General features: G+C 42.2%; 1 protein-coding gene and 3 long non-coding RNA genes across 7 annotated transcripts; all 4 read left to right on the top strand.

The window, feature by feature from the left end:
• The first annotated feature begins 97,547 nt into the window (after nucleotides 1-97,547).
• MCTP2 (multiple C2 and transmembrane domain containing 2) lies at nucleotides 97,548-222,919 on the top strand. 4 transcript variants are annotated; one of them, XM_071441274.1, is made up of 27 exons: nucleotides 97,548-97,767; nucleotides 98,810-98,864; nucleotides 101,624-101,702; nucleotides 103,327-103,525; nucleotides 119,177-119,274; nucleotides 120,048-120,638; nucleotides 125,822-125,884; nucleotides 127,010-127,118; nucleotides 138,323-138,465; nucleotides 139,281-139,357; nucleotides 140,477-140,588; nucleotides 142,505-142,540; nucleotides 151,005-151,169; nucleotides 152,514-152,644; nucleotides 159,098-159,284; nucleotides 160,057-160,150; nucleotides 163,865-163,967; nucleotides 165,650-165,752; nucleotides 174,767-174,868; nucleotides 175,787-175,861; nucleotides 176,632-176,751; nucleotides 199,955-200,077; nucleotides 202,899-202,940; nucleotides 212,931-213,040; nucleotides 215,406-215,515; nucleotides 217,867-217,964; nucleotides 220,174-222,919. In XM_071441274.1, the coding sequence occupies exons 6-27, from the start codon at nucleotides 120,111-120,113 to the stop codon at nucleotides 220,240-220,242; spliced, it is 2,700 nt and encodes an 899-aa protein (XP_071297375.1). In that variant the 5' UTR covers nucleotides 97,548-97,767; nucleotides 98,810-98,864; nucleotides 101,624-101,702; nucleotides 103,327-103,525; nucleotides 119,177-119,274; nucleotides 120,048-120,110; the 3' UTR covers nucleotides 220,243-222,919. The 4 variants fall into 4 exon arrangements, with proteins under 4 accessions (XP_071297375.1, XP_071297372.1, XP_071297376.1 ...); XM_071441271.1 differs by lacking the exons at nucleotides 97,548-97,767; nucleotides 98,810-98,864; nucleotides 101,624-101,702; nucleotides 103,327-103,525 and adding an exon at nucleotides 104,657-104,779; XM_071441275.1 differs by lacking the exons at nucleotides 97,548-97,767; nucleotides 98,810-98,864; nucleotides 101,624-101,702; ... (3 more) ...; nucleotides 125,822-125,884; nucleotides 127,010-127,118 and adding an exon at nucleotides 138,012-138,193.
• A 13,933-nt stretch (nucleotides 222,920-236,852) lies between these two features.
• Nucleotides 236,853-241,235, top strand: LOC139596608 (uncharacterized). Its single transcript, XR_011681370.1, has 3 exons — nucleotides 236,853-236,952; nucleotides 237,204-237,275; nucleotides 238,363-241,235. It is a non-coding gene; the product is annotated as an uncharacterized lncRNA (long non-coding RNA).
• Nucleotides 241,236-269,674: 28,439 nt separating this feature from the next.
• Nucleotides 269,675-271,014, top strand: LOC139596607 (uncharacterized). Its single transcript, XR_011681369.1, has 2 exons — nucleotides 269,675-269,758; nucleotides 270,629-271,014. It is a non-coding gene; the product is annotated as an uncharacterized lncRNA (long non-coding RNA).
• A 6,582-nt stretch (nucleotides 271,015-277,596) lies between these two features.
• Nucleotides 277,597-279,022, top strand: LOC139596621 (uncharacterized). The gene is made up of 2 exons (XR_011681375.1): nucleotides 277,597-277,756; nucleotides 278,971-279,022. It is a non-coding gene; the product is annotated as an uncharacterized lncRNA (long non-coding RNA).
• The last annotated feature ends 9,336 nt before the right edge of the window (nucleotides 279,023-288,358 follow it).

Here is a 288,358-nt window from a genome sequence, read left to right as displayed (position 1 = left end):
GTGCTATTTGTGCTTCTAGGGCTTTTGAAAAGCCAGGAGGTAATTTTGCCTTCTGCTGAAGGCTGGTCAAGCCCCAGGTGAGCTGGTGGTGGGCTGACAGTGCTGTTTTGAATCTGGTACTGCCCAATAACGCCTTGAGTTATCAGAGCGTTATCTGCACTGTTGGTGACCTCTCAGGCCACTTGGGATCCCCCAGTTCCAAAATGCAGCAGAAAAATTCTTATCTAGAAGTTGAAGGGATTAAAAGTGCTGCTACAGGAGCAATTAGTACTACCTTGTGTCTTTTTATCAACTGTGTCAGATGTGTCCTACCTTTGCTCTGGAAATGAAGGCCACCTGGGAATCCTTATGCAAAATGACATTGCCAGTTTCTGACCTTCCAGCCCTGAACTTGTGTGCATTCTCACCAGGCTCTCAGCACGTTGGACTCCTATCAGTATCCTGGGATGTGTTTTAAATTAGTGCCTGAGGGGGGAATGGGATTGAGTCGTGCACCACATGCCCAACTCGGCTGAACTTTCTTTTTATGCTTTTTATTAAAGTTGTATATCATCAGGAGAGTGTGAAAGTCACATTTAGAGAAGGGAAATCATCTCCCCAGCACCCTGGCTTGTCGGGCTATTTTGCATAATAACTTACGGAAATGAACTGGCCACTTCTGATGCTTGAGGACAGGCTGGGAGAGCAGGAGCCTTCTGAGGGTTTTATCACAAAAGAGCCTTATGTGGCACATCTGGTTTGTTTTAAGCATCTCTGTGTATTGGGAAGAGAGCAGCAGGGGATGGGGCGGGATTGCTTTATTTGAAATCTTTTGAGTCAACTGTTTATGATGAGAACAATGGTCTTGGGAAAACTGCAACCAGGAGACAGAGCAGCTGAGCACTTGAGCCACTAATGTGGAAAATTCTGTTGGGTTTCCTCACCTGCTTGACTTCCCTGCTGTCTCCAAAGAGCAAGTCCATGTGAATTTACCTTGTGGAATAGCCTGAAGAAGGCTGACATTCAAATCAGCCCCCTTTGCTGCAGCACAGTCTCATTAAACATCCCTCTATGTGCAAAATCCAGCTGTCTAAATCACAGCTAATTATACAATTATTCAGCTATTGCCAGTGCTTGCTTGGTAATTTGGTGTAGTTGTGGTGAGCAGAAAATGGATGCAGGATGCTTCAATGGGGCAGGAGTCAGAGAAGTTCTGGGGATTTACTGCACCTGTGGCTTGGCCCAAGACTTCTCAAATTGCAATGCACAAGGTTCCCATTTGTAGCTTGAATTGCACACCTGCCCTGGCACACGTTCAGGAAAAGACATTACTTTAGTCACCACCCATGTGTTTCTTGGCCTTAAATTGAAGAACAAAGCAGTGAAGGAGAGTAAAGCAATAAATGACTCTGGATAGCAAAGTGCTCCTTGGTCCTCAGTCCTGGAGCAACACCCCAAACACTGGGCAAACCTTCTGGGTGTGCAATTATAAAAATACAGTTTTAGTCTCTGTGTTAATAGGCTCATCAGAAATCCTTTAGGATTGTTTGGCTCTTCCCTGAGAGCACAGATTTATTACTGCCAAAAATCAAGTACAATGTAAATTTATTTTGCACATAATTAAATAACAAGCAGGGACAATTTCCCAACCAGACTAAATGCATTGAATTCTCCTTTAGTCTCCAAAGTCTCCCTGCTCTTACCAGCCATTGTGTTTTTTCCATGACACAGCCTTACAAACTGCTATTTTACATTGGAGATCTTAAGGAAAGAAAACAATTAATTACACCTCAGAGCTAATTGGAATCAATACTTAATGTTTTTAGCTCTCAGTAATTGCCAAATGATGTATCACTAGTTTGATGATGAAAAATAGATGGGTATCTCAGGTTCTTCCTCTAGGGTGTCATTCTGTTGGTGTAGTAGCTGGCTCCAATGTTTTCCTTTCCTCCTGCCTGCCCCTCTGTGTTCCAATTCTCTTGCTTTAAGTACCATGTCAAAGGTTTGATAATTTGATTATCAAAATATAGTGGTAAGTTAGAAAATCTGCAAGGCAGAAGATGGTGTTTATTTATTGGAAGACATAAGGAGTTTTAAATTGGAAAATGTTTCATGGTATTGTTCTCTTCTGATTCAGCTGATGAAGCATTTGTTTCGTTTGTGGTCCGTGGAGGAAAGGGAAATACATCTTTACTTGGTTCTCACAGAATCATCCACGAGTGTCTGCAGTAATTGAGTGCCTTAAGTTGCAGCTGGGGGCTCTCCTGGGGTTCCAGGGGTGCACAGGGAGGTCAGACCCTGAGTACTTGTTGATGTCCTGCTGATTTCCTCAAAAACCAATTCTCCCCCAGCCCTCTAATACTCCTAATTTGCTAAATGAGTGATGTGAGCGCCTCCAGCTCTTGTTCCTGAGGGTCACCCCCACACAACCACTGTGCCAAGCCCCAAACTCTCCAGCTCCATGAGCAGCAATTCAGTCTTTATACAGCCAGGGGTGTAATACACCTAAATATTGCCATGCTCTCAGCAGGGCTGACTCACACTGCACAAACTACTTCCACCTATAAACTGTAATAACCTGCTGCCAAGTGTTAACTGCTGCCTCTGCTCGTGGCAACGTGGACAGCCAGGCTGAGGAGCAAGTGTGCCTCTGGTCAGTGGAGGTGCCCAGCAGGCCTGACTCAAGTCTGACTAAAGGAAATCTGTTGGTGTTAATGTTATATAGAAATTAACACTTAGACACATTCTGGTGGTACATGGAGACCCACAACTTTCATTTGTGGTATCCAGCATTATTTCACAGTTGGAATAGTCATTTTATAAGCAGGGTAGGGACTCTAGAAAATGTTTTGTCATTTCCTTTCCACTCAACTTCTTCCCAGAGAAACAGGCATGGACAGAGCCCTGTTTATGATACTCACATTAATAATCAAATGTGTGTGTGTAGGTGTGAGGATTGCAAATAAACACATCTTAAAACAAGATCTATCTCCCTTCCCTGAACTGGCCTGCTCCCAAATGAACTCAATTGTAAAACTCCCTCATGCTGAATTTGGATTTTTTTCATGTATGAAACTGATGACTTCACAAGCCTTCCACGTGGAGTTAGTGGAATACTAAAACCCTCCAAATATTTGGTGGTGTGAGCACTCAGCAAGACCCAATCCATGGGAAAGGCAGGCATGGGAAGGACCCTTTGCCTGTGTGCTGGCTTTCCTTGTACTGTCTAAAGATGGCTATAAATGAGTATGAAGAGCAATGTTTTTCTGTATCTGTTCTCAATTTTTCTTTCTGCAGCTGACAGCCCTTGCGCATGGCCAGTTGTTCTGTTTTCTGTCTCTACAGTCCTGCTGTTTCTCTTAGATGGCTGTGAGGGTGTTTTTAGACAAATCCTTGGGAAACAAGGGTGAGACTTAAGGAAGAGCAAGCAGTGAGGTGCTCCCTCTAGTTAACCTGTTTTCATGATGCTGTGACCCAGGGCAACATCCCCTTTTCAGTCCAAAAGCTGGAAGCAAATGTCATCAGTGCTGGTTGGGGATTGACTTTAGGGTTTTAGGGTACACTTTGGAGAAGGATTACTTAAGAACTCTGCATTGTGTTGTATTTTTCTCCTTCTAGTGGAGCTCTCATCTCTGTTGTGAAACTTTCTTGGTTGTGTGACCCCTGTGGCAAAGGGACATCTTTGGGTGCCCCCTTGTCAGTGCTGGCAATGAGCAGTGGCTGGGTCTAATATTCAGTTTTTCAGTAAATGTTTTCTTCCTTGAGCTGATTGAAACACTTTTTTTAATAGAAAAAATGGAATTTCTCATTGAAAAAAGCACACCTCTAGAATATCCAGTTCTACGGACTGTGAAAAAGGACTCAAATCTAAATACTGTTGGATAAAAACAAAATCAAGACAAAAAACAAAGCTCTTCATCCCTTTCTTTTCTCTAGCATTATTAAAAAGAGATTTAAAAAAAACAACATTGAGATAAATTTAAAATAATGTGTTTTCTATGGAGAAAATAGAATAGATGGATGACTTTCAGCCTAATTCAGTAACTGCCACTCAAGATACAACTTGGAAAGAACTTTCTAAAGCTGGAAAGTTATTCTAATGACATTTGTGGCTGGGGAAGCATATGATTTTCTTTTGTGCTTTTATTAATATTCTCTATTACATGAGGCAGCTTAAAAACTGAAAGAATAAATACTTTATCAGCATTGTTCTGCCATTCCTTTCATGCAAACCAAGCTCTTTTTGTAAAATGAAAAAGCAAATTGGCCGGTGAAGGACTCTGGGGTTTTCTGACCTGTCTGATGCAAAGCTGAATGTGGTAACTCTCTGTGCATTCAGATGTGCATGCACACGGTTAAACCCGAGGCAAGACACATGTGGTGGAAGGGAGATGTGTTTCTGGGGGTGAATGTAAAACATTTCTCCATGTTTTATTCCTTTTCGCAGGAGTGGTGAAGCAGGGTGTGATTGTGTGTAAGCAAGCGGGACAAAGCAAATGAAAGGAAGAGCAAACAAAGAGGAGGAGGTGAGGGGATTCATCAGGGAGTTTGCTTGCAGCCTGAGAGAGCTGCTAGCACAGGTCTGAGAGATGAAATAAGATTTAGCATAAGAGAAACCTGTCTCTCAATTGTATCCAAGCCCCCCAGGAGACTCAAAGGCACAGGAATCTGCACATGGGTCTCTACATCTGGAAAAGAACACAGGGTGATGAATTATTCATGGATTATCTACTTGTGCTCAGGAATTTTCTCTTTATTCATAGTTCAGGAGCAGCAAAAGAAAAAAAAAAATGGGATAAAAAGTTGTATCACACCTGCCTTTTAATTTAGGAAGGTGTTACTTGTACGGCTGTGGGCAAAGTCATCTGGACACAATAGCACAGTTTGCAGGATGAGGTCTTGAATCATAGTAGGCTTTTATTCCATTTCTTGGGCAATCTGAAATAGGGCAGAGGAAATCTCTGGGAAAAAGACAAATGTCTGGTAATTGAAAAATAGCCCCTCAATTTTCCAAACATTTTTAAATAATGTGCAGTTTCATCAAGTCCATATAGAGCTGAAAAAGGGTTCTGAAAGATGCATTTGTAGGGCTCTCCAGGCATTGCCAGTGCCTTTGCTTTAATTTGGAGTTGAATTAATCTTAGTCTTCCAGGCTGATAAATATAAAAAGGCCTCTGAGAAATCAATTGATTGTTTAGTATCTTTGCAACATCTTAATGTAGATAAGAGGGGAAGATTTGTGCTGACCAAAACAGAGTTGGCTGTAAGGGAAGAGGGCAACGAATTCTTTTCCATCTTCTTGCTAAAATAATCCCCAGTGCAAAGGACTTTTTGCAAAAACTCTCTCCGTCCTTCCCAGCTGATTGGTATGCCCATGGAGCCAAACCCATCCAAATTTAATCCTCTGAAAATAATGTTTTAAAGTATTACTTGGGAATTGAGGACCCAGAGGTCCTGTGTGGCCTGAGGAAATGGCCCTTCCAGGACCATGTGTTTCAAGAATGAGGAATTTTGGAGACTAATGTCCCCTGTCCAGTTTGTGGCCAGTTGTCTCCTGTGCTGTAGCACAGATTTGTCTGTTGGCTCAAGAGCCCTTTTCCTTTGCCAGTGCTTCTTCCCTCCTGCCCTCTCTCCTACACTGCATTAATAGAAAGCAGCCTCGTTACTCAATCTACTTGGGGACAAAGCTCTTCACTTTTCTATTTCTTCATTGACAGAAGGAATTGTGCTTTAACTTCAAAAGGTATGGAACTGCTGTTCAGCCTAGAAGAGCTTTTCCAAATGAGCAAAGACCCCTATAAAGTCAGGCTGCAGATATGCTCATTGTGGGTTTTTTGAGGCCTATTGATTGTTGGCATGGCTAGAAATGCCAGATTTTGTTTTATTTTAACAATTTCTGGGCTCAGTTTATGTATGAACAAGGGAGTATCACAAACTGTTCTCAGCTGAAGCCAGACACACTGGGTTAGAATAAACCAATAGTTTAAATGTTCACTAACCAGAGTCCCATCTTTGGTTAGCAGCTGGGAAAAGGTGTAGGAGTAAATGAGCTTTTGGGCCTGAATTTGTACCTTGTGAATGTGCTTCCCTTGGATTGCCTGCTCACTTCCCAAATCCTTGTAAAACCTAATGCAGGAAAGGTTTTGCTTTTTAGCAGGACAGGTATGACACAGGTTCCTTAAAGAGTCTGTGGCTCATGCTACCTCCCCCTAAAACTTCTGGCACGCATCTGTATTCATATTTTCATCCCTGATAGTACTGCCTCCATCTCCATGTGAAAGCAGAGCTGTGAGAGGCTGATTTCCCATTGTGGATGTAACATAACTGTACAAGTTCAGGCTTGGGCAGGAATATACACCCATGTTTATTCAAACCCTGCCTGTCTTGGAGGATGGTGTCTTTGGAGGGAAGTGATCTCATCTCAGACTTTAGGCAGCACAAAACCTTTTCCAAACAGCACAAATGACCTGCAGTGTCCAGCAGAGGGAAGATTGGTTGGACATCACCTGGCCTGGTGGCTCTCCTTGTTTTAGGGTGGTCAGGTGGGTGATGCTAAGGGAAACCTGATGGAGAGGCTGCCAAGCTGACAGATATTTCTGGGAGCACTTTGACAGAATGCAGTAGTGCTGGCAATGACCTCCCCATTCTGCCCCTACACACTTCCCCAACTGGGGAAATCAGCTTTAGGCTGGGGAGTGGTTGGGAAAGTCAAAGCCATGTTATATAGCCCCTAAAGAGACCTTATGGATTCAGTGGGCAGCCAAGGGGAAGGGAGGCAGATGTTCAGCCTTACCTTGCAGCACAAACCATCCTGGGCTTTTCTAAATTAACTGGCAAAGGCTGATCTGCCTCAGCCAATGTCAAAGTGCAGATTGGATTTTCTGAATGTTTCTGCTCTCAGCACAAATCAAAAGCGCCGTTCCATGCCAATGCTCTCAGTAAAAGTGACACTTTAAAAGGTCATGGCTGTGGAGTTTGTGTTCGTTTCAATTTATCAGTCTTGTAAAATTGTTGCATTCTTCCCTTCTCCCTCCTAGGCAGGCTATGGATTTGTTATTCCTTTAATTCCTTTTCTTTTTTTGTCAATCAACTCCTAATAAGGCATTGAAAAAATCCAAAGCAGATGACAGAGCAACAGCCATTCTTGGTTCTGTTTGAACTCCTGTTTTCCATCTTTACTTATACCCTGGTTAAGAAGAAAATCCTTGAGCTGTGCATTGGGAACTGGATTTTCTAGTGCTCATAACAGCACTACTTTTTCTGGTAGATATTAGAGATCCATACTAGAAGTAAAAGTAGAGATTTCAGGATCAGGACTGGGGCTTAGTTTTTACTTATTCTCATATGTTGAAATGTGCAAGAAAAATGCCTTGGTTCCTCCTTGTTGGCACTTGCTTTTCAAGGGAAGTTTGTTCCTGCAGGAATCCTCCCCTGGATGAAAAACCAGGTACTGCTGGAAAAGCAGGACATTTGGGTTCAGGAGGGGCATCATTAATGCACACAAGTTGTTTTGCTCTTGGGAAGGTCAAGGAAAGACAGGACTTAAGGAAAGGTTGGTTTATTCTCAGCTTTGGAATTGTTGGTCTCTCCTGAGTGAGAGTTTTCTGCTTCACTGTGGCTTTTCCTGGCAGGGGAGTCGATGATGAACTAAAACACATCTTCCCTGTTATTTTTTAATAGTAAACTAAAGAAAGCATAAAGATAAAATATTACTGAATCCTTGCAGCAAGCCACGTAGAAAGTGTCAAACACTGGAGCATTTGAAAAGGTAAAGCAAGTTAACAGATGCTTTTATGCACATGCTTGATTGTTCTTGAGCAATACCGGGGATATGTACTGTTGTGTTACTTACCTTTTTACCCTTAACCTGAAAAAAGTACAGGTTTGGATATGTGCTTCACCTGTTTACAGAGCACTAATTCAACCCTCCTTACTCTACCCTGGGGGAACATCCATTGGTTGAGTGCTGAAAGAGGTGAAAAGAAAGCTATGTTTAGTGTTTTGCCAGGATTTTTTCCCCCCTCCATCCCTTCTCCAGCTGATTTGTTTGTGCAGGCCTTGGCTGGTGTTTGTGTAGAGGTGGGAGGTGAATCCTGCAGTCCATGGCTGGGTCTTAAGGCCTGAAGTGACTCCTGTGCTGGGATGTTTTGTGGTTTGCTGCTCTGAGGGGATAAAGCACACGTCAGGGATAGGGAAAATCTGAGGGAAATCTGCAGCAAAGGTTTGGCTCTCAACAGTGTCAAGCTGAGCTGAGCGTGAGAGGCTTTTGTCTCCTAATGCAGAGACCTCAAAAAACCTCCCTGGGTTTGTTTTGGTTTCTTTTTTCCCCCTTTTTTTAAATCCTTTTTGTTTTTCCCCTGCCAGATTTCATTAGTTGTGGAGAAATCACTGAGGCTTGGTTGCTTGGGCTGCTCTGAGCCCCTTCCTGAGACATCAGTGGGAGCTTTCACAAGCTATTCCCAGGGTAATATTTTGGGTGCTACACTGTGATTTGCCTCAATGGTCCAAATTGTGCAGCTTTTAATTAATGAGAAGACTGTGAGAGGAAGGCTGGCTGATAGAAAGATTGCTGGTGAGCAGTGATCTCACAGAAGAATTTATTTATTTATATTGCTGGAGTGATGCAATTCTTAACAGCAAGGCCTAGATTACCCATTTTAGGTGGGGAAGAAAGCTGAGTTTGGATTGAAAATTCCCTGATGGAGCTGAAGTGGGGGAGACAATTGCTCTGATCCCAGGTTCTCTCTACCCCAGAGGCAGCCTCTGCTTATGCAGCCTCTCTGCATTAACTTTGAGCAGGCAGAGCAGGGACTTAAAACTGCAGGAACCTGAAATAATGAAGGGGTATTATTAATTTGGCCAAGTGCTTGAGAATGTAGCACTGATCACAGATGAAAGGGAAAAAAATGGAAAGGAAAGGAAAAGAAAAAGGAAAAGCATGTTAACACATTGGCAAGGGGAAAATCGATCTGCAGAGTGGATATATTTAGCTCGTATTCTCTACATTAGGCCCTTCTCAGATTTTGAATCTTAATGTCTGCTTTACCAAAGAGAACAGCATCCTGCAAAGCTGGATGGCAGGAAAGCAATGCTTCTCCTCACTGCCAGACAATTATCACAGATGATGTTAAAAAAGAAACCACTGATTCATCTGCAGTGCCTGCCAGGAACTCATGCAGGCCCCACAAATCACTCTGCTGGGCAGGCTGCACTTCCAAAAGCAGCTATTAGAAGTGGCTGGTTTCTTGCTCTCTGAGTTAAGAATCGATTGGGAAATGGCAAAGAATATTCAATGCTTTCAGAAGTTGCTTTCTGATTAATTTCTCTCTGAGTCCAGCTGTCTCCCTGGAGTCTTGATTTTAAACTTGCAATGTATATTTATTTTTATAATCTGCTTTTCACCTGAAAAGAATAATAATCCTCATTTATTTTAAGCTTGGCTGAACATGCAGTGGATTCAGAAATTAATTTCTCCCTGCTCTTAGCAGTTAAGCTTTGAAGGATAGATCCTCAGCTGCTATAAATTGTTTAGCTCCACTGAAGGGTATTGCCTGGTGTCTTTAACCTCTGGAAGCAACTCTCAGCTTAGAAACCATATGAAAATTGATTTTACTTGTCATGTCATTATCTTCATTTGGGTAACTGGTGTAACTGATGAACTTTCAGCTCAATCCTGTGAGGCTCTGAGTGCACCCAGGGACAGGGTGAGCCAGTGAAGTGTTTCAGAGCCAAGGTGAGGCTGCTCAGCATCCTCCAGGGAAATAATTTATACCTCACCTTTTGGGCTCTGCTCTGGCACTGTCTCAATTCTGCCAGACTCAGACCTTCAAATCTCAGACATTCACCCTGCAAAACTCAGGTGCTGAACTTTAAAGTTCTGAGATGATGAGAAGATTGGCTTGCATCTCACCTTCTGGCTCTGAAGCCTGGAGGGATGTTCTGATAGCAATTAAAACTATTTTTAATTTATCCATTCAGGCTGTTACTTAAGTTCTCAACCCCACCAGTCTTTGTGTGAAGCAGCAAGGGCCCTTTTCAGGATTTAGCTCTGAATCTGGTGGATTGAAAGAGGACAGTCCTCAGGCAGCAGTTTGGGACTGAGCTCCTTGTGCAGGTCTATGGAGCAGAGGGTGCACTGAGACCTTTGCCAGGCAGCAATCTGTGGGGCTGATAGAACCTTTGCAATGGGCAACATCTCTCTTGATAAAGGAAGAACCTCCAAAATTGGATTTGAAGGCCATTTAATAAACCAAGACTAAGAAAAAATAAGTCCAGCAGATTTTGTAATATTTAAGGGTTTTTTCCTGGTCAGGAAGAAGCAAATGTGGAGTAAGACTCAGAACTCTCAAAGCTGCTTCTGTAACCTGTGAAATCATAAAAACCACATTGGAAAGGGCTTTGCTAGGGTTTTTTGCTCCATCCCTCTGGCTGCAGGCAGGATGTCAAACCTGCTGTTAGAAATTGCTGCTGCTGCTGGTTCCATACCCTCCTCTGGCAATTTATTTTAGTGCTTTAACTGGCCCTGCAGGTCACACACTCACCCCAGTCTTAAATTGCAGTGCTGCTGGCGATGGGCCCTGAGGTGGCATTTGGTGCAGGAGGGGAAAGCATCAAACAGTCTGGCACATTATTGCAGAGGACTGCAGACATGCATCAATTGGCATCTCTGCCTAGCTCTGCCAGCTCTGGAGTTGAGGAGCTGGCCTTGCCTGCCCAGCATATTGCAGGATAATTTATTAACATCTAATGGACTCTCTCATTTCTTTCTCTCTCCTTGTGAAAAGCAAAGGGGATTTCTTTCCCTTCCCCTCCCTCCACCTATTCTCTGAAATGCTGAAGCATCTGGCTGCCTCCAAGCAAGGACAAACTACAAACACCTGGGTGTTGGGGTTTTGTTTTCCTCCTCCCCTCTCCTCCCTGAGCTCTGCAGCTGCAGGACAGAGCATTCTGAGGCTGTGAATGGCACCTTCTCCCCGTGGCTGCCCTTGGATCAGAAACAGCCTCTGGCTCTCGTGCCTTGATTTAGAGGGTCCCTACTCTGGTGCTGACCTGATTACCTCATGATGAAATGATGTGGGGCCATGACACTGAGGCATGATGTCATGGGCTTTGACGTGTCACCAGAAGAAATACAAGCTTCCTGCTGCTGGGACTGCATTACAAGGTGATTTTTGTTCCCTGCACGCTGATTTCAGGGTAGGTGGGGCACTTATGCCATTCATTCCTCCCCACTGAGACCACCAGGCCCACTGATCTGGATGCAATGTGGGTGTTGGCAGCTCCACAGCCATGTGGGGTGGGTGGGAGGTCTGGATGTGCCCTAAAGGGAGGTGCTGTGGGTCTGTGCACAAAGCCCTGCTCAGCCAGCAGCTCTGTGCTGCTCCCAGCCTCCTAATTAGATTGAAGCCTGAAGTCTCTGGATATCATCCCATACCTTTATTTGGAATGATTTATCATGCCATCTAAATCAATCCCTGCAGAGAGATGTTGGGAGGTTTTGTTCAAAATGCTGTACACACCCTGCTGTCCAGTGCAGTAAATGTCCTTGGCTACATGAAAACCAAAGCCTTGCAAACCAACCTGCCTTTTCCTGTGTTTTCAGTGGAGAGCAGGCTGACAGGGCTTTGTGTCCTCATCATGGACACATCTGGGCATGGTGATTTTACCTCTCTTACCCCCACCCCTGATGAAATGCTTGCTGTGCTCCCTCCTGCTCAGAACCCGAATCTGGCTCCATTAGGGATCACACCAAAATCCTCAGCAGTTCAGAATTCTGGTTTCAAGGCAAGGGGAGTGCAATTGCCACAAAATCACTGACACAAAAACCACCCTGCTATATTGTGTGTCTTGTGTGCTTCCCTAGTGAGCAGAGCAGGATTTTTGCTCCTGATTTCACTGGAAAAATTGGGATCTGAAATGAAAGGTGACACAATGTGCTGCCCAGGTCTATTACTGTCAGTTGTCTTGAGCTGGTAGATAATTCATGGCAAGTAATTTATATAGCACTTTTACTTATCCTGCCCTTTATCTCATCTGTGGTCAATTTGTTGGAAGTCCTTCTAATTAGAGTTGTCTTTGCCAATCACATGGTTTATTTGTATTAGCTCATTGGCTAAATGTAGCTCTTACAAGGCATTAATGATATATAACTGTTATGAGAATAGGAAGAACTCCTTTCAACTGGAAATAATTTTTGCATTATTTAAGAAAAATGGAAGTCAGATGAAAAAAGAGATTTCTTTTTTAAACCAAAATTGATTTCTTTTCTAATTTCAGAGGCTTTAAAAGATCTGCTATATAAAACTGAAGAAAAAAACCCCTAAGTGCAGCTGAAAGCCAGTGTTTTATCCTCTAAATACTAAAACCAAACATTTTTATTCGCCACCACTACTCCCCATTTTTCTGACAAAGTAATTGCACGTTAATCAGCCCAAATTTGTGAAATGTTTTGGATGGAAAAAAAAAAGAAAAATAAGTCAAGTCTGTAAAATACTTCCTAGCTCTATTTATGAAGATAAATTTGAAAGCCATTTTCCTGCAGGATAGCAACATTATCCTTAAACGCCTTTGTTCCTTCCAGGGACCTCATTTGCTGGAGTATTTGCAGAAAAGGAAACACAAAAGAGAGGTGAACAAAGGGGAAGTGGTTGAAAGATTGGAGTGAATTGGAATATTTCAGACAGCAAATGAAGGGCAAGAGGGAAAACACAGATAACAGTGCCACCAAGCTTATGAGTGGATGTGTTCAGCACTTGCTGGGCTGGGCAAGGAGCTGCTTTGATGTTTCCTTTCCCTGGTAAAATCAGCTGATGAATTGTGGGTGGGTAAATGAGAAATACATCAGTATTTCCCTGTTCTGCTGGATATCTTGGTGAATACTGGCTCAGAGCCACAACCTTAGAGAAAATCCTGCAAAGATTTAGTTTGTGTCTGTTTTGTGAGCAGTAGGTTTGGTTTCTGGGTGCTAACACAGGTCTTTGCCCACCAGCTCTGGGTTCGGTGCAGATTCCAGCCCTTGGGAATCCATGTGCAGGGCTGAGCTTCAAAGTCCCTGTGGAGAGCAGCCTTGTTACACTCAGTTGGGGATCTGCCTGCTCAGATTATCCATGTAATCCATGCAATGTGAGATTAGCATCCAGACCCTGAGAAAAACATTTGGGCACGTGATTTATTTATACTTATTTCCCCACTGCTCAACTCCTCTGTACCAAAATCCCCTTCAGCAGGTAACTTTGAACCTGATTTTCTCCCCTTCATTTCTGCCACACTAAATAATTTAACCTCTGAGCGAATTTTGCCTCAGAAAAGCATGCAGGGCACCAACACTGCCCTCCCAAATTGCAATTATGCAGATCTGCCTGCTAGGGAGGAAAGCTGAGTGTTTTCCCCACTGCAGCATCCTCCTGCCGCTCGGTCCCGCTGCTCCAGACAAAATCATTTGACGCACGTGCCTCGTGCTCCTCATTCTGGGAACTGGCTGCTTCCCCTTCTCCTCCCCGCTCCCCACCTCGCCTGCATTTCTCTTTCTGCTGAATGTCAGGGCATATTGAAGAAGCAGCATTTAATTATTTATTTTGGATGCTCTTTGGCATAAATATTCTGAGGGGCACAGACAGCGCCGGATCGATCCCGGAGCCGCTGGGCGGCGCGGCCGTTCGCGTCCTGAATTTAATTTGCCAAATTGATCTATGGGAGATGAAGACAGGTTGCAAAAGACAAGCAACCCTCTGTGCTCTGCTCTGCCATTCCTTGGCCCTCAGAGCAAGAAGGAAACCAAACTTGCTGTGAAGATGTTGACTATTTCAGGCTTTGCATTAGGAAAAACTAGATGTGAAATTCAGACTTGCTTGGGTGGAAACCAGGTCTGGGTTTGGGTTTGGGTTCTGGCTAGCCACAAATCTCAGCCCTAGATTCAAGCCTCTGGTAGTTTTGGCAGTGTTTTGTATTGTTTGTTTAATAGGACACAAGGAGTCACATTCATCCATGATGGTTTTTATTTAAATTGGTTGAGAACTCCAGGGGCTCTCTTCACTTTCCTTTCTCTGACTGTGGGGCAAACCAGTGCAGTAACAATCATCCATGTCAGCAGAGACTGCAACCCTAGAGCTGGAACTGCTTCTTAGTCATGGAAAAGAGAGGGGAGAAATTTCATGTGCAAAGCCTAATCCAGTTCCTATCTGTGACAGGGGGAATCCTCAGCCTTGGTCTGTAAAACAGGCTCTGGCTGCAAGTACCCAGCCCAAGGGACAGATGCATTTGGAGCCTTATCTAAATTCTTCAGTCACATTGTGCCTTCAAAAAGGGGTGGAAAAATCTTTGCTGTGCAGGCTTCCTACTGAGATTTCCCCCAAGCCTTCCCCCAGAGCTGCTGAGGCAGGGGGATGCTCCCTGGGACCTGCTGTGGCCACTGCTGGTGCCAGCTGGAGCTCAAGGACAGCAGAGCATGAAAAGGAGTAAATGGGATTTGGGGGTAGCATGGCTGGTGGGTTTTGTTTTACATGTGTGCATGCTGGGAATGTCTGAATCATTCAAGCAAGGCTAACAAACTTTACTTGGAAAATCTGAGATGGTGCTTTCTGCTAAACACAGCCCAGAATCAAATATGACAAGATCATCCCAAAAGAAAAGAGATACTTGGAGCTTAGTTTAAACTTCACCTGCTTTTCTCATAAAGTGCTGTTGGATTTATTTCTTTAGGCCCAGGCAGGACCACTGTGAGCTCTTCTACTTTTTCCTTTGTGCCAGCTTTTATTCTTCTCCTATGGAACAAATAACCTTATAAATGCCCTTTTAGCCATGGGTTAAACACTGCAAAGAAGACTGAAAATTCCTGTGCCTGACTTTGTTCTTCTAAATGGGACAAGGATGTGGAATAGTCTAATTTTCCTTGTCTTTCAGTATTCAGTGCTACTTTCTAGTTTTTCCTTTGAGTGATGCTCCCCAGTAATCATGGCATGAACACCTGGCAGTTAGCAGTCTGCAGCCAGAGCAGTAGTTTCACCCTCCCTGTGTCACCTCTAAATATTCTCTTCCTTCCCTTATGGCTGGCACTTTCCATTAGGTGACAGGTGCTGATTTTATTTTTCTGCTTGGCTGTTGCTGTCATGCTCTTGTTCCCAGCTTTTCCAGTAATTTCCTCACGTTTTTTGTCCTTGGCTAGCATCAAACAGGAGAATACTGAGTATTTTGGGTTTTGCCTGTTGCCTCTCCAGGGCAGCTTATGCTGTGAGCAATTTATGCACACGATTTGGAGGGAAACAAAATAGGAATAGGAAATATTTTTTTCCTGTCTGCAGTGAGAAGTGTTGATAGAGCTGCATGTAGAGAGAACTTTGCTATTTCTTGAGCTGGACTTAAGCACAGCCTGCTTCCTTACACTCTCCTTTTGGGACTTTATCTTCACTGCCTCCAAGGAATCGTCCTAGTAGAAAAGTTTCAGCATTTTAGAAAAAAATCACATCCCAGAAATATTCTTCTCACACATTTTTACGTGTATCAGTATCAAATCTGTTGTGTCAGCACACAGTTTTTTTGCAGGAATGTTTGCCACTCTAAAAAAATCTGCCCAGTGCACAGCTCTTGGTCTGAAAGAGGGGAAATAAAAGCAACTTGCATGTCTCACTCACCACCAAATTTTGTTTGAAAGTGCCTAATACAGAGCTTTCCTGTCACAGCACTAAGAAAACAGTAGGGAAAACTGTAAAATGGAGTAAATGTAGTAGGAAAATGGAGTTAGAAGCCCCCTTTTGCTGGGCAAGTCCTGCGCCAGCAGCTCTGGGGCTCTGCTCCCAGGGCTCTCTTTTCAAAACACAGACACGGGGACCTGCACAAAATCTCTCCTCAGTCCTGCTCCGGTGAAATGCTCGTCCCAGTGGCCAGAAACAGCTTTGTAGCAGTTGCACCAACCCAAATGAGTCACAAGCTGTAAAAACAGCATCGCAGTGGAGGTGAACTTGACACACATGGCAGCCTCTCCAGTGCCAATCAGATAGGTTTCACACCTCCTGGATCCTCGGCCTTTATCGCTCCTGCCATCGTTTCAGCTACACTGAAAGGGCAGAAAAGCATGAACAAACTGTTACACTTGGCCTGACAGACATCTCTACTTTCAATTACTCCTCTGTAAACAGATTGAAGATAACAAGTGCAGCCATCTCCGATGGCTCTGGTTGCTGCTCAGGAGCTGCTTGCACCTGCCTGCTCATCCTCCCTGCAGAACATAATTGCATTTCACCCTCACCTCTTTTGTTTCCACCCTCCCTTCTGTTAGGGGTGAGATTAGAATTATTTACACTCCAGTTTAATGTCAGCAAAAACCTTCAAGGAAAAATGTGACACGCAGTGACAGGTGCCAGTCACTATTTTTCAATAATACATTCTTTCTTTCCAACGTCTTTATTTCAGAATTTTCCATTCAGCTCAGGTAGGACTGTGAGGATTGCATTTGATGCTTTCATTATCTGCTCCATCCTTTTTCGAGTAACAGAGCCCACTGTGGCCATGGCCTGCCCATGGGTGTCAGTGGCCCATGAAGCAATGGCTATTTGTCCTTCAGCAGCACCTCTGAGCCATCTCCTGCTGTGATTTACAATGAACTCCTGTTCCTACTGTGGCAACTGGACGTGTGGCAGCTTGTGAGCCTTGCTGCCCACCACCTTATTACTCTTCTGAATTTTGCAAGCAGCAGGTCTGTGATGAAGTGCCCTCATCTGTTGTTACATCATCTTTCATTTCTGTGGCCCGTGCTGTCTGACACAGGGATGCCTTTTTTTAATGTGTCTACACACTGTCTCCAGATATGTTATCCAAATGCCTCGATAAATAGGGCATAAAGAACATCATCTTTTAGCAGCCATGCCAGGAGCTGATATTGTCTGAGGTTATAACTGTTTTTTGTGCCTAACTTAGAACAGGTTTTACTTGGGTGGCTCAGAAGGGAGGTGTATGTTCTGCCTGAAGGCTGCCTTGGGAGAAGGCGGCATTTTCTGAAGCACGTTTCTCTCTGCCTCATCTCTGTCCCCCTGAACTCTGGGACAACATTCCTGTAGCTTTCCACGGAGCTGAATCAAGCCCTTATCACACAGCACTTGCTCATCCTCCTCCAACACCAGAACCTTTATTTGTGCATTCAGACATGATAAAGATTTTGATTTATTCATCAAAATTTTTCCATCAGCCGAATGGAAGTGCATCCCCATTTCACACTAATATGCCTGTACAATCACCCCTGCTGCTTAGATGAGGGGCTGATTTCCATGCCAGGAATCCTGCTTTGTGCCAGATTCCTTTATTCTTCTTGGAACTTTGAAGATACATTATGATGCTAATTAATTCCTTTCTCAAGAAGAGAATAATTGCAAGTATTGGAAGCAACTTCATCAATGTGGCAAATGAAGGCAAATAGATGCTCTTTTTATTTTTTCTTTCTTTCTTTCTTTCTTTCTTTTTTTTTTAATTTCCTTTTTGATGGCAAAACCCACAGATTGATCTGACTCGTGGGTTCTGTCATTAACCCACTGGGAACTGGAACTGGCTGCCACTGGTGCCACTCACTGGGATTTTCCTACTGAGACAGAAGCAAATGTTCATTAGTGGAAGACATTAATTCATTTTTGCTCAACAGGAGCTTCTTGGCCACGTGAGGGGTAGAGATGGAGCCCTGAGAATCTTAGGGGGGAGGCAGTAGGATGGCTGCAACACAAACTTTCTGTTCTTTGTGGATCCTCCCATGGGAATCCCCTGACCTTTTATATGCCTGATTTATATAATCCTCTCAGAGGACAGGCTAAAGGGGGGACATTATCAGCCAATTAAAAGATTCCCTCCTGAGGAGGATGGAAAATAGCAGGCAGATGATCTATTTTTTATACAACATCAATTACCATTCTGCTGCTGGATGTTGCACTGAGGAAGATCTGTGCCATCACCTCCCCCCATTTGAAACTCTGGGAAGAGAAACCCTGTGGTGGATTCCTAAAGCTGTGTGGGTAATTAAATACTTGATGGGTGTGAAATGGACCTTTATGACAAATCGACCATCAAAACTGCATTGGTTACATCCTTATTTGCCCCTGGCTATTCCCTACCAATTGAAATCTTTGTCTAGATGAAAAAGTAAGTAATGTTTAAAGGCAAGGGCTGTTATTTTATTGCTCCTTTCTAGGAATCTCCCAGCTCACACCCACACTACACAATCTCTGTGGTATTTACTCACAGCTTCATCTGATCTGCCTCTTGCTTCCCTACTTCCAGCTGCTCTTTGCATCCAGTAAAGCTGCCAGTTATCTTCAAAAGGAAATGTGTCAGTGTGTACTCATGAAGATATGCAGCACCACAGTATTTACATCAGGGTTTTGGTCACACGTGTCATGTGGGAAATAAAAGATGCTCCAAATGGGAAACAGTTGCTGCAGGCTCCAGGGTGTTAAGGAAAATACTCTGTAAAGCATCTTGTGGAGAGGGAAAATGTTGCCTTTCACAGATAGAACTGGGTGTTTCTGAGATTTCTGGGTAATTCTAGTTCAGGGAAATTTCTGAAAAGGGAGATTATTGCTGTAGCATGTGGAGATTGTCGATCTGTGACTGTAGACCTTGAAGGGAGGACAGCAGGGCAGTTCAGAGAAGGAATGAGCAGGGCTGGAGCAGATCTGAGCATGGTAACTGGGATCTTGGTCCCAGAGCACAGCTTCAGGGCACAGCTGCCTTAGGCTGTCCTTCCAGACAGACACCAGCACATTAGAGGTGCTCTGCTCTTAGGCTTGAGATGCTCTTGGGCATCTTTTGAGCCTCATTTTCCCCTGTGGTCCTGGGAACTGTCTCTGATACCTGCTTGTCACTTAAACTGTTTTTCAGAACAGGATTCAGCTATCACAGCTTCCACCCAACCTGGTCCTGGTGTCAACATCAGAGATATTTTACTATTTACTTATTGATATTTTACTATTTCATGGCATGCCCTTATCCTACCCCGAGGAGTTTGGGTGGGTTTGGACACCTCCACAGAGGCTGATATGTTAATTTAACTCCACATGGGGCAAGGACACTGCCTACACCTGCTGTCAGAAGCTGTGCAAGGTTCTGCATCCCAAACAGACCAGAGGCTGCAGGGTTTGCAAGGCTGGACAAGGGCTGCAGTGCAGATGCATCCTGTGGAATGAAAGCTCCCATTATGCTGCCCTTTTAGCACGTGTCTGCCTCACCCCAGTGCTGCTCATTAGTTCATGTCCAGTCAGTCCTTGGCCAATCCATCAATGCCAATCGTGATGGATGTGATTGTGAGGAAGGGCATTGGTGCCTGGGATCTGCTGAGTGCTCAAAATCCAGGTGGGACAAAAATTCAACCCATCATTCACTGGCCTCAGTGGTGCCAATTCAGCAGCAATGGTGTCAGATAGCTGTGGCAAGCAGCAAAACCTCAGTCCTGAGTTTATTTCCTGATTCCAGTGTGGTCCAGTCCACATCAATCAGGTCAGTTGATGCTTCTCAAGGCTGTGCTCCTCGCTGGATATTTCATTTCAGCTGCTGCTGGTGACCCTGGGTCCAAGGCCATCCTCTGAGGGCTGGCCCAGGGCAGTCCCACTAAGGGCTGTCTGCAATGATGGCATTGTAGATGTAGATCCCATTAAGGGCTGTCTGCAGTGATGTGCTACAGGTGCTAAACCTCATTTGAAGGAAGCCAGCCCACCTGCCACACAGAGATCCCACCTTAGACCCTGAAAGATGTGTGGATGTTTGGTGCAGCTTTTGGCCCAGGTCATCTGCCACTGATGGGCCACAGTGTGCTGAGGGTGTGGTGTCCAAACCTCAAACCCTGTGCTCACTTTTGGGTGCCTCACTACAGGAAGGTCATTGGAGTGTCCAGAGAGGGACAGTGGGGCTGGGGAAGGGTCTGCAGCACAGGTGTGAGAAGGAGGAGCTGGGGAGGCTCAGAATGGAGAAAAGGAGGCTCAGGGGAGACCTTCTCACTCTCTCTGATAACCTGACAGGAGGTAGCCAGGTGGGGATCACTCTTCTCCCAGATAACAAGCGACAGGACAAGAGGATTTTGTCTCAAGTTCTGCCAGTGGAGGTTTCTGATGGATGTTAGGAAATATTTTTTCACTGAAAGAGTGGTAAACCATTGGAACAGTTGTTCAGTCATTGCTCACCATCCCTGGAAGCATTTAAAAACGTGCAGATGTGGTATTTAGGGCCGTGTTTTAGTGGTGGACATGGCAGTGCTGGCCATCCCTGATCTTACAGGTCTTTCCCAGCTCTAATGATTCTGATTCTAGCGAAGACACTGTGAGCACGAGTGAGAAGAGCAGCACTGCCAGACCCTGCTCATCACCCCTGCCTTCTCTCTGCTCTCAGCCAGGCACATTCAGAGCTGTGCAGTGGCACCCAGCACTGGGGCTGTGGTGTGGGGGACCCCAGACCCAGGCCACAAACCCCACCCTGTTTGCTCACTGATAAAATTCTGCTAAGCCTTGGTGATGTGGTGTCACTGTAGGACATGAAACAACACGATGTGGACTCGCTGCTCTTTCCAAGGTAAAAAATGGAGTTTTTGTTTTCTGACTCCAAAATTTTCTGACTTTTTATTTTCTGACATTTATATATTTCCAAAAGTGACAGTGGATTGGAGGGTGAAAGTGTCACCTCTCCAATGACACTGGACAAACCAACAGTCCATCAAATTTCTCTTCCTCCATAAAAGAATGCAAAACAATAATTTATTTACATAAAGTGTGTGAGAAAGTTCGTTACAAGAATGTAAACATCAGAAGGCTTAGAAAATCTAAAAAAATCAGGGTGACAATGTGATGGGGGTGGGATGTGAGAGCTGCAGGCACTGCAAATATCTCAGTGTGCTGCTCTGGGTGCCAGTGCTGACAGCTGGAACCTCTGCAGAGACCAAGCAATCACCACAAATGACCTGAAGGCAGACAAATAAAAGTCATTTTGAGTCCCTGGTATATTCCATCAAGGAATCTTTATTGGAAAACCGAATGGGAAATCCCAAGTCCTTTTTTATCACTGTGCTGCAGAGGAGAATGTGGTAAACTAATGAGTCAGTTTAGCTGGGGGAACAGAAGCGTTTGGTGATTTGGGGAGAGAGGAAATGTGCAGCTACAGTGAGGGATTCCTGATTTAGGATGCACATGGAGTAACATGGGCAGCAGGTGGCAAACTGAAGATGCAATATCTTGTTACAAAACGAGCAAAATATATTTGCTGCAATTAAAGTCTCAAGATGCCATGTTGTTACAGACCTGGAAAGGGCATCAGGCTGTGAACTGGGAGATGATGTTTCATTTCTTTAATGTGTACAATCATTTATGCCTTTACAGCTTTGCTGATGCTGCCCGCCCTGTTGTTTGATGTTATATTTCAGGTCACACACTTGCAGGTGAATGTTCCAGCACTGAGCTCTTCAGGCCTGTGCTCTGCATCCTAGACAGCAACTCACCTTTGGAATATGCCTCAGGTTTGTTAGAAAAGTCATGGATTTGGCCATTAGGACAGAGATCCAGCAGATGGGAGGGGAAGGAGAGAAATTTCCTCATTTCAGCACAGGCCTGAGCACTGGTTTCATAGTTTATGTTCCTTAAAGACTTTGGAGGAATGATAGCACAACAACAGAAATTTTACAATTGACTCAGCTAGTCCTTTCCCTTGGAACTATAACTAGAAGGACAAGATTTTGAAATAGTCAGTATTCATGATGATTAATTAACACCCTTTCCTCTATGTGTGTGCCCCAACTCTTGGAACTGAGATCCTGCCAGATCTCTGAGTTCAAGAATATCAGCATGTTAGGGGAAAAATTAATTTTGAGACCAAAGAGAGGAAGACAGGATGTAAAGGAGGTGGAAGGGAAACCTGAAGTGATGGGAATTTTCAAGAAATCCAGATGCTCTTGAGCTGAAATCATAAGAAATAATCACCTAATATCTGCGTAATTTGAAAAATAGATGACAAGGATGGTAGAAAACAGCTGTTCCAAGGAGTCTAACCAGGTTATTTCTCAGAGAGAAGAAAATGTCCTGTCAACTGAATGGAAGATTTAACTCCTCATGTTCTTGTGAGCCCCTGTTGCACTGTAATGACACTTGCAGATTCTAAGGCTATTTTCTTGTTCCTTGGGACAACATGGATCCTGCTTGTTTCCATTCATGTCCCACCACAGCCAGCCCCCATTCCCTTTATTAATTACCACTGGAGCTCAGCACAAGTGCAGCTTTCACACCAACAGCCCCATCTATCCTCCATTTCCTTCATTTCCCTTTACTGTGCCAGTTCAGTTTACTGTGTTTGGCTTCTCTTGACATGAGATTTTCAACTTGCTCCATACAGTTTACTCATCAGCTCTCACCCTATAAAATTTCCAGGAGCAGGAGAAATTTGGAGGGTGCTGGGGCATCCTTTTACAGCAGAACATTCCCTGCTGAACTTGAACATCCTTACTCCCCAGATCCAGAGTTTTATTTCTCTTTTGCTTTGTTTGCATTACTCTAAATCGTGATGAGTCCCAATAAATTCATTGTGAATGGTGAGTGAAGATTTGGTATGGGAGAAAACAGCCTCGTGTCCTTTTATTGTTTAAAGTGGAGCATTCCCAGTGGGTAAATATCCTCTAGCACCACTGTGGAAGAGCAAATATATGAAAAACCACTTAGTACCACTAAGGATACTAATGCAGTTAGAACATTCATCTTTCTGCAGCTGTTGTCACAACTGTCACAGGGCTTAAGGTGGTTCCCTGGAGCTCCTGAGGAGAGAACAGCACCAGAGTCTGGTACGGTCTTAACGGGGGGAAACTGGATCCGGGGCATTTTTCATTTAGATGTACAGACAGACATGTGCTTCCTCCCCAGGATTCCTGCAGCCTGTTCTCATCTGCACAGGATCTGTGAGAGCCTGGACAAGCCCAGGGCTGGAGGCTGGAGAGAGCAGGTGGTGGGAGCTGCTGGGGACGCTAAGCTGTAGGATTTTGTCAGGATGTTTGCAGAAAATGGGAAAAAAAATCCCATGAGAAGGGACCACAAATTTCTTACAGGATGCTTGAATGTTGCTGGGAGCAGCAGCAGATGTGTCCTGTTGAGCTGCTACCTTCAGTCCTTTGTGTTGGTTTTTCCTTTTTTTCCCCTCCAGGATCCTTCTTTTGGGCTGATCCACAGCAATCAACACCTTCCCCACATTTACCTTTTGCAGCCCTCTCTGCCTGGTGTTTTAGCATCAGTCTAACTTCCATTTCAGTTCCAATTAATAACAATTTAGAGGGAGGAAAGGGCAATTTCTTAATTGCATTGTTTCCAGAAAACATTAAAAAGTCCTACATTAAGTGATGCCAGTATTGAAAGCTCTCAGGATTTTTAGGAAAATTTCAAAAGTTTGGGCCTGGCACTAGGGACAGGGCAACCCAGCTGGGTGTGGGACTGAGTTATAACATTAAGTTCTTTGTCTGCTGCCTGGGATGTGAGCTGGTGGCATCGTCCCATTGTCATAACCATGTAATGAGACCGATGCTGGAAAATAAAGCAGCTCCAGGCACGTTCCAGAGCAGCCCCATCCCGTTTGTGATTTGTAAATAGCCCCCAGCCAGCGATATCCATTGATTTCTCCTCTTTCTGCTGGTGAAAGGATGCTCTGAGCAGCAGCAGCAGCCTGGTGTCGCTGGGAGGGGTTTCTGCCTTGCATTTAAAACCCTCAGTGTGAACCAGCACAAGGTGAATTTCTGTGTTTCAGGGCTTGCTTTTCCCTGCCACTTAGTGGCTTTAAATGGCAAAATATTTTTGCAAAGACAAATTGCTCTGCAGGTAGCGCGCTGAGCTGCTGGAAAGGCTCCAGATGCCCAGAGGGATGGGAATGACTCCCTGCATCCCCTCAACGAGGCAGGGTGGCTCTGAGCGCTCATTCTCCACAAATGAAAATTAGAGGAGTGTGAAATGCTGACAATAAATTGCTGCTTCAAATGCAAGGCAGTCGTGCTGCTGAAAGGCTCAGAGGTCCACAGCACCTCAGCTCATACTCAAACTCTGAATATTTTTTTGGAGCAGCAGAATTAAGACCATTTTCAATATGTACAGGCTGTCTCTGAGTAAGGAACAGCTAAAGCAGGACCATTCCCCAGCAAATATCCTCTGTGCCAATCTGATGAAATTTGAATGAACCTGAGACTCTGCCTCAGGACAAGGCATTAGATTATCAAATTGAAGAAGAACTTTATGTTATAGGTTGCTTGGAAACAGGGATAAAAAGCTGTCCCTGGCCTCTGTTGCCCAGTTGCAATTCCCAGTGCTCCCAGTTTGTGAAAACACAGGGGGTGTCTGCAGCACCACAAACCTGGCACTAGAAAACCTGTGTTTATTCCACAATTTCTCACACGGAGACCATGTGGTGACCCTCTGGATCCTGGAATAGCAAAAATCCCAGCTTCTTTCTGCAGCACTTGCTTCCTTCCCCTCCTCTTTCCACCAGGTACCCTAAAGCAGAGGGGCATCTTCTGCCTCAGGTTTTTAACCCTTTTCTCCCCAGAAGAGCCGGGGAATCTGATTCACTACATGTGGGTTCAACATGCATGTTATTTATTAGGATCAGCAGCTCTGTAAAGTTAGGCAAGAAGTTGCTTTTCAAGGCCCTGGGTGGCTCTAAACATTATTAAACATGGTCATTAGAACATGCTTTTCCAACCATTGAACGGCTGTGAACATTAAATATTTTGGTTTAATAAGTGCTTGCTTTTTCAGCTGCTGAGTGGCCTTAATCTTTTTTTTTCCCCTCATTAAAAAATGTTGTTTTTCCAGCTCATGAGCCACTGAAAATACTGTTCTGTTTTTTTCTTCTCTTCCTTTTTATTTCTTTTTTTTCCCTCTCTCTTTTTTTTTTTAATTCACTGATCAGTTTATTTTTATTTTTTAAAAAAAGGATGAGAATTTTTGGAGCCTTTGGCTAAAAGAACTTGTTTTCAGCTACTAGGACAAGTATAGGGCAAGGCTTAAGATAACATAATAATCAAACCTTGCTTGTGTGAACAAGTTCCACTGAGATAAGAACATGCAAACTGTCCAAACATCAGCAGATTGTCTTCTGTGTGTGCTCTGAAAGGATGGATGACTCACACTGCTGCATGCCAGCTTCCCCACCTGCCAGTCAAGCATGTCCTATTGTGTCATCCCTACAGATCCAGGGGGCAAGGCATGAAGCAATGCTGGGGTCAGAGGTGAGGCCTGTGTGTTTTGGATTCAGAATGAAGATAATGCTTTTTTGACTTAAAAATTTCATTTGTTCTCCGAGGGAGCCCAGGTTACACAAGAAGAAAGGTAATCAGGAAGAAAGGTCTTTTGCTAAAGCATTAGACTGGAAAAGCAACTTCTGCTGCAGGCTCATTGTATGGCCATGGGAAAGTAATTTGTGCCATGGGTGTTGCCCAACCATCCCAAACTTCTTGGGTTTCACCTGAGCTCCAGCTGTCTTTCCAGGAAGGAGAATCTCTCTTTAGGTCCAGTATTCTCTGTGCTAGGACCACAAACTCCTGAGAATCACATCTCAGGGGGCATTAATTGTCTCTGTTTAGTCAAATAGAGGGCAGTCTTAGTCTTTCTGCCTGGCTCTCCCATAATATTAAATCCCAGGAATCTGCTGGACACGCATGCTGCCCCTTACCCCTTATGGTTGCTACCACTCCTGCTCCCCCAGATCCCTGATTTTTTAGGGTGGCCCTGCTGGAGGAGGAGACCCTGGCAGGATGGAAGGCAGGAAGGTGCCAACACCTTGCTCAGCTGGGGAGCCCTCCTGGGGGAGGCTGCAAGTGGCAGCTTTCCCCCGTGGCTGGGGCATTTGGCTTCCTGCAGCTCCTAAATCACCCGCTTGGAATGCTCTGTGCATCAGCCTGGAAGGGAGTCAAACCCTTTTATGAAAGCTGCAATTAGTGGCTTCCCACAAACAGCATCCAGCACTGACAAGTGGCTGCTATGTAATGCTGTTTATGGACTTGTTTCAGGTAATGGAATTTCATTGCCTTTCAGGTGCTCTTGCCACAGGAAGCACATATATTTTTTCAGCACTGTGATTTTTTCCACTAAATTGCACAAATCTTTATGTTTGAGCAAGTGCATTGGAAACATTTTTACTCTGCATTTATTCTGCAGTTCAAGTCCTTCGTGAAAGGAAGAATAAATATGTTCTTCTAGGAAAACTGGGGGGGGGAGAAAGCAAAGGGAGCAGAGATAGTGGGAAACAAAACCTGGTCTTCACAGATAGTAAATCAGACCACATGTATTGCCTCAGTGTGCCTGTGCTCTATTGGCTGGTGTGGGGATCCAAAATTCTTCTTGTTCTCCACCCCTACTGTGGCAGCACCCCACAAACCCCTACCTGAACCCTTATCTGTCTGTGGCTTTCTTGGGACACTGAGGATGTGATGAGGAAGAGTTCCTTGACTCTTCTGCACAGCTACATGCTAATTGGGATGGAGCAAATCCATGCTAGGCATGGAGCAAATCAACCCGAGACTCCACGTGGCCTCTTTAGCTGCAGCTGAGTTAGTGAACTGCAATGATGGAACCTTTATGGTTGGAAAGCACCTCTGAGCTCACAGAGTCCAGCTGCTAACCCAGCACCTCCAAGCCATATCCCCAAGAGCCACATCCACCCAAGTTTTGAACGCTTCCAGCACAATTCTGTTGTGTTTAATGTGGGAGCAGAGGGCAAGGGCAGGTTCCATTGGTTCTGGCTGGCTCATAACCTCTTCCCTGGGATGATTCATTGCCTGCAGCCATCCACGCTCCCTCCCAAGCTGAGCAGAGTCCTGCTGGGCTGCCTGCACTGGCATTTGATAGGAAAAAGTATCCCCCATGGATGGGAGGGCACAGCAAGCCTTGGAGATGTGATCACTTACACAGAGCCTTTAGGTCACCCTTAGAGGCATAAAGAGCACTTGTTAGGAAAGCTGAGCACCAAAGTGCACAGCATCCCCTTTTGTTTGTGAGCCCTGCTGAAATCCTGCGCCTCAAAGGCAAAGGAGGGCTGTGAACCCGAGGAACAGGTGAATCAAAGGCAAAGGAGTTGCTCCAAGGGAGAAAATTTGAAATCAAGGTTGCAGAAAACCAGGGGATAATTAATGGGATAATGCAGGTAACACTATCACACAGCACTAAAACAATACAGAACTAATTAGCTCAAATATTTGCTGACAACGTGGGTTCTGAGGAGAGGGGGGCATGGGATTTCATAAGACTTAATTAACTCATAGAGTAAATCAGTTTTATTCATTGCCACAACAGAGCCAATCAAGATAGGCTTACTGTTTGCTCATTGGGAAAATGATTAGGATTCCCATTTAGACTTAATTACAGTGCAAAGGTTGACAATTATCATCTTTGTGGAAGCACTGGATACCACAGTATCTCAGCTGAACATGTGCCTGTAATTATAGACATCATTTTCTTAGCAGAAAATATAACCCACTTATTACCTGGATTTTGTGCCTGTAATTACAGATAGGAGAAATAAATTTAAAAAAAAATCGGAATACGGCTGGTGCTGAGTTACTTTGGATCTTTTCACAGTAAATTACTTTGTGCAACTGTTGGTCACAAATTAAAATGTTGGTTTGTGCTTTATAGTCCCCATGGAGGGGAATTTGTGGACGTACCAAGGAATCAAACCAGCCATATGGGTCGTATTTTGACACAGCCAAGAGCAGCCAAGTGCCCAGATTGGTTTGGTTCATAAAGCCCTCCTCACGCCTCCCTGAAGTTTCTCAGGTTACACAGGCATGTACTTATCATTGCAGAAGCAAACTGCTGAGAGAAACTTGGTCAGTCACTTTGGAAAATCACAGCTTGATCTGAGCCTCGACCAAATAGACTCACCCTGCTGACCAAAATAAACCACATTAATATGAAAGATTGCAGCAGTGCTTGGCTACGATCATTTTTAATCCTGCCAAACAAAAACGATAAGCAGGTAGAGATTCCTCCCTTTTGCCAGCCCAAATCCCTCCAAGAGGTTGCTTCAACTCATCACATCCAGGGGCTGAGCCATGGCTGAGATAAGAGAAAAGAAAAGTGCAAAACATTTTACAGATTTTAATTACAGGTAAGGCAGGGGGTCAAATGAGGACATAATAAACACAAGCTCGATTTAGTCTGATTTGTCACCATCCCTGGGCCTCTGTTCATCCCATGGGCTTGTGAAGATGGAGGGAGAGCATCCTTTGGAGGGAGCAGCAATGCTGAGCACTAAACAAACACCATCACATTTAACAATAAAGTTGAATTAGTTTCTTCCCTTAGTGTTAATTATATTTGTTTCCAAACCATGGTTGGTGAGGTAAAGTAGGTGAGACTCCAACTTTCCTGTATTAGTTTCGCACAGGAGGTGTCTGACCTTAGATTAATGCCTGAACCTCCTGGGGAAAATGGCCCAAGTGACTTTGGCACCAGGGCATCACATTTTCTTGGGCAGGTTTTTGCCTCAGCTGAAATGCTGAGTTTGCAGCAGATAGAGATGATTTGCAAGGAAATAGAAGGAAAGAATGACTTTCCACTTATAAATCCTGTTTATTTTCCATGCTCTGTAGGAAGGAGTATACCATTCAATTTTTTTTTCCTATCTTTGCTGTGCTTCTCTTGAAAAACTCTGTTTGAATCCAGAAATGAGCACTGCCCCACTAGGAGGGGAAGAAACACAGCTTTATCAGGTGAGGTAATCCCTGTGCACCATAATCAACAAATAGTGTCAGCAGGACTTCAGGGAGTACATTTTTGTGGCTGTATTGAAAGGCAGCTGGGAGTCTAGAGGCAGAAAACCTTCTTTTTTTAAATTTTTTTTTTAGGTTTTTCCAGGAATATTAACTTGTGTTTTCATTCTGCTTTTTTTTTTTTTTTTTCATAGGTGTAGATAAAAGGGAAGAAAAAAAGTTTCAAGTGTTGGCTGTGTCCTTTTGAATGTTTAATGTTCAGGTGCTTTTAATATTGTTTGAATGCTGAGCATTTTGCAAGGAGAATAAAAACAGTCATAAAAATAATACAACAGGAAAAATAAGTCCTTACATTGTTTGAGGTGCTTTTAAAGCTGAAGGCCTTTGCTTTTTATTTTGTTTCTTATCCCACCTTCACTGGAGCTTTATGTAGCCGTGGTATTATTGCGTTGCTTTGGAAAAGCTGAGAGGGCGGATTTTTTTGATGCCTTGGCTCCCATCAAGTTCCTTCAGATGTCAGCAGAGAATTCTGCTCATCTGCAGGCTGGAGAGGCAGCCTGGAAATGCCAGGCACTGCCTGGTGTGACAGCAGGAGGATTCCAGATGGCAGCTCAGAGCTGGAGCATCCTGCTCACCACAGGCAAGTCAGAGCAGTGCCCCAGCGCCGCTTCCAGAGCGGGACGGAGCAGCTTTCCTTTGAACTGCTCAACCACAAATTCCCCTCCTGCCCCAGATGCCACGGTGGGTGGGACGAGGGGGAGAAGAAAGAAGGAATAGGGCAGCAATGGGGCCGTGCAGGTGTGGGGTGGTGGGAGCAGCTGACTTGCCAAAGCCACCAGAGCTCGCTCCACCCAGCTGAGCGCAGTTGGGAAACCTGGCTGGGTTTGGTCACCTGGTGCATGGAAAAGCTCATCTGGAATGCCTGGTATCTCCAGCCAACCCACAATTAAGTGGTTAGCTGCAGTGAGCAGAGGTTCAAAGAAAGACAGAGGGTTGGAAGTATCCTTGCTTGTTTAAAAAGTGAGGATAACAGTTAAAAAAAAAAAAAAGAGCCCAAGGAGAGAGGAATCCTCTTAACAGAAGGAAGGAGGAGGAAATGAACAGAGCAGAGGTTTGTTAGCATATACCAAATCAGGCCTATTCACTGATTTCATGCAGAACTAGTTGTGCCACTTCAGTGTTTATTTATCCACTACAGGAGCCCCAGATACAACAGACACAGGAGCTCATTGGCACACAGGTATTTGCCAGCTGGTGGTAGAGACTGGTGAGATCCAAGGCAGGAGCTGCAGTGCTGTGCAGAGTTCCTGCCTTTGAAGTAAACAAGAACTAAAATCTTAAAGATGGGGTTTTGAGGTTCAAAGCCAACACTGTAATGTGGGGTTACAAATCACTGACCTTGAGAAGGTGGGGGAAAAGGTTCAGGAGCAAAGGAACACATGCTGAAAACAACCTCCTGCAAGATTCACCAAGCTACATTTATATCAAAGTATTCAGCATCAGAAATCTTGGGTTTCATTTCCTTTCCTCCCTCACCCACCTTTAGTATCATCTTTGTCTTTTTTGGAAATCCTTGCCAAAATTGTATATTTCTGTCTGAACCTCCCTGTTGTTCTGAATTAGTGTCATAAATGGAAGAAGTTTTGACTTGTCAATGTGAGTTTTGAAAAGCAAGTTGATTTTCATATCCTTATCTGAATTCAGCCTGTCTGTGTATGTTAAGTGATTAGTCTGATTTTGACTCTTGGAGATGCTGCCAACTTAATAGTCATCACCTTGCAGAGGTGTAAACACCACAAGAAGTCAAGAACATTCCATTTCTTGTTCTAAAGGTTTCTGGAGGTTAAGCCTGGAACAGAATGTAAAGTAGAGTTTTAAATTTCAAGGATAAGTAGCTGAGACAGCTAAAGTGTCACACAGATTTATAAAAAAATTGTTACTTTATTATTGCCATCCCTCTGAGTATAAAACTGAGAGGAAAGGGACTTTTTTTTCCCTTTGCTTTTTACCAGAAGTATTTTATGCCAGAATTCTTAGCTGTGCTCTTCAGAGGTGAGAATGATTTTAGTGTGGTGGCTGTGAATAACGCTTGCATGGAGCAGGGATTTGGTGACTAAGAGAGAAGGCCTTGGGTGCACACAGGTCTGAGATGTACCAGAGTTTGCATTAAGAAAGGATGAGAAGCAATGCCTGAGCTCATGCTAAGCTCCTCCACAGGATGAATGCAAAATTATTTTTGAGAGAGATCCAGGTAAAGATCATGCATAAAAATTATTCCAAGCGCTCAAACCCACGCAACAGATTTTTGATGCAGAGCATGTCATCTCAGTGAGCTGGAGAGACACAAAATTAAAGGTGAAGTGGCCCAGATCACCTTGGCTTTGGTGTCTGAGGCTTTTGAGTGCCTTACTTTGAAAGAAGAGTACAGAAATAAGTGCCTTCTGAATATGCTAATAACTTGAGAGTATTCAGAGGGGATAGAAGCTCCTTCCATGTGAAAAATATCCTGGGAACCAGTGCTAGACATTATGCAAAGTGAACCTGGCAGAAGTGATGGGGAGCAGAGCAGAACTGCTGAACAGGTTTGTTGTGTGTCTTCTGCAGGAGGAAACCTTCAGTGCTGGGCAGGAGGAAGCCTGCAGAGGGCTGTGGGAAGAGGCAGAGCCAGCTCTGCATGGGAACACCTCATCCAAGGAGAGGATCCACAGAAAAACAGGGTAGGTGATCCAGGGCTGAGCACTGCACGTGCATGGAGGCATCTGCTCTTGGCTGCAGTCAATCACTAACTTCTCTTCAAGGCTTTCCAAGCCTCCCTGAAGGAAACCCTGGGGGTGCCCACTCCAAGTCACACCTGGTTTGGAGCAGACAGCCCCTGGCAGGGCCAAGAGGAATGTCCAATTTGTTCAGGGAGGAAGCATGTTTTGAATCTCAGTGAAATCTGACTCCCTGGATCAGGAGAGATAGTGCATGGGGTTTGAGACAGAAATCTATCCCGTTCTTGAAGTGGTTGGGAAAAAGCAGAGATCTGTGTGGGAAAGCTGGAGAAATGGCGGGAGAGAAAAGAAAAATTACATGCATTAGTGGTTTATGCCTTCCAGACATTTACAAACTCTGGGTAATGCAACTCAGAGGGAATTTTAGTCATTCCAAGGAGGCTGCATGATTTAAGAGGGCAGGAGGGTTGCAGTTTGCTCTATGGTTTAACCCACAAATAAAACTTCCATCACGCGGTTGAATATCTGGAAGGAATTTGGGGGTGCATTTTTTAGGAGCACAGACATTAATAAGGCATAGCTTTATTGCCTCAGTGACCTATCACCTCAGCATCATCTGGCCCCGTGCTGCCCATGGGATGGAGAGGTTAATGTGTAAAACACACCACAGCTTCTACAGATTTGGGGAAACAAAGACAGTCTTCCAGTTGTTGCACTTGTGATTTTTTTTACAGATGACATTGCTCTCTCTGTTCTATGCCTTAAAGACAACTTACCCAATCCATTTTCCCTACTCTCTGCCTTCCAGAGAGAGCTAAAACCAAGGCACCATGCAGATGAAGGGCCAGTGTCGATCAGGCCATGATCTAATTAAATTAAAACTCTGTTACACGTCCCTTTAATATATTCTCCTACCTGTTTCATTGAGTGACATCTTCCAGTCCTTTTCCTAAATAGCTGATACCTTAGGAAAGATCCTAGAGTGTTCCTCGTTGTATTCCACTTGCAGAGGCCACTTTATTTAATACATATATTATTTAATATTTAATACATATTATTTCAAGCCTAGGATGAGTTCTCTCAGCATTTTTCTTAATAAAGAAAAATATTATTTTTCTTTATTAAAAGAATCTTATTTCATATAGAATTTTCCCTTTTCTATTCCATTCCGTTCCCTCTTTATATCTCCTGTATTTTTCACATTCCAAAATGCTTTTCTGCCTTGGTTTCTGACATGTAAAGATCAGACATATATCAGTATCAATAAAATCCCTCAATCTGTTTTGTGATGAACAACAGATGAGAATGACAGCAATGAAAAAAAAAACCCAAGCATTCTCCTTTCTTGAAAGCCATTAAAAAAATGGAGGAAAAAATATTTGGAACTGGGATGAGAACTTCAGTCAACTGAGGGTTTAATTTTTATCCTTATTTTATTAGGAAAGGGAAACAGAGGCAGCAGGACTTGGCCAAATGAGTCAGTCATCCAGCCTAAGCAGATGTGCTGGCATGATTCTGGTGTCTTTCAGAAATACCAAGACTCATTTTGATTGTGAAATACTTGCAGAAGTGCATTATCAGAGAGCCTCAAAGGGGTTGATTTCAGAGCTAGTGGTTTGAGGCTCCTCTGATGGAAAGGAAGAGTAGATAATGCCTCATATTTCAATCAGACCATGAGCAATCAGACACAGAAAAATCAAATTCAGCTCCTTTGCCCTTTATGCCATACTTCACATCTTTTACAGCACTAGGAGAAAGTCTGAGCCAGTGGAAGCTGGAGCAAACTTGAAGAGTTGCAGCAATGAATAGGACTGAGAGAAACTGGGTTTGGACTCATGGGGACATTTTAACAGCTCTTTCTGATCTACTGGGGGAATAGCAGCAGGATAATTTAATTCCTGTCACTTCAGGTGTAAAGTGATCTTGTGATGATGGAAATTTCCAAAGTGATGTGCTCTTGATTTTCTTCCTTTCTTCTGCCCCTCTTGGGACAGCTCTGGCTCAGGGTCCAGGCTGTAATTTGGTTCATGATTAAAGTCTTCCCTCTCTCATGTGCTCCCATTGTCCTGAGCACTCATTCCAGAGGGGATCTAACTCAGGTAACTGGGGACCATTCCTAACCCTGAATTGCCCAGACAAAGCAGGGAGTTGCAGTGCCAGGTATTGAAGGTAATTAGGCAGCTGATCACAGCTCCACTTCCATTCCAGGCAGTTTGGAGAGCTGGAACAAAACGTGCTCTGTGTGGCACCCAAAGCCAAAGCACAGCTTCAAAATACACGAGGGGCTGCCCAGCCAAGGCAGCAGAGGAGTTGTTGGAGGCTGCTAAATTAGCTTCAGAAGCAGAATGAGTGTTGGGTTGATGCCCCACAGCCATCTGCTGCTGCCTAGTAACTCCTGAAAGAGCTGGTTCAGGTGTGCTGCCTTCCTCCCGTGTCAAATGCACGGCCTCAGAAGAGCTCTGAAGGCTTTCAGGCCTTCCTTAGGCAGCAAAGCCTGAATATATTTTATATTCTGGTAAGATCTCATGGAGGAGAGAATATGTGCTGTGATGAATAAAAAATGAGGCATGCAGAGGGTAGTCTAGAAAAGAATAATTTTAACCAGTTGTTTTGATTCTCCTTATGGATAAGGCCGCTGTTGTTATTTGAAAAATGTGAAAATCAGCTTTTTTAATATTTTTTTTTAAAGGAGGGGGTGGAGGAGTCTAAATGGCAGGTATTTTCATTGTGACCCTTTTCGGAAAAATGCCGTGCAAACATATTTCTGTAAGGAGCACACAGGGCTTAGGCTGCTTTGACAGTAGCCAAAGCAAGCAGCAAAACATATGAATGCCTCCAGAGTGCTCCCAGGGTTTTGTTCCTCTGCCAAAAGCTGAGACTCACACTCACAGCATGAGGCAGCAAACTCCTCTGGCTTCATGTGCTCACACGAGGTGGATTTAACAGAGAGATTGTTACACTCCCTCACCTCTTCCCTTCTATTTCTCCCTTAAGGTCTCGGTCTAAGGAAATAATATGGAAGTAATTCTGGATGCAGTGATACTGAAGGCAGAGGAAACAACTTTGCCAGTTGCAGCACATATTTGTCAGAACATCTGTGCTGGTGCACACTTTGGAAAGACCAGTTTGAGCGTGTTTCATCGGGATGCTTCTGTCTTGTGCCTGTGGACGGCCGGATATTGGGAGATTTCTTAGATACTGTGTGTGTTTCCTGAGGCTGTTCAGAATTCAGGATCAAGATGCTGGAAGGGCTTTTGGTGTCTGGATAGATACAGGTGTTTTCCTTTCTGTGTCTTTTGGGGAATTTGGGGTGAGCTCTGTGCATTGTTGGTGGGACATTGTGCCCTAAGAGCCAGATCAATGCCATCATCACAGCACAACCTCTCCTTTCAGCTTGCCTGTTCCCTGAGCTCCTGCTCAGCTAATGGGAGTTAATTGTCCCCAGGGTAAGGAAAACAGCTGTAATTCCTGGCTGCAGGGCTTTGGTTGCCTAAATATCTTTATTGGCACTGAGAGGCTCACATCAGTTCAGAGTAGTTGGCCACTGTTTTGTGACTACAGACCTCTGCAGGCAACAGTTTGAGTTTGCTGTTCCATTGTCACAGACATCTTTTATGAAAAATCTTTTTTTTTAGGATTTTTCCTCCTCAGAAGCTGAGAGGCCTCAGGAACAAAATGTAAACATTGATTATCTGCTGCTGTGGAATGCAACAGCTGGATCTGTGATTGGCCCATGTTGGTTGTTTCTAATTAATGGCCAATCACAGCCCAGCTGGCTCGGACAGAAAGTCTGAGCCACAAACCTTTGTTATCATTCCTTCTTATTCTATTCTTAGCCAGCCTTCTGAAGAAATCCTTTCATCTATTCTTTTAGTATAGTTTTAATGTAATATATATCATAAAATAATAAATCAAGCCTTCTGAAACATGGAGTCAGATCCTCATCTCTTCCCTCACCCTGAGACCCCTGTGAACACAGTCACATTCCATCACCCTGGAGGAGGGGAGCTGCTGGGGGATGCTGCACTTGCACCTTGAGCCCTTGTGTGACCATCAGAGTGGCTCTGATCTGCATGGACACTGTGATGGACACCGTGATGGGACACTGTGATGGACACCGTGATGGACACCGTGATGGACACTGTGATGGACACCGTGATGGACACTGTGATGGACACTGTGATGGACACCGTGATGGACACTGTGATGGACACCGTGATGGACACCGTGATGGACACCGTGATGGACACCGTGATGGACACTGTGATGGACACCGTGATGGACACCGTGATGGACACTGTGATGGACACCGTGATGGACACCGTGATGGACACGGTCATGACACAAATGCGAGCACTTCCCTTGCCCAGCCCTGCTCCCCAGTGCATGCAGCAGCAGCAGGAGGTTCAGGCCTGGAGCCTGCAGAGCATCTTTGCAGGATGGGCCTTGAGGAGCGTGCCCAGCGTGTGTGAGGAATGTGTGTCTGCTGGCAAACATAAAATCCTCAAATCTATAAATGTGGAAATAGATCATGTCAGAGAGAAACTTTGATCACCCATGTGTAATTTTCTCATATGCAGATGTCAGCTTTCATAAAGCCTAAGAGTTCAGTTTCAGATTAATGTGAGTTTTGCCCCCATTTATTTTCCATCACTTAAGAAAGGTTGACTGGGTCTTCAAAAGAGTGTCAGCCCTGATTAAATCAACCTTTAGGAATCATCTGGTAGAATCTGGGCATGTCTCTGCATTTGGAAATCTTCACTTGAGCTGTCTTTTGTTCCACTTCTGCTTATACACTAAAACAGGTGGACAGTAATGCTCTGTCAGCTGCTATTCTTGGATTATGTGGATCATAAGAGATTTTAATTAGATGAAGAAATGATTTCTGAGGGTTCATTTGGGGAATTGCTTCTGTGGGTCTCCTGCCTGTGCAGGAGTGGGAGCAAGTTATGAAAGCTTTGGAGCTGTATCAGTAAGTTTGAAGCCTCTTACCCAGATCTCTCCACTTTTCCCTCCTTTTTCTGCTTCTGAACAAAGGGCTGCAGATAGAGATCACAATCCTGTGCTAGGAAAAGCTGCCTTCTGAGCACGCTCCTGCATGTAGAATATTTCCCAGAAGCAAATGCGTTTTTCTAATCTCAAGGCTTCGCTTTGTGCATCGAGATCAGATTTTAAGCAATAGGAATTCATTGCCAGACTTCCCCTCTGCTATGTACAAATTCTGCATATCAAAGGTGGCAGGATTCATCTGTGCAAAATTGATTTCTTGGAATTTGTGAGGCCAGGTTTTATCCAGCAGCACGATGTGATGGCATCACTGAAGGGCATTTCTTTTATTTAAAGACTAAACAGAGTCAGAGAAGGGGAGAAACATCTTGAATATGAATATGATGACCAAATGGGGGTGCAGGAATTTCTTCCAGGTGTTTCAGGCATCAAACAACTCCTTGGCTCAGTCTGATCAGCTCTGAAAGTTACTGTTCGAGATTAAAAATGTTTAGATGCTAAAATTTTATGTTTTTGAAAGATCTGTTGTAGGTAGCACTGAGAGCCACCCTATACAGCCTGATTCTCATGTGGGCATTTTCCCACTGACAGCTGAGCTGGCCCCAGCACCTGTCTGTTAAATGTCCCCAAGGAGGAATCTCCTGGGTGGGTGATGCTGTGGGGTGACCCTGAGCATCAGCTCTGTGCCCTGGTGTTAAACCAAGTGCCTGCTTGTCTCTGAGCTGTCAAGCTGTCACCAGTAGCTTAAAGAGGCCTTATCTCCCCTTTAAGATGATGGAAATCACAAGATCTTAGTTTCTTATAGGCTGACTTCTTTAATTTCTTCTTAAACTGAGACTGCCAGATTAAAATAAATTATACACAAACATGCCCAGCCATCAGAACCCAAAGAATTAGAATTATCAGTGTATTTCAGATGCAAAATCCTTACTATTCAATCTTCTTTCCTGCTGTGTGATATTAAACTAGATATGTAATCACACTCTCTGCTAGATTTGATTTATATTAAAATAGTTCACTTGCTTTGCTGAATAAGCTGCTCCCGTGTCTGGTTCTGATCTCAGGATTTCAGTCACGTAACCTTGAAGCAGATAGAGACCAGTAGAAGAAACTTCTTTAAAAGTAGGATTAAACTTCTTTAAAAGTGGAATTAAACTTCTTTAAAAGTGGGATGAATTCAACTGGCATGAGCACAGAGAGCTGAACCATCCTCTCTCTGTGTTTGCATTCATGACTGTTAAGAGGACATAAAAGGACTTTCAAAAATGGGATGAAGGAGAGATGTTACATGAGGAAAATGGGAAAAATGATAATGATATCTGTGGAAGTTTATAATTTGATTTTTGGAGTGTAAAATATTAAATTGGTCAGTGATGGAATGCTACAGGCAGAATTATGGATTGTTGGGAATTTATATTGATTCAGCAGAAAATGAAATTTAGGATGTGTCTGTATGGAAGGTGGCCTGAACATTTAAAGCAGGCCTAAGAGTCTGTAGATAATTTTGCATTCAAAGAAACAGATTAATTGTTCCCCCTTGCACCCAAAAATCTCTTTGGGATCCATGTGTGTAAATGCATCAATGACATCTTATTCACAGAATTTCTTTGAGCAACCTGAGACCTTCACCAGAATCAGTGATTTACAAAGGTAAAAGCCTAAAAGCCATGATTCTGCTGGTGATTCTGCTGGTGATTCTGCTGGGGTCTGTGTGAGATGGGGGACAATTGAAAAATCTCATTCACCTGATGGCTGTGGAGGGAAAGCCCAGAAGATGAGGATCCCTGACCCAGAAGAAGCTCTGTTCTTGCTGCCAGTGTCCAGGAAGCCTCTGTGGTGCAGATGTGAAATTAATAGCAAAACCTATTTGATTGTCCTGCCCTCGGGGAAGCTGTTTTAATTGTGAGAGTTTTATTAGCTCACTTTTTAATCTCAATTTTTAAGGAACAGAAAAACAATGGTTAATTTAGGCTGTAAAAATTAAGGGAGTTCTTCATTAACAGAAATGTTCTGCAGTAACCCTGAACACCAACAGTGGTGAAAAAGCCTGGACTGCTTTTGAAACACAGATGAATGAGTGAGGTGCTGCTGCTAAGGAGCTATAATGACCCTAATTAGGGTTAATAATTTTACCAGAGATATTAAGCTTTACTAGTGCTGGAGGCAATTTCACCCTGTGGTTCTTGGGTCTGACCTGTGGTGTTGTCCTCTTGTAGTGTGACTACAGTGCTGTTACTCTTGGTTTGCACTGTTAGAGGAGAAGGAAGGAGCCAACATATTTCCAGGATATATTTTGTAATACCTTATTCAGGTTTTATAGAATCCCACTGGTTTCCTCCCCCTTAACCACTTTAAAATTTTCTCACACAAGGTGTTGTTTGGAAGGCTAAGATAATTCAGGAGGGAGGAGGTGCTGAGCAGCCAAAGGTGTGTGTGATAAATTAATGTAATTACTCAGGTTTGCACTCTAGCTCAGAGACTGCACTGTGGGTGCACATGAGTGCAGTAATAAAGGCAATATATCACCAGCACAAACAGAGATGGACACATAAACACCATCTGAGGCCCACACTATTTCTAGATATGTTGCCTTGCCACATCTGGCCCTGTGATAACAGAGCAGAGCTTTCATGCTATTTTTACTCCAGACTTTCTTTTCACAGGACTTTTGTTTGATTTCCTACCGCCTCTCCCTCCTCCTCTTTGCCTCTGACTGCACTCCACATGTGCTTGGGCATGACAGTAAACATGCAAAATCACATCAGCAAGGCAGTCACAGAAGGGGAGAAAATGTAAATTTTTGTTTTTCTATTTATCTTCTCAGATTGCTCTGACTGCTCATGCTGGCTGAAGGACTGGGTTTGGCTGTTTCAATCTGCTAAAATCACCTTCCAGTCTTCTTGCTCTGCTCCTATCTTTGGACCCTCCCTGCAGAACAAACTTCTCAATCAAGTTGTTTTCCTTTAAATGCTCATCAATCTCAGCAACTCATTCCCTTATCCCAAACTTACCCACCTAACTCTCATCCACTGCTCCTGCACTGAAGTTTTTAGGACACAATTTAAAATGAGATTTGCCATTCTCCAGGTATGGGAGTGATACTTAAGAAAGGGGTTTTTAATAGATTTTTGTCTGACTGACTGGCTTGCCCTGTGGTGTAACAATAAGGAGTTATGAGCCAATTTGCCAATGAAATATTTCCCTCCATCCTCTGATTCAATATATGTGTGAGTCCATCTGCAGTGGACTACTTTAATATCCCTTGATCTGCAATAATAACTATTATTAAAGCCAAAATGAAGTTTCTATTGCTCATTTTCAAGTTATTTTTCCTCAAAGCAGCTCTGTGTAAATGTTCTCATGAAATATTATGAGCCTGAATGTTTTCAGATGAGAATACCAGACCAAAATTGGAGTTTTTCTGAAAATACTCTCAACAAAATGCAGAACCAAATGTTTGATGCTTCCTGGGATTCCCAGTAATTTGAGTACTTTATGCAGCAGCTTCTTCACAAGTTGTTTTGATGTAAATATCCATGGCAGAAGCAAAATTGTACATCAAAAATATCAGTGAATAATGGATGGAACATGCTAGAGCATAATGCACATGCTTACATATAGTCTCTCTTGCAATAAAAACGAGCACTGCTCTGCTTTTTACCTTATTACTGAGGTAATAACCACACACAGGTAGGAATTCAAAGTCCTGTAACATCTGGGTAGCCCATTTTTCCAGCTCAGATGTTGTTTCCTCTCTCTGTTGTTTTTATGCACTCTGGCTAATGAGGACATTGCAAATACTCAAGCCTTGGAAGTAAATCTTCCTCCTTTGGAATGAAAATAAACACCATGCACTCTCAATGACTTCAACTTTTGTTCCCTCTTGTTTTGTCTTTTGCTTAAAACAATAATAATAATAATAATAATAATAATAATAATAATAATAATAATAATAATAATAATAATAATAACAAAACCCATTCTGTATTGTTTAGGCATTTCCTGAGTCAGTACTAAATTACGCACAGAAATTACTTTCTATTGGCCACTGGAGATTTTAGAAACACAGAAATGTTCTTGGGGCATCTAGAATGGGGTACTGAAAACACAAAATGTACTCAGTTAAATGGATTTTGACTTTAGAGCACCCCAGCTCAGCTGGACTAATGTATTTATGGGGTCATCCAAGCAGACATGCAAATTATAAGTGAAGCCCAGCAATTGGAAGGAAAATGTTTGCCAAATTCACGTGTTTCTCTGTGTCTCCCTATAGATTGATGATTGCAAGAGATTTGCTTTTTAATACAGGCAGGTGGATTGGCATAAAGTGGAATGTCCATGTTAGAAAAAGAGGCAGCATCTTGATGTTATATTGATCTTTTAAAAATTGCTTTTCAAAGCAAAGACTGTTTCTGAATGATTCTATAAAATGATAAGTATCTGCAGTAGACTGGACACAGTGTCCAAGGAGGTCCTGTCCATTGTTCTGACCACATTCTGTGTGTGTGAGCAGGAAAACAAACTATCTCTAAGCACTAAAGCTTTAGTTTTAAGTTTTCAACAAAACTTGAGTTCAACTCCTTTATGCAAATCTACCCCAAAGGGAGGGAACATAAGCATTGCATACTGAACCCCCTGGAAGTGCATTTGAGTAATTTGCTTTCTTTTATTCTCTGCAAAGATTCCTAAGCTAAAACACTGAATGGGCTAATTTGTTTAAAATGCCTTTTCTTCTTTCTCTTCATATGGCCTTTGGCAATTTTAAGCCTTCAAAGACAGCTTTGGTTTCTGAGCAGTCTGCCCTACTGAAGTAAGACTTTAATCAAGCTCACTAGCATCCAAATATGATGTGCAGCTGTACGCTGTGGAGCTGATTGATTAATTTTTAGCCTCCCTGGGTACCTCAGAAAAAGTAGACATACTGGAAAGATGCAGAGATTTTTCATTTAGGTATTTACTGTTCTTTTCCCAACCTTACCTCATTTGTTCTACTGTGATAAATAGGAAGAGGGTAAATGGACATCTTAAATCTTGACAGGGAATTTCATGCTAGTCAAAAATAAGATTTTGGGGTTTTTTCCCCAAAGTCTTAAGGATTAGGATCACCAAAAAAAAAAAAAAAACCCAACAAAAAACCACAAACAACTATTTCTAAAAATATTTCTATCAAAGAAGCCATTTTATCAGAAAGTGGAAAAGAATGAGTTTTGCAGATCAGACTGCTTTATAGTCATTATCAGATTTCTTTAATACAAACAAGGATCTTGAAACTGAATCCTCTGTCTTGAGTACAGGAAGGTGGCAATCAGCCCCTTTTTTCAAATTTATCCCAATGTGGCTGTTCCAGTTTGCTGATCTTACCCACCCAGCGAGTTCATTACTCTGGCTCGTCTCTCTCCCCTGAAAGTTTTCATGAGAATTGTTGAAAGGTTTCATTTTAGTTTCACTGTGGAGTGAAAATCAAGTCTCAAGATCATGACAGCGGGGGTTGTCCTTGGGGTTCTCTTTTCCCTTTAAAGGAATGAAATTGCTGGTTTTAATCTGCTTCCATGGACTGAAAGAACTGCTGTGTTCAAACTGGCATTACTGACAGGGAGACAACTGCAGTTTGGGAATCAGTTCTCTGGGACCTGCAACCTGCCTGGCAAGGAAACCTCATCAGGTACGTTTGACCTCATTTAAATGCCATTATTCCAAGGACTTGCTCAATCTGTGTACCCTGAAGTGGGAGAGACACCACAGAGAATGGAAAGATGGATGGCAGGCTTGGATGAATGCCCTTGTTAGAGTCTCTATATTAGATTGTCATGCTTTTTCTGGCCCAGATGCTAACATCTAACACATTTTTAATACTATTGCCTGTTGAGATCCTATTAGAAAATGATTCAGAGTCTGGAAAGTTAGGGGGGAAAAAAAAGTTAATTCCCTAGAAATAATATGGTCATTATGTGTACACTGAATTCAATATGTAACTTGGGTTTTTTATGGCCTCTCTACCATCCTGCACACCAGCTTTTTAAAATTGCAGTCACATTCATTATGAAGTAAATGCTAGTGCAAGTGATTCTCAAAACAGTTTGTAATTTAAATTCCTATTGGAAATAAAAGTAATGACCCACAATAGCTCATTAGTGGCTTTGCAAATGTTCATTATTTCCTTTCTCTTTGTCTTTCTCCTGGTTTTCTCCCCTTACTAAAAGACAGGGGAGTTTAAAGGTTTAGACTACCTTTAGAGCTATCCATCTCTAATGATCCATGAAAATGAACATTCGATTCCTGAATGAGGAAATCATCATTCCCTGGTGTTTTTGAGGGGATAAGTGTGCTCACTTAGCAATCTGTGAGGAAGCTGGGTATTCCAGATGATTTTAAGAAATTATTTTCTATTTATGCCTAGGGGAATTTTTAAAATTATTCTAAAATATCAAAAGAAATACGGAGAAAGCCAAGAAATCTCTAAAAAGATGGATACAGACAGTTTGGATTTTGAATCCAGGCGGTTTTTAATGATACCCTGGATGCTGCTACACTACCAAAGATTTGCCTGGCTGTCCATTGCTTGGAGATGCACAAGGAGAGATAATTCCATGGTTCTAAGGAGAGGCACACAGCCCATTTCCCCTGGCTTCTCTGTCAGATGAAGACCCAGCATCTGCCATGCAGATGATCCTTGGATTTCTGGGGAAAATAACACAGGAGAGAGGCAACACGGGGTGGCAGTGACATTCTGCATTGTCTGCTCCCATGAGCAGGATTTAGGAGTGCCTGCTCTGGAATGGTGTTATCCTTAATAAGAGGGTCACCCTTAAAAACACACCCTTAAAAATACCCTGATCCTCAGTGCCCTGAAGTCCCCAGCCCCTGAGCACCAGTCCCTGTTTGTCTCCTTTGTGCTGGCTCATGTGGCAGCATTTGCTGTTGCTCTGGAAATTCCAAAACACTCCCTGCCCCAAAATCCTTGCAGCAAAAATTCAGTGGGATCAAACCTGTGTCCCACATGGCTCCAGCATGGCTCTGCTGTAGGGTGTGCTTGGAGGGCAGAATATCTTATTTATCTCTAGTTTCCCTCTTCCCCAGTGATTGTTTTCTCCTCATTAGCAATCAGACCTTGGAGACTGTCAGTATGCTGCTGATTGCTGGTGGGGGCAGGCCTTAAGGCAAACCCCTTTAGAATATAAAATAACAGATTGCTTGCTTGTGGAAGGCTCTCCTAAGTGCTCAGCAGAAGTGAAGTTTCACTGACTACTTTCTGTGTGTGCAAAGGGATTACTTTGGCAACATATACATGAAACAAAACCTGGTAACGTGCTTAAAAGCATTACCCATTGTTGGAATTTGGGTTATTCACTGCAGTCATTAGATCACACCCAATAATTCTGTAAAAATTGATTTTTCCATCCGAAGGTCAATTCATTTTATTGCATTGCTTCAAGCAGGTCTCTCCCAAAGCACAATGCTCCTCTGTGAGCCACCAGCACCGTGGCTGGTTTGCTGATGTTTACATTAGGTCATCTAAGATTTAGGTTTTATGGAGCTTGGACAAAACTAGCTCATTTGACCTATGATGCATTGCTTTTAAAAAAATAACAAGGAATGGTCTTTTTCAACCCTCTTATCTGCTTCTTGCCTGAATTCTGCCTGAATTTCTGACTGGTGAGGCTTACTGGAAGCAGCTTCTTCCCTGTGAGCAGGAGAGCAGCTGCTCTCTGCCTGTCCCTGCCTCTCAACAGAGAAGCAAAAGGTCAGTCCCTGGTTTCTCATAACTTGCATGCACTACATTGTTTTATTTTTCAGATTTTTAGCTCTATTCTTATTCAGCTCTACTTACCACACCCACTGCGTGCTCGCCCCTCCTCTGGTGTGTACTCTGGTGTGTCACTCTTCAGTTTTGCCCTTCAGGGAGATGTCAGATGTGATGCTAACCTTTCCAAATCCCAATTTAAAACAATATTATCCTTCTCACTTCGCTCACTATAAACTGACTACACAGTACCACCTGCTGATGGACCAGCATCACAAACCTGGCTTTTATTACTGTTTTGTTGGTTTTTTTTCTTTTCAAAGGCTGAGTTGTCTGTGACAGCATTGCCTTCTTGGGAAGGGGCCCTGTGTAAGAGGCAGGAATGCTCTTGTGTTTGTGCAGTGCTTTGGACTCTGTCATCTGCTACCACTTAGCAGAAGGATAATGTTGTGTCAGAAGGAGACTTGTGCCTTAGAAGAAAGAGTGAATAGTGTCCATTTTTTTCAGAGCCTAAAAAGGCAGAAGAAAAAAATGAGAGCATAAGCCAGCAGGCCTAAGGCTATTCTGATTTGCATCAGGATCTGTATAGGCCCTGTATGGCTTACAAAGCCTAGGAATCATCTCCATCTACTTCTGTCACCCACCCCAAAGTTCAGGAATGAAGTGTCTGAATATCAAGGTCATTATATACTTCATTTAGTCTTCATTAACGTGAGAGCTGATATTGGTCTGATCTCTTATTTCAAAAGCTTTTACTACTGAGGCACCAAACCCCTTGCCCTCCCCAAAATTCGGGAAAGAAACTTGTGTAATTTCAACTTTGTCAATACAGAGAAATATTGATTGTAGTTTTGCAGTTGTTGATTCTGAGTCTGTCACTCACCCCAGAATGTTCCAGTAACTTCTGGCCTAATGAAAGCTTGCAGAATCTGTCCCTTCTTAGGGAACAAACTCAGTGTAATCACAGCCAGATAACTGTCAAAGAGAAACGGAGCAAAGCCAAGAAAAAGAGGCGACAGAGCCAGATCTTGGTATTTTGCAAACCCAGATTGTCTCTCCTTCAATTACCCATTGGGTGATTAAGAACAGTCCATCCTATGGGCAATGCTGCTGGGTTCAAGAACTTCCTTTTCACCCACTTTGCATGGCTTTCCCTCTCTTTTTTTGTCTTCTCTTTTTCTTCTTCTAAGACATGAAATACTCTGGTGCATGGGTTTTGGTTTAGGAAGGCTTGCTTTTTTCTTTTCATTTCATCAAGACAGAGTTCCATTTGTTCAGCATCTGCACAGGACAACATCTGGAGCCCCAGGAAATTCAGCTGCTCTGTGTATGACGCTTAAATGAAATTACTTTTTCATGCACTTCAGAAGAGTATCAAGAGCATCTCTCTGACCAAACAGAGCCTTTTGTTCTCCTCCAGCAAGTGTTTCTCATTAAAAATGTCATCTCCCTAACAAATTGCTTCATTGCCTTTGCAGCTGGGGTTATTGTTTTCATGGTTTTGTACTTGTGTGATTCTCTAAGGGATCAGAAAGCTGAGAGAAGCAGGGCTTGGTTTCTTCTTCCTTTTGCCCGCGTGTACCACTTGGGATTTCCACTTTTGGGGTGCAGTGTCATGGACTTACCTCTGTGCCCTCTTGGCACAGCTCTCAGAGGCAGAGCATGGGCACAGGCAGCAGCAGCACGAGTCTGTGGGGATTGTCCCCATTCTGTTCATGGGGATTGTCCCATTTCTGTTCATGGGGATTGTCCCATTTCTGTTCATGGGGACTCTCCTGGGGGCTCTGAGCAACCAGGTCTAGTGCAAGGTGTCCTTGTCCATGCAGGGAGGTGGAGCTCCATGATCTTTAAGGTCTCTCCCAACCCCAGCCATTCCATGATTCTCTCTCCTGGATCTGTTGTGCTTGCACAGGGTTGGAAGGTGAGAAAAAGGAGAAAGGAAAGTGAGAAATATCCATTTAAAACTGGAATATAAAGGATGGTTTTTAATGAGATAAACACATTTTGTATGAAATTTAAGGTTAGGTAATTTTTCCAGGAATTATTCCCAGGTGGAGTGTATGGGGCTGTTGAGTCTGCAAGAAAATCTAAGTTATCTTTAGGGACTTAGGAACTTTTTGGTGACTTTTCATGGGAAGTTTGATCGGAAATAAAACTAGAAACTAAGGGAAGGAGCTGTAGGAAATCAAAGGGAGAGAGCATCAGTCTGTACATACTGCACCAAGTCTAATAGTGCAGAATGTGTGAAATCCCTCACAGTAGTGACAACACTGTGCTGAACCTCACCCAGCAGCACAGAACTGAAGGGTCTGTATCATTTCCTCAAAGAACCACTTAGAAAATGCCAAAACTTCAAAACACATTTTGCAGGAAGGACTTTATTTAAAGCCCAAGCATAAACCCCTCATTTTTCTCACCTCTGACTTTTCAACTAGGATTGCCTCTTTCCTGCATTTTGAAGAACCTTCCTCCTCACTCCCAATGAAGAGAGATATATGCCAAAATCTTAAACTCACAGAATGTCCCAGGTTGGAAGAGACCTGTAGAAGTCTGGTCATCTTTGAAGTCTAATTTAAATGGTAAGTTGTAAATAACGTAGAAGCTCCATCTCACTGGCTTAAGTGTTCCCTGCATGTTAACACACCATCTGCTTAACCTGAGATCTCTTTTTTTGTAGGTGACTACAAATTACTCCTTAATAATTTCACAGGCCCTATAAACTTGCTGGGTAATCAATTTACACAGGCTTGCTGCCCACTTTCACAGTTCCAGTGCTGGTCCCACAGTGTTTGCAGTTTTTCTTAAAGTGTTGATTTCCTGAGTCATGTATTTCCCTGAGAATGCAGGTTTTCAGTTTTTCAAGTGGCAGGAGCTGCAGAGAAATGTTGAAAGGCTCATGCTTAAAGAATCATAAATGAGAATGTAAGTACTATTCCATCATTTCTATAATTCTTCACAAATCTTATTGCTATTTAGACATTATGTTTAAAACTTCAGCTTGTCATTCAGAATTCTCCTTTATTTAAGGAAAAGATAGGGACACTTGCAAACAATTTTTTTTTTCTGTTTTAGTGAGTCATCTCTTAACAGGATGGTTTCCTAGGTTTGTTTCTCTATTTCATGTGGGACACGAGCAGCCATTCAGCTCACAAACCACAACAGTTACCTTTGCTTGTCTCGGGCACAACTGATTTAACCAAGTTACCTCTCCTCCTCCCACTTGTAGGCAATGAAAAACAGTTCTTGTGTGTTAAATATAGCACCAGGCACTGCCTGCCTGTGAGGCAGCTCCTTTCAGGCTGTAGCAGAAACATTGGGCACCACACCGTGGAAAACGAGTATGTAGCAGCTGTAAATATACATGTGTATTTATATACACAAAATGGTGCTAGAACCCACAGTCTGTAATTTGTGGGTGACCTTTAACTACATGAGGATAAATGGTTACAAATGAGGACCTCTGCTCTTGGCTTTCCTAACCTATTTTGTTACTTCTGTTGGTAAATCAAAAAACATGTATGTCCATGCGGTTTTTGGAGTGTAACATTTGGCTTAGATTTAAGCTAGGATAACCGAACAAAGTGGAAAACCAAACAAATAAATATGATTATCCTGCAGTGTTTTGTTTTATGGAGTCAGGTTCTGAAATAAGCAAAGCATGTGGGATACTTTAAGGTCTGTAAGACAGGCATGTGCTATTCCCATAATGAAATCTACTCCCTGAATTAGGTCTTTGTGCTGTTGAGAGGTTTTTCTTGTGTTTATTTTGTTACAAGGCTGCATTTTTGCTGGAGTCAAGCAGCATGTTAAACCTGGATTTTCAGAGGTGCTCGTGTGATGAGGTTGGTGGCATGGACCTCTGTTCTTGCAGGACCAGCTATGGTCAAGATATCAGTCTCCAAAACCCAGGGAGTTCCAAGAGGTTTGGTTTTGGAATGCGCCACGAAGGATTATTTGGGATGTGTGCAGAAATTCAGGAATGGATGGAAATAAACACATTTTTTACAGGTAGATTATTTGCTAAAAAACATCTGTGGGTCTGGGGGGGGGGGGGGGGGGGGGTAATGGTGGCTCTCTGAGAGCAGCAGGCAGGGAAAGCTGGAAGGAAGTCACATATGGTGTACCCAGCCCCTATAGCTGTGCATCTCCACAACCTCCTGAAGTATTTCCCATCAGTATTTTCCTTGCTGTTATACTGAGCTTCCTGATGGTTTATCCTCCTGGTTATCACAGCAATTTAGTACAGAACTGTTGCTCATGAGAGAAAACAGAGGTCAGCAAACGCAAGATTTGGGTCTCTCTGGTTCTTGTCTTTTTTATGGTTAAATGTATCTCTCTCCTCAGATGTGAAGGCATGGTGATGCTGTGAACATCATCCTGCTTGTGATGGAAAACGTTTTTCATTGTGTCCCAAAGGTGCTCTAACTGGATTTCTCTCATTTCCTCTGTAAGTTTGCTCCACAGCTGCATCTCCAGCCAGGAGACTTTGTCTCTGGCTTTTGCACTTTTTGTTCTGGACTTTGTGATCGGCGCTGTCATGAAGAAGAAATAAGTTTAACTGTCCAGCCAGAGCAGAGATGGAGAGCAGGTTTGCAGTGCACCAGACACTGCACCAATTACTCCAAAGATGGGCCCTGAGGACCTCAGTGAGGAGGAGGAGGAGAGCTGGAGCAGGTGGAAGTCGTGGGCTGGTGGAGTCAGGCAAAGGAGCAAGCCACAGGGGAGTCTTTGCTTTTGGTTTCTATTTCTCCTGCGTTGCTGTGTCTGAATCGTGGATACTGTGCACACCTCCAACATGACATATCTGGGGATTGCAGGTGCCTTTTCTCTCAGTTATTACATTGTGTAGTTTCTATTATGTTGTTTCTAATATACCTTTCTTGTGCAAGATTCATTATTCTGGCTTCTGTGCCTCAATCCTCCTCCCTGAAGAGGTAGCAACTCTTATTTCCAGGAATTTGTGTCTGTCTCAGTGAACTTAAGAGCTCACCAAGATTAAGGATGTCTTTCTGCCCTCACCTCCTTCCTTTCATTCCTTTTTACCTTCCTACTCTTCCTTCACACCCTACATTTGGGCAGTCACGGTGCTCATGTTCAGCTGCAGTCCCCTGGGATTTACACTGACCTTCACTGTGGATGTAGTTTCCATTTTCCCCCTTTATGGCTTCAGCACTATTTCCTACTCTCCCAGACCAGCTCCTCCTGATTTACATCTGTCTGGGGGCAGCTGAAGGAGTTTTTCAAAGCTGCTTATTAAAACCTCCCTCCCTTCTGCTCTGTTTCCTTCTGCTGCCAGCTGTTTGCCCACGTTTCCATGGAAGGCTGATTGCACCTTCCCTGCCCTCCAAAGCCTGGCTTCAGCAGTCCATCCCCAGCTGACCCTGTCCCTTCTCAGGCTGCCTGGCCCCACCTCAGAGCCCTTGGCAGCACACCTTGTTCTGAGAGGTGTTTCAGTTACTGATGGGTGAGTGACTTGATTCCGAGTTTGGTTTGGACAAGCTCCCATAAATTGTAATGCTCGACTGTGGGTTATCCAAACTATCCGGGCCTCTTGGGACTCTAAATTGGCCTGGAGGACCAGCTGGGAAGGCTGTTTTCCGAGCTTTTGGCACTTCCTGATCCCAGAGAAGCTGCAGATAGCATGGCAACAGGCTCTTGCATGAGCGGTCAGCGTTTTGGCTGCTTGTTTTAGCTGGATCCTAAAAAAGCAGTGAGCAAGCAAACAAGCCCATTTAGAGCTAGGTGGTCCCATCAACCAGGTGGAAACATGAGGCAGCTGTAAGGAGCTCTCTGATTCCTTCTGCTTGAGATGTGCATTGCCAGTGATTGCTGGCATTTGACAGACTGGGGGATGGAATGACTGTGTATTGGCACCACGTTGGATTTGGCACAACGTTGGATTTGGCACCTCAGGGCAGTAGCCCAGGCGTGGGTCTGGGTGGAGAAGGGATGCTGCACCACAAAAAGTGGCCACTGGAGCTGGCTCTCTTCAGACAAAACCCCAGATCTATAGACTGACAGATTAAAGAGTGTAGTTTTGCTTGCACTACAAGCCCCCATAATGGTGTGTGTACAAACAGCTACAGTGTCATGGCTAATGCAATATCCTGTCTGGAGGGAGATTTGGACATGATCAGTTCCTTGGCAGAGCCTCAGCAGTTCCAGTGTGCAGTAGTCCAGTGGCTTTCAAGCCAAAACTCTTGTCCAGATCATTAAGGGCCACTGATGAACCCATTCTCCCAGACTTTGTCTATACAGTTTTTAAACACATTAGCACTGTCCATTTATAATCACTAAGGCAGAAAGATTCATGGGAAGAGAGAGAGAATCCTGTCTTTTATAAAAATCTCTGTAAAGATCCATCTGTTAAAAAAAAAAAATAAAAAGAGGTCAAACTTTTGGACAGGCTCAGCAGAATAACTCCTTATTCCTATAACTGCAGTTGTGGATGGATTCCCTACAGAGTTTGGAGGTGGGATAGAGCTTATACCTTCACTGCCAAGTCTGTGAGACAAAGAGAGCAGCCCCCTGACCTGATGATGTCATCTATTTTCACTCACCTTTGAATCGACTCTTTCCTCAGCCCCAAACCCCTGGAAAACACAACCATTTTGCCAAATATGGGCATAAAATGGAAGCCAGGGGGGAAAGCTACCCCAAAACCTACATTCCCTTTACATGATAGTGCATTCTTTGGCGTGATTTGGGATGTTCTGGTGTTCCTGCTTTACATACTGCAGCCCTCCCTCCCCGCAGCTTTGCCCTGGTGCTCAGCCTTTCCTGCCCACGTGGTGTTCAGCCCTGTGTGGACGTCATGAAGTTATTGCTAAATCACAGCTGGGCTTGCCAAACAACTGCCTCTTCCTCTTGCCAATTCTGTTCAGCCTCTGAAAAGCTACAGGGCTTGTGCTGGGCCCCACTCAAATGATGTGCTCAGTTACAAACACAAAATAAAATGCAGGACAGTAATAAAGTAGTTAAGTTTTGATTAATTCTCTGAAAGGGTTAATGGGATTTTTTTTTCTTCTTTTTTTTCCCACTCTCTAAGTAGGAAAAAAAAAGACAGAGTGAGAGACCCAAGTGGACACAACTAGAACAAAGCCCTGTTTATGATTAGTATGGCTGAAAATATCCATGTTAGGCCAGGTGCAGATGGCTAATTCCCCCAGACTACAAGCCAATTTAAACCATAATTCCTGAGATAGACCACTTTTCCCAACATTAATGGGAACCAGCTGCCTCCTATTAATAATATGGATGATTACAAGAAACAAAAAGTGGGGGAGGGAATAGTGGAGTTAGAGAAGACATTATTTTCCAGGCTGTTGCCTGTGTCCTGCTGAGGACAATATGGAAAGCTATGGAATATGAGTCTTGAAAACCTGTCAAGTTAAATACACACAGTGTGTTTGCTCAGAAGAAGGATGGAGTTATCAGTGTACTTCTGTGTTTCGGTGACAAGGTTATTTAAGGGGTAGCAATTGTATTTATTTAGTTATTTGCTGGTGCTTTGCCTTTGCCTTTTCTGTGCTGACACTGGATGGTTTTGATTAGCTCCCTAGGAGGGGAGCCCATTGCCTTTGGTGCACTGAGCCTGGCTGTTCCCACTGTGCCCTGATTTTGTGTGAGATTGTAGAGCACATCAAAGCAGAAAGACAAAAAAAAAAAAATGTTCTGAATTGTTCTCCTGAGAGCCTGACTTGCTGGTTCAAGAAATTTGTTCAGGCTTCCATTATGGTTTGTGCCAGTGTGAGGTGAAATGGGAAGACATGGCAATTCATGGTGTGTAATAGCTATGTGTCTCAGAAATGGCTTTTTTTTTTCTTTCTGTATTCTTTGTGATTTTGTTTTCCTTTGGTTGTTTTTGGAAATCTGAGTAGAATTTATTTAAAAAAAAAAAATCACACCATTTTTACTTGTCAGTGAGGCAAAAGTCCTATGGCATCAATTGTTTTGGCTATAATCCTTGTTTCTTACGTAGAAAGGATTCTTAACACAAGGATCATGTCTTTGAGACTGGTGAATAAAGGAGCCTCACTAAAAATGTCCCTCTTGACCCTGAAGGAGATGAAAAGGAGCCAATGCCCTTTTCCCAGTTATTCTGCTGGGATTGTGAGGGACTCTTGGAGACATTTAGCTCACTCTGGCTGCATTTCCTCTCAGCCCATTTGATGAGAGTGTGCAGACTCGGCACTGTAACTCTTGATGGAGGGTTTTTTGTGAGGGGAATTTTTGTGTACCTGAGGAAGGGGCACAGCTGGAGCAAGCTGGGGCTGCCCTTCACCCAGCCTGAGGGTACAGAAGGGTTTGATGCCTCCCCAGACCATGCGGGGCTCGTACATCCCTGCTCCAAAGGGATGAGCTCTAAGGGACCCTCAGAGCTTTTCCTGCTCCTCTCTCATGTGTCAGAGGAAGTGGGGCAGAAACACAGACCAGGACTTTGATTTTGAATACCCTGATCACTGGACTTGATGACAGCCAGGAACCATGGTTCTTGGGAACAACTTCCCTCACTTTGACAAATTTCTGTCCTTTGCTAGGTTACAAGAAGATCCCTTTTCTAAGTCAGGAGCAAAATACCCTCTAGATCACAAACTCTTAGATGGCAACCTAAGAAACAAAAATAAACCTTGGGCCTTCTAGCCAAGGCATGAAACTAAGGACATTTCAGCAACATTTTATTTTTATTCACACATCTTAGTAGCCCACATATCTCTCTGGGGTATTTACTCTAAAGAAGAAAACCTCTACTGGCCCTCTCCAAACTTCAGTAGTATTTAAAGCAGACACAGCAGAGGTAACAAAAAAGAGATTATTGATTTTATGTATGTAAATAGAGCATAGCTGAGTTGACAATGTCTCTTTAAATAATTGAAAAAATCTGCTTCAGCTGACAGTAGTTCACCAGATAATGAGGCTGGTAGTGGAGGAACGTGAATAATTAGAGAGTAGGATTCTTGCTGTGTGGAATTGACCCTTGGGGGCTCAGAGAAAGAAGGATTTGTGGCTGCTCTGAAATGCTAGTGGTCTGCTCCAGCATTCCTCTTGTCAATACAAACCTTGTGTTTTTATTGGAAACACGTGTCAAAACAAAACAGCGTTTGAGGCTGCTGCTGAGGGAAGGTGGGCAAGTCCAGGAGCTGCAAACCTGTTTTTCTGTTTGCTGCCAAAAATTCCATGCCACTGCTGCCCATCATCTCAGATGGAAGGAGAGATGATGAGTGCTCTCGTAATACACTGGTGATTCTTCTTCTGTTGCCTCCCCAGTGAAGTTATTTATATGCAGAAAATTAGAGAAATCAGGATAACCAAGGCATCTTGCTATACTTTGATGAAGTCTGGATTGAGGGCTTACATTGCAGTTCTTCCCTGGAGAAAAGCTGTAGCAGCAAGTGAGTGCTTACCTTTCCTGGCCAGGCAGAAGGGCATTCAGTCATATGTAATATTTAACTCCCTGTGGGCTGCCAAAACATTTTGAGAACTTGGTAAATTTTGAGTATTGGCTCCATTACCTGCATTATGGAAAACTCAAAGGAAAGAGGTGAGACACCCAGTATCTGATGTTTGCATAGATAAATATTTGACTTTGCTAGTTTTCTTTTCTTTTTCTTTCTTTTTTTTTTTCAATTGGAAATTATTTTGTTGGGCTGATGTTAAACATCTGCCTCTTTCTCTGCCCTCCTTCATAAACCCAGCTCCTGAGATGGTTTTATTTCATGGATGAATCAAATTGTTTTGGGAGATAAAGAACCCAATTTGTAATGTGCTTTAGGGGCTTTCAGAATGAAAGGCAGGGATTGAAGTAGAGTATTTGGTTATTAGTGTCTCCATATTTCTTTCCCTTGATCTACCTGTCCCATCGTGTTGTCAGATCTTCATGGTTGAGATTTGAGTCAATAATGGTGAAAGCTGGAACATGTGAGCCCTATTTAAACCCAGCACCATCATATTTCTGGAGTGAATCTAAGCCTAATTGAAAAGGCAAGTGGGTTTCTCTGGCAAAAGAAAACGTGGCTGTCACAGGCTTTACCAAGTTCAGTTAAACAGAGTAGAATGTGCTCTGGCATCTTTGTTTGGTTTCCATTTTAAATATAAAATTAAAAACATATTTCATCTGTTGTAGGCTTTAAGGATGATTTACAAACTTAAAGAAAATAAAAAGAACTTTACAGCTTTCCAAGGCCTGGCCCTTGAGATGCCAGGAAATAAGTCTCTCCTCATCTCCACAGTGTCATCTCCACAAGAGTTTGTGCAGGCTGCCTCACCCATCACCTTATGGGCAGCGTGTAGAATTGTCACCATTCCTCATCATCTTCTCATGTATTTCCTATTGCTCTGCAATAGTTCAGGAAACAGAAACTGTTTTCTTCCAAGTTCCAAAGGATTAGAGCCAAGCTTTGGCTTGGAGGCCCATGCAGGTGGGATGAGAGCAGCCCCGTTTCTTCCCTGCTGCCATAAGCACAAGCAGCTTTGAAGCACTTTGGTCAAAATATCCCAAAACTGTCAGGCACAGCTCAATCTGTTTCCATCTTATGAGGTATTTTTCATTCATCACTGTTATTTTAGACATATTTCTTTCAGTGAGTATCCATTTGCAGTTTAGAAGTTTCAGATGACTTTTTTCATAGCTGATACACCTTTTTTTTTTAGTTTGAACCACCATATGATGATTGTCATGTGCCCTTCAGAATAGAGCTTGTGGGAAAGTTTCACCCTCAGCAACAGTTTTATCAAAATAGTTTCTTGTATTATTCAATTACAAAAGCTCAATGGATTCTTTCATGGAACATCACAAATAGATATCCATTCTACAAACCTAAATCCACTTCTTGTGGTCTTTTGATCAAATGCTGTGGTTTTACTTGTGTCTGATGCATTTTAGTGTCCTCATTGCTTACTGAACAAAAGCACTGCCATGAATCAGGAATATTTTAAGAAAGGTTATGACAAAATAAAAAAATCTCACATTGAAGAAAGTAGCAGTCAGCCAGCTCTGGAGGGCTCCTTTTGAAGGCCTCATCTGTCATTTGGGAATTGGCACTGGCAGCCCCTGGGTTACTGAGGAATTATATGCACTCTCTTCTCGCAGAGGTGGCACAATTGTTTTGAAACTAGGCAGATCTTCTGTGTTTACTACTTGGCAGGTTCTGTGTTTTTGGCTGGCAGCCACGCTGAAATGTGTTTAGTTTTAATTGACAGCCATGGTCAACACTGCAGATCCCAGGTAGGTACTGCTAATCCTGACAAGGCAAGGCAGAAACAGACAGGCTTGTGTTCCAGCTAGCCAGAGGCTCGAGCCTTTGGGAAGCAAAGGCATTTTGCCTCCAGACAGTTCTGAACCTCAGCAACTCACCCTTCAGTCTCATCTCAGCACCTCCTTGCAAGCAGCCCCCAGCCACAGGAGCTGTAAGAAATCACACAAAGTGATTGTGTGATCAGATTTAGGTTGGAAGGGACCAACCCCCCCTGCCACGGACAGGGATGCCACTTATTGTCCCAGGCTGCTGCAAGCCCCATCCAGCCTGCCCTTGAACAGGGCATGTTCACAGCTTCTTGGGAACCCTGTGCCAGGGCCTCACCACCCTCACAGGGAACAATCTCTTACTAATACCTAATGTAAACCTATCCCTTTTCAATTTAGAGCCATTCCCTTTGTCCTGTCACTCCATGCCTTTTGGGTACTGAAAGGTGCTCTAAGGTCTGTCCAGAGCCTTCTCCAGGCTGAACACCCTCAGCTCTCTCAGCCTGGCTCCAGAGCAGAGGTGTTCCACCCTCAGATCATCTCTCTGGCCTCCTCTGGACTCACATCAGTTCATGTCCTCCTTGTGCTGGGGGCCCAGAGCTGGACACAGAACCCCAGATAGGATCTCACAAAGGCAGAGAAGAGGAGGAAATCAATTTTTATCCTGCAGTGGGAGGTCAGGTGCTAGTATCTTTGCAAAAGAGATTTTATTAGAGCCCAGAGACATCCATTTTCCTGGGACTTGAAAGCCAGAACAGTTACACACAGACCTCTAGTTTAAAATATAGAGACATTCCAAAAGTGCATATGGTTAGATTTATGTAAGCCACAGTTTGTAATGGTTTAGATTTCACCTCCTAGTCCTTGTGAGAGTTTCAGCCTTGCTCTCAAGAGAGTAAAAAAGTAACACAGAACATTTACAAAAATAAAAGAAAAAAAAACCCCATATGCACAGACTTAGGGTGGCTTAGTCATGACATCTAATTAGGGACAGCAATGATTTCTGTGAACCACAAAAGTGTTAGTTTCAGTTGGCATAAAATTCCACAGAGTAATACTTGGGACTATCTCTCAGCCTATCTGTCTCTCTGTCTATCAGCCATGCTCATATGCTTTATTATTAATGATGCATTCCTTCTCTTTATTGTCGGCTCTGTGAGAAATACACAAGTTATTGTCTTCCTCATAAGATAATTCCTCAAGGAATGATTTTAACTTCCCCCTCAAGTGCCTTGCATTTCAAGTAGCTGCTCAGCAGAGCTCCACAGCAGAGGGATTTGTATTTATGGAGAAAAGGTTGCACACCTGGCTACTGGGCCAGGAGGCCTCCCCTCAGCATTTAGGTCTCATCATTATTAACCTCTTATGTCTCTGACAGAGAACCAACAGCAGGAAGTTAGACACCACCAAAGAGGACACTGAAAGCAGAGATCCAGAGCAAAGGAAGTTTTTTGTGTCACCTGGGAGTAGATGGGATGTTTGTTCCACCCCTGTGTTGTGAGATGCCCCAGGAGAAAGTAACAGAGACACTGTCAGTGACAGCTTTAAAGCATGACATCAGTGAATCAAGGTATTCCCCAGCCTCCAGAAACAAGTCCTGATGGTACCTCTGCAGAGAGACATCTTCAGAACAGCACAGCATTTATAAATTTTCATTATTTCTGGGAGCTGCTTTTTTTCAATCTGGGAGAAGTTAGAGAGTATCTCCCAGTTTCTCATTTTTAGTGGGCCTGTGAGATTGAGGTGGAGACCTGGCTGTTCTGAACTTTCCAAAAGGCATTTCCAATAGCAGAGTAGCCCTATTTTCTCCTTCACAGGTCTTGAAACTGTGCAGTACTTGTTCATCAGCCTCAGACTTTGATTTGGCACTGCTATGTCGTGCAGATGTAGCAATCACATTTGTGAGCCTGGAACTAATTAAAAATGGAATATTTTAGATCAGTCATGATGAGTGTGGCCAGATTTACAGGCAGAATACAAGGGAGCTTAAGGAGCAGAGTGATCCAGCCTTTTTAAAATGTTCTTCCTTCAACATTGGTACATTACCTACAGGCCAGCTGGGCTGGACCTTTACAGCACTGTCTTTATGCAACCTCTGGCTGGGTAAAGGGGAGCTTTAGAAGGACACCAGTGTTTCATGGTTTGCTACATTCCAGATGTATGCAGAACCATCTCTAAACTCTGTCTGGCAAGACACTGCCTTTTTTTTTATTTATTATTCTCTTTTTTTTTTTTAAGAGGGCATGGTTGCCAAGCCTGTCAATCAATTTAACAGGAGACAATGAGTTAAAGGCAGCGGGGAATAGAAAAATCTGCAGATCTGAACAGAAAACAGATGAGGGGATAGATGTGGCTCTAGCTCTGTACAGCCATGCATCTGACAGCTGCACAGAGTGGGGTAGGGCTATCACAGCTAATACTGTTACCCAAAACTTGGAGGCTGAGTCTTGCAAGAGCCTCTCTGACCCTGTGAGCTCGGTGTGTGAGCCACTGAGGCAAAGGCTTGCCTGCAGACAGCCCTGCAGGGCCTTCAGGGAGGAAAGATGATCCTCAGAGCAATTATATGGTGGGTCACCATCATTTCCTCCCTGCTCAGCTCAACGTTTTCAACATTTGCTGCTCCTGGCTGCCAGCTCTGCATCTGCTCCATGCTGAGTCCAGCTGAGGAACAAAGCAAAACCCCTGCGGTGGCTCTCAGGGTGCAACCAGGGCTTGTGATGGATCAGAGCTTCATCCCACCTCACCAGCAGCTTGCTCTGCTTGACTGGCAGCCAGTGTGGCACAACACCAGCCACACAGCCACTGCACCACTCAGCACAGCCTGGTGGGGACACAGTGCTCCTGTCACCATCGCTCTGTGTCACCTGGATATGCCCTGGGCAGCACTGGGCTCTTTGATCAGACCCTGGCGAGATTGCCACTGAGAAAACAAATGAAAAGGATGCTCCAGACGTTGCTACATCTAGTAACAGAGGATGGCAAGCTTCCCTGTGGGTTGTCATTTCCATGTGACATCATTCCTTGTAGGATGTTCAGATGGCAAAGCCTGTTGCTGGTTTGTAAATGTGAGGGTGACTTTTTAGCCCTCGTGCAGCACAAAAGTTTTTTATTTGCAAGCCTCAAGATAAGATATCATACAATGGTATTAAAAAAAAAAATATTCTGAAAGACCTTTAAAATTAAACTGTAGACAAAGTGGTGAAGTGTTGAATGCAGGTGGGGGCACTACCATGGGGAGGTGATCAGGGGGTGTCACACCCAGCTTTTCACTCCGAAAGGCCCCATGTGCTTCTGCTGAGGGTATCCAGCAAAAGCCTCAGTTTATCAGCCCCCGCCTAAAGATAAATAAAAATCAACTTTGCTTGAACATGGCTTGGCTGGCAGTCTCTGCACAGAGTTCTGTACAGCATAGCTTTTATTACCATTAAAATGATTTAAATGGAGACTCTGCCCAGCAGCATTGTAGGTGACACATTCCCTAGCTGCCATGTATCCAAACAGATTGCTGCAAGGCCTTGAATAAACATTTTGTAAGTCTAGCTCTGAAGCAATTTACATCAAGCAGCATATATTGCATGGATGCCAACTAGTTCTTGTGTACTCCTCACAGAGCAGACAATGTTTTCTATCAAATCTGTTGGGTGAAAACAGAAAACCTATTAATAATGTGTCAGGAACCTGACTGAATGCAATATTTATGTGGAAGTCTCATACATGGCTTGTTTATAAAGAGTACACGAATTCTGTGGTTCATGTTTGAAATGTGTAAGAGAACAAGAATAATTTTAACATTTTTCTCACAGGGACACCTACCCACACAATTTCAGTCCTCTTGTAATATGAAGGGCTGATGTTTTTCTCAGAGTAAGCTGAATGCAGAGCTCAGCAAAGCTGGTCCATGAATTGATCTCAAGAGCTTTAGCCCAGGGTCAGCGCATTGTAGTAAAGAATTAGACTAAAGCATTCAAAATCTAGCAAAAGGAGCAAATTCCCAGGGCTCTTGAATTTTTCTTGTGTGTAACTATGGTGAAATCTCAAGCCCATCCATTGATTTGGTGACGAGTTGAAGCTGTGTTGAAACGGAGCAGAACCCGGTCTTGGCCGGGGCGGCCCTCGTTAGGTGCTGAGCTGAGTGCTAAGCACCTCAAACCTGAACCTCATCCAAACCCCAGCCTGCAGGATGGAGATGGAAATTTTGTGAGGCTTCACTTGGAGTATTGCTCTTTTTTATTTTTTTTTTTTTGCTTTTGCACAAATCACCAGGGTTCTAAAAACAGCCTCCAACACTCGTTTCTACTGGCACGGCCGCTATCGATCGTGTCCAGAAAGAGGAATGGAAAGACATGACAGAACTGGAAATGATCCCAAGCCATGAAGCTTGGATCTAAACCTTGATCCAAGCTTTGCTAAAGAACAGGAGGGCTTTTTTTTTTTTTTTTTTTTTGTTGTTGTATCTGGAGGTTTGATTTAATCTCTTGTACTTGCATGGAAAATCTGTAGTGCTGGAATATGGAGTTTCCTCAGTGGATAAGATCTGTAAGATCTGCTGGATCTGGTGCTCCAGGGAAACTTTGAAACTTTTAACCTGGGAAGAGAGTATGGCTTAAGCAGCATCAGCTGTGAGGGAAAGGATCTCCAGCCATGAGAACCAGGGCAACAAGGAATATTCTCAGTGTTCCTGAACACTGCCCAGCTCAAATGTCTCATCTGGCTTTTTTTCAGAACAAATTCTTTTTCTTTTTCTTTTTCTTTTTCTTTTTCTTTTTCTTTTTCTTTTTCTTTTTCTTTTTCTTTTTCTTTTTCTTTTTCTTTTTCTTTTTCTTTTTCTTTCTCTTTTTCTTTCTCTTCTTTCTCTTCCTCTTCTTCTTCTCCTTCTTCTCCTTCCTTCTCCTTCTTCCTTCTTCTTCTTTTTCTTCTTCTTCTTTTTCTTCTTCTTGATTCAAAAATTGACTCATGAATAACATGGAAAATTTAATCAGCATGAGGACTTTGGTCACATTGTGATTAATACTTGCCAATTCTCTGCAGTATTTTCTTTTAATGAGTTGCAACTCATTAAACTAATTACATTCATTGATTTCAACCAGATGTTTACACCTGGAAGTGCATTTATTATCATTTATTATCGGAGAGGGACTCTCCATCAGGAACTGTAGTGATAGGACAAGGAGTAATGGGTTCAAATTGAAAGAGGGGAAATTTAGATTAGATATGCAGGAGAAATCCTTTACTGTCAGGGTGCTGAGACCCTGGCACAGGGTGCCCAGAGAAGCTGCAGCTGCCCCACCCTTGGAAGTATTCAAGGCCAGGTTGGATGGGGTTTGGAGTAACCTGGGATAGTGGGAGGTGTCCCTATCCATTGATCAGGATGATCTTTAAGGTCCCTTCCAACACAAACCATTCTGTGATTTAATATTAATTGGTTTTAGTTTTAAGTTTTTCTGTCTGCTCAATTAATAAACAAAAATATTAGCACGTGATTGAGCCAGCTGGAATCATCATCATTATTAAAATTAACTAACAAAATATCATACTGTACAATTTGCAAAAAGACAACAGATTGGCAATTTCTTGTCCAAACTGTATGGTAAATATGTTCCAGTAATGAGTGGCTTACCAGAAAGCAGGAGAGGAAAGACCACAAATAAAATCAATATTATTATAAATATTACTTGCCACCAGTAATTGGAAAAGCTACTTTTTCATCCAAAACATTTGTTTTAAATTATATGTTGACATATTCTGGAAATAATTATGATAGACTATTTTTAAATTAGTAGTGCACAAAGGACTTTCTTCTTTATGTCCTTTTTTACATCCACAGTTTCTGGTTTCTGCTGTACTAAAATAGACTTGGATAAGGATCCATAGAAGTGTGTGTGTGCATGTAGATACTTTTATTTGTTTATATTTCTGGTTTGGACTATGAAATTGTGTGCTTTGGGAGGCAGGTGGCTTCCAACATTTGCAGAGATCTGCATGTTAAGTGAGTTCTGTTTTGTATTGCAGGAAAGTATTGCTACATGTATTTTCATGACATTCCTTTCAGGCATCTTTTGAGGGTTGCTTCCAAAATGCTATGAGAAAAAAAAAAAAAAGTGATTTGCTTTCAGAAAGTAATTGCTCAGCTAAAAATAATGAATGTGGTACAGCTAATGTGGAAACTCAATATGTCAGAGGTGATGTGGAAAACTTTGGATCAGACTGAACTGGGAGGACAAATGATCCCACAAAGGAATCAAATGAAGCTGTTACAGAAAGTCTTACTTCTACCAGTGTCAGGACAGTTTGGAAACCACAGATGAAAGAGCCCTGGTTCTCTGAAGGGCTCAGGAGAACAAGAGACTTTCTGCTGGTTTTGGTCAATGAGTTGGTTCTTGGCCAACCCATTGACCCTTTCTGGGCAAAGGATCTAAGTGTGGGTGGTGCCCCAAGCCCTGAACCCCATTATGGGGTGGCCAAGTGTCCCCCAGAGGCTTGTTCAAGCAAGGAATATTTATAATTCCAGTGCCAAACACACACAGGTGTGCAGGATGAGTTCCTTGTTACAGGAGGAGTAGTATTGGAGATCTGGGCCGGGAATGAAAGTTCCTTGAAGTTGTCCTAGGAAGCCTTGACAGAAATGGAAATTTCAGCATTTCTTGATAGAAATGCAAATTTCTGCAAGTTTCAGCAGAGTCCTGTCTAATGGTTGACAGCCCCAAGGGATGCCTGCCCTGTCCCCATCAGCAGTGTCCCTACCACAGTGGGTCTCTCATGACTCTGTGCACTGCCACATGTGTCTTTTGTTTCCCTTTTTACAACCAAATATCACATTGGCTGAAGGTTAAAAGAGAATTCTGATGAGTGGCAGCTCTGCTTTCCAGAACATTCATCTTACTAGATCGCTCTGATCAATTCTCCAGTTTGACTACCAAAATGAAAATTAAACATCCTATCCACCAGGAAAACTAATTTATAAATACATTTTAACTCTAGAGCCATCTTTTACCTGAAAACTTAATTGTGTTCCTTTAAGAAGATATAATTAAGTATCCTCATGGCAGACCATCAGTTTTAACAAAGCATCTCTAGAGCAGATAGACATCATTACTAATACAATTCTTTGAGGTGCAGGCAGGAAAATAAATTGGTTGTCATTGGGACATCATCAATATAATGAACATCTGACATGTAGACTCTGTTTCAGATGACACAGGCATAGATGAGCAGGAAAAATTGTTAATAAGAACTGCAGACAGGACATTGCAGGCTGTATCTGTCTCATGAAATGTTATTTGCTGCCAACACATTGCAGTAAAGAAAGACTGTTCTACCTGGAAATAGATGAGGAAAATAAAGTGAAGAGTCACTTTAAGGTATGTCCTGAGAAACTCTGCTCAATAACACAGTTTGAATCTTTGGCTTTATTTTTTTACATCTTGGTAGCAACTTTCATTTCAGGCAGGAAATTGGTAGTTTGCCTGTTTTTTATTTCCATTTAACCAGTACAGCAAAATGGAGCCTTTGATTTTTGGAATTATACCATCTCCAACAGAAATCAGTGGCTAACATTGTCATCCAGACGAACACAAAGCAGAGCTGGTTGAAGTTTTGCAAAGCCTAGGGGGAAATTTTGACATGCAGAAGTGAATACCCAAATACCCTTGGCTGTCTTGGGGATTTCCAGCAGCATCTGCAGAATGAGGGAAAAAAAAAATTCCAGGGTTGAAAACAGCTGAAAATGTTCTACAATGGAGTCCCAGCTCAGCACTCCTTAGTCTCACTTGTCTTACGTGGATTTGAGCATGTGTTTATTGTTAAGGGTAAATGTTTAATCCAGCAAGCACCCACTGCTTTTCCAAGCAGGACCATAGCTCCTTTTCTGTTTCATAAATTATTTGGAAAGTGAACCTATACTCTTTCAAGTCCTTTCTCCCAATATTCATTAACAGGCTTGGATGGTGTGTACTCTTTGAATCAGTTGTTTCCTATTCAATTCACATAATGAGTGAACTGAACCGCACAATATAATTATTTTTCCCAGTTTTAGATGACTGAAACACAATGAAGGAGAAAATTTTCTTTACTTGGAAGAGTTTTAGCTCATGTCAAAGGGATTAGCAAAGGAGTTTGTCAACATACACAGATCCCCACTTGTCAGGATATGTGTGAGCTGATGCCCCACAAGTTGGAGCAAAGCAAAAGAAGCAGCACCACCAGGAAGTATCTTTATGCAAGCAGAGCAGTTTGAAGCACTGTGCATACCCTGAGCTGATCAGGAGGTGTAAACAACCCTCCTCATGGAATGCATTTGGCCAGCGAAACTGTGGCAGGCAGAGTCAAAGTTTACAGGGAATGTGAAAGAATTACAGGATCAAAAGCTCAGATAAACATACAACACTTAAATCCTAATGTGGATTCTCTCCAAAGTTCTCTTAGCCTTCTGGGCCCAGCTCATTCACCTCATGGTCATGAGAAGTGGTTTTCTCACAAGGCTGCTGATGCTTCCTCTTGTTTGACCAGCAGGAAATTGCAATCCAATGAGCCTTTCTCACCAGAGTTCAAAATTTTTGGTAGGAGAGAGAATTAGAAAGTGCAGAGGCAGAGACAGAATGTAAAACAGAGTGCTGGGGTTGGGATGAGGGGGAAGAAGGGATACTGAGAGGGAAAGTTAATCAAGTTCTCTAATGCCACAGAAACATGCCAGGGTTGAAAGGTACCAGCACTTGTGGGGATGGGATGCTGTGCCAGGGAGCAGCCTCTGGATGAGGCCTCTGGAAGAGGAACTCAGCCCCCTCACTGCTCCAGCCCAGGTAATAGCATTCCCCTGTGGCTGAGGAATGCAGCAGGATTAAATGAGAGGCTGCAAATGCAATTCTAAAATGATTTTTCCATGTGAGAATCCCAAACCAGTAACATTAATCTTGATGCTGTTGTCACTTCTCAGTGTATGCGGCATCTTGTAAAAGGCTCATCATCCATTAGGGTTTTTAAAATGATTATTAATTTTGTTATTTTTCAGGGGTCTAATTAGGCTGGCAGTGCTTATTTGGCATCCCCTTATTGCCACAGGGCAGCAGCCACCACCCCCAGTGACAGACCCAGCTGTGTAAGGCTGTTGTTTTCCTACAGCAAGGAGCATTCTTTGTGTGCAAGTCTGAGGCTGTGTACCCGTGTGTGAACTCTCCAAAGGCAAACAACTCACCTTTAGAAAGCCAGATTCCAAGCAAGAAATGAGCTCAGCAGCTGTGAAAGGTGTCTCTGTGTTTCATTGTTGATAAAAGTACAACCCACAGTGACTCAAACCTCAGGATGTGGTGGGGAACCAAGAAGAAAAGAAAGAGAGTGGGGAAGAAAGGGGAAAAAGGCAGCTTTCTCAGGATGAGGAGTTCAGACATGCCAGATTTCTTTGGCACAGACATTGCTGTCAGGAGCCTTGCGGACGTTTCGTGTTTGAGTCCCTGCTTTCTTTGTGTTGGCTCTGAGCATTTTGAAAGATTTTGAAAACAGTACTGCAAAGTGTTTCAGTTGCAAAGCTGACCAGTGAGTGCCACAGCCAGCATCCCCTTCACAGGCTGACAGTGCAGGCAGAAACCTGTCACCTGAGGGCTGTCACCAATCTGCCATTAACCTGCAGCTCCTCACTGTGACAGAAATGTCAATGGTCATTTTCCTCCACATCAGCCCTTTCTTCAACTCTCCTGGGTAAGCAGAGGGCAGCCACTGGAAGGGCAGTGAGAAAGGGAAAGGGAAAAGCTGCTCTGGAAGCTGAGCACTAATGGTAGGCATTGATTTCCTATCGTAGAGATGACGTGTTTGGATTTACTGAGCTGCTTTAGATTGAAAGGCATTTACCCAGCCACAGGACTGCCAGGTGTGCTGTGTTCAGATGAAATAATGCTTCAGCATTGGTTCCAAGGCCCTGAATTTCCCTCCACCAGCTCCAGCCATCTGGCTCAGGCACAGTTTCTTTCTGAAGCTTGGTGGCCTCAGAGTTTCTCCTGTGATGCTGTCAGATATTTAGCTATAGGAGCACAAGCTCAGGCACGAGGAAGGAACTAAACTATCCTGTCACAGACAGTGCCTAACTAACAGAACAGGTCTTTTTTCTACTGAACATGTATATTCTTGACTTGCAGTGGAAGAGGAGTGTGGCTACAAGACCTGTGGAGAGCAGAATGCTGCAAGGAATGAAGAAAATAAGAAATGGAGTAAATGGAGTGAAGGCTGTATGGGCTGGTGACCAGTGTTCACTGGAAGGAATGCTGCAGGATCTCTTGTCAGGCCTATTGAGCTGACAGAGGCTGATCCAGCACAGGGGTGCAGTGCCTGGTCCCCAGAGGAGGGCTCAGCCTGAGCCTCTGCAGCAGTGAGGATGGCATTCCTGCTGCTGGAATCCAGGAATGCTGGAGAGCACCTAAGGAGAACGAGTGCTATTGATAGATTTACAGTGCTCCCCCTCCTCCTCCTCCTCAGGCCACTGCAGAGGCCCTGGGGGCTCACACCTGCACAGAGATGGGAGCCAAAGCCAGCTGCTCTGCATCACCTGCACCGGTGATGGTGATGGTGACAGGAGAGGGATTTCAGCATCCCTGGGAGGAGTTTGCCTTTGAGAATAGCAGCTTGTGGTCTTTTAACTTCCAAAGGGGAGTCCTGTGAGTTCTGAGTGTCTGGAAAGGACCAGATCCAGGAAGAATTGCAGTGGTGCCAAGGTGCCTGAGCAGGCACTGGCACCTGACCCATGCCATGCCTTGTGGGGTTTGGTCTCTGGTGGTGCAGAGATGCCACTGCAGCCTGCAGGGTGCCACACACGGCTCCTTTGGGCACAGGGAGAAGCCACAGCCTTGGCAGAAGCACAAGAGTGAGTTACCCACTTCTCCTTGCTTCTGCTCTGCTTTTGACTCAGCCCTGCAACAGCTTGTGGGAAAGCTAAAGGAGAAATATTTATTTTAATATTCAGATGTTCTCATTTGCACTTACGTATGTGTGTGTGTGTGTGTGGGTACCACACATATGTAACATCAATGTGTTTGTTTATCAGTGCATTTCCTGCATGGCTCTGGTTCTCTAACAGCTCTATCTTCTCATCTCCACAAAGAAATAACAACATTGGACCCGAATTCTAAATATATTCTGAAGACCAATAACCCCCTGAAGTTTTCTGGATGTCTTTAATTAAGAGTAAAAGCCAAACAAAGCAATCAGAAGAAAACAAATGGATTGATGGAGCCTCTCTATTCACTTGCTGGTGGTTAGGAGTAGAACTGGGTAAATGTTCATGGCAAATGTTTGGTTTTAGACCTGTCTAGCTTTTCTTGGTATCCTGCAATTATTTTGTATGCATTTTTGGTACACATTTATATTCTTTGAAATTCTGTATACATATTTTGTATAAACATGTTTCAACACCCTGGTAGTAAAGTGCTGTTTAGGTGTATTCAGGGCTGTTAAAAGCATTTGTGTGACATTCAGTATCCAAGTAGATGTTTATACTTGGAGACCTGAAAACACTATAAAACAGAGTGTGAAAAATCAGAGATTCCTAGGTGATCACACAAGCACTTACCTAAATTGTTAGAAGGATGCAAGAGTAGGCAGCATGACCCAGAATTATTTTAGTATAAAGGAATGGGTGTTCTAAATTTCTCTTTTTTTATTTTTCTTTTCAGATTCTGAGGAAGTTATAATTCACTTTTAATGGCAGAATCCATGTTCAAGGGTATTTTACCTTTTCTCATTTCTTTTTCAGGTGATTTCCATAGGAACAAAGCAGTCCCTTGCTGTGATGCATCTGCCTCTGGGTTTAAACACTTCTGGTTAACTCCAGCCCAGAAGCAAAGCAGATCTGTTTCTTAGGCAAAAAAAGGAAAATCAAGAGAGAAGAATTGGATAGAGGGGAAGAATTTGATTTGTGAGGGTTCTTTTCAGAAAGTACCATGAGATCTTAAAGAAGGCAGCAGGATTAGAGTTCCTATTGCTTGTGAATTGCCTGAACTGCATGAGTGAGCTTTAAGGAGAGCAGTAATGAAGAAATAAAACAGCTTACAAGCTACACCAGCCCTGGAAAATAGGAGCATTTCACAAATGGCTTCATCTTCTGTGACTGGTGATACCCGACAGTGATGTACAATTACTTCTTGTTGTACTTCTTCTGTTGTATCTGAAACACAAAGCTTTCACTCTAAACCTGGCTAAAGAGGAAAACAAGAGAATGCAGCAATTTCTAAACTAGCCATTAGCTCAGCAGCAGGGTTGTCTCAGGCTGTTTTGATAGAAGCAAGAAAAAAAAAATTAAAAAAAGAGAATAGTTTAAACTTTGCCTCAGGGGTTGGAAACCTATTTTTCAGGCTGTTTAACTGTCATTCTCCGTGCATCTGTTCAAATTAGCTTCAGACAGAGAAATAAATAGGAAATATGGCCCAAGGGTCCTTAGTTTTGTCAGAAGGGACTGAGAGAAGTGGAGAAGAAGAAGGAAGTCTGGTTCATGAAGGCCTGCTGGGTCTTTTTGCTGAGATGAAGTCAAAGCTGACTGAGGGTGAGTTCTTTCAATCGTCACAAACACCCCAGTGGACAGGAAAACCCTGAATGTGGGGATACAGGATGGAAACTCCAAGACAAGATGTGCTGTGAACTTCCCCAGGCTTGGACTCAGGGTTTCAACAGAGGAAAAAGAATGCCAAGGAAATCTGAGGAATGGGTTCAGGGTGAAAGAAAAGGTTATTTCAGGTGAAAGAAAAGGTAACTTGCTCACAGTACAGAGTGGCAAAGAAGTGCTAATGGGGCACACCTGGGCATTGTGAGTCAGACATTTAGATCTCAGTGTCTCTTCATGTTACAAGACATTATTGTTGATTTTAGAGAGCCAAGTGAGGGAGAAGCTTGGGCACATCTCAGGCCCAGCTCAATAAACTGCTTTTCTCAGGCAGCATTTTGAGCAGTTCTGTCCCAATAAACCCCGCTCATGACAAAATCCTGGATACTTGGTTCCTCTTCTCTCAGAGTACCACCAGGGCATGGAATTGTCTTTGTTTCCAGACTCCTTTGGTACTGGGCTCCTCTCTACTCATTTTCACAAGAAAACCCTTCATCACTGCACTGATGTAAAATATTTGTGTGTCAGTGATGTGACACATGTATGTACAGCCACAGCAAGAAGCAGCAGCACCTCCTCCCCTCTAAGGCTTCCCCCACCCCCTGATTTCTGTCGTTTGATCCCTGGAAATTCAGTTTACCTGTTGTTCCTCTGTATCCTCCGTCTGCATGAATCAGGATAATACATCCATCACACGATTAACAGATGTTTGTGTTCATTTCAGAATCAGTTTGTGTTGGTTCAGTGTTTGTTTCTCACAGCACAAAGCCTTGCATGGGACACCTCCGGTCCAGAGTTCTGGACCACCTAGAACATCCTTGCTAGGTCAAGTATGAAAGGCATTCCTGGAAGCAACTTCATTTAAAAATATATTTTTATGTATCTTGCTATCACTGATGATTTTTCTCTAACACATTTAAAAGTGCCTAAAATCAGCAGGGAAATGTTCAGACAAAAGAGACTCAATTAATCCTATTTTTGTCTATTTTGCACCTCCAGGGTATTTTGTGAGAAATAAAATGCACTTCACAGCTCTCTCTGGCATGTACTATGATTACAATCAACATTTCTGTGTATCATAATAACGAAGATGATGATGATGGCCACTGTTTCCCACCTCTTTGCTGCAGGAAAAGAGCTGACTGCAACAGGATGTACTGTGAGTTAGATTTATTCCCAAATTTATTCCTCTCCTGTCTCAGAGGCAAAATAGGTCAATATTCTATTATAGTCCAAACATTATTAACTTACTGTCCTCATGTATTTTGATATTCCAGTGGAAAAAACACACAAAAATCAAAATTGAACTTCAGAAACATGACTCGTTTCGAGTGTAATTTTTAAAGTTTTCTCAAATCTCTATTTTCCATTTTTTTTCCCCTCCAGGCTTTCTGTCTACGTGCACTTTGCTTTCTCAACAAAAAAGGAAATAAAAAGGGAAAACAAAAACTAAAGATTGAAAATGGAAGAAAACAAAACAGAACTTGATGCTTGCGGTTCTTTGCACTGGGAGAGAAAAAAAAGAGAGTTAAAATATCTAAATTTTATAAAGATACAATGAAAACTCCATAACAAATATCACTGATAACGTACAAAATGATAAAATCACATTTTCATGCTCTTTTTGGGTTATTTTATTTGTTCATACTGCCAATCACTTCCTCGTTGAGGGAGGAAGGTAAACAGTAAACAGAGACACCAGATAAATGGCTTGAGGTGGCTAGAAATGTCAAAAGCAAAAATAACGATAGCTCAGACTGTCTCCTTATGGAGCTCGTGCTCCAGCTCACGCTTATGGAATTAATTATTATTTTGTGGATCTTGTTTGTCAAGCACCATTCACAGGAGTCCTGCTTGCCCCAGAGCTGTGTAGCTCAACCCCAGCCATGGAACTACATTGGCAAACTCCTCACAATTCCTTGAGCAGAGGGTATTTGGTCAAAGGTACAGGTGAAAAGGCTGGATGGGCTGATGAAAGGTACTCCCCAAACGGAGGGAATCCTGTCCAGATGAAGAGGTCACCTCATCTGCAAGCCTTAGGCACTGCAGGGATAATAATCCCCAGGTTCAAGCGTTAACAGGAGAATAAAAGACAAATGGAGCCATTTGTCATTTATTTCCAAATAAATGCAAGTTCATTTTGCACAGAACCTTCACCCTGTCTCAACAGGCAGACCTGAGAGGGTAATTTCAGGGCAGTTTTCCCTGGTGTGTGCTTGCTCAAGGTTTATGTGAGTCTCTGCTTCTCTTCTTCAAGGCACTGGGCTGCTCAGAGACTGGTTGGTGCTTTACATTTTATGATGCTACTTTTGGTGAGCAAAGCTCTTTAACAATTCCACACAGTTTTCTTGCAGAGAGATTTCCTTAAGCTAAGAGAAAAGCCTACAGTGATGCTGTGGATTATGAAGGAAGCAAATGTAAAATGTGTTTTTACTGCCTTGGCACATGCCTGGGGATGATGTGAATGCAAAAAGGCTGAGGTCGAGTTTGGGGAAATGACACCCATTAATTGATTTCAATTAATTACAGCACTTTGCTGATTTGCAGGCAGGGACACATGGCCCTGCTGGAGAATGGTTGGATCTGCCCACCTGTGGGCAGGAGAGATGTGCTGGTAATGCCCACCCCCATGGCCTGGGAAGGGCCAAAGAGCACCAAGAACTCTGCAATTGAGCACCTGAGAGGCAGAGCTGGCCAGGGGGATGAGCCAGGAGGGGCTGTGTGTGTTAAAAGGTGGGTTTGGGTTGCCTGGAGGAGGCAGCTTGCAGCCTGTGCTCCCTGCAGGAATGCTTGCAGGCTGGTACCAGCAGCTCTCCTGCTCCATCCCAAGGGCAGCTGCTCTCAGGAAGGAGCTGGCAATGGCTGGTTTTTGTTAAGGGTGAGTAATTTTAAGGCTTGAATATAATGTTCATCTTCTATAACTATGATAGAGCCACTTTCTAGTCCTTGAGCTGAAGCCTGGTCTGTGTTTTTTGGCTGCAAGAGGTTTCCCAGGTTGGCTGCTTTGCATGGAGATGGAGCAAGAAGTGCTCCAGCTTATTTCAACTAAAAGTCCCCATTTCAACTAAGTCCCCCATTTTCCCTTTCCTTGGCAATGTTGGGACTAGAGAGAAATAGCAACAGCTCTTCAGCTGCCTGGGTTTTTTGTGAGCTTTGTGTGGGTATGTGAACATGAACATCTGAGAGCTGGGAAGTGGGATGGGGTGTGGCTCCAGGGCTCTAGAACAGCTCAGTGCTCTGCTGAGGAACCAGTTCATCCTCTGGTCATTGCAGAGACTGGAGGGTCTGCATTTCCTCTGGGGCAGAGGAGGCAATGAAGGAAGAGCTGAGGTACTGATGGGCTCCTCTTTTCACTTTTCCAGTGCTCACCAGTAAAGTGTTTGAGGGCCCTCCAGAGGAGAGGGAGAAAGAAAACACAAACAAGAGAACCCAAATAATAAACAATCTGCAGTCCATTGCTGAAAAACAAATCACCACCTCTGTTGTGTGGTGATAAGGAGAATTTGGTATACAGGTACACTCTGGTTTCTGGTTTCCCAAAGAATCTAAAGTGGAGGCGAGGTAATAACTAAAAAAAGAAACACACACAAACCCTTATAAAGCTCTAGGCTTGTGGCCTGTTTTGCTGTTTCCCTGCCTCCTCAGGCCCAACACACCTTCAGACATTCCTGGCTGAGGTGGTTATGTCTCATTTGGATTCACAGAGCCCAGTCCTATCCTAAACAAACAATGCTGCCTGGAGCTGCTTGCCAGACAGTTGGCATATCTGGCAGATTAGCTCACACTAACAATAACGCGCTTCAAGGAGGAGAAGAGGCTGGACTGGGCTCCCTTGCCAGCTGGAAGGGCAGGGTGGGCTTGTGTGCCCATCTGAGCCCCTCCTCTGGAGAGGAAGGGTTGGCAGAGAGCAGCTTTGCTGAACCCCAGCACTGAACCCTGTGTGGAGGTGGTTTGCAAGCTGAGCTGGGAGAATAATTCCACTACAAATTGCTCCAAGTGTTAAAGCTCCAGGGAGCAGGTTTAATAGCTGCCTCCAACCCCTGCCTTGCTTGGTCAGCCTCTGGTTTATGGGCACAGCTGGATGATGGGGAGAAAGCCAGCGAGGGGAGGTTGTCCTGCACTTAAATTTGTGGAAAAATTATTTTGCACTTGTCCAGGCTTTCCCTTGTGTGGATTCATCCCTGTAAGTTTAGATGCATGGAGGAGAGGTGCAGGCTGTGAGGGAGGAACTCTAATCCAGCTTGCCTGGATCAGGAATGTGGGAACCAGCACCAGGCAGACCTTACACGCTTTATGAACAGTGAAATGGGGTTTCAGCAGCTTGGTCTGGAATTTGGGTGGCCACAGCAGCTTAGCTTTCTGCAGAGGAGGGGGGGGGAAGTCAGGACTTCAAGCTTATATTTGTCTCGGGTTTCAAATGGTGAAAGGGGGAGGGTGTATAAATGCCAACTCAGCAAAATAAATGGTTCACACAGAAAATCCAATGTCAGGAGTGAAACCTGACTCGCTGAGAGCCTCTTGTGTACCAAGTGCATGTGCTGTAGTGACAGGAGAGGATCCCTGCTGCCCTCATCCTCACACAATCAAAACACCACTTACTCGAGTGTTTGGAGATCAAGATGCCAAGAGCAAAGGAACAAAGGTATCTCTCTCTGAAGATGTGAATAAGTGGAAGCTGAGGTTTCAAGTGTCAGCCTGGGGTGTGTACAAGGCAAACAGCAGTGGTCGCTGCTGGGAGCCCAGCCCAGCACATCTGCCTGATACCTGCAGGGCAGATCTGGCTGCTCTGCTTTTGGGAGGCAGAATCTGAGGGGCTGCCATTCCAAATGGATCTGTGGGGTGGTGCTGTGAAGGAAGTAACTTTTAAGAGCATTTGTTTCTGTTAACTTGTTTGGAAATCTCACCTGGCAGGCTTTGCAAACATTTCCTTGAGGTCCCCAGTATTTGTTTCCATTTTCTTCACACCCATTCCCATCCCCAGTGGCAGCATCCCCTTCTAGATCCCCAAGGAGGTTAGTAAGGACTGGCAGTGCTCTTCCAGTTTTCTTCCCTCTTGCCTCCAGCCCAGGGCTTGTGTGCCAGTCCTCTTTCACTGAGGAAAAGGCAGTGTAGTCCTGTAATGCCCACGGAAATGCTTGTGGTGCTGGAATGGGCTCTGTCCCTCACTGCTATCAAGTTTGGTTCTTAGCAAGACTAAAACTTCTTCTTTTGGCTTCTGAGCAATGCAACTTCTCCAAGTCCAAATCCTGTAATTTCTCAGCTCTTGTTAACTGTTAAAAATGGTCAGAAACTGGAAAAATAATGACAAGGGGAAATATTAGGAACACTCTTGCAAAAAAACCCCTTAAAACGCCCCAAAATGTAAACATCTGTGCTGAACAGAAACAGAGAAGTTGTTCAGATGGCAAAAACTGTGCTTATCTAATACCTCTTCAGACCATTTCTAGATGCCCAAGGCTGTGCAGGTTCCCACTTGCCTGTTCCTAAGCTTGGCCACGCTTTCTGCTTTCCCAGCCCCTGGTGCTGTGCCAGGGTTGGGTGATGCTCCCAAGCCAGCTGTGTGGAACCTGCCTGCACAGGCTGGGTGTGTGGGGACCTGGCAGGTCCCCCTGCAACCCCCCCTGAGCCTGGGGCTGTGTGAAAGCCAGGGCTGACAGAGAGCAACATGAGCCTGTTATGTCCCTGTGACTGCCACAGCTGTGCCAGTGTCAGCAGCTGGAGAGCTCACAGGTCTTGTAGGGGTTTTTGTCTGTTGGGGAAGATGAAACAGGAAAGCCTTATAAATATGATTGTCTGGCACAAGATTGTGAGAATATAGAAACTATAAGTGAGATTGAAATGAAAGCAAGCTTTGAGATCCTTTAGTTACTGAACAACAGGAAAACAATGGTGTGGCTGGCTAAGGGTAATCCCCTTGTGATGGAACAATTCCCTCTGCTTGCAGGCAGGTCCATGGGCCTGAGCAGACCCTGCCAGCTTGGCAGAAGGGGTCCAAAGAGGAGTTTTTAGGGTTTAAAATGTAGCACAGTGTGGTAACATAGTGATTCTTATAGGCTGTATGTAAATGCTGTAGGATTTGTATCTTGTACTAGATTGGTTAGTGAGAGTTAGAATATTTAACACAGAAGGAGATTTGTTGTATTGTAACGGGAACTTCGCACTTTTACTCTCTTGCCCCTTTTACTCTCTTGCCCCTTTTACTCTCTTGCCCCTTTTACTCTCTTGCCCCTTTTACTCTCTTGCCCCTTTTACTCTCTTGCCCCTTTTACCCTCTCACCTCTCATCCTCTCTCCCCCTCTCTTCTCTCGGGCCTGCTCTGAGCTGTGCCTGGCAGCTCCCAGCAGGGCCCTGCACCCAGGCCCTTTGCAATGGACCCCAAGTTCCAGGCCTGGCTGCAGAGATCTCTCGTCTCCATCCGTCCCGACCGTCCTACCCTGGTCAATCCTACATTTGTCCATCCAAAGGGGTGCAGAAGGCTTGAGGAATCCCTGTTTCATTGCTTGTGGAGAGAAGTGAAGCATCTCCCAGCCAGGAGCTCCTTTCTGGTCCAGGCAGCTGCCTGCTGAGCCCAGGGAGCTGCAGGGCTCCGTCCCAGGGCAGGGAGGCTGTGCCCTCTCGCAGAGCCACTGCCTGTGAAGGGAGCTTTGCAAAGCTCTGCGGGGAAAACTTGTCCATCACAGTCTGAATATTGCTGGAAATAATCCCAGGGAAATCTGGAACCGGCCAGAAAGCACTTATTAGCTGAAATTCTGAATAATGTGACAGTTTTTCTGGAGCTTTCTGAGTGCTTTGTCCCAGCTGGTGTGGAGGTGTAGCCCCGGAAGGGAGGCAGTAAGATGGGAGCAGAGTGATCCTGCCAAAAATAAGCGTGGAAGAGGGGATCCTCTCTCTGTGGAGCAAAGGAGGAGGCATCTCCCTCAGTCAGGTGTGTGTGTGGAGTCAGAGATCCTCTCCAGAGCTCCAGGCAGCTTCTGACCCTCGCTCTTTGTGCATTTGTCTACCTGAGCAGGCATCTGTGCACGGACCTTTCAGAGCAAATTCAGCAGCACTTACCTGAGATGCCCTTCTGTGGACTAATTTTGCAGTTTTGGCTGTTTTGCTGTTGAACATCCTCCCAAGGTAAATGGAGCAAATCAAAGTGAACATTCCTGACAAATTAATGGGCAAACACATTAGCAGCTCTGAAATGAAATGCCTGCACATCACATGAATTCATTTCACAGTGTTTATATATTTATGGAAATTTCTTTGAATTATACCCCCAGCTCTAGCACAGATGATTTCTCCCTGCATTATAAAGCAGGTTATGTGGTGATAACTTCTAGACCCCTAAGAGCTACTGGAGCATGTAATTATCTTGTTCCACTTATTAATGATGAAAGGTCCATGCAAGTCCCAGAGTAGCTGTATGTACTATGCTCACTAACCTAAAGAGGCCATATAAATTTAATTTAGTTTAAAATTTAGTTGCTGACTTTAAATAATCTTCAAATAGAAAATATAAATGTTTTAGGGCATTTAAAGCTTTTAAAAATTATTAATAGATCTGTAGTTCTGCAAATCTAAACTCAGTTTTGTGGTGCTAAGATATGGAACTGAGAAAATGGGCTACAAGCAAAATACGCTGATCAGGCTCTACTCTGAAATGCATATTACAAAAAAATCAAGATAATTACAAATTAGGACTCAGGCTTTTAATTGTGAAGTAATATTATCAGTAATGGAAGAAATGTTAAAAATGGGTTTCATCTTGACACCCTTGGAAGGTGGCCAATTTATGAAATTCTGGGCTGGAGAGCTGCAAACCTCCATTCCCCAACCTTCCTAAAATGGCATCACTCATTTGGTGATGTCTCCCAGCTATAATGCTGCCTCTACAATCTGCCATAATAATGCTAATTAGTTCTGTATGTAAATAAACTATTGTTGACAGGACACTTTAAGCAATTCACACATGACTCATGGAGGGAGAGAGAGAGAGGGGGTTTAAAAATGATTTATCCATAAACAGAGATTCCATATGTCCTAATCTGGCATGGATTTCTCTCCTTCTCTTTATAGCAAGGAATGTGTGTATGCCTGTATAGCAGGGCTATAATGTGACAATTTGTCTCAAAGGGAAACCAGGATTTATGGTACTTAGCAGAGACCACAGAGGTAAAATGAGCAGCAGGCTGTATTTAATCATCTGAATTTTCAAATATTTCTTTTGCTTGGGTAAATGTGTCTTTGTTCCTTTTTGGAAATGTGCTCAGCTGGAGGACTGGTTCCTGTAAAGGTGTCAGCAAATGCTGCAGGCACATTTGGGAGTGCACACAGCGAGTGTGGGAGCATCCATGGAGAGGGGACACTCACTCCTGCTGGAAAGGAGCTGGACCCCAGATTCTCTAGGCAAGATATTACCAAATCCCTGAAGAAAATGCATGTATTGGGTGTCCAATGCACATTTCTGGAAATCAGGATGTACTGCACTGATCCCAGATAAATGCCATAGGAAATCCAGGCAGAGAGGAAAAAAGAGGAATTCTGAACAGTTAAATATTATTTATTTTTCCTTCAGTGATGCCATTCCTACCCTGAGAGGAGTTGTGCTGATATGAGTGTAAGGCAAATGTCACTCATTTGGAAACTTCACTGGGAATTAACCTTAGGTTGAAGTACCTTGTATCTGGATTTTATTATTGCCCTTGTAGTCTGGACTGCAGTACATATTATTCTGGTGGTGCTAGTGTTTTTTTCCTCCCCATTTCTTCCTTTTGACTCTTGCCTTAAATTATTTTTGGGTTTAGCACAGGGTCACTCACGTGACCAAAAGTAATTTCTGTAATTTGCTGATTTTACTCTTATTTTAAATCAAACCCAGGGTACTCATAACCACAAGATTTCAGAATATGGAGTTTTGGGTAAAACAAATAGAAATCATGGAATTTTGGTGCTTAGAAAATGGAAATCATGTATTACCTGAACACAGATAAGGCAGATTAACAACCCATGGACCAGTGGCAGGTGGTGTTTGTGCCTTCATAATTTGAACAAGACAATGCTGCACATGTGACCCATAAAATGGGATGAGATAAAGTGCCACTGGCAGTGAGTTGTGATGACAGAACAAGAGGGAGGGGAAAAAAAAAGCTGAATTTTGAGTGCACGGGGGCAAAGCTGGCACCTGCAGAGAAAAAAGGCTGGCTGTTTATTTGTGGCAGAGATGGCAGCTTTGCTGCCAGTGGAATTGGAGCCTGCTTTCTCCCTTCAAAGAAAGAAATCTCTCCAGGGTGGCAGTGGTTTAATTGGGATGGCTGTTCCAGCCTCTGGGCTGCTGCTCCTGGTGATGCTGCCAATGAAGTGCCAGAGTGCAGGAGATTTGTCTGCTGCAAATCCCTCTCTGCTGAGAATTGGACCAGGCAGGGATGCATTGGCACAGCTGTTTGTGGGAAAGGCAAGGCCAGAAGTACTTTTTCCTCCTCTCTTGAATTTTCAAGAACGTTTTTCCCCTTCAGGCTGTGCAAGGGGTAGAAACAAAGGCTCATCCCAAGGAGGGGATCTATGAAATCTGAACATTTTAGAGCCCATTCCTATTGCCCTGTCTCTGTCCTTGACTTCCCACCAAGGCATTTCTGGTGTGAACACGTGGTGATGATAAAAATGAAATAAAAGCAGATTTTTGTGAGGCAGAGCAGAAGTTTGGGTGTGGAGTGGGAGCTGCCTTTGCCCAGCTCTGTTAAAACTTTCCTTTTTCCCCTCTGTAAACACTTGACAGCTTATAGAGGGATCATGGATTACATTTCCATGCTGTTGCCATTAATTAGTGCTTGAAAGGTGAAATGAAGAGTTGGGTTGCTTGGCTGCTGTGAGGTGAGTTATGTGCATTTACTGAGTGGTGCTCTGCTGCCTGCCAGCACATCTTGGCTACCTCTGCAGGCTGGTTCCAGCCACAGAAAAGAGCTTGGGGTTATGTTGTGTTGGATCCATTTAGAAAGGAAAGGGAGATTCTTTCCCATCTCTCTAAACAAATTCTTTAATGAGGAATATCCCTAAAATAGGCTGAACAAAGTTTGGTCAAACAGGGTAATCCCAACCCAGAAGCCAAGTCATTCTCAGGGAGCTGGGATTGCTGGAGAGAATGGATTTTGAGTGTGAAAGGTGAGCTCAGAGACATGACTGGGGGCTTTCAGTGTAATTTTTCAGGGAAATTTGAACATTTCTGCCAAGTCAGGTGCCCTGTGCCCCCATGCAGTGGGAGCTGCTCCTTGTGCAGAAGTGTCAAACATTCCCTATGTGCTGGAAGAGTTTCAATAGAGGAATGTTCCCCTAGACCCCAGAAATTCCACAGAAAATATTTTGCTCAAACTAAGGCTTATGTTTTTAATTGTTTTGAGGCAATTTTGGAGGAATAAGTGCAGAAGGAGTGCAGGACAAGTCCATAGAAAATTCATCAGCTATTCCCAATCTCATGCCCAGTTTTTCTGCTATGAATATTGAGAGAAAGGCTGGTGGTATGAAAATCTTGTGATATTCCTCCTAAGAACCTTTCACCCCAGAGTCCAAAGTGTGAAATTTAAATTTGCCCTTGTGTGCAGCATTTCTACGTGTGCATAAACTTTGAACAGAAATGTCAGGACTATGGCCAAGGATGATTGAATAAATAGTTACAGAATTTTTGCAGAAACACTCTGGAAGAATCGTCCCGAAATTTCTGGGGTTTATGTCAAAATGTAGGTCATGGGGAAAATATAAAATTTGGTTTGCAGATGCAGCTGGCAGTTTAGTTCTCAGATTACCGGTGTGTGCTAGCAGATTTTTGTGGTTGCTGCTTATCTCCCATCCTTTGGAGCAGATTGTTCAAGCCCAATATTTGCAGTGATGGCTGTGGGTTCCCCTGGCAGAATCAGAAGTGTGTGGGCATAAAGATGCTGATTGATTTATGTGAATTTTTGTTACATATCAAGAGTCCCTATTGAAAGGGACTTCCTGTTCAGGCCTTGTGTTACTGTTTATTGATCTGCTATGAAGCTTTTACTGATATGAAGTTTTATTTTCCCTATGGTGGAGCTTCACTCAAGTTTGATAAGTTTTAACAAGCCTACAAACACATAGGAGTTATCCTATAGAGAGAGTGTGAATTGTCAAGCCCCAAAGCTGCTGGGGTCTCTTTTGTGGGAGGTAAAAAAAGTTCAACTTGTTGAAAAGCTGGTGACAGTGAACCCTAACATGGGAGTGTTTGGGGTAGGCTGTGACAGAGGTAGCTGTGATCATGTTTGAGGTGGAGTCCTTGAGTGTTCCTTGAAATCCTGTTGCCCCCAAGGAGGCAGTGAGGCTGTGTGGGATTTTGGGACACTGGTTTTCTTTTGACTATAAAGAAGTTTTCAGGAAATGTGGCAGGTCAAGGCCTGCTCTGGTGTTTCCTGGTGCTCCCGGTGTTTTCCATCAGGATGCAGTGGAGAGGTCAGCCACCACTGCAGCTGGTGTTAGGACACCTTTGGGTACCTGCTCAGCAATGCATCTTGTTCTGGTGTTCAGCCAGTGCCTGCAATCCTTCCCAGGGCCTGGAGGAGCAGGGAAACTGGACCTAGAGTTGCCAGAAGGAATGGGCAGGCAAAAATTCAAGTCTATCAATGACAACTTGCATTTGACGAAAAGGCAAGAAAATAGATCTGAAAAAAAGCAGATACTGCTATTGTCCTCTAAGTTTTTTTCAGAGCCAATCGCTGCTCTTAGCAGATATTAGCCAGAGAAGCTGTCCCTGCTTGTGGCAGAGGGATGCAATGAGATTTAAGGTCCATTCCAACCCAAACCATTCTGTGATTTTACAAACCTGAGCTCGAGAGCACACCTGGAGCTTGGCTGCTCTTGCTTAGGGAAGAAGTGGGGCCAGCTAAGAAGATCCAGTTCACCATGAAACAGGCACCATGTAGGTGGCTTTGCACTAATTACAGAAAGAAAGATGAGGGGAAAAAGGGATACCAAACTGGTCTGCAAAAAGGAATTGCATCAGAACAAGTATGGATAAATGATGTAATTCAGAAATTCTTTGGGCTTATTTAACAGCTTCTGAAGAGCTTGCCTGAACACAAACTTGAAAGTGGATTAGAAGGTTAGCCTGGCAGGATCTAAACTTTCAGGTATTTCTTGAGATCCATGTTTTGTTCCAAGCTCTGCTACTGGCCTGGAAGGAAGACTAAATTTGGAGGGGATATTTCATCTGTCTTTGATTTCCTGTAAAATCAAAGCAGTGATACCAGCTACCATGAAAACATGTGGAGATAAGCTGAAGGAAAGTTATTAATTATAATAGTAAAATCATTTCCATGATTGTCTGTGGCAAGTTTCCCAAATTAAACTCTTGAGTTAGCTTCTTTTGATAAATAAAAATCCCTTGTTTATGCCTCTTTCCTGCTCATGTCCAGAATACAAGAGGGATCTCACCTTTCTGTTGCTTCCACTTAATTGGATTAGTCAGCTACCTCCAGAGGTATGTGCCTCAGGTCCAGTTCTTGCTGACAGCCAAACCAATGGGCCATTACATGAGGTAGATGGAATCCTGCATCAAAGGAAAGAGCAATTTGGGCTGGAGAGATGCCAGAACCTTTTTGTGCTTAACCAAATACCTGCATGCAGAGAGATTTTTTTTTTTTCTCATTGCTGTCGTGCTTCCTTATTGCCATGTTGAAAAGGATTAAAACCCTTTGCTCTGAGCAGGGCTGTGCTACCATGAACTCCAGTGCCCAAATAAAAACGGTGTGAGGTTGTTTGTGGTGTGGGAGATCACTTCCCACCTCCCAAAGCTGGTGGCTCTGGGGAGTGACAGTGAGTGCTGCAAGCAGCTACCTACACATGGGGCTCTTAGCAGGGCTTTCACATGATCATCTCTGCATCTCTTCCTGTCACAGAGTCAGCAAAGAAAATTAAGACTTACCATTGTTATAATGTGGCAGGGGGAGGTTGCAAGGAGAAGGGAGCTCAGAGTTCCTGCTGAGTTCTTCTAATGAAGCTGTTGCTGCAAAATAGCTTCCAAAACATCTGTGGAGGTCCCTGGAGAGCCTGTCAAAGATGTGGCATGGCAGTAGTTTGTGTTGCCCTGGTACAGACCTCAGCAGTGCTCTTGGCTGTGGTAGCTCACAGGCAGTGTCCCTGGGGATGTGCCATCACTGCAGCAAGGACCACCTGCAACTTGAGAGCAGCTCCTAAACAGACACTGGGAGAGCTGGAACCCTGTTCAAAGTCTCTTGAAGAGCAGGGAAAAAAAAAAATATCAGATAAATATCCAGCCCTGCATGTGTGAGAAATTAATCCCCCAGACCTCTATGGAGCTGAGTGCAGCTGTTTTGCAAATTGCCCCCTTTGGTTTCTACGCTGAACCAGATAGCTCAGGATAATTGTGTTTACTGTGTTGTTTCTATCCTGCTATCAGTATCCTCCTGGGAAAATGATTTTTGTGTTCCTGTTCTGCTGAGGAGTTTGGAAGCAGGGAATGGCAGAAGAATGGTAGCTGGGCTTTGCTTCTTCTCAAAGTTACTGTGGGGCCAAGCCAATGCATAGCAAACACAATCTGGAAAGATCTGCTAATCAAAGTGTTGGCCAGCCTGCTCGGCACAGCCCATCCCCTGCTCTATGCCTTAGTTTTCGTGTTGAAACTTGGGAGATGCTGCTGATCTTTGAATTACTTTGTCTGGAAGAAGAAAGACATGTTTGAGTGTTGCTTCTGTGGGACCCTCCCTCCTTATCACTCATGTGTGGAATTGAGAGCTTTGCTGCAGCGGTGGGCTCACGTGGAGAGCAATGAAATCATGAGTTTGCAAAAGAGCTCAGGAGTGCCTTTGGAGATGCAGCCTTTCCTAGAGTATCTGCTAAAGCTGCGAGAGACCTGAATCAGCTTATTGGGAGCAAGGTTGTTAGGGCTGGGGCGCTCTTTACAGCCCTCAATACATTCACAGCTACTTCCCCAAGTGCTCAGTTTCGGGTTCTTTTGGTGTGAGGGTCGTTGGGATTTTTTTGTTGTCTCGTTGTTTTTTTTTTTTTTTGGTTTTTTTTTTTTTTTTTTGCTTTGCTTTGTTAATCAGTCCCTGGCTGCTTCCACTCCTCCCACTTTTGCTGTGCTGATATTCAGCTTTTTCACAAGCCTTGGGGCAACTTGCCCATGCAGATCAGGCAGGTACAAAGACTCCTCTTGAAAGTCTTGTCCTGGGGGTCTGCATCTGTAAAACCTGGCTCTATCAAACAGCATCTGGGTATGGCTGTTCCCAGCATAGGATAATGCATGAACTCAGGAATTCCACTGTTAGTCCTGGGCGTGGATTTGCCACTCTGACTTTATTTCTCTCTAAGGAGAAGATATTCTTGCTTTATTTCCAGAGGTGAGCCTTTCCAAAGTTGTGAACACAAGAGCTTGCCAAATATTAGCTTTCAAGGTTTTAAGTTGCACAGTGTTTACTCAAGTTACCTCTTCTTGAAGTCTATATAAAGAGTCATGTTTGCTCAGGCACACTCCTAAAAGCCCCAAGACATGGCTCTGGAAGGAGGTATGCAGCAGCAAATGTAAATATTGCTGTTCTTAAAACTGGAAGCCCTCTGAGTAATCTATAGAAGGAAATAGTGATGTGAGGAAAAGGCCTTAGATTTGGAGGAAACTTTATATGATTTGGAGGTGAAGACTACAGAGCAGTACCTGGAATGGATAAAATCCAGAAATTCAGGGATATTGTAAGTACAGTTTCCCGTGGCCAAGGCTTAGCCCTGCAATCACAGCTGCTCTCTTCTGTTCCCCAGTGTTTCCCTTTGCTGTCACCAAGGCAGCACTTTCCCATACCCCAGCCTCTGAAGCAATTGCTGGGAACAGTTTTTAGAGGTTTTGCTGGACAAACTATGCTGGCCTCTTGCTGTGGGACAAAGTTAGAAACAAAATATTTGTTGTACTTTGCCAAGTGATTCCCTCCCACCTTTTGTCAGTTACTGGTGTCATTTTCCTGAGAAGGTTGTGGAAATCTGAGCCGAGTTTCAGGTACTCCATGATATGATAAACAGGGGAGGAATTTTCATGAAGAAGTGCCTAGACACAGTGCCAATAAAGAAAACAACTGAAATAAAATTCAACCACAATATTTACCAGTCTCCCCACCTGTTTGTATATGCAGGTATGCTGAGACCAAACTCTCATCATGTTTCCTGCAGCTGAGACAAGTGAGCAGAGTGCTGGCTTGGCTGAGGAGAATTTTTGCCCTTGCCATGCTACTTTTTTGTAGTATTGACACTGAATTATTTTTTTTACGTATTATTATTATATTATATACTATATGAAGTATTATTATATACTATATATAGTGTAATTATATAGTATATAAAGTATTATTATACTTTTTCTACGTATAGACTGAATTCCCACTTCCTTTTTTCCCCTCTCTGTACACAGCTTTTATCAGCCTTCCCACAGCAAGGGCAGGAAGTAAATAAATGGCGCTGCAGCAGAAAAAAACCCTGCACGAGTTAGCGCAGAACGATTCTACTTATCAGCGTATTTATCTAACTCAGCCTGGCTGAGTGCGGGATGGCTGCAGGGCTGGAGGCAGCAGCAGCTGCGATCCTGCAGGTTATGGATTTATGGGATCCCGGTGCCATCTGCTGGCACAGAGCTCAGTCAGCACAATTGGATGTGCACGGAACCCTCCAGCTCCTCTCCTGAGCAGATGCCGCAGCTCTTTGCAGGTGGCGTCACCCCCATCTCCACCCTTCCTGGATTGTGGTGGTGTCCACAGGGGTCTCAGGATGAGGGAAGAGATGAGAATCTTGACTCCATGTTGCAGAAGGCTGATATATTATATTATATATATAATATTAAATATATTATATTACATTTTAAATATTAATAATATAATATATTAATATTGTGTATAGTATTATATATTAGTATATATATACTATATACTATAATATATAGTATATAGTAGTATATTATACTATACTATATATATAGTATATAGTATATAGTAGTATATTATACTATACTATAGTAGTATATTATACTATACTATAATATATTATATATAGTCTATATACCATATATATACTATGTATACTATAATATATAGTATATATATAATATATGTATACTATATATAATATAGTATACTATAGTATATATAGTATACATATATAATATAGTATACAATATACACTATATATACATTATATGTATACTATATAGTGTATATATATACTAATATAATATATATTATAGTATACTATAATATACTATATATTATATTAGTATATGTATAAATATATACTGAAACAATAGAAGAAAGGATTTCATCAGAAGGCTTGAAAGGAAAGGAATACAATGGTAATTAAAATCTTGTGACTGACCAGAGAGTCCGAGACAGCTGGACTGTGATTGGCCGTTAATTAGAAACAATCACATGAGCCCAATCCCAGATCCACCTGTTGCATTCCACAGCAGCAGATAACCATTGGTTACATTTTGTTCCTGAGGCCTCTCAGCTTCTCAGGAGGAAAGATCCTAACGAAAGGATTTTTCATAAAATGTGTCTGTGACATTGGGTGATTCCTTGGGCTTTGCAAAGCAAATGCTCCCTCCAGCCCAGCACCTGCACAGCCTCTCTCCCTTGGAGTTCTGTTTAGCTTGGCTTTCCATGCCCTGGGCTTTCCACACCTCTCTTTGTGCTGCTGGAGTTCTGTCTGCTCCATGGTAGCAGCCCCAGATCCAAGGGCTGCTGCAGATGGAGATTATTTTTTTGTAACCTAACAGGCTGAACTTCTGAATCCATGTGGTTTTGAGGGACAGGGTTTGTCTTTGGTGCAGAGTGACACCGGTGACACTGCTGAGGTAGGGTTGTAAAGACACTGCTGGAAAGCTTCCAGAGCAATGGAAGGTTTACTTTTGGACAAATCTCTGAAATGGCCTGAAAAAAAAAAACCCAAAAAACCACAAAACCCAAAACCAAACCCATCCATGTCATGGAGGATGTAGGGAAGTTTTCCTTTTTCTGGTTTGTAAAAGGGATGTGTCCAAGCAAAGATGAGCTGTGATAACAGCATTAGTTGGTGATATTCCCTGCCTTTTGCAATTAGCACTCCAGATAACCTGGTAGAGCTGTTTTTATGCTTTAAATTTGCATTTTTCCCTGCCTCCATCACAGCATCTGCTCTGGGATGGGGGTGTGCTGCAAGGGGACTGATCTCTTTGTCCTCCTTGCTGCTGGGAAGCACATTTTGGTGTGTGTCAGGGTCCTGTGCACTGCACATGGACTAAAGACAGGATGTGTGTCAAAGCCAAGTCATCAATTCACTTTTAAATCTTCCAGTTTTTAGAGGTAATATATCATTCTGTGCAATCACCATATTAAAAAAAAAAAAAAATTATATACACTTGCTTCATGCACCTTGCTTTGGCTTCAGTCCAGGTTTGCCCTGGGCCTCCCTTATTTCTGCCTGTGGGGAACTTGCACCAGTTAACTACAAATAAAGTGGAGTTTCTGACACTTAAATTCTGGTATGTCAGGAGTGGGTAGTGACAAGACCTGGCTGGGATCTGTATTAGCATGTTTGCAGATACAGATCAGGGGTTTGAAATCCAGATGACATGAGGATGAATGAAGAGGAGAAATTGCTAATCAAATTCTCCAGGGCTGCAATGCAATAAACCAGGGTAACTTGATGGAAAATGTAATCAAGGCTTCTAGTCTGTTTTTCAGCTACCTCCAGGCTTCAATTTTTCAGCCTTTGTGCCTCCCTCTCACATGGACTTTAAAAGGAAGGAGGATGTCTGTGAGGATCAATGAAGTAATTGAGTTTTGCCAAGTGAGTCCAGTAATCCTGCTGGACAGATCTCCCAGAGATTTCTTTCTCTTAATTGGGGAAATATTGCAAAGAAATTCTCCATCTTCAGCCCATTACTAGTATAGCTAATACCAAAGCAGAAGCATAACCTTGTAGTGGAAATGGATTTTTTCCCCCTCATTGGTCAATAAGTGGCTACATTTGAGGGTGGTTTTCTTTATCTTGCACATATATAAATCAGCTTTTCTGAGTTTCAACACCTGATTTTGTGCTGGCGGATATTGGTGCTTGTGTCTGCTGTCAAGTTTATCAAAATGACTCAAATTAATACAGAATATTTATCAGTAAAAAGCATTTGTAGACACTATGATGGGCTGCATGTATTTTTTGGAGATGACAGAATGCAAAAAGCATTGCCCTCACCTTACAGGATGGAGATGTCTCCTTGTTTAGAGACTTTCACTGGATACATAATTGCAGGTATTCTGACATTCCTGCAGGATGAAAGGAGCTGAGCAAGTTCATAGTGGAGTTGCAGGTGTTTGTTTTCTACAAAATAGAAAGTTTTCCTCTGAAAAATGCACTGTAAAAACTCATCAGTGGCTGACATGCTGCCTTCATTTTGAATTTGAGCCAGTATTTAACCTAAAAGAAGTCATGATCAAGCACTTTGCATTCTATAGTATTTCAGACCCATCACTTTTGACATTTTAACATTGACCAGGTGGGAGAGGATGCACAGAATTGCTGCTTTAAGTCTAAGAAGGTCTCTGCAGATTAAGATCTTATTTTTTCGTTCTTTTTTTTCCTAAAATTTGCTTACAGGTTGCATGCAAACCATTGTTTTGACAGGAGCAACCTGATTAGTTTTCAGGAAAAATGGTAAACTGCCAGCACTAATGGGACCAGATTGCCTTAAGACAGAACTTCTTCAGTTCTATCTTACAGATAATTTGAATATCTGCAAGGGGATGTATTTATCTATCCTGGGACAGTCATATAAGGATGTTTGTCACCTCTTCCAGGCCAGAAAACAAATTAAAAATATATGGAGAAATGCTTGAGTGATCAGACCTTGTAACAGGCATCATCTTAAAATGGTGTTTAACTGGCAGGGTTAAATGAGGGAGTGCCCCAGCCATTTAAAGGATTTCAGTGAGTAATTTGAAGGGAATTTCACCTGTTCTAAATCATGGGAAGGATGGGGGTGCAACTTATTAAGGCCCTAAATTTGGGGGATTTGAAGCAGCATCTTATCCACACTCTTGTTACACAACTTTTGGGGGAGCTTGACAGAGCTGGAGGATGCTCTGGCTGCTTATAAAACACACAGGTTTGATTTGCTGTGAAAACAGCAACAAAAGTTCAGGAGTCAAATGGAAGCAGCTGCCCTTGGAAGGTCTCACGTTGGCTGCTCTCAGTGCCTGCAATTTTCTGCATTTCAGTTCACCTCCTGCAGGCCCCCAGGACTGGGAATTGGATGGGTTGGAGAAGCTGCTTTTGCTTTGTGCTGCTCCTCTGTAGCCAGCAGTTATCTGTGAGTGAGCTTTGCTTTCAGTTTCATGGGGACAAGCCTCTGTGCCAGGGCCAAAATGGGATTAGAAAAAAGATTTTTGGTGTTTTCATGCATCAGTGTTAATATTCACTGGGAAGGAACGTGAGAGTTTTTTGTGTTTTGTTTCATATTGCCTCTGCATTGTTTTGCACTCAACAGATTTGGTTTTTGGGCTTGCTCAAAATTTCCATGTGGTTTAACCCAGAGATGGTTATACTTGGGGGTGGGAGAGGGTTTACTGGTATTTGAATGATAAGAATACTGATTTATTTAGGGCATACAAAATAGAAACTGCTACAGGAAAGCTACAAAGGCTCTTATTTAGGAAGAGAGAAGAGTACAGTAGAGAGAAGACTTTTTGTTTTCCTTTTTTTTTGGGGGTCATTTTGGGTCCCTCAGGGTCCACTTTCACCTGAGGGCTACTGAAAACTTTCTTGGGGATGCCAAGAGCTTTTCTTAATATAATATTTTCTCAATTCTCACCAGGATGCTCATGCACAGGCCCTAATTTCTCAGGTTTCTCATCCGAAAAAAAAAAAAAAAAGAAATTTATTTCTTTGATAATATCTAATTTTGCCTGAAAATAAGCAACATAAGCCACTTGTCTAAGAAAATGCAAAGGCTGGAGTCTGTGTAGCTGTGGAGTTGCAGCATCTCAGCTCAAGATCTTTGCTCCCTATTATGGTAGGTGGGCCCCCAGCCAGGTAATAATTGGCACAGACTTCATGTATGACAGAAGGTTGATCAATAATATCTTTATCAAGAAACTTATTGCTCTTTTTTAGACTAGTTCACAACAGGTTGACTTAATTGGTCTTTCACTTAAAACACTATCACTATTGCTTAATTAAGAAATTATTGGTAAACAAATTTCTATAGCACATTCTACGTGTTTGCAATATCAGGCGTAGCAAGAGGAGATAAGAATTGTTTCTCATCCTTTTCTCTGATTTTCTCACAGACTTTTCCCAGCACCATGCCTGGAAATGTTTTCTGTTGCTCTCCGTGACCAGACAGAGCTGCTGCCACAGCTCCCCGTGGCCACAGTGAGGCAGCAGAATCCAAACAGGATTTTTCTGGTTTGGATTTTTTGTCCTAAAGCAGCGTCAGGAACGAGTCCCCGAGAGCTCTGCCAGGTCTGGGTCCCTATTTCTGAGCTGGGTCCTGCTGCGGGGAAAGGCTGGGGGGGATTCACCTCCAGCAGCACTCGATTCCTTTTGTGCTTTGCTCCCGCAGGAACTGGGCTGGGTGAGAATGACACAAACTTTTCTAGGTATTTCCAGGTAGTTTTGGTTGAGTTGTGAGGTGTTTAGAGGAAATTAATAATTTTTTTTTAGTCTCTCTCTCTGAGGATGAATTAAATGCGTAGCAGAAGTCAGTCTGGTTTTGGGGCATGTGTGATTTTCTTCAGTCCTGTCATATTGTCATTACAGCTTCAGGGTCCTGTTAGGCTCTACAAACACTGCATGAAACCATTCCCTGAGCAATCCTCAAAACCTGAATAAAAAGCAACAAGAAAAGGACCCTTCTATTACAGGTAAGTCACAAAAGCATGGAGGCAGAGGAAACTTCCTTTCTGTGGCTAAGGATTTCTCTAGACACAACTAAGAAACTGAGTCTTCTTAAAAAGCCTAATTCCCTTGGGATAAAGTCTTCAAGTGTTTGAATGCTTCTTGCCTAAAATGACACTGGAAATCCTTGGGAGGTGACTGGAAAGCAAAGTTTTACCACAGCCCTGGTTCCAAACCCACTTGCTGCCCCATGGCCTGAGCCATAGCTAATAAGCAAGGACAGGGCTGAAAAGCAACTCATAATCTATTATAAAAGAGAAACAGTGCAGCTCAAAATGGATTTTTGCCTCCCATGGTTTTCTCTGCTTCTCTAGAAAGACAGGAATTTCTTTGCAACCAGAAAAAAAAAAAGATGTTGGCTGTGTCTGCAGCATGCCCAGCTCAGCAGAAGGGAAATGCTTGTTCATTAATTGCAGCCATAATTAGTATGGGACACTAGTTAAAGGAGAAGCTGTTTGCTGAGCAGTCACCAAGTGAACTATGAGGGAGCAGCACGGGACAGCACTTGCTGGCAGGAATGTGGTCACACAGGAAAGCAGGGCAAAGCACCACCAGGTGTGTGAACTCTGCAGCAATTTTTTTTTCTGCTTTCCTTGTAAATGGATTAGAGACAACTTGAATACCTCCCTCAATTAACACCGTTTCCTATAGATGGAGTAATTTACTAGTTTAAAGAGGAAATAATGGAGTGCAATTTATTTAAATGACTTATCCAAGGCAGTAAGGCTGATTCAGCCCTCTGGTTTATGCCTGTCCTGTAGGAATGGGTATCTCAAGGTGCTGTACCCCCAGAGCACGGGCTGTCACTTTGGGCTGCACCTCTTGCATGTCACCAGGGCCCTGTTTAACACTTTTGTCCTCTTGTCTATTCCAGTTTGGCAGAAATGAGGTACACACACCTGTCAGAGTGAACTTTATGGAGAGATCACCTCGAGTGGCATTGCAGGAGAACCAGGGCATCAGGCCCAGGCTGTGTGAAGGGCAGGTCCTGCCTGACCAGCCTGATCTCCTGAGACCTGGCCAGGGGCTGAGGGAAAGGGAGATTGTCTACCCAGACTGCAGTAAAACCTTCAACACCATGGTGGTGGGTTAGTGCTTGGACTCAGTGATCTTAAGAGGTCTTTTCCACCCTTAATTCCATGATTCTGCAGCTGAGATGGAGATAAATTATCGTGCAGCTTACGACAGCTGGATGCAATAAAGGGCATATTGCAATTTTAAACTTTCCTTTTGATCACTAACCATTGATTATAAAAGAAAAATAGTGCCACCCAAAACAGATCTTCATGTTCTGGTTCATAAATCTCTATGGTTTCTCTCCTTGTCTAGAAAACCAGGAATTTCTTTAAGGTGCTATTGATCAAAATTAATGCTTATCTGTGTTCAAGGCTGAACACTGGCACAGCCTCTGCAGACTCCTAATGAATTTCCACTATACTTTGCAAATGAATGTTCTAGCACAGAATCTGTAGTTATTTCACTGCAAATGCCTTCTGACCATGAAGGTAACTTGGATAATGTGGAAGGTTGGTATATTCTTTTAGAGAAAGGAATGAAACAGAATCCTTACAACCCCATTCAGAGGCAAGCTTGATGAATCCCTGACCAGCCTGTTGCTGTTCTTGGGAAGGTACAAACACCTCTACAGGAGGTGGCACAAATACTCTGGATAGCACCTGATCCATTTTCATGCATCTCACTGTTTTTCTTCCTCTTTTATGTATACTCTTAACCTCCATGATAAATCTCTTATTTCCCACCCTCAGTTGGTGGTCAGATTTTCAGCCCCTCAGTGCTATGCCAGCTTTGGAGCAGGGTTGGGTGAGCTGTCCCTGCATTTTCCTTTCTCCAGGGCACATTTCCATCAGCTCAGTCAGTCTGAGGTTGGGATTTTTCCCTGAATGTGCCTGGATCCTGTTCTTTGGAGTCATTCCTGCTTGCACACGTTCTCTGAACTTTTGCTGGCTGTTTGCATAACCAGGAGTGTATTTCCTGGCTGGCACGTGGCCCTGGGATCTGTTTATGAGCAGTGATCCTGGATGGGGGTGAGTTGGTTCAGAGTTGTGGGATTGTGCTTCACTTGCACTGCATCCCAAAGGGCTTAACTCCTTCTCTCATTTAGTCACCTTGTGATTTAATTTCTGGCCTCTCTCCCACCCCAAATATCACTGTGCTTGGAATTTGTACAAAGATAAGATTCCCAGATGTGATCCTGATGTTGATCTGAGGGAAAATGCCTGGTACCACATTGCCTGGTTCAGTTCCTCTCAAAAGTTTCTGAACATTATCCACCTTCTCACCAGGTAGCTGTAAAGTGAGACTGTCCTGAAAGCCAAGTTTTCAGGAAACAGAATCATTTATCGAGTCTGAACAGTAATAATGCCTCAAATACCCTTTGAGCTCAAGCTTTTGATATTTCTGTACGCCCATTTGTTATCCATCTGATTTCAGATTCAGTGTGGATTTCTTGCAGACCACAATTCTTCCTCCGAGCCATCCATCTACTGAGTGTCAACTGATCGTCTTTAGTGTCTCAAGCAAGCCAGAACACAATTTCTTTGCTTTTCCTCCTGTGTTTGCCATTTCTATTGCTGACATTTAATGTCCATTTGGCACCAGAGCTGCACAACTGCACTATCTATGTTCATCCACTGTACCTTTTGTCTCTTCTGTCATCAAACCGGCTCTCTCTTGTGTTTGGACATTCCAGCTCATCTGAGGGTAAAACCTGCAGTTCAGAAGGAAAGAGTGTTTCTGTGCTGCTGGGACAAGGGCACACAAAGCCCATTTGTTGCCTGAATGCTGCAGAAATGGCCTGCTTTGGCAAAAAACAGGGGTAGGTAGCCACCACCCAGCCTTGGCAGATGCTCCGGGTGTGTTTCTATTCAGCTCCCTCATGTAAGAGTGGTGCTGTTCTGAGTGCTATGGCATGAAGTTTACTGGTGTAGGAAGTGGAAGAAATGGGGTGATGCCAATTAGTATGGGCTAAAAAACCTTTTAAACCTTATTTAATTCAGGTACAATTAAATAAGGTTTATTTACAATAAATAAATTGCAAAGCAATTCCTATTCATGACAAACAGAGGATCTGAGCTCTTTTACCATAACAGCTGTTTATTTTCTTTAGAGTTCAGATGGTGTGACCATTTAAAAATGGAAATACAGTTAATGGTGAAAACATGTATTTGACACATGCACTTATATGTGCAGCAGAACCCATGGCCTTCTATAACCAGAAGGAAATAATATTCTGTAAGAGGGCTGTGATGTGGTTTCTCCCTGTCAGAAAGAGGCAAAGGAAGAGAGGAAACATTCATTTCAGGCAGAGGAGAAGGAGAGACTTCCATCAAGTCTGTCTAGTGTTGTCAACACCCGAGAGAAATATTTCATGCTTTTTTATAGCTTTACTAAATCATACGGGAACATCAGGCTCTGAATAAAGAAAAGCATGGAGGAAAAGAATGACTCAAAACTTGATCTGCTTTACTGTAAGCACAGCTCAGCTCTGGGCATGCACTATTCCTGAAACTGTTTTCCCTGCTCTTAAGGTTTATCCTTGAAGTCTCTGACTTGCTACAGCTACTGGAGGAAATGAATGCTGGATTCTGTACAGGATGTTTCTAATTCTTCTGGTGCTATAAAAATAACTTTCCCAGTTTTGATTATGTTGAGTCCTTGTAAAGATCTTTTTGGGTTTATGTAATGAAATTTGGCAAATTCCTAAAGATATTTTCTGTTTAACTACCAATCTTAGAAACAAGATTGTCAGTGTACATCATTGATATATCAGCTGTTAGGAGTGATAGACTTGTAGAGAAACAGCATTTTCCTTCATTTTAGTGCTGTAATTTTGAAAATCCATGTACTACCTTTTGGATTAGACTTCATTCCTTATTCTTGAATTTTCTTTTTTTTTAATTTTTTTTGAGATTCAGATTCAGACTCCTAAAAAAAGTTTATTTCCTTCTGGAATTGTGAAATTTTGATTCTTTAAATAAAACAGTCCTAAATTTAATTTCTCTGTAAAAATTGTGGAACTAAATTTGATACCCATGTAAGTATTCACTATTCCTTCTAAAAGCACAAAAGGTGATGGTGATGATGATGCAACAGTTGCTCTTTTGATAGGCCACAAATTGGAGCCAGTCTCTAAGATTTAAGAGGGTTTATGCTGTATCAGACTTTCTCAGCATTCCCACTCCTTCTCACAAAGGTTTAAAGGTATGTTAAATGCAGCCATGTGAAATAGTCATAAAGGCAAATGAAGCAATAGCCCACACTCACATGGGGTTTTTCCCTGTGTATCGAGAACCAAAAAGGGGAAATGTTTTCATCTTGCACCATTTTTAGGCAGACAAATTCAACCCAAATATTAATAAAAAAATTTTGGAAGGGAAGTTCTCTTCAGGTAGGAAGTGATTTAATTTGTAAGAATCCACATCTGAACCAGTTAATCTGCTCTGTCTTTGGGAACCAGGGCAGGACCAATAATTCTCCTGAGAAGGTGTGACCTGAAGAAACCATAACAAGCCCTGTGGTGTGACCTGTGGGGTCATCCCCATCGAGCTGAGATGCTGGAAAACATTTCTGTTCCCAGGTGATCCATGTCACATCTCAGTGCTGGTTACCCTGTTGGGGGCTTTGGCAGAGGGATTGGATGCCAGGTGGGCTGAGTTGAGTGAGCAGCAAGGTGCAGGAGCCTCTGAAGGGGCTGGGGAGGAGGCAGAGTCCCCTTCTGCTGCCCCAACCCATCAAACCAGTGTTTAAAGGGCTGTTGAAGCTCAACTTCTCCAGCTACGGAGGAGAAGGGTTCAGGCAAACCTGATTGTCAGCTTGTGTCAGCCAAAATAACCACTTGAATTTATGCAAGCAGTTTAGCTTTTTCCAAGTGATGCAAAACCAGGCAAAGTGGGAGAGTCTCACTGAACCTCAGGGTTTCCAGAGCTGAATGAAGAGTAGAACTCAAAGGCCAGGCTATCTGGGAAGAGTTTTGTGAGAACTCTGGGAGAAGAAAAGGATCCAGAACAGATTTTTGTCTCTGGAGGATGCAATTTTTAGCAAAAGGTGGTGAAGGGGGCAGGAGGATCCCTGTTGGGTGCTTGAGTATAGGATTAGAGGCAGTGGGAGGGTAACCTTGAAGGCATCTCCTAATTAATGATGTTCAGCTGCACCCATATGAAAGGCACTGAGATGTTTTGCAGTGACTGCCCTGTGCTGTCCCAGAGCAGTGGAGCTCTTGTTCCTATGTGTCCCTGTCACCCCACACCCTGGATGCTCAGAGCTGTGGCCTCTCTCCTCTCCCAGGTGGAACAGGTAAGTGTTTGGATGCTGAATCCCTGCCCATTTCAGGGTTTTTTTGGTCAGAGTACCTTTACTTTTCATCAGGATTATATATCAGTCTTGGAACATGTCTTTCCCCATCTAGTTATGGAATATTCTGGAGTATTGGCCACAGGCAGAGAAATGATGAAATGGGAGCCAGGCTGGGCATGGGAAATAATTCAGGAAATGACCAGAGAATATTGCTCATTTTTGGAGGGTTTGGTGCCATTAAAGGTCCATTGGCATGGACCTTTAGAGTCTCTATTCCAATGTGGCACATGTGTCTGCTTTCAGGGACTACTTCTTATATTTACACAGTTACTATCTTCATGTATAAAATATCTTCTGTTAAAGGAGTATAGAAAAAGAGAAAATATTCTTGATGGTTTTATCTGTTTTTCTGCAGAACTTTGTTTTCTATACCTTGTGATCTCCTAAGAAATAGATGTAGATTGGTCCTAAGGTACCAAGAGTGTTTTGTGGCATCTGGGATAACAAGTAAAAGTTGTGGACATCCCCCTGGGTTGATCACCTGTTCTAGGGCTGCTTTTGACTGCAAACCTACTTTCCTATAATAAATTTTAAGGTGTTTACTGGTAGTGGGGAGAAAAACTTGTACTTTACAAGCAAACAAATATTTGTTTCCTTTACCCAGTACATACTCCATTTCTTTCCATGGTTCCTTCTCCAACTCTCCAATCTACTTACATGTTTTCAAAATAAGAGTCTGGAAGGATTCCCAGTTTGCTCCACTCAGGCATCATTGCAATTATAATTTCACATTTGGCCTTCAGCAGAACAGAGTGTCTCATCTCTTAGAAAGGAATATTCATAGGAAAACAAATAAAAGCACTCACCAGCTGGTGCCTGGTGAATTATACTGCTCGAAGTTCAAGGATATTGAGTATAGTACGTGCTGATTGGCATTTCTGTGGATGTTTCACTGGCATCATTTGACTCTTTCTAGCACTAAATCCAGGCAGACACACACCAGTGCAGTTTTTGTCTTGCTGTGCGAAAAAGATGTTTAAGCTCTCACGAACGTGCCTTGTTCCCTGTAGAGATTTGATTTGCAAATGGTCTGGGTTGGTTTCCCTTGATCCCAGAGAATTGCTCTCTTTAGTCCTTTATGAAGCAGAGGTGGAGGCAGGCTGCAGCAGCAGCTGGCTGCCAGGAATGCAGCCGTGGTTGCAGTGTGATCCCAGCCAGGAGCAGTGCTCTGCTCTGCCCTCAGCCTATTGTGCTACTGCTGGACAATTCCCCCCATTCCCTCCTCCTCTCCCATCACCCAGGAAAAGGCTTGGAAAACTGCACGTGGGGGTTAAAAGGAAAGTAAAACGCTCTGGTGTTTTCCCCCTGGCGCAAGAGGATTCATGTCACAACTTCCTTCACTGGCTGCTAGGTCACAGCTTGCAACATGGAAATGCTGTCTGTGGTGAAAGGAAGTTTTGAAAGTTAACATGCAGGAATACTTTCCCCAGAATCTTGGGGGATTTGCAGCCCTGGTTTCCACTGAACTAGGTGAACAATGGAATTGCATCAGTTGTCCCCGGGATTTAGAAAAAATAAGACATTCTGGTGCTAAGGCTGCACTGCAGTAGTGGTAAAAATCCTGATTTTTGAAGAACAAAGTCTCTTCCAACTTGGCTGCTTAGTCCTTCTCAATACTAAATTATTCACATCAATTGGAGATTTATAAAGAAAATTAACAGGATGCTTAAAGGACACATCATTTTGGAACATCTTGCCACGTGATTTATTGAAATGCCATAAAAAAGCATACATGCATTACAAATGCATTTATACATTACAAAACCCTTTAAAACACCCACACTCAACAGGTTGTTTTTCTCCTCTGCTTTCTTTTGTTGTATCTTAGCTCTAGGTATTGAGGATGGTAAATGTACAGACACAAATGGGTTTGGTCATTCTGTACTAAAACCTTCCTTCATATCCCTGTGCAAGGCAGAATACACTTTTTTTCTCAACTTATTGATGCCTGCCTATCTCTTATCAGCTCTGCTGAAGCTGGATGTATAAAGCACCTGGCTTCCAGCTCTGGCTGTTTCCTGGAAACATTACTCAACTTTTAGTGCTCTTTCTCCCCCCTGGTGCCTAGGTTTGTATTAAAAACCTTAACAGTAACCTTTTGGGTTTATCAGGGAGGCAGGGGGAAAAGCAAGCTCAAAGCACTTTTGTTGTACATATATATTGTATATCAGCCTCAAACTGCTGAGACAAGAATTAGGTGGGTTTTTTTTCAGGCTGTAGTGCCATCAATCTCCAGACTGGCTCTTGTAGTTTATCAGAGCTGAGTGGCTGAGGTGATCCTCCATAAACAACTCCGACATGTGGAAGATGAATTTTAACGAGTGTCCTCAAAGCTAAGTGCTACCTCTTGCTTCTACACCTCAAATTCACCCATTTTTTATTTTTATGTTATATCAGAGCTGCTCTGTGCTTTTTTCCCCCTCTAATTATCTACACTCAAGCTGGATTCTGTCAAACCCAGAGGAAAGGGAACATATCAGTGTACACAGAGGTGGGGTTTCCACCTGGCCTGATTTATGCAAGGGTTCAAACTCCCAGTCAAAACACCTGGGCTTTTAAAGAGGAGGGATTAGGCACTTGTGCCTAGGGATTGTTCCATTTGGTTTTGCCTGTGCAAAAAGGCTTTTGTGTTTCGTGTCCTCTCTGTAAAATGTTCAACCTTGTTCTAGGAAAGGCTCCAAAGTAAATTAGAGCAGCCTCAGGGGCTGTTTTAAATCATAGCAGCTGAGGCCTTAGCCCAGCACTTCACGCTCCACCCTGTGTCTCTTCCACCAACACTCTCTGTAATAACCTCAGATCTTCACCTTTCCACAGGGAGAACTCTTTGCTTTGCATCCCTGGTAGGTTTTCCTAGGTAGGCTGGGAAATGATCAGATCTGGTTCACAACAAGCCAAGAGGATGGGAATCAGAGCCCACTGGCCTTGCTGGGAAACAGAGAGTCACCAGTTACTGTAATTCAGTATTCCTGTTTATATTCTGGAGCACGCAGACTGACGAAGTAGGAAAAACACAGCTAGAATAATTGCTCCTGGGTATTGTGCTTTCATTTACAAACACAACCACTCCTGAAGCTGCTGAGCACAAATTCCCTGAACTTCCAGCATTGTGCAATTGCCCCTATTCCTTCTGTGGGGTTTCCACTTTCCTCAGCTCTGACAAATTCTGGTCCCTGACAGAGGCAGGGCAGGGAAATTGATGGATCAGTGGGATGATCCAGTACCAACAAATTCATAGTTACAAAAATAGGCAGTTATTCTTATCATTTCCTTGTTCTGACACAATTTCCTGCCCTCCTCTCAGGCTGTTCTGAAGATTGCCTGGATGACAGACCTGCTTTGAAGCCTGTCAGCCCCTGTGCAGAGCACCTCTCCCGTTAGGAATCGCTGTCCTGGAGAACAATGGCTGGGAGCAGGGTGAGGGGCAGCCTTTGATCACACCTGGCACGTCTCCAAACGGGGCCTGCTCATGGGCACTGCTGGGTTTTAGCATTTCTGATCATATCACACTGAAGCACAGGAGCTGTGCTTTGCTTGGTGAGTTTTATTACCCCTCCTACAGATTTAGTCATCTGCAGCCTCCCCGGAGCAGCCCAGGACAGGAGAGGGATGTGGGGACTGGAGATGCTCTGAACGAGGTAGTTAGGACGTGTCTGCAGCAGCCAGGGGAGGAAGGTGAAGGAGTTTAATTAGCAGGGCTCTGCCAGTGCAGTTCATTTTGACAGAAGAGGATTAATGAGCTCTCACAGCTGCAGCCCTGCTGACAGGTCTGTGTGTGATGATGTTTGGCACGGGGGAGCAGCGTGCAGATGGCATTGATAACCTCCTTGGCAAGAGCAGCTGTCCTTGGCATGGCAAGCAGGGTAGGCTTTAACAAGTCCAGCAGGACCCTCAGGGATCTGTCTGCTGGTGGCTCCAAGGAGGTATGTGACACCTGGCCTGGCTTTGCAGGCTTGTCACCTTAACTTGCCATTCTCAAACCAAATTTGGCTTAGTTGTGGTAGTTCTCAGCTCACCTTTGGTAATTTCTGGGTCTTTAACGTTAAAAAGTAATTGAATTTAAAAGACTCAAGTAATTGAATTTAAGAAGAGTCCATAGGTCAGTGTTTTGTAAAACAAAGCCTTTCTGTTTGCTCATGGGATAACACCTGGAGAGCAACAGTAGGTGAGGTTTTAAGTAAATCTGTGGCCATGCCTACATGTAAACACTTGTTCTGATCCAGGAACCTTAACATTGAAAAACTCATTCAACATCTAGGAGCATGTACAAGACTAACCCTTATTGTCAACAGTAATATGTTATTCTGATTAAACAATGCACTGGAAATATGCATTACCAGCAGGGATGAGACCTGCTGTGCTCCAGTTTTTCACTATGGATTTCAGCTTAGTGAGAGTTTTGTGCTATAATCAAGTGATAAAACCCCCCAAAACATTAACATAAATAAGAGGGCAAATAGCTCCTTTTCCTGATTCAGGTCAGTTGTGAGGAATGTAAACCTTGAGTTTTAGCTGTCAAATTTTAGAAAATACAGTTGAAAACTGTTGTGTTAAAACCTGTGTACCTTTCTTCCTTCAGCTACCCCAGATCACAACTTATGAGCAAATGCCAGTTCCAACAGGCATGGTTCAAGGTAGGAAAATACTCTCTTTCTTGAACATGCATTTTGCTGAAAAGAGACATAAAGGAAAAGAATTCCTTACCTGGTAGAGTCTGGAAAAGAACAAAACTCTTCCTTACATTCACTCCCAGCCCCATGCTCTGTTCTCTAAATTCAGGACTAGGTCTGGAGCACACCATTAATCCCTAGTTTGTGTTTGTATCTTCTTCCCAGGAGGATCACTTTGTGAGAAGGCAGAGATGATGGTACACCAGTAATCAGCTTGTAACAACTCTGTACTTGAAAGAATGGGGAGAGGATAATCAGGGGAAATTTTACAAAAATATTGAAAGACTGCTTTGGGGCTTTTTTTTTTTTGTGTGTGTGTGTGTGGTTTTTTTTTTTCATTTTTCCAGCCCTGTGTTCAGAACTTATTTGCATAACTCACTCTCTCCATAGCTTGTGAGGTGCCAACCTCCCCTCTTTGAAGGACCAAATGTCTCACTGGAGCTCTGGTAAGAGCTTGGGGCAGGGAGCTACAAACACCAGGGTTTAGTTTTCCCTTTTCAAGAAGTACAAGCAGAAAAACCCAACCAAAATAAGTCACTCATCATCTCCTCCCCTACCAAACACTTTGATATTATTGGAAGGATTGAGATTTCATATTTTACCCCTGACTCTCACTGGTTTCCTGTCTAATCCTGAGCCAATGATAAAAAAAAAAAAACCCTTTGCTTGTATCAGCCTTTTTTTCTGAAAATACTTCTGAGATGTATGAGGATGCATTGATTAATGCTGATAAATTCCTTGGAGATTCCTGGATACAGTCCCTTATTTAAATCCCTGACTACACTCTTGTTTTAGAAGTTGTCATCTGGTCTCAGGAGCCCACAGACCCACTGCTCAGCTCTGCTCTACTCTTGGGATGAATCAGAAGCTGAATTTTCAAATGTTCTAAAAGCTCATTGTTTGCACAAGAAACAGTCCCCCAACATTGCTGCTCAATGGGTTGTCAGGAAAATGACTGCATAGATTCTGAAATATAAATTCTGTCACAAAATACAGCCTGTTTAAGTGGCATTTAAAAGCTAATAATGAAAATCCTGAGTGGTTGAAACAATTGTCTCACATCTTTGTTCTTTCTATCCTTGTACAGCTGATGGAAATGTTGTCAGTGCTGCTCAAATGGTGAAGCTGCACACAAACACGGGCATGGGATTGAAAAAGTGAGCAGGAAGGTTGAGGCTGTGATGGTTTCATTTCTGTGAAGTTTAGGCTCAGGTGAGCTGTGGAAATGCCACATGGGCAGAGACAAAAAAATGGTCAGTGACATTTCAGAGCAGAAAATCCAGCCCTAAAGAATGTATCACACGTTTAACTGATAAGGTGAATCATAATGACATTAAGTGGGATTGAAAATATGTGGTTTTTCAAGGTAACCTGTTGGAGCTGAAAGTAGTCAAGCCATAACTAATTATCATTATTCATTTATTAATCCCAGACTTACTGACATGCTTAAGTCTCCTAAAGTCTTGAGTGCATTTATTTGTGCAATTGCACAGAATGACTTAAACCTTGCAGTTGGCTTAGTTTGTGTTCTGGGAATGGCTTAACACTCAAAGAGCTGGGAGCAAACACACCCTTGGTCCTGCTCCAAATTCTGCCTGTAAACCAGGTGCTCAGCTGCAAGGAAAATGGGCTGCAACTTAGGGACTTGTAATTCTGTATTTGGGGTCACCAGCTCTCTGGGACCCACCTGTCCAAAAGAAATGAGACATAACACTCGACTCTTGCAGGAGATTTCACTTTGGGGTTTTGAAAAGCCTTTATCAGCTGCGTGGCTGAGGGGTTGTGTCCCAGGCCCACACATGTCCCAGGCAATCTGTCAAGCCAAGTGCTGTAAACACATCAGCAAAGCTGGTGGTGAGCAGGTGGGTGCAAACAGAATTGCTCAAAATCCTGATAAGAGCATCTTCAAAGCTTCTGATGGTGCTTCCAGCGAACACCTTCCACTCGTAGGTGAGATAAGAGGAGGAATTACTGACAAGCTTTTAACTTGATGGAGCTCCAAAGACTTGTTAGCAGATACGCTGCCAGCAGGGTCAGGAAAAGGAGTTTTAACTTACACAGGAGGGAAATTCAGGTTAGATATGCACAAGAAATTCTTTCCTGTGAGATTGATGAGGTCTTGGCACAGGGTGCCAGAGAAGCTGTGGCTGCCCCATCCCTGGCAGTGTCCAAGGCCAGGCTGAAGTGGATTGAGCCACTTGTTCTAGTGAGAGCTGTCTCTGCCCAGGGCAGGAGGCTGGAATTGGGTGAGCTTTAAGGTTCCTTTCAACCCAAACCATTCTGTGACTGTTTTCTTCTGCGATTCGATCTCCTTGTGCCCTCATGTCTCTTCCTCACAACCCTAAAGAAGTGCTGCTACAAACAGGCTGTGCAGAGGGGTGGGCTGGGTAGAAATTGTTCACTTGCTGCCTCTCTGAAAGGTTGCAGCTGAACCTGTAATTAAGAAAGGAGCTAAACTCATTATTTTCAGCAGCCTCACGTTGATCCACATTGGCCAGGTTTTGGTAAAGGCTGAGAAGGTCATTTTTTCTTTCAGCATACAGCATTTCAGAATACAGGGTAAGAAAATGCAGGCAAAGAAGAAAAGTTGTGGTTTTTTTCCTTTGCTGAGAAGACAGGTCTTCTTTCCCTCCTGAGAAAATGAGATATTCACACAAAAGATGAGTAGGATTTGATAACGCCAACTATAGTTCTCAATTATATATTTTTCTCTTCCCTCACAGGAATTGATAATGACATCCTTAATAAAATCCAGAAGAAAAACATTTGTGTGCACGAAGAGAAGGTGTACAGGGGCTCCTTGTGAGTATGGAAAGCTAATAAGAAATCTTGTTTAGACATACATATTTCAATTTCTCATGCTGAAGTTCTTCTGTTAGCTGTATTTTTAACTGTGCCTTTTTTTCTTTTTTTGACAAAGTGTTTTACAGGGGGATTTAATTAGTGCTCATCTTTAAGTCATACTTAATGACTTATTGTTATAATAATGCATATCTTGGCTCTTGATGACTTCAGATTACATTGGATAAATCCATAGAATACCCTCAGGTTGATGTTTTGGTGACCTTTCCAAAGTTTCACGTTTCCCCCTCTCTTCCCCTTAGCCTGCCAGTGATGTCAAGCTCCTATGCCAAGGATCTTCCCAGCACTGTCCTCCTTTTTTTCTCTTAGTTAGCAGTGAAGTAACAAAGAACTTGATATTCAGCATTCTGTGGCCTTATCAGCATCTTTAATACAGCTACGTGATGCCTAAGACAAGAAAATTTCTCAAGCTCATGTTTTGCAAAGCCCATATTTGGGTAATCTTGTGACAGTTAATCAATTTATCTCTTTAATGCCACTAAGTCGTGGCAAGCTTTTCTCATACTGGCTATGAGAATTTTATTTCTCTTTCTCCTATTGCATCCAAGGAGCACTGTTACATTTCATTTTGGCAGAGGCACACACAAGCTGCTTTCCTTTGCTACTCCCTAAATCAGCAGCCACCTTTATTAGATTGCCTTTGGGCATGTGTACAGTTTTTTCTCTCTTGGCTGCAGCCTTTGACAAAACATGCACAGAACTATATTTGATACACATTTTGTGGGATCACACACCTAAGAGAAAAGTGTTTTAAAGGTTGTGTTGTTTTAGTTCTAAACTTATCTAATTATCTGAAGCTGATATTTTTCTTGGTTTAGATGAAAGGAAAACAAAAACATTAGTGCCACGAGTTTCCTTTCTTCTCTGTTTTCAGCTGAGCTCGTTGATTAGCTTTCTGATCTCAGCCAACTTCCCCTTAGATTTTTGATTGCATGAGCTGAGTAAAGCTGTCCTATTCATCATGCAGACAAACTTTGGGAAGGTTTATGCAATTTAGGGGTTGCTGTATACCTGTAACACTGCCTGCAGTAACCAGTGTTGTTGTTGAGCTTGTGCTGGAACATCAGGATCTGGCCCTTCAAACATGACCTTTAAGTCAGGAGGCAAAATAAAGCATTGCCAGGTTTTTTTTCCAGTTCCTCTAAAATTGCTCACGTGTTCAAGTAATAATCTTCCTGATGTGTAGCTCCCAGCTCCTGAACTGATGGCTCCTGGGCCTCTTTTTGTGAATCCATATGGGACTGTGCATAGGTGTGAATTCTTCCTCTCCAGATTTTGCTGAAAGAATTGGAATAATGGTTTTTATGTTTTCCCCGCATTTTTATTCAGTGGTTAGAGAACAATTCTTTGCACTGTGACACCCTTCCCACAGCTCCCAGACCATTTCTCTTTTGCAATGACACAAGGTGGTTACATCACCAAGTTTCACACGATGGTGTGAGATGGGTGTCACTACGTCAGCTGCAAGAGGTGTAATTTCTGATCAGAATGACATGTATGGAATGTAAATATGTTCCACCACAAGCCTGTCCTTCCCCATTTCATTGTTCTGCACCTCCTGCAGTGATACCACGCTCCAGGGATGTTGAACAGGGCAGGTGGGAGTGGTGACTGGGTGAGCTCTCCGGGAAGGTGCGTGACCCAGCCTGCTCCAGAAACACCCTGGCACTGAAGGTGTTGTTGGGAGGCGTTTGCCTTTCCACGCTGTGGCAAACTCATGAAGAAACACGTGTGGGACCACGTTTCAGGGGCAGACACGCCAGGTAAGCTCAGCACCTTACCCAATCCTGCCTCAGTTTCCTTGCCTGCAACACGGCTGCAGCTCTTCGTTCCCTGCAGTCAGGTACCTGGAGATGCTGCCGAAAAAACCTGTAGGGAGATGCAGCCAAGAGCAAGTGTTACAGGGCAGCAGCGCTGCTGTTGATTGCATTTCCCTTGGCCTGTCGTCATTCGTGTAGTTTCCTTCCTAGCTCCACCCTCGCCCAGAGCTCTCCAGGGCAGTGCTGCCAGTCCCTGCCCTTTACCAGCACCATCCCCGATGTCCCTGGGGTGTTGGCTTTGGTGGGAGTTTGATGCTTTGGTCTTGGTGTGGGGTGGGTGGGCAGGATGCAGGTCCGGGAGGGGGGAGGGTGATGCTGTGAGTGACAGGACCTGTGGAGGGATCCTCCAGGGGGATATTCCGAGGGGATGCTCCAGGGGGATGCTCCAGGGGGATATTCTGAGGGGATGCTCCAGGGGGATATTCTGAGGGGATGCTCCAGGGAATCCTCCAAGGCAATGCTCCAGGGGGATCCTCCAAGGGGTTGCCCCGGGAGGATGCCCCTGGGGGATGCTCCAGGTGGATCCTCTAAGGGGATGTCCCAGGAGGATGCTGCAGAAGGATCCTCCAAGGGGATCCTCCAAGGGGCTGTCCCAGGGGGATGCTCCAGAGGGATGCCTCAGGAAGGTGCTCCAGGGGGATCCTCCAAGGGGCCGTCCCAGGGGGATGCTCCAGGGGGGAGTCTCCAGGGGGGAGTCTCCAGGGGGATGCTCCAGAGGGATGCCTCAGGAAGATGCTCCAGGGGGATCCTCCAAGGGGCTGTCCCAGGGGGATGCTCCAGGGGGATGCTCCAGGGGGGATTCTCCAGAGGGATGCTCCAGAGGGATGCCTCAGGAAGGTGCTCCAGGGGGATGCTCCAAGGGGATGCCCAGGGGGATGCTCCAGGGGGATGCTCCAGAGGGATGCCTCAGGAAGGTGCTCCAGGGGGATGCCCAGCGGGATGCTCCAGGGGGATGCCCGGGAAGCGGTGCGCGGCCGATGCCGGCGGGGCGGGCTGCGGGCAGCCCCGGAGGTTCGGGGGCGGGCGGGCAGCGGAGCGCGCAGGGAGGCGCCGGCGGCGGCACCGCCCCGGCAGGCGGGAGGGGACAGGGACGGGGACAGGGCCACACGGGGCGGCGGTGACAGCGGCGACAGCCACACGTGCCCGGCCGGGAGCGGCGGAGCGGGTCCGATGGGCGGCGGCGGGCGCGGCCGGCAGGTAAAGGACGGGAGCGCGCCCGGACAGGGCAGCCCGGCAGGTTCGGGGAGGGAGGTTCTGTAGTTTGGGTTTTAGTTTGGGTTTTTTTTCTCGTTGTTTGTTTGCTGTTTTGAGGTCTGGCGTGTCTCTGCCAGCTCGGTCTCTCTCTCTGTTCGCTGCTGGTGCTTCCCCAGGCGCCCTGCAGAACGAACGCCGCCGCGGCACGCTCGGGGTCCCTTCGCTTTTTTGGCTGTGTGATGCTGCTCCTGGCACTCGCACCTTGTGCGAATAATGCTTTTAGTTGTCATTGATGTGAAAAAATGATGCTGGGTAAATTCTCTGCTTCCTCAGGCAGCTCTCACTGAGCCGGTGCATCCCCATGTGCCCTTGCTGGCTGAAATTGAGTTGGTTGGCTGTTGACTTTGACTAAATAAATAAGCCACTTAACAGTAATAATAAAACAATCCCTAAACTAAAAACAAACAACCAAGTAGAACATTCACACTAGTGCATTGACATAGCGGGGTTGTTTTAAGGGTAACTTTGAGGGAAATGTAGTGCGTAAGGCATAGGTTTTTGTTTTGGTTTGTTTTGGTTTTTTTTAAGAGCTGTTCGTACGATTGTAATGAGAACTAGTGTGAATTTTCATTGATATTTGCTTAGCACAACTATGGCAACTGGCAGGGATCCAGTTGGTGCCTTTAGCTTTATGACAGTTGGTCAAAGCTCACTGATAGCTGAATTGCTGCTACGTGGCGTTAAGAAAATGAAAGTTCTTACCTGGATATCTATATACTATTAGGTTACTGTGATTAAACTGTAGAATTTATCATGCATTTTGCAGTAATTCTCAGAAACGATACTGTTGAGTGAGTTGATTTAACTGTCAAGATGAATGAGTGTATTTGAGTAATAATCTTACTTGTTTGATTTCTTGCTGCTGTTCAATGCCATCATAAAATAGCTTATCATAAAGCAAATAAACTTGCATGTGCTGTAACCTGAAGATGGATTCAGGATGTCTAGTTTCACTTTGCCTGTGGAAAGAAAAAAACCAAAAATTATGCAGGGAGGAAATTTTCACTTTATTTCTTGACAATTTTGTGCTTTTTGAAAAATAAGAATGGTAAATTTTATGCAGTTTAGACAAGTTTAACTTTGATTATATTAAAAGAGCTCTGGTATAGTTTGTAGATGTGTGGGTTTAAGGTGTCAATTATAAACAAGGGCATGAGGAGAGGCACCACTGTCATTGACAGGAAGGTGGGTGTCTAAACAGCCCAGGGATTCCTGTAATCATCTCCTCCTGGGACAGTGAATGAGGCTGTGCCAGTGCTAGAAGTGTTGCTTATAATGTCATTTAAGGTAATTAGAACCATAACTGGCTCAATTTCACTCATTTCACTGCGGGTTTTTTTTTTCCCAGTATCTTTTGCATTTGGTAATGTAAGCAGCTGCTTTTGGACTAACTGCACCTCTTACTTGAACAGATGATTATTAAAAAAAATCTACCTGCTTAGCCAAGGAACACTCCTGGGGAGAGCAGTGGTTGCACCTTGGATGCTGAAGTTCAGTGGGATTTGGTGGAGCTGGAGTCAGATTGTGTGTGTGCTGGAGTGGGCTTGGGACAGAGGATAAACCTCACCCCAGAAGTTTCTTGGTTGGTCCCACTGACATTTCCAGGCAATACTGAGTGTCTGCTTCTCCTCCTTCAGTCTACACTGTGCAGATTTGCCCATTTTAACTTTAATTTTCATAGACAGCAGAAGGTTGGCATGAGGCCCCCACCAGTGGCTGTCAAATTCAGGCAGGATGTGTGTAACAACTTGTGCTGTCACTTCATTGTGAGAATTTCTGGGTTCTAACTGTTTTGTTCGCCCATCACCTGTACCATGAACTAATTCTAGTATGAGATTTTGAAACTCAGCCTCCCAAAGTGCAGAGGGTTGGGGGTCTCAGTCCCTGGGGTCTCTCTGCCTGGACACAGGGGAGAGGGAATCTTTACCTCAGCAGAGGAGAGCAAAGCATGCCAAGTATGCTCTGCATTTCCTCTCTGTTGTTTCCACCCTTGAGTGGAAAATTGCCCCTGATTTCCTCAGAATTGGAGGATTTACGTTGGCACTCGTCCCACATTCCCATTTTACTTCCAGTTGTACTTATTAGATAACACGCTTGCATAGGAGCTTGTTTATAAGAAAAAGAACATTTTTTTTTTCAATCTATTCAACTATTTCCTATTCAACTTAAGCATTTAAATGTTCCCTGGGCCCAAGGGGTCTGTTTCTTAAGGCTTAACTAGTCGTTTCAGGATTGTGGAGATGTTGAAGCCATGAGTGCCCTGAACTCTGATTTTAAATCATGTATCAGTATAACAGCTGGTCCTGAGTGCACCTCTGTTCCCTGAGATGTTGATGCTGTAAAATCATCATAGAACCAGATGGAATATTCATATTTGGACAATTTACATGTCTCAATATCAAGGCTTTCTTCACTGTAACCCACAGAAGATTTTCTGTGATCTACATAAGAATTAACTCCCCATTATCTTCTGTGTGAGGGTTCTAATGAGAACCACGAGTGACAAGAGAAACTGGGCCAAGTCTCCCATGTTAGATCAAATGATTAATCACCTTTTTATATACCTGGCAATTTCTGCCTTGGAGAAATTAGCTTGGGTGTAACTACAGGTTCACCAGCATAGCCACGGAGTGGGTTGATTGCTGCGTGGGCAGATGGTTTTGGTCCAATTTAGGGATCAGTACTAAGGAAGCTTTGTTGATAGAGACTTTGTTGCTGTTAGATGTTCTCTATTTTCCCTGGATATTGGGTGTCTTGTGAGCTGCAAGGCACTGTGGATGTGCAATCTGTCTGTCCTGCCCTGAGGATGTCACCTCCTGAAGCACATTTGACTTTTGCCACCCCTGTGGCCTCGTGCCTTGCTGTGCCAGGGTAAACACTTGCAGGAATAGAATTGTATTTACAGTAACTCATCAAAAACTTGCTCTGGAGTGATATAAAGGAGGGTCTTGCTCTATTTTTTTTTTTTTTTTTAATATTTAGAGATTACAAATTTTTCTTAATCAAAAACTTCAGTCCTTTAAAAAGCTACACAGCCAGAGGTAATTTTCAAACCCTTTAAACTATTCTTTCAACTTAGTTAGTACTTGGTAAAATATTTGTAAAGACTGTAGAAAATTAGATGTTAATTACCTTTTCTTGAAACATTCCTAGATGGTTTTGAACTTAGGTTGTTTTGCACTACATTATATATTCAGACAAATCAATTATCTTGGAGGGGGGAAAAAAGCCTGTGGTATGTGCCAGGTCAGATGTTTGGATGGTGTAACAGTAACCAGGTTCCTTGAATGAACCTCTCTTTCAATTAAGAGAGATCATTAGAGAGGAGAATGCAGGAGTGGGAACAGTCTGAGTGATGTGGAGTAAACAGAGAACAATTATTTATAATTTCACATAATTCAAGATGTTAAAGAGGTAAGAGTAAATGAGCAAGATTCAAAGATTTTTTTTTCCCTAAGATCCTCTTCAATAAAAACAAATCTTCCATAGCTAAATTATGCTTCTGCTTCACACAAGCATAATTTATCTGTGCAGCTCATTACTCCAATACCTTCCTGTTAAAGATATAAATGAATTTTAAAAGTTGTTTGGCAAATTAAGAGAGAAAACGCCAGGGGCTGTTAATCACAAAGATGCAGGTACAATTTCTAGCTGAAGCGGCTCCTAAATCACAGATTCCTGGAAACAAGGATTATTTTGCAGGCAGAATCACAATATGATTTTGTGACCTTACAGTCTTTCCCTGAGCATCTGTTTTTGGTCAGAGTTAGAGGCAGCTTATTGGGCTAAGTGGATATTTGGAGTGATATGGTCCCCTTGCGCCCTATGCGTGATGGAAATTTGGATGGTTTTTCCTGGGATCACTGCTGTTTTGTCTGGAATAGTTTCAAACAGGTGAACATTAGATGCAGCTTCAATTTCCATACTTGGGGGAAAAAATACTCAAGTAAATAGTATGCTGTGTTTCCTTAAGTTTTGATTAACTGGCTATTCATAAATGTAATCTGTAAAGAGCACAGATGAAGTTGACCTTTTGCAAGGCTATACTGCTGCAAAGCTCCATTTTGAAATAATTGGATTATTGTGGGAAAATGTAATAATTTCAGTTTTAATTTCTATTTTTTAAATGCACGCTGCTTTTCTAAGAAGACTTTTTTTGTTCTTTCCTTCACATAAGCAGCCTGCTGACCTTTAGGCAATTTTTTTAACCCTTGCTCTGATTCTTTCACTGCCTCCTGTCAAACCCTAGGTGGGGACTGATGGGGACAAATTGTGTCTGTGCTTTCCTATTCACTTCTGAGGAAAACAGACCCCAGAGCTCAGAGTCTTCAAGTCTGCCTGTGGAACTGAAGCTGGATCTTCCAGTCTGGTCACGGAGGTGTCCAACCCCTCCTGCCACCAGAGAGGACCCTCATGTTCAGTAGGTTGAATGTACTCTGTGACCACTTTTGGCCTTAAAGGAGAGCCTCTGGGTAACAATTTCTGGTGGTCTTCAGTTCAAAGTAATGAATTAGCTTTCTGCTCCTGGTGTTTTGGTCAGTGGTGGTGAGAGCTGGAGCATGGTGACCCAGGGGGTGACTTTTCCTCCTGCCGTGGTGGGTGCCTGGTTCTTGTGTATTTACACAGATGCTCCTTCACTGGCTTGTTTTCACTTTCCCACAAAAACAACTTGATAAAATGCAAGCTAAATACTAACGTTGCTTTTGAGATCTTTGTTTGGTTTTGTTGGCCTTTTGGGATGGGGAGAAATAAAGGGAGATCTTATTCATATCCTTCCTTTCTGGGAAGCACTTGTACCCTTGACAATTCTTCCTGTTGCCCACTCCTAGAACTATAGATGTAGTCTGTGGAGTAAATTTTGCTTTACTGGAAACTTTAGGTTTGGGAAAATTTCACTGTTTGGGAATTCTTGGAATTGTATAGTTTTACTGCCTTGAGATCAGAGCAAATTTAGAAATAAAGCAGTTCTGCTTTTGCGTAGCGCCATAAACTAAGACACAAAGTAGCTCTGTCTTTGTAGGATTTATGAGTGTGCACTTTCATTCTCTCCTCCCAGATAGATAAGCCCTGCTCTAGAAGCTAAGTTTCTAGGCAGGGCACATAATCTATATTGTTTGATAATCTTTTAATAGGGGTGAATGGAAATGAGGGGGCCACGCTAATTTATTTGAGCAGGCATTTGTCTGTGTTGCCATTGATGTGGAGGTGGTGATGATCAAGAGCTGTCAGCGAGGATGGGGCAGTCTCTCTCTCAGCTCACTTTATCACGGTTGTGAAAGTTCTTTTTTTTGAAAGTCTGACTCATTTGGGTTTAAGTGAGGAGAGAATAAGAGCTCAGTTCTTTGAAATTTTATTGGATGCAGGTTCCCCTTGAAGTAAAATCTTATTGAACCTAATGGTTTTGACAATTTCAAATAAAAGTATCCAAATGAATGAACATAACTCATCCCCTTGTCACTGCTTCCCTCGGTTTGAAGAGGAATGTTTTTTTGCTGTCTTCCCTCATGGGAAACATCTGCAGATCCAAATGGCAGATCATTAATGTTCATTCAATAGCAGGCTTTGTTCCCAGTTTCTTCGACTTGGAAACAATTAACTGGAGAGTTTTATTTTGTCTTGTTTTCCTTTTTGAATGCAAACATCTAATTCCAGTTATATATTCTAGTGGATTTTGTAGATTCCTGCTATTTGGGATTGCTTGTAATTATTTTAGAATAAATGCTCCCTACTCAAATTCAAATAGTGGGAATGGTGCCTTTGTGCTTGTGGTGCGATCTTAATTTATTTTATTGTATAAGTGGCTGAATTTTCTTCAACTCTGTAAAACCGTAAGATACAAATCTCTCTACAAGGATTTGTGTTCAGGAATGCTTCTGGTTCCTCCCATTCACCGAATGCTTCACAGTAGCATTTAACAAATAATCTGCCTGGTCTTTGATAGTAAGCAAATGAAAGCTGATCAAACATTCACCTACTTGGGTGCAAAAGTTGTTTGAACCAGAAAATCTGTTCAGCTGACCATGAGCAGTTTGTATTTCAAGACACTTGCCAGATTGGTGACTCCCGTCCATATCTGCTAGATGGAGGAATTGAAATGTGAATAGCTCTTAAATCCATTTAAAAAAACATTACTACATCTTTAAAGGGTTTATTGACACCTGTTGAAAAGTTCTGGATTTGCGCTTTATGCGATTTTAATCCATGAGCCAAACCAGGAAATTGTATAATTATGACAGCTGAATTAAAATACCTTTTAGTCAGTATTCACCAGAACTAAACATCCATGATTATAAACCCAGTGTTTTGTTGGTTAATTAGGGGCTAAGTAGTCATAATTTGTGCACTTAACACTTACTTTGAGAATATGTGAATGGAGCACGATAATGACAAGTGGTCAGCTTGATCCAGTTCTAAGCTATCCTGCCTGGAGCTATGTGTGCATGAAAGGAGGATTAAAACCATACAAAAAAACCCCATGGTGGTAGCAGTGTACAAAGGAGAAGCCAGCGTGGTTGGGCAGCAAGAGCTGTAAATATGATTAAGGGAAGGTGTTTAAAGTTAGCAATCTACCCCACCCTGCCCATGGCAAATATGCCTCAGATGAATCAGGCCCAGGTAGTTTTTTAAGGGCTCCATATAATGTGTCTGCAGGTTTTCACGGAGCAGGTGTGTCGTATTGAATCATAGAAAAGCTGAAAGTGAATTTTAAATTGTTTCATCAGGTGTCATCCAAGCTCAGCAATGATAATATTCCTGTTTCGTGGAGCTTTTCTGATTGGATCACTTCCAGGAGCCAGAATTAACAAAACCAGGCTTTGCTGTAGTTGAGGTTCTCTGAACTTCTGCAAGTAAAATCCTGAACAGGTCACTTATTATTGACTCCAGCAGAGTATTCCTATGCTTTAATTTTTGTGTCTTTTATTCAAGCTTTAAATAGTTACTGGAATCATAGTTTGTGCTTTTTCTTATGTTGCTGCTGCTGGCTGTATGTTGGGGCTTCATCTTTAGCAAACCAAAACCCCAATGTTGAGACTTTGGAAGTACCAAAGTGTAATTGCAATGAAGATGAATTAAATTTGCAAACTTTACCTGATCTTCTCAGTGAGAAAGTAATGCTGTAACAGAAACTGGAGACAAGGTGCAGATTTGGAGTGCCAGGAGGCTGAAAACTCAGATGGTGAATGGAAAGTGAAACCTCAAAGATGGCTCTTTCCTGTGAAAAATGACTGGCATTTAGAGATGTGTGCTGGCATATGTTCAGTCCTTACAGTTGGAGAAAAAGGAAGTTTAAAGGAGTTTAAGGAGTCTTTGGGTTTGCTGCCATTTGTGTGCTGAACACTTTGCTGTCATGACTTCAGGGGAGCAACGTGACTGGTTTTAGTTGTATGCATTGGCTTCTTTATATTTCAAGTAGTGAATTATTGTCCAGGGTGAGACCCTCAAACACCTGACTTCACCAAGGGATTGCTAAGGGCTCTCTCTGTCTGTGTCCCTTCTAACTTTCTCAGTGTGATGCACAACTCCAGGTATTTAAGTGCTCTTGTTTTCTGTAGGGAGACTTGTTGCTCTTGCAGAAAATCAGGGCTGCTACTGGTGCAATTCCCTCATTCAGTGCTGTGCTGCAACACACCAAACTCTCTTTTCTTTAGGGATCTTCAGCCTCCTGCTTTGGGAATTAAAAGACTGCAGAAACACTGGTTCACTTTACCTGCAGATAAAGTGCAGCTCTGAGCCTGGCTTGTGCCATGTCACTGTTGGAAAGAGGAACATGATGTAGTAAGGAGAAAAAAAAAAATGGCAAACCAGTAGGTTTTTGTCCTGCTCAAGTTGTCATCAGGGCATTTTTATGAATCAAAAACGTTCTCTTTGGGTTATTTTGGTAAATTGTTAAATAAAGAATCATACAGAGCTTTTAATAGACCTCTCCTCTATAGTCACTGAAATTTGATAAGAAGTGTGACAGTAATAGTAGTTATTTAGGGAGAAATTCTGGCATATGGACAAGGAATTTGCGTATAGTCACAAGCTGCTTTTATTGAAATATATGATTTAAGTGCTAGTAAAAGGCATGAGTTGATTTGGCCTCCAGTGGAAGTGAGTCTCTGATTTCCTTCCTAGGTTTGTTTTCCCTGAGAGTTATGGAAAGGGAGGATCTATTTCTGTGCACCTCTTGTTATAAAAATAAACCTTTTGTTATGAGGGAGGTGAGCAGGGGCTGGAAGGGGAGAGAGTGAGGAGGCTGCAGGGCTGGATTCCCAACTGAGCTCCTCCACGGGGACCAGCTCTCTCAGCATGTCTGTACCTGCTTCTATCCTGGTTTTGTGTTGTCCCTCATGTGAGCCCAGTTAATTTAGAGCTCTTTTTACCTCATTCTTACTCTGTGTGTACCTACACCTCTCCTTCCCCTTGCTGCTCACCAGCTTTCCCTCTCCCCCTGCTCCTCCGGGTGCCAGCATTCCCAGGGATTTTCTGATGTGATTGGGAACAATGAGACAAATGATAAACCAGTTTCAGTCAGTGGGAAACAAGTGTCCCAGCTGCTGGTGTGATCTCAGCAGATGGCACAGTGCCTTCAGGAGAAGGATCTGCCCCTCCAGGATCTCCCTTGGAGTCTGGTTTGAGGTGCACATCATCACTGCAGGAAGCAGATCTTTGTGCACAGGTGTCCCTGGAGAGCTCTGCTGCCCAGCAGGTGTTGTTTGCACTGTAAAGATCATATCTGATTGCCCCATTCTGGTACAGTCTCACACATTTGACTGGAAGGGTTGGAAGGGTCTTTTTGCTTGCACAGGTACAACTGCAAGCCACAATATTTTGAAGGAAGCTCAAAGAGTGGAAGGAACTTGTGAAATATATTTGTAAAAATACACCCAAACACTTCCTCCTTCATTTCCTCTACACATACTCATCATTTTTCTTCTGTTTTAGAAAAGACAGAAGCAAAATGAAAGCAATACTTTCATAAGCTGGAGGCAGGTGCACGGTATTTTCTCAGTGACTTTCACTATCAGATGCTATTTTAAGATGCTTGTAGCAGCTGGTCGTTCTCTTATTTCTCCTAGTTACTGTCTGCTCATAAATGTTGAGAAAAAAGCCCTCCAGATTGTGCAAAAGAGCCTCTAAGGAGTTAAAGTGGGCCTGTTCCTCTCTTGCTGCTAAGTGGAGGAGGATGTGTGCTTGTTTCACGTGTTTGTGAAAGATGAAACTCATCATGTTTGAGCCAATTAAAAATCAAAGAGCCAAGCATGGGATCTAAAAGAGCCTAAAACCCCATGAATCTGTGAAAAAACCCCAAACCCCACCAAAACCAACAAAACCCAAACCTAAAATAGAAAATATTACTTTAGATGCCTTTATTATCTGCATGTAACAAACAGGCTTTTCTTTAGGCTTTGTATTTACCCTGGATGTTACTTGTGATCTTCTGCAGAGACTGTAGATTTCTTTCATCCCACATCAAGAAAATAAAGCTGGTTTGTTTTGGATATCTTGTTTCCATTGAAGCATGTAAAATTGTTTCTTACGAAGCACTTGTTCTAGTTTGGCTGACAGCAACAGGTCAAGTCTTCATTTTATTTTATATATTTGAGTTTAGCATCCTGCTACGCTCTGCAAATGAATCTGTTACAGCAGAGCAGGATCTGTATCCACAGACTGGCATCATTTGAAGCCCTACAGGGAAGCTTAAGCTCAGTGGGAAGATTTGGAAGCTGCCCAAGCCATGACCCTGCTTTAGCAGCAAATCACCTGTGCAGTGAAGATTTTACCTGCACTGCATCAGTGCACTCCCTGTGATGCTTGCTAGTGCTAAAAATAATTCTAACACTGATTTCCCCTGGGTAATTAGCCTGTGCAGAATCAGATTGAGATTAGATTCTTTTTTTCTGGTGCCTTATCAAATTTAAGTCCAGGTATTTGCCATATGCTGCAGGGAGGAAAGGCTGTCTCAGCTTGTCCATATTGTAGGGAATTTCAGTGTCCCTTGCTGCCTTCTGGGATCACACCCAGCTCAGCCTTCCAATCTTCCACTTGGGACTTGTTTGTTTTTTTTTTTTTTTTTTTTGGGTTTTTTTTTTTTGGTTGTTTTTTTTTTTTCTTTTTTTTTTTTGTAAAGGAGACACAATGCTTGTAATAACTGATGCTGGGTTTGGAAATCTCCAGGGCAAACTGGTAATGCTCAACAAAGGGTTACTTGATTTGGATGATATTTTCTTATCTCTGTGGCTGTTGGTGCTTATCATAAAGCATTGCCAGATAAGGGACTGAAATAAGCCATTGCAAAGAAGGAAGTGTTGGTTTCTTTACAAGAAGTCATTCCATTCCCAGTAATGGTTTATCTTTGGCTGTGCTTGAGCTACAATGATATTAAAAACCTGGGGTACTTGGTGTGTTCTGTTACAGATATAACCACCCATGCAGTGGTTGTTCAGCCAGCAGAGAGCTATTTCCCTGATATTTTCCTTTCTCTCCCAGGGAGGAATGATTTCATTTATGGCTCCTAGAGCCAGAAGACTCAATTTATAGCAAAAAGATAAAAGAAAAATATGAAAAAATGTCCTCAGTCCCTTTTCCCCCTGCTCCCTTATCACCTTCTTGTCAGCCTTGTTTCTCAGGGCACTGAATTCAGACATTATAAACCTAATGGAGGTTATAAACTTATATTAGAACTTTCCATAGCCAAATATTATGTTGCATAAGGGAAATGTGATTATCTTTTATTGTAATTTGTACAATGTCTCATGCATTAGGTTTTAAATCAGTGAATGTGCCAGACAGGCAGAGATTGGGGTGAATATCCTATTCCAGAGCAGCCAGAATCGATAGAGGTTTTACACTGAGGGAGTTCCATTAGTTCCTTCCAATTTGAACCTGTGCTAATATGCATTCAAGTGAGGAGCATCTTCCTAACAGCCTCTGATGCATGTGTTGGTAATTTCAGCTGCCATGGATTTAGGTGTTCATTAGCATTTAGTTGTAGCTGAAAACACACTGATTGAATTTGAACTTCGAGGTGGCTGGCATGCACACTGCCCCGAAGTTTTCACCTCCATTGGATAAACAAATGAGTACAAGGATTAATGGATTTAATTAATCTAGAGCTGTAATAGTGCTGGTGTGGTGCTCAGGTGTGTTTTTGTCATCTGGCTGACTTTGAACATGATACTTTAAAAATATTAACCAGGAGCATCTTCAGTGTGCACGGGGCACTTGTGGGTGTGCAGGGAACGGTTCCATAGTGAAGAAAGATAATTTCTTCTCTAATTTCCAGTGTGTAAATCAATTTGGGTTTGTTCAGTTTATTTGCTTGGTTATATTGGCACTTTTATAATATTTTCAGAGTGTCTTGCAGTATTTCTCACTTGTGGCTTTGCTGGCTTCCTGTCAAGTCAGTAAGTGAAGTAGAATTGCAGGATGATTTCTCTAGGCTTTCAGTGGCATTTGAAATATCTCTTATAGCCACCTGGTAGAACATCTAAAAAATCATTTAGCTCCAAATATTATGTGAATTTAAGGGAGTGCATATGGAGTGTTTTACTGAAAGAAACCAAAGCACATTAAAAAAATTCTAAAAAATTCCAAGGACCATAATTAGAAGATACTTAAGGGAGGATAAAATGCTAGAAATATTTGTTCAGTTCTAGTGAGCTGTGACCAACTTTTTTTGTCTGTAATCCTTTCTGTCCCTGTTGCCCCCAAAAGAGGAGGAGATGGCAAAATAAAAGGACATAATAAAAATGACAGGTACAATCAAAAGCAGTCTCTGAAGGAAGAGATTAAAGTATATGGATTCTTCTGAGCATTTGAGATTTGGCAGCATATTAAAGAGAAGGCTGAAGGAGGTAGACTGAAGACATTATCTTTTTCTTTTTACCTAAGAACAAGGAGCCATTCAATTAAATCAAAAACAACAGAGTTAAATTGATAACAGGAAGTGTGTCTCTTTGAATGTTTTCTGTTTGCAGATTTTTGCCACAATGTGCCATTGAAAGGGGAAGAATAAAGAGGCCAAGCTTAGACCAAGAATTTGGCAAAATATTTTTTTCCCAGTGGTTGCTTAGGGAATATTTGGCGATACAGTTGGCCATGAACTTGTGAGGCTGAGGAAGGAAGAGGGAAAACTTCTGGCCTGTGGAGAATAAGGACTACATGAACAACATGTTGGTACCAAGAACACACTTTCTACATGCAAAGGAGAATTTCTCTCTCTTCAAAATAAAGTGTTTCTATTGATGCTGGTTCTGTATGGAAGAGAAAAGCAGAGGAAATTGATGTGGGAAGAAAGGAGAGTTGTGTGTGTGAATGTGGGCTGGCCCCAGCAATCCTGGCTCCAGAAGCACTGTGGAGAAGGGTGGTCCCCATTCCCAATCTTCCAGTGATCTCCCTAGGGAATATTTCTTGTCGTGGTGGAGATCTGTGTGTGTCTTCTTGAATTGAGGAAGTGAAAAAGCAGATGGCTGATGTCAGAGTGCATTTCCCCTTCAGACTGTATTTACCCTTTTCTCAGATGAGAGTACATTGTGTGTTTGTTGTTAATTGTGTATCATAGCCATCATTCGGGTTAATTTATTTGTAAATACAATACTTACATAAGAGAAGTTGTAGCTGCCGCAGGAATGTGGGTGTAAAGGTCCAGAGGCAGAGTATGGTTAAACTTCCAGGCAGTGAGTGACCAGGGATGGGTATATTTCTTCTGTGGCCTCAGTGAGACAACCTGCTGCTTCCTGTGCAGCAACTATCACTGATGTGTTGCTCCAGTGCAGGAGCTGTGAGGTGGCAGCTCAGTGGAGCCATCCCCGCTGCCTTGACAAAACCCCTTTTAAATTTTTTTTAAACATTTTGATTCCACTGTGTTGCTGCTGGGCTTGAGGAGGGCTCTGCCCACTCTGGGTTAAATGCAGATAGATATCAGAGACACAGTGTGGTCCCTTTTAGAATGGGCATTTCTGATCAGCAACTGAGGCAATCTAACTGGGAAAAAGAGCATTTGACTTGGGGAAAGCAACTGGAAAAACCTACAGGAATAAGTCTGCTCCTTGGTAACAAAATCTCAAAGCAAACAAAATAACAACAACGGCAGTGGGTCCTCAAAGTGAGAGGGGTGGAGAATAACAGGAAGGGAATGGGAAGCAGTAAGTGCCTTGGGAAGTGGATGTTGAGCTGGGCTCTGCCTTTATTTGCAACATCTTGGCTCCAGCAGGTTTCAGTGCAAGTAGGCGAGCCATGCAGAGAGCAGTAGCAGAAGATGAGTTGTTTAAATGACTCCCAGCAGTGTGTTTCATAATGTTTTGTGCAAACGTGTTTAGCCCAATAACTTCTGTTGCTGGCACGTGATGTAACGCTGCCAGGGAGGCTGTGCCTGCCTTGTCAAGATGTCATGGAGACAGGGAAGGGCCTCAGTGAAAGCTCTCAGCTGGTGTGAGCAAAGCCAGCCATGTCTCCTGAGGTTGTGCAGGGCATCATCAGGTGCTGCTCCAGCACAGGCATCCCTCCATTCCCAATCAAACTGGGCTGGCATTTATGTCTTTGCTCCTCCCTCTGTAAATCTGTTGTGCTTCAGCCTGAGTTCAGTGAGAAATACAAAGGCATGGTGGGTCTTTCTGTGTGAAATCTTCCTCTGTGAGGTTCAGAAAACTGATTTTACATAGTGGTGCTGTAAAGGAAAAAAACCAATTTCAGTTTGTCCATGTGCACTTTGATATTGTGGCTGTGTTGAGCTAATACATCTACACTAACACACATTCCTGTTTGGGCAAAACCTGTTATTGCCTTGTGAATGCATGCAGTGCCATTAAGCTTATTTATTTATTTATTGTGTTATAATAATGCTGATATTCTTTATTTGCTAATATAAATGGGGGAGGGAAAGATTGTGCAGCTTTGGTTAGACAGCAATGCAGTTAGAGAATTTTTTTGTAGATTCCTGAACACTCTGCAAGTGTGGCAAGGTTAGTCATAAAGTTATTTAAATAAGTTATTAAGTAACTGGTTATGCAGCCTCATTCAAATTAATGAATGCAAGAGTAGATTTCTTTGAAAGCAGGCAGTAATTTCTCTGTGTGCATTAATCTAACAATTGTGTTTCTGTTGCCTTTCCTGGTGTTTTTCCTAGTAATCAGGAAAGCAGTGGGAAGTAATTTTTTGTCGATTATGCAATAGTTAGAAGGTAAACATGCTGTGAGTTTAGGAACAGCCTCATGTAGTTAATGGGGGTATATTTCTGAGGATGTGGGTATGTACTGAAACCTCTGTGTGTGTGACTGTAAAGGAGTAAATCTGCAGGTTTCACCACCTTTTTTTCTCACTGGGTTTTGATGATGATTTGACCACGTCTCTTCACAGAATAAGGATGATTGCTCAGCTGTTAACCACAGAAGAGTCTGTCTGTGAGGATATTCCTGTGCACAGAGGTGTCCCTGTTCCCTTACAATGCACATACGGTGAGTGATTTTATTTTAGCTCTTTTATTCCTGACCCTCCCAGCTGTGTAAATGCTCACTGTGAATCAGCTCAAAGATAAGTCCACCAGTAGGTTTTCAAAAGTGATCCACCCATCCATTTTTGTATTATTTTTCTCTCAGTTGCCTACTTTACAAGGAAAAATAATTCTGCAGTTTTCACTGACAGTGGGTTAATGTAAGGGAGTGTTTTGGGGTCCATGTTGGGATTCCTCAAGTTCAATGTCCTCTCTTCAGCCTCAGCTACTTAGTTTTTACATATCTGCCAACACCACATCCTGTAAGAATCCATGTAGCCTTGGAAATAGTCAACAAAGCCCTACATGGCCTGGGAAAGTGGCAGCAGAAATGTCAGTGCCAGCTTTGCCAGCATGTTTTGTGTGCTTGCATTATCACGATTTAACTCCCATCAGTAAGCTTTGTACAGAAACAGTTTCAAATTGGACAAATCTCAAGTTTTCACAAATCAGGGCTTGACAGAAGAAGAAATGTAATGTCCCCTCTTAGAAATAATGAAGCAGTGGGCAGACATTGCATTTTTGTGTAGGAATAAATACTTGCTCTGGCTGTTTTCCTCCTAAATAATCAAACCTACCCACCAGATTGTATTTGGAAGCACTTACTAATGTGACATGCTCTGTTTTAACTGTTCAGAGAAATGACTGAAAGTTTTTAAGATGAGACAACATGAATCATAGTCTTGAGCGGCTGTTCACTTTTGTGATTGACTTGCCTCCTTCCTACGTTCCTTTTAGTCACCCTGGGAATCGCTGAAGCTGTTCTGTGCAGGAGGCATTGCTGAGATTCCCCTTGCAGCAATGGACTTGGACAAACAATCCGTCTGGGGATCCCTGAAGCAGAAGACGCGGCCGTTCCTGCGAAACCTGAGCGTGAGGAAGACGAAGAAGAGGTCTGGCAAGATGCTGGAGAGGAAGGGCCGCTCCTTGGACCGCTGTCTCAGCGTGTCCGTGCCTGACATGCTGGAGGTGGACACCCTCATGGAAGAGGAGGAAGAAGAAGAAATTACTTACACGGACGCTCAGGTGTTGTCGAGCTGCTCCCCCAAGAGCTTTTCCAGGTCTGTGGTGTCCCTGAAGAGCAGAAACACTTCGGTGAAGGCAGCGGGAGAGGACTGGCTGTGGGCATCACAGCAGAGGACGCGGACGGAGGTGACAGTCACCCCCCCAGACATGCAAGACATGGGCATTCAGCTGGTGTCCTCACGAGGAGCTGAGGCCGTGGGCAGCCCCGTGTCCGAGGGGAAGAAGAGGAGATCCAGCGAGGACCTCTTTGAGCTGCTGCAGAGCTCCCGGCTGAGCGCCACGCTGAGCGACGAGGGGACAGAGGTGGGTGCTGGAGCAGCAGTGAGGCTCAGCCGCCACCTCCTGTGGGCTCCTTGTGCTTCTCCTTCATTTTCTGGGTTTAAAAGGGATGGAGGATCCAACCAAGGCCAGGCTGTACAGGGCTCTGATCAGCCTGGTGTAGTGGGAGATGTCCCTGCCCATGAGGTGAGCTTTAAGACTCTTTCCCACCTGAAGCGTTCTGTGAGGAGGGGGCTCTGTTCAAGGAATGAATGAGCAATGCAAATAAGCCCAAACTTTACATGATATACACATTATTCAAGACTAGTTCAGCTATCCTTCCTGTCAGTCTGGAGCTGCAAATAACACTGCTCCAATTTTTTAGTTCTTTTATTATTCTTCTGTTATTTGTAATGATACCTGAGATTTTTCAGCTCTGTTGGAATTGCTCAAATCAAAAGTTGTTGCAGTTCTCTGAGCTCAGAATTGAGGTGCTGATACATTTGCTTTCTAGTTAATATAATTACCAGGATTGCTATGTAGCACTATCAATTTGCCACCCACCCACTGAAGGCTCTGATGAAGGCAATAGGTGAATGATAGCTGTGAGCAAGGTGAGCTCTGCCTCTTCCAGGAAGCACAAGATGGAGAACAGAACATGTAGCATCATTCTCAGGACTGTTTTTTGGGTTTTTGTGATGATGATTTAAGGAGGTGAAAAACTAAAATGTTTTCTCTGCACTGTCTTGTCCCCCTTTCCTTCCCCCTGCTCTGTGCTCAGTATTTGTGTCTGGACATAAATGACCCAGGAGGATCAGAGACCAATACTGTCACGAAACTAATTCCTGCCTCGCCTGAGCAAATTGGGAATCCTGAGGAGCTCTATGATAGCTTCATTATATCGACAGGAGGTGAAGATTGTGGCTGCAGGAAACACTTCAGGCAAAATTTGTTTTAGTTAGATTTTGTGGAAGTATGTCTGCTCCTGTTGAGTTCTCTCTGGGAGGGTTACATTTTCAACTTTCTGAGGCCTTTTTCTTATTACCTGATTGTTGCAGTTGTGGGAGCTGCCTCTGTAGTCGTCCAAGATGTTAAAATGGGAAATGGGCGTTTTTTGTTTCAAATCTTCCCTTGGGAATAGGGATTTCACAGGTTAATTGTTTTTTAACTGCACCTTCTAAAGGATGATTAGCATTGATGTGGGGAAAGTGGTCTTTTCTGATATAAACTGCTTGTTTTGCATCTCAGAGACCTGTGTATTCCTACCAAGTGGGTGTTGGCTCCCAGTCTGTTGTGAGGCAGAGTGTCAGACTGGTAGTTACTGACCATCACCTGCGGTTTAGAGTTGCTAAATTGTTCACAAATTGGTTTCATCTTGCTAGAGTGTTCATTATTTTGAAGTCTACTTAAGAAAAGAAACTGAAATACTACAGTGCTTTGTTTCTCTGCTCAAGCGTTACTCAAAAGTTGTAGCACATCACTTGGTATATGGTAAATATATGGACTCTAGTTATTTTGTAAGTTTTTCCAAGTTGTTTTAATGATAGCAGCCGTTTTTTTCCTGCTGTTGTATGCCAGAAGCCCTAATTTAAAATCTGCCCCAGCACAACAAAGTTAATACTAAGTCCTGCTTTGATTTTGGGTGAACTGAGTGTTCTAGGAGAATGAAGTACCTGTATAGTGATGAAACAGCTTAACCTCAAGTTAAGTTTCATCCAGATGCACAATCTGAGTCTGGCTTATTTTCTGCAGCACTTAAATCTTTCCCTAAATGTGTATTTCTGTATTTGCTGTGTAAATATAAATGTGTGTAAATCATTCGGTATCTGCTTGTATGGCAAATCATCTCTCTGTGTGAATATGCCTCCTTACTGTTATCTGCCTCCAGTGCAATTTATAAAGATCTTTCTCCTCGAGAATAAAAGGAGAGAGTGAAGCAAAGGAAAGTAGAAATAAGGATAATTGAGCAAATTTAATTACATTGAATCTGGTGAAAAACAAATTCAATATTGGAAGGTGTCCATGGCAGGGAGGGTGGAACTAAATGATGTGTAAGCCCTTCCAACCCAAGCCTCAATATTCTATGATTCTATGACAACTCAGTATTCAGCTTTGCTTGTACTTAATTGAACAGTTACCGGGTTTGTGCTGTGCTTGCCTGGGATAGGAATAGTTTGTTAGGGGACTGTGGTCCCTGAATGCTGGGTGGGGTTGCTCTGAGGAGCACAAGAGTTCCCATTGTTCTTGTGTGAGCATCACTCCCTGCCCAGGGAGGTAAATCAGAGGGAAGGCAGATCCCTGGAACAAAACAAACTAAAAAAAGCAGAAATGTAGGCTGAGCTCTTTTCCCCCCTGAATTGCTTGTCACATGCCACCTACTCATTTCCTGGTTGTCTTTGGCCACCCGATTCCGTGAGATCAGCGTGTGCTTGTGGTTTTCTCACTTGTGTGAACTCCCCTGCAGAGCTCAGCACAGCCCATCTTCACCAAGGCTCTGCCCAAACACCATTTTCCCATTTGTGAGAGGTTTGCTCTCTGTTCCCCATTGCACCCAGCTAGGCAAGGCTGAAGAAGTGGGTGAAGTTGTGTTGAATCCCTGCGTGATTCAGGTTGTAAAAGGTTCCTGTAATGCCTTTTTTTTTTTTTTTTTTTTGCCATTGGGTTTTGTCCATGGCCAGTATCATTGCTGAAGTGCTCTGATATCTCATTATCTCCCTGCCAACACTTTGCAGTGAGTCACTGTCCTGGTTTAGGGCGAATTTGGGCAACCCAAAGCCTTGTCCTGTTGCAGATGCACTCAGTGGTTTTGTATTTTGAATAGTTCTTCTGCAGAAACCAAGGGGAGGCAGAGGTGGGAACGCTTGTAAAGAAGAACTTTCAATTTATGTATATTCATACATACTCTTGCTTGATTTGTTTTCATGCAAATATATTTGGGGCTCTGACCCCTCTGGGTGTGCCCACTTTTGTTTAAAGTTGAGAAGTGTCACTGTAGTTTGATAAAATCAAGGTTTCAGGACTATGTTTTGACCATGACTTTTATCTATATTCAGTGATCTCACTGCAGTTAGCTACCTAGAATAACAGTAATTTATATTATGTGGAGCTAAAATTAAAAAACCCAAGTTTTTCTATTTAAAATTATAATTGTTCAGTATCTGTGGATGTAATGCAAGTAAACAAAAAACAGAATAAAAACAAAATCATAATTTTGGGGGTAATTTTTAAATAAATGGTATCAAGCTAGCCAAGACAATACTTTAAAAATTATTATAATTTCAATGCAGTTCTTTGATCCCGTGTTAGTGCCGTGTAAAACGAGCTGTAAAGAGAGACCGTTACCAGTGCCAATGATGGTGCCTGAAGGAGATTCCTGTGAAGCCAGAGATTCCAAGAAACACTAAGTTTAATGCACATGAGTGAGATTTTATGCATACTAGTCAGAAAATTCAAAGTTAGGGTTCCCCTAGCAGCTGTAACTCAGCTCCGTTGTGTGAGAAAATTCTTCTGCCGCTCTTTATGATGATAATTTTTCCACTTTTAATGTGTTTTTGCAAGGTGGCCAAGTTATGATTACTGTGGGAACCATAAAGTTAGATTTTGCCTGTCGTGCAAGGGAAATCTTCCTTGCAATGCTGGATTACTGTACTTCCTGATATCTAATATATGTATTTGCAGGAAGAGGAGGAAAAGAATTGCACAAAGGGTATTTATATTTATTTCAGCATATCAATACAGCCACGATTTATTTACTTTGGTGCAGGAGCTGGTTGACTTTTAAATGTTTCTGTAGTGCTGCCCACAATGCTGCTCTCATTGGGAGAGGTTTGAATGTTCCCACCCTTTCACATGAGGATCGAATTCCACCTTGCGTGCATTTCTGCAGACAGAGACCGCCCTTAGCATAAATCTTTGTGTTTGAACGGCCTGTGATTGCCCTGCATCGGACCAGAGGAGTTTCCCAGGGACCTTGGTCCTCTTCAGCTCTTGGAGCAGCCAGAGGAGCATCAGAGGTGTCCTGGCTGGTGAATCACTTCAGACAGACGTGATGCTGGGCCACTGGAGCCTCAAGGTGTTGGATGAGTCACTATTTAGGAAGAAATGTTTGAGTTCCTCTCCTAAAAAATCCTTTGGATCTTCCAGTTATTGCAGCAAGTTGGGGGAAGTACATGTTTCTCGTATTTTTATTTTCTCTTTTGTTGTGGTTTAACCTACCAGGCAGCTAAATATCACATTTTCTCTCTTACTCCTTGCTCAGTGGGAACCATCATATGCAGGAGAGAATTGAGGGTAAAAGGTAAAATTTAATGGTTAAGATAAAGATAGGAAAGGACAGAAAAGGAAGATTAATAAGGGAGAATAATATTATTATTCTAATAATATTTTATGTATTATAATAGAAAGATATTATAATGCAAAAGTCTAAAAGTTTAATTATATTAATTGTATATTTTATCTAATATTTTAAAACAATGGATATTTTGATAGAAATGATACAGCAGTTGAAGTATTCAAAACAAGTGAGCACAGTGCAATTGTTTATCACCTGCTGACTGATATCCAGCCAGTTCCTCAGCAGAGGGACAGCACTTGTCCAGCAACAGCTAAAAGCATCAGTGTGTTATCAACATTCTTCTCACCCTAAATCCAAAACAGAACACTGTACCAATTACTAGAAGGAAAATTAACTCATCCAAAAACAAGGACACCTTTCCCTTTGACAATTTCTTTGTAACTTTTCCCTTGAGCAATTTTTTTTATCTCAAACCAAACAAAAAAACCCCGCACAAACAACAACAACAAAAAAAACCCCAAAACCCAAGCACCAAACCGAGTTAAAAAAATGATTTAAAAAACCTTTAAGTGGAACTTGCTTTTTGGGTGGTGAAGGAGAAGTTGTGGTCAAGTGAGAGCAGCCGGCTGCCAGACACAACAACCTTCAGACATCAGGAGAGTTTGTGATAAGAACCTTCAGCACCCAGTGCTGGGGAGGAGAAGAAGAAATTTATTCCTAGCTGGAAGCAGGCACTTATTTTTCCTGGATTAAATTCAAGAGACTAAGAGCAGTTACTGCAAAACAGGAAAAAGAAATATATATTTAAATTATCTATAAGCATAAGTAAGAGCATTTCATTCATTACTTGTACGTATGAGTAATTTCTTACTGATGCTAGGAGCATTTTGTTTCCTCCATTGTTGTCTAATTCATTGTATCCTTTGTTTTATAGTGCCCGTGTGGAGAAATGGATTTTGACTCTTCCCTATCATCTCAAAACTTTGATGACCAAATGGTAAGTCCTGTCATTTTGAAACTTGATCAGAAACACAGTTTATTTCAGATTTAGGTTCTTTGCTTCTTACAAATTCAAAAACTCATCAGGTGAAGAGCCCATCTAGAGATTTGCCCAGAGTGTGTTGGGGTTTTTTTTGTGGGGGTGTTTCAGTTTGTGGGGGATTTGTTTATTTAGTGGTGGGTTTGGGTTTTTAGTAGTTCAAAGTGGTTGCTGGTGTTTTGAATAGACCCAAACATTCTGGATTTTTTGAAGTACTCTATAATATCTATATTGTAACTGATGAGAGCAGCAGCATGAATACTCAAATAACAGTGTAGGAACAAACTGGATTAAAGTAAATACAGCAAGTAACACAGCTGTAGGCTTTGACAGGTAGCAAAATCAGTTTCAGGGCAGTGTGAAGAGGCACTGGCAGTTCTGACATGTTATTCTCATGTAAAACATGTTTGCTTTGTGGATGAACTTCTCTACCTTTGCCCTCTGATAACCTCTCAAGTGCTGTCCAGAGCTGTTTCCACCGAGTGTTCCAGCAGGAGGATGATGCTGAGCTGTGTGACTCTGTGGCAGCACTTCTGATGAGCAGAAATCCTCTTGAGTTTGCTTCTGCTAAAGCTCCCAACCAGCACTGCCTGTCACTGCCCTTCTCTCTTTTGGAGCTGAACAAAGAAGTGCTGTGCTCTCCTCTCAGCAGCTCTGTGAGATGTGTTCTTCCTCCTGAGGTTATCAGGTGGATACAAAGGACTTTCAGGGTCTCTTCCAACTTGAGAGATGCTCTGAATGCACAAGAAACAGCTCAGAAAAAAATGTGCTGATAGGATTTGGAGAACATGTGCATGCATTTGTGATTCTTATATCATCACTTGTTTTCAGGTAAAATCCTTGCTTTGTTGAACATACTTGATGCTGATACTTAGCTACTTGCATAGTGAAGGAAAGCCTGGGAAAGAATTATTTTTTTCTTTTGCCTCTTTTTTTTTTTTTCTGTTTTTTTCTTTTCCTTTCTGTAAAAGGTTGCCCTAAGGAAAGATCAGAACTTTATCTCTGCATAGGCACTGGGAGCACACCTGCCTCGTTTATGATCTGTTTCCAGAGGTGTGTGACTGATTCCTTTGTTCTCCTTAGGCTCTGGAGGAAGCCAATGACTGCCTGAGTGAGCTGCCCAGCCCCTTTGCCTACCTGCTGACCATCCACCTGAAGGAAGGCAGGAACCTGGTTATCAGGGATCGTTGTGGTGAGCCCCACCTTCCCTCTGGCTTCCTGCAGAATTCACACACTTTATCACTTTGTTCACTCCTTTATCACTGATCTGTTTGGCAGCAAGCCGGCTGCTTATCTGCAGTGCAAGGAGTCGTGGCCTTGTGTCTCTCCTGCAGGTCAGGGCACTCACAGGTTGGGTTTATCCACCAGGGGAGGGAGCTGCCCTCTGACTGTGCAGCTGCAGAGCTCCTTCTTGGCTGCCCTTAGCACCTGGACCCATTCAGGAACTGCAAGAAATTCTATTTGAGCTTAAAAATAACCTCCAAAGAATAATTGGAGCTTTATTAAATGATGGAACTGCTCTGAGGAGTGCTTTTGGGGTTATCTGCAAAGATGTTAATAAAAGGGGGAACCACAGGAGCAAGGCTGTAAGCCAACAATCCTCTCCAACCTGGGATGTGGCTGAGCAATGACAGCATCCTAAAAACCCAATAACCCACGCCCAGATGATGTATCAAATAAATTATGAAATATTTGGGGAAGTCCTGGAAAAAATGTGTGAAAATGCCTTCCCTTAACCTGGCTTTTATTCAGGATTTTGAAAGAGGGAGTAGAAGTGCTTATGAGCAGCCAGTCACTTGCTGTGGAGGAAGAGCTGCCCTGCCAAAGGCTCTCTGCAGCCTGAGGCAGCAGCTGTGGCAGGACCTTCCATCTGAATCTGTCAGAGAGCTCTTCCATACGTCCAGGCTTGATTTCATATTTTTTTCCTGCATGTGGAAACAGTTCTGGTAGTTTTGTCTTGCAAAATGTCTGAGCAGCTTCTTTTGAGGTGAAGCCATGGGCTTTATTCATTTGGTTTTAAACAAAATAAGCTTGCACAGCCTAAAGGCCTGTGAAGGTTGAAGGTTTGCACCGGGACCTGTCTGATTTTATATGAGGTGCTGTTGGGATTTCTGTTGTCTGGTATCTCAGTTAACTTTTTCCATGCTGGTTTTTCATGGCTTCCCAAAACAGTAAGTTTTGGTTGAGTGTATGCTTGTTTTTCCTACCAGTTTTTGGAAGGAGTGAACCAGTACTTAGATTAAGATCTTTATGGTTATACAAAAGCCTGAATTTCCTCACAGTGTAGCAGTTCATCAGATTTTACTAGCAGGCTGCACAAGCCAGGACACATCCAACTGCTCCTAGGAAAATGATGCTAGAAATGAGCAATTCCAGCAAAGTAATATTTCTAGAGAAGACAGAGCATACTTTGCTCTAGGCTGTGTTTTGTTGTGTAAGAAAGCAAATGCTTGTCTTAGAAAAGCATTGGACAGCACAGGGAAACAACATAAGGGGGGAAAAAAATCCCTTTTGATGAGTCTCTGTTGCTTTGTGGCAAATGACCTCTGATTTAGTAAACTGAGTATGTGAGGGGATGCTTTCTTCAGTAGAACTGCTGCTTTTTATTGCACAGGCAGCAGGGGGGGAGGAAACAGTGCCTTAATGATTATTCATCAGTCACCACTATGCTGCAGTGGTGGCTCCTTAAAAAAATAAAAATCCCACAGTGGATGCCCATCATTGCAGGCCTCTGCTGTCACTCTGGTTATGTGACATCTTTGTGTGATGCTGGGGCTTGACCTGCAGCCACTGGGCTTTCTCAAGGTGCCTTTGAAAGTGGGAGGTTGTCAGATGTGCTCATCTCTTCAGTGGGAGAAAGCCCCAGAGATAACTTGTGGGCTGGGAGTGTGAGACTTCCCTCCTCTCCCCCTACCCTGGTGCTGCTTAGAGCTGCTGTGCTGGGGGGGTATCAGTGTGCTCTGAATAATTTGAATTTAGCAAAATATTCACAAAGACTGAGTGGAGAGTTTATGCCCCAGCATCTTTAGCCTAAATAAGGTTTAAAATAAGTCTTGTAATTTTCCTTAATTTTAATTTTCATTTCTTATGCAATCCGTGATTTATCTGGAAAAAAATCACAAAGCAGTCATCAAACCCATCAGTTTACATATTTTGAGAGAGTTTCTTTATCTACATAAAGATAAAGGAAATGGTATTTAAGTGTGGTGTCCCGCCTTCTTCTCATGTTTGCACTTTCCCCCATAATTTTATTTTACAACAGTTTAAATAGCTCAGGCTTAGGGGCTGCAGTGTGGGTGGGTGATGCCCTCTCCTGGCAGCTGAGTAAAGTCTCTTGTGCTCATGTTCAGTCTGTTTCTGCCTCTGTTTTGTCCCAGTGTAAGAAGTATTTATCTGTGTGTACATGTAAAAATAAATCTAAGGTGGGTGACCAGGGAGAGATATTTCTGACATTGGATATTTCTGATATTTTAGATATTGCTAAAAACCATCCTGGCACTACTCATGAAATTCACAGGTTTCTCCCTGAATTTACTCATTATATGCTTAAGTTATTAATTGGGAATAATTATGCTTGGCCAAGTAAAGGATGAGCAGGAGTTCCACTTAGAACTGCAGACTTCACTTTTTTCCAACTTTCCCAGTATTTCTTTCTGACTCTTTGCCTCACTATGTACTGCTCTCTCCAGGATCTGTTCCCTTTGGTGTGATATAAATTCCTCACTCACTTTACCAGATTTTCATTACTTTTTTTTTTCCTCTTCATAATATTAATCCTGTTAATATCTGCTCTTTCCTATTTTTTCCTTCACTTTTTACTTCTTGCATTGCTTTTTATCTGTCTCTTGTGTCTCTCCAGTCCCTGACTTTCTGCAGCTCCTCTCCTTGTACTGCCCTCTATAGAGAGGCTGCATCAGTCCAGGACACTGGTTCAGAGATGCATGTGCTTCCTCTAAATTGCACAACAATGTAGAAAAGAAAAATAAATCAAAGTTTCAGTGTTTTCTTCTCCTCTTTTATCTATTTTTTGAAGGATAAGTGAAAGAAAAAGCCTCTCTACAGCAATACCCAACATATGTGCCCCAGCTAAGGAATCCAAGTGCTGCTAGAGCAGGATCTTAGTTCTGGTGGAAAGAAAAGAAGCTCCAAAAACTCCTTTTTTGGGTCAAAATCAGTGTCTTGTCTGGGATGTAGGATAAGAGAGGTGTTACCTGTTGCTCATCAGCTTGCTTGGACTCTGATTTACTTGCTTACAGTCTCACCCAGTCACAGAGCAGAAACTGCCTAAACAGATGGAAAATTTGACATGTTACCTGTGTGCACCTTGGGGCCAATGTTAGGCACTGCATGGGTCCTAAATTTATACTTCTTGTAGGGGATGAGCCAAACATTGAAGGTTATGTATATGTGTACATAACAGCCCCAAAAGTTTGATATTTTTATGTATTTTGTGATGTTATTGTTACTAGATGTGTTTCAGTGATGGCAAGGAGTTTGCATCTATGTAGTTTTAATACTGCAGGTAGTAAGAAAGCAGAAATGTATTTTTTTCATTAAAAATCTGTGGAGCACTGCAGCAGCTTGGCAGAACGGAGAGATGATTATTCTGTATCTCATTTGGCATTAAGAAACAATCACTGGTGCTCTAAGTGTTGGCATCTTGTGGCACCCTTAGTGATTTTAGGGCCTTGCTGACCCTTGTTTTGTCAAGTCCAACTTCATGCTTTGAGCTGGGAGAGGCTGGAGCCCATTTCCACCTGCTGGTTCACCTTCACAGGGCAGGATGATGCCTTGTGGTTGTTTGAGTCACCCTGAAGAAATCTCCAAGGTCCTGCTCCCCTTTGGCACTGGGCTGCTCTGGCTGTGCACGTTGCTCCTGGTGGAGTCGCCCTTCCAGAGCAGTGGACAAAGGGATGCCACAGCTGTAAGGAAGGGCTGCCTTCCTTCAGGTAGCAAAGGCAGCTCTGCTGCTGTAAAAATAAACAGAAACTGGGCTTTGGGTGCCTGTGAGGGTGAGAAGCCCCTCCCATTTCCAAATCATGTGCTTTTAAAGTTCATTTTTCATCTGTTAAACAGTGTAGTTACAAGAAACACAGTTCTCTGATGTGGCTGTGCTTGGTGTCTTTTTTCTTTTTCTTTCCCCTTTAACCACATGTTCCAGCCTGAATTTTGTGTGCGTCTCTTTTCTACCTGGTTTTGTGTTTTGTGGATCTTTTTTATGGGACCTTTGTGCCCTGTCTCTGTTTCTTCCTTTCAGGTTTCATTTGTTTCCTGTTGCTGCACATTGGTTTTCCTCTCATGATGGAGGCAGTGTGAAGGGAGCAAGGGGAGAAGATGCAACACCTCCATGGGTGCATCCTGCTTTCCTTGTCCTCAGCACATCATCCTCTGCTCTCACATCTCACAGCCCCCACTGCCACAGGTCCTGGGGGCCTCCCTGTGAGATCAGCCTCCCAAGGACAAAATAAAAAGAAAGAAACTTGTAGAATAATATACACTTTTAACTTCCAGCAGCAGTGAGCCTGCAGGAACCCACCGCTCATAGCTCTGGGCTATCCAGAAGTTAGACTTTGGTGATCCCAGTGGGTTTTGCCAGCTCAGGGTGTTTTATCATTCTGTGTTTCACTGCCTGGGTCTGTGCTGATACCAGAGTGCCAGAGGAAGAGATGTGTGTGTGCTCTGCTGGGTATTTGTCAGCTTAGAGCAAGTAATTGTTTGGAAAGCAAATGCTCAGAGCAATTAGGCTGAATTGCTCTCTGCAAACATGCTGATTAATTTAGACTTTCTCTGTTTTCAGGGTATCTGCAATTAGATCATTAGGCCTTCAGATTTATTAATTATTGCCATGTATTAGGCAACTTCTCACACTTCTTTTTGAAAGGCGTAATCATGGCTAATTTACAAATGCTGAGAGTTTGGATGGTGCTGAGCACTCGTTTGGATGTTTTCTCTGGATGTTTTTTGGGTGGTTTTTTTTGGATGTGAACAAGGGCTTGTGCTGAGAGTGTCTGACTGTGCCAAGCCCAGTTTCTGGAAGTGCAAAGTGCCTGAAACTTTGCCCTTGGGCACAGTGATCCCTGTGAGCATCCTGCCTGCACTGGTGTGGGAAAGGAATGCACTGAGATAGGAACCTCAGAAAAACAGGAGGAGTTCAAACAAAAGCAATTTATGTGTCTGGAGGAGTTCAAACAAAAGCAATTTCTATGTCTTCCAATCCTTGTAACGTTAAATTACAAGGAATGTTGGAATGATAGACTAGGAAGAGAATTTTTAGGCCCAGAGAATACCCTGTGACTCTTCTTGTGTCAGACTTGTAGTTTAAAAACCAAGTTTCTTAAACTGTTCTAGCTCCATCAGTTATCAGAGCTGAGTCTTGGGGGGCACCTGCCTGCATTAGCAGCTCACACTGCATCTTTCTGGGACCTTGTAAGAAGATTTTATTTGGGTGAAGATTCAGAAGATGAGAAAAAAATGCTGAGTTGGGGTTTAGCATGCAGAAGAGAAAGTTCCAGGGAGCTCTTGGAGCCTCTGCCAGTGCCTAAAGCAGTGTTCAGTTGAACTAATTCTTACCAAAGACAATTCTGTGCTTTGTGTCACATGTCCCTAATGTGTGTCACATGGCATTTTGGTAGGTTTTTCTCAGTTCCTTTAGTTTTTTTTTTTTTTTTTTTTTTTTTTTTTTTTTGGTGTTTCTGAAGTGGTCTTGACTAGAAAGTGCTATATCTGCATCTTTCATTCTATTAAGTTCAGGCAATTTTTCCCCTCCTTCACCTTCCCTGAAACTGTTTACACACTTTCTTCACACTTCTCTGGTCTTTTTGGTTTATTGGTTTTTTTTTGTGGTGTTTTTTTTTTAGGTTTGTGTGTATTTTTCTTTTTCTGGTTGGTTTTATTTTCCCTAGGAAACTATTGGGACTGCTTGTTTCCAAGCAATGTTTCATTTCCATCTGGCCACGTAAAACTAGCTGGGGACAAAACTGTCCAAAATCACCTGAATTTCCTGCCAGCAGAATACTTTTTTTTTCTGATTTCCCCTTTAAGCCTTGATCTTGGCTGTTTCTCTGCAAGGATGTAGTGGTTTTCCACTTAAAAAGAAAAATGTGTGTTCTATTTTAGAATGTCTTTTACTCCTTGTCGTAAATAACTCCAGTAATTCTATTTCTAGGAAGATTTTCAGATATTTATTCTTTACATGCCTATAAAATAAATCCTTAATTTCCTTCTTCAGATTAAAATTTAGTTTTTTAACCAAAACTTAAGATGGTCTAGGTTATATTTCACACTGCTCTTTGATTTTTTCAAGATTTTAAGGCAATTTGGTGGTCATTTTTATTTATTTATTTATGGAACGAGACTTGTTTCATATGCTACATTTCCAGTAAGTTTGCTCTCATAAAACAGTGTGTGGCTTGAAATTATATTGGGTCTTCTGGGTTTGTGGGTTTTTTTTTTTCCCTCGTTTTGAAGCAGTGGATGTGATGCAACTCTCGGTAGCTGCTAGAGGGCAGCAGTATCCATTTAAAAACACCTTTAACAGTTTAATTTCTTGGACTACTAAACCCTCTCCTGCTGCTCTGTCCCAACAACTTTTTGCTCACTGAAAATTTCTCAGGTTTTAGTCAGGTTTTAGGTGATGTGTGGTCTGCCTGCACTCATTGCTTTTTAGTATTAGTGGAAGAAAAAAGAAAATAGAAATTATATTTGTATTATGCAAAGGAATTCCAGGGAGCATCACTGTCGAGATGAGTGTTTTTTCTCTCATGGGGGAAGAGGCCTAGATGATGAATGATTTTTTTTTTTTTTTAAGAGGTCAGCTTTCCTTTTTACCCTTTATTTGGTTTGCTTTAGGCTGAGAAGTAGATTATCGTGGATTTTTATATGTATTTTATCCATATATTTTATTGTGTGAGAACCTACTTGTTTCTCTGTACAATATACAAATTAACCTCAAAGAACCTTACTTTTCTCACCATGGAGATATTTTTTGGGGGCAAAATTCTCCACTGGCATTAACAATAATCCATTCCCCTGTTGATACTGCTACAGCTGATGTGAGTGAGACCTTGCTTTCAGAAGAGCCTGCATGCACGTGCTTAAAAGTTGTTGATTCAGTTGCCTTCACTAGGAAATGGATGCTAAAATGCCTTTTTTTTTTTTTTTAATTGGTCTGGCTTTTTCAGTAAATTATCCATTTCTGTCACAGTTAAAAGAAGATTATAAACAAAAACCCCTTTTTTTAGACTGGTTCATCTCTAACATCACCAGGCTCTTTTCAAAAAAAGTTATGTTTTTCTGCCTAGATTGTAGATTGTCTCTTATAAATAGCTTTTAATAGACCCAGACATCTTTCTGAGCTTGAATCCAGAAGGCTTCAAGCCCTGAATTCAAATGCAGTCAGTAATTTGCAGTCTGTGCTGTTCATCCCATCAGGAGAGGCTTGCCCACGTGGCTTATTTCTCATTCCCTGTCAAATATTTTGGTCACCTGGATGCAATCTGGGGTGTCTTAAAGGAAACCAGAACCAGACAGTGAGCAGAGACGTACGTCAGCATCTTGGGACTGACCTGGGGCAGGCCCTGGGGGCCGTGCTGCCACATCCACCCCTGACATTTCTCCACCAGCTTCACCCCAGTGACCACCACCAACCTCCAGGTCCTCTGTGTCCCCCTCACCCAGGTGACAATCCAGCTGCTGGGTGGCACAGAGCTGCCATTCTGCCATTTGTAGGATGTGGCAGCTGTGCTCTGGTGCCGCTTGGGACCCACCAGGGGTAGGCCCTGGGGACCGTGCTGCCACATCCATCCTGGCATCCAACCAGCCACCCAGTTCCACCCCAGTGACCACCACCACCCTCCAGGTCCTCTGTGTCCCCCCACCCCGGTGACAATCCAGCTGCTGGGTGGCATGAAGCTGCCATCCCATCATTTGTAGGAGGCAGCAGCCATGCTCCCGTGCTGCTTCGCCCTCAGGGCCTGCCGCTGGTTGGTCCCGTGCTGCCACATCCACCCCTGACATTTCTCCACCAGCTTCACCGCAGTGACCACCACCAACCTCCAGGTGCTGTGTCCCCTCACCCAGGTGACAATCCAGCTGCTGGGTGGCATGAAGCTGCCATCCTGTCATTTGTAGGACGCAGCAGCCACGCTCCCGTGCTGCTTGGCCCTCAGGGCCTGCCACTGGTTGGTCCCACTGTGCTGCCACATCCACCCCTGACATTTCTCCACCAGCTTCACCCCGGAGACCACCACCACCACTGCCCAGGTGCTCTGTGTCTCCCCACCCAGGTGACAATCCAGCTGCTGGTGGCCGTTTGTAGGCCGCAGCAGCCGCGCCGCCCCGTCCCTCGCCCGCCTAGTTGAGATGTCACCCCCGTGACAGCCCGACAGGCGAGCACCACAGGGCTCCCCACCACAATTATTTTCCCTCACAATTAACACCGGTGCTAACTTGACACCTTTGCCTTGTTTGGCTTTTGTAAGCCGCCGTCCCCCTCTCTCTGGCCGTTAATTCTCCGCATTAATATTTTCCACGGCGCGGGTGCCGCCGCTCACCCGTGAAGCCGCTGGAACATTATGGAGCTGTCAAGATAGCGAGGGATTACCCAGGCTGCCTTGCTGGAGTAAGTGACACCACTGAGGCCCCGCTTTGAGATGTTTATTTTGAGAGTAAGCTGACAAGCATGAAGGCCTGATCCCAGAGTGGCAATCTTATTTAATTAAAGGCCTCTTTTTATTATAGCTTCCACCTCCCTCACTTTTTTTTTTTTAATGTACAATATGTATTTTTACGTAAACAAAATATATTTTCCTTTTATATATATTCATTTTATATATATATATATATATATATATTCCTTTTACATAAATTCCTTTTATATATGTGTGTTTCTATATGTAAATATAAAGGAAGAGTTTATTAAAAATAAACACGTGAGAATGATTGCTAAAGCCTGGCTTGCATGAGCAGTGCTGGGCAGCCCTTCTCTCCCCCCCACCTTTTATTTTCCTTTGCTGTATAACAACCTGGAAAGCTTTTCAGAGCAATAATGCAATTGGGAGGCTTACTTAGCTATAGTCTTCTTGCTTCCCATCCTCAGAGAAAGGGCTTGGAGTTTTCTGCTTGTTGGTATTGAACTTGCTGGCTGTTTGCTTTTATTCTTTATCTCCTATTTTTCTCTCTCTCTTTTCAGGTTTTGTCCTTTTTCATGGGTTTTCTGTGCCAAAAGCAGATGAGTTATGGCCATAAACCACCTGCCTCCATCGTCTCTTCGTGCTTTCATTTCATCAGTTGCTTTCCTTGTCTTGGCCAGTTGCTATTTCATGCACAGAATAGGTTGTGGACATTATTATTATTCTTACTTTTAATTATGCAGCTTTGTCCAGCTTGCCCTGTAAATAAAAGTCAGGGGATTTTTTGCCTTTTTTTTTTTTGCCTTTTAAAACCTTTTTGAAGTGACACCAAAGAGCTCAGTGCTGTTATTTTTTAATTCTGCATCTTCTGAGGTCTGCTGCCCCCCTCCCCATGCTGTGGGGCTGTGATCTATCTGTGTGTTCCCACTCCTGGACATTGTGCTGGTTTTAAGCTCGATGCTTTGTATAAGAGTATAATCATCGTTCTGAGAAATTTTTAGGGAAAGGTCTAGTCCTAACCCACTGGGAACAATGAGAAGCTGCCCTCTGACTTTCCTGGCTTTCCATCAGGCCCTTATTATTAGTCTCTCTTAGAGGAGAAGAAAAAGAAAATTCTATTTAAGAAGTCTGTAGCTTTTTTTTAACCAAAAAAAAAAAAAAAAAGTGATTTTTTTTTTTTCCCAACAATTATTATTCAGAAAAAGGATCAGCTGTGGACAGTATTTGAAAGCCAACTGATATTTTCCTTCTGGGAGTGAAACACACTTTATGCACCAGGTTGTACAACTCTTCCCTTTTGAAATTAAAGCAGAATAAAAACTTCCTCTAATTCTTAGAAATATGTCTGTCTCCCTAGAGCACAGTTCTTTACAGTGCTGCATAATTCCAAATAGATGCTTATACATAATTGTTTTTTCTTGTGTTCAAGTCTGTCTTCATGTAACACTGATGAGAGCTTTGGATATTTAAATATGGATTTTTCACATCCTCGCAGGGGCACCAAATCATTGGCAAGACTGAGTATTGCTCTTAGGCTGGGTTATCCTGGACTGCCATGTGTTTGTCAGGCCAGTGGGAACCAGGGAGGACAGGTTCAGATTATTTCTGACTCTGAAGTCTGCTGTAGAAATCAGTCTTTTCCTCCAGCAGCCCTCGCTGCAGGCTGGGGCCAGCCGGGACCACCACCTTAGCTGTTACTCTTCTAATAAAATTGAGGAGGGAAGTTGAATTCCAACTATCACGTACAATACAGAAAATACTGGATATGACAGATGAATGGCACCTAGGCTCAGTTAATTGTAGATGCTGCTACATCTCAGTTTGATTTTCCCCTTTATTTGCAGCCTGTGAAGATTTTTTTTGCAAAGTCTGTAGGAATAACTAAATCAACCATCCTCTAGTTAAATCCTCCCTGTGCCTTGTTCCCCCTCTTACCCGGTGTCCTGCACAGTGGTTGGTGTTGGTGCAGATGCCACCAGTTTAATAACAATAATAAAAAGTTGATTCCCTCTTCTGTTTTCCTTTGACAGATGCAAGTCTGTCTATTGCTGCCGAGTGGCACGAGCCTCACGCTCTGTCCATGGACATCTGCTCCATAAAAACAGGGGACATTATTGCCCTGGCAAATTGTGCCACTTGGATTAAAAAACGTGTTACCTGGACAGTGCTTGTTTTTACAGAGTCTGTTCTCTGTGTGCTTTTTATCCTGAGCTGATGAATAACATTGCTGTTTTTTTTCACTGAAACCTCAAATTGGGTTTTAAGTAAATTGGCAAAGTGACACCAGTGATGAAATCCTGACGGGTATTTTAGCTATTGTTACTGGTTTCCTTGGAGCTCCTATCCCAGTTACGATGCTTTGGAGTTTGGGTCCTTTGAATATATTCCTAGTCACAGGATCACATTTTCTCTCTTCTGCTGTGTCATTAGTTGGCCTGTAAATAGTGCTTCAGAGCTGCTTCTGTTTGCTCTTTTACCAAATTAAAATTTTAACAGAGTTGTTAAACAACAATTAATATTCTTAAGAATAAAACAACAGAGATCAAGCAAACAAAGAAGATTTTTTTGTTGCCTGCTTTCAGGCAACTTTCTGGTTCTGTCTGTAGGTTTCCTGTATGAATGAGCAATTTTTATATAGGTAATTAAATATATACATATATCTGTAATTACAATTAACTGTTTTTAATTATTTTATGAAAATATAATTTAAGGTTGTGGAGTTGCATACAGCACTGAAGCTAATCTATTTTTTAATTAATTATCACAGGTACCAGTGACCCGTACGTGAAGTTTAAATTAAATGGCAAAACTCTTTACAAAAGTAAGGTAGTCTACAAGAACCTCAACCCAGTTTGGGATGAAACTGTTGTGCTGCCCATACAGACCCTCGATCAAAACCTCTGGATCAAGGTAAGTTTTGGTCTCAGATTTTTGAAAGACTGCCCAATATTTTTTTAAGCAATTATTTTCAACTTTAGAAACATATTGATTTTTATTCGCTGTAGCGGCACGGCATAAAACACAATCCGGTTTAAGAGCTTCAGCAATTTCAAATTAAAATGCACATATGTCTTTCCCAGATTTTACTTGTATGTTTTGCTTTCCATCTGCAAAAACCCAAGTTTGAAATAAAACTCCTTGACTGGATCTGTTTAAAGCCGTGGAGCTGAATTCTGCTCTCTCTCTCTCTCCCTCCCTCTTTTCCCCCGTGCTTGTGCAAACTCAGGGAAACCAAGGGCAGTTTCAGAAGCACGTTTTAGGAGTGCAATTTGGCTGGGCTGCACAGAATTATTACCTGGGATGCAGCCGTGACAAGTAGCAAAGCCTTTTCTGGTTATGAGTAACGTTGCAGTTACCAGAACCACAAGCTACCAGTTGTGAGCACTAATTGCTAAAACATCTGTAAGCACAAGTACCTGATTTTTGTGCAGCGTTTCATTATGCTGTCGTGTGGAGTATAAAGGAGCAGGCACAATCCATAGCAGCACACATGTCTCTGTTTACATAATATTAAGAAGATACTTTCAAAATGCTGGTTAAATATTTAGCTAAAAATACAAATTAAAGCAGGGAGATGGAAAGTGATCCCTGAATTATATCTAAGCTTTGATCTTTCAAATACAAAATTGAACTGAAAGGGCTTAAAATATCTGTTCTTTCATCGCCTGGGATAAAACTGGCTTATGATGTGAAAATTGGAAATATTTGTCTTATTTTGCCACCAGGTGTACGATCGTGATTTAACCTCTTCAGACTTCATGGGTTCGGCATCTGTGGCACTCACTGAACTTGAACTCAATAGGTAACAGTTCATTTAATTAAAGGTTATTAATGGAGCTTAATTGAGAAACAGAGGGAAGTGGTGAAATGCTTTTTTTCTGGCTTGAAATTTTTCTATTTGTGGAAACTTATGTTGATAGAATAGTGGGGATTTCAAGAGAAATCACTTGAGAGAAATCTTCTGCACATGTTTTTATCCGGCGTTATGCACTGGATTCAAATCCAACCTGGACAGAGCCCAGTTCTGGCACTAAGAATTTCTGTGTGCAGCATTGTTTAGGCAGAGCTGCACCAGGACAATTTGTGGAGGTGGAAGAAGGAAGAGGGGGAGAAGATTTGGGACCTGTCCTCATCCTCACGGGGTGCCTTTCTCTGGGGCTGAGGAGATTTTTCCCAGCTGCCAGCGCCCCTTTTCCAGCCTCCCCCTCATCCATCCCTGCCTGCAGCAGCTGCATCTGGCCCTGATTTAGTGCCGAGGCAAGCCCTGTGCCTTTTGTCTGCTGCTGCTGCTGCTGCTTGGGCTCAGTGTGGAGCTGGAAGCCAAGAATTCAAGTTTTAGTTGTTTCTTTTATACTCCCTTGCTGTGTGATGACTTTTTTTGGGGGGAATGAATTTTTCCTGTGCAGGGGGTGTTGTAGCTCCCGTGGCTGTTGTATCTGAATTTCTAGAAATGTTAATTTGTCCATGAGATAGTGCCACCAGGTAAATACCAGCATTCCGGTTTTCAGCAAGGGAACAGAGTCATGGAGGGGGATTAAAAGCAGGCAGAGTAAATATCTCTGGAGTCAAATACAAACCATTCATATTAGAAGATTCACTTGGATGAGTTTCCCTGTCACTCTTCTGTGTAGTGGAGGTAGTAGTAACTTAATTCAGTGTGTACCTGCATATGGAGAGTTATGAGTAGTGAGTAGTGCTATAGGAACACTGTGCTGCATTATTAAAAGAGGGGTGTTTTGTCAGAACCAAGAAAGAACTCTCCAGATTTCCCATTTTAACATTTAAACTCAATATTGGGAATTTCAGACAAGAAGCTGAAATTTGCACAGCTCAGCCTGACCTTTAATAATCAACTCGAGTTAACTGGAGTCAATAAATGCACAACTTCTTTGTTTTTCTTTTTTTTGTTGTTGCCTTGTAGAACTACTGAACAGGTTTTAAAACTGGAAGATCCCAACAGTTTAGAAGATGACATGGGAGTGATTGTATTAAACTTGAGTCTAGCAGTCAAGCAAGGAGACTTCAAGAGAAATGTAAGTGGCTTAGGAAATCAAATTTATAGCTGGAATTTGTAGGGGGGAGAAAAGAAGAGCTGGCATAATCTGATTTACTGGGAAATGCCACCTTTATTTTCATCCTCTGAGACTCAATATTGAAATCGAGATAGAGCATAACTTAAAAAAAAATCCTTGTATTTAGCTGGGTTAAAGTTGTGTAGACATTTGTAGCTGGGTGCTTCTGTCTTGTCACTGTGATGTGCACTGTGGCAGTGCTCTCTGTGCTCTGGGTATGTGCCCAGCACTGCAATGGACAGGCTGAAGAAAAGCTGTTATATTGTTATATTTCCTTTTTTTTTTTTTTTTTAACAACAATGAAAAAAACTTATCCATGTGAAAGCTAAAAATTGAGCATGAATTTTAAGACTTAAACTGCCCCAGTCGTGTGGAGGAGCACCAGGCTGAGAGGAGGAGGTTGCTTGTAAAACCCTGATTTTCCCACTGTCAGTTTCTTCACTGAGTTAACTGAACTTGGCTCCTGATGCAGAAATGTGGTGATTTGTGGTGATAAGTAATGTCAGAAATGCAGAGAAGCTGGTCAGAGACTGGGAACACCATAACTGAAGCTGATAGTTTTTTTAATTTCAGGCTGATAGTTTTTTTAATTTTTTGCATCTATTTTTAAAGTTTTCTCCTAGTGTTTTATACAGTGTGTACAGCACACAAATATTGGTGAACTAATCCTGCTCCTGAGCAGCAAGGGGTGGAGAATGCCCAAGATCAGGCAGTTACTTGGACTGTCTTAAAAACCAGACCTAGTTTTAAATATGTGTAATACATATTAAGAGAAAATATTTCTACAAGTTTTCTGCAAAGCCGGGTATGAAACTTGCTGTTTACAGCACTTTAGTGAATTATAGGTATGGAATTCCAGCCTGAATGGGATTATTTATAGAAACATAAATGTTTCAAGGGGCTGGAAAGCAAAATGAGAAGAAGCTAATGTGGAATATCTGCTGTTCGTTATTATTTTTCAAATAGATGCCTTTTTGAGAATTGTGAAGCCTTAATTAATAGCAAGGTAATGATAGAGTTAATTTTACCTCACTGTGTGATTATTTGAAAGCTTAATCACAATATTTAAAATAATGGTGTATTTATATGTCTATAATATGAGATGGGTTTTATCTGGAATGTGAACTCCCCTCTCACTTGTACAATCAGCATTGTTGGCATGTGTTACTGAATTGCAGGAAGGGGTGAAGCAAAAATGTAAAGTTACTTTAGCAAAAAAGTCAGTTTAGTCAGGGGAACCTCAGGAATTCTAGGATTTTAATTAAGGCCTTGGCTAAAGTGGACCTAGCCAGTGAAACAAAGCTTATTGGTTTAAATAGCAGCTTTTGGTACTCTTGGGTGCTTAGTTAACATTCAGAGTGTAGATGATAGAAGAGCTGGTGCACACTGTAATTTTTTTAAAAGACAATGTTTTAAGCCCTCATATTTCAAATGCAGATTGCTCAGCCATTTCCAAAGGAGTCAGAACAGTGAAATAGCTCTGTCCACATTAGCACTTAACAGCAAGATGATTTTTTTCCCCCTTTTTAAATTAGCTTACTGTAGAACCAGATGGCACCAAAAGTATAAGCCATGTTTCTTACTAATGGCTCTGGGTCCCTCCACTTTTTATTCTCAATTACTTTTTTTTTATTGCCTCTTTTTTTTTTGGTGCAATGCAGGTATTTTGAGTTTGTTGATTGTTATGTTCCATGAAGCAGGGAAAGTAGATGGAGATGTAGTTGTAGATTTAGCCCTCTGTTTTGTAATAGGATTTTCTAACTCATTTGACAAGATTCTGTTTGAATTATTTTACTAAACACTTTCCCCATTTTACTTCTTACCTGTTTCCTTTCCCTGGAATGTCTTTGGTACAATAAATGGGGACTCATGAACAGAGATGGTCAAGTCGAAAGAAAAGAACTTCATCCAAGGTAATACTTTTTTTTTTTTTTTTTTTTTTTTTCACTTAAAGAACATGAAGGTCCCCTCCCAAAATCTGTGCCCTCCTCTGAAACAGTCTAAACAAAGAAAACTTAGAAGTGTAGAGGCAACCTGTCACAATGTGATGGCTGTTGTAACCTTTGCTTTCTTGATTTTTCTATTCATCGTGATGGGAAATTGCTGTTGTTTTCTAATTGTAGGTGCCATGGTAGTATCTAGTGGCAAGTGAACATAAGACCCAATTCACAAAGAGCTGTAGAAAGAGAGAAAAACTTCCTGTACAAAAGAAAGGGGTGTAAATTCAACCAACATGAGAGGAGCTGTGGAGGGTTTGAGTTGTTTCAGAAGGCACAGATGGTGGTTGGTGCAGGAGTTGAACGAGGCTCTCCTGGATCCCCGTCTGTCTTTGGGGCTGCCTCTCACCATGGGTGGAATTTTGTGAGGCAGTATTTCTTCTAGTTGCCCCTGTGGGTTTTGAAATTCCTTTTGTTCTTGGGATGGAGGCTGAGCAGGGAGTTTTCATTACCTCCATTGTAACAGGATTTCCAAGATTTGTGTGTTGCCACATGTCTGTGTAGCTTGCTTCCCTTGGTCTCCTGTAGGATCCCTGCAGGCTTCCATTACTTTTATATTCCTGTATCATTTTTGCATTAGATTTTAACTTGTTCAGGAAGCAGACTGTGGCTTTTTATGTGTTCTGTAAAGCTTTAATTTGCTATTGAGTAAATAACAATGATACAGACACTGCAAGCCCCAGTACCCAGCTTGAGAGCTGTACAGTCTCAGTCTCTGAAAAGCAGAATTTGGCTCTTAAGATGAGTGTGCTCTCATGATATTTTCCCTCTGTAACTATCGGTTTGTGCCTAAATAAATTGAATCATTAACCTCCTCTTGTTTTATTCATTACAAATGTGGTGTGTTGTGTAGAGGAGCCAACCATCTCAGGTATTGTGCCAGCAAGAATGTTTTTGTCAATAGAAGAAGTGCAAAGTACAGCCTTTGGAGCTCTGATTGCAGGGATTTTGCAGTGCTTGGAGCAGAGAGCTGCCAGGAATGCCTGAATGCCACATGATAGACAGTGATGGAATAACTGAAGAGCTTATCACTTCAGTTTTTAACTAAAACTCTGGAAATTACTGTGCCCTGGCTTGGTCAGCGTTGCTTGATCCCCATCTTTCTCACACAGCTGTCTCTGGATGCTGGTTGGCTTTGGGACCTGGGAAAGGGAGTTGGGTTTTTAAACTCAGGTTCTTTTTCTTCAGAATAGTCAAAATCCTGTTTTGGTTGCTATTACTGGAAGCTTTGGGGTTGGTTTTTTTTTCAATTTGTTTAGGGATTTTTTGTTTGGTTTTTCTTTTTGCTTTTACATAATATCTCATTGCATTTTGCAAAATTTTTTTACATATGTGTTTCTGGATCTTTAGCTGTCAGTCTTTCAGGTCTCAAGACTCTGTCTTGTGCCTTACCACCTTTCAAAATAAAATTAAGAGATGCTGAAGTGTGGTGCTGATTTAGGAGACTGAAAGTATTGTTTAAAAGGAAAAAATCTTCAACCCTGTGCTCTGTTCTGTTCCAGTCACTAGAGGGTAGGAGAGCTTCAGCTCTTCCTAGGGAAGACACAGTTCATGCTCCAGTGTGATCTCTAAAGAAAACCTCTGTGACCATCCAAAGGCAGTAAAAAATATTTCCCAGCATGCGCTGGAAAAAATCTGACAAAGCAGTATTTCCTGCTTTATTGATTCTGCTACTGCACTAAAACACTAGTACTGTACATCAATAACCATCTTTAGTTAGGAAACTCTGCTCTGTGGAAGCAGTACTAGCAGTTTGTGGCAGAACATAAAGGCTGGGAAGAAAAATTGTGTGCATGGGGAATATAGGTGTCTAGGGAAGGCACAAGAGGTTATGGAAGAATAGCCAGAGAGTATGATGGGGTAGAAAACAATGCTGCTGGACGAGATAAAGATACAGGAATAAGGAGTGCAGGGGAAATGGAGAGAGCTCTGTAATGGATACACAAGCTTGTCTGGTTTTTGGCTCCTGAGCTGACTCTGGTTGGGTGTAGCAGGAGGAAAACACAGTATACTTTCCATTTGAGCAACATCTAAATTTCCTCTCTCCAGGTTTAGGCAAATAAAAGTTTTCTATTTGAAATAGTTTCCTGGGATTTTTTTTTTTAATGTGCTGAACTGCAGCTGACCCCTATTGTAATATTTAGCTTTTCCTCTTCTATAAATACAGGGAAAATGACTTATTTTAAGGATGGACAAAATGAATATAACTTTCACAGCTGTTTTTTAATCTGTATTGCCTACATGAAAGAAATCTGATTATCCTCTAATTTGACCATTTTATGTTGTCTTAATGAAGATTTGGCACATCAGTGTCCTAAATGAGTCTTTTCACATTAATCACGGGATTCTTGCTGACTTCCCAAATTTACCCCAAATGTTGATGGCATTGGTACCTGTTGCAGCTCCATGTCAGACAGGCAGCAGGGCTCACGTGGGCTGTTGTGGGTACTGTGCTCTCTTCATGTGTGTTCTCTGAGCTCCCTTGCTTTTTGGAGAAAGAGCTGCATTTCAGACAGCAGCAAAAATAGTGCCAGTACAAGATCTCCAGTCCAGCTCCAGTAGCCTCATGGTCATTACAGGGAGTATGCAGGAAGGATTCCAGCAACTCAGTATGGTCTTTTAAATCATTTTGGAGCAAGAGCTGTTGAACTGCATGATTTAGGTGTCTCTTGATTATTACACAGTGTATATTTTTCACTGCTGCTGGAAGGGAATCATTGCATATTTGGGCAGATTCCCCAGACATGGGCAGCACATTCAGATCCCTCATTTTTCATGGGAGCTGAGAACAGCATTGTCCTCTGTGGGAGCTGTTTTCAAGAGTGTGGCCTTCTACTTTTCCTCATGGAGGGTGGCATTGCAAAGGGACGAGGATGCTGTTAGGCAGCATTAATATATTCACTCATGTCTGTGTATTGACATGCTCTCCCCTCTGTTCTGCTTTCCTTTCTGGGGCACAGAGGGAGTTGGTAGCTCTCTGCTGGAGCCCAGCATGCTGATGCTCACTACCCTTGTTTGTCCCGGGTGGCTTGAGTCTCACCCTGAGTGCCCTGCACGCTCTTTCCAGCATTTGTACAGCTGAATAACCTTTAAGTGTTGAACATCCAGGAGGCAGATAAGCAGGTCTTCTTGGGGTGGGTTGACCTGCAGCAGTTCAGTCCTGAAACAAAAGCGACGGAATTGCCACCTTGATAGCTTAAGCTGATTGAATAAATTGGCTGAAAGGCTGACCGGACCCAAGGGCTCCTCAAGCATCTCTTGGCAGGGGAAAATCCCTCACTCTCATATCTTTTTTTTTTGTGTGTGCTCCTGTGTGGGCTGTTAGGTTTCATTTTTGTCTGCCTCGTTGTGTTTGGCTCTCTCCCCCAATCCCCTGTGGGCAGCGCGGAGCGCGGGGACTCGCTCGCCACGGGGTCACACGTCGTGGTGCCAATCTCGTGTTGGTTCACTTGCCTTTCCACTGCCCTCTCCTCTTTCCCAAGGGGAAACTGCCTCTTGCAGAAATGGTTTCTCTGCCTAATGAGGAGAGGTTTGAAGAGTCCTCCTATTTGTGTGTTGTTGTTTTCTCAAATGGCAAATTACGTGGCCCAGTTTTGACACTGACCTCTTCACAGGGATTGCAGCAGGCTTTCTGTTGTCCTGTCTCATCCTTTTAAATGAAGGATGGGAGAGATGGGCTCACTTCACACTTGGCCACCTCGCCGTGTCATTTAAATTTACAATTTTTCTGCATCTCTTTATTGCTTCAAAAACAAGTTTGAACTTGGGGCATGTATGTGTGTGTCAGGAAAAGAGACAGATTTGAAAGCAGCCCTGATGCACCAGAGGGGATTTGCTGGGTGCCTATAGAGGGAGATTATGGACAAATGGAGTTATCAGGGAGACTGGAGCTCCTAAAGGATTTTGTGAAGCTGGGTCAATGAGCTGGTTGTTTCCCCTCCAAAGCTCTGTCATTCTTGTTCAGCTCCTGCATTTGGCTCTGTGAAGGCAGAATAAAGCCCACCTGCTCATTCTTCTTTTTTAAACCAGAACCAGAACGTGATAAAAAATTGAAAGTTGATGTGAGAAACTTTTATATTAATTTTGAAACCAGGAACAAGATTTTGAGAGTGGTCATGTGAACACTGATTTTTAATTTTTCTGTGCAGAGCTATGGGATGTTCTTTGGTCAAATTTTTCTCCCTTTCTAAGCAGTTGGGAGAAGAACCATCTTCTGGTCCTTTTGTGGCAGGATTCTGCTCTATGACCAGGCCATACTTTTGCTTCAGAGATTACTCTTTACTTATTTGATGAGTTACAATCCCAAAATCTCCAGTCGACATGGTTTCCTAAACTTAAAAAGCATCTAGTTACTTCTAAGGAATAAGGATCTCTGGATATTTTAGTGTTTATTATCTGGGCTTTTTTTGTTGCTGTTTCCTTTTTTTCCTGGCTGGCCTGTTTGAGGGATGTCTTTAGTTCCATTTTTTATCCATTTTACAGCAGTGAACTGCTCACAAAGGTGACCTTTATGGTGTTACTGCTTATTTGCACACAGAGCCCAGCCAAAATCAGAGCTCTAGCTTGTCTAGAGACAACCCTCAAATTTTAGTCTCAAGTCTACCTTGATTTCAGAAACGATGAGGGGAAGGAATAAGCAAGCTTGTCCAATGCCTTGTGCTTGGGATGTGTGCCAGCTTCCATCATAAATCATGTGCTTCCTAATTTCCAGCCCTGTAGCCTGATCCCAGCTCCAGCCAACTTTTCTGTACCTCGGCAAGGCACCTTTGCTTGGGTCTGGGATGTAGCCAGAGTGTGAGCAGAGAGCTTACAGGAAAATATAGCAGGAGAGGCCTGAAGGACCTGGCATCCAGTGTGGGAGCCCAGCTGGAAAGGGCTCAGGTTCAGCTGGGCAGGAGCTGCAGTACCCAAGTGTGGAGGCATCAGTAGCCTGGGAGGTAACAGCAAAAGGGAGAGCTGAATAGATAAAACGCTTCAAAATTGTCACTGATTAAGCAGTTGTGTCCTCATTTCCTGGCCAGTTTGGGACCAGGGCTTTGGTTTTTCTGGTCTCATTGTGAAGGCAGGTTAGGAGGCTGGCTGGTGGCAAGGAAGAGTGTTTGGAGTGTTTTTTTTCAGTGCTTGTTTTGCCCAAGTAACTCTGTTGGACTAAGGGCTGTAGTCCTCTGTGCTCTGCTCTGCGGTAGTTTTGCCAACTCAGAGGGAGGCTGTGAAGTTGAATCAATTAGCTCTGTGTAAATCAGTTTGAAATGAGTAGGTGTGGGGTATCAGAGAGGAGGTAAGTCTAAAATAAATAAGGCAATATCATTTTCTTGTCACCTGGGAGGCATTTTCCATAGTGCAGACTTCCCTAGGCAGCACTAAAGTTTACTCATTGAAGGCCTGGGTCTGTGGGTCTACCACACATCTGATTTTCCCCAGACGTGCTTCCTTCCAGAAACTGTGAGTGGAATCTGAGACACTGCCTGTTTCACTGGGATTTCCATCAGGGTGGTCAGAGGAACAGCCTGCCAAATACCTGGGGAGCCTGGAGAGGTGGCCACAGAGCAAGCACAGAGGGGCTCTTTGGTGCTACGAGGCACAGGAAATGTGCCAGACCTGCTGAGCAGACTCTGTGGGGGCGACCTGGGCATGTCCAGGAAATCCAAAGCATTCCTCATGTGCTGTGTCTTGCAGGGGTGTGAGACAAGCAGCCTTCCCATGCTCAGTTTGGAGAGAGCCCTGTGCCAGTGGCAGGGCTGGACTGGGAGGGGTGGGGAGCTGGAGGGGAGTCGTGGAGCCTGTGTGGAGCTGCTGCAGGTCAGCACTGTGCCCTGAGCCAGTTGCAAACATCTTGGCTCCACTCTGCAGTGGGATGCTCTCAAGTGATGCTGGATCTCATGCAGGTCCTGTTAGCTGGAGACCAGCACACCCCTCTTCTGAGAGGAGCCCAGAGCAGCTGCACAGCCAGAGAAGGGGGTGCACGAGGCTCTTTGCTTGGGGCCACCTGTTTTGGGAGGTCAAGGTTGGTGCATTGCAATGTGTTTCAGTAATATTGAGTGCAGGTGCTGATTTTTCCAGGGGCTGTGTGGGATCCAGGCTGGTTTGGGTACCTCCCAAGAGTCCTTTGAACTGTCAAGTCAGCAGCTACAAGGGTGGGGTTATGTGTGCTGTAGAGCTGGGGTAGGAAGGTCCCCAACGCTTAGTGACTCCCTGAAATACTGGCCTGGATGAAAAGAAGAAAAGAATCCAAGTTTGATTTGAAAACTGAGTGATAACAACTGTCTTTTGTGTTCAGCCTGGAAGCTTTGAAGAGAGCTGGATGCTTTGTTTTTAAAAGAAATTGTAACGTGGATAATAAACTTCATCTGTTTTTTATTTTTTTAAATTTTTTTTTGTGAACTAACATCAAATACCTCTTCCTCCTCCGAGGAAGGAGCAGGAGGGGGAGGGAAAATCCTTGCTCCTAAAGCAGCGAGTACATCACATCAAACATGACTATGTTAAATACTAAAATGTTCAAAGTACAAGCGAGATAGATAAAGGCTTTGATGGGAAGTGGATATTTCCCAGGGACATTACAAGCAATAATCCAGATGTTATGGTGTAATGCAATGAGTGTCCATGGATAGATGGGGAGCTCAAGCCAAGCAGCGCCTGCTGTAGGCCTTAGCCCTCCACTCCCATGCTGTTACGCCATATGGAAGCAATCTCCAGGCCCCCTTAATAGCCAGCTTTGGATTCCATTTTCACAGGGCTCATAGAGCTAAGTGGAGCTGTTTTATGGACAAGTTAGATAGAAGCCTTTCCAAGATAAACATCCAATTCGAAATTAGGACATACCAAGCTGCAAAATTATTTTAGGGCATATTTCATGGAAGCACTGCCATTTTTCTAAGGCGATTGCCAGACTGTAGAATGCCCTTTGATCCCTTGTGGACATTACTCCCTTTTTTATAAAAAGGATTTTGAAATAGTTGCAGTGTTTAGGGAGGAGTATATCTGCTGGGACTTTGAAGTATGTCCATGGGAACAGTCATGCTTTAGCTTTTTGGCCCAAAAGATGAACTTTAAAAAAAAGAAAAAAGAAGAGAAAAGAAATTACATTGCAGCTGGATTTATGAATCAAAATCTCGTTTTCTTTTTAAAGGTAGGAATTTTTACCCGTTGCGCCAGGAAAGCCAAACGGGGTGTTTAAATAGAAGTATATTAATATGCTTGTGGGATTCAGAATTCAGTGTTTTAACCAGTAAAAAGCAAGTAAAAAATTTGTGAGTTCACCACCTATGATTTAAGAATTTTGTTGCTGGGTAATTGATCCATAAAAAGTAATCTTCAGACATCAGGTGCTTTTGCAATCGTTTTATTTAGCAACAACATTTCTTACTTGCTTTTAAAGCTAACACGTCCTGTTTTAAAGTGACTTGTGAAATCTTCTCCTCCGTCTTGCTCCCACCTGTACATGACATGATTGAAGCTCCAAAGTGTGGCGAGTTAAAAGTTGCTTCAGGAGAATAAAATATGGCAGGATTTTTACTGCAGGAAGAAGAGTATAGCCTTGAGTTTTAATGTTTCCAGCTCACTCCCCCCAAATAAAGGCCTATTTAATCATCCTCTGTCCAATAAAATATTGCCAGTTAGCAAACTGTTAGCGCAGCCGTGCTGCACAAGATGAAGCTGCGAAGGTAACAAATGTGGCTACCAGGTAACCATAACTCCAGATAAAGAGCCTGGTGGTGTCAGTGTTTTTTCAGCAGGCATCAGTATTTTTGATTCGTGGCCTCAGTTTCTGGAAGCAGGAAGAGCAAAGTTAGCAAAGAGCTAAGGCGGGCGGCTGAGTGATGGAGGAGGTGGAAGATGCTGCTCAGCCTTTCACCTGGCCGTGGACTTGATGATCCTGGGCTGCCTCCCCAGAAAGGACAGACCTGCTTTTTATGGATGTAGCTGGAGAGGTTTTAAGAGTTTACTTTAGTTTCTCCCCTCTTTTGTTCCCCATGGCTCTCCCGTGCCTTTCCCTGAGCCAAGGTACCAGACTGCTCTCAGTGCTTGAGGTCTGCTCTCTCCAGAGCTCAGCCAGGGTAGCTGAAGGTGACTTCTCTGGTGGTTTAAGCAAGCCCTGCTGATTTTGCTGTGACATTGAGCACTGTCCCTTCACAGGGACTGTAGTACAGTTGGGCAGAAAATCCATAACATCCTACTGCCTTCCATTGCCTGCTTACCCTTGTGGAAGCATAGTGTCTCTCTCACTCCTGGTGTGCTTTCATAGCTCACTTAACGTGAGCACGAAAAAGTGTTTGGGTCTTGAAACATTCTGTGTTGTGCCTTGCTTTTCAGTCGAATTAACATGAGCATGAAAATGTGTTTGGGTCTCGAAACATTCCATGTTGTCCTTGCTTTTCAGTCGAGTTTCACGCGGAACCTGCGGCTCTCGGAGTCGCTGCGCAAGAACCAGCTGTGGAACGGGCTGGTCACCATCACCCTCTTGGAGGGCAAGAACATGCCCAGAGGGGGCTTGGCAGAGATTTTTATTCTCCTCAAACTGGGGGACCAAAGATACAAGAGCAAGGTAAGTATTAAGGATTTCCTTAAGTTGTCTGAAGTCAGTAAGGGGCTTGGTGTTTCTTTTACTGGTGTTGCTACCTCAGATGGAACTATTCTTGATGCTCTCTTTGATAAGCGAGTTCAAAATCAGGAGACCACACCAGAAGCATTAATGTTTTGCTCTGTTTTGGTGCCAGTAGAGAAAGAGCAAGTTAGGAATATTGTGTGTTATCAGTGTTTTGTGCATTTAACATACTCATCATGTTGATGGATGTTTGATATTAATATGAAATGAAATAAAGCTACATGCATCACACATGTGTTTTGTACTCTGCCAATACAGAAGTTGAGTTGGCAGTGCTGGAAAAGTGGACCTGAAATGGTTTCCAGTGCAGGGGAATTATTATTCTTTTAAAGTACTTTTCTTGAAAAATATGTTACATATTGCAGAACCTGCCCCCCAAACAGATAAAATGTTCCATGGTTTTGATATCAATTTTTATTCTTCTAGGCTGTGTTTATCTGTATACAGTTCAGTTATATAAGAGTCTAAGAAATTAATGAGGTTCCCAAAGATACACATTTCATCTGGAAAGTCTAATAAGAAGAAAGGCTATAATTAAAATAATACTCTTTTGAGAGAGCAAGAGCTCTGCATGTCATGAACTGGAAGTGCAGAGGAGGAGAAAACAAACCTCCTCCTGTACAAAATGTACAGAGCAAGTTCACAGAACATAACATTTGGATGTAGGCGCATCTGAAACCTGCACTCTGTCCCTCACATCAGACCTCAAACCAAGGTCATGATATGTTTTTTATTTAGAAAAGTAGTTTTGAAAAGTAACAAATGGTTTAGTTACTTTAGAATAAATAGATAGATGTTATTCCCATTACAATCCCTTTTTATGTGTCTCTTTAATGGTCCATAGATGTATTGTGAATCTGCAAAGCTGAGCTGTTTGCTTAACACAGAAGGGTGAAAAAACCACTGCTTTGGGTTCCTTAATTCATTCAAACCTGTTTCCAGGTGATTGTCCTCAAAAGGGTTATTCCTGATTTCTTCCAGTGTATGATGGTGAATGATGACCATGGAGCTGGTGGGATCTACCTTGTATTTTGGAATTTTTCCAGCCATTCATTCAGATAACAATTGTATATTTATTGTTATTGAGAGGGAGGAAAGAGAATATTTAGGAAGATGAGACTGTATGTAATGGGCTGGGGATCTTTGGTTGGAATGACATTAGTACTTGATGCTCTAACATCCAGCCTTGTTCTGTAGAATTGATTTCTTTTTTCTTCTTTTTGATTTACTGTGAAAATAAGTACTGTTTAAGAAAAGTAAATGTTATAACTGCATGTTTTCTAGACACTGTGTAAGAGTGCAAATCCTCAGTGGAGGGAACAGTTTGATTTTCACTACTTCTCTGACAGGAAGGATATGTTGGACATTGAGGTGTGGAGAAAGGATAACAAAAAGCACGAGGAGCTTTTGGGAAGGTAAGTTGGGTTTGAGTTAGATTTTATATTTTTTTGAGGGGGGAATGGGTTAAGTACAAAAAATAAAGTTTTTTTGATTATTTTTTTAGAACTAATCATTTTTTTTTTCATTACAAGCATCATAATGTATTTTTCTGTCCTTATTCCAGCCATGTCTAGGTTATGTTTACATTATGTATATTAAAACCTTCTAGTGGTAATCGACTAGCCAAAATCTGAATGCAGAGACATCCAGGCCGCCTCTAAAACCTGAAGTACTGTGGGAGCTCAGTGGCATCAGCAGGCAGGATTTTTCTGTATTTTTCTGGTGATATTGCTCCACATTGTTACATATGCTCTGCTGGTGCCACCCCAGGGATTTTGTGCTCCTTTTGAGAATGGTGTCCCTTTTTTTCTGTTTGCACTTCCATGCTGTGTTCTTGTAAGATTCTTTAATTCCATTCCACTCTGTCTGAATTTGTTCAGTGCTGTTTTCTTAGTAGTACCTCTTTCATCCTTGCTTTGGTTTTCAGCATTGTCCTGTGGACCCATCTCCCCAAAAAACATCTTTGTTGTTGGGGACATGCAGCAGCACCAAGAAGCATTCACTCCACTGGACACCCCCTTTGGTCTGTCCAGCTCATCTGCTGGCAGGATCATTGCCACAACTCTCAATTTCCCGAGGGTGGGGACCTTGCCTGCAGTTGTTTGCTGCTCTCACCTGGCCAGGGTTTCACAATGTGCTGACTAAATAGCAGAAACTCATAAGAACATTCTCTAACTTTAGGCATTCAAATAGTTTGAGACTATTCACTGAGAAGAACAATGCCCTTTGGCTCTACAAATGTTTGTGGTTTTGCAGAGCAGGAAATTCTTTCTGGCTGAGTGCTGTTGCTCATCACATGGAGAAGTGGCTGAAGATGAATCTGTTCCTTCCATTCTCACAGTTACTTCCATTACTTCTGATACTCTGTTTAGAGTTAAGAAATAAAGCAGTGTTTGCAGCTTGCCTCAGGTCAGTCTCTGATGCTGGAGCAATTCTTCCTGAGGTTTTTTCCCCTTTATTTTAATTTTTCCCTAGGCTTCTCCCAACTTTTTTTCCTACTGGTTTCTGGCAGGTGGTGTTTAGTGTGGCAAAAAAAATCAGTGGAATGCTTATTCTGTTCAGCACTGGTGAGTTCTGTGTGGTAGATTTGCCTTAAAGAAAAGGTACAACTTCCAGGGTAAATCCCTGGAAGTGTTCAGGGCTGGGTTAGATGGGACCCTGAGCAGCCTGGTCTAGTGGAAGGTGTCCCTGCCCATGGCAGGGGGGTTGGAACAAGATGATCTTTAAGATCCCTTCCAACCCAAACAATTCCCTGATTCCATGCATGTTGAAATTTATTTTTGATGTCTATGTGGAGAAAAATTTTTTTGCTTTTGTTGTCTTAAGCACAGCAAATTGGCTGTAGCATCAAAATGGGAAAAAACACACTAGTTTTTGAAGAGCAATTGCAAGAATAGGTAAACACCAAGTGCATAATAACAAGTATTGTTTTTACGGTGTAGAAACTTTCTGACACCCTATAAATAATATTTTATGAAGGGTTCAAATGCTGTCTAATCTGGAGAAGGATTCTGTTGGAAAAACAGCATTATGAGGTGCTGTGTTTATTGTCTCCATGATTTCCAAGTTGAGTTTTGAGATTTCTGGATTTCACAATATCATTGTAAGAAATATTCTTTAGTAAAATATTTGTGGGTTATATTCGGTCATTACACACAGCAGTGCAGCCAACTGCCCTCAAATAATTTGCATGGCTTTAAGGAAAAAAACAAAATTTTCTGGATCTGAATTAATAATTTTGTGGTCAATTTATGAATAGAGTTAGAATTCATTATGGTCCCTTCCAGCCTGCTCAACCTCCAACTGCGTTGGTTAAACCTTTAAATATATGCATGTTTTTAATATTTAAATGAAGTTGGAGGTGGTCACATCTGTCAGAGTCAAATCTGATAAACTTTTGTAGCACAGAGACTCTTATTAATTCTGTTAGACACAGGATTTCAGATAGTATGGATGCCTTAAGACTCTGGAATATGGTTCTTCTCCCAGGCATAATTTGTTTTCAAGGTAAAATATTGTTCTTGAAATAGGACCTGAAGTGTCTGTGGAGAGCATGGAACATGTAGAATAAGGAATGCCTTGGACCTCTGGTGCTGAGCACAAACACCTGGGGTGTTTGTCTGCTTCTGAATTAGTGAGGAAACATTTCATGTCACCCTTCTATCACAAAACAAACCCTCACTGTCAGTGCACATCACAAGCTAAATTATTACATTCAGCCTACCTGCAGTCTCCTCAGAGTTTCAGCTGGGTCCAATTTCTCTTCCTCACTTAAAATCCCACAGCCTTGAGTGGTTCAGCTGCAGGCTCTGACACTGAGGGCTGGCTGCATTTTGGTGCTGGCTGAAATAATCCCTCTATTTAGTCTGCACAGGACTGTTAGTAACGTTTATTGAGTGCTTTTTGTGTCCTTTGGGAGAAGAGGCACGCTATAAACAGGAGAGGATGTTAATGTATATGAATAAACAAAGGTGTTAACGTGTGCAGAATTTGTCCAGGCAGAGTTAAATTGTTTATGCCAGGTTGTTAGAGAGTGTTTCTGCGTTAGGGGATATGTTCTGCAAAAAGAGATGCTGCAGAACATTGAAGGGTTTTCCCTTCACATATTTACCTCAAGAAAGAGATTTTACAAAAATTGCTAAACTTAAGCTCTGAGACTGGAGTGCATCCAATATCTTTATGATGAATGCCTCCAGGAAACTGTCTTTGCAGTAAGAAACACCCCGTGTTTTAAAGGCTATGCTGTTGGGATGGAGCAGTAAAATCCCCATTATGGCTGCAACCAGAACCTTCACTTAAATCTCACCAGGCTGTAGGATGAATCAGAAAAAACAAAATTTGTCCGTTGAATAAGTCATAATAAAACCTTACTAATTGTTCCCCTGACACCTGTGGCATTTGAAATTTCAACTATTAATCACAGATACATCTGTCTCTACTCTCTAATGATTCTGATCTTTTTTGTGAAGGGATTTCAAGAAGTCTGCAGGGGGTAAAGTGTACTGTTGTGTACAGATTTTTTTCATATTTATTTATATATATTTAAATATTCCTGTCATAATTTGATTAACTGTGATTGGGAAAATGAAATACAACTTCATGGCTAGTAAGAAGTTAGCCTCAGCACCTTCTAGTGAAATTTTAACAGATAAACAAATATTTTAATCCCAGATTTGCTGTGTATTCTTCTCAAGTACTATTTCTCTACAAAATTAGTTAAAAATGGGGGAAAAAGGAAACTATAGGTGAGGGCTTTAAGTCAGAAGAACAGTCTTAAATGAAAACTAAATCTGTACAGAACTAGAGGCTAATATAGAGATGAAGACCTCAATACTGATCAGGAGGAGGAAGGAAAGCACTTAATTAATTGTGGTTGAAAGAAAGGAAAGTGATACAGTTGTGTGCACAGTGCAGTCTTACTTACAGAACTGCAGCCCCTATAGATTGTGCATGTAGCCACATGAAAGATTATGTCTGAATTTAATATGTAACATAGCAAAAGATGACAACAAGCAGAGCTGTTCTATCCTAAAACAGGATTACTGTTGAGAATTTAACTCAGGAGATCATTTTTATCACCTAAATTACAAATTCTGAGAGTTTTGCCCTTTGCATTCAGAGCAGGCAACTTTTAAACAAAAGTGGATTACCTCCATTAGTTTGATTCTGTGCCCATCACAAGCCTCTTACCACTTTCCTGTGAAATAATTATGTGTAGTAAGATCTTGCAGATAAAAGGCTGAGAAAGAAGGAAAGGAAGAGTTTCTGTTTCGCAAGAATGAGAGAAGTAGTTTGGAAATCATTAGACTCGTTTTAATAGTGTAGAAGTGTTAGTGTGGAAATTGCTGAATTTATATAGTAAATTGAATGTCTAATTGTTTTACCAGGCTGCATTCTCTGCAGTCTGATTTTATAACCTAAATGAAACAGAGTGTCTTTTTTTCTTAAACCTTTTGCCAGTGCAAACGTGGATTTTCTTTTCTCACAAGATTTTTTTTTTCTCACAAGAAAATATAGGCATACCTTGAGTGAACACAGATGTTTGAAGGAAAGTTAGTTTGCACAGAAATCAGACATGATTTGAGGAAGAAATATTTACACTCCACCTCCTGCTGTTTTCCCCTCCACATGTGAATCACTCTGACCTCCACACCCTTGTACTCCATCTTTTCTTTAACCTTATGCAAATCAAATTCTTTTAAGAAGAGAAGCAATTCCAATTTGCCAAAACAGAATAGAATTATATTTAACTTTGCCTTTGACATCTGATGGAGGTTGAGGTTATCTATTGGTGGGAGATGCTCTTGTCTGAACAAGTCGTGTTTTCTGTCTTAGTCCATGGAAAGTTTTAAACATAAAAAATCAACTGCAGCTTTTCCCAGCTTTTTGTGGACTGCATTGAGTGGGTGGTGTATGAAATGCTGATGTGGGAGACATGGTCCCTCCTGCCAGCTGAACCACAGAGCAGCTGGGTGACCTTGAGATTTCCCCTCTCCTTCCTTTAGTTTCTGCATCTAGAAAAAAAAACAACCAAAACCAAACCAAAACAAAAAACTAAACTCCAAGATAAGGATACATCTCCCTTTTTGTGCTGATACCCAAAGTATCACTGGAATTGCTGCAGCCTGAGACACAGTGGTGTCAGTGCAGCCAAGGTGATGTTGACCTCCAGTGTGGAAGTGATAAGGGCTTTTTCTCAGAAAGAAATAAGGTCTTTTTCTCTCTCTTTGTGGTTGTTTTGTTTTCCTTCCTGCTGTAAGTTTTCCTGTCATATTTTTCTGAAGAGTCTAGGTGTAGCAGTGAGCTTTAAATGCAACCTCTCACACTTGGAAATGGTGTTGAGAGGCAGCCTACACGCCGAGCCGTCTTGGTACTCTGCCTGGTTTATTTTCCTTCTCTTTCAAAGCACTTGAAAGCAGTTAATAAGAGTAAACTTGAAACCTGTTGTACCTCCAGAGCAGTGGAGAGAAAAGAGCACACTTAAGGCAAAGTCATTCCCATTGATTGTGGTCAGAGGAAGCTTAAGGAGTTCTGTTTTAATACACAGAGCTACTGGACAGCTTAGAAACTCATCAGAGCAGTGGCTTTTACTTCATAACATGGTTTCTTGGGTTCTCAGGCTGAAATGTTTTGAGATTTTTTTTTCCTCTTTTTTTTCACCCCCTTTAGCATTCACAGAAAATAGGCTGTTAAGAAGCGGAAAGCATGCAATTTATAGCAGATGGGCATAAACTGCTCCAGCTCTACTACTGGAATGGGATCAATCAGGAACACTACATGCACCATTTACCCAGAAGAAACACACCTGGGGGAACCCTGTGGAATTTTAGCCTATTAAGACAACACCTTAACAAGTTTAGTTTAAATAAAAACTTGTCGGCAGGCATTAAGTGAAGCAAAACCTCTCGCTCTCCATCAGCCACTGCCCATCCCTTTGAGGAATGTTCCTCCTCTTGCAGTGTGGCAGCAAACCTTTTCCTTCCTTCTTTTTTTTCTTTTTTTTTTTCTTTTTTTTTTCTTTTTTTTTTTGTTTGTTTCTTTTGTTTTGTTTTGGTTTTTACCCTTTTTTCATCTGTAACTTTTGCTCAGCCTGTTCTTACAAGCCAAGCCCCACGGAGGTTCAAGAAAGTTCCACTCCATTTACTGGACTTCTAAATAGAAAGCATTGAGCTGAGCCAAGTGATTGCACTTTTTGTTGCATTTAACCACTCCCTTCGTGTGTAACTGGCTGCCTGGTGATCTCTCTGCTTTAGCCCATACTCATATTTTATTGTTGTCTCTTTATGAATGTTTCTCTTTTATCCTCTTCATTTTTATTTTTGGGGGAAGTATCAGGTTAATGATACATATTATGTGCAAGGAGTGGGTCGGGGGACTTTTAAGACAATCCTTCCCTTTGGGAAATATAACAGTACACTGAAAGTGTAGTTCTAGTAAAGCTTGTAAAAGAGATTGGGGCATACAGTATAATGTAGCATAAAATGGAGTATGTGACTTTAAAGAAACTAATCTATTTTAAGCTAATGTTTTAAATTTTGCATTTGCCCCTTTTCTTTTCCCCCAGGTGAAATTGAATTGTGTTTCAAATCCATCACAAAACGCTGGGGGGTTTTAGAGGGGAAGTGAGGCAGGCCAGAGTTAAGTTTTCCTCCTGTACTTGCAGCCCAAACCTTTTACTTCCCCTTACCAGCAGACAGACCAAAAAGCAAAATCTGACAGTAAGTGCAATAGAATCTGCCTAATTGGTTTCCCTAGTTTAATTTTGGGATGTTTTTATTTTTTGCACTGAAGAAGCAGAAAGTTTTGGTTGCTTTATTTTTTTTTATCACCTCTTTTTTCCTTATTAACCCTTGGCAATGTTGTTCCAGGTGCCACGTTGACATTACTGCCCTGCCAGAAAAGCAGAGCAACTGCTTGGAGCTGCCTCTGGAGAAACACCCAGGGTCCCTGCTGATGCTGATTTCTGTTGCCCCATGTACAGGAGTGTCTATCTCTGATCTGTGTGTCTGTCCCTTGGGAGACCCCAATGAACGGCAGCAGATTTCTCAGCGTTATGTGAGTTTTTCTTTCTTTTTTTTTTTTTTTTCCTTTCTTTTTTTTTTTTTTTTCCTTTCTTTTTTGTTTTTTTTTTTCTTTTATTTTTTGATTTTGAAATAGTCAAAATTGCAGAAAAAAATAAATTTCTCTGGTCATAATGACCTGTCCCCTACCAAAGAAAACTGTGAAATGGAGTAGTTGCATGTCAAATGAAGAGGAGGTTGGCAGGGCAGATAGACCCAAGCAATTTGGCTGTTTGTATTTGTTGAGTTTTAAACTAATGCTGTTCTTTGCAAACTTGAATTGTATTAGGAGATTATCATGGCAAATGAGACACTGAATATCATGAAGAGATAATAATATACTTAGCTTTATTCCCTCCTATGCGAAGGTTATTTTCTAGACTTTAAATGTTGGGAGATAAAGCTTTGTGATGGCTTCCATGTCCTCAAAGCTGGTCAGGATGGAATAAGTATATCTCAATTTGGGGAGGTTTAGATTGGATATTTGGGAATATTTCTTTACCAAAAGGGTTTTCAGCACTGGAACAGGCTGCCCAGAGAAGTGGTTGAGTCATCAGTGATGGAGGTATTTAAAAGATGAGTAGATGTAGATTTTAGGGACATGGTTTAGTGGTGTACATGGCAGTGCAGGGTTAGTTGTTGAACTTGATGATCTTAGAGGTTTCTTCTAACCTAACTGATTCTGTGATAAACTATTTAGTGGTCCATAGTGTCTGTTTCTTGCTGAATTACAAGCAAAATACATCTTTATGCTTTTCTCCTTGCAGTGTATAAAGAATTCCTTTCGGGACATGAAGGACATCGGCTTCTTACAAGTCAAAGTTTTAAAAGCAGTGGACCTGATGGCAGCAGATTTTTCAGGTATTTTATTTCTGTTTTGCAGCATATGATGCTGTAATATATTGCAAATGATCAGTTGATCAAGGAAAAGTGAATCATGCCATCATCTCTCCAGCGCTGAAACCTGCCTCAGGGAACTGTGATACCAAATGGCTTTGACTGCCAAAAGTATGTGGGAAGGTCCAGTGCATGGAGATCTTAATTTCCCATCAGGCCTGAGCAATCTGACAGATAACTTTACAACAGCACATCATGCTAAGTGTTTTTCCCATCAGGAATATGTAAAATAAGAGTTGATACACAGCGGTGGTGCTTGCAGAGCACCTGCAAAGCAAAGCCTCTCCATCTTCCATCAGGTGTCTTGTGAGTTTGGAGCAAGACTGAAAGATGTTGGGGTGTCTGATGTGGTGCTGGCTGTGTGGGTTTGGGTGATGCTGCAGGCTGTCACCTGACAGAGAAAGCTTGTCAGCAACAGGGATGTGAGTGTGATGCTTTCTCTTAGAGCTCATTTGAGGCTTCACTTTGGGATGACCTTTTTGGTGCTCTTACTCCATGAAAAATATGGATTTTCCACTGAGCTGTTCCTCAGGTTGTGCTTGGTCCTGACAGCAGTGGACACTAACACCTTTTAAAACCACGACTTTATATTGTACCTCCGGGGAAAGTCTAGGAGGTTGATACTTCTCTGTAGCGACTGCCTGGATATTATTATTTTTATTATCATCTTCTCCAGGATTCTGGAGACCTTTTAATTCCCCTCTCTATCTCACAGCAGCTCATAATTCACAGGCACAGCATTGTGTGTTGTGTATTTGCTGACACAGTCATTTTTTAAAGATAACTTGTTGATAAAGGCAGGAAAGATGGTACGGGGAAAACATTTTTGCCCCATTCTCTTGTTTTTGTGAAGGCATTGTTACATAAGAGAATGCTGCTCCTGAAAAAAGGAGCAAAGGAGAAAGCCCACTATCAATCATGGTACTATTTTAGGGCTATATTCAGTTCACTGCTAACCCTGAATTGGAAAAAAATGTTTACTGCAGAGAGCAGTACTTCAAGGAACTGAGGAACTTAATTTGAAAAAAAAACCAAACAAACCAAAACCTGTCAATAATGAAAAGTAACTTGTAAAGAAATCCATATCTAAATTGACATAATATATAGGTCCATATGGAATTAGGAGTGTAACTGCACCTTGCTGACTAATTTAATTTGATAAGTGTAGCACAGCAGAGCAGCCCCAGATTTGCCATGTGCCAAAAGTTCCATCTAGAAATACGTGGAGTTTTAATATAGACAGAGTTTGTGGAAAGAGCTGAGCTCAGAAGGTTATTTACCCTCTGGAAAACTTTGCTGATGCTGAAGCAGTTGCATCAGTGATGGATTTGGCCCCCTCTCCCTCAGTACTCAAACAGGAGCATGTGGGTGGATAATGAACATTGGAAGAGTCACGCAGGTTCTTGATTCTGCAATTCAAAGACTTTTCATACAGAGTATGTGATACACATTCCTTGTGCATAGCACAGAATGAAATTCTGCTTAAGTAAAAGGTTACTCAGTCTGTCATTATATTCAAAATAACCCAGGCTTTGAGCCTGATTCATGAAGCAAATGACAAATTGTTTTTCAATGGCAGTGCTGAAAATATCCTAGTATTATGCTGTAATAGACCCACCAAATTGCAAAAGGATGCAGCCATTTTAGGTAAAAATAGCATAATTTCTGATCATGAAATGAGAGACATAAAGATTAATTATCTGTTCTGAGCCATTCATAAATGATTAGTGGAGCAATTATGGGCTTCCATAATAGAGCCCTCCTAGAGCAGTGCCATATTTCCTGCATTGCCAAGGAGACTGCTCAGATTTATTGTTATTGATAAAAGTAAATTCAAAGTCCCAGCTAAAAATCTAATAAAGGGAAAATCACGGAGGGAATCAGAGGTACAAAGATTTCCAAGGGTTAATAGAGGAGCAGTGTGAGCAGGTAGTGTCCCCTCCCTGTCCCTTCCCATAGCAGCCTTGAGTCTTAAATCCCCCAAGTCCTGCAGCCCAGTGGGTATGATGGGTATAATGCCACCTTATACCCACAGTAAAGATTGGATTTTGGTGTGATTAGGATTTCTGTATGTTATCATCATAGATTTTAATTGCAAGTTTTTAGCCTGCTGTAATAATAGTGATCAGAAAACACACACTCTCTGCTTTGGTTTCGAACAGTGTTCTGGAAATCCATATTTACTCGTGGACATAAATTTTTGGGCTGGTTTCCAGACAGCTGTATCATATATGTAGAAGCTCTTCACCCACAGCTAGCCCAGTTTGAGCCTTCCATACTTTTATATTCCTAGATAATAGTTCTGTTGATGTGGAAATGACTTTTTCTGCTTTGTTGGATGTTTTCTGTGTGCGCATGAGAGTTCTTCTCAAACACTGCATTTGCTCACTGACCAAAAAATAGCATTCAGAATACCAAATTATACAGTGGGATTGTTTTTGGCATATACCAGTTTGCATTTCAAGCAGTTTCTCTGAAAGGCTACATGCATTTTCCACACTATCAGGGAATGGGCATGTAAGCTGAAAAGGAGAAGACAAATAGATTCCAGTAATACACATGGTCTTTAAACTTTACCAATATTGACTAGTTAATACCCACTGTTTACATACTGAAAAGATTCCTGTTTAGTTTAGAAACTTCTGAGAGTAAGACCCTTAAAAGCTCTGCATTAATAATAATGCAGAAAATAAGGATTAAGAAAACAACAGCTTTTGCTTAAATAGCTTGTTTGTCTGATATCTAAATCCCTGCATTTTTGACATATTTAGTTGCCTATATAGAAGTTAGGCTGGAGTGTCTGTGGCTGAGCTGTACATGAGCATTGGAGATGAGATTAAATCAGATACTGAGCCAGACGTGCTGATAAGGGGCCACTCTGCTCACAAAGGAAACTGCTGAGCTGCAATGAGTTGGTAAAACTACAAATTCATTTAATGTGAGTGATCAAAAAATGCATTAGTGAACATGTGTTCACCTAATAGATTCCATGTTGACATCCTTCTTTAGAGAGGAGGAATTTTTTTTCCCTTTTTTTTTTGTTGTGGGGGGTTTGCTCTGTTTGTTTGCTGTAAGTACGATACTTGGATCATGCATGGATTCTCCAGTTGATATTGGGTTTTGTTTAAACTGTGGCACGATGTAGAGCCTTCATAGCTTCAAGGACTTGCTCACATGGAACTAATTGAAGAAATGCTTCTGATTTCAGTCAGTCTTGTGCTTCTTTTCTCATGATGTGGATACTTAATCCTGTAATCAACTGAAGAAGACCACAGGCTCTAGGCAGAGGATAAAACAGGGAGTGTAACTGCAGCACTGCTCCTTCCCTGGCTCAGAGCAGTGGTGCTGCTCGCCTAAGGGTGGCTGAGTCATTGTCACCATGAGCAGATCTTTCTTGCTGTAAGGACTGAGGGATGATTCACTGAAGGTCTCAGATTTCAGGTATTAGAGTGAAACCCCCAGACTGAGCTGTAAGGTAAGTGTTGGAGTTTCCAGAATGGGGATGATCAGAGTTATTATTTTTTTTGGCGAGTCATTCCAACAGAATGGGGCACTTTGCAGTTGCTTTAATGGATCTGATTTTATTAAACCAAGCACTTCCTCAGCCCTACTGCAAAGAAAGAGCCTGCATACTAAATACCATAACTGATCTACTTTGTTTTCCTTTCCTTTTCCTAGGCAAAAGTGATCCTTTCTGTGTCTTGGAGCTGGGAAACGACATGCTTCAAACACACACCGTTTACAAGAACCTCAACCCAGAGTGGAACAAAGTTTTCACATTGTAAGTGGATTGCTTTGGAAACCATGCAGCAACTCCACTTAGCAGCTTAACTAGGAAAGCTATTGACTTTGGGAAAATGCAAAGGTCAAGTTTAAGATATGTCATTTTTTTTCATAGTCAGAGAGGATGTTGGAGAAATCTCAAATATAACTTAATTAAAGCCTTTTGCCTTTTACTAGTTCTTGCGTGGAGTTTATTAATAGAAGTCATTAAAAGAAAAATTACTGTGATATTTATAGGAAGAATCATGACTAGACATAATGGAGTCATAGTTTGATCCAAGAGATAATGTAACAGAAAGTTGAGACCAGATACTCACGCCTACATTTTCTATAACTTAAAATAAAATATGTTTCATTGAATCTTGGTAGAATCCTTGTTTAGTTTGAAGAAAGCAGAGAATGAGAGCTCATGTTGGTCTATATTCTGAATTTAAACTAGTCAAACGCTCCAAATTAGATGCTTAAATTTTTATGGAAATCAAGGTATTCTTTTATTTGTCACTTTATTAATAATAAAAGTTATAATTTAGGTATTGCTTTTAGGCAGCCCAATTTTTTAATCTTGCTGTATGCTGACAAAGGTTTTTGTGAATAAGTGAGTGAGATAAAGATTTTTGTGAATAAGTGGCTGAATGCTGCTGTCTCCCAAGACTGCAGCAGTCTGTGCAAAGGCTGGCAATGAAGCATTTGTGACATTTGCATCTGTCCACTGGAAGACCAGTTTGAAAATTATGAACTTCTTGCTAAAGCAGCATTCATAAATACTAGGCTGGATGAGAACACAAGAAAAACTATCTGATTTCTTTAATAGAAATACTTTTCTGTATTTTTGTTTAATTCAGGGGTGCAGCTGAATGCTTGTCTCTTGGAGTCCTTTCTCATACTTTGTTCTCAAGAACCTTCCACTCATCACTGTTTTTTCTGAGACTGTGCCAGCAGATGAGTCTTGTTGGATGTTCAGCCAGCAAAATAAATCCAATAACAATCCAAATTTATTTTATTTAAAAAGAAAGTTTGTGTCTGTACTTCCTGTGGGTCTCAGAAACGTCAGCTGTGGACTTTCTCTAACTTTCTTACTAATGTTGCCTGGCTGATCCAAGCACCAAATCTGCAGAGCCAGTCAGGCACTTGCATCTCTCCTTAGATTTTTGTCCATTTAAAGATAAAAAGAATTAAGCCCCTTAATAGCTATTGATGATTTGGATTTACTTTGGAGCAGTGTGGATTGTTTTGGGTGGATGAGTCCATTTTAACTGGACCTTTCAGTACCACTACAAAGCTATCCCCATTATATCCAGGTTGTCTGCAATACACTTACCTGCGTGTGTCACTGTGCAGTTTTAATGCAATGAAACTTGGGTTTGAATTCAGCCCTTGACCTTTTCCAGCACCAGCATTCTCTGTTGGAGAGCTGAGTTTTACATTGATAGCATCACCAATACAAAAAATACCAAAAAGTCACTGTCTGGACCTAGTTATGCAACCGAACCATGAGGGGAAAGCTTGGGGAATGCCCATCATTTGATTCATTTTGGGGGGGAATTTAATTAAATGCTAGTTATATACCCCAAGGTAATACAAACTTAATTAGTAAAAACGTAATCTCAGATCTTTGTGGAGGAGACTGTGTGCATGTGTATTGAATATTATTTTTTATGTGTCTGCACTTTTTTGTTCCAGCCCTATTAAAGATATTCACGATGTTCTGGAGGTGACAGTGTTTGATGAAGATGGAGACAAACCCCCTGATTTCCTTGGAAAAGTTGCCATCCCTTTGCTGTCTGTAAGTTACCTTTACCACATGTATCCTGGTTGGCTGGGAACAAGTTTTTTTTTTTCCTCCCTTAGCACAAAACCCAACAGATTTAAATAGGTTTTGTGATCTATGCATGCCTTAGTTGGCAGTGTTTATAGTTCTCTTTAGTGTAATGAGCATTGTCCACCCATCTTAGTACAAATTTGGTTGATTGGAAAGCAAATTTCAAAAATGTCTGCACTTCATCGGTGCCACGTAGGTCTGAGAACATAATTGAGTCGTTCTGTGTGTTTCCACATCATCTTCTGAGGGTAACATTTTAAACATGTCCTTGTTCTGTCTTGCTTCTTTTTCCTCCAAGAGAGTAATTGCACATTGCAGTAGGATTGACTGGAGATAGCTGTTGTTATTGGCACAAGTGAATGAAATTACCTAAAAGGGGTGTTTTCCACTCCATAGTGCTTTAAAAGACTGGTGGCTTTTGTTCTGTAAACAAATAGGTGAGGAGTGAGCGCTACCATGGGAGTGCAAAATCAAAACTGGAAACAAAGCGAGCTCAGGGGAAAGTGGTTGCTCTGGAGATTAAGGAGAGTTGAAGCTTTTTCAGAAACAGCCAAAAAAAGGCCAAGCTAAAGAGAGTGGAACATGAAAGGATCATTAAAAGACTTTAATAGAGGAATGGGGGAAAAGCAGCTTTGTGTTTGGTAAGACTGATTTAATTTTGAAACAAGACTGGTGGTATTAGTGAGCAAACCAGATCAAGAGGACGTAAACAGCTCCATGTGTATGTGCAGTGTCACAGAAGGTTCTGGTAGTTTTTACTGTAATGTGTAGGAAGAACTTTCTAGGCTGTGACTTATTAAATCAATTAGTAGCTGAGGCTTGAAACATCATGGGACTCTTGTGTCATATTAGCCAAGTTGTGTAAACAGGTTTAGCTGTAAGCATGGGGTTTGCTGTGAGTTGGGAGGCAGTGATGCTCTGCAGGAGTTCCCTGTGCTGAGGGGATGCTGTGACAGATATTTGTGCAGTTGAGCCCTGTGCAGGACTGTGAGGTGATGATTTGTGGTACAAACAATGCTGGTGTCATTCTCAGGGTTGTCCTGTGCAGGAGGTGGACTCCAGGATCCTTGTGAGTCCCTTTTAAGTCAGGGTGTTCTATGATGACATTTCTGCTTTCCATATATAACCGCAGCAGCACAGGCTGTGGTGAGATGCTTTCAGAAATGCTCGGTGTGATGCTGTGGGTAATAGCACTCTCAAACAGGCAGATGGTGGATCCTGATTGAAACTGCAGAGTGCAAAATTGCAGTCTTGTTTTGAAACATCCCTGTGGAGGCAGATTCACCTCTGCAGAAAGGCTGCCACACATCTTCCAGGGTTAAGGCAAGAGTTTGTCTTTGAGTTTTGGAGGTTGGCTGCTGCAGGAAAGGCAGTGATGGGTTTGTGGGGCTCTGTCCCAGCAGAGACTGAAGAAATTGAAGATTTCTAGAGGGAAAGCAAAGATCCCATCTGATCAAGGCAGGCCATATAAGCCTCACAGCACAAGCACAGTTTAGGTAAGGGACCAGTCAAGATCAGAGAGGGGGACTGAAACTTTTGGTATTTCCAAATAAATAATGAACTGCCCAGAAAACTCTTGAACTGACTTAGAGGATATGATCCCAAACGAAAGAATGCTTTACAGTGGTAGGGAAATAGGTCTATGTGTTCCAGTTTTGTTGGGATTTTGTCTAAATACGTGTATTTCTTGTGTATGTGAGTTAAATGTGGCTTCTGAATCTCTTCCCAAAGGTGTACATGCTTTCATCCACCCTGTGCTGTCCATGCTGGTGTCTGAAACAGGGGAACCCCAGCAATTTGGGGGTATAAAGAGCCTAAGATACAGGATCTGAGGAGTAAATACTAAGTTCTCAGTGGCACACATGTTGTTTTGAGCTTTACAATGCTCTCCCCTCAGACTATGTGATCTTTCAGGGATATTTTAGATTGCCCATCTATTTTTGTAGCTCGAGTTGTCAATATCTTCTATTTTAGAATAATATTAGAGTCGGTTGGGCATGGAGGATTATTTGATGTTTACAGGGAGGAAAAAACCTCTTAACATCTTTTATTCCATTTTTGATCACTTTGTTAATTTCTCCCCAAGTCCTCGTATCTCTGATGTTACTGGAAGAGAGTGGCTGGAGCAGCTGCTCTCCTGCAGACCCAGTGCTTGCCAAATGGCCTGCATGATCAGCAGCAGGCTGTGTGGGCTCACAGTGAGAAGATGTTAGATTTGGATTTTCTGTTGATTTTATAGGCATTTGTCAAGTATCCCTTAGGAAGCATGTAACAAGGCAGAGGAGGGGAGTGCATGTGTGTGGTAATGGTCAAACTATTCAGTGTAGGTTTTTCTCTGTCCAAGGTTTGGGACAAAAAAAAAAATAAAATAAAAATTGTTTATGCTTTCCCTTGCCAACTGATCTTCTTCCTTCCCATCCAAACTTCTCTGCCTCCTATTTCAGTCAAATCTAGTGTAAATATACTCATCTCTGCTTCTGATTAAAAACATTTTGCACCTATTAACTTGGTCTGCTCAGACAGAGAACTGTAATTTTCTAAGCTCTTTTTCTTCAAATAGGAATTTCAGTGTATGTTGTCATTTTGACTGTAACTTTGAATGTATCCTTTGAACCATTTAGATAAATATACTAAAAGAGAACAAAAGTTAAAGACTCAAGGAAGCCTCACAACCATGTAGATTTAATTTCTGTATGTAATCAGGCCTAATATTTGCCTGGCACTGAATTGTCTTTTGAAAATAGATGTGCTTTTGCCATTCTTTTTTCCTGTTAAAAATGCACAAGTTTGACTTGTGAGCTGTCAGCACACGAAGTAAGTTTACTTCAGGAATTGTTCATGGATGACTAGATTCTTTTCTTAATGAAAAATTGCCTTGAATAAAGTATGTGTTGGAGGGATATGAAATGTTTAATTAATATGACACCGAATTTTGGGTTAAATGTGTTCAGTAGTCCCACACTGGCATTTTGGAAACACGACTACACCCTCATCATCACATTAGCACAGGAATAACCTTACAGCACAAAAATTCAGGGATGGTGGAATTATGGATTCTTTCCGTTCATCCTTGACTGTGATGCAGGGTTATTGCTGGAACCAAATAAGAAAAATAAAAAGCTGGGCAGCATGAGAAGAATTTTAAGGTGGCAAATGATGAATAAAACTGCAAAATTCACGTTCTGGTAGAGGTGATAAAGCAGAATTGGATAAATACACATTTTGCTAGCAATAAACTGAGTTTGGGGGCAGAGAGAGAGAAGTTTGTGGTTTAGCTGTAATTTTTCCATGTTGATCAACCTGTTGTACTTATTTTCTCCTGTTCTTATTGTTGAATTACTGTCCTCCTCTAAAGCATGTGTGGGACCTGATCTCAAACACTTCTCTGGTCAGCCACATTCACAATTTACACTAGAAAAGAAACAAATGAGTGCTACCACAGTATCCAGCAGAAAGGATCCTTCTCTTGCCAGAGGTGACCCAAAGACTATGGCCTGGCCAAGCCTTGGGTGGGATTTTGGGGTGTAGGGAGTGAAAGGGAAGCCCATGAGCACTGAGCAGAGCAAGCTTTTGTGCCAGAAACTGGAGAAGAACCTGGGCAACAGAGAAGTAGGGCAAAAACTTTATTACTTCAAGAAAGAAGTTTGATAGGTTTTAGAAGTTTTGTAGGTTCTGGGGGACTTGAACTAATTATCAAAGAAGTCCTTTCTGTCTCTGTGTTCCTTTGTGTCCTAGATCTTAGTAAAGGCAACCGTGTGTCTTTGTGAGGGTCTGTCTTTTTTCTTCTGCTTCAAGAGACTCCTATCTCCTAGAAGGCTGCAAGTTATTAGAGACATGGGAGCATATAGTGTGCTTCAATGAATTTGAAAGCAGAGTATATCAAATATCCTCATGTAGAAAGGCCTTTGAGTGAGGAGTTGTAGCGCAGAATGGAATGTTTTTTTATCTGCTGGATTATCAGGTCAGAGTAGTCCTCAGCTGCACCCTTTTTTCCCAGCCAACAGGATGAGGTCTATGAAATATTCTCAAGTGCCTGGCAAGGTCAGTAGCCAACGATACACTAAAAACAAGGAGTGTGCCTTTGGCAAGCTTGATTGTCTAAAGCATGGCCTGGATTCAGAGAGCAGACACCTGACGATTGCACTTACTTAGCACTTGACCATAAGTGCACAGTCCTTTCCAGGAGAAAGTTTTAGAGTTTGAGAAAAGTGAAATTGCTGTGTTTACGCAGTGGAGGCAGCTGTGAAATGTGCTGTCTGTTCTGACTTTCATCCTGATCGTGAACCAGGATTTTTGGAATGGGCAAAAATCCCCGACCTCTCTCCCAGAGAAAACAATGTCTTGTTTCTGGCATTAGATTTTCCCCCAGCCACTGGCTGCTCACTGAAAAAGTACCAACAGGGATGTTGTCTCAGTTATCACCTAGGCTCCTTGTGCTCCCAGGGTTTTCAGCTCCTCCTCTGACTGGCTTGAAGCCCTCATATGAAAGCCCTGCCTGCTTTCTTTCAGTCCCTCAGCTCCATATCTCTTTGGTCTTTGGATAGCAGTCCTCTGCCAAAAACCCAAATCTCCATTCCACTTTGGATCCCACAGGAGGTTGTTCAGAGTGAAGTGTTTGGAGTAAAGAGTTTTGGGGTGAAGGAGCAAGCATTTTGTACAAAATTAGTTTGGTGCATATGGCAAGACTGGGGAGGAGCAAAAACCTCTTTATTCATGTGCAGGTGGATCAAATATGTGGCTTGCTTTCATCTTTTCCTGGGGAAATACGTCCTTTGATAAGGGGAGGTGTGTGTCTATTACAAGACAGCTTTATGTTATGCAGGGCAAATGGGATGACATTGTGCATCAGCAATGAGCTCAAGCAGGGATATCAGGGGTCCCAAATGCTTTAGATGAATTACCCTTGGAGAGTAGCCATTACCCTCTCCACACGTCACAGGTGTTGATGTACAGAGGTTTAACCCAGCGTTCTTCTGTCAGGTCATCAATATATGACATTGAATCTGCATCAAAGCTGGATACAGAGTGAAGTTTTCTTAAAATCAATGTAAAAAAAAAGCCTCTAAACCATATTTCTTTAAGACAAGAGCAATGAAAAAACACGCTTTGCTGTGTAAGGGTCCTGTCTTCTCCGTGTTTTGTGTCATATCAATCTTGGCTTTTGCTATTTCATTAAAATTCCCAAGCGGTCAGAAGGTTGTTGCTTAATAGATTTAGCATTGGCTGGCTACATCAATACTGTGTTTAGTCACATTTGTTTTACTGGGGACATCTGTGCAAAGAGTTTAGCAAATATATTCATTCATTTGAGAGGAACCTGGTGCACTTTGGACCTTGACTGGATGGTGGTCTCATGTACCTCAACATTTCCTTCAGTTAGAGGCAACTTCAGGGAGCGTTTTGCCTCAAGTGCCTCTGTAGGTTGAAATATTTATTGCAAAAAAGAATTTCAGCTTTTCTTCCAGCTGATAATTTCCTTTTCTTGGTCCTGTATGGAGAAGGGATGTGATATAGAATACACAATTCTTTCTGTGAAATTATGGCTGTGGTTTTGTCTTTCTGTGTTAATTCAGAGGAGGGAAATGCCCCAAATATCAGAAATTCCCATGGGATGAAAATCCAGACTGTGTTTCTGATGGTGACCTTGCAAAAGGCAGCATGTAGGTGTGGTAGGCTCTGCTGTCCTGGTGTTAATCCCAGGGCAGTCTTGCTTGGTGCTTGAGCCCCAGCAAGCTATTTAAGAAGCTTTCAGAGAATGCAGGCATTAGTATTCAGTGAGGAAATAAAGCATCATCAATAAAGGAATAATATTGATTTTGTCTCTTTAAGGTGCTTACCTGCAGATATTTTCACATTTAACTTGAACCTTCCCTTCCTTCCTTTTCCCATAAGTAGATGTTAAGCAGTTTTAGACACAGTTATCAGAACTACTCATTGAGACAAATCCATGTGACATCATCAGGTTGGTAGCAAAAGGTGTTTGGGTGACAGAAGAAACCTGATCTTTCTGACACTGAGGTTCATCCTACGACCCCAGCCCTGGCTGCTCTTCTCCACAGCTGGAGAGAGCATTTAAGCACTTTGGGAATAGCAGAGACTGGGGGAAAGTACCCAGACAGCAGAAAGAAATAGATGCAAAATGAAATTATTGTAACTGTCTGTCTCTCAGGTTGGGGGAGAAGCTGAACAGAATCTGAACTGTGCCCCAAGAACAGGATGCAATGAAAATGAGGAGTATTTAAGGCTCTTTTTGCATGTTTTCTTGTGGGCACAGTTGAGCCATGCCACCAGTGTGATCTCCATGCAGTCATGGGTCTTAGAGTTACCCTGTACCTTTTGTTGAACCACATTGCCCTAGCACAGTGCCAAAACTGTAAGGGAGTCTTTTCTTGACTTTTTTCAGTTTTTTTTCTTCCTTTTTATCCAAATGAAAATGCAGTGGAGACAGGCCATTTCATAGGCTGCCATTCTTCTCTTGTGCTTCTTTCCCTCTGAAGAAAGTCTGAAGCTAAAATATCTGTAGGAGTGTTTAGACCTAGGCTGCGTTATACTTGCACATCCTTTTTCCAGACAGTTGGAACACTTAGAATTAAATATGCCAAATAAATCTGACTCTAAAACCTTATTTGCACTGCATTACTTCCTGCCCTGTTCAATTTAAGAATAGCAGCAGCAATAATAATGACACCATTCAAGAAGTTTCCCAAGCAACCCCTATTTACAAACACAGAGGTGGAAATTATTTGTTGCTGATTTAAAACTTACTGTTTGAAAACACCTGCAAACACACCCAAAATGTTTGATCCAGCTCTTAAAATGAAGAGTCTTTTTCCCAAAGCATTTTTTTTTTGAGTGCAGAGCACCACAGTATCAGGCTCAAACACTCAGAAACATTTCTTTTCCTTTTTTCTATCAATTTAGCTCTGTGTCACATTTCTTTTCCTTGTGGGTTATGCTCTTGAAAGATGTAAGAAAGAAATATATCCCAAAGAATATAAAGAGGCTTTCCCACTAGCTCTTGCTTCTGGTGTAACTGGCTGAAATGTGATGAGAAATAGATGTACCTGAAATACAGGGAAATTCAGCTCCAAAATGAATAGCCATGGACAGTCCAGAATTAGGGTATTGTGATATATACTGGACATCTGCATTTCTGCAGACACACTGAGAATAAAGCACATTCTATCCTTTCACAGCAGAATCCATGAATCAAAGCTCAGGCTAAACCTGTTGATGCTTGCACCAAGGACCTCAAACCAAATCCTTCTGTCTCAGTATTCCTGCCACCAGTAAAACCCCTTTATCCTTTAATTTGTAAAATGTAACAAAATCACTATTTTCCAAACAAAATTTTGTTTTCATTCAGTAAATTCAATTCTGTTTTGCCTTTTTTTTGAAGGGGGGAAAAGCAAACTGGTGAGAGAGCAGAAACCTTTATGATGGGTTGACAATGCTGCATGTGGCAGTTGGCCTGAGGACCTTCTGATGCCAGTCCATTTGGCCCTAGAAAAGGGTTTAATCACTTTGGCAGCTCTTCTGCTTTGAGGCTGCAGGACTGCAAAATGTTTTTTTACCTGCCCCTTTCCTGCAGCATCCTTTGCTGCCAGCTCCAGCACTGTCTGTGCTCTCTTGTGGTGAAAGCAGAGGTGCTTTGCGATCAGTTTAGCGTTATTGTTTTTATTTATTAGTATTAAATGAATTCCACATAGGTCTCTGTAACTGTAGAGCTTTGGGTGAGAAAATAGGAAATTGCTGGAGTTCTTGGCTGTACACCACTGAGGATGCACAGTTGGTCCTTGTGAGATCCCTCTTCCCTTTCAACCCTTGGGCAGAAATCCCATTTACCATTTGACAAGCTGTTTTGGTATAGAAAGGGTGGAGCAGCATTGGGAAAGAAAGTGACCTTTCCCTTGTCTTGTGAAATCACTTTATTCCTATTACACCTTTTTTTTTCCTTACTCATTTCTACCATGGTTTATAGGAGTGCCTCTTCTAAATGCCAGAGCAGCAATAGCCATTTTAAATATGGTTGCAATTTCATGCCCCCAAATTTCCTCCGTTATCTTTAATCTTTGATCATTACAGTCCCTCAATATAGCTTTTTGGTAAGCTGCAGTTTTTTATGTTACTGCTGTTTAGAATTAACTGGTCTGCTTCCTAAAAAGCCAAATGTTTAATCAATACATATCCCACTGTGTGTAATAAATACATTTCTGCCATCATTTTTGAAGAGAGAATGCTTTTGCTTTGAGCCAAATAGTTTACAAAATGGCAAGGAAGGTATTTTGTTTTTGGGCTGGTTGTTTTTTTTTGTTTAATAGATACTTAATTAGATAGGGCCAACGGGTTGATCAGAGCAGAGAAGTGGTATTGAAATTCAGGGGTGGGGTGGGGGGAGAAGTCTTTTACATGAATTAGTTAATTTTGAACATTTGTTACATTAGCATTTGCTCCACTTCAGCCTGTTCATTTCTTTGGATTGCATTTGTTTGCTGGGTAATAATTTGATAACGTTGCAATAAACTAAGCATTAAGAAGTGGTTTCATGTACTGGAGTGTGCAATAGGTAGGTAAAGTTGTTGTTTGTGGCTCTTTTCCTAAACTTTGGAAGAAAAATCCCATTTTAAACTTGTAATAACAGAGGCTGATTACTTCCCATCAACTCACTGGCTTCCAGGGCAGAATTTTCAGACTGGTTATTGCGTGCAATGCTCTACTATAAAGTACAAGGTCTGAAAATTAAAGTTGGACCGTAAGAGATTTAATCTGCAATTTTATAGGTCTCTAATCCAACAGTTGTTTTGTATTTCAGGCTCTGAGTATATTATCAGGGTTTGGGAGAAGTTTTTATTTTTTTATTCTTTTGTGCTTGAGTTATGAATATTTATTTATTTGTTTGCAGTGTCTTTAAATTATATTGAGGATTACAGCCAGGAAAATATTGATGCTTTTTCTCCCCTCCCCACCCCAAACTATAGATTAGAAACGGTAAACAAAGTTGTTACACACTGAAGAATAAAGACTTGGAACGTGCTTCAAAAGGAGTAATTTACTTGGAGCTGGATGTCCTATTTAATCCTGTAAGTTGAAGTATTTTTGCTTATCACTGGTGTAAGAAAAGTGCAAATCTGCAAGGACGAGGGTGGGGGTGATGCTTTTAAAACCAGGAGCCAAGCCAGAAAAGTCCTGTCCCCATTGCATCTGGTGGTGGAGGGATGTTTGATGCTGTGGGTGAAGAAGATTTGGGCTCTCAGAGCTGTGGCCCCTCCAGGTGAATGGGACAGAGAAGGGGCATTCCTGGAGGGATAAATAACTACAAGCACCTTAGGAAGGAGGTGCTGATTGCTGCAGCCATGACTTCTATTGCAACAGCCAAAAAAGGGCTTCAGGTTCACTTTATTATACATTACTTTTAATACCTAGTTCTTCCCTAAAAAGCTGACCCAGGATGTTCTCTTCCCAGGGTGTTGACAGGAAAATTAATGAGGCATGGACACAGTGCTTAGTTTTTAGGTGGCTGAGTCAGTCTCAATCCTTTATGCCCTCCAGTCTTATACTGAGTTTAACTCCTATTTATTAAGGGCATCGTGGGCTGTGCCACCACTCTGCTCCTGCTCAAGTGAGTCCAGCCTCACCCAATTTAACTTGTCTGCATTTTCCTCAGCATGGAATCATAGAATGGTTTGGTTTCCAAGGGAGCCTAAAGCCCACCCTGCCATGGGCAGGGGCACTTTCTCCTACACAGATTAGTCTGAATCCTGTCCACCTGAATGTTTCCAGGGATGAGGCATCCACCATCTCTGGCCAACCTGAGCCAGTGCCTCACCATCCTCATTTTATGCAAATATGTATTAAAAGCAACTCCTATGTCACACAGAGTCTGGAAAGATTGAGAGATGCTGAAATTCCTGATCTTCCTGAGCAGTGCTGGTGCTATGAAAATGAAATAATCCTTTTAATACTACATGGTCTTATTTTTATTAATTTTTTCTTTCTAGATAAAAGCAAGTATTAGAACATTCAAGCCCCGAGAAAAGCGCTTTACTGAAGAGAACCGCAAATTTTCTAAAAAGGTGAAAATTGGGTCTGGGCTAAGCTTTTGCATCTGTAAGATTTGAATTGCTGTAGCACAATTGCAAGAACAAAACCTATTTATGCATAAAATGCTGAACACATGTAAATTCAATGTATTTCTGTATATATTAAAAGGTTTGTTTGTGTTAACATGAAATTGCTTTCTGATCTGGCTTGCATCAGTAGTTCTGCTTTGTGCTTCAGAGTGGGGAAAATGATAGCTGTGGATTTTGCACACTTCGCAGCACTTAAAGCTCAATGAGAGCCTTATTCCCTTCTTTGTGAAGAAAGGCTAAATTCCTTATGTAGAAAATCCATAGGATTTAAGAACAATGGCCATTATTCTTTTTAAAATTGAAAGGCCTTATAATAAGTCTAAAAATCGCTATTTATTTCTATGGAAAAGTCCAAAACATGTAGAATAGAGCAGCAGACTACATTCTCTCTGTCCCTTTCCCTGAGACATTGATGTATTTTAAGAATTGAATGACGATAAAGGTAGGTTTGTATAACTGTTTTATTTAGTTTTGGCATCAGTTTGTGCCTTTTTTTTTTTCTTTTTTTTGTAAGTGATGAGGAAAATCTGGAAGGTTTGGGTGTAATCAGAAAGCAGACAGGAGCTGGCGAATGTGTCTGAAATAGAGGCTTTATTTGTAATATGTGCCCTGGCATGCGTTTGTAGCCTAAATTATCCCTTTTTCTGAAGCAATATTAGTGTGTTTGATTAAACTCCTCTTCTCCTCCCCTCCTCCCACTCAATATTTATCAGATCTTATCAAGAAATGTTGATCGCGTGAAAAAAATCACCATGGCAATATGGAATACAATACAATTCCTTTGGAGCTGCTTTCTCTGGGAGTCCACGGTGAAGAGCCTGATAGCATTTGTGGTAAGTGGATTTCTTCTTTTATTGCATGGGGCTGAGTGATCCAGGATCTGGAGTGTTCCTGTGCCTTCCTCCCCATCAGTGTTCCCGTGCCTTCCTCCCTTTCTTGTTGGCTGTTGTTGCTGTTTTGTGGCTGCAGGGCAGCTTGGGCTACACTGGGCCTGGTGGGGATGGGATGAGACCTTGAGGAGCAGCCTTTCCTGGCTGGGAGCAGAGATATTCACCTCCTGCACCGAGCTCTGGGGATGCCCATGTCCCTGGTGGGTGATGCCGCCATGCACAGGCTGTAACTGTGTGGCAACTCTGGAATTTTGAATTATTTTTAATTTGAAACATGGCAGCTGGGGGATAGGAAAGGCAGGAGGTGGTGACCAAGAGGGTGATGTAGGGTGATGCTTTTGATCTCAGTGGTTCAGTGAGTTGATGGGTTTTGTGCCTTCCATCTTCCATGGCAGTGAGGCATCATTTCCCTGCAGGTTATCAATTCCTGCTCTGCCTGTGTTGGCATTGCCTGTTGCAAATTTATTCTCCTGACTATGTCTCCTGACATTTTCTTTCAAACAATGTAATAATACATTATTTGAAAGAAAAAAAACTAGGAGAAGGCTGGTCAGTGAGTTCTACTCTACTCTGCAAACCAAAAGCCAACTTCTCCACCTGCCTATCCTGCTTTTCATCTCTCTCCTTTTTCCTCTTGGTAGTAAACACCCCATTTGCAGTTTTCTCATAATCCACTCAAGCACAAAAAGATTTTGCCTGCTCTTTATTCTGCGGTGTGACATTTTCTTCATGCTTGAAATGTTTGGCATGTCATTAAAGGTTGCAAAAATCATTTTGTGGTGGTCCAGCATGCAGAAAGAAAGTTTTTGAGTTTATTGTTTATTAAGCAATACAACATCCACATCGCTAAGATTTTCTCCTGTGTTTACTGTCTGTGAATTGTAACATACTTAAAAGATTTTTTTAAGGAAAACTTCAGTGTATTTGTCACAGATGGGTAAAGTAGACCAGTCCTGATTGAAAGAAGCTTCAGAATAAGGACAGAGGAGCTGTCTTCACTCTGTAGGTCAGAGGGATGGCTCACACAGATGAGTGGGTAGGATGAAGAGGGTCTCTTCTCTCTAATTTTTTGTCTTGTGTTTCTTGAAGTTCATTCAGAAGATATATATATATATATATAATATTTAGTTAATGGCTGGAGAGCAGAGTGGTTGGTACCTCACTGAAGTAAGAGTGGCTGTGCAAAGGTGTTCTGTGATTGTGTCCAAGGGGATCAGATGGTTGTTCATTCTGGGGCTGGAAGGAGAGGGTAAAATCCCAGTGTCCATGTCCTGCCATCACTGTACAGCAGGAATCTAAGCACATATTTAAAAGGATTGCTCTTTTTCACCAAAGTGCTTGCGAAGTTACAGCTGTCAAGTTCAGTTTTCCAAACCTAGGAAAAGTTTGGAAGGGGTGGAGAGGCAGAAAAGTAAGAAGGTGGGAAAATGGGTCTACAGAAAAAGGAATTTATTCCCAGTGAAAAAGAGTTATGAGCAGGTTACAAGTTACAGGTTGATAGCATCTTTACTGGATACCATAATACTCATGGTTTCCTGAAAGGAAGTGGGTAATGGGAAAGGAATAAAAATACTCAACTCTAAGAATAATTACCACAGGCTTCTTCTACAACCCAAAATTTAAGTCTATCTGATTTTTCTCACATGGAGATAATTCAGCTCTGGCACTAAAAATGAAATGCTAATTATATATCTCTCTCTCTCTCTCACTATTTCCAGCATGAGTGTTCATAGTATTGAAAATACGCACACAGCACAGTAGGTGCAGCATCCCTCCCTGCCCAGTCTGTGAGGAAAATCCACTCCTCTTGTGCTGGTGTTTAAAAGATGAGGTGAGGAGGATGCACAAAGCTTCTCTACCCATTTTTCAGCTGAGTTCATGAAACCCTTTATTGGTAGTTTTGATGCTAGTTAGGCCCTCAAAATAGAAAATGTGGTTTTTAAAAATTATTTTACCTTACAGATGATGTCCCTCAGGCCCCTGGCAATTACCATTTTGATCTGGTATTTCCCTTGGTTTCCCTCTACAGGGTTTCCCTTCTTCCAAGGGGGAATGAAGTGAGGGAGGAGGAGGAGGAGGAGGACAAGCAGGCAGTGTAATCATGAGAGCCTTGTTTTCTTCAGCAATCAGACAAAACCCACTGCCAGCCAGATAAAATATTTGTGAGGTTGTCAGAGGACAGCAATAGCCAAGGACATGGAATCTTTCACCTTCCTTTTTCAGTCTTCCCTCCCCATTAGTGAGACAGCTCGTGTGTGTGACAAGGACATCAGCTGCTTTTGGGGGTGTAAGAGAAAAAGAGGGGCAGGTGAAGGGGGAGGAAACAGAGGACAGCACAGGCAGGACACAAGTGAATGAGAAAAATGCTCTCACTCTGTTTCCTCATTTATAAGATTCATCATCCCAGGCTAAATTTCTTTATTAGGATGTAATGGTGAGAGGAGACAGTCCAAGAACATGTGAGTAGATGAATTTTTTTGTGCTATAAAAATGTAATCACATTTTTCATCAGCGTTCTGTGCTTTTAATCTGATGATTTTTCATCTGAGTTAATTGTATAGGCACAGAGGACACTGGGCTCTGCTGAAGCACATGTAAAATCAGATTTTTTTCAAGCTTAGAGGTTTAGGAAAGAGGGTTGAAAGGGAGGTGAGATGAAGAGTAAATTTTCACTTTTGGTGATGTTTGCCCTGTGCATAAAGGGTTTGGTGGAAATGGTGTTACACAACCAGAGAAAACATCCTGGGTCAGAGGAAAGGGTCACACACAGGATTTCATGGGTTCTTCAGAGTTTACCTCTCCTCACTGGTCTGGTGTGAAAAGTGGCCACACATAGTTGTATCTGCCTGGGAATATCAGGAATATTCCCCCATGTGAAAAATGTTGCCTGTAGAGTTGACAGTTTTCATATTCCAAGTGAAACCTCTAATTACTTTGTGTATTCTTCTCCATCAGTTCACGGTTTGGGGGGATTTGTAGATTTCTAAGACCAAAAAGACCTTCAAACTTCTCTTTCTGTTTAATCCTGGTATGGTTATCTCTGTATTGAACCCAGTGTGTTGTGTTTTGATTGAAACATACCTCACAAAAAGGTCTTTATTTTGAAGTGAAAGACACATAGTACAGTATACATAGTTTAGTATGGTCCTTCTCGTGTGCCTGACACACTCCATATCCTGCCTTGGACAATTTTCTACCAGTTTGCTGTCTCAATGTTGTAGTTTTAGCCTGGTCCTCTTCACTCCTTCCTCACCACCCTTTTCTCCATTGAGATATCACTTCCACACAGCATTATTGGTGTCCAAAAACTGGAGTTGTGTCCTGTAATGTGCCTGGGGGAATGTCTGCTCACAACTCAGCTTTTATGTCTGATTATAACCTGTTTGTTTTTCCCACTCATGCATACAAAAACTTGTCTTCTTACCTTCCTGTTGTGCATTTAAACCAAATTTTTGAGCCTTCCTTCTGTATGCAAACACTCCCTGCCTGCTCTGCTCCCCCTTTGCTGGTTGTGGAGGTGAAGTCTGTAATAACCAAATCATTCTTACTGTATTATATGTATTTCTAAAATATTTAAAAGTTAATTTTAGTCACAATGATTTTCATGAGGAATTATGCATCATTGCACATTGTGCTTGTGATTTTATACAACATAATTACACCTTCTATTGACACTTTTCTCTGCATTAATGGTAATTATGCCATTTAATGAAATTACAGTAATTGCATTAAAAAAATATAAGCTGCTGCAAATTAAAAGAATATATTGACTGGAATTTTTACTATCACATATATATATATATATTTAAAATTTGTATGATAGTTGCAAGAGACGCTGACAGGATCAGGCAAACGATGGGAAAGCAGCCACCAGAGCACCTCTGGTGTGGCTGGCAGTGCTGCTCTGGATTCCTTCAGGGTCCCTGCACACTCACCCATGCCAGAATCCTTCATTTGCACTGGCAGCATTTCCCACTCCATCAAGCTCAGGATTCTTGCTGATCCAGGCTGCTGCCCGGGTGGGGACAGGTGGGAGTGATGTTTCCAGCTCAGCCCTTGCTGGCAGCAGGGGCCAGCCAGACAAGGGATGCAGCAGGCACAGGCAGCATTTATTTATTTTGCAGTGACATTGCACTGTGTCTACTAATTATTTTATGATGGTTTAGTACTGGGAGGAGTGTGTGGTGATGCAGCATAATGTGTTGGAAATGTGGGGCTTCTGGTCAAGCTCCCTGCAGCTATTTAATGGTGGGCAGCTGGGAAAAGGACAGGCATGGGGTCATTTTGGAGCACTTTGGGCTTCCCAGAAATCTGGGTGATGCAAGAGTATGGGAGCAGAGCCCAAATGTAAACTTTTGTGCTCCTTGCTGCAGAGGTGGGATTTTCTCACTGCTCTCCACGGAGATCTCCAAAGCTCTTTAAACCCAGAGGGAGCTTGGGGATGGCTGGTTTTGGGCACTGGCCCCTTGGGCTGGGGGAGCTTGGGAGGTTTAGCAGCCCCAGGGCTGGCTGGGTGAGGCTGCAGGGCTGTGCACTGTTCTGCTGGTTTGCTTCAGGTCTGGGGCAGTGACAGAGAGAGAGGACAGAGCCTGTGAACTTCTGGGCATCTCTGCTGAGTGTGTGATGGAGCACTCTGCCACTTCAGCTCCTGATACAGCAGCTGGATCTGAGCCCAGCTAAACTCATCTCAGAGAGAAGATACCAATCATCTTATTAGACATGAACAATTTTTGATCCCTGTTGAGCTGGGCTATATTTATAGTGATGAACTGCAGGCAAAAGGCCATTGGCTTGTTGACAGTGTCCTCTAAAATTGCTAATTGCTTATCAGTAAGAGGGAAATGTTCTTTATCCCCTCAGGAAAGATATTTGTTAACTCAAAATCTGAGCCTTCTGGAGTTTACTTGGGGTAAATCTCTCATTCTGTATGTGGACAAGTGTCTCCTGCATGTTATGGTTTGGCTTTCCCAAGCAAAGCACAAAATGTTCCAGCCCTGTTTGTACTGAGCATAATTCAACCCTGGAGATGACAACAATATATGGGTAAAACATCCAATTTAACTCCTGCATTGTTTTGCAACACAGTGATTTATTTTATTGTATTTTTTCCTTGATGGGAGGGGGCTTATAGATCAATAAGAGGAAATTCTTGGGATGAAAGTTTCACAGGCAACATGAGAAATCTGTGGAGAAGGGAGACCAGTAGCAGCTATGGAATAAGATAGAGACTTGAGTCACCAAACCCCTCTTGCACCTCTGGCCAACCAAGCAGAGGAGAGAGGTTTAATTTAACTGAGTATTTTCCAGTAGGTGGTAATAACTCACTCTTCTACAGGGTGGGGAAGCAAGATGTGCTCTCACATGAGCTCCCCTAAAATATTTCTTATTTTCCCTGTGGATTGTCTGCTAATTTTGAGCAAGCAGTTCCCCGATACAAAACACAAACCACCCTGCCTTGACTACATGTGTAACTGATGAGAAGGGTGCAGTCTTTTTTCTCCCCCCCCTTTTTTTTTCATCCTCACAGCTGAAGATGAAATACAAATCATTGTTCCCAAACTATTCGGGAACAGCATTAAAGTAATGGTAGATTAAAATGTCTCCACATTAAAAAGCTAAATAAAATGAATAGATGTAATCCTAAAGAGAGAAGAATGAGTATTCTTCAAACACTGAATAGGGAACTTGGAAGAAGAAAAAACTTAAAAAAGAAGGAAAAAAGTATTAATGCAAAAGAGATGGTCTTTACATCCGCTTTACTGTAGAGCTTTTGCTAAGGGCTGTTCTCAGCTCATTTGCAGCTTGTGTTTTGCTGCAGTTTTAAAGAGGCAGTCGGCAAAGGAAGGAAGGAAGGCAGTTTCTATTTAAGTAGGGGAGCTGTAAAATATCCCTGCTACAGAAATTCGTTCATGTTCAGGCTAGAGCTGGTGCTGGAGGAGCAGCAAGAGGCAGGTTTCAGGAATTTCACCTAGTAAGTAATTCTTCAGAGCCCCCAACATTTCTTCCCCTTTTCCCCTCTGCCAATCCCGGGCAAAGGCACATCTTTAAAATCGTTGTCTCCAGCTCTGGTGGAAAGGCTGGAGTGGAGAGGTGTGTTTGTATTTCAGGCTGTTATATGCCAATAGAAGTGTTTTCCTAATGAAGGAGGAAACCTTTCCATCCTGCTTCCCCCTGGCTGCTCGTGGCTGTGCCTGTGCAAACGCAGCGGTGCTGGAGCAAAGCTGTCAGGGGCACGGTACCTGACACGAGTGGCTGCTCAGATGGGAAACAGGCTTCTCCAGACAATTACAGGGCATGGTTTCATCCTCTCCCCCTGCAATTTTTACATTTCCACTATTATTCTTCCGTGGTTGCGGGGGAATACAATTTAAGCTCGAGATCCCAGACTTTGCTTTGCTGCAGCAGTTAAAATTCCTGGAATAGCAACAGTGATATTGACGATGCTGAGAGACACACAGCAAAGTAAACACATGTTATTTCCAGCTCTTTCAAAAATGCAAGAACAAACAAGGACAAAGTTAATAGGGAAATAACCACTTTGAGCCTTGACAACACAATAAACAAGATTTGAAAAGCAGAGTTTGAAGCTTTAGAGTCGGGGTGAGATGGAGCTGAGCAGAGACCAGTACAGATATCCCTTTTAACTTTGAAAAAGATGGATGGCCTTACGTTTCCAGCTCAGAAGTTTTGGGGATTTGCTTCTTACCAGTGAAATGTTCCAAAATAAAAATAAAAGCAAAACTATGTTTTGCATCTGAGGAGTCATTTCCTCTGCGTGTGCTTAACAAGGCATTTACCCTATATAGGAATTCCATTGATTTTGGGTTGGGGATCTTCCTCTTAAATTATGCTGTGCTGATATTTTTGAGGCTTTCTGTGTCATGTACTCAAAACTTGAATGCATCACATCGAAATGATTCCCTCAGCCCTGGTAATGAGAGAGACCTGAATCACTGCCTCTTCCTCTTTAATTGCATTTTGTTGGGTTTAATTGATGATAAAGCCTTTTAATACCTTGGCTGTGTGTGTTCAACTCTGTGGTCCAAGTATTTGGGTAAAAGAACGGTCCTGATGTAGGATAAGCCTCTGTGCAGCTGGTCAGCAGGAATGTGTATGCAGGCATCCAGTTGAGAATTAAGGCAGGGAGAAAGAAATTCAGCTTTGTTATAGTATGTGGATTTATCCCTGGAAGGTGCTGGTGCTAAGATAGCTGAATAGATAGATACCTGTGTCTGTCAGTCTCCCAAGCCAGGCTGGAAATGTAGTTTTCATCTCTTTGGCTATTTAATGGCAGCCCACAAAGCCAAGGTCAAATGTGCGAACATTTTATATAATTAAAAAAAAAAAAAAAAAGGCAAATGAAAAAGGGCTCTTTCTAGCAAAAACCTGAACTAAAGGCATCCAAAAATCCTCCTTCCTCCCTTTGTGCTCAAGTTGCAACCTGTTGGAGAACTCTGCTCAGTGCTTGCATTTCCAGCTAATTTGATATCGCCTTTTTTTTTTCTTTTTCTTTTTTTTTTTCTTTTTCTTTTTTTTTTTTTTTTTTTTGTGGTTGAAGCTTTGTCATTTGTTTCGAAGCTGTCATTTTTATTAGTCTCCCTGGCTGATCTTTTTGGGCTCTCGTCAGGTGGTGTGTGTTCTCCATTGTCTGCCTGCTCTTGGCAAGCTGTAGGTCCTTTTATTGCCATATGACGTGGGCGTGCTTGCAGCAGTAGCCTGTAATTATACCCACCACAGGTGACAGTTACAAGAGAGTTTGGTAATAATTTTAGCTGCCTGATCTGATGTTTATGAAGAGCAAACCCTCTTTGTGGTCTGGCTGGAGTTTGCTATACTGTGTTGTACTTTCACTGTTTGATTTATGAAGCCCTTTTATTTTTTTTTAATTTTATTTTTTATTTTTCCTTCATATATAACACCTTTTGTCTTTTAAATTCATGAAGTTTTGCAAAAGGTTTTGTTGATCTTATGCTATTTTGTACTTTTCCTATTTATTTTTGCATGCCTTGTATTTATTTTGCTTTGCTCAGCACAGTAAAATAATACTCTTGCCTGTTGCTGGGTTTATTTGTATATTTAACACTGCTGAACTCCTGTATCTAACACTCCTGCCTCACTAGCAGATATTCTGTGTTCTCCCAACTGTGAGAGTAATCACGCATTAGCATTTAATTATTTAATTTTTTTTTAACCTTTGATTATTATTTAACTGTTTTAGAAAAAGTGAAACTCTCTCTCCAGCAAGGCAGCACTGGTTCCTTTACTCCCAACAAAATTGCAAAGTTTGGATTGTGTCAAAGGTGAATTTAGCTCATGATTTTTATGGTTATCTTACAAAGGTGAATTTAGCTCATGATTTTTATGGTTATCTTACAAACCTCCATTCTGACTTTAGGAATTTGCCGCAAAAAAATTGGACGAGGCTGACATGCCCACTACCTGAAAGCTGTTTTCCTCTTGTGCTGTATTTATTTTTGCAGTCTTAAATGAAACTCTCTTTAGAGGAACTAAAATTCTCTCTTTAGAGAGACTTCAGATTAAAACTCGTGGTCATCTTCTGAATTTTTGATTTTTATCACAAGATTCTGACTTGTAATTCTTCTGAATTGAGTGGCAGGTTGAAAACCAAGAGAAATTTATCTGCAATAATTTGCCACTTTATCTGATCCTAAAGAGATGATTTTCTATGTCAGGATTCAGTAATTTTCATTTTCCCCAATTTGCCTGGTGCTTTTTCTGAAAGTTCACTTTATTCACAGACTAGAAATTGCATAAACAAAGATGAAATTAGTATTCTGAGTTGAATGAATGTTGCATCTGTGTGAGACTCATTAAACAGGAGTGTGAGACAGAAGCTACTTACCCACCACTATTGGAAATACCAGAATTTGAGAAGCTTATTTTGTAAAATTCCCAAAGTTGGCATAGCTTTAGACTCTGCAAGCTGTATGGGAAAAACATAAGGCTCAGCCCAAACAAACAAACAAAAAAGGCAGGAAACCCATGGCATGTAGGATGAAAAAGGTATATATAAGGAAGTGAAAATTCCATTAAAATTAAAAATTCTTCTACTTAGTGTTCTCTTTTTTCCCCCCAGAGCCACAGGTGTATTGATTTTCTTTCAGTCAGCATCTGCTTGGGTTTGTTTCATTATTCACATTACTTTGACCTGACACCTCTTAGAAAGTACTTTAAAGCACTCAGTTTTACAGGAAAATTGTAGACATTGACTATTATTGCCCATCTCGTTGGTGGAACACCCCTTTCAGTGGGTTTTTCTTTTTTCTTTTCCTTTTAGTTTTAAAAAGGTAGATTTTCTTTTTAACACAAATGTAAGCTTAGAGCAACACTGCTTTCCCCTGAAGCGTAGGGGAAGTTTTGATTCTTCCAAAATGAAGGAATAAGTAGAGACACATCAGTAGGTGGATTAAATCACTGCAACTCCATTAGCTTCAGCAAACCTGTGCTATTTAACATCAGTTTAAAAAAATCTGCATCCTCGTTTTGGGCAAAAATGCTGTGTGAATAGAATGATCAGGTTTTCTGAGAGGAGGAAAAGCCTGTAGATGGCGATGGACCCTCAGGAATGAGCCAGCTCTGGCATTCAGGCTTTTGTCAGATTTTTCTGGCAGGTTTTCTTTTTCTTGCTTGAACTATTTTATTTTTAATTTAATTCACCCTTTCTCTCAGTGCTAATGTAACACTAGTTGCAGAAATCGTGACAACTGGAAGAAATTTCCTATTTGAAGGTAATGCAACATTTGGTTTTATGATGGAGACAGATACACCTTGAGGGATTTCTCTTAAGGTGTTTGCTTGTCGGGTTTTTTTTTTCTTTTTTTCTTTTAAATAAGAAAGAGTTGGATCCTTTACAAGTTCTGAAATAAAAAGAGATTAGTAGAGAAGCTGCAGAACAAATACACTTTTTTTAAAAGCTTGTTCTCATTTAGCTTTACTTTTCTTTATTAGCAACTAAGATGTGCTTTAACTTTGAGGTAATTCTTAAGTAACCAGAAAGTTCTTGGGTTGTTTGAGGATAGCAGTAATAGTAAAAATACCTTAAATCAGGGTACGTCCCTTACATTTATTTATTTTTTTTTTAATATTCAGTTGAAAATAAATGTGGAGCAGTGGGATGACTGCAAAATCCCAGAAATCTGATTAAAAAAAAAAATCTTTGCTATTAATTATGTATAAATTTGACTGCTTCCACAGTAAAGGTTTGCCCAGCTACCAATAACATCAATAGAGTTTTGATCTCTTCCCCCACAACTTCATGAAAATTAAATCTCTTATTCTTAATTGTGGCATCCACTCTGTAGTCAAGCTTAGCAGGTTTCTTTTGGTGTTTATCTGTGTGTTTTCTTTTTTCTTTTTTAACTGTAATGCTGTGATTTTGAGAAGTGTTAATAAATATGTAAAACATGTAGTGTTTTGTGCCAGTCTAATATGCTGATTTATTTTACCTTTAGCATTACCCATGTAAAGTCAGCATGTTTACTGAGAGATGAGTGCCAAAGGTGAGCAAAAGTCTTCACTAAAGCAGCCTTTAACTACTTTGCTTGCTCAGGTTCAGAACTTTCTACTTTTGTTTTGGGAGAAGTCGCTGTCTTCTGTACTTCCCTTCAGCTTTCATCTTTTAATGGAAGAGAAGAGCAGCACATCTCTGTATCAAAGCCAATTGTCAGCTTTCATTAGATGCATTCTATTGTTTGTTCAGATTAGAAATAACTGCATTACACTTTGACTTTGAAGGCTTGCTTGTTTTTAAATATACTGGGTATATGTGACCTTTTTGTCATTTGTGATGCACTTGGCTTGGCAAATTTGAGATACCCCTTTCAGCAGCAGCCAAACCTTTTTGTAATGCAGGTACTCCACAAAAAGGCACTTTTTGTGGGTCTACAAAAGTAAAATAAAACCCTGCTGCTAATGAAAAGCATTAATAGCCTCATCTAAATATTTTTTAGCCATAAGGGTGCCTCAAATGCATTGCATGGGGGGGAGAACTCCAAGTGCTTAGGGAGAGTGCAGCACCCATTTTTTAGCAGTGGGTGGGAATCCAGTGAGCTGCTTTTATCCTCCCATTATGTATTGGCCATAGGAGATGTGGCTTCTGTCAGAACATGATGGCAAGACAGCCTAATTCCATTAAAAATTTTGCACTAAGCAAATTTTCTTAAAATGTTTAGAATATTAAATGGGAAATGCATAATTGATACAGAGATATTAGCTTTTTTTTTTTTTTTTTTAACTGAACATGCCCATCAGGAATGAGATGATGACTTGTTCCAGCAGTTAAGAAAACTTCCCCAGATACTTCCATGTACACATTTGGGAAAATTATTTGCAATGATATATTTCAATTTCCTTAATAAACTAGACCTGTCTTCCTAATTCCCTTTCCCTTAAGTCCCTCTGCAGGGGTTAAGAAATGAAGTATTTTGAAATTATTATCAGATAACTGTTTCTATGAATAAAAAACTAATCTAAGCTTTTTTTTTTTTTTCAAAAAATAGATTTATATTCCAAAGCTGGGAAATAAACAGTGGCAGTAGAAAGGAAATATGAGATTAATAAAAATGAAGACATTTTGCAGAGCTACTCTGGATGGTTTTAATCTTGTTTTCTTTCTTTTTCTTTTTTTTTTTTTTTCTCCTTCTTCTGGGAAGTAGTACTTCTGCAGCAGCGTGCCTTGCAATGAAAGCCACTCCTGCTTTTATTTTTTGAAAGTTGTGTGAATACTGGCAGAGCCAGTGGTCCTTTAGTGCCCGGTGAATGCTGTCTCACACAGGGATACCTACAGTAAGACACACAGAGTGGGATGAGATCAAATGCTCTGGTTAAAAAGCCTTAGGGAAGCATTATGTGTCTGAGGCCTGATCTATTGTCTGGGAGGTCGGAGAGTGTTAATGCACTCTGCAAAGATTAAACTCCCTCTCTAATTGCTGCAACACTTCCTTAAAGGATTTAAACAGTCAGGCAAGGTGATGCTCCTTGTCAATTTTTGTCTTCTGACAGCTGTTGAAGTTTATCTGTCTTTCCATGGAGACCACTAGATCATGCAAACCCAGCAGTGGCAAAAGCACAGACCCCAAATCAGGACTGAGAGCAATGAGTGCTGCTATTTAGAGCTATTCCAGCCTTTAAATACTCTAAGTCCTGAGACCAGGGTTGCTCCTACATTGCCATGCCACTTTTGGTTATAGGAGTTCCTGAAGTGCCAAAAAAAGTTTAATTGCTGAATTTGATGAAAAGTCACCCTTTTAATTGGGAAGTGCTCATGTTATGGTCTCCATCCCTTATTGCTGGGCTGGTGCTTCCCCAGCACATCTCTGTGGGACTGAGTCTGGCACAGGTTTTTTATCCCAGAGCAGTACCACAGCTCAGCTACTCTGGGGCACTCTGCTATTTACTCCCAAAATTTTCCTTTCCCTCACTAAGTCTGATTAGCATTTGGGTTCTCTTAGTCCATAAAACCTGAAACAAAAATGCGCTCAGAAAGCTGGGAAAGCTCAAGGCAGGAAAGTTTTTCTGCTTCTGAACCAGAATGTCCACACTGACAAGTACCTGTCAGTGTGGTAAAAAAAAACAGTGCCACTGGTTTTTTGAAGCAAAGGAGAAATTTGCCCAGTGGATCAGAACCACTTAGAAGAACCAATTTATTATTTGGCAGTCCAGTTATTTAAAATAGGTTTCATTTGCAAAGGATGCTGCTTTTGCTTGGAAAGCACTTCAAGGGCAAGGGATGGCAAAAAAGGTAAATATTACTGAGAGAGGAGAAGGACTGCTCCACCCCAGGAGAACTTGGGAGATTTAATATTTCTGCAACAAGGCCGTGGTATCCTCCCGTTCACAGTAGGGCAACATTACTGTAGCAGGAGTGGAATTTGACCCATCTTTTTCCAAATGCCTGTTCCTGTTTCACAGACAGATGTGAGTGTGTCCTGTTTCACTGCAGCTCACACAACATGACAGGTCCTGCAGACCAGAGAGCCATCCTGTAGTTATTTTTTCTGGTGGATCAGAAGCTTTTCAATTTTGATAGTGTCTGTGTTTTTTCTAGTCTTGCAGCATCTAAATGTGTTGGTGTATCAAATCCATTTTACACATAAATGTATAAATATGACCTATATAAATATACATATATTCAATGCCTCTTTTCTAGACTCTGAGCAGATGAGTAATACAGCTGTTCAAAGGAGAAAAAATTTTTTTTTCTTTCTTTCTTTTTTTTTTTTTTAAAGCCCTCTTGGCTCTGAATCGGAAATTGAGGAGCAGAATTCATCAAGTGTATTCTGATCGTTCTCAGATGGGTAGTTCCTCCTTCCCTTCCTGCATAGCATGTTCCTTTGCACTGTTGCTATATTACATGAAATGTTTCATCTGTATATAAAAATTAAAAATTCAAACAAAAATCTGGCCCACATGAAGAACAGGCCCTTTGGGCATATGGTTCATTATGCATATTCGTTTAATTACTAAAACACTTGGGATGTCTCTACTGCCCTTGCTTTCAACTTGTAAAGTTGGATCTGTTCTGCAGCACAGAATATGTTGAACAGGCATGTGTCATAAAGGACTTCAGTTTTCTCCTACTTCAAACTCTATGTAATGTTCTTGGCTGAATCGTTAGAATTTACTGATTATTAGTTCAATCCACTGCATCAAAACAGCATTTTGGGATCTCTTTGCTCTTAACACCTTCTCTAACCCCAAAAAAGCAAGTTTTACAGTGGTTCAGAGTTGTGTTTAGTGTTGAAGTAATGTGAGACTCAGGATTTAGATTTCAGGCACATTCCCTCAAAGCACCTAAAGCTGCATGTTGAAGCTGTATAACTTTTATTAGCTAGGAAGGGATTGCTGTGATAGTGTGACTTTAATTGATTTTCAGGGCAAACAGGTGGTGATGGTTTAGGCATCCCCCAGTCTCCTGCCATTCCTAATTTGGAGTTGCACATATAATAGCTTTATTAAAATAAACAATCTCCTGGCTTCAGTTTTACCTGAACAGCTGCCTGAAATTGCGGGAGTCTTGCAATTTTTAATTTTTTTTTTTTTTTCTTAAGATTATTCTGTGTTTTGGGTAGCAAAATGCTACAGGTCTGCTGGTGGAAAATCTCTATTACATAGTCATGCTGTCAATATACAGGGGGTGTTTTTGTGTGTCACTGCTGTTAGCTTACAATGGTAACATATCCAGGGTATAATTACAGTGAGCCTCAGTCAGCTCCATGCGTTTGTTCTGTAATGCAGCAATTTTGTCACACTGCAGATTATGAACCTGCTGGAATTGTTTAAGTGTTGTGTAATCACACTGTTCCTGGTGTCCTGGGTGTGTGTCAGGTGTGGGGAGGGCTGGGGTTATGAACTGCATTTCTCCTCTTCACTGTGGGAAATCTATCCCAGGCAGATAAAGAGATTTTCTGGGCTCTGGCATGGGGATGTGTTGGGGAATCCCAGGTACAGCTTAAGGACAGAGGATAAATAATCTGGAATTCTTTGCCTGTAAGGATATAATCTCACTGCTTTATATGTGCTTTAGAGGTGCTCTTAGATTTCTGGGTTTGTGGTCTTCGTTTACCGGTTTGGGATTTTTAAAAATTACTGTCTTGTTCCTTTGCTCTGTTTCAGTCTGGAAATGTTTTTTTTAGGACTGGAGGTTTTGGAATAGAGATTACCAGGGAGTTTTGCACCAGTGGTGCTACAATCATCTATCCCTCATTCGTCTGGGTTTACTGCCAGGTTCTACAAACCTGGTTTTTGATTTTTTCTTTTTCCCCCCTGTGCCATAGCTGGAGATGCCAGGGAAGTAACCTTATGTGTGATTCTCACTGAACACAGTCTAATTTAACATGTTCTTTATTAGAGAGCTCTTTTTCCTTTACCCATTCAGCTCTAATTTACATTATGAACGTGAAGGAGGAGTCATTAAAGTAGTTTAAACATAATCATTTAAGACTCCCATTTGTTACCAACTGGAACCCAGTTGAGAGCCCAAATTTAAGAGCACTTCCACCACCACTCCTTCCACTGTGAACAATTACGTCACCATCTGTCCCTTGTTGCTAATGTTTCCCAAAATGTTAACAAATACATCTCCAAATAAGTGGACATTTATCAGCTCAGCTAATGATAATTTTTTTTCATGACCCTTTTAAGGTAGTCACCTTATCCAGAATAAATAAAATTTGCCTACTTTTTGCGTTCTTTTAAACAGCACAAATATTTTTTCTGGTGCTTTTTGGAAGAATTATTTACTATAAGATCAGGCTTTTAACTTGCATAATGCCTGTCTTCCCTGCAAATAGATTATAACTTTGTGTAAGAGAATAATTCCAGAGCTGTGATCCTACTGATAATCAAACCAAAACATGAGAATTAAAAATGACCATTTAATTTATCTATGATATAAAACAACAGATTTTTTTTTTCTCTTGCATGTCACCCCCTCTTTATTTTGGGATCTTCTCTGGTCACCTTACTCTGTGATAGTAACCCCTTTAGAAATAGTATGCAGATTTATTCCCCTGGTTTATCCCCAGAGGATTACCCCAAAACATAGAAAATGGTTGTAATATTATTTTTCTTTTTTTTTTTCTTTTTTCTGATTTTAAGCTTTACTGCTTGAGGGTCTTAACTGTATTTTACTTGGCACAGGAAATGTAAAATACGTTAGATAAAAGCATGAGGGAAAAATTAGACCAGTCAGCATGTTGGCAAACAGCTATTTCTTCAGTGTCTGCCGCCTAAAAGGATTTGAAATCTTTTACTCTAAAACTGTTGTACGTACATAAATATAGAACCCAAAACTCCTGTTGGAGCTGATTTTGGTTTAACCTCTTCTAGGGATTAGGGATAAAGTAGGAACCACAAGAAAATTGGACAGGGGCGCCCACTAGACTCGTGGGTGTTGGCTTTGAGGGTTAAATGCCCGTGTTTTAGAGGACAGAGGTGACACCCCCAGGCATGTGCCCCTTCAAGTTGGAAATTATCATCCACACTGACCAATGTGCCAGGTATTTGTCAAATAGCTGGAATGCAATATAGGAATCTTAAATTACACACAGACTTTACAAGTGATAAATTCAGTGAAATAAATTTAGACTGAGTGTCTCTTCCCTGACCTCCTCATTACAGAAATATATCCATGGATCTTGATTCCACTTTTCTAGGCTGGGTAACCTCATTAATGTAACAAAAATAATCAGAATGAAAGAAAACCGTCCCTTTTTAATTAGCTTAGTTTTTGTTTTGTTGTTATCTCTTTCTGATTCCAGGCATTGTTATGAGTAGGGGATAAATCCATTGAACGTGTTAATGACAACAGTAATTCAGGCTCAGAGTGGGGACATTTTGTAAGTGTTTGCAGTCTTGAGAGTAGCATCCCAACCTTCCCTGATGGAGTTTCCGACGGCAGTGTCCCAAGAGGATGGTGGAGAACAGATTGCAATATTGTCAGCTCTTCTGATTTCTCTGCGACTTTTGCAGAACATGCTTCTTCTTAAAGCATCATTTCTTAAGAGTCCTGTGATTGCACATGAATCACAGCTTTCATTTAAAACACAAATGAGTCTCTACTTCCTACCAGCAGCAGAGAAAATGAGATCCCCCTGAAGAGTCTAAATCAGGCAATGACAAAAAAGGCCCTAACACATATTGACTTAAACAGTATGAGTTTTTTCACATGTTTTTGGGGCTATTTTTGTTGGTTTTGCATCCCTTTTTTTTTTTTTGTTGGGAGTGGGGAACATTGTTGTTTTTTTTTTTTCTTTTGCTTTTGAATATTTTGTAAAATTTGTGACCATGCTGACCAGAGTTCCCATCCTCCTCCACAGGCTTTATTCTTTTGCTCCTTTTTCTTGTTGAATCCTCACATGTGATGTAAATTTTCAAGCACTAGTTGGCTACTTCCCAACAAGTTGGGCCCCCCTTTTCCTCCTTCAGCTCATCCTGGGCTATTCACTCGGCAAGATGCAGTTGGGAAAAGAAGAGCTGGGATGTGGATATGGGAGCAGGACATGGCTTTGTGTCATTTAGCCTATGCACACAATTGGGTTGGGCAACCATGGCCTGTTGTTTGTTATCCAAGGCATTACCTGAGGAAAAAAAAAAACATTAGCTTTATGCACATGGTAAAACAAATTGTGCAAACATATCCTTTATTTCTACTTCTTGGTTCTGTGCAGTCACACGTTAGACAGAGGTTTTTTGGGGCACAGTTTGATTCTTTGGTTTTGCTTTTGGGATGTTGAAGTGGATTTTTTGTGCCTTTGGTTTTGAATTCCAGTCGTGCTCACACTTACTTCAAAGAGCTTTTTGCCTTCTGGTACACCCTCAAAAAAATTAGTAAGTTGTATGCTGGTGTGTGGAGCAATGCAGAGATGATTTGTAATGTGGCATAAATATTTAAAGCCCTCCATTCCTTCAGGTCATTTTTGATTTTGGTCGTTGCCGTTCAATACAGCGCACGTTCCGCGCCGCCGTTGAGATGCTCCCCGTTCTTCTGCCGGGGACACAAAAAACAAATTGAATCTAAAGTAAATAGGTTTCTTCTGCCAGTGCTGGTTTATTTAAGTGTAATTTCTCTTCCTGCCACGTTCTCCAGCACAGCATTGCAATGAGGGAGTGACTCTGCTCAGAACTGACCCTCCTTGAGCTCCAGATTCGCGGCTGTGAAGTGCAGTAAGAGCACGCTGTGAGGTGAGGGAGCATCAGGTGAATGTGGGAAGGAGAGTATCAGTCAAAATGACTCTGGAATGCATCTTTGGAAGAGGATCTTTAGTGGGAAATACATGCTATGTGGTTTCCTCAACCTTTTTTTTGCTGTATGAAGATAATTTCCATTTTTTATGAAGCATTGAGATGGAGCTGTATGAAGATAATTTACTTTTTTTTTCATAACTCCCTTTTTTTAATACTCTCACTATTCTATGCAATGCCAGCCCAAGAGCACAAGCCTGATTGCTGCACTCCAGTCAGGCTGGGCCCTCACCAGGCACCCTGATTTTTGTCAGTGGAGGCTCAGCACTGCTGTGTTCCTGCATCCACAGTGCCCATATCTGGAAGAGATGTCTCCATATGCACAGCTATATATGCACATATGCACAAATGTACTGCTCTCTGTGAGTGTGTTCATTCTCTCCTCTGCTCTTGTGCTCTCCCTGTCTAAGGGCAGGAATAAGTATCTGTCAGAAATAATTTGTTGTCGACAGGCTTATTGCCTCCAAGGGATTCGAGTGCCCTTTTGGGGAGCCAGTATCTTATGTCATTGGCTAATATCCTGTATTTTGTTTGGAGCAGAGGGACTGAAAGCCTAGAAACCCCCCAAAAAACTGAGAATTCGCCCCTGAATATTTATTCTCAAAAATTGCTCCTTTTTTATGGAGTTCATTTGTGCGTTCATGGCAACTTGAAAGTGTGTAGCCCAGAAATAAGTTAAAAATACAGAATTCCTCTCCCCTGTAAATAAAGGGGAGCATGTCTTTCTCTTTCAAATCAAATTCACTGATCTGGTTTAGTGTAGCTTAGTTCAAAACCAAACTTGGACGTTCACAGCAGTATCAGCCCAAGTTTTTCCCGTGCCTTCACAAGTTACACAGAACGTGTTTATAAATCGCGAGGAAACTTTTGATGAAGCTGTTAGAAGTTTAGAGTTCAGTTAAATTGTGGGTTTTGAAACTTGGAGTTTCAAACAATATTTTTCACAGCTCTGCTGATGAGGCATTTCATTACCATTGGAGCCTGCACTGACCAAGAAAATAACTTTATACCATAGGTTCCTCGCATGCATTTAATCTCCTTTCACTTTTATTTCTTCCATCTGATGGAATGTATCACTCTCCTCCCATCACTGGTGCTGTCCAAGAGTTATTCTGTCACACAACACAGCATCCCTCACTGCACCATAAAGGCTTGCCAGGTCAAAAAGAGCCTGTTAATCTTGCAGTTAGAAAAATTGTAATTATTGTGTGGAAAAATCACGCAGAAAATCCTATCTTGTGCTAGGTTTCTAAGCCTCTTAAAACTGTTCTATCCCATGACTGTGGGTTTGCTGGTGACAAATGTTTTATGGGCATATTTTAGTAGACACCCGTCTAAAATCTGGTCTTAATAGTCAGATGCTAAATTGGAACCAGAGCGGCAGAAAAACCAGATTTGAAACGTGTTTCTAAGGGTTTGTTTTTACTTTCAGTTGAGACTGCCTTCTCTCATCTTTTGTGCTGCTGTCAAAAGGGCCACTCTCATGGTTGTTCAAACTCCATGCTTCTTGACAGGAACAGTTGGACCCCTCTTCAATGATTTTCAGATGAAACGGCTCCCAAACCTCCAGAGCTTTAACTTGTAGTTATTAGGCCCTTTGAAATAGCAACACATTAATCAGCTGAAATCAAGTGGTCCTTTCTCCAAGGCTGTGATATTGCTGTTGTCTTTTAGGTAGAGCTCTAGCTAAATATTAGTTTCAAGAGCTCTTTTTTTTTCTTTTCTTTCCCTCAAGATAGGTCTATCCTATTTCTGTTTCTCTTTTTCATCATTGTTTTAGAATGCTGTGAATTAAAGTGCTCACTTCTATAATAGGCTTTTATACTCTCAAACTGCATTAAAAGGAGTAGTGTGGAAAACTCGCTTCTACTACTTTAACTCTTAGTTTAGAAATTGGCTGCTGTGCTTTTAACTTCCCCCACGAACAGTGTGAAGCCCAGCAGAAAAAGTATCAATTAATGTAATGGATTGTGTCTGACAGAACTTGGTCTAACAACAAGAAACATTGAAGAAAGGAATGGTTTGTTGAAACTGGATCATTTGAAGCAGGGCCATGGTTTGTGTCCCTGACTTCTGTGGCACTGGGAAAGTGATCTGAACCTGCTAATGGATTCTCTTTCTAGTTTATGCATTAGGCAAAAGCAGACTGGGGATGACAAGAAATCAAGAAGATACTCTTCCTTGCATTAGCTGTTACTTACATCAGCAGCTGAAGCACTCCTGAGTTTTGGCATAAAAATATTGATAAGAAAATAATTTAGGCAGCATAAATCAAGAACTTCTCCCAGGCACAAAGTATCGCTGAGGAGAGAGTAAAAACATGCATGATTGAGGACCTTGTCATTTGGGGAGTGGGTATCTGTGTCACAGGGCTGCTGGTGCTGTGGTCAGTGTCAAGGAGCTCCCTGAAAGTTGATAATAGGACATGGACCTGCTTGGGGATCTGCTTTGAAAACTGATGCTGCAGAACCACTCAAAAGGCTGTTAGAACAGCAGAAATATTTCTATTCGCTCTATAAACACACTCTGAACTTTTATTATGTACTGTATGTTCACAGCAATCATTTCCCATACCTCCGAGGCTAAATAATTTCTGAATAGCTAAATCAATTTGTCTTGTGTCTGTGTCGTGTCACAGTAATGAAAGTTCCCTGTACTGTGGCAACAGCAGCAAAGCAGCTCTTGTTAAGGAGATGTGGGAGCTCTATCAAAGCTTCACTGTCTGAGTTATAACTCAGCAGCTGATTAACCAGCCAGCATTAGAAAGGAGGAGACAGCATGCCTCAGCTACCCATTGAGCCCACAGTGAGATCTTGTAATGAAGCTTTATTTGAGGTCTGAAACTTAATAATACACAAAATGTACTGTAAGATCTAAAATCACCAAGGTCTTGGCTTCGTAGCTTGCCTGAATGACCTGTGATTGCAAGGTTGTGTTGCACTTGCAGCCGAGCAGGGTGATGTTCACATAGGATGGTGACAGATGCACTAAAATTGGGTCAAGTCCTGCAATTGAGTGAATGAAGAGAGGTTCTTCAAGAGCTTCATTGACTCCTTGTAGGACTTTGCCTGGCTGGCTGCTGGTGGGGTCTTTTTGCTGCATCAAGGGAAGGCTGAGTTTGCTGTTACCCAGGGAGGTGGTGCAAATGCAACCCCCTCCCCTGGGCTGAGGCAAATGTTTTGAATTAATATCTGGAAATGGGAATTAATATCTGGAAATGAGAATTTCTATGAAAGGAATTTATGCAAGGATCGGATGTATGTTTATATGTATGTCTTTTTTTTTTTAATCTATGTGTGCCTGACAAAGATAGCTGTGGAGATATGTATAATAACAGGTCCTTGTTCTTTAAGTAACATTTAGGGTAGGACAGAAGCTGTTATCACCTTCACTTTGTCTTAAAAGACAAGCATATATTCATCCAAGGGAGTTGGAATAGCTTCAGAGGAACTTGTTCAGGTTGGAGCTTTTCATTTATGGGGGATGTTTTAGCTGAGAATATCAAAACTATTGAAGGTTTTATTAGCTTAAGTTATGCAAGACTCCTATAAGACAAATCAAGTACCAGTTCTTGGCCTGGATTCACGTGTTTCTGTTGCCTTGCTTACATATGAAATGTGGCTGTGTGAATCATTATCACTTCTAATTTTTTAGTATGTTGAACAACAGGATCAAAAAAGGGAAAAAAAACCCCAAACCAAATTGTCTTCCACATTCCTGTGCTGCAAATCAATAACATGGGGATGTATTTCCTGGATGTCAGCCCATTTTATAGATGAATATATCTTGAAGATTGCTTTACAGGCCAACAAATGCCAAGAACAGGATGACAGTCAAATTCCTTGCATAGCAACAGCTAACATGAAATCAGGTGCACTCCAGAAAATGCAAGTGCTGTTTGGGCAAGGTTATGGATACAGGCATTGTTTCTTGGTTTGTGTTTGGCCCATGGTAGGTATTAACTGGCCATTTGTCTGACATCAGACAAGTCTTTTTGTTTAAAAAGTTAAAACAGCTGCTATCTTGTGGGGGTGTAAATTCTCACACTGCTGAATGCAATGGGAAGTGTTTCTTTGGTACAGAGTGGTTACACTTTCAGGTTCATAACACAAAATACATTGCCATTAATGTCCCATTCTACAACTGCCAGCATTGTCTTTTTATGTAGTATTTGGCAAGCCAAGGATGAGGGGAGGTAGAGATTTAGTTTCCTCATCACCCATAGAGTTTTCTCTTTGTTGTTGTTTGAGATAGTTCTACTGGATCTGACTCATTTCCATTAACCTGTATTGTTCTAAAAATGTGATCATTGTTTTTGATCAAACCAGTTTCTTTTGGGGAAAGAAAAATCAGAAAAATGTGTTTGTGCCTTGTCTTTGAAGGAGATTGCTTAAAATAGCTTCAAGTTGCTACCAGCATTAGGCAGTTCTGGAAATACTATGTATGAGTAGAAAAGGAAATGGGATCACAACATACATTTTATGGCAGTTCTGGATTTAGTTTATTAACTTTGCATTGCCAACCCCTCCAAGTTTGCAGTCTGTTCAGGTGTTGTTGGTACTTGTAAGATAGGATTGCAGTTTGGCTTGATGGAGTTTTTTTGAAAAATCCTATGTGCTTTTCAGATCCCCATCATATTATTTCTGTGTTTTGCAGTTCCAGTTTGCCTTGTGGTTTTGCTTTTAGTGGGTTTTGTCAGACACCAGTCCAAACACACAGGCTCATACTGGTTTTTAGGAAAAGAGACTCCAAAGAACCAGTGAAATCAGAATATGCTGTGCTGAAAAATGGCAAGAGTATGAGAACAGGGACTAGGCTGACTGGATCCCTTTCCAAAACAATGAATCATGTGCAGCCTGAGGCCTGGCTTCCTGCAAGGTGACAGTCCTTTCTCTGAGCTGGCGTGCCAACAGTATAGGTGGATTAATGGTGAAGATGCATTTGCTGATCACCCCTGTGGAGTGACAAGGGAGCTCCATGGCTCCTGTTGCACAAGAGGATAATTCTCTTCCCTAGCCTGGGAAAGACCTCCTGGCAGTTAGAGTTTGATGAGTGGAGCAGGTTGACCTCTCTAAGTGCGTCTGCTGTGTACCAGCACTAAGGACAAAAGGTTTCAGGCTGGAGGGATCCCAGGAAGGAGTGGAGAAGCTTTGGGCTCACCTCATGTTCATGGCTTCTCCTTCCCCAGGGACAGGGGAGGGAGCAGCAGCCTAATGAACTCACACGGAACAGAGGGAGCAGATTTCTTTGCCAAATTATTAATAATAATAATAATAATAATGGGTGGGGTTAGCAGAGATTCAAGGATGAATGTGCACAGTGGTAATGACTGACAGCCTTTCTTACGTGTCTCTCTCTTTCCACACTTGTGTGTATTCTCCAGGTGTTTGTGGTCACTGTCTGGACCGTGGAGCTGTACATGGTGCCCCTGGCCTTGCTGGTGCTCTTTGCATACAATTTCTCCCTCGTCACAACAGGGAAGGTCAATAATGCCCAGGATGCCCAGGCAAGTAGAGTGACATTTCTGGCAGTCTCAGTTTGCCTGAGTGAAGTGTCACACGTTCTAATGGCATTAAGTTGATTTTGTAGCTAAACAACACTCTTGTTTCAAAGTTACTGAAAAGAAACCTCAACCCTCTCAATTTTCATTATTCAATTAGAGAAATAAACCATTCAGAGTAGTAGGAGAAGAAGATGAGAGTGTGTAGGAGGTGGATTTGCTTACTAAATACCTACAAACGTTTTTAAGTAGACTTAAAAAAGGTTTGCAAAGCAGCAAGTTCCTGAAAGCCATTCCCCTCCTGCCATTGCACTCTGCAACACACTCGTGATTCGTGTTTCACAGAAGAGGAAAGTCAATAGAATCCAAAGGAGAATGTAGTTCTTTTAAGCCTTGTCCTGTGATCTGAAGTCTTAAGAAGCTTTTACTCCTCTTTCCCATCAGCTCTTAAAGACCCAAAAATGTTTTTTGTTTCCCCCAGAAATTTAGGCTTTGGATTTTAACTTGGGAGAAAGAAAGGTTTAGACACAGAAATAACCATCAAGTGTGACAAAGTTCTATTGTTGGGGTATAAAATGATTGTTTGATGTTGACCACTGTCTTTAACAATGGTAATTAGAACTGGACAGGGGAGTAAATTAATGAATATCCATAATATTCTGTTTTTAAAAGTGAAATAAATACAGTAATGAAATGGAAGTCAAAGGATAGCTTCCTTCTAACTTTTGATTAAAAGATGATTGACATTGGTAACCATGAAGAATACCTTTACCTAAATGAGTCAAGTGGATTTTACACAAAGGCGTAATATCCTAGAATAAAAAAATTCAATGGCATGTTTATTAGTTTTCATGTGAAAATTTGCTCCTTGTTTAGTTTTCATCCACTCCCAAGTGGAAAGATTCTTAGAAAACAGGAGAAGTTGCATTATCCAGACCAGAGGAGGCTTAATTTGAAAACATGGTAAAAGAAATGCCTTTCTTCAGTTTCAGCCAAGTCCAGAATAATGCAGAAAGATACTGTGTGTCTTCAGTGACTACTTGATTTCAACAAGAAAAGCAGAACTTCCCATGTGGGAGAATCCCAGGCTAACAGATGTTTTTGTTTTTAATACAAAAGGCAGTAAAAAATAACAATAATAACCTACCCAGAAATAAAATACATAGAGAGTGCCTTCCAGCCCCTTCCCTCATCCTGTGGTTTGTTGCATGTTCAGGTGAGGAGAGTCTCACATGAGACAGAAAAATTGAGCAGACCATCACATGGACACTGCAAAAAGGCAATTTCTAAAAATACAGCTAATTGTGGTAATACTAAAGAAAGGTCCATCAGGAATTTGGCTCTTTTCCTGCCGCACATTCTGTAAGCAGTGCCATGCCATGAAATTCAGGGGTGCATTTTGCATAAGCAAAATCACACGTCTGCCAAAGTGCTTTGCAGGATTGGGATCATATGGAACAAGTAGTCAAAGTGCCTTTAATATTACCTGATTCCTTTTTTATGTGTGTCTATGATTCTAACCATCTGTAGGTCAAAAATAGACAATCAGGTGCTAGCCCCAGTTACATCTGTCCTGCAGATGAGAAAAGGTTTTCTTCAAAATACCAATGCTTTTTACGCAGTCATTTATTTGTTTTTTGCTTCTTCAGGCCTTGGCTGGATATTCACTGCCTTTGGTTTTTGTGTGCCAGCATACACATTTTGTGTATACAGAGGAATGCAAGCAAGAGTCTTTGCAAAAGTGAACCTCAAATTCTCTCTGATTTCTGTGCTATAAAATGTGAATAACAGTATTAACCTTGTACTCCTGATCCACTTGCCAGGAGGCTAAATTCATGAATATTGGTAAAATGTTTTATGATTTACAGATGGGGAGCTTCTATAGAAATTTAAACCATGATCAGTGTTAATTCAGCTGCTCAGGGTATTCCAAAGAGCCAAAGAATAAATCTGGCTATCTGAACTCTGAGTACCTTTTACATCCTAGATGAAACTGCTATTCAGAGGAAAAAAAGAAATTTAAAAACTCCAAAAGAGAAACACCCAACCCCCTAAGAAACCCTAAATTCAAAACATCTTTTTATTGTGATTCTTCACATTCTTTGCATGTTTGCTGTATTTAAACTTGTAGTACACAGATTCAAATGTAGCTATTAAATAACCAAGAAAAAAACTGGAGGACCCTGTTAAAGGCTCAGCTTGTTAAATACCTGAATTGAAAGCCAAGTGCTCCTAATTCCAAGCCCTCGCCAAGCCTTTTGTTTTCTGTCCTACCTGTCAGCACAGAAGTTAAAGGGAGGAAATAATGCTGCATAGAAATCTGACTGGGATTCTATGTGAGATTGATTATGTTCATACTAATGTGTTTTCTAAAGTCTAATGTTTCAGTAATGGCCCTAAAGGGAGGGAGCAGTCATTGTGGCAGTGGGGATGGAGCAAGTTGAATATAGAGTCCTCAGCCTTGACATACCAGTTGGTTCATTTGCAAGACTGAGAACAAAGCTGTTTACAGATAGTAAAAGTTGGCAATGTGTTTGAAAGCCTGTTGCCTTCAGATTACTGGACACAGCCACTAGTGCTTTATTTAGACTTAAAATTTGTATAGGGTATTGCATGCTTTGTTCAGAATACCACAAAAAAGAAAGGTCCTTGAATATAAAACACTGGTTTGGAAAGGAGAAAGTGGTGGGTTTTTTAAATGACTTTCAATAGAAGTGGGAGAAAATTGTATAGTGAAACTTTGTGGGAGTATCATAAGCTTTTTGAACATTGCCTGTCACTAAAAAATAAGTGTTGTGTTTTATAATATGGACATCTGCTTCTGCAGGAGCTTATGGGCTTGGATGAAGACGAGGATGAAGATGATAAGGTAAGCATATCTCACAGCTGTGTTGGCTAGAATCAGAGGGCAGGTGGGAGAACACAAACAAATAATCTCTCTATAAATCTTCAGTTCTTCTCTGTATTAACTGGGAAGACAGTTGTCAGCAGTTTGCTGCTTGGCAGGTTTGAAAGTAGGAAGGGGTTGGTTTGTGTAACACCCCAGAGTGGCGGTACCTGTGCAAGAGCTGAACAAGAGCTGACTCTGAGCAGTGCCAGGCTGTGCCTGGCCTTGCAGTGGGCAGATGCTCATGAATGTGCTCCTGCAGCAGGGGTGTGTGTGGTGGAGGAGGTGCAGGGATGTACACAAGGATGTGCAATCCCCCCTCGCTGCTGGTAGACGTTCCCTACTAATGGCTTTCCCCAAACCATTTGGCATTTCCACTTCAGTAGGCCAGAATTGGTGTCATTTGTGGAGGGCTGGTTAGAATTTTCTCAACATTTCTTTCAGATCCTGGGAAAAAAACCAGTTTTAGTTCAGCAGCTGAAATGTGGAAAGAATTGGAATTGGCAAGGCCTGTTTTTTATTTTATTGGAACATACTTACTCATTCTTCTCACTGTGAAAAATTCATTGGATTTTTTTCCAAGTTTATCAAACCACAGTGACAAATGATAAAAGGATTAGAGGGCATGACATACGAAGAAAGATTAAGAGAACTTAATGTATACAGCTTGAAAAAACATAAGTAAGTGAAGGAGGATCTGATAATCTATAAATACTTTAAAGCTAAAAGGTGAGGAATTATTTAACGAGCAACAGCATGCAAAGGAACATTAGCTGTTAGGAAGAAAATGTTCATGAGGGGATGTGAAACTTTCAAATTGCATACTAAGTTAATAAGACTCTTCTTGAATATTCTATGTTTTAAAAATGCTACAGTGAAATTGTTGATCATTAAGAAGCAAATCAATAATGCAGCTAGCAAGTGCACCTTAACTCTTCTCAGTCACAGACTCTAGGACTGAAGCTCAGCAGACTAATTGATGGGAGTAGTTATTTAAATGTAACTTGCTCTTCTGCTGTGCTTATATTTTAATGAGCAACCAGAAATCCATCAAAGTTACAAAGTGAAGTTTCGGCAATCCAGCTGAATTACAGGTTTCTTGCAACACACAGTAGTTGTTTAAATGTTCTCATTTATAATTTACTCTTTGTATTGTAAAATTCGTCAAGGGAATGGACCGATATCTGAAACTCTCCAAAAGTTGCTAAAGGAAAGTTGCATCTTTTTCAAAAGAATACTGTATATCTATAGAAGTCAATAATTTCTATTTAGTGGGTACCTGGTTCTAGACACTTGTACGTATTATTTGTGTGATGCCTGAAGGTGTAACTTATTCACTGGAACAATTCCATTTATATCTTCTATTTTAATGTTCCTGTTTTTCCCTTGCAAGTGCTGAGGTGGGAAAAGGGAAGTAAGAATGTAATAAATAGGTATCAAATCCTCTGTTTCCTGTGATGTGCAATCGATTCATTGCTGCTAAGATATTCTAGGTTACATTTACCCTACATTTAACTCCAGTGACTCTGGTTCTCTTTGTGCAAATACAACTGGGTCACTTCAATATGGATTTCATGACTTTGGGTTTTTGTCTCCCCCAAAACAGCTTCACTGTCATTCACTTTCTTGGTTTATTTTAACTAAGTGTGCAGGTTTGGTAAAACTCCTGGGAGTCAGCGTTGAGCTGTTGATGGTTTGGCCTTGCCATTTTGTAGTGGGAGCTGCCTCTGTCTCCATTCCACACAAACTCCAGGACTCTGACACAGAGGGCTGGTAGCACTGGCTAAAGCCTCTCACACCAGATACCCCCAGCAGGCTTTCTCACGAAGATAACACTTTACATCCCAACATTACAGTTGTTATGGATGGAATTCTGGCACAGAGTTGCCAGAAGAGACAGTTGCCAGCCCCTACATTGGTCCCATGGCCAGTGCTGTGCAGAATTGCCTTAATGTCTTTACTGTGCCTTGTGTGTACCCCCATGCAGCAGTGATGGGCTGCACTTGCACTCCCATGACTTGCATCTTTTAAGTACATTATGTACATCTTTAATTACATTAAGAACATTCTAAGACACTTTTCCAAGTCTGAGGGTGGCCAATGCTCTCTGGGGAGTGTAAGAAAAATGTAATTTTATGACACTATCTCATGGCAATGTCAACATTTAAACAGACAAGTCTACTTTAAAAAGAAGTCTGTGTATTTTTTTTTCCTCCCTAATACAAGAGCTCCCAAAGTTGAAATCTGCTAGTTGGGTTGTGGTGTACGAGGTCACTGTTTCTGTTTCCTGTCATCCTGCTGTATCAAAATACTTGCACACAGAGCCCTTCTGGGTTCTGCTGCCTGTTAGACATAACAGACCGTGCTTCTGGGAATTGTAACACACCCTCGAAGAGATGAACTGTTTACAAATTATAAATACACAGACACTTAGTTCAAAAACCCAAGAGCAGATTAACTCCCTCCACCTAGACTATCTGTCTTAAATGACAGGGCTTAATTGCTGACTCCCCCGTCCTTTCCCCCTCTGCCCTCCCCACATACCAGCATGGAGGGCTGTAAAAGATAGCAGTGCTCTGTCCCTTTGGCACCAGCTCTTCCCTGGATAAATGCCTTCTCGGATTTGTGCCATCTTGGACACAGAGTTCAGGCTGTGTCCTGTCAGCTCTGGGCTCTGTCAGCCTGAGTAAGGATTGTTTTAAAATTGCATCACTGCAGCATCCTTGGTCTGCCAGTAAGAAGGTATAGACAAGCTGCATGCAGCTCAGTTTAAGTTGTCTGATTGTTGACCAGTTCTATTTCTTTTATTTTAATTTTTTTTTCTGTTTCTGATAATGACTGTGGAGTTTCAAGAGCAGACAGTTACCCTGTGAATGATCGTGTCATAGCACCTGGCTGAAAAGAGCCTTGGAGTCTTCTCCATTGTCTGAATAATGGTTTACATCTCCATAACAGACAAAGCTTAATTTACTACTATTTTCAGGTCTGGTAACTGATTCAAAAGAAAATCAGAGACAAAAGTAAATCAACAACAATTCCTCTGTGAGGTTTTTGTTGATTTTTTGGGGTTTTTTTTAAGAGTTTTTGTCCTGTGGTGAGGCAGTGTAGTCCTGCTTGGCTAGTGCAATGTAGCAGGGAAGAACCAAATGATACTGTGGCTTTAAGCCAAGTTATTTGGCAACTTCCAAGAAATGTTTAGTGTCTCATGTATTGGAAAAAAAACAGAAGTGGAAGAAAATCACCAAAGAATAAAAACTTAATGCCTTTAATGTAGGAAATTCTCTGTCAAAAGTAGGTACCAAAGATATACAAAGTTTGATGAACACAATTCAAAAAGACTCCAGCCGAACAAATTAAAGTCAAATCCATCCAGTAGCAAAGAGCTGACATTTTCCATTTGAGTTAGATTCAGCATGTGGAAACCTTCCGTATGGATCTTATTTGTACGGGTGGATTACGATGAAAATTGCATTAATTTTCTCCGCAGTAAAGGTCAGTAATTGAAACATGAACCAAGAGTCTATTGTGTAAGATGCTATATCCCCATACTTAGGAAAGGTCATTCAAGACAATATCATCTCATTGTTTTCTTCCCTGGAAGTATAAATAATTTCATTAGTTTTTTTTTTCTTTTTCTCTTCAATACAACAATTGCAATATAATATTTCAACATCCCCCATTAAGATTGCTGAAGAGAAGTGATGGTAAGGACTTGAAAATGCCCTGTGATACACAGGGTATGTTCAGACTGACAAGGAGCATCCATGTCCTCCACAAAACTATGGGCAAGAACACCCAGTGCAGGGGTTGCTGTGGTTTTGCTTTGCTCTTTTCCTGGGAGCCTTCTTTGTACAAGAAACTGGAAGTTAAACGGTCTCTTGTTAAATCTTTTTTACACAGCAGCATTTTCCAAGGCTGGTCTTATCTGTAGGCATCCCATAAATTGGCACAGTTCTTACATCAGTGCCATGAGCCACCCATCCGTAGGTTTAGAGGTGGTGGAGAGAATGGTGGTAGAGAATTCTCCCTCTTAAGGAGAATTACCTACCTAGATGTAGGTAAAAGCCAACACTGCAACTTCTCTAAATCTCTAGAAAAATATTAAGTAGTTAAGTGACTAGGCAGGTCACTGGACCCAGAAGATGAGCCTCAGGGAGTTCTCCTCTCTTAAAAATTCCAACTGTTTATAATATTGTTAAATTTTCTTTTAAATTGGTCAGATATATGAATAGATACCTCTTTCTCCTGTACCCCAAATTCTGAAGGTCATTACCTAGATTATAGATGATGATCCAGTAGTTTTAAGTCTAATAACCATGTGATTGTTCTTAAGTCTCATGTGTTTCCAGGAGAAAGCACTTATTTTGACAAAATTTATTTTCTTTCCCTTTCCAGTTTTTAAATGAAAGATGACTGATGACTTTTTATCTCCATTCAGGATTTATTCTTGCTTCTTAAGCATGTGTTCCTCACCTGAATTGTGTTTTATTCTATTGTGACTGGTGATACTGCTTGAAAACTTGTGGCAATACCAGTGGACTTTGGGCTGCTTTACATGTCTATGAAAACGTGAGCATGTACAGAAAATGCTTCTTAAACTACCTGCATTTCATGCCTGTGCATAGAGAAAGAAACTGAATTATGACCTAGAGTTTTTCACATAAGATTCTTCTTGGGCTTGGCTTAGGAGACTTTTGCTGGTCCCCTGTGTATGGATGAAATTCATCTAATACAGGCAGAGAAAGTGCAGGTATGGCTGGACAAGGCATGGAGTGGTCATCTTCTGCCCTTCAGGGAGTGTTCCCCAGCCTGAGCTGCAGGATGATGTGCTATTTCCTCCCAAATGTGTCCTTTTAAGACCGATGCTGCTCCCCTTCATACCAGTCTGAAGTGATTCTATTGGCTCTGGTGGAATTATTCCAGATTTCACACCTTTTTAACTGAGAGCATAAATTGACCTGTATGTGTTGCATTTCCTCTATTTGGTAATTATTTCAAGTACACTTGGATCCGCTAAATTTCCACAGGCAGGCACATTTGCAGCATGGTGTTAATAAACAAAAAGATCCTGTGATGCACAGTTTCAGGGCTGCACGAGGCAGTTGCTCAGAGTTTGGCAGCCGTCCCCTCCGCGTGCCCGTCCTCCCCTCGGCACGCAGCAGACTCTGCAGCTCGGGGCAGGGCGCATCGCTGGGCTCCTCTCGGCAAGGCGCATCGCTGGGCAAGGCGCATCGCTGGGCTCCTCTCGGCAGCCCTTGGCTCCCACGGAAGGCAGGAACCAGTTCAAGGTTGCTGTGGTGACTGCTTGCAAAGCTCTGCCTGGAATTCATTTTAGCTACCAAGAGACTGTCTGTCACTCCATGGCTGCCACCTCCCACAAGAGCTTCGTTCTGCTGCTAGACTGGAGCGTTTGTGAAGTGTTCCCTGCTGGCAACAGAGGCCAGTGGTCTGCTGTTTATGCCCAATAAAATCCTTTTGGTTTCAGAAGTTCTTCGTGGATGAGTGTTTTGGCCCTGAGATGTTTTTTGGCACAGCTTTTGCTGGACACCGGTAAGGTCTGAGTTTTGTAGTCCAGCAGAGAGCAGTTGCAAATTAAATCCAACTTTGCCTAGCTCTGCTTTTCCCTAAATAACTACAGCATGTTTTTTTGGTTTTTTTTTTAAAGCAGAATAATAGTGGAGCAAAAAGGAATGCATGCCTGAGCTATTTTCCTTTCTTTTCCCTTTCCATCAATCTTGTTTGTTGCTAATACACTGAAGAATTAATAACTGGTACATTAGATAAATCCTGGTAAAACATCACCCTAATGTGCTTGTAGCAGCAGTAGCATAATGAGACAGCTACTGTAAGAAAGCTAATCCTGAAAGTTAGGCCAGCCCAGGGCTAGGCAGACTAATTCTTCCAATCCCCGAAGAGATTCAGGATTTTCATTCCTGACTGAGCTGCCTGTATCCTGTTTTCTTCCTCCTTTTCATTAATCCATATTTATGTTTTCTCCTCCCCTTTTCCTCATCTTTGCCCCCAAGTGTTCCTCAGCTTTATATATTGAGTTCCCCTTGGCATGCCAGAAATCTGCTGATGAATACCACTTGTTTGAAAGTTGCATGCAAGATTTTTCTCTGCAAGTGTTTTCTATGAAATCCAAGTGAGCAAGAATTATGTAGAACTTACCCATGGCTTCAAGCCTAACTTTTCCTTGTTGATGATACTTGCAGTATACATCAGAAATACACTTAGAGAACAACAGCAAAATTTGTCTGTGCATTTGGGAGCGTTGCTTGCTGGTTTGGATGTATTCAGAGGAAAAATATTTGAAGGATAGATTTAAAAAATAGGAAACAGCTTTCTGTAAAGATGAAAGCTATTAATCATGGAAACAAATGATCAAAAGAAGTTAGGGGATCTCCACCATCCAGGCTTTGAATTCAGTAATGGATGCTTGGCTAGAGAAGAAGCACTAATGGGTGGCATTTGGCCTTTGTTCCAGAGCAGATGATTGAAGAATTTTGCCTTCAGTGTCTTCCCCCATAACTCTTAGGATTTTCCCTCGCAAGACCAGCTCTGACTGCTGCAGCTCACCCGTTGTGAATTGCTGTGTGAGTGCTGGGGACATCCTGTCCTGGTCTGCCCCAGATTCCCACTCTTTTAAAGTCTTCAGCCTTGGGAGCCCCTCCATGCTGTGGTTGTGCGAAAGTTTCTTTTGCAACTGACCCTAAAAGTCTGTTTGTATGTCCTGTTTAACTGTTACATATTTGAGAAATAGAAAAATCTAGGAGCATCTTCCTGTACAGCAGAGATTTGGTCTCTTCATTTCAGAGTTCAAGTTGGTGTATGTTAGCTGGAGACAAAAGACTTAATTTCTGAAATTGCTGGGTCTTGGTTGGAGTTGTTGGGTTTTTTTCCCCTCCCCTGACATGCTTAATCTTTTGTAAACCCCCTTTTGTGGTTTTGTTCAGGCAATTAATGTAGAAATGAAGGATTCTTAAATCAGGATATGCAAGGAAGAGTTGAAGTAACACACTGATTATATAATTAATTCTCAGCTGTAAATTCATTTTGATGGAGTTAATTCTTTCCCAGAGGCTGAGGACCAGTTTTGGTCCACCCACAGTGCTGTAATCAGCTAAGAAATAAAGGAGACAAAGGCCTTGAATTAATGGAAGCTATCACGACTGGTTTTAGGGAAATAATGCCAGAAATAGGCAGGATATTTCGTTTTCAATTAATGCAAAAGCTTCTGAGCTGTGATCTTTAGCTATGGGTATCCAAATCCAGTTTTCAAGCAGTATAATACATGGAGTCCAAGAGAAATCAGAAAGGAATGACACCTGGAGAGGATGGAGAAGAATTGTCGGGGTGGTGGGACCTTGCACGGATGAGAAAGTGTGTGTAGTGGAAGATGCATTTTGGATTCTTTCTTTACATTTTCTATGAACATGGTAGTGTTCAAATACAGCTCTCTCTATGACAGTTGCCCATTTACTGATAAAAGGGTCCAGTGACTTTCATCCTGATGGACCCTTACTGCTTCTGACAGTGTTTTCTGAGGTGCTGGCTTCACATAGCATAAGCAACACTCCAAAGTCTAAAAAATTTGGAAAATCCCATTTGTTGTACTTCATTTGTCTGCTTCTACGTTGCTTAAGCAGTGACCTAATAATCCTGTCCATGTGTTTAGACTGCAGGTTTCCAGAACCAAACAGCAATAACAAAGAAATGACGTTGACAAATTCCCAGGATTTTCAAACAGTTATGCCCATCGTGCATACACACAGTTGCAGCCTATTTTTCTCTCGAATAACTAATTTTATTTGCGAGGTTTTCTAATCCCAGTTTCCCTCTGCCTTTTCATTGGTTGGCCATATTTGCATCAGTGATTTTAGCATGCAGCCAGGTGAGCATGGGCATGAGTTGTCATAACTTAGGGACTGGCAGTTTCTGGTTTATTTATTTTTATTTTATGCTCTGCTTCGTGGCTGCAGCAGGAGTTGTGTTGTGTTGTGTTGGTTAAACTGTGTTATCACCACATCTCTGAGCTCCATCGGGGATGTGTAAATGAAGTCAGCATGATGCAGGCAGAGCTGGCAGATGATCTGCCTTGCAGCTCTGGGCAGCAAGAGTAGGCTTGCCCTGCAATATCACTTCATTTAAGTGGTTTCTTTACCCCTCTGCCTGAATTTGGACAGAATGAAATTCCCACTGTCTGGTTTTCCATGAGCTGCTCCTCAGCTTCTGCTTCCAGGTTTGGTGGGAAAAAAGCCAGCTATGGCCAAAGCACTGTTGTACCATTCCAGTGAGGAAATAGTTAAATATAATTTCAATGTGTCATTTACATTTGAGCCTAACGAGATTATAACTGGAGCTGTGTGAAAATGACTTTTTGGTGCTATTTTCACATAAACTGACTATTTATTTATTTATTTTGTTCTGGGGTTATTTCACACCCCAAGGGTTTCATTTTTGTTGGTTGTTTTATTAATGTAAAAATACTCATTTTCACACCCAAATGTGTGATTATTTAAAATGCTGCTTCTATTCATTGTGCACTGACTTGCAACCTAAAGGCAAATATTCAAATGTCTGGAGCTTGATAACTCCGTGGTGGTTTTGGCTGGCTTTTTAAACTCAAAAATTGCTGGGAAGAGAAATGGGCAGTAAGTAATTCAAAGTGGGATAAGGGCTGCATTCCCATGGCTGCCTGTCAGCATCCAGGGAAGGGTCACAGGTTATTCCAGCACCTTCTGCAGAGTGGTGCCCTCTCTCAGCCCCATACAGACCCTCTGCCAGCTTGGTAATGCCAAAAATGCTGGAACAAAAGCCCTCACCTCTGTGGCCCTGTGTGACCTTTAAATAGCCTCTGACCCTGTCCTGCATGGAGGAGGGATGTGGATGAGAACCCAGAGGCAGAATTGCAGCAGTGTTGATGCAAAAGTCTCTGGCCCTTGCTCATTCCCACCCACCCTTTCCTCTGCCTTGACTGGTGTGGGCCACGGATACAAAATGCTCTTTACCATCATCTCCCTTCTCTGGGAACAGATTGGTTAAAACACAGCTTAAAATGTTTTGTTGGTTCGTTTTTTGTTTTTTTAAAATTTTTTTTTTTTCTAAATTGGACTGATTTTTAAGTGTCTAAATGTGATGTAAAATCAGTGTCCAGGGCTCTGCATTTTGTAATAAGTGAATGTTTTGCTGATTTCTTGCAAGAATATCTGCAACCAAGCCAATTTGCATGCCTGTATGTGTGTTAGATTGCTGGCAAAGAAATGCTGAATGCTGATAATTGTATACTGGTTTTCAAGCCTGATTTAAGTAATTTTGATTTTTAATTCATTCTGTGCTTCCTTTTTATTTCTGCACATGTGTAGTAATGTCCTGTAATGTTGCTGCCTAAAATAAGCAGTAAGAAATGAAGTTGAGATGGCCGCTGCAAAGGGAAAATGACATTTTTTCCTTTCATCCTTTTTTTTTCCCCAGTAAAATAATAAGTCTCTGTATACAGAATGCTCAAAAATATTGCATTCACTATCTTGCTGCTAATTTATATACACAAACCAGCATGGCTGCGAGGGGCCTACAAAACTCAGAAATGTGATATTTAGAAGTTCTGCACAAGAATATTTTTGTTTTTGTGGAGCACTGAGCAGCCAGCACTCCACACCAGGGGTTCTCAGCACCTCTTATGCTTTGGCATCCAATTGTGTGAAATCCTGGTTGAGATCCTGCAGTCAGGTTGTGTTAGAAGATGAAGAAACCTCTGCCCATGTGTTGAGGAAAAGGAAGAAAATACAGGGATCTATACAAATAATGTTGGTTCTGTGTGATAAACCCAGGGTGTTTGTTCTGTGCTTCCTTCAGTGAAATACTTGAGGTCACGGATGGATCAGCAGTGCTGGAAATCTTATTTTCACCATGTGTCTATGAACACCCTAGCAAATTATTAAAAGTTTTGGTTTTCTGGTTTCTTTTGATTAGGAATCTGAGAAAAAGGGGCTGATTGAGAGAATCCACATGGTCCAAGAGATCATCATAGCTGTTCAAAGCATCCTGGAAGAAATAGCATCGTTTGGAGAGAGGATTAAAAAGTAAGTAATAACCTTTTCTTGCTTGACCATGATTTGAAATGAATCAGAACCAGGAGGATCAAGGTGGAGTAATTGTCTTGCTCCAAAAATGGCTGCAAGGTGCAGCAGGATAAGCTGGCCAGTCCCACCACTGCTTCTTCTCTTACAGTCTTTTATTCCAAAACACCTTTGCAGAGCACAGAGAAGAGGAGAAGCAGTGTCCTTACTGATGCAGCTTTCATGTTTGCCTGAATTTTGCTTTTTTGTGATGGGGTGAGGAGTCATGGGTGCCACAGACGATGCTTGAAGATGCGGTCACAGAAGCATCAGGCATTTCTTCTCAGTCCCATCACAGAAAGTGGGTACTGATGGTCAGTGTCGCCTTTCCCATGCCCTCCCCATCCTGACCTGGCTGTTGGGGTCACCACTCACTTGTGTCCCTGGCCAGCACATTGATCTTCTTCTGTCTTTGCCATTTTGAGCTGTCTGCTTCCTGCTGGTGCCACGAGGAAGCCCAGAGGGGGTTTTCAGGGTCCCATGGCAGGGGGGGACACACAGAGGGTATTCCTGACCTTACAGGTCAGGAGGGAGGTGAAGAGCCTAAAAAAAAAAAAATAAAAAAAATCCCACAGACAAACACACACAAACCTTTTATAACTCAGTCTTTATTGGAGCTTAATTGATCCATATTGTTGTCTGTTTTGAACACAAAGTGATGGTTTGTGACCGAGCCTCACTTTAATGAGGAGCTGGGTTCAAGCTAAAAATACAGCAACCACATGTGCTGTGGTGCCACACTGGACACCCCAGCTGGGGTGGAAGTGGCCCAGAGATGTATTCCAGTCTATGAACAGGGCACTGTTCTGCCCAGCTGCATGGCAGGAAGACTCCAAGCACTTAAACACTATTAATTCTTGTATTCATTTTGCTAACAATGGCCTTAAAGAACACGTTGGGTATTAATGTGGACGCCCGATGTAATTTCAGAAGGATTCTGTTGTAGCTCGGCAGTGATGTGCCATTAAAAAATTGCTATCAAAGTTTTTTTTGTAAGTGACAGACTGAATTGTGCTACAGTTTCCGTCTGTCACTCCAGTTACACAATCATAGGGAGTTTTCATAGTTTAACTCAATTGAGCTGTTTTGCTATTTTTTTTTTTTTTGCTTTAACTTAAGCTACATTGATTGATAATGATGGGTCCTCTCCCACCTATTTTTACTTAATATTTAATACGTCTATTGAAGCTTAAATGTAATTCTTGAAGCGTCCTATTAATTTTATCTGTCAAGGGAAGTTTGTCTTATTTTATAGCCTGATAAGTGGTCCAGATTCATTCTCTCTTCTTCCTACTCCCCATCATTGTGATATGATGAAGTTAGCAGGCAGATTGTGTGAAACAGAGATGCCCAGATCCATAAATCCTCCTGTGGACTAGCAGGCATCCTTGTAGTCCAGGTATCTCAACATTTGGTGCAGGGCATAGGTTTATGTCTTACAATGGCACAGGGGGAACAAAGTAATTCCAAAGATGTGTTAGCAGTGGCTTCTCACCTTCAGTCCATCATCGACTTGCAGATGAGAGGTCTGAGTGAAATAAAATCCTGTTTTTCACTGCAATGTGGCCAAAGTCTGAAATGCTGTAGTAACTGAGCCTTTCAAGAGCGCTCCTCTTGGGAAAGATCTGATGTGGATTGTTGGAATGCAGAAGCTTGGGCTGCTGCTGGCTTATTACAGCTTATCCCAGCCAGCATCCTATACTCAGTGTAGTAAAGAATTGCTGGAAATGTAAAGATCTAGGACGAAATGTATGGATATGTAGAGAGATTTTTATAGAATATTATGGCCCTAATGTTACATAGAGAAATTACTCGAACTGCTCTTTCACAGTTTGGCATCCTAATCAGTCCAATGCAAGTTATTTGCTGGGGTTGACTCTGGCTCCCTGCCCCACCTGGGTCGTGCACTGGACACACACCTTGTGTCACCTCCACTGTGACCCAGTGGAGCTGGCTCACCCCTGTTTCCAGATCAGATAATCTGCCCATGAATAATGGAGAGCTGAGTGGCCAGCAGAGACGTGTGACAAGTGCCACACATAGAAGAAGAAACAAAAACAACTCACATGCCTAACAACTTCACTGAGCTCCCCAGGGCTCCTCTTGTCTTCCCTTACTGCGATAGCTGCCTCTCAGGTATCTTCCTTAATCTGTTCTAGCATCCAGATGTAGCAATCTACTTATCCACCTTCCAAAGTGTCTGCAATTTACAGCATATCTGACTGCACTGAGCACTGCAAAGGGGTCATTAAATTATTATTGTGAAGCAGAGAACAGACAGTGTCCAAGAACAGGAATGTTGAGAGGGATTGTGTTTTTTTCCTTACAGCACATTCAACTGGACGGTGCCTTTCCTCTCTGTCCTGGCCTGCTTGGTCCTGGCAGCAGCAACAGTTATTTTGTATTTTATACCACTGAGGTACATTGTTTTAATCTGGGGTAAGTACTCCGCTGGGTCTCATTTGTATGAGATAAATACAATATATGTCTACAGAGTGAAATCAAACAAGCTTTAAACGACCTGTTACACAGACAAACAAGTGCTGTTGCTTAGAGGTGAATAAAGATGTTATGAACTTCTTAAAATTACCATTTCTCCCCCCTGGGTTATCCGATAATTTGCTTTTCTTAGGGTTCTTTATAAGTTTCCAACAGCACCACAAGAAGAGCATTAGCCTAGATAAGCTACTTTCAGTGTTATTATTCTTCTGCAGGAAAGTAATTAGCTTCCTGGTGCTGGAGCTCTCCAGCTGGGAAATGGTAGGAAGTGGACAAGATGTGTTTGCAGAGCTGGACCATGTAGATTTGGACCCTGGGAGCCTTTTGGGTCTGAGTATCCTGGCAGTCAGGACAGGCTGTGCCCAGTGGGAAACACTGAGCATCTCCTTTTGTCATGGGTCAGAAAGTATTTGTATGAAGATACACACAGAGGAGCTTTTAAAAAGTAAAACTTTCCTGGTGGCATTATGAAGAAATGTGAGGTCATATTTCACAGAAGGAGATGGCATTCAAGGGCACAGGACTAAGAGGAATGGCTTTAAACAGCAAGAGGGCAGGTTTAGATTAGATACCAGGAAGAAATTCTTTCTTGTGAGGGTGGTGAGCTCACAGAGAAGCTGTGGCAGCCCCATCCCTGGAAATGTCCAAGGCTTGCTTGGACAGGGCTTGGAACAACCTGGTCTAGTGGAAGGTGTCCTGCCTGTAGCAGGGGGCTGGATTAAGATGGTTTTTAAGACTCCCTCCAAAACCATTCTATGATTCCAGCTGCTGAAGGATTTCTACGTCTCCAAATGACCTCCTGTCTTATTTAGGGTGCTAACTTTTATCTCAGCCTTGAGGTAGAGAGGTGTGGAGAGCACAGTGCAGGTAAATCCTCCCTGAGCTGCAGAAGCTCAGCCCTGATGTGGCTCTGAGTTGTAGGGACCCCCTGTGACCCCTGGGGCTGGGCCATCAGCTGCTGTCTTGGCTGTAGAAAAGGGAGGGAATGAGAAGGTGGCATTAAAAAAAAAAAAGCCATTCTTGGGCAACAGCAACAAAGAAATAAAGGATTAAATCAAACAAAAGAAAGGGCAAAAAGAAAGGGGAGAAATTGCTGGGAGTAAAAAGTTCAGTAAGGAAATATTGTTGTTCTTGTATGGAAGACATGGTGAGTACATGAAAACTATACATTCATTCAACATCATCCAGAGTGACAGGGCCTTCAGATATGATACATGTTAAACAACTACCCTGTGGCAAGGCCTCAAAAGACCTTATGGTATTTTCTGTTTTTTAAAAATCAGGTACACAGAAAATTGTGTTGTCATTTTGCTACAAGTATATGGCTTAAAAGCTGAATCTCAGATGTGAAGCAGGTACATTTCAGGGAGAGGAGAAGGCTGGAGCAGCCATCACATTTGAAATCACTTTCAGGGAAACCACTATGAGGTTTTGGACAGGGGCATGATGGAATTGAATGCTGTATTATGATCCTCAGGGGCAACCAACATTTGAATTTTTTTGCTATTCTTTAAAATGGGTTAGCTGATTTTCTTCACCTAGAAGACCTTAAGAGAGGCAAGAGAAGACCTTATGAACTTCACAATAACATGAACATTTCAGTCCCATGGATCTTCTGTCCAGACTAGGGACCACCTCTGCCAACTGAAGCTTTTCTAAGTCCATGGAGATGGACTGCTATTGCTGCAGTTCATAAGCCTAATTATTTACACAAAGATCAAATTAAAGTAAACCTTGTGATAAGGTTTTACATTGTCCCACAGCATCATAATATGGACAGTTTGGTCAATGTGGCTCTGCAAAAAGGGGCTAAGCCATGAGGGATGGGGAAGGGAAGCTTTCATTTTCTGAAGAGATGGAAGGAAAATTTTTCCCAGTTATTTTCAGAGCTTTCCAGTTGGTCATGTAGGATAGCAGATTTGACAGCACACTTGGCTTTCATTGTGTGTATTCTCCCTATAGTATTCCCCAGAATGAATTCTTGCTGCAGTCACTTTTCACCACGTTGTTGGCAGCACATGGTCCCCAAAGTAGAGAAATACCTTTATCAGTGATGTCCTCTACTTCCTCCAGGACCCACTTGTGAGTGATTCCACGTGACAGGGAGCATGTGTGTGGCTTTAAGTCTGAGGCACTGTTTTCACACTAATTTTTACTTGTGAATTCCCTTTCCCTTTCTCACCTTGCCTGAACAAATTTAGAAGGAGGGAGTAGAAAAGGCTCGTATTATTTTGTTTGTCTTTATTTTTTTTTTTAATTTTTTTTTTTTTTTTTTTTTTTTTATATCCTAGGCATAAATAAATTTACTAAGAAGCTTAGAAATCCCTATGCCATCGACAATAATGAGCTACTAGATTTCCTCTCCAGGGTACCATCTGATGTTCAAAAGGTAAGTAATGAATGGCCACAACCAACAGAGGCAAGGAGTGACACTGAGAGCAGCTGGGTGCTCCCTTTGGGAATACAATACCAGAGACTTTTGAATAAGGGAGATAAGGAATCTGGGGAAAATCCACAAAAGGAGGGGGGGAGAGAGAGTGTTAGAAGAGAGGGGAGCCCAAATTCTTTGTCAGAAGGATAAAATGATTGAGGAAAAATTATCCTGAAAAGACCTACTTAAAAATGATCTGGAAAATCACTCAGCGTGGTTACTGAGCTATGGTTTTCGTCACCTTTCTGCTCCGGTATTTGTGCAGAGGGAGGAGAAAAATAGTCTCTTTGATAGAGATAACCATCCAAAAGGATTTGCTAAATTCTCCTCTTTCTCAAGATAGGGGGAGGAATGGGGGGGAATTATTTCTGTGACATTGTGCTTGAGCTCCAGGCCTCCTTTGGACAATGCCCTGCTCATCTTTTTCTTTAAAGGAAACCCTGACATGTGTTTAAAATACTCTACAGTTGATCAGATCAATCTTCTACCATTATGGAATTATAAGTTTTAATCTAACCAGAATCTATCCTCCCTCAGTTTCAGTCAAGTCTTGTCTCTTCTCCCATTTCTTTGAAACAACAACATTGTCTTCAGCAATCTCGCCTATCTTCCTGGAAATTATTTGAACAATAAATCCTTTCGAATGTCAAGATCTGTTTATTTCTCTTGGAGGAGGGAAAATAGTCTTGCTGGGTAATGAAGCCACACAATATAAAGGATTCTTTCTTTTGTTTTCACTGTCTGGAATCTGTGTTCCCAGGCCCTGATCCTGATGCCCAGGATCCCTCTGACATTGTGCCTTTCTCTGGGGCATTTCCCTGTGAGGTGCTGCTCACTGGGAATAAGGGGATCACAATCTTACCCATAGTGACTTGATGCTGTTGGAGACAGAAACTGAATTGCTCACATGCAGTGTTGGGTTTTCCAACCCAAGCAGGGTTGGAAAAAGCTTCTTTATCTCAAGAGGCCACCAGACTGGTTGGTGGCAGCACTAATAACTGGAAAGCAATCTCACCATGGACTGGTGGGAGGAAAAAACCACTAAGCAGGAGCAATCATAAAGCCATTAAGCTTCAGTGTATTTTTATTTGTTGTCATTGCTCTTATAGAGGCCACTGGATTTGCAGTGATGGTTTGCATATGCCCTTTAAATGTTTATGTTTAAAGATAAGCTGCTTTTCTATTTATGCTTTATTTAACATTTACACTTACAACATTTCCTTGAGTGGTTTCTATCATATTGGGATCCTTTGAGCTCTCCAAGGAAAATGATCACCATTTTCTATGGGAGGAATGATAAAAGTTCCTTGGATGGGACAAAACTTGGAGTTTTCCACTAGTGCTGAAAATAGTGACAGCCACACACTTCAGGGACAAGTCATCCATGGAAGCTCCAAAGCCCTTCTGCCTGCTTTGTTCTGTGTGCTACCAATGCATTCAGCATTTCACTGGGGTGCTGCAGTGAGTTAGAAATTACTCCTATCTGTACAGTACCCCTTTACAACCACATGTCTTGGACAGAAGACAGAGGAGGAGTGAAAAAGATGGCATTTTCAGCCAAATTTTCCCCATGATTTCAGTGGGAATACTTTTGTCTCACACAACAGACAATTTGAAGATTACGCCATCCTTGACAGCTTACCACACATGTTTTAATCATTATATTGTATATGAATTTGTTTTGAAAGGTGGAGGTAGCTTTGTCCAGTTTCTATTTAGGAGAATACTTTCCTTTTTTGAAATTATTAAGTATTTCAGCATCCCAGGGTCTGTGTATGGTTTTGACAACTGTCATCTTACTGTCTATTGGGATCCACTTGAACTGAGACTCCTGAGAGAAGTTTATTAAACTAATAGGTTAATGCCAGAAAGATAAGAAAAACAACTCCCAAACCAAAACAAACCCAAAAAAGATTTCTGAAATCAGGTAGAACCCCATGTATCTCATTAGAAAAATCTGCTTTTAATATTTTTGTTTCAAGAAATGATGCATGACTTCTCAAATCCTTCCTGCAATTAATCCCCCATGTTCCTGTGTTTAGAAAATGATTCATTACTTTTGAACCTTCCTTAGTTTCCCTGGGTTTGTCCTGGGGGAGCCATTAACACGCGCTGCAGTGAGCTAGAGTTACCTAAGTGCAAACGTCATGCCTGTTTGTTTTTACAGGTGCAGCAGGCTGAATTGAAACCATCCAGCAGCTCCAGCCCCATCAGGAAGAAGCGGAGCACGCTCTAGGATGCAGCAGGGTTTGGGAATGCAGCACCTCCCTCCCTGCACACACGTGTGCACACACTGCACCCCTCCCCTCCTCATGCTTCAGAACAACACTAGAGTCACTTGCCACGGACTTTCTCGTTCTTGGAAGATGTGGTTTTTGATAAACACTTATCTTGGGTTTCTTTTCTGGGTTGTCTTTTTGGCATGGAATCCCAAAAAAGAGCAAGGTGAAATGTGAATGATTTTGTGGGATGGGGAGGAGAATGGAAGAGGATGGTGCAACTGCACCTTTTATTTTTCTTTTTTTTATTCCCCCCTTTGATTGTAGAGACAAGGCTGGATGTGGCAGCACTCCCTGTGTTATGTAGGAAGAGATAATTCTGCTTAGTGTAGCAGATCAGCTGAGCTGATGTGAGGAGATGCTCTGAACCAGTTTTTAACATATCCAACAGATTTACATTAAGATATGAAAGCTATTCTTTTCTGAGTTAAATCACTGTGCCTAGAAAGGTTTAAGCTCTGAATTAACGAGTCTTTGATACCCATCTTCTGTTCAAGCAGTGTACATTTTAAAAAGTTTTTTATCATAATTAGCAGAAAGAGCTAGGAGCTCCAACAGTATCTCAATATTTCATCCTGCACTTGTGGGTTTTCCTTTTTCCTTTTTTTTTTATTCTTTTTTTTTTTTTTTTTTAAGCCCAGCCTGTGGTTAACTCTTTATATACTGGAATCATCAGAGATCCATTGCTGGCAATGGATGCATGAAAACCTTATGCCATGAAAGGATTAAGAGAAAAGGCTAACTCAGTGACCTGAAAAGACTCTGTTGGCTTGCCTTTTATAATTCCATCTCATCAGATATTTTCAGCATAGCTGTTGTTTTCCTGTCTAAATCCAGAGGGGTCAACACTACAGATCCAAGAGGAAAAGAAAAACCAACACTTTACAACCTTAAAGAAACAAGTGCTTGTGCAGAAAGAGAGCACGTGCCCAAAGAAGTGGTTGTGCAATAGGGTGCAGGCTTTGGTCCACCGCTGGTGTCTTCTTGCAGTCTTTCCTGGTGGTTCACAAGGAGAGGACCCAAAAGTGAAGTCAAGTGGAAACAGCAATGGAAAGACAGAAGAAAGGACCCCATTTTGTGTTCTGTGGAGAATGTGATTTTTGGCTTGCTTACCAATTTTTTAGCAATTGTGCACTTGCTTAATGTATTTCAGAAAATGAGCATTAGTCAGGTTGTTTGACTGGGGAAACTAAAACACAGAATCACGTGTAAAACCTGCTTAATTTTGCTGATACTGCAGCCCTCGGTCCTTTAGGTGCTGTGGGACATTTTGGGAGTGATTTGTCACCACAAGTCATTGGCAGCATGAGAGCTGGATTTGTTGCTTATGATTCTCAGGCAGGGATTACAACCAGCATTCCCTGAGGTACTTGACAGTACAAAGAAATGCAGAAACCTGAGAGATAAGATTCTTTTTTGTAAAAAAAAATAAAAAGAAAAAAAAAGAAAAAAAAAAAAGGTTTTGAAAGTCATCTAATAAAAGGTAGAACAGTTAAAACCTTGCTTATGGATTTGTGATCCAGATGGAGTTGTGTGTGGTTCCATAGCACAATCCTTGTGGGCTTGTTCCAGGAATCTGAAGGAGGAGGAAAACTAACAGCAGACTATCTTCCACTGGGTTATTAGGAAGATTCAGTAGTTTTTCATAAGTTTATTTTTCAAAGTCCCACTGTGCCTTTGAATAAGGACAGGCACATTTTCATATACTTGATTGGCTAAAGAATGTATTTTGCTTATGCAAAGCTGTGTGTAGCTGCAAATGGAAGGATTGAGGAAAGATTATCCTGGTTTAAAAAGCCACAAAAATGCCTCTTTGTTTGCACGTGTGCTTGTGTACCCATGCATATACAGAGTTGTGTATAAAGAGTACATGTATAATGTATTTGTAGGCGAGTGTGTGGGGGAAAATGGGTGAATATACAGATTTAAAAACCTTGAAAATGTTTATGAAAAATGCCAAAGATTCTAAAGCTTATCATCTCGCGTCTGTTCTTCTTCATTTTGTATCTTTCCCGGCATGTCTCTCTGGCTGAGCCAGATCTCTGCATGATTTGATTTACTTCAACTTAATGAAGCTGGTTGGAAAGAGCCTTGTAGAAATTACAAAATCTCCAGTAAATCTCCTTCTTGTACATACAATAGATGTCCACGGAACCCTTTTGTTAAAGCAGTTTCTCAATCTTCTCTGTAAACAATGCCTCATTGTCTCGCTTCAAACTATCATCTGGTTTATCATACTGTAATCTTGTCATTTTGTAAGGACCAAAGTCAGGCATATTTAAGCAGGCGTGTGGGATCTGATCGCTGATTTGAGTGAAAACATTCAACTGCAGGGAAAACTGTTTATTTATTCAGAAATTCAGATTGATACTTTAATACTTTAGAGGGTTTTTCTGTAGGTTTTTCCACGTGGAACTGATTTCTGTTCAGGAGACAGGGTGATATCTTTTTTTTTTTTTTTTTTGATGTCTTTTTTTTTTTTTCAGAATAATTTGTGTTAATTGTTTTGCTGGAGACATACCAAATGAAGGGATTTGGATGGTCCAGTACCTATATATGTTGTGATGAGCTCTTTGTTTTGATAAATGCTGTTTGAAATGCAATAAACATTTGAGGTTAAGCTGATGCTTTTAATTTGTCTGGATTAGGAGATATGTTTCACATTCTTTGCAAAATGCTGTGCTATAATATTTAGTATCTGACTAGGTAAGCAAGGATATCCCTTGGCAGTGCAGTGTAACCATTCACACTGGAGTTTGCTTGGAGTAAGGAGTGTAAGTGCATCTCCTGCTGCAGCAGGAAATGAGGTAAAGCCTCATTTTCCCATCAGACCAGTAGTGCACACCAGGAAGGAATTTGGTTCCTCTGATACCCTAACTGAAAAATTGACAAAATACATTCTAACCAAACCTTAACCTTTAGATTTTCCATCCTTTAAGTAAGCTGATAGAATGTTTTGGAAATGGTATCTTTGGTTTGGAGACTATGGCATGTGTTAGTAGTGAATGCTGTTCTGATTTTAATATTGTGTGTTGTTTTATCTGTAACGCTCCATGTGTCAGGGCCCTGGTGCATCTATCCCTGTAAATCTCACAGAGGCTTGATAAGAATACCTGCTCCTCTGCATCCTAAGAGTTACCAGCTCAGAAGGAAGCTGAGATACTCCAAATTATTGTTGGTTTGTTGCAGATAGAGTGTTTTAATCATTCTCGAATTTGGGTAAATTAAGCCAGGTGAAATATGATTTTGGGACAAAGAGAGTTTATCAGAGGGGAAGACCCTCAGCAGTAACTGAGTAATTCAAGGTAAATGTGAGCAAAGGATATATTTATGATTAATGTAAATATTCACTAACATTTAGAAATACCGTTGGAGTGAAAACAAAAAAAGTCTCTTGACATTATAGCATTTTCAATCTACTTTTCTCTGTGATGCTTTGACTGAGAACAACACAGCATTTCAAGAGAATTTAGAGGGTCATTTTGTTTTGCATGAAAGACGTGCTCATCTGACATAAATCATGAAACTGAGCACGGGGAAGCAGGAGATGGCATCCAGGTCTCAGTGTTTGCAACAGCACCAGCACCTGGGCAGGCACGAGTTCAAATTCTCAGCGTGGCTTTAACCTGAGGGCTGGAGATTCTTGTTAAATTTTACGTGAACGAACGTTGCCAGTCGGTTCCTGTGCCTTGGATTGAACACCTGCAAATTCCCTCTTGGCTGAGCATGATGGTGTGCCTCTTGCAGGGGAAGAGAGTGAGAGCTGGAAGACTTGCTGGTGTAAAATTTGTGCTGATGTCCTAGAGCAACCAGCCATCTAAGCTCTTGAGGACTTCTTGCAGAAGGAAGGTGGGGCAGTCTCATGGACTGGGCACATACATGTGATTCTGGGTCTTACAGGGTCAGGTTTAGATGGTCAACAGATCTTGCCTCTCACTCTTAAGCATTGTCTGCTAGGATGGCTCAGCCAGCACATTTAAAGAGTGGCTTTCAGCCCGAGAAGGAAGCAGAAGTGGCCCTCAGTGGTTTGGGGCATAGATGGATGGGTTTGGGTAGGGAGGCTGTGCTAGGGAATGCTTCCCCAGGGAACCTAGGGACTGCTGAGCTGGGGATCTCTCCTCCATGCTGGATTTCTTGTGATCAGACTTTCAGCAGATGAAAGAATGAATTTTTTTGCTGTCGATCTCTGCATTTTGGTAAGTTGCTCTTATGGTGGGATAAAACATTAAATGTTGAGTTGTCATCTACAAACTGAAGGTGATAAAACCCTAAGGACTTGGGCCTGCCACTTCAAATGCACGATCAGCCTCAATTCCCCTTCAGTCCCAAAGGATCCAAATGCCTTTGGGACAGTGCAAAGTCTGCTCACCAGTAGTGTTACAGTAATGCCTTCAGATGCTGGTGAATGCTTCAATTTCACATTCAGTATGGTAAGTGAATATAAAGGGGAGTGTCTTAGTGACACTACTCTTTATTTCTATCCTGGGTATTTTTTTTCAATGAGATCACATGAAAAGAAACCAACCAAATTATTTCTATTTCTTGAGCAAACGCTGCTACTTCTATCCTAGCTGCTGTATGTGGAATATGGGATTTGACTGGTCTTTGGTCTCTCACTATCATGATATCTTGGGTTTTAGCTTTCTATTTTTTTTTCTTTTTTAAAATTTTATCCTGCTTTGGTGTGTGGGTCTGGGTTTCATATAAGGGGATAGTAAGATGTGGGTTTTCATATACAGGGATAAGGCAATTGATTTTTTGGGCCTGTATCTGTACACAGCTAAACCACATATTTTTCACTTGCTCAGTACTGCCACCTCCCAAAGTAAAGAATATCTCTCATCCTCATTTTCAAGAGGAGATGCACAGTGGAAAGAGCATATGTTCCTATAGACAAAAAAAGCCTGTTAGATTCAGTGACTTGTGTGCTAAATTTTGCTTTGATCATGGCTGTCTGCTTTCTCCCTCCATCTTCTGTCTGCCCATGGTCGGTTTGTTCCAGAGTGAGTATCTGAAACCACACAGCAGCTACAACCTGAGAAGAAGGGCTGGGAGGGGGGTGAAGTGTCCCTCCAGCCCTGGCAATAGATGACTTTACTGAAAGTCAATGCCATTCCCTTGCATTTATCACTGCCACTCTTGCTCTGCATATTTTTGGTATTCGCCATGCATTGTTAGCAGTGATTGTCATGTAATTAAATCACTGCTCATCACAAGAGCCTATTTTTATGCTGAGATAAGCATCAGAAGTCTGCTGCAGCGTCCCCCAGATCAATAAAGATGTTCCCTGTAGGATTACAAATAGTCTGGGGTTGTACAGGGCACTAGAATTAATTAGGAATGATTTCTCTTTTTCTTTTTTCTTTCAATACATTTTTAATTGTTTATCCATTTTCGATGGGCTTGTTTTTAACTCTGCTGTGCTGGCCCAGATGCTTCTGTTCAGACTTTTTCAGTAGGATATGATACCAATTTGGGCAATACCATTTGATGTAAGCAGTCACAATTATCATCATCTTTCCATAGCCATGTGTGACTGTTGCTTCAAAATATGTTTTTGAGTGAGGTGTTTGCATCTCAGGCTTTGCATTTGAGATTACAGTTAAATGGGTTTATTAAATGTTTGAACTTTGAGATCCAAGCACAATGAGTAACCTTCAGGTGCTACCCTGAAGATTTTGGTGTTTTGATCAGAATGCCAGAGGGCAAGCGGAGAAATTCGAGCCATTTGCCCATGGTCACAGAGCCAGTATGTGGCAGAAAAAGCAGCATAGATTATTTTGATTTAGGCTTTCCTAGTCTCAGCTGTCCACTTCCCTTTGCATTGTTTCTACATTTTGTCCTGTTTGTGGGGCAAACTGGTTGTACCACCCTCCTGTGATCCATAGGAGCTGTGAGGTGTGAGACAGAAGTTTCTGGAGAGTTTCCATAAGCAGAGTGGGACAGTCCATGAATGGATGAGGCATAGGGAAAGTGAAACTCTTCTTTTCCCCTCCCCTTAAGTCAAACAGCTGAGTGGCTTGTCCTTCTGGTCCAGCATCATCAGAAATGGAAACAACTTCTTCTGCTGTGCTGGTGAGAGTGTGTTTGCCCTCTCTAAAGCACAGGGAAAGAGTAGCTTCCTTTCAGGGAGTAGAAGCAGTGTCAGGATTCCTGTAGGTAAATATAACTTCCCTGCATGGAAAAACAATGAACAGTTGAGGTTTTGCACTGGCATTGCTGTACTAAAGTGGTGCTCTTCATGAGCTGCACCTCAAGTGCACTGAAATCACTGAAATCAAATGCCTGTGGAGCTCAAAGGTTTTGGATCAGTCTTCAAAACTCTGTGAGAGGGATAAAGAGTGGCCAAATTTGCTGCTGATAAACTAGGTGCCCCTAGTGCTGAGAGGATGGTGATGCCCTGAAAGAGGATTCCTCACAGTAACACAGTGTTCCATGGAAATTATTCTGGTAGTGATAGGATCAGTAGACCCCATGCCCAGGTCCACTACAGGAGAGAGGAAATACTTTAGTTTAAACCCATTAAGACCCAAACTATGTGAGTTTACTGCATCACAAACCAGCAGAAAGTGCCTGTGCCCAGAGCATGGTGTGATGCAGCTCCTGTCAGGCCCCCCAAACCCATCTGCCCAGGGTTGGCATGGGGCAGCACAGAGGATCTGTCAGTTTCTGAACATCTCTAGGTTAAAAGCTTGCTGAGAACCCTCTGAATTAACCTTTTTTTCATAGAATCAGTCAGGAGAGGGCTCCTGCACAGGTCACATTCTGCAGCAGGGGCTTGTTCTGTCCTCCCCTGCATCATTGAGCACTAAGAGTAGAAAGGGCACCATTGTTCTGCTTGTGCCAGCAGAGCCTGGATGATTCCAGCACTTGTTCTTGGCTCACCCCATGTAATAGAAAATTCACTTTTACCTCTTTTCCACTTGCCAGCCCCCTCCTTCTCCAGAGGGAAGGGGTTCTGGGGGATTTTGTTTGTCCCCTGAAGCTCTGCAGGGCTGCTGCCCCCAGAGGCAGTGCAAGGTATGAATGTGCTCAGAAAGTGAAGGGTCTGTGGAGTGGGATTTTGGCAACTTTTCTATTGCACATGCAGAGTGTTAGGCTTCTTTGCAGGGAAACTCTTTCCAAAATTATTTTCCATTTTCTCACGTGTTCAGTCATTTCCATCATCACAGTGTGACCTGGATTAAGGTAATTCAAAACAGGACATTCCTGTAAAAGCCTCAGAATTTTTTATGAGAAATAATTCTTCCTATTGCCAGATTGTAAGGTGAGTTTGTCCATTTTTTTGACTCTTATTATTAGAATTCAGGTGTATGAGATAAATTTAACACTGTCATACATTTTTTGGGGAATGGCTGGCATCCATGCTACACTGAAATGCTCAATGCCATGGAAAACTGGATGACTTAACCAGAGAGGGAAGTACACTGAGATTTTCAGTGGGCATTTGCCTTAAATTCAGTGAGCTCCATCCCAGTCCTGCTGAAGTCAATACCTTTTTCCAAAATCAGCCCTGGACACCCTTGCTGAGTGGTGACCTCTGTGGCAGTTGCACGGTTGCCTCACAGATAATTTGCAAATTGCCCATGAGCAGTGCAAACGTGTCCGGTATGGTGCTAATTTCCTGGCAAGGTCTGGGTACACGGATCCCACACTCTGCTCCAGGGGTGCTCCAGCCATGCCCAGCAGCCAGTGTGAAGGTTTGATTTCTATGCAGCATGTCAGGGATATCTGATGGATGGGCTCAGCCTCCTTTTCACATGTGTTTAGGGATCTCCAGCCAGGCCAGAATTTGCCAGATGACCACAGTGGGGAAGGCATCAGAAATATTTCCGTAAATATAACCCCTCCACACCCCAAAAAATTTATCTAGTTTGTGCATGGGTGTTACAAAACCCTTGTTCAGGGCTACAGGAAGTGGCTGGACATTATCTGTCCTGTATTCCGGCTGGGTTTATTTTGGGGTGGTCAGAAAGGAAATCCTAGTGGAGAGGCTGGTGGAACATTTTTGTTGAACTGATGTGAAAAAGAAAAATACCTGGCCATTTGAAAGGGTTTGAACTCTTAGCATAAGGCTCTGGGAGATGGATGAATGGTCAGAGGGAGGTGACGGGCGGGTCAGAGGTCCTGTGGCATAACTCATCACTGTGAGAAATCCCTGTCTCCCAGTGAAAGTCTAAGGACTGGCTGGCAGCAGCGTGATCTGTGGCAGCCAATTCATCAGGAGGATTTCCCGTCTGAATATGCAGATGTGTGCACAATTATTTTACCTATCTTCACAAACAGAGCCCGTGTCCCTGCGCGCTTAAATAAATCTTGGCACCGTCCTTTCCAGGAGGCATTTTGGGTTCAGCCTGGTTGCCTGCATCCTGCAGAGTTTTGTTCAGCAGAGTCCTTGCACACAGCCCGTCTCCTCTTCCCTTTCCGCTTCCCCTTCCTCCTCCTCCCATCCCACTGCAATCACTGCTGCCCAGACCCATCCTTCACTTGCACAAAACTGATTTCTGTTTATGGAGCAGCTGGCAGCAGCAAGGCTTGAGCACTGAGCGATGACTAAGAAACAAGCCCACTTTTCCCTTAGCTGTCAGGAGCTTTTAGAAATAACACCCTCCTCTGAGGAAGTCAGAATAGCAACAGGAAAATAAGTAAAACCTATTATAAAACAGTTGTCCAAGAACTTAGGCACGGCGCGGGGTAGAGATCAATATGCTGTGAAGGTTAAATCTATTTTCACACTGTGTTCTATTTCACAGTTTAATGGTGTTTTAATGTGTCTGTCACTGAGCCCCCTTCATGTTATGCAGGTAGAGGCTTTACAAAGAAGAAATAACGTTGGCTTTACAAGCTTCACAGTAACATCTTATTTACCAGCTGAGATCTGGCGCTTTCCTCTCTGGTGGTACACCAGGACTATTTTATTTTATTTTATTTTATTTTATTTTCTATTTTATTTTATTTTATTTTATTTTATTTTATTTTATTTTATATTTTATTTATTTTATATTTTATTTTATTTTATAATTTATTTTATTTTTAAATTTATTTTTATTTTATTTTTAAATTTATTTTATTATTTTAATTTTATTTTAATTTTCATTAGTGTTTTATTTTATTTACTACTTTTTATTTTTTTAGAAGCCATAACATGGTGTTACATTTGCAGTAATTTTAGATGGCTTTTGGGGAATGCCTGTAGGGTTGGGAGCAGCAGGAGCATGTGTGTGCTTGTGTAGAAGGGACAGAAATATCTACTGCTGTTTATTTAAGCTAAATACATGGAGGATATGCAGAATTCCCAGGCTTGAGTTTGCATCCAATTCACAGTAGTATATCTGAGTGTTTTAGCTTGAACTCAGCTGATGCTGGGATGTTGGATCAGGTTTGGTAACAGCATGGAGGGCAAAGTAAATGTTCTGAGAGAGGATGGGGGAGAAGGAGGGCTGATTTCAGTGGAAAGGATGGAAGGGGAGAGGGAGCAAAGGCAAAGAAGGAAGTGAGCTATAAAATCCAGGGTATGTGCAGTGCTAAAGCACACAGTCCTGTCCTCTGTGTTTGGGGTGAAGAAATTTATATTTCTAACGCTCAACTCGCACTCTTTGTTTGGAAGGGGAAGGAGGGAAAAAAACAACACTGTTCTGCTTTAATTATCTCTCTTGAACTTCAGCTAGGGAAGGGAGAGGTTGGGATAGCCTGGTCCAAGGGCTCTGTGCTCCCACTGGGGAATGGGCAGCAGATGCTCAGGTGTGCTGACCTGCCCAGTGGGGCTGCTTTGAGAAACCTCCCCTGCCTGTGGCTGAGCCAGCAGCTGGACACTGCCCCTGGCCATTTACAGCCCCTGCAGTCTGTCAGGGCTGCACACACCTGGGTTTGCTCCACTGGCAGAGCCAGGGGAGCCACAGCCAAGCAGCTCCTCTGGTGAATCTGAGTGCCTGTGTTCGCCACAGGAACTTGCTCCAGACATCCTCGTGTTGTGACTGAGGTGTGGAACTGGGGGAGGACAACCTGCTCATGCCAGTGGCTTCTCCTGTGTGATCTCTCTGCCATCTCTGCCCTCAGCAGCTCCCTTGCATCCCTGGGAGAACACTCTCCTTTGCCTCGTTGCCTTCCCACCTCTCTCATCCTCTGCTCCCTCAGTTGCTCTTTACCCTCCTCTTCCTTTGTCTCGCAGCCAAATGACTTAACTCTGCACAGCCTCCTGGGAGGGGTAGGCTGTGAGGGGGGAATGCAGCAGAGGAGGAGATATGATATTAAATCTTCTTAGGAGCAACTTATTAAAAACCTCACGCTTCCCCTCAACTGGTCGCTTTGCCAGAGTAAAACCCTTTGCTCTGCCCAGGTCTACTGAGGGCAGATGCTTGTTGGAGCGTGAGTTTTTAGACTTGCAGAGCATTGACTTGGCTTAACCTGTGTATCCCACCACAGCAGAAATGTCTGCATTGTGTGTTTTGGCTTTGGTGTGCTGCCTGCTCTGAGTTCATCTCTTTCCCCCCTTCCGCTTTCCATTGTTGGAACAACAATCTTCTGCTGGATGCAGAGCTCAGCCATCCCTGTATTGTGGGGCCAAAACAAACTCTCTGCTAGCGTGTTTTCCATCCTCCACAAGTTAAAATACCAGTGCTGAGAGCAGCTGCCCTCCCAGGTGGGGAGCCTGTTATCCGAAAATCTGACGACTTGACTTCATGGGGCAGGACTTTCTCTCAAGCAATGCTGTTATTAATTTATATCCTTTGGAGGGCTCCAGTGGTTCCCTCCCCAGCCACCACAGCCACCAAAGTGCAGCCTGGTGAAGTGAAACATCACCAATGTTCTGTGTTGCAAGCTACAGTGCTGAGCACTTGCTTTGTCCATGCTTTCCAAATGGATGGAAACCTCTGAGAAGGTCAGGGCTGGGGACAGAAAACTTCAGGGAGACACAGTCCCATAGGGCTGCCAGAAAATAGCTTCAATCCACTTTTATGCTTCAATTTTCAAGTCCAATGTAGTTAAGGATGGTTGTCACCCAATACCCCTTTCTCAACATCCTAACACATTCACATCTGGCCTTCTGTGAAATGGTGAGGAAATAATATTTTCTACTTGGTAACAGAACCTGTTTGAATCTTGTGTCTCTGGGTTTTAGTTTGTTTTGGTTTTTTGCATTGTCCTTTACAGTTTAAGGGTTATTTCACCTACTCCAACCACTAGATCAAGTTCATGAATATCTGAATTACAGCCTTGAGTATACACTTTGAAAATTCATCCAAGTGTGGTCACCTCTCTGAAAAAAGAACTGGATACCTGTTATGGTTCTAATATTTAGGGACCAAATTTATGCAAGTATGCTACCTTAAAGGCAGAGTTTTTGATTAAACTGGAAATTTGAAAAAGCTGCCTGATCAAGTGGCTTTGACATTTAATGTTCATTTTTAGAAGTAAAACTTTGATGCCTTGGGCAATCCATGGCCAGGTGCCTTATATCAGGTGTTGGGGTTTTGGAAAAGTGACAAAAGCCACACTGAAGCAGAAATGCTTCATTGTTATAAACTTTCTTTCCTGCTTTACAGAGGAGACCTAAGGGAAAGAATGCTTGGTTTTTTGTCTTGCTGAAAATAAACTTTTACAGAGATCATTAATGCAATAATATAGTTTGTTTGAAACCTCAGATTTACTGTGGGTTTCCTCATGAAATATTGAAACACTGAAATCACAGATTAGAAATAAATATAAAATTAGAGACAGGAAGATATCCAAAGTCATGTGAATTTTAAAGAAATTATTAACACACAGGGATATGATAGTTTAGTGTTGGTTAATTCTTATTTATAGAAGCTACTGGAGGATTTTCTAGTGTGATACAATTAATGTTTCTAGTGGCTGAGAGAAGAGTTTTGCTTCTCCTGCTGGGAGAAATTCAACATTCCCAGGGGATGGTGGCAGAGAGAGCTTCAGAGATCTGCACAGCTCCTGGAATAGAAATGGGTCTGGATGCTCCCAGACAGGGGGAAAAGAGAATTACCGAGCACCAGCCAGGGCAGAGCTCGTGGTCCTGTCCAAAGAGAGAGCTGTGCAGGTTTGCTGGCACAGTCCATAGCAGTTAATAATTTTTAGAGTATAATTTACATTTTTTTCCTTTACCTATTCTGTTGATCAAGATTGGAAAGTATTTTTCAGAACTTTGTCAAATGAACATTTGAAGATGATAAATGATGTCCCATGGAGACCTTGTCCTGATGGATTTTCATGAGCAACCTGAAATGTCATGGTCCTGGGCTTTGAGGTAAAGTTCTTCAGCTGTTCAAAGCCAGTTCCACTTGCATTTCATGTAATATCCACTTGTGGGGATTGTCTACTTGTGGAGATTTTGGGTTTCTTGAGCACATTTTTGAAGTCATGTTTCTGCCACTGATGTTAACTAGTGGCTGCTCATATTTAGCAATGTCTAAAATTTTCTCACTTCACATAAAATTCTCTCCCTGTAAAATTGACCCTATAAAACACCCAAGATGCATCAGCACCCCTGAAGCAATTTAAGTGAATCGAAATGTCTAAAAAACATTGTTTAAAACCCTCACCTAGACCTGATACTTTGTGATATTTAGTGGAGTATATACACTGGAGATACTTATAAAGATAAAATCAGTTCATAACCTGATAATAAGTACTGTGATACAAATTTATACATTTCTCTGAAATGCTGAGGCCTTCTTGCCATTTCTAAATTGGAAAGTCACAAACTTAGTTATATGTTTTATTTACATCCCCAGCTACGTTTTATTGCAAGACTTTGGAAAATATTTTGTAACAGTGCAATAGTTCTGACAGTAAGTCAATGTAAGATATCACAGAAAAAAAATTCTCAACAATTATCCTTCCCACCCAAACCTTTTCTTAGAAGCAGTATTAGAAAACTTTAATGGCATTTTACACCCACCATAGGCAAAAAGAGTTTTTTTCATTGACTTGACGGGAAGAAATGTTTAACCCCTTAAGTTTTGCATTTTCAGAGAGGAGTAGTTGAGTTGTTGGGGGATTTTGGATTGAAACTGAGTTATAATAAACAGGACCAGCTCCATTTAACCTGAATTGAGCAGCTCCACAGCTGAGGTTCTCTTTCTCTGCTTGCACCCTCCTCTAAAAATATCTGCCCAGGTGCCTTTGTGACAAAACAGAATCCAGTGATTATAAAGAAGTTGCTGCTGTGCTGCAGGCGATGCAGAGGCTGAAATGTGATATCCTGGCCCTGACACAGCTCCTGCAGAGCTGTCAGAAAGGTCAGGATTTCAGTGACGTGTCTGTGCATTTCCAGTACTCGCTGCACTCCCTTCTCCTGCTCTGTTCCTTCCTTTCCAAGCCACTCTGGAGCAGGCACATCCTCTCAACAGACCTCCCTGGACTAACAAATGTAGGTAATAAATAAGTGGGGAGAGTTTTGAAGTCAGAAATTTCCTTCAAAGCCTTGGGGATGTATTTTGGAGCATGAAGGCCATTCTGGATCCTTGAGCTTTCTCTCACAGCTCTGAAATGCTGTGCTGAAAATCTTGTACCTTTTCTCTTTTTAGAAGATTTGCTAATTCTCTTCTCACCCTCTGTCCCCATGCCAATTCTTCTCACAGTTGTTGCAGTAAATGACACATTTACAAGGTGTGATTGACCAGGTTCAGGTCTGAAATTCAGTACATTACATCTAAAACTCTGATTCATGACTGCAAAATTATATCAACTCAAGTGCAAATTAGATAAGCTCAGGGATACCAGTTCTCACCTGAATTTCAGCCTCACTTAAGAGCATCAAATCATTGTCTGCACCTCTGCTGTGGGAACTCAGTGTGGGCTGCAATATCTGTCTGAGGAGCTGGAGATGCAGCAGGGTGAGCTCCTCCTGAAATGGATCTGACCAGATTGCCCAGGTCACACGAGACAGCTGTGACGTGTCTGGGGATCAGGTTGTGGCCTTCTGTAACCACGATATCATCCTTTTGAGCAGATTGCTGATTTTTGTTTTTGCCACTCACAAACCCATACAATGTTAACAGTGGAGATAAGGATTTCTCTATAATTGTGAGTCTGTGAGAATGGGCTTGATCTTGATCTTGATCACACCAGATTTTTTGGATGTATATCCACATTTCCTTTCAGGTTCACATGTTTAATGGTTTATTTGAAACCTGTTGCATACTTTTTATCTTTGTCTTTAGTGAAACATTTACATTTCTTCAGTGAACACTGAACAAAGTCACAACAATTAATAAACACTTAAAAAAAAAAGCAAAAATATCCCCCATATCCACATCCATAGCCAGTCATTCCGAGCAATTTTTTTTTTTTTAAACATATATTGCTGCATCCTCTTTATTAATGCTATTTTTTTCCAGATTTGGTCTTCAGGTCAAGCTGGACTTCACTGTGTTGTGGACCCATCTTGCAGCTCTGCCACCTGATGCCCAGGGATAGAACAGCCAAGAGCTCCTGCCTGGAAGCAGGTGATGGACTGGAGCAGCTTTTATCCTGCTGGTGAGTGTCCTGTATAATGAAGTGTGTGTGATGACATGAAACACCTTATTTTCATCCCTTACTTTGTCCATTTTTGCTTGCTTCTGAACTTGGTAATGATTGCAAAGCAGCAGCTGGGAAAACAGTCACATCTCGAATAATACATGGAGGATTTTAGGCATTGCTGAAATCAAAAGAAGCAATGGGCCAATCTCAAAGAAATCACCTGCAAAACATCAAATGGCCAGAAGGATTTTAAATGGCCATTTATTCCAGGAACTGGTAGCTTTTGTGTAATCATACTTAGATGTATCATCAAGTTCAGAGGGAGAAGTCCCACTCTTAGGAGGAGTATTAGTAAACAAGTAAACCAAGGGACATGGGGAAAGGTAATGCCTTTTATTTGACACACTAATCTCAGTTGTGGGCAAGGAGACAAGATTTCAAGTATTGAAGCCTGTTGTCAGGGCTGAGACAACACACGTTCAGGATTGATCATGTCTGATTCTACCTCAGCAGATACAACCACTACAAGGAGCTGCAGATCTCTTTTAGTGGGAGTTTCTACTGCAAACACAGTTCTTCAATTAAATTCTTTAAGAATGAAGAATTATTCACAGCTGCTGGATTATGAACAGGACACAGCCTAAAAATGAAGCTAACTTTGACTTTCAGTCTGTTTCTTAGCAAACTGGTCATGTGTGTTCCCAGCAGGATTGCTGGAGTGAAAGTGTCCACTGTGCTCTGGCCCAGTGTAATCTGCATTTCTAATTAAGGCTATTTGCAAGTCCACTTATCTGACACATGCAAATACCAAATAATAAAGCAATGAGAAAATACCAATCTGCAATGAAACCTTTGTTTTAAATTTCCTTCTTTTATCTTCTCTCATATAAATGTCGAGTGCACAAAGGATGCCTTGGCAATGGCACTCACTGCTACAGAGGGCTGGGGCACTTTTGGTTGTTCTGATCTGCTTTCCCTCTCTAGGCAGTTCCCCATTTGAGCAGGGGTGTTTGATAGAAATGGCTCTGTGTGCTTGTAGATCCTGCTGGTGTGGGACAGCTCAGCACCTTGCAGGGCTGGGTCTGCAGCTGCAGCTTGGCATTCATCCACCTTAAGGATCCTTCCCTCTTGGAGCTCTCCATGGTTGGTTCAGGGGCTGGGCAGAAGCATCACTGTGTTCAAAACCAGAGCTTCCTAAATTACTCACTTCTCAGGTTTCCAGGCTTTGCTCTCTAACCTCTCTTGGAAACAGAAGTGGATTTTGAAACTCCTAAAACAGTTTATTCTTCCAGCCTTTTTTTTTTTCCCAGATCTTTTTCTTTTCTCATAATTTCGCACATTTTTGCAAACAGTCTCTGCTTTCACCTGAAGTCTCACATAGAAACTGAGCTTGTTTCACCTGTCTTTCCACCCTTCCTGCTTGGTACCTCACATCACTGGCTTTGGCTCTGATGTTTGCTGCCCATGTACCCCCCTCTTGAAGCCCCAGGCTGGCTGAGAGGCATCCAGCCTGCCCCACTGCTCAAGCTGGGTACCTCTGATTTGGGAACTGCTCTGAGACAGGAGAAAATGAAGTGGAAGCCAAATCTCCAAAGGGGTGAATTGTCAAGGGAAAAGTGCACTATCTAACATGATGTATACATTTGTTGAGAAGTTGCAACAGGTTGGTCTAAATCATGAATTGCTTTTAAAAAGCAAGAAAATTTCAAGCTGTGGGTTTTTTTAGGCTCCTTCTCACTGCTAAACCTTTAGCAGTCCCTTCTTTCTATTATTCATGATTTCTCTGCTGTTCTCATAAGAGGTTCATGATGATTTTTGATTTTAGAAGACAGCGCTATAAAAAGCAATTAAAAAAGTCAAAATATCAATAGACTTGTGATATATAACCACAAGACTTGGCAATACTTCATTTTCCTTCAGATTTAGTGTCGTCTTCTCATGCACAGGTTTTCTCAGATTTCTTTTGTGAGGAAACAAGACTGGAGCTCCGATTTTGCTGGGCATAGAATAGAAAGAAGAAGAGAGGAACAGTGGACCTCTGCTGTGATGGGGAAAGCTCATTTTTGTCTCAGTCCTTTGACTGAGTAAATGTTGGCCAGATGGAGGAAAGCTGGAATTAGGATGTTTAACCTAAGAGCTCTTTTCTGTGAAGAGATAAGAAACAAAACTGGAAGGAAACATTCAGAAAAGAGGTAAATAACCTGTGAAGTGTTTGGTATTTGTCCTGTTTGGGCTGTTTTGTCTGTTCATGGTTGTATTACTCTGTCCATCCTTTGTTTTTGTTGCTCCCAAGGTGTATCCAACACAGCACCATTTGTCCCTTTCATGATTCCCTCTACCCTTTGGCACTACAATAGGCAGAACATCTTGGTGAACAGGATGAGACATAGATCCATTTTAGTAATTTCTCACCTTATGCCTCTTTCCATGGTCTAAAATTCAGCAGGATCTCATCTGTGGTGTGATTCATAGCCAGGAAGACAAAAACACAGCTGGAGGCTGCAGTATGCAACAGGTATGAAAAGGAAGGGAAATATTTTATGCTGCTTTTATCACCAAAAATAGATCTGTAAGACCAATGATGGAAACCATCAAGATTAAATACAAGCAAGGGAGAGCACAGGTGAATCTTACTCCTTTATTAGCTGCAGAGAAATAAATATTAGGGACACATAATCCCAACCTGTGACATGCAGCTTTTATTTCCAATATAATATTAAAACAACAGCATGGAAAAGGAGAATTTCCTTCTTCTTCCAGCCACTGCGGAAGCCCAAACCAAGACAAACCACATGCGACCCTTGGTAGGTCAGACCTGAGCAAGTCTCACCCACTCTGTGAGGACAGGGAGAGCCCAGCTCCCCTGCCCATCACAGGCAGCAGCACTGGGTGCATGGGGGTGAAGAATTCTGAGATCCTCTGATGGGAAAGGTCAGGAGAGCATCGCCATCTCTTCCAGGAGCTCCAGCACCGAGGGGAAAAATAAATCACACAAAGCTTAAATAGGAAACCACAGCTGCTGTCAGATTAAATCTGTTACAAGTGCATTCCACTGCCTTGCTGAACAGTGTTTTATTTCACACCTCAAAATGTGAGGCCCGGTGCCATGGACTTGCTCCTTTTTCCCTATTCCCCCTAGATGACTTAACAAGCTGAAAGTGCAGCTGGAAATTAATGCTTCCTGTCTTTTTAAATAATGTGACATTGAAATCTTGGTATTTAATGCGTTGGCATTTAGCATGCCACAATATTTCAGTTACTTTGCAGTGGTTGGGGTGCAGAAGTGTTATTACAGCTGTTCTGAAATTCTGACAAAGAGGTGCATTTCTCTCTTCTTTTTTTTTGTTTCTTTTTTTCTCTACTCTGTCCCACCATAATTGCTTTTTGCTGCATCTCTGAACCGTAACCATGGCGATCTGCCACATTCATCAGAGGACCCTCTTGTTGTTTTGCTTGTGTGAATGTAAGAAGGGGAAAAAATATAAAAAATAGAAAGAAAAAAAGAAAGAGGAGGCATACAATATTTGCAGAACTTTCCCCAAAAAAGCACAGATTTTTTTTTTTTAATCCCCCTCCTCCTGTTTTTTTTTCTTTTCCCAAAGACAGAAGCTGCATTGGAGAAGTGGCCTGACCAAAACACCAAGGACTTGTTCATAGCCTAAAAAAGGGAGAGGAGGAGTCTGGGTCTGGAGGTGTCACTGTGGAGAACAGGCTTCGATAACTGGAGCTTTCAAGCCATTGCCCCCTGAAAGGAGGAATTGTTATGCGCAGAAAGGGCGCGAAAGGTCGACCCTTTTCCATTTCTGTCTGATGACAAGCTGGTCCTTGTTTGAAGAACAAGTTCATGCAGAGCACCATTACCATAAACCCATGCCATTTCTGACTGGGGTAGGAGAAACTGCTTGGATTTGGACGGGAGCAGCTGCCCTTGCCTGGGTTTGCTGGGTACATGGTCTGCCTTCTGTGCCATGGGTGGTGAGGAGGGAGAGATGCTGAAAGCACTGGCTGTGATGAGGCAGGCAAGGGGTGAAGGGGAAAGGAAATGTTCCTGCTCTGACATGTTTTTCTACATCTGACACCTTGGTGTATTTCTTTTTGACTGCTCCAAGGATCTTTGGAAATCAGCCTGGAGACTTTCATGTAGAGGGATTTGGGCAGTTCATCTTTGCTCATGTTCTGGAGCTGCTTCAAAGGGATAGGAAAGTGTCTGACATCCAAAGTGTCCTTTGACAAGCTTTGCCCACCCAATCCATTACTTTTGGTGGACTCTTCAAGACACAAGGAAAGAAAAGCTAGCAGTGGTTGTCAGAGGGTCTTTGTGGGATCCTGTAGTGTGGAGCATGGGACATGTAACTTCCAGTGTCTGTCACGTGAGATGGCTGGGGATGAGGGTTTGGTGTCCTGCAAAACCTGGCTGGTTCAGCTGTAGAAGAGATTTGTCCCCCTGTAGAGGTAACTCAGCTCATTTCCATGGAGCAGAAACCTGACATTATTTTGCTATCCTTCGACATGACAGCCTGGAACAGAGTGATGAAGCATCTGTGCTCTGCATCCTATGGCAGCACTCACAGGGTGATTTTGAGAGATTTCCTAAATGTCCTTGCTGTGGCAGTCATCTGCAGCAATACCCAATTGTCTTGTAAACCGGTAGCTCTTGACACAAAGCTTCATCTGAATGAGTAATTGCATGTCCCAAGGCTGTAAGTTGTTGTAATCGGGGACTGGGCTTTGTTTTGGCTTTTCATCTTTTGGCACAGGAGCTCTGGTGTCTGGGACTTCAGAGCAGCAACAGGCTGGTGCAATTCACCCCCAGGCTGAGTTTGAAACTCCTTCAGTCTCGTGTTTGTGCCCTGCCATGGCTGGGAGTGCTCACCAGCAGTGACTGTGGAGCTGTGGCAATTAGGGGAGCTTTTCTGCTCCTCCTTTGCTCTCCCTCAGCCAGCAGCACCTTCTCTAACTTCCTCATGCAGTGGAAGTTCCACTCACTTCCCCACCACCTCAGCAGTGGTTCTGCTGGGTCAAAACCTCCTTGTGTGCTGCCAGTGCCCCAGTTCCCAGACTGGGATCTCAGCACATGCCCAGCCCGTGTCTGAGGTTCCTGCCACTGGCCAAAGCAGGGCACACGTCCCTCCTGCCATCAGCACAGAAAGCCTGGAGGAGGCAGGAAGGTTCCCCAGGCAAAGCTGCTCATTGATGTGCCTCAGCCTGGGCATTTGCTGGCGAGGCAGAGCCACCAGAGCATTGCTCAGTGACCTGAGAGGTATTTGGTTAGAAAATGTCTGGTTCTGTTCTCGTCTGGGAGCCATTTGATCCGTCCCCAAAGACGCAGCATAGTGAAGGGCCTGGGGCCCTCCCATGGGTGACAATGGATATGTTGGGGTCTGCAGAGCAAACAAGGCTGTCTACAAGTCAAAAAGTCTTAGAGACCCGTTTGTAGGTGGGATTGTCAATACAGAACAACAAAGCGAAAAGCACTCCGGGCTAAATGTTATCAGAGATTATTTTTAACTTTATTTTTACTGTTTCTGATGTGTTCTTCAATCTGTCTTGTTGATGTTTATTTTTCTGTTTGCAGTAAGGGTCATATGTCATGCCTCCCTTGCATCAGGTGCCATACAACCATGGACTGTCCTTCCCACAAACAATTCACAAAATCTTTTTCTGGGGATGAGCCCTCACTGGCTCTGCAGTCACTGACTTGTACATGCCCTGTAACAGGAGTTGCTTTAGAGGCTGTAGGACTCCTTATTTCTCTCAGTTTTACCTCCTAATTGGAGGTAAAACAGGACATAAAAAGTGCAATAATATTTCAAAATATTTTCCATAATCAAAATTAATAATAATTAGAAATACCTTGAAATCCTCAAAGTATATTTATATTTAGATATTTAATATAAGGAGGCTTATTTGCCCTGGAGTTGTTTTCTTGCTTTCTGATCTTTTTTCCCACGGGCTTCCTTCACATTCCCTAAAAACCTGGGACCCAAACAATAAACTCAAAACAGGTTTTCAGTTCTCCATCAACCATAATGTAGAACTTTCAAAATGCTGAAAATTCCCTGCTGAATTCTGAAGCAGTGTTTATCTATGGAAGAATGTTCTGTGTGCTGTTTGCAGGGAGCAATCAGAGGACAAAGGTAGAACCTTTTTTTTATGAGTAGGACCTGCACTAAATCCTGTTCCACAATGTTCAGTTAAGGATTCATTGAGTACATGCCTGTAGATGTAGAAACCTACTAGTGAAAATATATATAAAGTTAAAGCTACTCGCTAAATAACTTGAAAAGAGGTCAATTAAGTGATGAGCAATAAAAAGTGAAACAGCAACTTTTCACTGAACTGTCTTAACTTTTTTTCACAAGTAAAATAGGACAATGAAGGAGCCATGTAAGGTCCCAGTTGACCATGTGAGGTCCATCCTGGGAAAATGCAGGAGCTCTGGGAATGCAGCATCTCATCTCAAAGAAAAATGGCCACAGGATGAGGTGGGCTTTGGAGATAGTTGTGAATGCGATACAAGCCTGAGGTGCCAATTTAAATTTAACATTTTTCCCCCTAGAAGTGAGTAATGTTTTCAGCTTCCTGCAGATGAAAAACAATAAAGAGATTCTACAGGGATGTGTCTTGGTGGGACTAGAAAGGTGCTGTTTCCATATTGCTGATCTCTGAGGGAATTGTTCCAGTGTAAGGTAGGTTCTGAGGCACAAATGACTTTCATTTTTCCAGCTCTATTTTGGTTGTTATGGCTGAACACAAAATAGGGCTCAGCAGGGCCATTTGGTGGAGCTGTCATAGGCTTGAGCTTTCCACACAGCAACACTGCAGCAGGCTGTGTGACGAGCACCACAAGCTGTAATGCCAGGTAGAGCAAATGGAACTCAGAGCTGAAAATTAAATATTTTTAATTAAAATCCACATCTGCAAGCCGCTCGCTGTGAGGCAAGGTTTGGCTCTGAGCTGTGCTGCCACGCTGGGATCACCAGTACCAGAGCTGGTGATTTCAGAGAGGCTGCCAGCAGATCTCACTGGTTAATGTTTAAAAAGGTGCTGGTGTCCAATGGAAAATGCTTTGTGAAGTGCCCTGTCAGGAGTGTTTGTATCTGCTTGTGAGTAGTGTCACAGGTGGGGAGCTCTCCCTTCTGTCAGGGGCAAGCCTGCCCTTGATGAAGGTTCCAAGATGTCTTGGAGCTCTTTTGATGCAATGGCCGCTGAATTTGTTGTTATGCCAGCAGAGTGCCATGAGCTCAAACTAAGCCATCCTCAAAGTTCCTCTAAATTCCTCTGACTGCTCTTTCCATGGCCTTGGATAACATCTCTTGACCATCTCTCTGTTTTTGTGCAGGAGGAGGCTGAGGAGAGATGGAAAAGGTGCTGGTAGGGTTACCAAGCTAGGGGTTTGTCCTGCACATCCCACATGCCCCACATTGCTGCTGCCTCTCCTCTGGCCCCTCTGCTGCCTCACATCATCCCCTGAGCAGGGCTTGTACCTCTCTGTGGTCTGTGGGGCCTTCTGGAGCTGGAAACACCTGCCAGGAAAGGTTTCATTTCACCATCTCTCTTTGTTTTTAATGGAATAACTGAATCAGTCTCACACCATCCTTCCTTATGCAGCTACAGAGGCAAGGAGGAGCCAATGAGGAGTTAATTACATTCCTCTGCACCTCTCTGTCTGTTATAGGCTGTGAGAGAGCAGGTTTGAAGCCTGTTAGCAATGATTTCAAAGCAGGAGAATAGAACAGCACATTCATACCTGGTTAATATGCCTCAGCTCTCATCAGCATTTAGCAACCCCCCACTCTCCCTTTACTGCTGTGTTGGTTTTTCTATGCAAATAGATCTAATACTATGTTTTTCATGAAAAACAAACAACAACAAAACCTGTATCCTAATATCTTTTAGCAGGAAAGGAGTAACGTCAAGTGGCAGATTAAGAAAAACATGCCAGAAATATTTAGAAAGGCTTCGGGGAAGAGAAAAGCTAGAGCTTTCTGTTCATTTCCTAAATTTCAGGTTTGTTGTTTAGGTTTGTGTCTGCTTGAATGGAGAAACAGGAGTGGTGAGAGAGAGCAGAGGATTTACAGACTTGGAACACGAAGATCTCAGCGAGACAAAAGCTTGTCACCCTCACATGTCTTCCCAATCAGTTTGGAAACAAGACTTAATCAGCTGAGGCAGTCTGAGCCAACAGGGTTATCGTTCAGCCTTCTCTAAAAGTGGCCAGATTAATACTTAATTCTGTTAAACAAGAAGTGAAGTTTGGAGAGGCCAGCCCACCTTGGAGAAGGGTGGCTGTCGGTGCTACAGAGCGGGTGGTGAAATGTGAATGGTCAGGTTCAGTTTTGTTTAAAATCAATTTCATGTGCTCTAACGCAACCAGGTTGTGTTGGTTATTTTCAGTAATGGCTGGGAATAATTAATTCTCTTTTGATTTAACAAATCTCTCACTCTCTCGTCACTCTAATGAATCCCCCAAGTTTTATTAAAAAAATTACTTTGACACCAAATTAACTCAAGATTTTAAACCAGTTGTCAGTGTGCCTTTAAGTCAAATCCTCTTTCCACTTTTAGCACAGACGCATGAAAGAGGAGGCTGCTGTTCCTCCACGAGCATGGGGGAAGATTGAGTTGTGTGTGGGAGGACAGAACAGGAGAATACTCCAGTTACTTGGGCCACTCCTCCAGAAAAATTAATAAGTATTGTTAGAAAGTACTTTGCAGGTTAAAAAAAAAAAAAAAAAAAAAAAAATTAAGCTCCTAAGTGTAGTCGAATGATGGGGCTGAGCTGGCAATAATAATAATTAAGGGGAAAAAAGAATTGAAAAAAGGTGGCTAATTTTCTCCACCATTCAGACTTATTCTGGGGAAACAGGAGATAGCGCTTTTGTCGCTGTTTCCAAACTGGATAAATCACCCAATCTACAAGCCATAACAAATCTTGCTTCTGTTCCAGCTCTTTCTGAAATTATTTTTCCTCCAGAGAGGGAGGATTGCAGCCCCAAACTTGATTCTGAGGGGTCCAGGATATTCAAGCCTTCAAAGGTCATTCAGACACAAACTAAGACAGACCATCTAGCAAGCATGTGGGGATTGAGTTCAAAATCAAATCTAGGTACTACAAATACCCTGAAGAATTTTCTTTCCATTTTCTATTTTGCCCCATCACTCATATATTGTACTATTGAGTTATCTAAAGAAATAAAGCATGTTTATGTCATCTAGGTATATTTGGCAAACTTTATTCCTCTCTCAAGAGTTCATCCATCAGTTTCAGCCTCCATCTAAGCTGGGGACATGTGGATCTGTAAGTATATCACTGCATCTTTCTACATCCTGTTCATTATGATGGCTGATCAGCAATTTGGGCTCAAGGAAAGGCACAAACTGGACCCAGACAAACCCCACAGGCCTGTCAGAAGACAAAAAGAGTGAGGAGGGGATAAATCTTTTTTGCTCTCCAGAAGTAACCACAGAAACCTGATGCATAAGATAAATGCAATGCAAATAAAGAGGAATCCAGTCTCCTTTCAGCCCTTTGGGGTTATTCTGACATGCAGGATTCATGTCTCCTTGGCAATACAGCCTCTTTCAAAGGCTTATCAAATTTCAGCTCAGATTCCCTTGTGTTTAATTTTAGAAAATGATAAGAGTTTCAATACTCAAATAATAAATACCTGTGTTGTTTTATTTTCATGGTGAGATGATTCTTGGTTGATCTATAATTAACTGATCTAGTTCCAATGGTGTCCTTCAAATTACATAATCTTTCTTTACTGTTCCCCTGGTCTCACCATCCTGAATCCTGAAGGCATTTAGGAAGAATCATCATAAGTTCTTTTCAATCTTTAGATGTTTAAATAAGACAAAGTCTCTTCACCTCTTCATGAGGGAGCCAGTGCATTCCTGTCACATATTTATACCCTACTCTGCACTCATCCCAGTGAGGTGTCTGTTCTTAAATACCAGAACTAGATGGAATATTTCCACAACATTTTATCAATGCTTTGAGCATTGATAGCTTTATATCAAACACACCTCTCCTAACACAGTCTAGTCATTCCCTGAATGACCAATAAGCCAGATTCTCTCTTTCCTTTGTGGCACCTATTGGATTATTTTTTTCCAAGCTTTTTGCATCTCTCTTTCCAGGACTTGGTGAATCTTTGGAAGAGTACTGATGTGAAAATTCCAGTTTGAGGAAGCCAGAGCTTTGGTTGTTGACCTTTGCTTGTGGAGAAGAAACTCCATTTTTTCTTGGCATCTCTTAAGCCATTTTCTGCACAACTTGTGTTCCAAGCAGAGCAGAGCTTGTTTCTGTGCCTCGACAGAAATGGTAAGATGAATACAAGTCTCATGACCATGATGGTGATAATAATAATGATAATAGTAATAATACCTGCATGATAGTCTAGGTGAGCTCCTCTTAGCCTTTCTTCCTCATGCGTTTTCAAACCAGCAGATGAAAAGGGATTTGCAAATGCAATGAGAGCATTAGCCATGCTCTAAGCATCATCTGCTACTGAGTTTTGCAAAATTACAAATCGAATTTGTGTTGCCTATCAGGTTTCCTAGGAGCCACAACATGAGTTGAAGCAAGTGGTGGGGACTGTGGGAATTGCTCAGGTGGTGCTTCAGCAGCTCCAGGGTGGTGCCCCTGTGTGTGATAAGGTCAGACCAGTGGGGACTGTCCTAAGTCATAACTCACTTTTAGATCAAAGATCATATTTTGAGATGAAGAATGCAATTATGAATAGTTTATAAACTGTTAGTAAATTATTAATAGGGAAGAATACCCAAGTCATGAATAACATGTTATAGATTATTTAAAGCTCATCAGTTCTAGTAGTGTAGATGAATATAAACCTGGCTAATAAGCACAGTATTGAACAGCCCATGACAATCGATTTACTCATTATTAATATATCTATTACTGCCTTATTAATGTGTTGTTCACTATTTATGTGATTGCTCTGCCAGTAAATTAATCTAAACAGATTTCTTTTTAAACAATCATTTATTTGGAAAAATTATTCTTCTGCACTCTGAATTTGGAATTTGTTGAAGAATATACATAAGAACCGTTTTGCCCTTAGTAAATTAAAAACATTTGACTGTTTATAATGGCTACCCAAAAGGTGGTATTTCCTCTGCCACTGCTATCAAAACCCCTTTCCATAAACTAATCAAATTAATGTGCAGCCAAGAGAGAAATCTAAAATAATTTTGTTGATCTAGGGCTTTGAAAGGAAAAAAAATTGTCAAGCAGAAAGTTATCAGGCCTGTTGGAAGTGTGGTCCAAGTGAGAATACCCTGGTGAGATGGGTGGGATCTGCAGCTCTGGTTGTACATGACATTATCTGAGCACAGCTCCAGGGGTAACACTGAGGAAGGAGCTGGTGGGGTGAATATCAGGAAGCATTTCCTGGCAGTGAGGTCTGTCGGGTGGTGGAACGATCTCCCTGGAGAAATGGAGGAAGTCCTGTTGCTGGAGTCAATTAAAGGCTAGTCTAGACAAGCCCTCCATTAGGATATTCTCCCAAGGAGCACCCTTCTAGACAGAGAGGGAAATGAAATGAGGGATGGGAAAATGACCTCATCCATCTCTGTCACCTTTAAAATGCAGAGGCTATGTTGGTGTTGGCTACCACTCCACAGAGGATGCCAGTAAAGATATTAATCGTAGAGATGGTTTTGTGATATGGCTGGGAAGGAGACAGTAAGTATCAGTGACTCATAAGAATTGGCAAAAAGGTCCTTCTGACATGTCTGTTGGTCACTATTTTTGTGGTGAGGTCTGTATAATAATCACAGCACATGGGGAAAGCTATTTGGTCCATTTATAGTGCCCAATCAGGTAGCATTTGGATTTCATCATCATGAAAGATAACAAAAGAAAAAAGACTAAATTGCAGTACACCTAAAAACATTGGAGTGTCGTCCACTGGAGACAGTCATCTTGTCTCCATCCACAGCTGCATTCCTCTAGAACTAATGCTGTAGCATAATCAATAAAAGGAGCTCAACTCCACCTGGGTAATGGGAGAGGGCTTTATTTTATCCCTCTTGGCCCTGTGGCAGCATCAGCAACTGCTTGGTGGCCTTTGCTGTCACAAAGCTGCCACCCCAGAGGGAGGGCTGGTACCTGGGGCGCCCACCAGCAGAATGTCCTGGGCAGAGCAGGAGGGCTCTGGGGACATCTCTGCCCTCTCTCCATCCTGGCAGATGGGACACAATCATGGACCCCGTCTGCCTGCCTGGCAAGGAGGTGTTGGAGCAGCTCCCTGTTGCTTTTGTGGGCACCATAAATGTGATCAGATTTAGGGGCTGCTCCAATTTATACAGCACTGGCACCTCCAAGACAGCTGGAAAGCAAGAGTGGCTTTAAAACATCTCAGAGATGCACCAAATAAGTGCTCAGCTCAAAAACTGGCCCTATGCCTCATGCAGACTGACAAGGGTCTGTCACAATCTACCTGTGCAGAAGAACAGGGAGGAGATAATGATGGTTTTTACCTTGCTAAGGTAGGAATTATTTTCATCCTGTGCAATAAAAGCTTAATGGTGTACATGCAAGGCACAGCTGTACAATTCATCTCGTAGTCAGAATGTTATCCTGAAAATTAGGTTTTAGTTAACAAAGCACACAGCAATTCTCCCCTCATCCAACAGCTAGAAGTCCTGAAAAAAAACAGGTAGAGAAGGCAGGCTTGGAGTAATTTTCTTCCTCTCACAAAACATAAATTGCTTTTGACTATTTGTTTGTTTGTTTTTAAGGCATTTATTTATTTATTTATTTATTGAGTTTCCAAGGTCATTAAAAATGAATGTAGGCCTTTAAATTTCTAAATACCAGAGGAGCTCCCATTAGCTTTCATCCTCCTGTCAGTGTCTTTTTCGGGAATATTGAAGCCACAGATGCGGAGGAAATGCGCCCGGCCGGTAGATAACGCCTGACTGGCCTCTGACCCTGGGGTTAAACTGCTGTCTGGGCTGTGCAGGCCAGCATCCCCCTTCCCAGGGATGGAAAGCTGCCAGCCAGCTGTCAGCATGCCAGGGCATTGCATCCAGCACAGGGACGTGAGGATGTGGTATCTTTTTAATGCCCCTTCCTTTCGTGCCCCTCTGCGTTCACAGGGATGCAGGGGATTGTGTGAGCTGGTGCTGAGCCTCCCATCAGTTGTGTTTTCATAGCTGCCAACTAAATCTGATTAGTTTGTCTGCATTCCCAGGAAAGTAAATCTGCTGTTTATCTCCAGGTCCATCAAATCCTGGTTATTTCAACTAATGCTTGTTAAGGCATATTATTATTTATTTTCCTTGTTGTGCAATAGCCACAAGGATTTTTACAGTCTGTTGCATTATAGGTAAATGGATGGTTTATCAAGCTAATACAATGAGACTGGTAAGGCAGAGCCAGCCTCTCTGAGCCTCTGGTTCAATAAGGGAAGGGACAGAATGACAGAGATTCATGTTGATTTGGTCCTGATGGCACTAAGGATGGAGGAGTGATTGTTGTTGTTGGAGCTGGGCAAGCCACCAAATTGGTTTTTGAGGGGTCTTTGGATGCCCTGCTTGCTACAGTCCTCCCGTGCCCTGCTGCAGGACTGAAATCTGCCTGAAATCTGTAACCAGAACATGCCCTTCCCAAAGCCTGGGTGTGCTACAGCTTCACTAACACCACCTCAAGCTGGCTCGGGTTGGGTATCTTCCTTACAGTCCATTATCACAGTGGTGTTTGCTGCTGCTCTGGTGACTTGGTCCTTTCTGTTCCTCCCTGGCCCAGCAGTGTTTGCTCTTGCAATAATACTGTGAGTTTAGAGATGGGAAATTGAGTTTAACTGATTTGCCCCAAGACATCCACAAAGACTGTACAGAGCAAAGGATGAGTTGGGGAAACAGATTCTGAGCTAACCTCTGCCCATCCCCACACCATTCTCCTTCCTCCAGCCTGAGATGGAAAAGAGAGGTCACATCCAGGCATGCTTTAAAGCATGGCAAACAAGCAAGAGTAGACATGGGACTGAACAGCTTCCAAACAGGATCTTCCTGAAATACATTTAGCAGTTCAGGTGCAGAAAAGACTCATCATTTCCCTCTCTATTACATTTATGCTCAGCTGCTGCCTACCCCAGATGTGCTTGCATCTTTGGTGGGTGAAATGACTCCTGGGAGGACACAATCTGGACAGTTTTATTACAGCCAGTTTTCCTGCACTTGGAACTTCCCAAGCTTTGACTCAGAGCTGGTTCTCAGTTGGATGCACAAGGGTCTTTCAGGAACACACATGAACAGAGTTACTGGTGCTCATCAGTCACTTGGGCAGGATATTTTTCTCTCAGTGTAGAAGCTCCTAAGGCTTGTTTTTCTCTTTCCAAAAGTTATTTAGAAAGTAGGTTTATATATTCACATGCATGTACTTCTATTGTTGCCATGAATTAATTTTTATGAAGAAAACCTCAGAAGTGATTTTTAATTTGGAAGTGAAGAGGTGAATCCCACCGTAAAGCTTAGCAGGTTCATAACAGATCTTTTCCTCAGGTGGTAAAGGCCTATGGTTAGTCTCAGTTTGAGTCTTGACTTTATACATTTAGAAATTGGAAAATCAAACTCAAAGTACAGCAAGTGCAGCAGTTCTGGTTAGCAGAGTCTCTGGTAAGAATGTGGAGGACAGCATGAATACAAATTACTCTGATTTGGGTGTAAATTATTGCATTTGGCTTAAACACAGCATTGTTTAAGCTTCCTTCAAGGATCCCTTCCACACCAAAACCCCTCACATCCCAAACTATTCAAGCCTGTGCTTAAAACACATACAGGCTTGGGAGAGCACATCTGCTGGCAGCAGCAGCAGCTGTACAAAAGCCTCCTCTGCTTGCTTTCATCTCCTTCCTAATGGAAAGGAAAATGGAGCATAAAGATATTCTGCAGAAGGTTAAGTGCTCCTGTCGAAATGCGGTGGGTTTGGAGGAGTCAATGAAGCAAAGCGGGGCTGGGGGGTGGGTGGAGAGGGCAGGGGGGGCCTGCAGGGGATGCACTGGGTTCTGTTGTTGGGCTGCAGATGTGTTATTCCAATTAACTTGAAAGCGGGAATGCGAGGGGTGAGCGGGAGGGAAGGTGAGGAAGTGTTTTTATGGCAGGAGGTGAAGCCCACCCCGCAGACAGTGATGGAGATGGCCCTTCTGGTCTCTCTGAGGTCATCTGGTTTTATGTGAGGGGAGAGGTGCAAAGCCAGTGCACGAAACCCAAACAGGAAGGGTCTGAATGGCACATGTGGAAGAGCTTAACAGGCACATGCTTGACCCAGGGCTTGGATTGCTCATCACCGAGCAGCCCTGTAATTACAGCCTTTGCTGGACAGTCACTACAGCGAGTTACAGGATGAGCCACTTGCCTTAATTTGATGATAAGCACTGCAGTTTGACTATGTGTGGTTGTCAAGGTCTTTGGGCTTGTTGGGTAGATGGATGGCATCAGGATGTATATAGATGAAAAGATATTTAAAATGTTCCTGCTGGATTTCAACACTGAAGGTGCCTATAATTGCACTGTGGTGAGAGTCTGGTGAGTTAATCAGCATTTCAGGCTGAAAAAGAGGAGGGAAGGAAGTGTGTGTGTGTGGGGAGGACATGATAATACTGAGAATAAAAGTTAATTAAAAAATAAAATCAAGAGAAATGTGTCTCTAAGGCCACTTCTTTTGCAGAGACCACCTGTCAAACGCTTCCCTGTCTATAAAACCCAAGATTGGCTTCCAATCTACTCTGCAGTTCTTTAATTTTTAATGCCCCTCCCCTGGTCTCACAGGTGGCTATTATAGACAGAAGCTGTCGCCTGTATGGATACAGATGTGTGTAATGCATGCACTGAACACGAGTGCTCAGGATTTGGGAACTGACACCAGCCGGGAGCGGGAGCTGCCAGAGGAGGTTGTTAAAGCTGCAGAGAGCAAAGTGTCTCAGCGTTGTTAGGGATTACCACGTCTCTTCTTCCTTCTCCTCCTTTTTTTTTCTTGCCTCTCCAAAATGTCATCTTGGGGAATTTGAATTGACAGCATCACTAGATGGTGAACTGCAGGCAGGGAATTCAGGGTGTGGGTTGTGTATGGGATTTTGAGGTAAGAACTGCTGGTTTTAATCCTCCTCTCTGTTCCAATCCTCGGCTTCCCTGTTGCAGCAATTCCAGGTAAAAAAGCAAGGAGTCATAATTCTTTACCTGACTCACAGGGGTGTTGTGAGGCTCAGTTAGTTAATTATAGTAAAGCTTCTGAATAATAATCATAATAACACTTAGCAAATGAAAAGCGAGTATTATTATCGTTAGAGTAATGACAAGGCACCCTGCTGAAGGAAGCAAATATAATGCTGATTATTAAAATCATTTGTATTTAGCAGCAAATGTAGCCGCTGCTTTATAAACTTAGAGATGTAATCTTGTCCCCAAGCCATAACAATAAGTAATTCCAAGTGCTTTGTTGTTAGGCTTCTCAGGATATAGGAACAAACAGGTACCTTCCAGTCAGAAGGGATTTTATTTTAAGAATTAAGAGAGCAATGGAAGAAAAGAGGGGAAGACCAACATTTTGCTGAGATGGGGCCAAAGGTGGGTGTCTTATCTGAGCACTCTGCCCCCTCCCAGTGGTGCCAATGAGCCCCAGGGACAAGGGGTGAATCTGGGAGAGGTTGCAATGGGAGTGGAAGGTGAAGTCTGAGCTTGGAGGAGCTCTGAAGCCAAGATTTTGGTACAAATAACACACACAAATTATTGTCACCACACCCAATGGTAAACTCTATATCTTAGCTTTATATCTGTCAGCACCCTTGAGATCACAGTGCCATAGCCTGGTTTCTCTTTTCTTTCTCATGTTCATATTTCTTTCTCCCAGAAAACTTCCCTGCCTTGCCCAGGATATAGCAGGAATATGGACAAAAATTGCCAGGGCCTAAACACAGCAGTGCTGGGGTGAGGAAAAAAAGGAGAGTTTGGGTTTAAATCTAAAACAACTTGTGTGTTTGAGGTAAACATCCATCTTTTGAGTAACACAATTTTTTTTTTCTTACTTGTTTTTTGCCATTTAACCACAGCTTAAGATTTGAGCAACTGGAAGGGGCCAGTCAAAAAGTCATTGCTGTCAGCTGCCTCCTGGAAAAAATGCCTGTTCCCATCAGAAATAGCACCACTGCAGCTGGTCATAGCTGGCTGACACCGTAGATGTCATTTCAGAAAAGGGTAAAAATATTGAACAAGTCTCTGGATTTTCTTGTCACTCTCCAAACGTGCTCCGGCCAAGTCCTGCTTTGAAATGAAAGGTAAAATCTGCAGAGTCACTGTTTGCCTTGTATGTTTTGTGTTGATGGATGGCCTCAGTTACTAGGGCTATTAATCCAACAATTTTTTGGAACATAAAATTAATTTTTGGAGGAAATAAACTACATAAATAAAATGAGTATAATTGGATATCGCTCTGGTACCATTGATTCCAGGTCTGTAAATTGCACTTGATGTTCACGGTGTCAGGCTCTGAGGCCCTTAATTCTGTTCCTTAAGGATGACTTATGCAGTCAGGGGTGAGTGTTTGCTTCAGCAAGTTTGACTATCTCAAGGGGATCCCAAATTTGCTATAAAGGAAAAGAACTCACTTGTTAATACAACATATTTGCTTTTGGGTTGCAATATTTCACCTTAGAGCTGGCTTTTGATCCCAGGAATGGTTGTTATTCATATCAATCTAATGCATCTGAACGTGGTGTAAATATTCAGGTTGACATTCAGGTATTTGTATTTTACTCTTGGTTGTGTTGCAGTTGAGGCTGTGCTGTACTCTTGGACCTGTGACTGCACCTCTCTGCCTCCAAGGTACTTTGTGGCCAGTTTTGGTGTGGAAATATAACAATTTTCTTATTGTTGGATGTGAATGCATACATGTGAGCCTTCAAAATCACAAATATGGCAAGTGTAAGGACAGAATAAGCTTTGCAATAGATTGGGAAGCTCTTCTCTCATCCCAGGAATCTGCCAATAATTGTTGATCCATTCTGGAAGGGAGAAGTTTTGAGGCACAACAATTCATTGCCATAACTGCAGCATACTTAGCCCTGAGGGCTTCCAAGAATAAAAGATATATTAGTTATATGAATTCCCTTTACTTCCTAAGGTCTTATCTTGTGTGGAAGAAAAACAGAATCCATGGAGGTCTCTCTTCTGGTCCAGTCTGAAAGAGGCACTTAAGACCTCTTCAATCCTTCACTTTCTTTGTTTAATTTATTATACTGTCATGTATGAACATCTTCAGGAAAATATTAATTAGAGTGTGTGTTCCTTGACAACTAACTCTAAATGGATTAAGCATGCTTTACTCGATGAAGCAAAGAGGTGTTGATTAAGAGAAATTGAATTGTATCCCTGAGATAATTTTCTGTCTCTGTGTCTAGAGAATATAGGCAACACCAATGCTTGGAGAAGACACAGCGACACTACACTACAAGTATCTCAAAAATAATAGTCAGGACATGCATATTAATTGATTTAATGTAAAAAAGCTTGATGCAAACTTGTGCTGCGACTTTAAATTGAGGTCCTGACCATCCTCTGTGGTCACTAGAGGATCCTTCAAGAATGGGAACGACCTGGCAATTTCCAGTTTGGATAATTATGTTCTGCTTCCTTAATGTTTCCCATGCCCTTTCAATTAGTATGGTAATCATCTCCAGTTTGCAACCTACACTGAAGTGTAAGTGATGGTACATGATGTTAAATAGCTGCTATGCTCCACCCCAGGAGCCACTGTTTCCCAGGAGGGATGCCAGGGTGGGAGAGATTTTTCATCTGGTGGAACCAGGAAAAAAGTGAGGGACTCCAGTGGTGGAGTCAGAGCTGCCCCGTCTCTGTAAGCTATTTCAGAAATTCTCCTGCATGAAAAGTCTAAAATGTGCAGGAGATCTCACTTTTAAGGAAAAAAGGGACAAATACACCAGTGCGGAAAGGAGGAGGGAGTCATTAAATGCAGTGAAGTAACAGCAGGTGAGGAAACCTCGGCTGCAGCTCAGGGGTGAATTTTTAGTACATCTGGTGCAGTCCATCAAGCAGCTGTGGAGGAATGAAGAGGTGCTGCAGCTCCTCTCTCCCTGACAGTGTGATTTAAAGAGCTGCTCTTTGCTAGCCTGGCCTTGTGCCTTTCAGTTGCCTTGAAAGGGAGAGAACCGTGTCTCTGCTCACTCATTGGCATTTGTCTTAAAAAATAAAAAAAGACAAAAAAAGTAAGAAAAACAGCAGAGTGTGTGGCTGTGTGTGGGAGTTTTCCACACTGAACCCCCTGGTCAGCCACTGAGTAACAAGACAAAAGAGGTATCTCACTGGGCTTCACATGATTTGTTTACATTCCTCTTAATGGTAAAGAATTTTTTTAGACCAGTGTTACACCTTGTAGCTGATATGGTTTGCAGCATGACAGCAGTCCCAGCTGCCTTTTGGATAGCAGAGTTTCCTTGCATGAGATATGTTGCTATTTTCCATGTTTTTTGATATGCAGCCCAAATGAAGTCTCTGAAGGAGTATCTGTCTTTTGCTAACAGCCATCATTTTTATATAAATTCGGAGGTATTCATATTATGTCTTCATCTTCTATATCTCAACTAGTAACAATATCACAACTACTCCCTCCTGACAACTATATTCATTTCTCATTAAAGATATTTCATGTTTTATTCAGGAATTTAAATGAAGCTATCAGAGCCTGTAATAGCAACAGTTTGGGATAATTGTATCTCATTGATGGCAGCCTCAAGAGTTCTAATTAATATATATTTAGCTCCCTGGTTGTCTTTAGACCAAACGCCTCAATATGAAAGACTGGGAGAGGCGATGAGGGGAGGGGGAAGGGAACAGGCTCCAAAATAACAGCCCCTTTTGAAATTCGGGGAGGAAAATCTGTGTTGTGAGAAGGAACTCTGTGCTTTGGGATTCTTTCCGTTTCCCCCTCACCCCAGTTCAATCCAAAATAACTTTTGAGATATAGAGTCCTTCTTGAGAAGAACCTAGGTTTGCTGCCCACTTGTTTGGGGGAAGGAAGGATGACAAACTTGTATTTTTCTCCTCCAATGATACACCTGATGTCTGAGTTCAGCTTATCAGTGGTCTCTGCTTTTATTAGCTCTTTCCCTGCCTCCTCCAGCCAGAGTGCTCCATTCAAAATTGCTCAGTTTCACAGATATGATCTGCAATGCAAACAGGCTCTCATTACACTTCTTCATACTAAAAAAAAAAAAAAAAAAATCTTTGGTGTGTGCCTGATTAGCCCTCACCATACAGCTCTCAATTTTCTTATCCCCTTTGGGCTTTTTATTCCTTTCCTCTCTTTCCTTCAACACTACCTTTCTCTCTGTTGTATGAAATGAGCTAAAAAAAGATTTGGGGAGGGGGTATTATTCTGTCATTGGAATTCATAGCACTTGTATTCACTTACAAGCCTGAACTATTTTCTCAAATCACTTCAGTCTCTGTGACTTTCGCAGACTGTAGTTTATAAATCACTTTTGTGGTACACTATCTAGAGGGGATCAAGACCCCTGGAAGCTTGAGTCATATTGAATTGCATTGTGTAACGGAGAGTCATTAGGAGTTTACAGTCAGGGGGAAAAAAGAAGTCTTATAAATAGGCTAATTCAACTGGCACTTATATGTTTTAAAGGCATTATTGAGGAAGCAGGATGGTAGTATTATTTGCTCCCAATTTTGCTCTCATCAGCAGCAGCTAAGGGTGGCTCTTGAATAGGACAGGAATAGAGATTTTATAGACCTCCAGCTTTAAAACCTCTATTTCCCCCCCTTTATTATTTAAGCAAGTACTAAGGACTGTTTAGAGGTTTATTTAAATGGCTTCCATGCTGGAAGCTAATCCAGCCTATACTGGCTCAAATTGCCTCAGTTTCTCCTGAATAAGAGCTGCTTTTCTCTTCTACTGATTTGATTTTTTTAAGGTATTAATTGAAGAGAAATATATTGTGCAGAACAGGGGCTTTCTGACAGTGAAAGGATTTTCAGCAAGAGGTTTACTCAGCAGCTGCATTTTTCCAGTCTGATACTGACAGTAAGGTTATTCTAGTAAAGCATCTCCCTTTTTCCCTTTCTTTTAAAGTTAAAAAAAGCGTGATGATGTAATGTGAAGGTATTTATTTCATTTGGGTGTGTTGCACTTGCAGATTTGTGACACAAAAGTGTCAGCCCTTGGGTGTAGCCTGTCTGCAGGCTGGGTCTTCCTGGCTGTGGTTGGGGCTTGTCGAATACCTGGATATCCTCACACTTACAGGTGTGGTAGATGGAGAACAATGACCAGAAGCAGGTGCCTTGGCTCTCAGGAACTCCAGCTCACTGCCAACGGGCTCAATCCTAGCTGAAATTGCTGCTTTTTTGAAAAAAAGAAAAAAGAAAAAAGAAAAAAAAGACAATTCTCAGCATTGTCTGCAGTTCTCAGCCCCATGTCATCCACTTCCATGCCATCTGTGGGATCACCATGCTCAGCTTGGTCAGGATTTTCTCAGAAAAACAAAGTGAACCCAGGACGAACCCTTGGCTGCAAACAAGGCTGGAGTCAGAAGTTCAGAGGGTGGAGAGCTGAGCGGGCTCACGTGGCCAGAGCAGCTCTGGGTGAAGTGTCTCCCTGGGATCCAGGGTTGATGGGTTGCTTGGCAGCTCTGCCCCAGTGATTCCATAACCTGGGCTGGAATCCAGCCCAGGCCTGAGAGATGGAGGGTCAGTCCAGTTTGATAGCGTGAGGTCAGGAGTGGAATGAGCCTGGGATGCCTCGACTGAGATTTGAGTGTATAAAAGCATAAATCAAAAAAGCAAAATCCTTGAAGGGACGCCTTGCAGCTGTCTTGGGAAATGAAAGGCTTTAAAATAAGAGGGCTCAAGAACATGAGAATCCTGCAGTCAGTGCAGCTAATAAAGCTCTTTGGTCCCAACTCAGAGAGCAGTAAAGTCCTCTCTGTTGTCTGGAGAAGTGGAGGGTGTGTGGCAAACCTGAGGGAGACGCTGCTCCTCAACGCAGCGAGCTGCCAGCATACTGAGAATTATCTGTGCACATAAATACAGATCACAGCTTTTATACTGCTGCTCCTCAATCAAATACATTGAAAAGCTTATTCTAAAAAGGCTTTGTCAGCTGAAGGGACCCTTCTTCTGTGTCCTTGAAAATTCTCCGTAGGCTCAAAGTTCACCCCCAAAGTCATGGAAGGGGAAAAGAATGAGCTTTTTTATCCACATTACTCCTGAACGCTGCTGTCTCATTTTTGCTGCAGGATACTCATAATTTTATGCTTATTTAAACAGACACATATCTAGTTTATGGGCATATTCCAGGGAAAAAAAAAAAAAAAAGAATCATGTCGCTTAGAGTGCAGTTCTCATGGGCAAACACCTGATCCCCTTTAATAAGAGATAAAAAGGAAACTATTCCCTTGCCAAGCTGCTACATTACAGGGTTTTGCTTGCAGTAACACACTGGTAAGCTGCACAACTGGCTGGTGCATGGCACAGCACGGGCTCAGCTTGCAGGTACAGGGATTGTCAGCAGCTTGTGCCAGTGCCACTGAAACCCACAGAGGCAGAGCAGAGATGGAGCATGGAGGGACACACAGTTAGGGTGCAGGAAAGGTTTCAGAGGTCAGGATGTGCATATCTGCTAATCAAACACAGGTCAAGGGGGGAACTAAACTTATCAGCCAAGATCCTTACTGTTTTAAGGATACTGGTTTGGAGTTTTTATGTTTTTTGGGGGGTTTTTTTGGGTTTTTTTTTTTGGTTTTTTGTGGTTTTTTTTTTTTGGTTTGGTTTTGTTTTGTTGTTGGTTGTTGGTTTTTCTGGAGCTCTCAATAGTTTGGGGTTTTTATTGCTATTAGTATTTCTTTAAGGAAAGTGAGTAAAAGTGCTGAGTTCCCATATGCTACCATTTCCCCCTTTCCAAGGATATTTCAAGTTTGCATTGGTTTTCTTTGAGATGGTCCATGCTGGTGCTCTTTTATTCTCTGTAGGGTCTGTCATTAGTTGAAGGCTTTGGATTACCTGCTCTTGCCCTAAGAGATGGTCAGAGCAGAAAGGAAACAAATGGCTCAGCTGTGTAAAGTGCTAAAAGTTACAGGTTAAAATTCTGGATCTGTTTTTATAGGATCAACCATAAGATTTCTTTTCGCAAAATTTTAAAGCTTCTGCTGCTGCTGGACTTTTGTTTTTAACAGGTAACACAATGAGAGGTGCTAAGGGCAGGTGCCTGTCACCTAGCTGGTGATCTGGGATAGTTGAGGATCCAAAACAAGAAAGGCAGGCTGATCTCTGTGTTACCCCACTGCACACCATCACCTGTGTGACAAATAGTGCCATAAAGCCCTTTTATAGGAGATGGAATATACAGAGTTTGGTATTTGTTATGACTTAAATAAGGAAGGCAGTATACTCACTTTTCTAATTTGTATTTGTGAATCTGATTTCTCTTTTGGTCCCTGCTGGATGAAATTTTGCTTTTATTAACTAACTGTTTTTCAGGATATTGGAGGGCTGATCTCTAGGAAAAGCATCACTCAGGATCTCAGATTTCAGGAAATAACAAGTCCAAAAAGTGCTCTAGTTCACTTTAAAGCAGAAAGTAAACACTGGAGATGTTGACTGAGTAACTTTGCAGGCACACTTGTATCTCCACTGAACCAGAAGGTATCTCTTATTCACACCAGTATGGACACATCAGGAACCTGGTGAGAAACTACATTTAGGTGAAGGTTCCATTGAGCAAACCCAATGTGCACTTAGTTCAGATAAGCCCTGGAGAGCCAACCAGTGAGACCTCGAAGTCCAGAGTAATTTGCAGTCTGATGTATCCCAGCCCAACTTCACTGCTCTCTTTTTATAAATCAAATGGAAAAAAATCAGGCAAAATGATCAGGCACTCAGATGTGGTCCCAGAATAAGTGCAAAGTCTGTTCTGTGGTGTCTGGGTCTTGTCTGATTTCTGCTCACATGCCACTCAAAAAGTCCATGTAGGTTTTAATCTGACATTTAACCTGTGCAGAAGCATCTACACACTTTAAAAGAAGGTCAATGTTATTCAAGTGTATTTCAGTTTTAGAGATGGTGGAATCGAATTATTTTCAAAATCCTTTATTTTGAATGTCCTGTCTGGGCAATGTCACTAAAAGAGCAGTAGAGTTAAATGGCTGACCTGCTTCTCTCCTCAAGGAACTCGCAAATACTTGCATCTAAAGCTTTCTATAATGCCTTTTACAGAGTCAGTAAGTGAAAAGAAAGGAAAATATTATGGCAGTGCAGCTCATAAATTTCTTCTGATTTTTCTGGCACCCATGTAATACAGAGGGCTCCTCTATGGAGGATGTGTTGTCCCACCAGGCAGGCAAAGGGGACCTTTGCATGTTATTTCAGGAAATTACTTAAAGTAAATAGATAAAATATTGTGTGTAAAGATGTACTAGCAAGAGGGAACTTGGTCTGAGAGAGGATGGAGCAAGCAAGTGTCCTCTCCTTGCCCATCATGCTCTTCCCTAGCTCCACTCTCTTTTAGGATTTCATCAATGCTATTGCAGCATCTCAAACTTCTGTGGTTTGAACCCAACACCGTTTTTGTGGTCTCTGACAGCTCCTCCCTTTCTAAACAAGAACAGCAAAATGCAAACACTGGGAGAAACTAATGATATTGAAAATCTGCTGAAAGCAGGGTGAGGGAAAAAGGAGAAGAGCAGATTAAGGAAAAGCCCTGCTCAAACCCATCCTTTTGTTTTATGGCCAGTGTGGCCTTTGCTGGACGCATCACCGAGAAACAAAGAATCAAAATCAAACGGAAGGGTCACGATGAGGAGAGAATTGTCTGCAGCATTTCAACAGGGCCACCAATGGCTCGTGCAGGCCTTGGCTGCTCTCCCCCACCTCTCCCTCTGCGTTCCCCCTCGTTACACGATCCTACTTGGGAACATGTTATCAAGGACTGAGAATCAGGCCAGTGGATGCTGATGTTGAAAGGACATGACATGTGCACAAGGCAGGGCATAGGGGCTGGCTGCACATATTAAAGGCAAACACATCACAATCCAATTAGTAGAAATGGAGTGTGTGTGCTGGCTCTGGGAATTTATTTTTTTTTTTTTAAGTAATACTTCTGTGCTTTTTCTATTGATTGATTTATTTTTGAAAGGAGTAATTCCCTTCTAGCTTTTCTTCCTCCTGTCCTCCCTCCTCCTCCTCACCTTCAATTCCTTCACTCCTGAGTTTTCACCTCGCCAGAGGAACATGAGTTCAAAGGCAATTGGAGTAGAAATAAAAATAAAAACAAAATATTGTGAGTGTGAAGGGTTCTCTAATCTCTTTTTGATCTTCCTGTACGAAGGGCAATTTCTGCAAATCTGCTGCAAACTTGTAAATCTTCAGTACTGGGAGGGATAAAAGCAACATAAAATATTTCATTAGAATTTAAGCTGACTAGCTAAATGTGTGTCTGTGCATGTATAGAAATTTCTCCTTGCTTTTAAATATGTCTCAAATTCTTTAACGTGTTACCAAGCCACCACAGTTTTTTATTATTTTATTGGAATGCATCTCCTGTAGCTTTCATTCACTATTTAAGCAAGAATGAAGGGAAAAAAAAATCCTAAAGGTAGGACAGGTTCTAAAATTCTGATTCCTGAAAAGAACACAACTTTCATTACATTCAGCATGTTTTATTGGATGCAGAGTTAAGCATACAGTCAGTATTCAATATCTACAATGATGCATTTTGGTTCTGTTACAATGGGCAATACTTTGCTATTGGACTGTAGTCTTCCTGCTTGTGTAGCTCCTAGTCTAGTTAAATAATTAAACTCATGTAAATTTAAGTTTGTGTATAGTCCTACTGAGACTAAGGGAGTTTCTTCTCTGCCTAAAGTTCGTTCCTTTGTAAGTAGTTTGTTGGTTGAGGCCCAAAATTTTACCTCAAGTCATAATGCTCAAAGGTGTCCTTGCTCAGCAAATCACATTAGAAAATGCTCAGTTTTAAGGCTATGCCCAACTCCTGCTCTTAGGACTCATTCTGGTAAGATGGGTGGCCATGGTCTAAAGGAAAGGTCAAACAGCAGAGAAATCAGACAGGCTTTTCTTTGCACTCATGGTGGTAAATACATAGGATTTAGTGAGGGAAAGACAAAACCACGGGGAAAAGGAGAAGTTCAAATGAGGTAGGTGGACCTACATGGGCATTCTCGCTTCCTTCCTTCCCACAGCTTCCTCTGTTCCTATAATCTCAGCACAGATGTTTCCTTTTTAATCCCTGGCTCCAGCTGGCAGAGCATCTCTGCTCTACCGTACTTAGTCGCAATTACTGCAGACATTAACTCTGCACATGCTTCGGAAATTGACTGCTTTTTCTTCCTTGGAAATGTTGCTCATCATCAGGTTTTTAACAGCCAGAAATAAAGGCCATTTGTGTAATGATGAATCCGATTCCCTTCAAGATTTGTAAGAGAGATAAAAGGCACAAGAAGCAGGCTTAAAACAATCACTGGCGTGGTGGAAAATTTGGAGATTGAATTTATAATACCTTGCTTAACTAGTACAGAGAGTCTTTATCATGTGATAGAAAAGGAATGGGAAATATGTCAAGCAGATGCCACAGTCACCTGCCTGACACTACTTTTCCAAATTAATCACAAGGACTTTTTAATTTTGATTAGGAAAGCAGACACTTGGTGTACTAAGTGTGGGGTGTGTCTTCTTGTAGGTGAACTTTCATTTATTAATAGAGTGGGGGTTGTGTCAAGGCTAAGTGTCAAAGCTGAAAAACCCTAAAGTCAGATCCACTCTTTTCCTTGCACTGAGGCATGAGACTGTATCACCTCAGGGTCACCCGTTTGTGGTGTGATGCTGCTGAAGTGCCACAGAGCCTGATGTGACCCTGGCAAGATTATAGCAGAAAAAATAAATAACTCTGCTCTGGGCTTGAAAGCAACAAAAAAATCCCCTAGCTGCTGGATTCAGGGGTCCCAGTTTATCCTGATTGTCCTGATTTTGTTTTTTTTTTTCTGTATTCAGCAACTTTCCATTGGATGTAGAAGTGGTCTAACATAGCCACACTGCCATGACAGATGGGAGGGATGGATGGATGGATGGATGGATGGATGGATGGATGGATGGATGGACAGAGGAGCAGTGAAGAATCTGGAAACATCACACATCAGGTAAGGCAGTTCATTTGCTTTGGTGAAAACTCTTAAATAATCTAAATAGACTATACAAAATATCTTTAAAATTATCAAGAATCCCTTCAGTTGATCTGTACTCTTTCTGCATGATGCTCATGGACTCAGATTTTCTGTTCTTGATTCTTGAGGGCAAGCTGATTTAGTGCATGAAAACCTATTAATGAAGTCACTGTGTTGCTCGCTTTGTTCTCCTCTTTCCCCTTTAGCACTTGCTGAAAGCACTGGATGTATTCCCACTGCTTTCTCCCCCATTCCTGTGGAGGAGGAGGATGGATAGCACATCCAGCCTTCAGGTGGCTGCTAATATGACATGTACAACTTCAGACATTTATGTGAGCACCCAGAATAACAGGACAAAGTTGGCCACAACCTGAGGTCGTCTTGCCTATAAACCACCCAACCACTGCCCTGCAGGTAAGGAACTGGAAACCTGTGCTTATCTCTACCAGTTAGTGTTCTTAAGTGAGCAGACCATTGCAGATTAGATAGATGTGCTGTTACAAACACACAAACCTGTTAAAGGCCCTGGAGGGCTTTCAGTATGGATTCTTGCTACCTCTCAGTCATTTAGAAACACAGGATTGGTTTGACAGTGACAGTTCTAGGACTAAACTGGGAAAGTTCTGGCAAATGATAACAGCTCTGTATGCTCCTGTGGAAAACTTGCACAGATGAGTGTACAGTTTTCCCAGGAATGACCTGTAAAATCCAGATTATTATATAAAAAGGGAGTTTTATTCACACTGTATTGCCTAATACTCTATGCAGCCTTAGTACCATTATGGTCCATTGAAAGGGCACAATGATTGAGTATTTTGGCTTTCTACTGCTATTGAGTACATTCAGTGATGGGGAACAAGAAAGGAGAATGAGAGGAAGAAAACAAAACTGAAAGTGCTTGAGGACAATTCAACTTTGAAATTGTTTTCATTAAATACAGGGAAAGTGCAAAATGAGCCCTCTTTGAAACTTGCTGGATAAAGGCTGTTATGAAAGCTTTCAGTATTTTTTTTTCAGCTTTGGCTCTTCTTGCACTCTTCTAGGCTAGATGAAGTGTGTATGAAGGCATCACTGACATCAACAATTGAAAAGTAAAGAAAACAGTAAGTGCTGCTTGGCTATTGCAAAGAAACTGCAAAATCTACTTCATAAGTAAAGCAGGCAGAAAAGAGAAAGTTAACTTTTTTTAGCTCTGTGACTTCTCTTTGATCATATTTCATGTAGCATGCACAAGAATGACACAAATAGTTTGATATCTAAGAGAGAAAAAAAAAGGGTGGTGGCTTTTGCTTTGAGGGGGTACTTTGCAGGAAGAACTTTTTTGAAAAATAATACACATACATACCAAAAATGAAGAAAAAACCCAAGCCAAAACAAAGCCCTGCAGAGTTGTAGAAGTCAGTGAAGTTAGATGAAATAAGACTTCTAGACTGTAATATTTAAAATTTGAAACCAGTTCCAGGTGACTCACAAAATAGCTGGGCTTGTAAGAATGAACATCAGCAAAAAACTGCAACAATGGTCATATTCCTTGGAAGATGAAGGCACTTCAAAGCAATCTCTCCTCACCCTCTCAATTCTTCTAACTTAAACCATAGCAATGACCATTAAAGTTATTTTTTATTTTGTTAATGAAGTTTTTCAAGTGTTTTGGCTTTAGCTTTTATTACCAGATCTGGTTCAGTGGGTAGCTTAAAATGTTTAGAAGGAGCTAATCTGCACTCACTTATTTCTTAATAAATGCATTGCGCTTTACGCAGTGGTTTTGTTGCACGTGAAGTCAGCAAGGAAGGGGGACTCAGCTCCTGTGTGCAGGCAGCTAGATTCAGAAAAGTGTTCTCCAGCCTCTTTGAACCAATTTCCAGGATCTCACAAGCCTGTTGAGTCTCTCACTACCAGAGGATGTTGATGGGCGCCACGCAGAGCTGGGAGCAGGGATTAAGCGTGGGCTCTTGATGTGCCCTCTCTCTAATAAGGATTGGCTACTGTGGCAGAGTTGAACAAGAATTCAATTGTGATGGAAGTTAATAGGATTTATTTTTATTGCTGAGGTGCTGGGAAGTGGATGAACCTTGGAGTTCACTTTGGCTCCCAAGCTATGTCAACTAGCCCTCGATGGTCTCGCTGCCTTTCTCAGTTTTCCCCAGATGGCTTTGCCTCCTGTGTGATGGCATCAATATCAATAAATCATCCATCACCTTATGATCTGCTCCAAGGAGGGCCATAGCTGATGCTGTGGGTCTGATTTCTGTGCTATCTGGGAGATGATTTGTTTTTTGCCTCCTCCACTATGGTCCCATAAAATGAATTTCCTTCAACAGTTTGGGCCCAAGTTTTGTTATTTTTATCTGACCTTGTGTAACACGCACCACAGTGCAGACTGTGGGGGTGACTGGGAGATAAAAGCACATTTCTAATCCAAACAGATATACAAATATAGACTCAGCCTACGTTTCCCTCTTCCCAGCTGCCTTATGAGGAAGAGGAGCTGGCTCAGAGAAGTAATCCTCCCTAAATCAGAAAGACTGGTGTAAGCAACAGGGGAAATGGAGAATGCAGGCTTTCCCCCCCCTTTTTTGCTTTTGAGATATTTATGAGAAGGCAAAAAGCTCTTTGTATCAACTCATAATTTCAAATGGTTCTCACATAATTTCAGTAGGTGGTTCTAGATGTTGGTTCAGTTTGGATCCAGAGATTGGTTTGGTTTTGTTGTCTGACTCAGTGAACTTGATGTTTAGATTCATATTTCTTGAACTGATAGTCTTGTTAGGAATTTAAGCTGGCTTCTCACAAACACTCCTAAATAATTGATACGTTTTCCTAGGGAAACAGCCAACTTGTATGTCTCAAAGTATTTGCAAACCCCAAATTTATATTAAGATTTGAATTTGAATTGACATTTCCCCACACAATGTTTGTCCGTCTCCATTGTGTTTATAGGCAGAGGTCATGTTTTTGGCAAGTTGACATTTAATATTTTTTCTGTGGTTCACTCCAAAAGGAATGAAAATTGGCTCAGATTATAAATTCAAATGGAGTTTTTCCAAGTGCCTACATTAGAAGCTCCCCTTCACCATCTAAAAACTGAGCTATGCTCCTTTTAGTATCACTCAGCACTCATGATAGCAAAGCTAGTAAACATTTTTCATGAAATTAGACTCATCAATACCATGTTATCACTAAATGGAGTTTGGAAGCTAGGAAGAAGAGAGCCAAGAGACACCCTGCAATCTATTTGTCCCAATGAAGTGTGAAAAAAAAAATGTACCAATGTCTCTTCTCACCTTCTAAGAGAATGTTAAAATCAAATTTTAGCATAAACCAAATGGGACAAAACTAGGGGCTCTATGCTAGTCAGCAAACTATCTCTAGAACCACTTAAAATCAGAACTCCCCCTGGCACAGGGGAATTCTGCTGCCCCACAACCCTTTACTTAAAACTGTAGGCAGGAAAATGAAAAAAAGAAAAAGGGGGAAAATGAAAAGAAAAGGAAAGGCCTTTAAGGTCAGCTCGTCCATCCCTTGCTGATCCAGGCATGCTGCTGACAGTATTTTCACATCCATGAGTGCTTTGTCCAGGCTACTTTACCTCCATCACTGGGGCTTCCATCTGCTCTCAGGAGAGATCATTCCATTTATTTGTTACGAGTTGGCTGTATGGATTTTTTTCTTTTGAAGTTTTATTTTTATTTTCATTGACAAACCAAGCAGTAAAGATTGGGTTGCGAGGCCCAAACTTCTCCCCAGTACCGGTTGGATTTTTTTTTTTTTCTTTTCTGAGAATGGGAAAAAGCTTTCAAAGTAGAATCACCTCCCCCTTGCTGCTCACCATCACGAAACCTTGACTACAGAGGCGTCTCATTCATCCCCTGAAGTGTAATCTCTTGAGAACTCAGAAATACTCCATAACCTGAAAACACTCTTTGTTTTGAAGGATAAGAAATAATGGCTTCCACAGTAGGTAAAAGGGGGGGGGGGGGGGGGTTGTGTTGAATTAGTGTCAGCTTTTAGTAGGACATGGGGTTTTATATGTATTTCTGAGCTAGACATGTGTTGTGATCCTGTGTGTGTTCTCTGCTGCTTCAGCTCTATTACTAAGCAGAGTCTGTCTGTCTTGGGCTCCACTTTCCAGCATCAGGGAATTTTGAGCCTGATTCTGATTGTTTTTGCACCACTGTTCTAAATCAGACAGTTGCTCTCAGCAGGATGATTGACACCAGCATGAAGCAGAGGTGGGATAGATGGACCTCATGCACTTTGCATTTCAGGAAGAAACCAAATTTCGCTTCCCAACTTTCACCTTTGGTTATAGACAAGCAGTATTTTGCTTTTCAAAGGAAAACCATTGGAGGACGGCTATATGGGGGACAAAATGCAGCTAGGCTGTGTTCTGCCTGTGAATTTGCAAGCTGCTGTGCTAGGCATCCAGCTCTTTGTACTAACAGGAGTGCTAATATGATGTATTAAATGTCACACCAGCATCGCTGGGTATGCATATCTCTCCTGTTGTACTGCCTGTTTATGCTTATTCAGCTCTTTGAATAATTTAACACATTTCATACTCCAAATTACCCACAACAGTTTGACGGGGCTGCTGGCAGTTTACTTGAAACACTCAGTGTTAGGTCAAAGTAGGGCCCAAGCATCTGCTAAATAGAAGGACATTTCATACTTAGCAAAGCATAATTAGATGTATTCCTGCACACTTTTCTTTAAAAAAAAATAGGTAAATCCATGCTAATCCCAGTGATACCATAGAAATAAGGGGCTGTACTGAACACTGCTGTGTACAGCCCAACACCAGGAATGATTGGGACTGAAGGAAAATAATTCTGGAGACCAGTTGAGGACAGCTATGTCAGCATGTCACTCAGGCAGTTTCAGAGCAGAGGTACTGATTTCCTTGGTGCAGTCAGGCTGGAATTACAGATTTGGGAAGCTCCATCCCAAGCAGGGCAATATTCTTCATGCATTTATCAGAAACTTAACTGAGACCAGCAATCCACTGGCTGGGTAATGAACCTGGAACACATGGAGCAAGCACATGGTGCCCTGCACTCCTCCATGCCCTGTGCTGCTGGAACCAGAGACATGAGATGTGCCCACTTTGGGTGCACACTGTGAATTCTCTCCCAGGCTTCAACTTTCTCTGTCTTTAATCAGCCCAGGCTCTTGCACTGAGAACATTTTAGCTGGATGGGTACAGAAGAGAGACAGGAATAAAGAAAATGGGGCACGGTCCTTGGCTGGTCATCAGGGGCTGCGAGTCCTGCTCAGGATTAAAGCAAGTGGTGACTCATAAAGGGCTGGATTAAATTAGGAAAGAGACTGAGCTGAGAGAGGCAAGGTACCTGGTGCTTTGTAGATGTGCCTTTCTGGGATTGGGGTGTGCTTAGCCACTAGGGCTGCCATCTCTTTTATTTTGAGGAAGATGCAGAGTAAAGCACTGCTTTCTGAGCAGTGCTGGTTTGCCTTCTAGTGGGGTGAGGCTGTGTGATGTCCACACTGGACTGTTTTCACTTGACACAGGTAGCCCAGCAATAGTGCTGCCCAAAATAGTTTTGGCAGGAGGTTTCGAGCTGCTGGGTGCATGTGGCTCTGAGACATGAGGCAGCAGGCAGGGGCTAGGAGGAGGACTGATCTCCCCCAGGGCCACCCAACTCTCCATCAGCACCTCTCCACACTCCTCTGCTCAGACAGAAACCAGAGAAGGAACAAGATAGCAAAAAAAAAAAAAAGAGTGTTTTCAATTAAGACTTAAAAATCTCATCCCTCACAGTGCATCAGGTGGGAGGAATCTCTCCCCAGCCCCGTGGCTCACCCAGGGCCTCACAAAGTGATGATGCAGGGCACAGTCAGCGGAGATATTTGCAAAGTGACAGCAGGGCTCTGATTGAGTGAACCTCCCAGGTCCAAAGCCCCACACTGCTCAGGAGGATATGCTGAAAATCTTTCTCAGGGATTTGCACATCCTTACAACAACTAAGGGTCTGTAATGAAATGTTTGCTTATCATCCATTTAACCTGCTTCGAAGCAGGCTGAGCCTGCATGGTAACCTCAGGTCAAAACTATTTTGGATAGCTGAAACTCATGATAAACACATGCTTTTGAAGGTTAGAAAGCCATCAGTGGGAGACATCAGATTCGCTTCTTTATTATTAGAAGGGGAGAAAATCCAGGAGTGTTCAGAGCAGCAAGTTTTGTATAAAACATGAAAAGCAGATGGGGGGAGGTGGCAGAAGGAAGGAGGAATCTTTTTTGATACCAAACAACATTGCTTCTGCAGCAAATCCTTTTTCCTTGTAATTTAAGATTGTGCTTGAAATAAGGAGCCAGCTGCACCCGGGGGGAGCAGAGGGCAGCCTGTCCTTTTGGGTGCTTGATTGGCTCTTTCGTGTGTACCTGATAATTACTGGAGCTGCTAGGAATCCAGTTGTGCTACTTGAACATGCACTGAGCAGCCTCGTATCCACGGCAGCCCTGTTTGGTCTGAGATCTCCAAAAGTGGAAAAGAAGATTGTCACAGAGCACAAGTCTTTACTGATATGCAAGTTATGGCCTTGCCTATACTTCTCTCCAGCTGGATCTGCTAATGGTCTGTGCCCACTGATGGGCTTTCAGTTGTAGTAAGCAAACTAGATTAAGATATTTCACTTAGAAAAGACATCTTTATTTCTCAGGTCCAGATAGAAATCCTGCTACTCCCTCTGTGATATGAGAGGAGTCCCAAAGCATAATCTTGAGTGCAGTCTCACGGACATTGCTTTTGGCATCATCATCAAAATCCTGGACTGGTGAGTGAGATGAGGGGAGACGGGGGTCTCTCTTCACACATTCCTGCTCTGAGCCACAGCTGACTGCCTGAGCACTGCCCAGGGAAGCCAGAAACACTTGCATTGCTTTTTGAGACAAATCTTCATCGATGTGTGTGCCTGCATACACACACACACACATGCAAAAGGCAAAGTTTCATCCCTCAGAATCACAATCCCTTGAAGCCACCTGTCTCTGAACAGTTTTCTGTATAATGAGCAGAGCTCTGTGCTGTAACTTTTCCCTTTGTCCCCAGTGCCAGCTGTATATTTCCCAACTCAACAAACATTGCACCCTTGCAGAACTCCTGCCTCAGTCCAACAGTGCTGTTGTACCAGGTTTTGTGCCATAGCAGCCGCCTACAGGAATGATCAGCAGAGCAACAGCAAAGGAGGATTCTTCCACTGGGAGGACTCTGTGTTTCCTCTCTTCCCAGGACCTCCACACTCAGTGGGCTCAGTTTCCAAGTGAAAAGATCCTGTTTTTTCTCTTTTCCCCTAATGGTCAGGGATGGCAAACTCCCTCTGGGATCTGTGCATTCAGCTTTGTTCTTTCTCCCTCCCCTGCTGTCGCCAGTAATTAAAACTGAGCGAAAAAACTGAACATGCTATTTTTTGAATAGATATTTGAAATTTAAAGTGGAAAAAAAAAAGTTGTGAAACTTGTCAGATCAATGATTTGACACATATTATTTAGCTGGCTCTAAATATTCTGGAGTGAGAACTTAGTTAACAACTTGTTAACAAAGCATAATTCGGAATAAAACCCAGCTCTCTCTTTGCTAGCTGCATTTGCAATATGGAGCTGGTTCTAATAACTCTGTCTCTTAAATACCAATGTATTTCTCCTGCAGTTTCTAAGAGTTTTTGCCACTGTGGTGCACAGAAGTGGGATGGAAACAAAATACAGAGGCAATGCCCACCAAATCTTGGTGGTTGAGGAACTGCTGAACACCTTGATGTGAGTAACTTGTCTGAGTCACAGGCAGGACACTGGTGCTGGGGAACTCAAGCCTGTCAGCACTTAAAAATGGGTTAATTGTTTTAATTAAGCACTTGAGAATGAATGACATATGAAGAGCAATTTCTTTGAAGAGAAAGAAAACTAGAGGTAATTTTTCTAGTGTCTCTGTTGTAGTTTGTTTTCTCTGTCCACGCTAATGTGTCTCGCTCCATCTTTGGGCTTCGTTTAAAGATTACTTTTTAATGATGGATAAACAGGCCTGTTTTCCTCCTGAAGTGTATCCCTTACACCCTGACACCTGTAAACAATGGATTTTTCCACATGAAATGAAAGGGCAAGCACATCGTGCTAACAATTTTGACTCTATGGAGTGGTATAGCATATAATCTCCATTACTTTTCCTGTGATTTGTAAGTGACTGTTGCTAGGTAATGCTTTTTTCACTAAGCATCAGTGAGCTAATGTGAGGGCTTCGAGAATGTTACATTATATAATTAAGCCTTTGGTGGTACTGATTTCTACTTTACAAAAGTCTCCAATCTTTTTCATGCGAGCAAAAAAAAGTTTTTACAGCATTACACATATGGACACAAAAAGCATCCTAGAACCCAGACTCATTTTTTTGGTAAAGTAACTGATTTCTGCCTTTTAAAAATTATTTATTACACACAGGTATCAGCCACCCATCACAATGGCATCTAGCTGGACTCTATGTTGTTCAGATGGAAAACACGATAAATACATGGACCCACTGGAAGTATCACTAGATCCCAAATATCTCTCTGGACTCCATAATCCATTAAACAAATGTGGTCCCTTTGTTCTGACATCTGGACACTTAGTCTAACCATGACCTTTGCTTCCCAGGGACAGGACTGGGATACAGAAGAGCTTCTTCAACAGGATGTGACTGGTTTGACTGAATATGAGAGCAGAGGTTTCCCCAGGATCTTCAGACATGAGCCTCAAGGTACCGTGAATTTTGTTTAAAGGACAAGATGAAGAAAGGGGTGGAAGACACGTAAGTGAGAAGATATAAACATAAAATACAAACAAACCACAGAATATAATGTTAAGAATTTGTATTTTGTCAAGCTTCATGGTAAATATCACGATCAGTAACTGCTATTGGAGGGGGAGCACTTGGCCATCACAGTACACAGGACTGTGATGTAAAAAAGCAACCCTGATGCAAATTTACTTAGCATCAAGGATCCTTAGCAAAAAATGAAAAAACAAACAAACAAACAAAACCCCCAAAAAAATACACCACCAAAAAAGCCAACACAAAAAAAAAAAAAAAACTCAACAAGCAAGAAAAAACTTTTCAAGGCAGCTTTGATCGGCCCTGGCACTGCGTGTGAAAGTCTAGCTCAGTTCTAAGACTGCCAGGGTAAGTGAAAGAAGAGCCTTTGTAATTTTTGTCTTACAATTATGTCACTCAGTCCTGTAGCCTTCATTCTCCCCGTGCAATTTGTAAGAGACGACAAGTCATTCAAAGCACCTCTGTTTACAGAGAGTCTCAGTAATAGAACACCACGGTCGGGCAGATTCCATGAACTGCGGACCCCGTGCTGACAGATGGGGTCTGTGGCTGATTGTTTGATGGGCGCCGTGGGTGAGGCTGCAGGGGAATGGCAGGAGAAGAAGAGGGCACTGGGTTTTTTGAGCTGGGAGGTCATGTCGGCTACCAGTGAGAACAGCATTCAGTGTTTTTTCTGTCGCATTGTTATCTTGGTGCTGGCGATGAAGTTTTAATTGGGAAGGGTGAGGATGATTCTGCTCCCCTCCCACACACGGCTCTGCAGACTGCTACCAGCAGCTTGGGGCAGGGTTTCAGGAGCTGCTCGCTTCCCACCAGGCACGAGCCAGCAGAAGGGAGAAATGAATGAGGTGAGGATTGCTGCGTTTCTGAGGAGTGTCTCCTGTAGATAATGCTGATCTGATGAGCAAAGCCAAAATGATATGTCTGGAGATACAAATGCCTTGCGCAGAGTGGGTGTAGCATAGACGGCAGGACATGTCCCCCTCCTCACTGATAATACAGCTTAACCCAATTCAATCTCTTTCTGTGGCTTGGAAAGTTTTAGGATTCTCTGCTGGAGCCATCTCCTATCAAATTAGTGATAAAATGCATTGCATTTTCATGCTGTAATTAAAAAAAAAGGCAAAAAGCAGCCCACTTGAAAACAAAGAAAAACCTCCGTGATCTATTGCCTGAAAGCCACTCAATAACAATTAGCTAATATCAGTTATCTCCTTGCTGTGCAGGCTTCCTGATTCTGCAAAGCATACTTCAGGTATTGGAATGCTAATAATTATTTATTAGGTGCCTCAAAGCATCCAGGATCCTGCTCATAGGATCCCTTGTGTTTGAGGGCTGTGAAAACAAAGAACAAGAGAAGAGTCCCCAACTAACACGCTCACAAAGTAACTACAAGGCAATTGGCAACAGATGAATACGCACAGAAGCAGAGCAGTATGCTGGGAATGATTATAGCAGAACTGTCAGCATGAAAGGCAGGGCTCATGAAATACCTTTAATCACTGGTGATTATTCTTTTTCTGGGCAATCAGCTCTTCTCCCCCCAACCCGCCCAATATCTTGCAGCACGTAGCAGGATGCATCCAAAGCTGCTGTGCTCCTGCAGGACACCACCCTCCATTCTTGTCTCCATCAGGTGAGAGACAGAGATTTTCAAACCTGTTAAGAGTCAGATGGAAGCAAGGGATAGATCCCCAGGATCCTGGCCCTGGGTTTCTCACCCTGAAGCAGAAGACAACGCTGTCATTCAGAACAGCAAGTTCCCATTCACAGTTATTTGTCATGTTAATTACTACAGACAAATTTCTCCTTCATCTCAATCGTGCAGGTCAAAGCAGAAAAGTTTACCACTTCAGAACATCAAACTTTGCTTTCATCTGAGTGCGGGACATCATTCTGAAATTCCTTTTGATCATGGAGGAAAAAAAAAGAAAGGAAGACAATTTGAAAGTTTGCTCTTGATGTGAGTTGTAATTTCTTTGTTAAAAGAAAGGAAAAAGGAGTCTCTTTAGCCATTAGCCATTGGCTGGGTATGTTCATAAACTCACACCCTCACCAGAGCAGGTAACCCATGAGTAAGAGCCATGAACAAATATTGACAAATATTTTCTCTTCTTTCCGTATCCATTCAGGATCCTCGTCATATCATCCCCACTTCATTAATTTCACTCCAAGCTGTTAGCTCTATTAGATCCCTATGCTGCAGGAAATACCCCTGCCTCAAAGCCCACCACTTTCCCCAGAAAGTGGCTGCACATCATGCCTGTAATTTCCTGCCCAGGGTACCTACGCGCTCCCACATTAGCTGTAATCTCTGTCGTGCTCACGCCAACATTCCAGCAGTATTTGGCATTTCACGAACGCAGTGTTTATCACTGAAGTTCATACAAAGTTGCAAACCCTAACGAGGCTTATCAGCTTTTACAAACCATCTCTGTCCACTGATATGCTGAGTATAATTCCCTTCACTGTGCAGTCTCTGGATGTGCAGAGGGAATGGGGAGGGGGGGGCAGCTTCAAAGCAACATTTCGTGTCGCTTTAAATGAATCATGGAATCGAGTGTCTGTACAGCCCCCAGGTTTCTGCAGGTGAGATGTAACCTGCAGGCTGGGCACTTAGAGCAGCCTTTCAGTCAAATAAAATCTTCTCATCGTTACTGATGTGGCAATTACGCCCTGGAAAAGAGCGGCGTGGTGGCTGTGCGAGGGGAGGGGGGCTCAGAGCTCAGGCCCAGCAGTCACAGAAGGGTGTCTGGGGGCAGATCAGGTCAGTCAGCCTCAGTTTGCCCACTGTTAGGACAGAAATCATCACAGTCACTGAATTTATTTCAGAGACATATCAGAAAGCATAATTAAATATGCGAGTTATAAGCATTTCCCCTCTGAAATTTCAAAAGGTTCTGGTATTGTTATGAACAATATTCTTAATCTGCTTTGCTGCCAGCCCTGTATCTAGGACTAGAGCAGGCACTAAAAAGCTTGAAAAGAGACTTGCAGTATCTGTATTTCTGTGTATCTACATGCCCCTGGGTATGTAGCACCCCACCACTACCCCTTTCCTGCTCATCAGGCACAAGTGTGACACACTGATGTGGGTGGAATTTGATTGAGAAATGAGCTACTGTTTGTATTGTCATCACAGAGCTCTCTAAAAGCATGAAGTCGGGCTGAAAGAATCAGAATGTTTAAAATGAATTTCAAGAGTTTTCTTTTTCTGCTGTGTTTTTTGGTTCTTCAGTCTGCATTCACGTCACTTGTGTGAGGTGGTGGTGGGATATTCTTTTATAAAAAGACCTCACAAATGCTTATTCTCTCTTTCATTTAATTCCATGATATCAAGAGTCAAGCTGATGATTTTAATGTCTTCAGGTAATTCCTTGACTATTGTGTAGTTTTGTAGTTCCATTGACTTCAATTGAGATGTTACAATACAACACCAACTGACTGTATGTCCCCTAATCCTTGGAATTTATAAGAATAAGACCAGCCAAAGTTTGTTTGTAGAGCACAGCAATGTATTCACTGCCAGAGAAACGTTTGCAATGGCTGGAGAGCAGGATGGGAGATCTTATAGAGTTATAGGAGGAAAAATGATCCATTAATTGCATTTAAAAAGTCCAGGGCTTCTGTAGTTCTGTTTGCTGATGCACAGCTGTAAATGCATTCCCTTGCTAACAAGTGCTTCAGAGACATCAGGGTGTCCATTTAAGCCACTATTTCCACCCATAGACCATGGTAAATCATTCCATTCTGGTTTTTTTAACCCCCAGGACGCTCCTTGCTGAGGTTTCTTTACAGTGAGTGAATTCCAAGTGCTTCTGACTTGGATCACAGAATCAAGTTCCCTGCCTGCCTCCGTGAGTGACTCATGCTCTAACCTCGGTCAGGTCACTTGGATGGTGTTGTTGTTCTCTATTTCATAGTCTTTAAAATGCATATTTTCTTCTCCTCACAACTCTGACATTGTAACATCTTTCTGGCTCTAGCAACAGTCTGTATCATTTTGGATATACATTATCTTGTACAAAAATACCCACCCACATCTCATACCCTGAAAAATCACAGTAGCCAAAACTCCAAATTTAGATTGAAAAATGTAGAGTTGTGCAGACAAGAGGACATTTTTTCCAAATGTGAGTCGATAGCCTTTTCCTCTGTAAATAGTTTGAGCTATCAGAAATTTTTAGTATTTACATTTGCAACTCAGGCTCCTGCTGGGAGCTCCTGGACATGCTGGACCACCCAGCAGGCAGAGTTGTACTCCAGTGGTGTTTATGCTTTTCCAGGGGTGAGGATGCAGATGTCCAATAGCCGGATACTGATGCCCTTCCCCTCTCAGTCCTCTCCCATCCCTGCATCCTCCCTGCTTCTCCCCACAGCTGGTTTTTACATGGTGCTGTCTCCTTGCTGCCTCACCTCCAATAACTGTGGAAGAAGTGGAAGCAAAACCATACAAAACAATTTTTCTACTGTATTTTAAAGCAGCAAGGAGATCTCTCCACTGAACCTGTAATCCTGGGCTGGAAAAAGCCCTGTTCAGATGCAGTCATCAGTGGATCTTTCTGCCATCCTGTTAATGTCCTCTCCCTTCCCACCTCACACCTGCCAAAGCAGGTTTACATCAAAAGTATGGAATCCCATTTTTTTCCTTTTTTTTTTTTTTTCTTAAACTTTTTTGAGAGACCTGCGAGGACAGAAGCAGTTAAGGAAAAAAACACATCCAGTTTTGCTGCATTTTGTGAGGAAATGAACTTGTGTGTTTTGAAGCATTCCCACAAGGCTCAGATTTTAGAGCACGATGAATCACTCGCTGAAGGTTCCTGTTTCTTCTCCTCTGCCTGCACAGGGTGCCCAGGCAGGGGCTGTGGGCTCTGTGAGGATCCAGCCCTGCTCCTGGCAGGGGAACAGGATGGCCGTGCCCTCTGTTCTCACCACAGGCATGCCCTCCTGCCTTTGGCAGGTCACTGTGCCAGCACGCTGTGCTGGGGCAGTCCCAGGGCTGTGTGATGCTGTTCCTGTCCTGCCCAAGCCAGCCTCTCCCAAGGATGTGTCAGTTCAGGGCTCTCCTGATGCGTCCAGGAGCAGCTTGCACTGCCAGGGTTGCCCATTTGGCCATGACTTCGAACACCCTCAGTCTGTCTGTGGAAGACCACGTGGACACAAAGGTTATCCCCCTTTATAAAGGTTAAATGTAGCTAATTCGTGGCAAATGTATGTCATTCTCATTTACCAAAGCACCTGCATCCTGAGTTGCCACCTTCCTGATCCTCACCAGCTCCTCTGCCAACGGAACAGAGGTGGCATCAAAGGGTGCTTTACATTTTCTGGGACTTGGACATCCATGGCTCATTATGAGGAACAGAATACGGAGTTGAAGGTCCTTTACTGAGAAATCCCTGGCTCTGGATCCATAAATAAATCACCCTTTATGAAACTTGCTCACATCTGTGCTGTCTCAAGCACGGGCAGAGGGAAGCTGTCAGCCTGGGCACAGATCTTCACTGGCACAGAAGGAACAGTCTGGAAGGAAGAGAATGACACATATCATGCCTTTACTTTGTACAGCAATCTCGATATTTTGTATGTACTTATTGCTCTGAGTTTGTCTCCCTTTCCCACCTGTACTTACACTGTCTTTTTTCTGAGGCTTGTTATTATTTCTATTGAGCAATCTTCAGCCGAACTGGGAGAGCTCGCAGTGACTCACTTACTTGAACATTATTGCCTAGTTCTTTACACAAGACAGATTGGATATGAATGAGATCTCTTGTCCTCATGAGCATTATATTTATTTCACAAGACATTTTCTTCAGAACTCTCCCTGCAATAAATTATGTGGTATATTTATTTTTTTCTTCTACCGTGCTATAGCTCTGTCCCTTTTTTTGTTGTTTCTCATTTTTTAGACACTTCTTCTTCTATGATCTGCTGTTGTTGTTTTCTGGCTTTTTTTTCTTCTCACAATCTCTTAGCTGTATCCTTGGAATTTTTTCCCTTGTGCATTTTTTAGCACAGTGCATGTATTCAATGTACTCAAAATGAGAGCTTGAGATAAGTATTTAAAGTAACAAAATGATTTCCCTCTCTTATCTTTCAGATGTTGTGTAACGACTGGGAAAAAAGGAAAGAATAAAATAAAAGCAGGTGAAATGTTTTAAATGAAGTATATAACTGTAAGAAATGCAATTGTATGCATCATTTTCTGATATCATAATGTCAGTTAAGTGAAAGATCTTGTAGGTGCTTTACTTCTGAAGAAACACTTAGCTGGATTTTGGCAGCTGCTTTTGGGATAAGCCTAAAAATGCTGAAAGCCTGTGTAATCAAAGTAAAAGTGAGTATATTTAGGGTGGATGAAATGGGACTTAAAGGTAGCACATGTCTGTGGTATTTATAAGAGTCCCATCTTAGGTCTCTATGTCATTGTCAATGTACATCACTAAGGTCACCTGCTTCCCAGCTCTCCTGCCTGATCTCAACTCCTCTCAACCTTTTTATTCCTACATTGCTCGGTGGAGGTGCATTAGAAATCTGAATTTCATCCAGTTGTGGCCTTTCTGAGGGCCCATGCTGGAAGCAAGGATGGTTTGAACCAAAATTGAAATGTAAATAACCCAATGGGTGGTTTTGAAATCCAGGTACAAGCTGGAATTTCAATATTGCTGAATAAGTTTCAGCTACTAAGGATGAGTGCTTAACTTCAAGACTAATGTCTTATGTCTAAAACTAGAATTAAACTTCATTACCTGGAGTGCAGTACCACCTTAGGGCATGTCATTGATGGCAGTGGTGGGATTTCTCTCCTTGCTGACTTTCAGGGATCACCTACACAAAAAGCATCCCCGGTCTGGTCTGGTGTTGATGTTAATGAAGCTCCAAGAAGAAGGAGGCTGGCCTAGAAACCTCCAGAGGTCCTTCTCAAATGTTTTTTCTATGATCTTACAGTTCTGGTAAGTGTGTTACAGTAAAATAACCAGATGGACTTTTTTTGGAAGTATAGAACAGATACCCTGAGGGCAGAAAACAGTATGAGGAGAAGAAGCCATGGGTGGGGGTAGGGAGATATTTCCATTTATGAGTTATAGAATCAGGACTTCTACAAGGAGTTGAGAAATTTGTCTTGATCTGGAGATGAGAAAAACAAACACTTCTTATCTTTTTACGGTAAGGCTGCTTGGCTTGTGATCCTCACCCTGTCTCAAGAAGGGTAGTCAGTGTTTCAAATGTTGGGGTCAGGCTGGTTCCTGCTCTATCTCATCAGTCTGGTGTACATATCCTTCCAGAAGGGATTAAATATGTCTTGTCTCCTGTGGTTATGTTAAAGGGCAGAGAGGAGGCAAGGAGCCTTTTACTTCTGGGAATGTTCTGCCTGGGGTAGAGGGAGGAAACAGCAGCCAAACCTCACTGCTGTCCCCAAGGCTAATGCAGGAGAACTCTGTGGTGAGACCTGAGCCTTGCTTCCCCTGTGCACAGGGCCAAATTGGCAGGAGAGGGGTGCAGGAATAGTGCTGGAAAGGGTGAGATTGCCTGTGTGCCCAGCATCCCCACCATGGGCATGGTTTTGTAGCCAGAGTTGCTGAGCTAAGGACGCCCCACCCTGAGATGGGTTGTGCAAAAGCTTAATTTCACCCCTGGGACAAGCCAGTAGCTTTTCCTCCCTTTTCTGCACACATTCCACTTAGTAGATCAGCCAAAACCTTCTGCTGTCACTAAAACTGATGGGGTTTTTTGTGTGAAATGAGGTTTTTGTACTCATCAAGGCCAGGTCTGGCTGCTCTGCCAGTAGATGTCCCTGCACTCCTGGCTGTGGTGGATGTGCTGTGTCTTTTCCTGGGAAAACTGACTTCCAATACACTGAACTTCACATAATTCCTGTTGGGTATTTTTCATATGGATTTTAATTTTGTTTCCCTCTCATTTGGGCTTCTGGTGTAAAGTTTAATTGATCTCTACAAATATAAAAGCTGAACTTAAAAGGAAAGATTATTATTTTATTGCAAAGCCTCCTTTTCACAATCTTTAAATATTTTTGTGTTTATTTATGAAACAGGGTACTGACACCAGACAAAGTCCCTGAACCTCTTTACCCTGCTCTGTCCTTCACTCCTGTTCTGCATCATGCATTCAAATAACTTTCACATTTTTTCACTTCCTTGGATTGCAGCATTTTCCTGAAGCAGATATTTCTTTGGTGCACTGAATTAAACAAAACAAGACAAAATGAAACCAAATAGTGCTCAGCACCAGGTACTCAGTGCTTGGTAGGAGCCACTTGGCAATTTTACAGATGCTGAGAGTCTCAACCTTCAACCTGTAAGGTGTTTCCTGTAATATGAGAATTTATCAGCTGGCTTTCAGAGCCACATAGGTGAGTTCTAAGTGTTTTCTGCAGTGCTCTGTGCTCTGTATCATAATCCTGCAATTACATATTTGCATGCCTACTAAATTAGCACTAGAAAGTTATCTTCAAGAGTGCAAAGCCTTTCACTGCTACTCTTCCTGGGAATACAGGGATGATAATTGTTACGGAGGAAAATTACCTTTGCACGGTATTGATTTTGTGCCCTGCTGCCTGTCATCGTTCCTGGGTAGGTTTTTCCAGGCTCAGGACAGGGAGCAGCTGTGCTGGGAGCCATTGCTGGTGGCCGTGGAGGGACAGGGCAGCACTGGCAGCTGCGGCATCGCCGCCACCCCCGCGACTCGTGGGGGGCACCAGTGACCCACCCCAGCAGCTTTTTCATTCCAGCTTTGAAGCAGGGGTATTAAGAGGCTTCAAAAAACTGGGAGCCACAGCCTTGGAGTGGGGGAATGGCTCAGTAAATTGGTGTAATATAAGTATTTATTGATTTAAGAGCAGTCTTTTCTTTTGCCTTGCTTTTGTCTTCTAAGGGAACTTTCTTTTAAATTTATGTCCCACATTGTCACATCAGGAGGAAAATACATGAGAAATGTTTTGTTATTTCAAATTTATCACGTATTACGTCAGCTGGCATTGTGGACTCACAATATGTAATGCTTCATAAATTATGAAAAATAAATGTTTTATGGGCTTACTACGCACTCTGTTTGAAAACCGTTGAGCTGGGGAGACTCGGTGACCCCTGTACAAATTAATGTGCACATGATTTTCATTATTGCAGCTCAGATAGGAAGTTTGAACGTCTTTATATATTTATTTAAAGGAAAATGAGGACAGAAGTTGCTTGAATACAGTTAGACTTTCTGTCAAGAAGCAGGTATCATTTAACCCAGCTCATAACCTATTGCTTCCCTCACAGTCATTGTTATTCCAGGCCAAAGCTTAAACTCAAAATCAGAGCTGCGAGGACTTAGCATGAGCTTCCAGAGGTCAAATCCTGCAGCCTTTAGCCAGGCAAACTAAACCTCTGAGTTGGTAGGATTTTGTCTACGCAAGGACTGCGGCGTTTGCAGAACACGAGTCAAGCACAAGTCAGGCTCCTGCAGAAGGGAAGGCAGTGAAGGATATTTCTACCCATCTTTCCAGCCCTGCTTTCCCTGAGCGTGGTGGAGAGTGACAATCAAACAAGAGCCACCCATCTCAGCTGTCAAGGGCCTCGCCAGAAAGGAAAAGCTCCATCTCGGGGTACCAAGGAGCATCTCAAGGTACCAAGGATCTCAACCTTATCCAACACAGCATCCTTCAGTGTGGAGCCACAGGAATCTGAGGGAAATGCATGCATGGAGAACTGTATTGTCCTGTTTTCCAAGGAGCTAAAGTTCACTCCAACATGTGTTACATGGGAGGTGCATCTCTGGGGGGAAAGGGCACTGTGATGGGAGCTACCAGGAATGGTGAATCACTTGCAGCTATTTTTTTTATCCCCCCTTGCACCCAAATATTTCTGAGCCTTGCAAAGCGGGGGGGTTGTCAGGTGTTGAAGTTCTCCCTGGATGGTTTTTATATCGCACAGATCCACCACTGTGTTTCTAATAAAGCCATCAAGAGCACAACCAGGAGCTCCCTGCGTGATCTTAAGCAATATAAGTCACTGCTTCAGAGGACTCTCTTAACTTGGGGCTGGATGCACTCAAAAATCTTCCAAGTTATTCTCTCCTAATTCAAGTCAGCTGAGGCATCAAAATGTTGGGCAGATGGACAAGATCCCTTGGCTGCAGCCAGCCTGTTTTCTGCTGTTACTCTTGTTGCAGTTAAAAAGTAGAGACTTTTATTGTAAGTGTTTTTTGTTTAATCAGTGATATTTTGAGAATTTAACATTTACATAAGCATACTAAAGGAGATTCCTGTGTGCTTTGTAGTGTAGAAGACTGTACTCTAAGAATCCTTACTTGCCCTAGACTGGATCAAACAGTGTTCTTATCTTAAAACTGTAGTTTTCCTTCACTCCTTTCCTTTTCTTTCTCTTCATATAGCTATTAAGAATTATTAAATTTAAAGACAGTGCTTAAGGACAGTCACTACCGCATTTGCTTGGTCAAGAAAGAGAAAGGATTTTCTTGTCATCTGTATTTTCTTTGACTTATTAACTTCAATTGTGCTTCATGTTAGGGAGACGCAAGAGAACAGATAAATAAGCAAAGTAAGACCCAAGTTCATACTTTTTAATTTTTGCTGTGACTTAAATAGCTGAGAAGAGCTCCTGCCTCTGCCTCTCTCCTCCAGTGGATGGCAGTTGAGTACCACGGAACAGAGCAGAGCTGATTGCACCTCGTTGTAACTCTCTCAAGGCGGCAACCGCTGATTGGAATTAGCTGTTCTTTGCCTGTGTGAAATACCACTCAGAAATACCTGAAGAATTAGAAAAGGAAGAAATGGAAAGCGTTTTCAATTTAAACTGCTTTGTTACTAGAGCAGGAGCGGATCTAAAAGTTTCCTTCAGCAGCCGAGGGGGGGGAAACAAAGAATCTTATATCCATATACACAAGTTTCAAGTGTTTCCTTTTTATATGTTAATCTGAATTTTCAGTATATGGATGCTAATGAAAAAAAGTTCCTGATTTTCATTTTGCTTCGTGACCTCGACAGTCTCTAGGTTTTAATACTATACTCATAATTTCAGCATGAAGAATAATTTTTAAAGGCAAATTTCCCTTTCTTGAAGTCTCAGCCACTCCAGAAAGAATAGGACAACTCCCAGGGACTGGGATTGCGATGTGAATTTAGTCATCATTGAAACTGCAACTAGCTCTGAAATGTTCCCCTAAAAGAAAAGTTTAAAACAAACATTCCAATCAGAAACAGAAACCTAACCACGTTCCTCTTAAAAACAGGTCTCCTTCAACTCCTCCAGTTTATAGCACATACCCTTGGGCTATTACAGTCTAGAAAAATCTGAAATAAAACCACACTGTTTTCTGGGTCTGATCATGCATCACTCCCTCAAAAAGAAGTTTAGGGCCTCCTGAGAAATACAAGGTTTAGGCCTTCCTGACACATGTTGCTTCTTTTTAAAGAAAACAGTCTAGTGCATCTTTATGGCAAATACATCATTTTAGTTTTTCTTTATAAGGAATCACAGATGGATTGATACAGAAAGCTTTAATAAAATATTTGCAATTCCAATTGCATATAAATAATATTGTGGTCAGTATCCTAGTTATTTTTAACAGAAGTTATTTACTTTTCAAATTTTATTTGCTCCTACATGTAGTCTCATGCTGTTGTAGTATAAGATCAGACACAAATAACTGTTTACACCAAAAATTAAGTTTCAGTAAGTAACTATTTTAAAATGTTTCCTTTTATGTTTACTGCTGAAGGATCTCAAGCACTCCTGCCAGAAAGGAAAGTATTTATTATCTCTCTTTTACAGATGAGGAAACTGAGACACTGTGAAATTAAAAGCTTTGGGAAATTAGTGCACAGTAAATTACGGTGTGAATTTACTGTGTACCAACCACCCCGCACGAACTCATCATGTGGACTGGCAAAGGAAAAGGATTTAACTGCCTTAAATTATCTCACATTTGCCATGGACAGACAGTTGCTGTGGATCAGCTGACACGTAGCAACTTCTCAACCTGCAGCGGATCCCTGCATCGGTGAGGAGCCATCCACAGGGGCTCTGCTGCTCATCTGCTCCAACTTCAGGCAAGAGTTTATTTGTCACTAATTTCCCCAGACCTAAAAATCACAGAAGAAAATATCTGGCAGGACTCAAAGTCAGACTCAAGTATCCTTGCAGCCTTGAAAGCAGAAGTCATGAGTTTAAAGCAAAATATTGGGGGGAGATAAACTTTGTCTTTTTGAAGGACGGAGCATCTGCAGGATGTGTCCAGGCAGTGTCTGGGTTAAACTGGTGAATTAGAGTGGTGAAATCAGAAGATGAGTCCTGGAATTTGAGAATCACCCTCATAGCTCAGGGGTTTGGGGCATTAAAGTTGCTTCCAGCACCATGGCAGCACCTTTCAGCCCCGTATGGAATTCCACATGGAATCTGCCTGTCCTGGGAATTCCGTGAGACACCTCTTCCCTCTCCATGCCTGTGTTGGGTCTGTGGCTGAGTGTTCAGGGCACCCTGCACGATCCCTCCCACCCCACAGTGCCACTTGTGGCCACTGGGCATGACCCTGGTCAGTGTTCCCTGGTCCCACGGTGGCCCCTGGGCTCTGGAGGCCACCGGGGATCCAGGGGTGACCTCCCTGCCCTGCAGCAGGCTGAGCAGCTGATGTTGAAACCACTTTGGCAGGAGCTCTCTGCATTGTGTCTGATCCAAGCTGGAGAGATGAGCACGTAGGGAGCTGGGACAAAGGTTGGCTGGTGGGAAGAGAATTACTGACAAGTTCATTCCACTAATAAACAAAGGCATAAATGATGGTGCTATAAAGGAAAAGCAGGATTCTCTGGAGAAAACTGTAGAGAGACCTAGTACGGAGGAGAGATGTTTAGACAACAGTTTTACATTATACTGCTTGGTAAAAAATGTTCTATTTTAGCTCCAAGCTTGAGTCTAGTTAGAGCTGCATCAGTGCTTAGGAAACAGCATGTATTTTAATGCCCTGTGAACAGGAATAACTGATAACTAGTACATTTAAATGTGAAAAGCAGAACTTTTCTCTGAGGGAGGCGTTATTTTTTTGTTGTTGTTGTTATGGATTTTGTCTTCATAGTTTACATTGCAGCTATAGCATTCCACTGGCAGTCATTTATCTAATGACTTATATCTTTCAGGCTGTGGAAAAACAGAGCGAGAGAAAAAGTGGTGGTAAGTTCTTTTTAATTTGCATTTCAGGGCTGAACTTCTGAGCATAAATATACAGAAATTAACACCTTTAGAACATCCTCTCACTTATAACCCTCTGGAGAGTGTTATACAATACAAAACCAATGGGATCAGGGCACCATTTCAACCCTCTCACCCCAAAGTAAGTCTAAGTAGAGGTGCATTTGCTTTTGGTATAACCAAAATTAAGACAAAAGGGTATGTCTGAGAAAATATTTTTTTTTTTTCCCAGTAAAGCTTATTCTTAGAGAATGCCTGTTTGTGCTAGAGAAATGGTTTGTGTGGAATATGACAGACACCTTTTATAGGGGCAAATCAGACTCACTGGGCTGTACGGTTGTAAAGGAAAAGTTTCACAGATATAATTAACCTGTGGAATGCCCTTCCACAAGATACTCCTAAAATGTTGTCACCAATACTGTCTGTTTTCATAATTCAGAGCATCATCTGAACCAATCTACTGTGTCCCTTCATGACATGCCTCCTCTGAATGAATCAGGAGGTCATGGTGACTCTGGTAGAGATGATCTCTGCTGGAGCTGGAGGAGATGATGGATTAGAAGAGAAAGTCTGTGGATGTTTCCAGAAATGAGCAAGAGGTGCAGCTCTGTGACAAGGACTTTATGTAAAGATGGATTCTTGTGTTTTATTCAACCAATTTGAAAAGGCTGCTGTGTGGATGAGGAGAGGGGAGGTGTTACACACACCAGGGAGGCTGGCAAAGGAGAAGGGTGGGTCATGGCAGGTGCTGCCCATACTCTTCAGCATTCTCACAACACTTGAAGTTACTCATTGGGATGGTGGGCAAGGAGCAGGCCCTAGTGCCTCAATGAGTGTGGCTGATTTGCAAAGGAGCAAAAGGGAAGGTCTGAGAAGGTCCCATGGCAGGGTCTGAGAGACAGTCTTGGGCCTGGAGGCACTTGTTGTTCAGCACAGCTCTGCTTCTGGAGTGTATGGGAGGCAGAAGTGCCACCCATACACCTCAGGGGCTCAGGCACAAAACCTTTGAGGGCACTGGAGTGTGTCTGGGGGTTGGTGAGTGCGCATGGAGTGGAAGGAAGGACTGTCAGACCCTGTCTGTTGAAGGCATTTTGCTAAAGATTCATCTGTAAGGAGGGAAAAGTGGAAGCAAGGGTGTGGGAGTGAAGGATCTTCAGAGAGATGGTCCCTGGTTTGAGGACAATGGTATTTGGAGAGCAACTGAACTCCTGTGTCTGGTGCTCTGAGGACCTCCTACATTGGTACACCATCCAAAACCACTTGTTCTCAGAACCTTCCATACCAAAATCATGGGAAATATTTGAACTTTAGATGACTCCAGACTTCAGTTGCAGTTTAGTAGGATTTTAAGGCTGGCACTTTATATATATATGACATATATAAATACAGACACACATGCAAAATATATATATGTGTGTGTATTTATATATATACCTTAAGTTGTTTTTATTCTGTCAAATAAATTCAGTAGCTCTTGTTTAAGGTAGAGCTGGTAGAGAGAGTCTCGTGCAGGAAGAGATTTGATGGAACTGTGTTAAACATCAGGGAATTAGCATCAGAGGTTCTTCAAATGTTTCATTCAAGGCCAGCTTGTAGTTAACCCGAATATTTGATTTGAAGTCATGCTGGTTTCACATGTCAAGCTACCCTGGCACTGTGTGAAAGTGGTGGGAGGAGAGACTGGATGGGAGGAATGAGCAAGTAGGGAAGGATTTGGTTATCAAAGCAGAGGACTTAGATTCAATAGTAATTGACAGAAGGAGATTACTTCTGCTCGTGGTTCAGACAAGGGCTCTATCCCAATACATTAGGCCACCCCTCACACAAACAGAAGGACCTCCATGTGCATTGCCAGCTTCATCCAGGAACGAGGAGATGGTGCAATGACTTTGCTGCCAACCCAGCGAAATGGCGGGTTTGCTAAAGCCCAACTCTCGAGAATATTAATAAAAATAAATGGTTTTACCCTTTCTGGTCCTGCTCATAGCAGGCTGCTAATAATGCCTTATGAGGCTGCTGCACAGTTCAATCAATAATTTGATTTTTCTGCCCTAGAGCTGCCACAAGCCTGAACCCCACGCTGAAGAGGCTGAGTAAGGAGCTGGCTGTAGAGACAGAATGAGGTGAAATGTGGGATGTGGCACCTTGTGACTTCTAGGAAACTTAGGGATGGACCATTCCTGCTGAGCCCCATCCACCATGGCCACTGCCACATCCCACGGGTGCTCCTTGATGCTGGTGCTGGTTATTTATATATTTCTGTGTCGCCTATGGAAACATTCAGGTTTGATAAAGGGAAAAAGCAATTTGGAGTCCTTTGACTGAGGAAGGTTGATTTTCATTCGAGACCGAATGGCTCATTTTTACCTTTTTAGCTCCTGGAAGAGTAAAAAGTGAGAGGTCAAACCTGCATCACCATGACAACCCCTGCAGCGAGGGTTTTTGAGCAGATGAAGGGGAGTGATAATGGAGCTGAAGTTTCTGCCCGTTCATAGTCACTGGGCTTTTTGTTTTGTTTTCCTTGTTTCTTTCCTTTAGGCCCTGTAAGGTGGGGCCCCGAGGATTTTTCAGGGGTTGGAGGATAACACTGGCCAGTTTAAACACAGCCATGCTCTGTTTGAGTTCAGTCCTTGGTGCTGCAGTGCCTGGACACACGTGGAGTGTATATAAACCATATAAAAAGGGGGATTGCAAGAGATAGTCATGGAAGATCAAACGTCCCCTCAGATGCATTCCCTACACTCCTGTAGGTACAACATGCCAGCAAGTGCAGTGGTATTGCCTGGTTTGCATCAAAGGGAGCTGTCATCTCTGCCTTTCCCCACAGCACCTTTGGAGTCCACAAATAAGCTCAATAAAAGAGCAATTCTCTGAGGAGAGGAGGCACTGTGGAAAAGAAGGAATTCCAAATAGGGTGGAGGTCTAAGGAGATGTGCTCGGGGAGGGGCTGCAGGTGGAAGCTCATTTGAGTTGCTGAGCTCCTGCCCCCATTTTCTAGACCTGCTCAAGGGGGAATGTGTAGGAACAGATTGCAGATAGCTGAGGTCAGAGATACAGAGCAAAACCAAGGCAAATTGAAGTCCCACAAACAATCCCCCAGATTCCATTTACCTAAAAACTGAGCCTGCTCCAGGGAAAAACAAGCAAAAGAGCAGATTACTCATTTTTGAACACCTTTGGTTGTTTTAGGTACCTAATAAATCTGGTGTTTTGCTAAGATGGGAAGGCCTCTCAATCTGCAATATGCCTCATTTGACATGCGAACACAGCACCTATGAAGGGCCATCCTCAAACCCTATCTGGAGCCTCCAGATATTTGAATATTATGCCTCTTCAGAAGTTATGAATCATCCTTTTTTTACCTTGTTGTTGTCACTGCAACAAAAAATGAAACAGAATAAGAAATACTAGCTCAGGTATTAGAGTGTCAGAAAAGTTAATTTTGTGGGAAGATTTCCCCAGAGTCAGACTTCAGTGGGGATGTATACAGCCATCAGATAGTTACATGGAGAAGAGGAATAGTCAGGGTTAACACTAAAAGTTTGAATGGCTATAAAACCTCGAGTTGAAGCAATTCTCTGTGCCCAAAGGATTAGGTTAAAGCTTTTGCAGTGCAGTGGAGATGAATTATTCCATTTTTGCCTAGTGAGTGGTTTCTCATATCTTCTTCCAAAGTGGTGGACGTGTCCCTTATGTCAGGATGGAGTTACACAGCCCACCACCCAGAAAGGCAAACTGCAAAGAAAGAGCACAGATACGGCATCTCCACCACCAGATTTGAAACAATAGCTGCACCAACCCAGCAAGAAAGCAGAGCTGGGCTATTGGGATCAGCCTGCAGATAAATCAAAGTGAATCTGAGTGATAGTGATGTGATGTTGCAATAATAATTCACTCCTCATGCTGATTTAGAAGAGGAAGCCAATTCAGAGCTTCAGAAGCACCAGGGCCAGCACGGAGCCCTGTGGGACAGAATGAAAGAGAATAGTCAGTTCATATGGAAACAAAGTGGAGGTTATCAATTGCATAAAATACACACCTGGCAGAAGACAGATGAGAGAATTTCTGGAAATGCTTTGGATTATAATCTGTCCTTGAGACAACTGATTTATGAAAAGTTGGATTCTTGTGTTTTATTCAACCAATCTGAAAAATTATGTTAAATACGAGTCCTCTCTCTGTATGTGAGAGGATTGCAGCAATAGTAATTTAAACAGGATGTTAGAGTACGACAGAAAATACAATTTCATCTTTACAGTGATCAGCCAGAGACCTCAATTTTTCCTCTTCCTGTGATGTGACTCTCTTGAGTCAGATTTGAATTTTAGGGATGGCCTGAGAGGGGGCCAG

Source organism: Agelaius tricolor, unplaced genomic scaffold (assembly GCF_023055355.1).
Source record: "Agelaius tricolor isolate 1412-34295 unplaced genomic scaffold, bAgeTri1.0.p SCAF_16, whole genome shotgun sequence".
In the NCBI taxonomy this organism is placed as follows: domain Eukaryota; kingdom Metazoa; phylum Chordata; class Aves; order Passeriformes; family Icteridae; genus Agelaius; species Agelaius tricolor.
This window is presented reverse-complemented; position numbering and strand designations above follow the sequence as displayed.

Excerpts from the sequence above, each read along its gene's own strand:
- MCTP2 (XM_071441274.1), top strand. The coding sequence starts at position 120,111 with ATGGACTTGGACAAACAATCCGTCTGGGGATCCCTGAAGCAGAAGACG. Across the intron at positions 142,541-151,004 it reads AGAAAAGAACTTCATCCAAG|TCGAGTTTCACGCGGAACCT; the intron begins GTAATACTTTTT and ends CTTGCTTTTCAG. Across the intron at positions 202,941-212,930 it reads ACGAGGATGAAGATGATAAG|GAATCTGAGAAAAAGGGGCT; the intron begins GTAAGCATATCT and ends TCTTTTGATTAG.